This window comes from Pecten maximus, chromosome 1 (genome assembly GCF_902652985.1).
Source record: "Pecten maximus chromosome 1, xPecMax1.1, whole genome shotgun sequence".
Classification (NCBI taxonomy): domain Eukaryota; kingdom Metazoa; phylum Mollusca; class Bivalvia; order Pectinida; family Pectinidae; genus Pecten; species Pecten maximus.
In genome coordinates, this window is record NC_047015.1 from 19,082,151 (window position 1) to 19,338,610 (window position 256,460).

At 38.2% G+C, this 256,460-nt stretch overlaps 8 protein-coding genes across 11 annotated transcripts; 4 read left to right on the top strand and 4 right to left on the bottom strand.

Moving 5' to 3' along the window:
• Positions 1 to 3,593: 3,593 nt before the first annotated feature.
• Positions 3,594 to 26,500, top strand: LOC117327038 (PDZ and LIM domain protein 1-like). 4 transcript variants are annotated; one of them, XR_004532566.1, is made up of 10 exons: positions 3,594 to 3,837; positions 14,118 to 14,269; positions 16,884 to 17,022; positions 18,520 to 18,710; positions 21,128 to 21,321; positions 23,082 to 23,196; positions 24,482 to 24,567; positions 24,710 to 24,806; positions 25,012 to 25,786; positions 25,859 to 26,500. XR_004532566.1 is itself a non-coding variant. In XM_033883864.1 (9 exons), the coding sequence occupies exons 1-9, from the start codon at positions 3,724 to 3,726 to the stop codon at positions 25,013 to 25,015; spliced, it is 1,092 nt and encodes a 363-aa protein (XP_033739755.1). In that variant the 5' UTR covers positions 3,594 to 3,723; the 3' UTR covers positions 25,016 to 26,500. The 4 variants fall into 4 exon arrangements, 3 of the variants coding, with proteins under 3 accessions (XP_033739755.1, XP_033739767.1, XP_033739775.1); XM_033883864.1 differs by having other exon boundaries at positions 25,012 to 26,500; XM_033883876.1 differs by having other exon boundaries at positions 3,596 to 3,837; positions 21,128 to 21,195; positions 25,012 to 26,500.
• Positions 26,501 to 26,805: 305 nt separating this feature from the next.
• LOC117327063 lies at positions 26,806 to 30,532 on the bottom strand. Its single transcript, XM_033883895.1, has 2 exons — positions 30,154 to 30,532; positions 26,806 to 29,721 (listed from the first exon to the last, which is right to left on the bottom strand). The coding sequence occupies exons 1-2, from the start codon at positions 30,185 to 30,187 to the stop codon at positions 27,404 to 27,406; spliced, it is 2,352 nt and encodes a 783-aa protein (XP_033739786.1). The 5' UTR covers positions 30,188 to 30,532; the 3' UTR covers positions 26,806 to 27,403.
• Positions 30,533 to 30,655: 123 nt separating this feature from the next.
• LOC117327073 (protoheme IX farnesyltransferase, mitochondrial-like) lies at positions 30,656 to 37,417 on the bottom strand. Its single transcript, XM_033883905.1, has 6 exons — positions 37,156 to 37,417; positions 35,204 to 35,666; positions 34,866 to 34,990; positions 33,683 to 33,753; positions 32,723 to 32,955; positions 30,656 to 32,372 (listed from the first exon to the last, which is right to left on the bottom strand). Exons 1-6 carry the CDS (start codon positions 37,258 to 37,260, stop codon positions 31,849 to 31,851), a joined length of 1,521 nt encoding a protein of 506 aa, XP_033739796.1. The 5' UTR covers positions 37,261 to 37,417; the 3' UTR covers positions 30,656 to 31,848.
• A 55-nt stretch (positions 37,418 to 37,472) lies between these two features.
• LOC117327083 (ribonuclease P protein subunit p21-like) lies at positions 37,473 to 43,671 on the top strand. The gene is made up of 4 exons (XM_033883915.1): positions 37,473 to 37,610; positions 39,227 to 39,327; positions 40,830 to 40,912; positions 42,889 to 43,671. The coding sequence occupies exons 1-4, from the start codon at positions 37,539 to 37,541 to the stop codon at positions 43,017 to 43,019; spliced, it is 387 nt and encodes a 128-aa protein (XP_033739806.1). The 5' UTR covers positions 37,473 to 37,538; the 3' UTR covers positions 43,020 to 43,671.
• Positions 43,672 to 46,699: 3,028 nt separating this feature from the next.
• Positions 46,700 to 53,849, bottom strand: LOC117327093 (methionine-R-sulfoxide reductase B1-A-like). The gene is made up of 4 exons (XM_033883925.1): positions 53,507 to 53,849; positions 51,125 to 51,267; positions 49,621 to 49,738; positions 46,700 to 49,403 (listed from the first exon to the last, which is right to left on the bottom strand). The coding sequence occupies exons 1-4, from the start codon at positions 53,559 to 53,561 to the stop codon at positions 49,375 to 49,377; spliced, it is 345 nt and encodes a 114-aa protein (XP_033739816.1). The 5' UTR covers positions 53,562 to 53,849; the 3' UTR covers positions 46,700 to 49,374.
• A 49-nt stretch (positions 53,850 to 53,898) lies between these two features.
• Positions 53,899 to 65,825, top strand: LOC117332632 (protein FAM227B-like). The gene is made up of 15 exons (XM_033891652.1): positions 53,899 to 54,050; positions 54,604 to 54,768; positions 55,435 to 55,488; positions 56,210 to 56,283; positions 56,630 to 56,665; positions 58,170 to 58,283; positions 58,914 to 58,976; positions 59,178 to 59,318; positions 60,263 to 60,389; positions 61,097 to 61,204; positions 61,522 to 61,952; positions 63,506 to 63,663; positions 64,103 to 64,180; positions 64,481 to 64,628; positions 65,726 to 65,825. The coding sequence occupies exons 1-15, from the start codon at positions 53,930 to 53,932 to the stop codon at positions 65,795 to 65,797; spliced, it is 1,890 nt and encodes a 629-aa protein (XP_033747543.1). The 5' UTR covers positions 53,899 to 53,929; the 3' UTR covers positions 65,798 to 65,825.
• Positions 65,826 to 68,409: 2,584 nt separating this feature from the next.
• On the bottom strand, positions 68,410 to 81,337 carry LOC117327104 (thymidine kinase 2, mitochondrial-like). The gene is made up of 11 exons (XM_033883938.1): positions 81,139 to 81,337; positions 80,729 to 80,935; positions 79,596 to 79,651; positions 78,998 to 79,072; positions 76,085 to 76,138; positions 75,775 to 75,864; positions 75,412 to 75,485; positions 73,134 to 73,222; positions 72,783 to 72,862; positions 71,580 to 71,660; positions 68,410 to 70,817 (listed from the first exon to the last, which is right to left on the bottom strand). Exons 2-11 carry the CDS (start codon positions 80,925 to 80,927, stop codon positions 70,734 to 70,736), a joined length of 882 nt encoding a protein of 293 aa, XP_033739829.1. The 5' UTR covers positions 80,928 to 80,935; positions 81,139 to 81,337; the 3' UTR covers positions 68,410 to 70,733.
• A 2,559-nt stretch (positions 81,338 to 83,896) lies between these two features.
• LOC117327109 (guanine nucleotide-binding protein G(o) subunit alpha-like) lies at positions 83,897 to 121,824 on the top strand. Its single transcript, XM_033883950.1, has 9 exons — positions 83,897 to 84,300; positions 96,022 to 96,113; positions 106,644 to 106,736; positions 107,934 to 108,094; positions 114,197 to 114,325; positions 115,064 to 115,193; positions 115,420 to 115,491; positions 117,996 to 118,083; positions 120,764 to 121,824. Exons 1-9 carry the CDS (start codon positions 84,177 to 84,179, stop codon positions 120,952 to 120,954), a joined length of 1,080 nt encoding a protein of 359 aa, XP_033739841.1. The 5' UTR covers positions 83,897 to 84,176; the 3' UTR covers positions 120,955 to 121,824.
• Positions 121,825 to 256,460: the final 134,636 nt, after the last annotated feature.

Here is a 256,460-nt window from a genome sequence, read left to right on the forward strand (position 1 = left end):
AACCGAGACCTAATCTCACGGACTCCGCAAGCAATGATTACGTCATAATTTGTAATCAAAGAAACATCGACATCCCTACGTTATCCCAGAACACGGAGACATTACGATGGCTATTAGACGATAATGTTTACGGTATAGATAACATCAACACGACCTCCTAATTACACAAATCTTGTATAACGTCTACAGGATCAGTTATCATGCGGATACTGCAACCGTGTAATGCACGTGCGAGTAGACAAACATAATGTACCTGCGGTGTTCAGCGTAACGCAAGTGAACAGGTACACATGTATCCTCCCACTCAATATTCAAGGGTGAGACATTTGTTTGGCGCACGTGAGGAGAGGAGGGGTGAAAACATGACAGTATTAAAGATATGCAGTGATAGAAGGATTTGTTCGCCTCTATGATAAGTTACTGAAAGGTCGGTGACTACCTCAGCAGGAAGGGGCAAGGGGGTACTAATTACAGCAAAGAAGGGGGCCGTATGGGTAGGCCAGGGAGATCAAATGTGAAAAGTGGGGTGTGTAGCTAGGCTAGTGAAATAAAATGTAAAAGAAGGGGTTAGTAGGCCACGGAGATAAAATGTGAAAGGAGGCGTTGGTAGGTCAGTGAAATAAAATGTGAAAGGAGGGGTACGTAGTAGGCCAGGGAGATAAAATAGTGTTTGAGAAAAGGGAGATGATATAGGTCCGGGAGGTTAATATATTCAGAAGAGGAGGGTACCAACAGCTGGAGAAAAGGCATAATTGAAAGTAATTAGAGTCGTTTCAGTTTGAGGAAGACAATATAGTCAATTATTAAGTGAAATGTGTACCGATTTCAGCGGGGTGGGAGTATAACAATGGATATCGTCACTGTGGAGGGAGCAACAGAGAATGGTAACGTCAGTGGGGAGGGGATATAGAGAAGGGTAAAGTCAGTGGGGAGGGGATATAGAGAAGGGTAACGTCGGTGGGGAGGGGGATACATAGAAGGGTAACGTCTGTGGGGAGGGGATATAGAGAAGGGTAACGTCAGTGGGGAGGAGGATATAGAGAAGGGTAACGTCAGTGGGGAGGGGGATATAGAGAAGGGTAAAATCAGTGGGGAGGGGGATATAGAGAAGGGTAACGTCAGTGGGGAGGGGGATATAGAGAAGGTAAAATCAGTGGGGAGGGGGATATAGAGAAGGGTAAAATCAGTGGGGAGGGGGATATGGAGAAGGGCAACGTCAGTGGGGAGGGGGATATAGAGAAGGGCAACGTCAGTGGGGAGGTGGATATAGAGAAGTGTAACGTCAGTGGGGAGGGGATATAGAGAAGGGTAACGTCAGTGGGGAGGGGGTATAGAGAAGGTAAACGTCAGTGGGGAGGGGATATAGAGAAGGGTAACGTCAGTGGGGAGGGGGGTATAGAGAAGGTAACGTCAGTGGGGAGGGGATTAAGAAAAGGGTAACGTCAGTAGGGAGGGGATATAGAGAAGGTTAAAGTCAGTGGGGAGGGGGATATAGAGAAGGGTAACGTCAGCGGGGAGGGGATATAGTAGAGAGATGGACATTGTCAGTGGGGAGGGGGATATAGAGAAGGCAACGTCAGTGGGGAGGGGGATATAGAGAAGGGTAACGTCAGCGGGGAGGGGATATAGAGAATGGTAACGTCAGTGGGGAGGGGATATAGAGAAGGGTAACGTCTGTGGGGAGGGGATATAGAGAAGGGTAACATAAGCCGGGAGGGGGATACACAGAATGATGACGTCAGTGGGGAGGGTATACCGATGAGTGGTAAGTAGACATTCGTGTCTTGCACGCGCCTCCCTTCCTCACTAATTAGTACAACACTCGACAGTGTATGAGTCTCGACTGTACTTCCGCTCAACAATACGCTTGATATGTGAGGCATTTCCGTATACCATACAATCGAGGAATGCCGTCGGCTCTACGACAGCTCGTACGTAAAATATCGACAGACCACCGCGCCTCAAAGTAAACATCATCATCGTAATACCACAACCGACCTGTTCTCAATGTTTTACATGCTCAAGTTCAAGTTCAAATATTTTATTAAAGTGTCACACATCAGATTCACAATATAAATACAGAGTATAAAAAGAGTTAGTGTAAAAACCACTCTTAAAACTTAAAAGATTCATATCTACACGACATTTAAATCTGACGTCCATTCCACATTGGAATTATGAGACACTATGAGTATTAATATATATATTTTTTTTTTTTTAACAAAAAGATAAATCACAATCAATTACTATTTATATAGGATTTGTCTACGTCGACATACAATATTATAGCAGGTTTTGGCAGTAAAACGTAATAAACTAGAATCACTGAGGAGCGCTGACATTTTATCCGTATTATTCATAGAGTTAAAATTGTCAATAAAATATGCAGCCTGAGCTTGGGGCTCCTTACTTAAGTCAACATACACAGGACATTCGAATAAAACATGCTGCTCGCATTCAACTTGGTCTGTACAATTAAAACATATTCTCTCCTCAACTGGCAATCTCTCATAACGCCCTGTTTCTATACGTAACGGTGCTACACCACACCTAAACTTAGCGAGAGCACTTCTATGAGCTTTAGGCATTAAAACATGTACATATCTCTCAGGTTCATATCTATGTTTAAAAAGCTTGTAAAACCTCAACTTATTTCCACCTTGTCTCCCATTCTTACTTACATCTCTATTTACATCTAAATTCCAATCCTTTAAAAACTCATCCATTCCTCTCTGCTCACCGGTATATAAAAGTTCATTTGTATTAAAAGGGCCGATATCAAATATCGACAGATCTAATGATGCTTCAAATGCCAAGTGCCCCATCACTGTAGTGATTTACACGTCACTGGGATTAAGCGTCCCATCACTATAGTGATTTACAGGTCACTGGGATTTAGCGTCCCGTCACTATAGTGGTTTACACGTCACTGGGATTAAGCGTACTGCCATTATATTAATTTACTCGTTACTGGGATTAAGCGTCCCGTCACTATAATGATGTACACGTCACTGGGATTAAGCGTCCTGTCCCTATAGTGGTTTACACATCACAAGGGCCAAGCGTCCCGTCACTGTAGTGATTTACATGTCACTGGGATTAAGCGTCCCGTCACTGTAGTTATTTACACGTCACTGGGATGAAGCGTCCCGTTACTGTAGTGATTTACATGTCACTGGGATTAAACGTCCCATCACTATAGTGATTTACAGGTCACTGGGATGAAGCGTCCCGTTACTGTAGTGATTTACAGGTCACTGGGATTAAGCGTCCCGTCACTGTAGTGATTTACAGGTCACTGGGATTAAGCGTCCCGTCACTGTAGTGATTTATTCCTCACTGTCGTTAAGCGTTCCGTCAATTATAGTGGATTAAGCGTCCCGTCACTATGGTAATTTACACGTGACTGGGATATGCGTCTCATCACTATAGTGTTATAATCAGCACTATACGACCAGCATGACTAATATTAATGTATATTTTACAACATATTGTATGAATGCAGCGAATGGGTTACCGTACTATCGAGAGTTGGGGAAGCCCATCAGATCAGTGAAGCGCTAATTCTTACCGTCTGACGTCATTTCACTACCAGGTATCGTGTGCAAACCCGGGGGCCCCCTCGATCCGTACAACATATGCTATTTTTATTGACGATCCTCGATCAGTAGGGTGCATGGTCCAGACAGTCTGACCAGGAGTTTAGAAAGGACAGTGTCCAGGATGGCTCAACCGGAGATGATGACCATTCGCATAGTTCGGCCCGACACGAGTGTGTCCTGGGGCTTTCGGCTTCAGGGTGGGAGCGACTTCAGCACGCCACTTTCCCTACAGTCGGTACGTACAAAACCCGTCGTCTGCTTATACCAATCCATACACACACATTCCAACGTATTCATAACATACTACTCTTTCTTTTCAGCTTTCACGCTTAAGTAAGTTTTCACTTAATTTTATCCCTACAGGCCACTCGCTATTGAACAGTCAACAAACTCCGGCACTGTGCCTTCACCTAATACTCAATGTCCTTTACATTTTCATTTTGAAAAGTTAGTTTTACCTCGGTGTCGAGCAGGTAGCCTCTATATTTGGTGTGGTGTAAGACGAGACGGGGGCAAGGTTGTTGTTGTGTTCACTTTCATGTGTAATATTTCGGTCTGATAACGGAGGATCGAGGGGGTCAAAATAGAAAGTGTTTCTCTACACCGCGTCGTTATCGGGCCTTCAGCACTGACCTTACGGCCAGATTGATATTGCTCCGTTCTTTCACAGCAAGACCCTCTTGCATGTTTATAAACATTTCTGTTTCATCAAGGTCCTTTACGATTTTATAAGAACATTTCTGCTTATCCTATCTTCCAGCCATTCACACCAACCGGCCCCAGCTGTACTGGGCAGACAAATACTATATATTGTTCTGGTGCCCGCACTGTATACGATGATTAGTCTATAATTGACAGAACACGTTTGGATTCATCGCTAAAAATATGGTTTTGACGTGTAGTTAACGCTGTAGTTTTGATATCACTATGGTTAGAACGGTAGTTTGGGTATATGTGGTTAAAGCGTTAGAGTTTAGATATCTGTGATTAACGAGGAAGTTTGGATATCTGATTAATATACGGTAGTTTGGAAATCTGTGATTAACACGGTAGTTTGTGTATCTGTGATTAACACGGTAATTTGGGTATAATGTGATTAATACGGTAGTTTGGAAATCTGTGATTAACACGGTAGTTTGTGTATCTGTGATTAACACGGTAGTTTGGATATCTGTGATTAACACGGTAATTTGGGTATAATGTGATTAACACGGTAGTTTGGATATCTGTGATTAACACGGTAATTTGGGTATAATGTGATTAACACGGCAATTTTGATATCTGTGATTAACACGGTAATGTGGATATCTGTGATTAACACGGTAATTTGGATATCTGTGGTTGAGTGGTAATTTAAATATCTGCAGTTACATACTGTAAGACGTATAGTTTGAATATCGGTGTTAATCAGTAAATTGGCGATATCTTGTTAGAAGTTAGGATATCTGTGGAAAACGACGAAGTTTAGATATCTGTTTGATTTAAACATATCTTATTTGCAAATATACAAATGGGACCAGAAACAAGTTTAAAACTTATAATCCGTCTTCTCCCGTACAACATAAATGTTTAAATATACCTATGACCTGGATTACAACGCAGCTTAGATATCTGTAGATAACAACGCAGTTTAGATATATGTGGATAACAATGTAGTTAAGATATCTTTGGATAACAACGTATTTAGATATCTGGATAACAACGTAGTTTAGATATCTGGATAACAACACAGTTTAGATATCTGGATAACAACGTAGTTTAGATATCTGGATAACAACGTAGTTTATATATCTGGATAACAACGTAGTTTATATATCTGTGTATAACAACGTAGTTTAGATATCTGGATAACAACGTAGTTTAGATATCTGGATAACCACGTAGTTTAGATATCTGTGGATAACAATCAATGTAGTTTAGATATCTGTGGATAACAACGTAGTTTATATATCTGGATAACCACGTAGTTTAAATATCTGTGGATAACAACGTAGTTTAGATATCTGGATAACAACGTAGTTTAAATATCTGTGGATAACAACGCAGTTTAGATATCTGTGTATAACAATGTAGTTTAGATATCTGGATAACCACGTAGTTTAAATATCTGGATAACAACGTAGTTTAGATATCTGTGGATAACAACGTAGTTTAGATATCTGGATAACAACGTAGTTTAGATATCTGGATAACAACACAGTTTAGATATCTGGATAACAACGAAGTTTATATATCTGTGGATAACAACGTAGTTTAGATATCTGGATAACAACGTAGTTTAGATATCTGTGGATAACAATCAATGTAGTTTAGATATCTGTGGATAACAACGTAGTTTAGATATCTGGATAACAACACAGTTTAGATATCTGGATAACAACACAGTTTAGATATCTGGATAACAACGTAGTTTAGATATCTGGATAACAACGTAGTTTAGATATCTGGATAACAACGTAGTTTAGATATCTGTGGATAACAACGTAGTTTAGATATCTTGATAACAACGTAGTTTAGATATCTGGATAACAACGTAGTTTAGATATCTGTGGATAACAACGTAGTTTAGATATCTGTGGATAACAACGTAGTTTAGATATCTGGATAACAACGTAGTTTAGATATCTGGATAACAACGTAGTTTAAATATCTGTGGATAACAACGTAGTTTAGATATCTGTGGATAACAACGTAGTTTATATATCTGGATAACAACGTAGTTTAAAACTTGGATAACAACGCAGTTTAGATATATCTGATAACAACGTAGTTATAGATTGATTGGCTAACCGGTAGTTTATTATCTGATACGTAGTTTTTCTGTAACACGAGGTGGATATTTGTAGGTAAGACATGGTTTTTGATTTTTATAGTTAAAACAGTTAAGATATTTGTAGTTAACACAGTGTTTGGATATTTGTAGTTAACACAGTGTTTGGATATTTGTAGTTAACACAGTGTTTGGATATTTGTGGGGAACACAGTGTTGGATTATTGTAGTTAACACAGTGTTTGGATATTTGTAGTTAACACAGTGTTTGAATATTTGTAGTTAACACAGTGTTTGAATATTTGTAGTTAACACAGTGTTTGGATATTTGTAGTTAAGACAGTGTTTGGATATTTGTAGTTAAGACAGTGTTTGGATATTTGTAGTTAAGACAGTGTTTGGATATTTGTAGTTAACACAGTGTTTGGATATTTGTAGTTAACACGGTGTTTGGATATTTGTAGTTAACACGGTGTTTGGATATTTGTAGTTAAGACAGTGTTTGGATATTTGTAGTTAACACAGTGTTTGGATATTTGTAGTTAACACAGTGTTTGGATATTTGTAGTTAACACAGTGTTTGGATATTTGTAGTTAACACAGTGTTTGGATATTTGTAGTTAACACAGTGTTTGGATATTTGTAGTTAACACAGTGTTTGGATATTTGTAGTTAACACAGTGGATATCGAGACTTTGTAATTATTATAACAGAGTATCTGCCTTATAATTGCATACCTTCAAAACTACTCAGAATACCAGTCACAGTGAAGCAATTAGTATAACACAAGCGACTTAACCAGATAGATGTCAATATCATATTTGTTACGCACCATTTCCAATTATATAATTGTTAAAAAACGCAGTTAGGAAGCGTATAACTTGGAATGCGTCAGCGCCCTGTTAATACCGATACAGAACACCACATACTGTGAGGAGGCTGTTTCCTGGAGTGTAACTATAAACACATCATCACACGTATCTGGTGCAGAGTCGGATAAAGTGACACTGTAGATGTCCGTATCACATAGTAAATGTAACGTACCCTGTACTAAACTTACACGTTAACTACAGATATTTACACGTTACGTATTATAGAGTTATAGTTACACGTTATGTATTATAGAGTTATAGTTACAAGTTACGTATTATAGAGTTATAGTTACACGTTACGTATTATAGAGTTATAGTTACACGGTACGTATCATAGTTATAGTTACACGTTACGTATTATAGTTATAGTTACACGGTACGTATTATAGTTATAGTTACACGTTATGTATTATAGTTATAGTTACACGGTACGTATTATAGTTATAGTTACAAGTTACGTATTATAGTTATAGTTACACGGTACGTATTATAGAGTTATAGTTACACGGTACGTATTATAGTTATAGTTACAAGTTACGTATTATGGAGTTATAGTTACACGGTACGTATCATAGTTATAGTTAAACGTTACGTATTATAGTTATAGTTACACGGTACGTATTATAGAGCTATAGTTACACGTTACGTATTATAGTTATAGTTACACGTTATGTATTATAGTTATAGTTACACGTTACGTATTATAGAGTTATAGTTACACGTTATGTATTATAGTTATAGTTACACGTTATGTATTATAGAGTTATAGTTACACGTTACGTATTATAGTTATAGTTACACGGTACGTATTATAGTTATAGTTACACGTTACGTATTATAGAGTAATAGTTACACGTTACGAATAATAGAGTTATAGTTACACGGTACGTATTATAGTTATAGTTACACGTTACGTATTATAGAGTTATAGTTACACGTTACGTATTATAGAGTTATAGTTACACGTTACGTATTATAGAGTTATAGTTACAAGTTACGTATTATAGAGTTATAGTTACAAGTTACGTATTATAGAGTTATAGTTACACGTTACGTATTATAGTTATAGTTACACGGTACTTATTATAGAGTTATAGTTACACGTTACGTATTATAGAGTAATAGTTACACGTTACGTATTATAGAGTTATAGTTACACGTTACGTATTATAGAGTTATAGTTACACGGTACGTATTATAGAGTTATAGTTACACGTTACGTATTATAATTTAGTTACACGGTACGTATTATAGTTATAGTTACACGTTACGTATTATAGAGTAATAGTTTCAAGTTCCGTATTATAGAGTTATAGTTACACGGTACGTATCATAGTTATAGTTACACGTTACGTATTATAGAGTTATAGTTACACGTTACGTATTATAGAGTTATAGTTACACGGTACGTATTATAGTTACAGTTACACGTTACGTATTATAGAGTTATAGTTACACGGTACGTATCATAGTTATAGTTACACGTTATGTATTATAGTTATAGTTACACGGTACGTATTATAGAGTTATAGTTACACGGTACGTATCATAGTTATAGTTACACGTTACGTATTATAAAGTTATAGTTACACGTTACGTATTATAGAGTAATAGTTACACGGTACGTATTATAGTTATAGTTACACGGTACGTATTATAGAGTTATAGTTACACGGTACGTATTATAGTTATAGTTACACGTTACGTATTATAAAGTTATAGTTACACGGTACGTATTATAGTTATAGTTACACGGTACGTATTATAGTTATAGTTACACGGTACGTATTATAGAGTTATAGTTACACGGTACGTATTATAGTTATAGTTACACGGTACGTATTATAGAGTTATAGTTACACGGTACGTATTATAAAGTTATAGTTACACGGTACGTATTATAGTTATAGTTACACGGTACGTATTATAGTTATAGTTACACGTTACGTATTATAGTTATAGTTACAAGTTACGTATTATAGAGTTATAGTTACACGTTACGTATTATAGAGTTATAGTTACACGGTACGTATTATAGAGTTATAGTTACACGTTACGTATTATAGTTATAGTTACACGTTACGTATTATAGTTATAGTTACACGTTACGTATTATAGTTATAGTTACACGTTATGTATTAAACAGTATAAGCTAAATATTTTGATATTGTATAAATGTATATTACACGTTACGTATGATAGGGTATAAGCTACATGTTACGTATCATACAGTATAAGATACCTACATTTTACGTACATTTGTATGTATATAGTGTTGGATAGACGTTATGTATCGGACAATATAATATACACGTTACGTATCGGACAATATAAGATACCTACACGTTACGTATCTGACAGTATAAGACGTACACGTTACGTATCGTACAGTATAAGATACCTACACGTTACGTATCGGACAGTATAAGATACCTACACGTTACGTAGCGGACAGTATAAGATACATACACGTTACGTATCGTACAGTATAAGATACCTACACGTTACGTATCGTACAGTATAAGATACCTACACGTTACGTATCGTACAGTATAAGATACCTATACGTTACGTATCGTACAGTATAAGATACCTACACGTTACGTATCGTACAGTATAAGATACCTACACGTTACGTATCGTACAGTATAAGATACCTACACGTTACGTATCGTACAGTATAAGATACCTACACGTTACGTATCGTACAGTATAAGATACCTACACGTTACGTATCGTACAGTATAAGACGTACACGTTACGTATCGTACAGTATAAGATACCTACACGTTACGTATCGTACAGTATAAGATACCTACACGTTACGTATCGTACAGTATAAGATACCTACACGTTACGTATCGTACAGTATAAGATACCTACACGTTACGTATCGTACAGTATAAGACGTACACGTTACGTATCGTACAGTATAAGATACCTACACGTTACGTATCGGACATTATAAGATACCTACACGTTACGTATCGTACAGTATAAGACGTACACGTTACGTATCGTACAGTATAAGATACCTACACGTTACGTATCGGACAGTATAAGATACCTACACGTTACGTAGCGGACAGTATAAGATACATACACGTTACGTATCGTACAGTATAAGATACCTACACGTTACGTATCGTACATTATAAGATACCTACACGTTACGTAGCGGACAGTATAAGATACCTACTCGTTACGTATCGTACAGTATAAGATACCTACACGTTACGTATCGTACAGTATAAGATACCTACACGTTACGTATCGGACAGTATAAGATACCTACTCGTTACGTATCGTACAGTATAAGATACCTACACGTTACGTATCGTACAGTATAAGATGTACACGTTACGTATCGTACTGTATAAGATACCTACACGTTACGTATCGTACAGTATAAGATACCTACACGTTACGTATCGTACAGTATAAGATACCTATACGTTACGTATCGTACAGTATAAGACGTACACGTTACGTATCGTACAGTATAAGATACCTACACGTTACGTATCGTACAGTATAAGATACCTACACGTTACGTATCGTACAGTATAAGATGTACATGTTAAGTATCGTACAGTATAAGATGTACAAGTTACGTATCGTACAGTATAAGATACCTACACGTTACGTATCGTACAGTATAAGATACCTACACGTTACGTATCGGACAGTATAAGATGTACAAGTTACATATCGTACAGTATAAGATACATACACGTTACGTATCGTACAGTATAAGATGTACACGTTACGTATCGTACAGTATAAGATACCTACACGTTACGTATCGTACAGTATAAGATACCTACACGTTACGTATCGTACAGTATAAGATGTACATGTTAAGTATCGTACAGTATAAGATACCTACACGTTACGTATCGTACAGTATAAGATACCTACACGTTACGTATCGTACAGTATAAGATACCTATACGTTACGTATCGTACAGTATAAGACGTACACGTTACGTATCGTACAGTATAAGATGTACACGTTACGTATCGTACAGTATAAGATACCTACATGTTAAGTATCGTACAGTATAAGATACCTACACGTTACGTATCGTACAGTATAAGATGTACATGTTAAGTATCGTACAGTATAAGATACCTACACGTTACGTATCGTACAGTATAAGATACCTACACGTTACGTATCGTACAGTATAAGATACCTATACGTTACGTATCGTACAGTATAAGACGTACACGTTACGTATCGTACAGTATAAGATACCTACACGTTACGTATCGTACAGTATAAGATGTACACGTTACGTATCGTACAGTATAAGACGTACACGTTACGTATCGTACAGTATAAGATACCTACACGTTACGTATCGTACAGTATAAGATACCTATACGTTACGTATCGTACAGTATAAGACGTACACGTTACGTATCGTACAGTATAAGATACATACACGTTACGTATCGTACAGTATAAGATACCTACACGTTACGTATCGTACAGTATAAGATACATACACGTTACGTATCGTACAGTATAAGATACATACACGTTACGTATCGTACAGTATAAGATACCTACACGTTACGTATCGTACAGTATAAGATGTACATGTTAAGTATCGTACAGTATAAGATACCTACACGTTACGTATCGTACAGTATAAGATGTACACGTTACGTATCGTACAGTATAAGATACCTACACGTTACGTATCGGACAGTATAAGATACCTACACGTTACGTATCGTACAGTATAAGACACGTCTTTCTAAGCAGTAGAACTACACTACAGAAAACCAGAATGAGACATTGCTACGCAAGAGAAACAACCAAGTGATATAAAAAACACGGAACCCTCGAAATAGAGCACTACAAACGTGGTTTCATATGAAGTTCTCTGTGTTACTCCGTATCTTTCTGTAAAAACCAGTAGATATTGTGGTATAATACGGAGCGCTAACCTACATTGGCAGTTATTTGTTTGGGTCTGTTTAGAGGTTGCCAAGATCTGCTTGTAACATTTCAGAAGCCAGATGGATTTATTAATGTGGAAATGTATGATAGTTCTTCTCGCTGTAGATATAAATACGGATGATTTCAGAGCCTTTTCGCAGGCCAGAGATAAGTAATTGTGAGCAATGGCGTATGGATACAAAATGTACATGAAAAGTACTGTACGGTGTACAACAGATCACAACGACTTATGCAGGCGTCAGCGCGGGTAGCGTAAATCGTATAAAACATATTCGGAATCAAAGGGTTCTCTGTTCGATAGGCATGCCTCTGCACTGACAGTATATCCAACAAGATGCGGTCGAAATATCCACCGTCTCGGTTCTCTGTCCAGATGTTAGTCTTCGTACGCAAAATTGTATTTATTGGTCCTGCCCAGGCGAAATAACGCTTAACGCTTCCAACAACTTCCGGAGCTTGTGGGAGTCGAATCATACTTTATTGAGATACAGTATTTATATTTGAGTGTCTACAATATGATTTGTTCTCGGAGGGGTGGGGAGGGGTACATTTGAGTGTCTACAATATGATTTGGTCTCGGAGGGTCGGGGAGGGGTGCATTTGAGTGTCTACAATCTGATTTGGTCTCGGAGGGTCGGGGAGGGGTATATTTGAGTGTCTACAATCTGATTTGGTCTCGGAGAGTCGGGGAGGGGTATATTTGAGTGTCTACAATATGATTTGGTCTCGGAGGGGCGGGGAGGGAGTATATTTGAGTGTCTACAATCTGATTTGGTCTCGGAGGGTCGGGGAGGGGTATATTTGAGTGTCTACAATCTGATTCGGTCTCGGAGGGGCGGGGAGGGAGTATATTTGAGTGTCTACAATCTGATTTGGTCTCGGATGGGTGGGCAGGGGTACATTCATGAGTTTCTACAATTTAATTTGGTCTTGGACGGGCAGGGAGGTGTGCATTTGAGTGTCTACAATATGATTTGGTCTCGGAGGGGTGGGGAGGGGTGCATTTGAGTGTCTACAATATGACTTGGTCTCGGAGGGGTGGGGAGGGGTGCATTTGAGTGTCTACAATATGATTTGGTCTCTAAAGGGTGGGGAGGGGTGCATTTGAGTGTCTACAATATGATTTGGTCTCGGAGGGGTGGGGAGGGGTGCATTTGAGTGTCTACAATATGATTTGTTCTCGGAGGGGCGGGGAGGGGTACATTTGAGTGTCTACAATATGATTTGGTCTCGGAGGGTCGGGGAGGGGTATATTTGAGTGTCTACAATATGATTTGTTCTCGGAGGGGCGGGGATGGTGCATTTGAGTGTCTACAATATGATTTGGTCTCGGAGGGGTGGGGAGGGGTACATTTGAGTGTCTACAATATGATTTGGTCTCGGAGGGGTGGGGAGGGGTACATTTGAGTGTCTACAATATGATTGTTCTCGGAGGGGCGGAGAGGGGTACATTTGAGTGTCTACAATATGATTTGTTCTCGGAGGGGCGGGGAGGGGTACATTTGAGTGTCTACAATATGATTTGGTCTCGGAGGGGCGGGGAGGGGTACATTTGAGTGTCTACAATGTGATTTGGTCTCGGAGGGGCGGGGGAGGGGTATATCTAAGTGTCTGCAATTTGTGGTTTGGTCTCGTAAGGACTATTAGAGGTACATTTTTGTGTCTTTAATCTGTGATTTGAGTATCTGCAATATGTGATCTGGTCGCGAAGGGCCGGGAAGGGGTATATTTGAGTGTCTGAAATATTTGTGACATGTCTCTGATGGGTAGAAGTGATATCTGTAAACGGGTGTTGATCTCCGAAATAACCGGCTATAATGGCTGCAGGGCTCCCATATCTCGGACCAGAACACTTAATAAACAATCATTAATAAACTATAACGTTGCGTCTTTGGTAGGTAACGCCCGGCGGTGTGGCGGAGAGGAGCGGTCTGCGAGCAGGTGATGGTGTCATCTTCATCAACGATGTCAACACAGACACCCTCACTCACGATGACGCCAAATCTCAAATCATCCGATCTGGGAATGATATTTACATGACAGTTCAAAGGTCAGTAAAGTGCTCAAATCATCTGAGAAGGGAGGCTTGCAGAATGTATGACTATAATATACCATGGTTTTGTTTGTTATAATGTCCGTATAATACTATGGTTTTGTTTGTTATAATGTCCGTATAATACTATGGTTTTGTTTGTTATAATGTCCGTACATGTTAATACTATGGTTTTGTTTGTTATAATGTCCGTAATACTATGGTTTTGTTTGTTATAATGTCCGTATATGTTAATACTATGGTTTTGTTTGTTATAATGTCCGTATATGTTAATACTATGATTTTGTTTGTTATAATGTCCGTACATGTTAATACCATGGTTTTGTTTGTTATAACGTCCGTACATGTTAATACTATGGTTTTGTTTGTTATAATGTCCGTACATGTTAATACTATGGTTTTGTTTGTTATAATGTCCGTAATACTATGGTTTTGTTTGTTATAATGTCCGTATATGTTAATACTATGGTTTTGTTTGTTATAATGTCCGTAATACTATGGTTTTGTTTGTTATAATGTCCGTAATACTATGGTTTTGTTTGTTATAATGTCCGTATATGTTAATACTATGGTTTTGTTTGTTATAACGTCCGTACATGTTAATACTATGGTTTTGTTTGTTATAATGTCCGTACATGTTAATACTATGGTTTTGTTTGTTATAATGTCCGTACATGTTAATTCCATGGTTTGTTTGTTATAATGTCCGTATAATACCATGTATTTTTTTTGTTATAATGTCCGTATAATACCATGGTTTTGTTTGTTATAATGTCCGTATAATACTATGGTTTTGTTTGTTATAATGTCCGTATATGTTAATACTATGGTTTTGTTTGTTATAATGTCCGTATAACACCATGGTTTTGTTTGTTATAATGTCCGTATAATACTATGGTTTTGTTTGTTATAATGTCCGTATAATACTATGGTTTTGTTTGTTATAATGTCCGTATATGTTAATACTATGGTTTTGTTTGTTATAATGTCCGTATAATACTATGGTTTTGTTTGTTATAATGTCCGTACATGTTAATACTATGGTTTGTTTGTTATAATGTCCGTACATGTTAATACTATGGTTTGTTTGTTATAATGTCCGTACATGTCAATACTATAGTTTTGTTTGTTATAATGTCCGTACATGTTAATACTATAATGGTTTTGTTACATAGTTCTTCGCCGTCGATGCCTTGTCTGGATGAAAGCGTTGATTTGACTTGATCTCATTGACTTACCATGTAATATGGTCCTAGATCATCTATACTTTTTCTGATCAATGTCCTTAGTAATGGTACCTTTCTTCCCTTCCAACTCAAACATACAAAAATGGAAACGTAATTCACAATTTCTGATTCTTATCCTTCTTATACAATCTCTTGTTCCGGTCATAACTTTTCAGCCATTAAAGATGAATTGCACTAAACATAAGCCATGGTAACCTTGATAAAGGTGAAGGTCAAACATCTGCAATGGTATTCTTGTCAGGCAACATTTGTGATGTAACAACTAACCTTCATAGCCCAGAGATGGTGTGAAATTAATTCAAGTGAACTTGACATCAAGGTCAAAAATCAATTTAACTTCAAAATTTTCTATGTAATATTGTCGACAATAGTTTTTAGCTGTCACCGATATCTGTATTAGATACACCAAGTGTGCATCACACTGCCATTAGGTCGGTCTGGTAATCATCTCAAAGGTCAAATAAGTACAAAGGTATCAACATGTTATTCCCAACAATAATACAACCATTTAAGTTGTCATGTTTGTAGTCACTCAAGGTGTAGTTCATTTCACTACGATGTTGTTACTGAATGTCGCTGCTTCTAAAATAATAATTATAACAAATGTTTATTCTGATGAATATTTTGTTATGAAATTATGTGTATGACATATTGACTAGTTGCTTGACTAAAAGTCAAGGTCACAAAGTCAATATGATTTTGCTGTTACATACTTTGTAATGATACAAAGCAAAGTTGACCATAATCATATTAGGAATTGTCTGATCAAAGGTCAATGCCAATTGGATCCAAGGCAATGTGAAATTATGGTTCTTTTAGCTCCTAAATATTCTTATTTAACGCTTTATATTAATCAAATTCAGATAAAAATTCCATTGACAAAAAGGGTCAAAGTTAAAGGGCATATATTGAGTAGTTTTCTGGTTAATATTTTGTTATGACTATGTTTGAAAAAGAAAGATCAAAATGAAATGAAACAGTAAATGAATGATGAAATGACTGTCAGCTTTCTATCCCTAACTAGTAAATGAATCATAATTGATTTTAATTAAAGATGAGTCACATGGCTATAACTCAAGGTTATGTGTCAAATATCAGGGTCAATTGGCTTATATCTCTTTAACTGCTAGATATTTCATGATCAACAAAAATGTGTTTTTCACTATTTGTAGGAAACATGTTTTTTGTACAAAACAATGTTTTCAAGTTTTCACTTGTATGATATGGAATTGTAGATATGAATTATTTGATTGTATTTCCTTCACACATCTATCAACAATTACAATGCACAGAACGTATGACATGAAATTCAGTTGAATTAAGATTGGTGAACTCCTATATTTTGGGTGGTTTTTTTTTTACAGAGGGGCTGTGTCTGTTTGGGCTCCGAAAGTGACACCCATGTCTCAACTGCGTCCCCAGGAATTAAGGACCATCAAGACATCAACAGGGGATGAAGTGCAGACTGTCCAAAAGACATCCCTGGCTCGGTCACACCAGCCTGTAAGTAGGCAAGGGCAGTGTGACCAGTCTGTATGTAGACAAGGACAGTGTGACCGGTCTGTATGTAGACAAGGACAGTGTTGGTGGGGAGTGTGACCAGTCTGTATGTAGACAAGGGCAGTGTGACCAGTATGTATGTAGACAAGGGCAGTGTGACTGGTCTGTATGTAGACAAGGACAGTGTTGGTGGGGAGTGTGACCAGTCTGTATGTAGACAAGGGCAGTGTGACTGGTCTGTATGTAGACAAGGACAGTGTGACCAGTCTGTATGTAGACAAGGGCAGTGTGACCAGTCTGTATGTAGACAAGGACAGTGTGACCAGTCTGTATGTAGACAAGGGCTGAGTGTGACCAGTCTGTATGTAGACAAGGGCTGAGTGTGACCAGTCTGTATGTAGACAAGGACAGTGTGACCAGTCTGTATGTAGACAAGGGCAGTATGACCAGTCTGTATGTAGACAAGGACAGTGTGACCAGTCTGTATGTAGACAAGGGCAGTGTGACCAGTCTGTATGTAGACAAGGACAGTGTGACCAGTCTGTATGTAGACAAGGGCAGTATGACCAGTCTGTATGTAGACAAGGACAGTGTGACTGGTCTGTATGTAGACAAGGGCAGTGTGACCAGTCTGTATGTAGACAAGGACAGTGTGACCAGTCTGTATGTAGACAAGGGCTGAGTGTGACCAGTCTGTATGTAGACAAGGACAGTGTGACCAGTCTGTATGTAGACAATGACAGTATGACCAGTCTGTATGTAGACAAGGGCTGAGTGTGACCAGTCTGTATGTAGACAAGGGCTGAGTGTGACCAGTCTGTATGTAGACGAGGACAGTGTGACCAGTCTGTATGTAGACAAGGACAGTGTGACCAGTCTGTATGTAGACAAGGGCAGCGTGACCAGTCTGTATGTAGACAAGGGCAGTGTGACTGGTCTGTATGTAGACAAGGGCAGTGTGACCAGTCTGTATGTAGACAAGGACAGTGTGACCAGTCTGTATGTAGACAAGGGCTGAGTGTGACCAGTCTGTATGTAGACAAGGACAGTGTGACCAGTCTGTATGTAGACAAGGACAGTGTGACCAGTCTGTATGTAGACAAGGGCTGAGTGTGACCAGTCTGTATGTAGACAAGGACAGTGTGACCAGTCTGTATGTAGACAAGGGCAGTGTGACTGGTCTGTTGTAGACAAGGACAGTGTTGGTCGGGAGTGTGACCAGTCTGTATGTAGACAAGGGTAGTGTGACTAGTCTGTATGTAGACAAGGGTAGTGTGACCAGTCTGTATGTAGACAAGGGTAGTGTGACCAGTCTGTATGTAGACAAGGGTAGTGTGACTAGTCTGTATGTAGACAAGGGTAGTGTGACCAGTCTGTATGTAGACAAGGACAGTGTTGGTGGGGATTTAGATAAGTGTGTTTTGAGTTTATGATTCCAGTAATTAAGGTATAATAACAATCATATTTGTATTGATACCCTGTATTACTATTGAATTGTAGGACCCTCTACACATAGGAAGTGGTTATAACAGGACACCCCGCTCCTTTACTCAGGCTCCCCAGTCACCAAAAAAACCTGTTCCCAACGTTGTTCATTGTCAGTTTAACACTCCAATCGGCCTGTACTCTGCTGATAACCTGGCAAACACATACAAGATGCAGACGGCTGGCATAGAGAAAGAAATGGAAAAGTATGTGCTTTACAAACATGACACTCTTTACCCTAGTGAGCATCTTATGATTCTTGTGTAACATACTGTGTACTTATCCAATAACAGGAAAATGATCTCTGATAACATATTTAGCTCATCTACCCAGAGGTTAATGTATACTGTAACATCTTCTTGATGACCAAAAGGCCTAGAATCATAACACATGGCTAGGATCATGATATAGGGCTAGGATCATGATATAGGGCTAGGATAGGGCTAGGATCATGATATAGGGCTAGGATCATGATATAGGGCTAGAATCATGATATAGAAAATGCTTTCACTAATAACTAGAATCATGATATAGGGTTAGGATCATGATATAGGGTTAGGATCATGATATAGGGCTAGGATCATGATATATAGAGGGCTAGAATCATGATATAGGGCTAGGATCATGATATATAGAGGGCTAGAATCATGATATATAGAGGGCTAGGATCATGATATAGGGCTAGGATCATGATATAGGGCTAGAATCATGATATAGTGCTAGGATCATGATATAGGGCTTGGATCATGATATAGGGCTAGGATCATGATATATAAAGGGCTAGAATCATGATATAGGGCTAGGATCATGATATAGGGCTAGAATCATGATATGGGGCTAGAATCATGATATAGGGCTAGGATCATGATATAGGGCTAGGATCATGATATAGGGCTAGAATCATGATATAGGGCTAGGATCATGATATAGGGCTAGAATCATGATATAGGGCTAGGATCATGATATAGGGCTAGGATTATGATATATAGAGGGCTAGAATCATGATATAGGGCTAGAATCACGATATATAGAGGGCTAGAATCATGATATAGGGCTAGGATCATGATATAGGGCTAGGATTATGATATAGTGCTAGGATCATGATATAGGGCTAGGATTATGATATACTGGGCTAGGATCATGATATAGGGCTAGGATCATGATATAGGGCTAGAAACATGATATAGGGCTAGGATCATGATATAGGGCTAGGATCATGATATAGGGCTAGGATCATGATATAGTGCTAGGATCATGATATAGAGCTAGAATCATGATATAGTGCTAGGATCATGATATAGGGCTAGAAACATGATATAGGGCTAGGATCATGATATAGGGCTAGGATCATGATATAGGGCTAGGATCATGATATAGTGCTAGGATCATGATATATAGAGGGCTAGGATCATGATATAGGGCTAGGATCATGATATAGGGCTAGGATCATGATATAGGGCTAGAATCATGATATAGGGCTAGAATCATGATCATGATATAGGGCTAGGATCATGATAGAGGGCTAGGATCATGATATAGGGCAAGAAACATGATATAGGGCTAGGATCATGATATATAGAGGGCTAGGATCATGATATAGGGCTAGAATCATGATCATGATATAGGGCTAGGATCATGATAGAGGGCTAGGATCATGATATAGGGCTAGGATCATGATATAGTGCTAGGATCATGATATAGAGCTAGAATCATGATATAGTGCTAGGATCATGATATAGGGCTAGAAACATGATATAGGGCTAGGATCATGATATAGGGCTAGGATCATGATATAGGGCTAGGATCATGATATAGTGCTAGGATCATGATATATAGAGGGCTAGGATCATGATATAGGGCTAGGATCATGATATAGGGCTAGGATCATGATATAGGGCTAGAATCATGATATAGGGCTAGAATCATGATCATGATATAGGGCTAGGATCATGATAGAGGGCTAGGATCATGATATAGGGCAAGAAACATGATATAGGGCTAGGATCATGATATATAGAGGGCTAGGATCATGATATAGGGCTAGAATCATGATCATGATATAGGGCTAGGATCATGATAGAGGGCTAGGATCATGATATAGGGCAAGAAACATGATATAGGGCTAGGATCATGATATATAGAGGGCTAGGATCATGATATATAGAGGGCTAGGATCATGATATATAGAGGGCTAGGATCATGATATATAGAGGGCTAGGATCATGATATAGGGCTAGAATCATGATATAGGGCTAGAATCATGATATAGGCCTAGAATCATGATATAGGGCTAGAATCATGATATAGGGCTAGGATCATGATATGGAATTATAGTATAGGCCTAGAGTCATGAGATAGGCCTAGAATCATGTTATGGGATGAATTTCAACAGCAAGTTTGTGAAAGAAGCCACCTTGTTCTATATCCAATGTCACATGGATCAACTTTTGTTAAAACAGTGGGAAAAGGCCAAAATCATGCTATTTGGTTGGTAAAATTCTGTGATGAAACAAATTAACGTTTGTGTAAAGAAATGAATTTTACTTACTTTCAAGACCACAATATCTTCTCATCATTAGCAACAAAGGAGCTAAAACATTACATTGAGCACCTTCATTTTCAGCCTGGATGTAGAGGATGCACCTGTTGGAACTCGTATGACTGGAACCTACCACAGACTGGACTCGCAAGGTGATGAGAGTAGCACAAAGGAAGGGCATGATTTGGAGGATGTGACCTCGCCTGACCTCCCACCTGTCACCTCACCTGACCTGCCTGACCACCTACCTTCTGACCACCCTACTAATACTGATCAGAGTATGTTTGTGGTTTAACACTAACATGTTTTACTGACAACACCTGTTTTTGGTGAATGTACGTACCTTGTCCAGGTATACAGGTAAGGCATGCTCACATGAATATCATCTCCGCCTTCTGTTGGACGTGAAATTAGGGTCCAGTACCTATAAATATTACTTGCATTGATTGATTCAGAACAGAATGAAGAAATGCTAAGACATCATTCAGAAAATAAAACAATTCCACATTATCCACTCGACAAATTACACATTATCCACTCGACAACAACTTAGTAAGTCAAGCTCTTCTCCTGTGTTCATTTATAATCAAAATTTATGACTCAGCTTTGTAGATAGACATAATTTTATTTGATATAAGAGAGTTGTGATGTTGATTAGGATATCAACAACAGTACAATATGTGTATGATGTATTAAAGCATTATACATTCAGACGTATCAGAGGTTTATAGCGCCTTTTATTTTCTTTCAATTATGACAAAAAAAGTGAAACCATATCAAATGAGTGAAAAATTGCCCACAAGATATTATTTTTAGGTTTGTTTTGAATTTTTTTGTTTCTGTAATCCAAGACAACAGTTTTTAAATTAATGGTGTTAGGTAACATGTTTGTTTATGACAAAATGGAAAGTGCAATTCTGATGTGTTCCTCCCTAAACTTCCTGTCATAACATCAAATCCTCAACCCTATTACCTAGTACTTGATTTTGAAAGTAACTTATGTATTTTGTTTCAATATGGCCCAGTCTCGGTTAATAATCGTCTATATTTAATTAATTCTATTATACAGACATATGACTTACTTTTTAATGCTCATTGTAAGTTTATTTCCATTAATTAAAATATTTCCATCAGTATTTGTTGGTTGTGCAACTATCTAACAATAGTTTTTTTTGCATGTTGTTCCACTAATAGAGTTGGGGAATGTTTCTACACCTATTGAAAATTTGGAAATTATGTTCCACTAATTGGAGAATATTTCTCCAATAACAGAGTTGGAGAACTCCACTAAAAGGGTTGGGGAATGTTGTTTCACTAATAGAGTGGGGTGAAATGTTGTTTCACTAATAGAGTGGGGTGAAATGTTGTTCCACTAATGAAGTTGGGGAATGTTTCTCCACTAAAAGAGTTAGAGAATGTTTCTCCACTAATAGAGTTGGAGAATGTTTCTCCACTAATAGATTTGGATACAGTATGTCACTAAGTGGCCATCTACATTGACTAATGACAATTGTATTGGTCTCTCACTCATGGTTCATACAGATAAGAAAAGTGTTTAAATTTCAGCCCAATTGCCTGGAAAAGTCTTGGAATTGGTTGACTGACCATCTGTAGGAACCATGTCACTGCTGCTTACTTTTAATTATGGCAACTTATTAATGATTTGCTGAGCAAGATGATATCATATGCAAAATTGTGTATTAGTGTTGCTATGTACGTGCCAAATACACAGGTGGAAGGCGTCACAATACATTATGTTGATTTAACAGAATTCTCTATATTTATCATCATTGAGGTGATTTAAACACATTAAAACAATTTACCAATATGTATAAACAGTACGAATCTACTAGTTAAATCAAGTACAGACAATTTTATGAAATTACATGACAAATTGAACCTCTTGGAGGTTAGACATCAAACTAACATGTCATAAGTTGCCCTCCAATCCTTTGTTCTCTGGTATCGTGGTAAACACAATATGGTTTTCCTGTTAATTACTTCTGGCAGATTTTGATATACATTATTCAATGTCCAGACGACAACCAGCCAAGTGGATTCAAGTCGGTCCGAGCTCCTGATCCGCAGACGGTCAGTCAGCAGCGCCCACAGCAGCAGAGCATGCATTGTGGGGAATGTGGGAACATGGTGATGTGAGTATCTATGATCATTTACACCGTGGGGAATGTGGGAACATGGTGATGTGAGTACCTATGATCATTTACACTGTGGGGAATGTGGGAACATGGTGATGTGAGTATCTATGATCATTTACACTGTGGGGAATGTGGGAACATGGTGATGTGAGTACCTATGATCATTTACACCATGGGAACATGGTGATGTGAGTACCTATGATCATTTACACCATGGGAACATGGTGATGTGAGTATCTATGATCATTTACACTGTGGGGAATGTGGGAACATGGTGATGTGAGTACCTATGATCATTTACACCATGGGAACATGGTGATGCGAGTATCTATGATCATTTACACTGTGGGGAATGTGGGAACATGGTGATGTGAGTATCTATGATCATTTACACTGTGGGGAATGTGGGAACATGGTGATGTGAGTACCTATGATCATTTACACTGTGGGGAATGTGGGAACATGGTGATGTGAGTATCTATGATCATTTACACTGTGGGGAATGTGGGAACATGGTAATGTGAGTACCTATGATCATTTACACTGTGGGGAATGTGGGAACATGGTGATGTGAGTATCTATGATCATTTACACTGTGGGGAATGTGGGAACATGGTGATGTGAGTACCTATGATCATTTACACCGTGGGGAATGTGGGAACATGGTGATGTGAGTATCTATGATCATTTACACTGTGGGGAATGTGGGAACATGGTGATGTGAGTACCTATGATCATTTACACCGTGGGGAATGTGGGAACATGGTGATGTGAGTACCTATGATCATTTACACCGTGGGGAATGTGGGAACATGGTGATGTGAGTACCTATGATCATTTACACCGTGGGGAATGTGGGAACATGGTAATGTGAGTATCTATGATCATTTACACCATGGGAACATGGTGATGTGAGTATCTATGATCATTTACACCGTGGGGAATGTGGGAACATGGTAATGTGAGTACCTATGATCATTTACACTGTGGGGAATGTGGGAACATGGTGATGTGAGTATCTATGATCATTTACACCGTGGGGAATGTGGGAACATGGTGATGTGAGTACCTATGATCATTTATACTATTTGAGGGACTGTTTCTTTCATGTCCTTTTACTTGTATACATATATTGTTAAAGAGAACCGGACACACCAACTACAGACCAATCTCAGTGAGGTGTCCTTTAAAACTGTAATGAATAGGTCACGATCACTTTTTATGCATTGAACCATCCACTGTATATTTATTTCATCTTGAACCTTTTCACTTGTGTTTACAGGGGAGTGTTTGTGAAGGTGCGAGGTGTACCCTATCATGCACAGTGTTTTAAGTGTGTGAGGTGTGGAATTAATCTCAAACAGAAAGGTAAGCAACAGTTTGTCATTAAAGACATCATGTTTCCATGAGTTATTTATTGGTCAACTTATCTTTGATTCAGAGTTTTAAGTCATGTACTGTATTTATTGTAGGTAATGTCAGTGTAGATAATTGTACTGTCTGTTGATAGGTTACTTTGTGATCGAGGACAAGCTCTACTGTGAAATCCATGCCAAGCAGGTCGCCCAGCCACCAGACCCCAACATGAAGGCTGTCCCTGTTTATAGGTAAAGTTTTAGCATATGATTTCAGCCATATCATATATTGACATTGTTCTGAAGAATGGAATTTCAAGTTAAAAATTATAACGAAAGAAAATTACTTAAATTTTAAGGAGGATCAGACAGGTGTGTAATAAGATAGTGATGATTGTAGATGTATTTCTGATAAATACTCAATATGTGGATGCCAATAAACTCTTTCTGTGTATAGGTAACCGTCAAACCTCCAAAGAATTTGTGTGACGTCATCCCGAGGGCTGTGGCAGATTAGGAATTGTTGTACCTGTGCCTACCCATTTGAAACTGTAGACCTGAAACATTGGTCATCTGGACAGTGGTAGCCTACTAGACAGTGTGACTGCTGTAGGAGTATCAGAATTCCACCCAGTATCCCAGCATTTCCGTTGTCCCCTCGCTGACCCCGTGTGTTCCCCTCCCCCTACCTGATGCTATGACTTGGCATACAACTTTGAGAAATTAGCTGGGGACAAACTTAAGAACCAGAATCCAACATTGAACTAGGAACATCTCCCATTGATGCAACCTCCTTGCTAGCCAGGTTGATGTTAATAACCTGACTGACGAAGACTGTACAACACTATGAGGCGTGATAAGGTTCCAGGTGATAATGTCTACTGTTCCTAGTCAGTGTCTAGTATTTAATGTTGTGCTCGTGTAGATTACTTATTTTTGAATTGTTGATATTATATATCATTTTATTTTGAAGAAATTGATATTTTATTACTATTATTATTATTATATATATATATATATATAAATTGTACAAGTTGAATACAATGTATTATTAATATTTTTATAACAAAAACATAGAAATAATGGCTATTACAGGGCTTAACAGGCAAGGATGAAGGGGCTTTAATGGAACGGGATCCAACTGACCAGCATAGTTTAGTGGATATTACAGGGTTCTACAGATCAGGGTAATTGATATTACGTAATTAACATTACAGGGCTCTACAGATCAGGTTAATTGATATCCGGTAATATTACAGGGCTCTGCATATCGGGGTAATTCAAAGGATATTACAGTACGACAGGGTAATTTATAACTGATATGATATTACTGGGCTCTATAGATCAGGGTAATTTATAACTGATATGATATGACAGGGCTCTATAGATCAGGGTAATTTATAACTGATATGATATGACAGGGCTCTACAGATCAGGGTAATTTTTAACTGATATGATAATACTGGGCTCTATAGATCGGGGTAATTTATAACTAATATGATATTACTGGGCTCTATAGATCAGGGTAATTTATAACTGATATGATAATACTGGGCTCTATAGATCAGGGTAATTTATAACTGATATGATAATACTGGGCTCTATAGATCAGGGTAATTTATAACCAATATGATATTACTGGGCTCTATAGATCAGGGTAATTTATAACTGATATGATAATACTGGGCTCTATAGATCAGGGTAATTTATAACTGATATGATATGACAGGGCTCTACAGATCAGGGTAATTTTTAACTGATATGATAATACTGGGCTCTATAGATCCGGGTAATTTATAACTGATATGATAATACTGGGCTCTATAGATCAAGGTAATTTATAACTGATATGATAATACTGGGCTGAAGAGTTGCATGTTCTGTATTTTATACTAGGAAGATGATCTTCAAAATATTGATCTGAATTCAATCTGTAAGAGTCATTTTTTCACTTGTTTTAAATCACTGCCAAATAAGAGAAAACTTTTACATGTATGAGGCATTCTGACAATTTGCTTCTGCTTATGTATATATACTACTGTATATCGCATCAGATACACTAAATGTCCTATATTTATAATAAATATAATATATATATTATTATGTATTTTCAGCATGCTGCTTTTGCAATTCATATGCTTTGTTTTCTTCTTTTTTTTGGATATAGTATTGTTGATTAAACATTAATAAAATGTACTTGGTTTGTTTTTATTTTTTACATACTGTAAATGGTAGTATATAGTTATTTTCACAGATCGTTAGCATAAGTTTTAATATGAAACACATGAATGCTATAAGACATGATCATATTGAAGTATTGATAGTAATTAGCAACAAAATATATAGTCGCATATTTACAGAAGATTTAAATTTGTTAAGTCCCAAAATAAAGAATCTCTATAAAACTTTTTCATCATAATACAAGAAGGTTTATACAACGATGTTGAGATGTGTTGGATTTGGTGAACAGTGGTGAATATCAAAAACATATACAAGGAACCATAACTCACTCAAACAAGCAAGAGGTTGGACCATATGATCTTGACCGACATTTTACTGTTGTACAAAAGAGATGTCACCTGTAACCCATCTTCGCTAGCCAAGGCATCCGATAACATTACACTCCACGAAAGATGACTGTACCCCTACTTGGCTGACACTCTACTGTTGGTGGTACAAAAGAGATGTCACCTGTACCCCTACTTGACTGATATTTTACTGTTGGTAGTACAAAAGTAATGTCACCTGTACCCCTACTTGACTGACATTTTACTGTTGGTAGTACAAAATTAATGTCAACTGTACCCCTACTTGACTGACATTTTACTGTTGGTAGTACCAATGTAATGTCACCTGTACCTACTTGACTGACATTTTACTGTTGGTGGTACCAATGTAATGTCACCTGTCCCCCTACTTGACTGACATTTTAGTAGTACAAAAGTAATGTCACCTGTACCCCTACTTGACGGACATTTTACTGTTAGTAGTACAAAAGAGATGTCACCTGTCCCCCTACTTGACTGACATTTTACTGTTAGTAGTACCAATGTAATGTCACCTGTCCCCCTACTTGACTGACATTTTACTGTTGGTAGTACAAATGTAATGTCACCTGTACCCCTACTTGACTGACATTTTACTGTTGGTAGTACAAAACAGATGTCACCTGTCCCCCTACTTGACTGACATTTTACTGTTGGTAGTACAAATGTAATGTCACCTGTCCCCCTACTTGACTGACATTTTACTGTTGGTGGTACAAAAGTAATGTCACCTGTACCCTTACTTGACTGACATTTTACTGTTGGTAGTACAAATGTAATGTCACCTGTACCCCTACTTGACTGACATTTTACTGTTGGTGGTACAAAAGAGATGTCACATGTACCCCTACTTGACTGACATTTTACTGTTGGTAGTACAAATGTTATGTCACCTGTACCCCTACTTGACTGACATTTTACTGTTGGTAGTACAAAAGTAATGTCACCTGTACCCCTACTTGACCAACATTTTACTGTTGGTGGTACAAAAGAGATGTCACCTGTACCCCTACTTGACTGACATTTTACTGTTGGTGGTACAAAATTAATGTCACCTGTCCCCCTACTTGACTGACATTTTACTGTTGGTAGTACAAATGTAATGTCACCTGTACCCCTACTTGACTGACATTTTACTGTTGGTAGTACAAATGTTATGTCACCTGTACCCCTACTTGACTGACATTTTACTGTTGGTAGTACAAAAGTAATGTCACCTGTACCCCTACTTGACCAACATTTTACTGTTGGTGGTACAAAAGAGATGTCACCTGTACCCCTACTTGACTGACATTTTACTGTTGGTGGTACAAAATTAATGTCACCTGTCCCCCTACTTGACCGACATTTTACTGTTGGTGGTACAAAAGAGATGTCACCTGTCCCCCTACTTGACTGACATTTTACTGTTGGTAGTACAAATGTTATGTCACCTGTACCCCTACTTGACTGACATTTTACTGTTGGTAGTACAAATGTTATGTCACCTGTACCCCTACTTGACTGACATTTTACTGTTGGTAGTACAAATGTTATGTCACCTGTACCCCTACTTGACTGACATTTTACTGTTGGTAGTACAAATGTTATGTCACCTGTACCCCTACTTGACTGACATTTTACTGTTGGTAGTACAAATGTTATGTCACCTGTACCCCTACTTGACTGACATTTTACTGTTGGTAGTACAAATGTTATGTCACCTGTACCCCTACTTGACTGACATTTTACTGTTGGTGGTACAAAAGTAATGTCACCTGTACCCTTACTTGACTGACATTTTACTGTTGGTGGTACAAATGTAATGTCACCTGTACCCCTACTTGACCGACATTTTACTGTTGGTGGTACAAAAGAGATGTCACCTGTCCCCCTACTTGACTGACATTTTACTGTTGGTAGTACAAATGTTATGTCACCTGTACCCCTACTTGACTGACATTTTACTGTTGGTAGTACAAATGTAATGTCACCTGTCCCCCTACTTGACTGACATTTTACTGTTGGTGGTACAAAAGTAATGTCACCTGTACCCTTACTTGACTGACATTTTACTGTTGGTAGTACAAAAGTAATGTCACCTGTACCCCTACTTGACTGACATTTTACTGTTGGTAGTACAAATGTAATGTCACCTGTACCCCTACTTGACTGACATTTTACTGTTGGTAGTACAAATGTTATGTCACCTGTACCCCTACTTGACCAACATTTTACTGTTGGTGGTACAAAAGAGATGTCACCTGTCCCCCTACTTGACTGACATTTTACTGTTGGTAGTACAAATGTAATGTCACCTGTACCCCTACTTGACTGACATTTTACTGTTGGTAGTACAAATGTTATGTCACCTGTACCCCTACTTGACTGACATTTTACTGTTGGTGGTACAAAAGAGATGTCACATGTACCCCTACTTGACTGACATTTTACTGTTGGTGGTACAAAAGAGATGTCACATGTACCCCTACTTGACTGACATTTTACTGTTGGTAGTACAAATGTAATGTCACCTGTACCCCTACTTGACTGACATTTTACTGTTGGTGGTACAAAAGAGATGTCACATGTACCCCTACTTGACTGACATTTTACTGTTGGTGGTACAAATGTTATGTCACCTGTACCCCTACTTGACTGACATTTTACTGTTGGTGGTACAAAAGTAATGTCACCTGTACCCCTACTTGACTGACATTTTACTGTTGGTGGTACAAAACAGATGTCACCTGTCCCCTTACTTGACTGACATTTTACTGTTGGTAGTACAAATGTAATGTCACCTGTACCCCTACTTGACTGACATTTTACTGTTGGTAGTACAAATGTTATGTCACCTGTACCCCTACTTGACTGACATTTTACTGTTGGTGGTACAAAAGAGATGTCACATGTACCCCTACTTGACTGACATTTTACTGTTGGTGGTACAAAAGAGATGTCACATGTACCCCTACTTGACTGACATTTTACTGTTGGTGGTACAAAAGAGATGTCACATGTACCCCTACTTGACCGACATTTTACTGTTGGTAGTACAAATGTTATGTCACCTGTACTCCTGATCTCTCCATCCACCAACATCATGGATTACAGACAGGCCAATGTTCAATGTGACAAGCAAGATGGCATACTTGCTAACTTTTTAAAATTCTCATGGGGGAGAAAGTGTGTGAGTGACAATTTTGACCGGAAAACACGTGTCACGTGCGACACATTTATCAAACAACAACTAAGGGGAGATAATTTGCTAAATACATGTTCTTAAACTTCAGTATACCCAACAGTTAGGAAGTACTAAGGGGTAGTAACTATGTCTAACGTTCGTGTTGACTGGGTAACTAAGTATTCCATTTAACAAAGACAATGCTATGTAGAATAGCATATTACACTAAAACATTTATTATCAGAACTTTAAAGAAGTAAAAGGATCTTAAAAATCTGCTTTTAAAAACCTGGCTCACTGCCATGAGAGAAGTTGCCAATGTACGTGTAATGTAGAATCACAACACTAACACTACAGTAAGGACAGTGAAATAATCATATAAATCATACTTGTAAAATACCTGGCTTTATTAGGTTTGTAAGAATCATAACACTGTTTTTAACCATTATTTTAATGTCACATCAATTTCTCCTGAACAATGATTAACAAAATATCAATTTTCACCATTTGCTGAAGGATAGTTTAGTTGTCATTCATCACGTTTCCATGGCTAAAGTTCCTCATCAAATGGGCAGATAAGGAATCACAATGGGGTTATATTTTTGTATTATTATTCAGAACATTTTTTTTTTACTTTTCAAAAATGATAAGTGACAATTCTCAGCCATCTTATCTGTATTGTCACAATAAATAAAAACAAAATGTACATTTACAACTCGTAGTTCATTTCGTAATATTAATGGCTCATGTTAAACAAAGGACTTCATATCATGACAATGTTCTTAAAATATTTTTCACATTAAATTAAGAAACACCTATCAAATTTAAATTGCATACAATTAATTATAACTTGTAAATTTGAGGTATCTTTCTCATTATTGAAAGCAGATTTCAGCTACATTTTTATAACACTTAACATGTGTATTTCTAATAAGCAATGAGATCTTGTGTTTAAATTATGTCAACATTGGTAAGTTCAAGTACATACCAACTCAACATGCATATGGATCTCATTCATTAAGCATACAAGTCACATGTTCAAATGTGTTTCACAAACCACATACTCAAAAGTGTTTCACATCCATCTTCCACTCTATATCATTAATTTTATATAAAACAGCTGCTACAATCATATCACACCAGAAAATTATATCACAAGCATTCCACCATCCATTAGGAATGTGATGTTTTCCTTACATTTCACTTCAGGTAGAATATATAAAACCTATTTTCCTTAGTGATCACTATACCATGTCATGACTGTTATAACCTGACAGCAAATGTGTCAATAACAAATTAGAAATTCACAGTACAGGCGTTTTTTTTTCTCTCCCGAGCACCCATACAGAATTTACAGGACACTGGTCATTTTCTCCAAGCACCCAAACACATTAAACCGGACAATGGTCATTTTCTACAAGCATCCATACACATTCAACCGGACACTGGTGACCAGTATGTGTATTATGCCTCTTACCATTTGTAGTAAACATGACGTTTTTGTTATTACAACCCTGATATCACAAAAGGTGGTCAATAAGCTTCAATTAACATGCTGAACAGAAGCTGTTTGTTCCACATATTAAGCTGCCTTTTCTGGTATAGAAATATTTCCCTCTGTGTTACCAGTTTTGTTTGTGTTAACAGTAACTGTTGTAACAGAGGTGGCTGTTTCAGAAGTTGTTACATTGTCAGCGACACTGTCTGTGGTTACCTCGGCAGGAACAACCTTATCCATGGTGATTTTACTTAGCAGCATCAGTACCAGAACTGCAGGGATATGCAACAGTGTGAAACGAAAGAGTTTACGTGATGAATTGCTGTCTCCTTTCTGATAAAAACGAAGAGCGAGGTACGACATGTACAGGTTAAATGGCAGTGAATCAACAGCAAATGTCCAGGAAGTCACCCCCATGATAGGTGCCAAGGTACATAGCCCAATCATTGCCACAGAGTAGCGTAGAGCAACACGTTTACACAGAGCAGGATTAATCACAGACATCATCCTATAGCCACCACGAGAATAGTCTGGCCTCAGGTTCCAACTCAAGGCATTAAAGTGGGGGAACTGCCATGCAAAAAGGATAGCGCCAAGTAGCCATGCACCTGAAATAATCAAGATCAAATCGGAACATAGTACCTAGCTACTTTTTAAAGGTTGGTATTGTCAAGGTAAGTTTGTGTTCCATTTTCATTGATTTGAAGGATATTTTCAAATTAGGCAAAATCATAGTTCCAAAAAAATAAAAAAAAATAAAAAATACTGCGGTAAGGAGAAAATTATGAATATTTGATTAAAACTGTAACAATTTGAACCATTGAAATTAAATGATATTATACAGCTTTGTCGGTCCCCCAGTGCAGATTTACGAGTCCATCATGGGTTTAGGCAGAAAAACCTATTATATATATATGATACACAGAGTACCTCTAACTATTACAGAGTATATACACACCTGGTTCTAGTCCTCCAGTACAAGCTGCCCAGCCCATCATAGGGGGTATAGCTCCCACCACAGATCCTACCCACGTGTTGGCAGTACTGCTCCTTTTCATTGGTGTGTACACCATTGTGTAGAGGCCAAGGTTAAAAGCTCCCAAGGCGGTTGTTATAGGGTTGGTACCTAAGGTGAGGATAGCCAGACCCAAGCTGCCAGACACACCGGCAAACATTACTGCATGTAGGGGGCTATAGTAATAGAATTATAGTTAAGATTTCATTAATCATAATCAAATATGCCAGGTCCATCCTTGATGGGAAGTCTTAGATGAACATTTATTACAAAATCATTGCAAACTCAAGCTAAAAACTGTAGATTTTTTGTGAAACATTATATTATATGTCATCTGCCCCTACTGCCATTTTGTTGGAAATTGAGCCAGACACAAAGTCCAACCAAGCATCAGTCTCCCTTTACAATTACATGTATAATGTATACCCAGAGCAGATACAGAATATAACCAGCATGATAATAACGGATGAAATCGGTTGGACAAGACTTGTACTTGTACACGTATATACTTTTGGCCAATCCATGAATACAATCATAGAGGTGATTGACAGTTTTCACAGATGCAAAGAACAACTTTTTAACTTCTTATGCGAGTAGTAACTGTATGTGTTAATCACAAAATACATTTTCTATCCAGTTTCCCTCAGAAAACAAAACAAACTGATTTGAACTATTCTGAAGCATATTTGATTCAGCAGACATGGACCCAGATGAAAGAAAATAAAGCTGAAGTGTGTGATATGGGAAATGAACCGTTATTGACAAGTTATCAAAATTGGAGGGAAATACTAACATTGGGAATATAATTTAACATTTTCTAACCTACATCAACTAAACAGCTAACTGAAATACATTTCTGATCTACATGACATGAAGTTGGCTAAATTTATCTTTTTGACATACCTTAAGTGGCCTTGTACAAGAACTCGGTTCTTTGTCCTGTTCATTTGTGAATCGAAAGGAACTTCTAAATACTGAAATGTTAATAAATACATTAAATAAAAGTACAGTCTGTATTTTACCATCCATGGTCTTAATACTCTGGTAGGATGCACAGGTCTTGACCTATTTTGTTAGGTTAAAGTCCAGTTTATTTTCAGATTATCAAAATAATGGATTGTTGTTTTACTTTAAATTTAGTTTTCTGACAGTGCAGAGCCATGCCCTTAGGTAAACTGGATGTCATCATATCTTATGAATTTTTCAATAAAATATAAGATCAAAGCAAATATAGAAAAGTAATGCCAAAAATATTGCACAGCTTTAAGCTTTATTTTGTGGTTCTTTACAAAATGGAACAACACTATTAATCCCATAGATACTTCTTGTTGATATATGATCAACACTTCACTATTCAGGTAAAGATGTCTAATGTCAAAAGCTTCTTATAGCATATCTGTTAGATTGCAGTGCTTAAAAATTTTCTTCATAAGGTAAATAGCTGATATTACAAGAGGCCCATTGGCCTTAACAGTCAACTGAGTTTGAAATATTTCAGTTACTTTTTATTCATTATCATCCCTTTTTATTCCGCCCATCAGTCCCTGGGGACACAGTCCCCAACATGTGCATAACGTCAAACTTTCATCCCATGCTAATGTTAAACAAGTTAGAATAAATTCCAATAGAAATCAAACAAATGACAGTCAAAAATATGATTTCCCTCAGCCCAGGGGCACATGTTACGAAATTCACAATTTTGGTAAAGCACCTTAAGACCCTTTCATCTATTAAGAGTATTTGATTCTACCTTATTTGGGTCTTGTGAAGAAAATTTTTGAAATTTCAGTCAATTTGACCCCTTTTGGCCCTGCCCCTCATGATCAGTCCCCTGGGGAGTGGAGATCATATAAATCACAATTTTGGTTGATTTTTGGTCATGTAATGTTTCTGCAATATTTAATTGAGTAGCTGAGAAGAAGTCGAAAATGTAAATTGTTAACGAATGCATGACAGACGGCGACAGACAAAAGGGGATTATAATAGGTCACTTGAGACTTTGTCTCAGGTTACTTAAAAAGCTTGAAAATTCAGGACAATGACAGCCATCACTGACTACTATCTTTACAAGAAACCTTATGGCTACCTGATTAATAGCATTTGCTGAACATGAAGTCAGAGCTGTTCCCAGGGAAACCAGAGCAAATGTAACAGGATCAAAAGCTGCTGGGCCAATCCCATAACCTGCCATGGTAGTAAGCACAACCAGACCTGTGAAAATATAGCATCAGATATACATGTTAGTATTCAACTTTGCCAACACCAAATTTTCAGAATGTGTAAAAATACATTTTCTATATCAAAAATAAGATACATCTTGTGTAGATCTCAAGTGTAGAAGACAATATTTAGATGAAATTGTTTTAATTTTGTATGTCCTGTACATGTGATTTACATGGATAAAAGTGTAGTTGCATATCTTACCAGTCAATCTGATCTTGGACAGCCGTTTATAGTAGTTGGGGAGGTTGGATATGTCCAGTTTTTGTTCCTTCCAGTTGAAATCATCAACTGATTGGCGTTGCAGCCCTGGACTTGTTAGCTGGCGCTCCTCCTGCAGTGTGTCAACAGATACACGATCCTGCTGGATCAACTGAGCAACAATGGCTCGGGAAGTGTACTTAAAACCAGTACTTGACTTAGGGAAAAAGAATTCTTCATGTTTTTTAGCATTTTCCTTGTGTATATGGATCAGTGAAGATGCAGGTTTGTTAAAGATGATGAAGCCTTGCTCGCCTCGTTTTAGGAGGAAATCATGTTCCTTACTATTCATCGGTGTTTGTTCTGAGTTCTCTGGTGGTGGCCATTTGATAGGTTTTCCATTGGTAAACTCACAGTCACTGTCATCACTCTCAAGTTCTGCAGTTGCTGGTTTCGATGAATATTGCTTTAACACAAAAATATTAACATACATTATACATAAAGGAAAAGGGCTCCATTCAAACATAAGTGTGACTTGATCACTTGAGTAATGATAATCTGCCAATACATTAAGAATGAAGTTTATGCATATAAAGATTGTTTTGATATTCTGAATTTAAAATCCACAGGAATTTCATGTAAGTATGCAATACTTTTGAACTATTTTTATTCGAATTAAGGCTTATTAGTTCAGGATACAAGTTCTGGTCTTTGTCCACAGTTACTTGTGGACAGGAGAGTGATTTTTCATTAAATATGGTGAGTCAAGAAAGACTAGTTTTATAGCAATCTGATGTTTAATTTTAAAAGTTAAAAAAAAAAAAAATTAAAATCCACATAGATCTATATTCTAGTAGCTTGTTTGATTTTCAAGGCCACTATGTGGCCATTTAATGATATAAACTTTTGATATAAAGTGCCTGATTGCTATAAAACAATTTGTTCTCTTATTACTCACCATAATCACTCTCCTATCCACAAGTAATATTGTTCTTTAAAATTAATGCACGCTTTTAATTCATTAAGGTGGATCATGACACTTAAGCTTGTAATCCCCATATTACACCAGCATAAATATTCAATATCATCAAATATAATAACGGAATCATAAAAGAGTATATATTTATTTTATGCCAACTAGTTGATATCAATAAATGACTGGTGTTGATCAGTATTTGGCAAAAAACGTTTCTATGAAAATTTGAGAAATGTTGACTAGCTGAGGAACGTTTGGTCTGAATGGCAATGCACATGCATTCACAGGTAACCGGGTCATCTGTGTCAAGCTAGACACACCTGGAATAAGTCTACACAGGTTAGTCACACGCTTACCCATGTCTGGTTATTTTACATGCCTTTTTGGTGTGTAATGTAAAAATTAAGAATTCAGAGCTCTTATCTAAATTGTATTTTTTTGTGAAGCGGCTAATGAAACGGTCACAATAATATCATTTGTAGTGATTTTCTGTGTTGTGCCAGACTTTAAAAAAAAAAAAAAAAGCAATGTGGAAAAGCTCAAATTAGACAGTTTATATGGTTTCACATGAATATAAATAATCTTTTCTTCATGAAAAATTATCAATACAACACTATTTTAGTCATTTGAACAAAAACAACTTAACAAGTTTGGTACGACATATTTGTTATTATTTAACTGTTTAAAAAAAATAGATATTAAGCTCTCTGAATTCTATAGTTTCTGATTATTTACCAATTATAAACTAGGTCATTTGATCTAATTCAAATGATGTTCCACTGAAATATTTATTTTTAATGTTTCTGTGAGTATGGATCCCTTAATTAATAACATGTTATACATCAAAACTTTTTGTGGATGGGTTTCATCGTCAATTACAAACTGTTTGGTTATTTCTCAAATCTTTCTCGGCACGAGGGTACGAAAGCACCTTTACCGATAACTAACCAGGGTTATCAATAACCGGATTAGAACTTACTCTGTGTATTATACTTGATGGAAGAACATTTGATATAGAACGATTTAAGCTAATCCGACAGCATCGAAGACATCTCACTGTCACTGGTAACCAAGTGTGGGCCATCGTCCCACCGGTCAACTCCCATAGGAGGCATTCTCCATTACTCTTCCATCATATTCAATATCTCTAAAAACACACATTAATAATATTACGTGGTGACCATACTACAATAAAACGGTTCTTCTACAGCAGTGCCGATTATGCAAGTGAAGTACACACGAAGGACATGTTTGCAATATTCGATGTCTGATAGACGCTTTAAGTCTTTGGTCCCATTAACGAAAGCGTTTGTGTGAAACAGATTAGCACATGTCTTGCTCATTCAATGGGCGTTGAAAAAAATGGGAAAATCTAAAGATAATAGTTACGTTGTTAACAAAGAAGCATATCAGCGGATAAATTTCCTGTACCAGGTAATAATCAGAATATTGTAAAGAAACTACGAAACTGACTGCCAGGATTGCGACTGTTGTCAAGACCACAGGGGCTGGTAGCGATTGTCGACCTAACCTAAAAGGCATTATTGTAACTGTAACGTTACTCACTGTACTGTAGCAGGGCCGTGTTCGTTTATTGCGGTCCAAACGGTTGGACCGGTTCCGGTTGGATCAGAGTAGTTCATTTATGAAATAAAGACGGACCTAGTGATTTTTTTTTCATTTAAAAACAGACGAACCGGTTGGTCCGCATAAACGAACAGGCCCCAGGTCACAGATAAAATGTTACTGGTCGACAATTAGCTACCGGCCCCTGTGGTAAAGAAGGACGTGCAGTACAGTTTATTTTTGATTACATGGCGTACATGTCATAAATGGCATAACCTTCAAACAAATTCATCATGAAAAGACATATTTTTTTATCATAGAGTTACCCCTTCCTCCAACCTTATTTGGGAAATAGTTTAATTCGTATTTAAGATAAAACAAGGGAAAATAGTTTTGCAACCAAAATCAATTAAGTTAATTTGTACTCAAAATCAATGCAACTTTGATTACTTAAAACGAGGAGAGGATGCCTATGCCCCAATGTATGTTTTAATTTAGGAGGTTTGTTTGTGCTATTGCCTATATTATCAAAACGAAAGATAAAAAATACTAGAAATTAAGCCCATAATAATATGTTATCAAGGACTGGCTTCAGTCATTTACTTTTGATAACTTAGGTCCCCACTGGAAACTGTGAGGGACTAAGAGTTTTGCATTCTGTCTGCTCTCCTGTCCTTCAAATGCTGTCTTGTCTGCATGGGCTCTATCTTCTACTTAGCTTGTCACATACTTGGCATATGGGTTCACCTTGGTGAGGCAGTGTGTTGTGTAAGTAGGTCACTGTGACCTGCATTTTGACCTTTGACATATTTCACAGAAAAAGTTTACTTGAGCTCTTTTCTTCTACTGCTTGCCATTTCAATTTCATACTTGGGGTATAGGTTCAACTTGGTGAGGTGATGTATTATATGTGTATATACATATCAAAAATAGGTCACTGTAACCTACATTTTGTTTTTGAGCTACATCAAAGAAAAAGTTTGTACAGCCTCTATCTCCTACACATGTTGTCACTAGAACTTTATACTTGGGCCATAGGTTCATATCTTGGTGAGATTATGTGTCGTTTATCAAAAGTAGGTAACTCCAACCTATATTTTTCATCTTTGACTCACAAATTTATCATCCTGCGCTTTGATTTCTTGCCAGATAATTGCACATCGGTTGGGGACTATTATTTGCCAAATTGTCTTGTTATTATAGTTATTTCTTCATGACAGAAGCCATCATCCACAGCTAGTGTTCACTGCACTAAAATTAGGTCACTATGATCAATGATCAAATATTAAGTGGAATAATTTTCTAGCTTATTTTAGTTCTGCTAAATTACCCCTATACAGATATTTACGGTTAATTAGTATGATTAATATAATGCCAAAATGTATTGTCTATATTTTTTCCAACATACATGTACTTTCTAATGGAAGTGATTTTTATTTGTGCCATAATGAGGCATCCATGTTTTTTTCTGGTTTGTTTTACAGGCAGCACATCTGTCCCTGACCAGAAGTCCAGCAGACCTTAGCCTCTGTAAATTCTACATTAACATCATGAAGACCATCACTAAAAGACTGGTGTTGAGACTGTAAGTAAGTCGAAGGTTAATTACTAAAGTTTAATATTACTGGAGCTGCGATGGTGTCACCAGCCATTTGATAGGGTATTTTTAGGTCACTGAGCTTTTAACCTTTTTTTCTTTTTCTGTTGTCATCCATCGTTTGTTAACATTTTCACATTTTCGACTTCTTCACAAAAACTCCTTAACTATTTTTGATTAAATTTTGCAAAAACTTTCCTTGGTTATAGGTCTACCAAAATTTTAAAATTATATGGTCCTTAAAGTTACACCTCAGGGGCCTGAGTAGACTGGCCACCAGACCCTAAGTTGTTTTGTTAAGAATTGCCAAGCTAAATTCTAATACTAGATTATCTGTCCCTAGTTTGAAACATAGGATCAGACATATCCTAGGGATCAAAATCATAAAGCTCAATTTTATTTATAGTTTTAATATTCTAGAGACAGGGGGCCAGTCTAGGGCCTGAGGGGCAGGGTCAAAATATTTCATATTTCTCCCTGGAGTAGTGCTAAACTTTTCAACAGTTTATGTAAGAAATGGAAATGATTCAAAATTGGTTAGAATTATGAGGTGGGGCGAAACTATACTACTATAGGAACTGTTTAGAAATACCTTGTGAATACATAAGATAGTTACTCAAGTGACTGTCAAGTCCCATGGGCCTCTTGTTCGTTAAAAAAATTGTATTGAAAGAGTAGTGGATGGTGTTGTCTGTAGTGCTTGTTTGACTCCTAGCTTGTTGGTTAAAGAGTATTGGTTGGACGTAATGGTTGGCAGAGGTTATGAAAATCATACCGAAAGTCACCATAGAATGCACTGTGCACTTTAGGTGTTAGAAATAATGGGTACATACAGTTTTAAAAGGTCTTTTAAGTTTGCTGTGTGGTCTTTGAAAGTCTGAATATGTGAATTCAAAGGTGAAAGTTCAAAGCCAAATTAAAGCCTTAAAGGTGGTGAACTGTATTTTGTGTTACAAACTGGTACACCTGAATGGATGCATTTACACAGAAACCACATGATGCATCATATATGATTACAATTTGTAAAGTATAATATTTTTTATTCTTCATGTAACTAGAAAGACTTATTAAATTTGGGTCCTGAAAAGTAATTGAAATACCATTTAATTAGGACAGACCCAGATCTGTATCCATCTTAAAAGGTGTTTTAAGATACATTGAATTATTTGGTAGTAAGCGTTCACTGTTGCATATTTAAACAAAAGGAATCAATTATCTTTGCTTGGTATGATTCATCAAATTAAATTTTATCCAGACCATGTAATCAACTGTTTGAGGCCATGGATGTTGCCAGTATTGAAGGTAGCTTACAAACTTTGGTCACGATATTATCAACGTTTTGGCTGTCATCAACAATAATGCAGGCCAGACTCCTGAAGTCACATAAACAATTTCATTACTTTGATATTGTCTGTAAACTGAGTCTATAGATATTGTCTTAACACATTTTTATGAATGATTTATGTGAATTATCGCCCTTTTTTAATCAGACATCCAAGTATGAAGAGGAATTTCTGTAGGCGGTGCTGTGTTCTGATGGTCCCAGGTGTGTCTGCTACAGTCCGAACTGCAGGTAATTGTCTTGCTGTATACGTTTTATAGTTCAGGTGAGATAAGGTGCTTTAGTACATCACATGACATAATACTGACTTCCCATCGCCAATTTGGCTAAACACATTGGTACTATGAGGCCATAGTGCCCTTTCCTGTGGATGCTACAAATTTGTTGTAAGATTGAATGTGAATCTGTTGTGCCGTCACTGTTACTGTTGTGATATTGGCACAGATGGTGAAAATGACAGATGCTGCAGTTATTCCTGTGCTATTCCCTGTACTATCCATTGTCCCATTTGAACACTTGTTCTACTTTGATATATTGGTGTTGTATGACACGATAAAAAAGATGGTGTCCAATTTTTGGATAATTTACAGGCTTCTGAAAATTCAAAATGTATCTAATAAATTCTACTTTTCATTATCATACGTAGGAGTGCCTTGGCAAACTCCAGTGGGGAACATTACACAGTCAAGGTACTGAAAGTACTGAATTGTCTGATGTTGATGAAACTTGGTATATAGGTTTATTATGGCAACAGTTTGAGTTTTGAATAGCTCGGTTGCCCACTCGTCATGGTAGTGAAATGGTCAAAATTGAGATGATGTGTGATTTTGCTGAAGATTGGTACATAGGGTTTTAGAATTCCATTTCTGGATTGCAAAAAATGGCCACCATTTGCTAGCTTCTGATTGGTGGAAATATAGATGTTCAATTTTGATGAAGGTGTTTGAAGGTATTATAATTTACCATATTTCACCGGTAAGCCCAGGGGGCTTAGTGCACTGAAAATGGGCAAAAGTCTGGGGTGGGCTTATCCCTGGATACGACCCTATGCAAGAGGGGGGAAATCGGCCACTATCTTGGATTGTAAGACGAAAGAGGATAGCCCCATCTACATCAATGATCTATGACCGAAATATTTCAAAAAAAAATAATACATCATTCATTCCATTCGGATATTGTCAACGAATTGCAGGTGACATAATCCTAAGTTACAAGGTTCCAAAATGTGTTCAGTCACCACACAATTTGTGAGGACAAATACAGAATGTATGAACCATTTTCTCCTCGTTTTATTTTCACACAAGTACTTAAGGCACTAAGAACTAAGAAACATTTTGTAGAATACGTACTGGTATGTATACAATTAACAATACTGATAAAGTCTGCATTTTGCATAGGCTATTACTTTCTTAGACTATTTGAAATTGTACATATTTGTCACATGATATCGGTTGAGCCCTAGACAAGAATTGTGACGAGCTGTTTCGAAAACAATATTATGAGCTTGGATAGCGAGCAAGAAAAGCCAATCATGGCTTCCATGTTTACGCACATAATGTGGCACAGACAACGGATTTGTTTATGTTATGTGAATCAAGAAAGTATAGGTTATTAATGCTGTGCATCAACTTATTGCAAACAAATAATTTCTGAATTAATACTTGAACAAATACCTTCTGTTTGTTTGTGTATTTGAGCTAGATTAAGAGAAATACACTCGAGAAATCACATAGGAATTTTACCATGTTAATGTGTTGTCTGTTGTAGTCTCGTTTTGAAATCTACCCTGTCGATATATATAATATTCGGACCATTGGACTTTGCAATAGAAAACAAATGTTCAAAATATGAAAAAGAGATATATTCAAGTTTAAAATGTTTGATGTTATCCCCGAGCATGGGCTTATACCTGGTAAAGTATGGTAAGGAAACATTTTGTGGTGTCTTAAAGCTTCATTCGGGGGTAGTTTTGGGGACTTCTGTAAGGACTTTTCCAGTAAAACATTTATCCCAACCCAGGACTCCAGGTTTGCTTAAGGGGTACCACCCATAGAATCTATTTAATAAATTACATAGAAGTAATAGGAAGGCAATCCATCCATGGATAGAAGTGATTTAATGTGGAGTCCGGGGGTCAGGTAGATATTTTAATGGAATAGTCCTAACAAGCCTTGTTACAATTAATGGTTGTTTATTCTCTGTTACAGGAAAGCGTGAAAAACACACAATTGTAACCTGTCTAGAGTGTAAAAGCATAAAGAGGTATCTGTGGTGTGAAAATCATAAGTTGTGGGCAGACCACCCAGAGTTGTGGCTGAAGAGGGAGGAACTTACATGACTGCATGCAACAGAATTACCTAGTTGAAGGAACATTGAGAAAGGACCTTAAAGGCTATGAAGAAAGATGGTCTCATGTGATTTGAAGACTAAACTTGGTAGTACTTTGGGAACTTGAAGGCAACCTACACCTGCTGTTTCTGGCAATGGGGCTTGAAGGCATTAGATACAATAGGCATCTGGCATGGCAACAGACATATTAGATCTTGGGATCTGGAAGGCAGCACTTAACAGCGAACATATCTGGTCCCAGTGATGTTGAAGGCATTAGTGATTGTATAGATCTTGGAACCTTGAAGGGAAGACATAGTTGATCTCTGGACTTGAAGGCAGTACTGAATGGACATAGTTGATCTCTAGGACCTTGAAGGCAATAATAGATAATAGATTGTGGGTCAAGGGAAATTAAATGTAGACTGACTGAAGTGGATGGTGTGATATAACCCGACGTAAAGAACAGACTATGGTGTTGAACACCATAGTGAGGTCAGGGAATACTTTCTGTATACCAGGTGAGGGAATACAGACATATTTATTTGGAGCTTTGTTATCAATTCAGACATTATTACAATGGCTCTGATTTTTATTTGTTAAATCTTCAAATATCTAGATACTGGTATTATGAAGGAATTAAATCATATCATTACAATGTACATGTATTTGTTTTGTCATTTTGGTATTCTGTGAAGCATCATGACTGTATTATACACTTCCCGTCAAAATCATCTTGACTTCTGTTTCAGAAATAATAATGTCATGGTCAAGGATTCCTTGCAGTCAAGAATTATTATATCTGTATGTAAGCCATCTAGGGATTGGATTTTAAAACAATGAAACACACAGTCTATCCTTTCTAAGCCATTCAATTGTGCAGTTTTTTAGTCAAGATGTTCACCAAACCACATCTTAAATTACAGTCAAACCTGCTCTAACGGCCACCTTGAATAAGCAGCCACACCTCCCTTAAGCGGCCAGTCTGTGGTCCGCCCGATGGAAAACACTATATAATGAACCTTAAATAAGCGGTCACCTGTCTAACGCGGCCAACGGCCACAAAAATCTGCCCCGAGTCGTTGTATCCTGTATTAAGCGGCCATTTTGTCCGGAAGTAGACATCCACGTTGATCACATGACCAGGTATTTTTATCAAATTCATCAAAACTTTTATCTTTGTTGGTTTTCATTTCAAAATACACTGTACATGGTACATGGTACATTGTTATCAATATCAATAAGTGCATTATGATATGACCAATTTAATAAACTGCTGAAAAAAAATTGGGCAACAGGCCGTTTCTGGCCAACCTGGTTTAAGCAGCCACCTGTCTTAAGCAGCCAATATCTGTCGGTCCCTTGGGTGGCCGCTTAATATAGGTTTGACTGTACCTTCAATTCACTCCGATATATGAGTATTATCACACACTTGCTGGAGATGGTGGCAGACTTTCAGTGTGGCTGGGAGAGCCATGAGGATGATCACTCCTGTCCCTGGAAGGCCCTCACTTTGGCACTCTATAAATAGTCATTAAAATCCATGACATTATTATGGGTGACGGAAAGATTCATAACTAGTCCTTTTTTAACAGACCTGACAACTTTATTCTGAAGTTTGTGATTATGGATGAAACATTATCAAATGTCCATCATTTCATCTCAGAATCCAAGCGAGTTGAATAGAGAAAGCACACTGGCTCATCCCTGGCAAAATAAGAAACCGCACAGCTCCATTAGCTAAGAAAGGTTATGGCCTCAGTCTTTACCTCATCTGCGCATGCCTGAAGTGTAAATAAATAAGCTTATGCCATGGCAAGTCATCTGTCTGACATCAACTCTTCGATTCAAATGATTTCTGCTCAATAACAAAAAGGTCCAGGGTACCGATACTGGGGTTGTAGCATGCTGAGTTATAGTACTACAAGTTTATTCAAAGGAATTATCTTGACCTACTTTCAAGGTCTCAGAAGTCAGATGTGTTAATATCTGTAAATGGTTTCTTAATAACCAAAGGTCAGTACTGTGTAATATTGGCCTGTATCATATTGAGCATGTGTTCCTATCCTAAATGACTTCTGAAAAACCAAAAGGGCCAAGGTTCTTGCCCTGCCTATGGCATGTTGGGAAGAAGGGCTGAGAAGTTTTTTTTCAAATGAATGATCTTGATCCAAGTTTAATTTCGGTTGCTTGACGGACTCATCAAATTTGAATCGGGGTTGGTGGTATCAATGTGAATGAATTTAGGGAAATCAATTATCTTGAACTACAAGTTCCAGTTACAAGTATGTGTAGGAGATAAGAGCCCTGACAAGATAATGCCTGAAAGGACGGAAGGACAAACACGAAAATCATAGCCCCCCCGCCCCCTCTGGGAACAGGTGGGGACTAGTAACCAAAATGCCAAGGGTACTGATATTAAGCATACGGTTTGCTGGGATGAAGGGCTTGCAAGGATGTTCAAAGGCATGACCATTATCCAATTTCAAGGTCACAAGTCAAATGTTTGAAAAAATCTTTATAACAAGTTTCTTTTGGGTAACAGAAAAGTCTACATCAGTAATATTTAACTGTAACCGTACAGGGTAAAATCCCAATTTTTTATTTATTTTACTTGTTATTGGGCTCCTCATAAACAAACTAAATCTACTTTGAAACTGGGATGATTTAAATCTCCTTGTATCAAAATACATTGTATTCTGTTCTGAAGCTGGCACAGGTAGAAATTCAGGCCCAATGGGCCTCTTAGATTTTTAAGGTTTTCTTACAGTAACTTATCTCCAACAGGGACAGACGATCAATGGACCATAATATTTTGCAACATATCTTGGGCAGTTAAGAGAAAATACTAAAATCAAGGAAAAAATGGAAAACACTATGAAACCGGGGACACTTGGACAATGTATGGACCTTGTGTTTGAGTGATAAATATTAAACATGACAATGCAGACACATCATAAATATTGCTAAATTTAGTTTGATTCAACTTTCCATATAATAACAGTCATGAGACACAAATGAGGTTATAATATTAAAATGAAATAAATAGGAAAACACAGAACACATGGCACAATAAAAAGAAAATCATTGTCAAATAACATCTATACATATTGTATGTAATTACCAAAAACGTTTCTTGATTATAAGAAGTACATGTACATGTATATATCAACAGTAGAACCTGTCCGTTTAGACAACACAAAATATATAGAGGATATCTAACAGTGTTTTCAGTAATACCAAATATATTTCACTCGTGTGGCTAATATTTAGATATTTTTCACTCGTGCAGCACGAGTGAAAAATATCTAAATATTAGCCACACGAGTGAAATATATTTGGTATTACTGAAGACACTGTTAGATATTCTGTTTATTACATTTTTTATCAACGAAAAACCTACCCAGTATGCTAACTAGGCCTACAGCGATAATTTGTAAACAAAAAATGTAGTTCCCCCTGTCCAGGTGCTGAGATATATGTCTGGCTTTCTGATTGGTCAATTATTTTGGTATTTTCTAATCATCAATTTGATTGGTCAAATCAGCAAAAGTGATATTTTTCACTAGTGATAAATATGATGAAAATATCACTTTTATAGAATGAATAATTTTTGATATTTCACTGGTAAAAATGTAATAAATACGTATTACTTTTCTCTTCTAACATGACATGCAATGCGTATAAAAGGTCTGACTTAATACTTTAATATGAATTAAAAATTATCAAAAAAAATGGTATTTTGGGGAATTATTTCTTTATATGATTCTGTAGAAAGCTATTTTTCTTGATGGAAAATTCTGTAGAAGTTATTTTTTTTTAAATAAACTTTTCCAAATGAAGAATCTGTATATTGCACAGCTCAATTGGGATCGTGTACTCATCACAATATAGAGGATAGACTAGTCCCCTCTTACCTGTGTAACAGGCCCACAAGAACTTGGTATCGATTCCCAACCCACGGCTCATATATGTTAGCTGCGATAACGTAGCTCTGGACGACAGACGGACAATTTTTTGACAGAGAGCAGTGTAGGCAGGGTATGAATATTCGTTCTAATATATGTACGATACATATAATATGGACCATGGTTTGGTAATTTGTCCATGTGGACAAGACTAATGATATGTACCTGACAATCAATGCTGATGACCTGATATTTCATAGATTTATCATAATGTCATGACTACCATATACAGAGAATTTAGGTTTCATAAATCTCAATAGTAGGCCTAATAGCAGAACTTGTTCAATAAATCTTTTAGTATTTCATAATTAGTTAAACAAGGACTAGAAGTTCTATATAATATGATTAAATCAATTTGCATGAAAATAATTTGGATTCTTTATAAAAAAAGTTTTCATAATTCCATAATGTGGAATAATGGATATAAACATGACTCTGTGTTATTACCTCTTTAAATGTTCTATACTGAATTCTGGAGACTTTTGAAACTTAATTGTGTAACCAACTGTACTCGACATCTGTGCTGCCAGTATTATCTAAAAGTTGTCTTAGAGAAATGTTATTGTGTATATAATACAACAAAAACCCATAGCTGTGTAAAATTAACATGTGTCTTCCACTTCTCTAAACCAGTGGTGATAACAATGGAGAATTTGTACATCAGCCAAAGTTACAGATAAGGTGTGCTTACATAAATGGATAAAATCACATTCAATAAAGGTCAAAACAAAACAATAAGAACAGACAGGATGAGTTGTCTATATAAAATGTTGTAACCTGAGACTGAAGGTTTCTTTGTAGGAATAGTGACTGTCCATTTCTGTATAGATAGTCAGTGTAACTAAAAACTAGATAATACCAACCACGATATGTACCAACAACTAAAAAGCTACACAATAACAGTGACAATAAGTTGGCAAGACTTAATCTAAAGACCAGGCTAATATTGCCATATTTGATTATACATTGTATATTGTACTCAATATGTAATATTACACATGATATGCGTTAAATTTGAAAGCTTTTGACTCTATACACATAATGTAGCTAATGCTTGCATATACTTCACCAAAAAAGTGATACTTTCGTCACTGACCACATATCAACGTATCAATGCCTGCATGTCTAATGGTGTGCTTGCTATCAAAAATACACAGGATACATTGCATATTTAATTATGTTTAAACATGAAAGCATCAAAGTGCTATTCAAACATCAAGGTATGTAGTGGATGACACATCCTACTGTAAGTGTTAATTAAAGACCATCAATTTCTCCAAGTATGTATACAGTAGATATGTAGACATCACATAACATTCCTATACTACAGGCGCTAGCCTCATCTATCGATATGATAGAACTATTGACATACATGGCTGTGGTGAGGCATTGGCAAAATGCTTTATCACAGATGTAACACAACAGTAGCTGAAAGCCTCTTTAGTAATGAAAGACTGGTTTATACGATCTCCTGTAAATAGTACCTGGAATAGTATGATACCCAAACCCTGTCCATGAATGCTTGGTTAGTATAAACAACAAATTCCCTTACAATGAATTATGATAATCACAAGTCAATTTTAGACTTTTCAAAAATAATGTAATATTAATTTTATATTTCATAAGTTCCTGAATTATATTGAGGAACAGGGTCCAGGTTTATTGATGTGTGTGATGAATAATACACTAGAATATATCCAATGTACGAGTTGACTTTCCCTGAAACCCTAATATCATTTACTCCTGTTTGGGCTTGGCTGTTATGGACACAGTCACTATGGGAATGGTGTGTTAGATCTGCTATATTGTCGCTGAGCACCAGTGAGAACTGACTAGACGTATCTCCACTGTCAGGTTTTCCTGGAAAGGCTTGTTCCAGACAGCTTCATCCTGTCAGCATCAGTTCCAAAAGTGTCCTCGTCATTATCACAGATCTCCTCAGGCCATCATGTCAAAACAGCCAGAAACAGCTTACATAGAAGCTCTAACAATAAATACTCTTGTAACAGTAACTGTTATAGAAGTCTGTAAAATCTGATGTATGCCCAGTAAAAACTGATCCACATCAAAGAAACTCTATACTATTCTCATATCATCACAATCCAGTGTTAATCAGAGAATCCTAAGTATGTGTTATTTTGTTTAACTGATCAAGTCAGGTATCAGAAATACTAAATTCAAACTTTACTTTGTAACGATTTCATTGGTACACAAATATGCCAATTTCATCAAGGCTATTATATATTGGAAATTACCTAACATTAAGACATTAACAGAATCCATTTATTTTAATCCATAGCATTGCTAAAAGGTTTGAAGTAGAATTTCGAAGGAACTTTTGTAACGGAGTGTGTTTCTGGCTGGATTGAACATCTAATACCTGGACTTGGGACGAGATCAGCTCTCTACGGTAGGCTTTTTACGGTCTGTAATTAAAAACAGGAATAATTTAGCTTACAAGTGGTACAAACATAACCCAGGTTTCTAGACGTAACACAGTGAATACCACTGTTTACATATAACGTAAAAAGTCTAAACAACTGTCATATAACCAGTGTCAAACAAAAGAACAGGCATGGTTAATATACAAAAACAATATTGTTTATTTACCAGTAACAGAAGTACATAAATAAGTAAACTTACTCTCATTGGTTACAAACTCCAATGAGTCACTGAATATTCAGTATCGATTCGTGCCTTTCTTGGGTCCATCACCGAGGAACTCATGGCCCAATCCGTTTCCACACTGCCCACAGTGGATCTAAGGTGTAAAATACAATTTATTGAAAGCTGGTGATTGACATAATTTGACTGACTTGATAATCAATTAAATTCATATAAGAAACACAAGAACTTTTAACTTAATAACTGCATCAAGTCAACTATCACTTAAACATATGGGGCTTTCTATCACATGATGATCACAAACCATATAAATTTCTTATAATATGGTGATTATTACTACATGCAGATTTCATTCATGTGACAAAGGAATCACACACAGATTTCATAAGCATATGGATCACATGGAGATACAATGGTGGGGAGCATTTGGAGATATCAAACATGTGGGGAGATGACACAGAGATTACATACATGTGGGGATTACATTGGGATTACATACATGTGGGAATCACATTGGGATTACATACATGTGGGGATTACATATATGTGGGGATTACATACATGTGGGGATTACATACATGTGGGGATTACATACATGTGCGGATTATATACATGTGGGAATCACATTGGGATTACATACATGTGGGGATTACATTGGGATTACATACATGTGGGGATTACATACATGTGGGAATTACATACATGTGGGGATCACATAGGGATTACATATATGTGGGGATTACATATATGTGGGGATCACATGGAGATTACATACATGTGGGGATTACATTGGGATTACATACATGTGGGGATCACATTGGGATTACATACATGTGGGGATCACATTGGGATTACATACATGTGGGGATCACATTGGGATTACATATATGTGGGGATTACATTGGGATTACATACATGTGGGGATCACCTGGAGATAACATACATGTGGGAATCACATTGGGATTACATACACTTAGGTAACACATAGAGATATTCCAGTGTCTCAGGCAGGTGGAAAGAAATGTTAATATGACTCTTCAATGTGGCATGTTGTTATGGCTCTTGAATGTAATGATGGCAACTGTTTTATATGTCACCATCATAATACTACAAAGTTAAGTTGTTATATATGCCACTTATACTTAAGAGGACAAAAATATCAAAACAATCTTAAATATTCTCTATGGAGATATTTGATGAAAATACTTTAAAATCTTCATGTGATAAATTTATCATTCATTACCAATTTGTAGCAAGTTTCAATTCCTGATTGAAGAAAATTCAAGAACAATCTGAACAAATGTGATGTATTATGATGATTTTTTCTACCAGTTTATGAATTGTTGATAACTAATGTCAAAATCACAAGATAATTCATTGGGTTATGTCCCCTTATTTTCAAACTTAATTGACTAAAATAGGAACCGATATATTCAATGATGGATATTTGCAGATACACTATTTTTTCATCAGATATAATTTACAACAAAGCATAATTATTTCTTAATTTCTCATTATTCACCTTGATGGCTGTCTTTGATTCGGGTGACCTGCTCACAGAGTCAGGGTTGATTAGTTTGTTAAAGGCTGGCCAAGGTGATGAGTGCTCATACTTCTGTGAACTATGAAACAGTTCATTTCCACACTTCTTACATGAATACACTCCTGGAATGCAAATGAGGATTTTTAAATGGTTTTATGTTTGAATATCAAAATGATTTCTTGTAGAAGATTTTAGATACACATAATATCATTTAAAAACATTTTTTTCTAGCTTCATGCGTTTCCCCCTGCATCTTCATCCACAGGCAAATGTCACAATAAGAAAGTATACATATAAATACATGTACATATTACATTTATTTTAGCATACATGTATAAATGGGCTGGAACTTCTGTTTACAGTATAATATTCTTATTGTAAGTGTATGACCTGTGTTTGATCAGAGTCAGTGGTAACTGAGGTCATGAGTTCGATCCTGGGAGTGAAAACGTATTATCATATAATTCTATGCCTGTTCTACCATTCCTGTAAATCCTGGAAGTTAATAAAAATGTTGCTTTCCTCATGCCTTTTTGTCCTTTTTCTTTCATTCTGGTGAACTGGTTTATTTTTTTAATTTTTATTTCCTTTCTTTTTTTTTCCATCCCCATGCACTCCATGTAATCTTCCATATAATCTACTAGAAATTTGAAGGTCTGCAGGTGAAATAATAATGATACTGTAAGTCACAGTCATTATTAGCAGTCCCACTACTACCAGGAAGTAGGCCTAGCGAGTTCTGTGGTATTTTTCCTATATAAATTTAGCTATTGTTTGTGACATAGCTTTCTTCCCGACAAATGGTCTTCTTCTTCCATTTAGAGAATAGACTCATAGAAAAGAGTGTGTAACATCCCTCCTGGGCGCATGTGCAGAAAAAGTATATAATATATATATATATATCAACATTTCTTTTTTTTGGTGGGGATTTTTTTTATATAAAAACGTCAACATGTACAATTTAAAAGAAGAGGATGGTTGTTATGAATTATGGAGGTTGGCAAACCTGTTTAACTAGTCTGGTTTTGAAAGAGGAGAGATCATAGAATGTTAATGCTAGTGACTATGTCATTGGGTAGATTATTCCAGCTAATGATGCTGCATGGAAAGAATGTGTATTTAAAGGTCTGTATGTGATTGTATTTGTTTGAATTGATGTGACCCTTGTGTTCTTAGTTAGATTGTGTCAAAATATGTTCTGTGGGAATAGACATGTGGGAGTGTTTTATTTTGTACTAGAGTGTTAGACGAGCTATCGTGCATCTGATTTCTAGAGAATCCAAGTTCAATGACTTTAACATGTTGTTGACGGTGCCTGGTGCCTGTCAGTGTATACGTAACTGTTGAAGATATAGTGAGCTGCTTTGCGTTGGATTTGTTTAAGTTGGTGTTTGTATACTTGTTTGTGTGGATCCCAGCTGGCATGTGTCTGATAGTCTAATTGTGGTCGTACCAATGTGGTGTTTGTAATGATTTGACTGTTTTAGAGTATAACTTCATATTACGTCCGAGAAAGCCCAAGTGTCCTAGATTTGCTTTTGCTGTGATTGAGTTGATGTGTTCCCCCCAGTCTAAGTTTTCATGTAGTGTTAATCTAAAAGTATTTACTTTTAGAGGTGTTAACTAGTTGTTGGTTAGGCCAAAACAATTATATATATGGTTAGGCCAAAACAATTATATATGTGTTTAGGGTTAAAAGTTGAGAATTAGTCAATCAGAATACATATAGTTGCAGCAAAATGAGATGTTAATCATGCTATGAGAGTTGAACCATGTAAATGTGTTTTTTCCTAACATTCACTCCTTTGGGCTTTTCTTTAATTGTAAAACATCTATCCCAACTGATAGTGGTACCATCGATTCCATACAATTGAATGTATTATTAACCTTAAACCATGGGGAATTCCTGGGTTTGGGTAGAATTCTTGCTTGATTACAGGTAGCTCTAATTTGGAACCGAAAGTATTCAGTAAAAAAAAAATTAAAAAATAGCTTTGAGTAGGCGGTCAAAATGTAGGGTCGGTCGGAAACCATAAACACACATATTTTTTTTTGGCCTTAAGAGTGTTATGTGTGAATATTGGTGTTTTCCTTTTTCTTAGATAGGTGGATAGTAGTACATTTAGAGGGGTTAAATTCCAAATCATACCAAGTTGTCTATCAACACTTTTTAACTTTCCATCACCGAAAATTTGGGTACATAAAGTAGTCTACCAGGATGCTCTAGATAATGACCCAGTTTACAGTTATTCTCCGCTAGTTTATTGGGTCATGTTGACATCCTGTATATGTACTTACCAGTCTAAATTAATAAATCGACAATCTGGCTACAATATATTACATTCTTATGTATCAACAAACCTTTCTCGAAGTGATCTCTGTAATGTTCGCCACTGAACCAACCGCAAAACGACATGACGGGCGGTGTGGGTTATACAACGAGTTGTGTGCTCTTCCTAAGGAGGCACTGAGGTGACAGCGACAAGAAGGCGCAAGTTTTGTGCGCTCAAATCCTTTCGTATTATCTTGCGCACATACCTAAGATTCTTATATTTTCAAATTGAATAAATGTTCATTTCACATGATTGATATTCCGTTATTTTCTCTCTCTGTTTACTTCTCCATATTAAAGATTAATACGGTAATTTAATCCGTCATCCACTTTCTTTATTAGGCACGTCCGGTAACCATAGTCATCTGCGTCATTACAGTGTTTTTATTTGGAGGAAAATAATAATAATATTTTTCAAGCTGAATTTTGACACCGAAAAATGCGCAAACAAAATGGCGAGAAGGAGTCGAGTGGATTCTCCTATGGAGATATTCGACGAAAATTCCGACTTGAAAAGGGATGAAATAGAAAAACAGAAGAAATTCTTGGAAGCCAGGCAGCGTGCACGTTCACGTATCCTTAGATAGCAATTCAATCGTACATCTTTTGAAGGTTAATTTACATAAATAGCGGTTGCTAAGATTTATCAGTAATTTGAAAACTGAGCTGACTACGGTATTGACTAACGTTGTATAAATAACGGGGATAACTGCGCTGTCTAAGAAAAACACAAATGAAATGACATGAAATATACCACATCCCAATGTATATATATTGTATTTGTGCCTGTTCGTTTAGATCTAATTTGTTAACGTTACGTTGCATGCAAAACTAATATTGTTATATATATATATATATGCCGCCCCTTGTGAACCGTAGATTGGACAATAAACAATCTTGTATACATGTAAGAATAGATAAACAAAGTCGCGTTAGCTTAAAAATGTAAGTGAGATTAGCTGATTAAGGTTAAGTTTCGTTTCAACATGACCCATATAGTATAAATAAACTTAAGTGTATTTGTCAACATAGGCCTATGTGTTTCTTCAACATAAGTGTAATTTCTTGTGCTAAAAGATAGTTCATATACTGCGAAATGACACTTTTTTCCTTAACAGATGCAAAGCCTTTTTTATTGGTTCTATAGAAAAAGTAAATAAAAAGATAAGTAAGCTTGATAGAAAACTACAGAAGTACACACAGCTTGTTGTTGAGAGTCGGGCCTCTGATGTTGATGATGTGGATGAGCATATCAACAGTGCACGGGGACGAGACACATATCAGAGGAGAGGTATGGGAAAATCCACCACATTCTATTTGACCTGTGACATAAGAGGCCTCTGGTCGACAGATTTATTATCTGACGTTATTGTGTGACAAAGGCACCTTTCATAACTTAGTTTCTCACTGTGTAATTCTCTAACCTTGTTGGCCTAGCTTGCTGTTTTATGATATAGAAAAATATCCCACCTATCAAATGTTGATGTTGCAGGAATTTAACTTTACAGTTACCCGAGACATATACATGGTATTAACCAGGTTGAGTACTCCCTTGGAGAGTTGAGACTGTCTCAATTTTGCATGACAACTTTGTTGTTTAATTGAGTGTTCCTTATATAAATCACCAACATTTTGAATTTAGTATAATTGATTTGCATATTAACCAACTTTTGTTGAGACAGTCTTTTTTTTAAACAAATTTAATTTTGTGACAAATGGTGAACTTGGAAACTATAAAATCAGGAAGCAAACCAAGACTGTAATAAAGGAAAGTTAAGAGTTTTATAAGACAATTAGAATATCTGAAAAAGTGAAGTGGAAGCTAAATTTTATTTGTTAGATGTTGGAGAAAATGTAAATTAGATTCTAAAAAAATGTACTGGGACATTAAAGTTTATAAAGGTAATCCTTTTTTCCTCATGTAAACTTGTGTTGCATGTTTTCTCTTTCCTTTCAGAAAAGGAAACCAGAGAAGTGAATAAATTTGCTGGGTACTTTACCATGAAACAAAGTAGGTATAACTATAACGAAGGAGTATTATAGATTCCATTTGTCTGTCTATTATACTGCACATCTATTATCTATCCAGATGGACAGAACAGAATAACACAAGCTTTACAGTAGGGCTTAGATATGGGAAAGTGATCGTGCCTCCTAAGAATCACTTCAAAAAATACTGTACCTAAGATGTTATAACTGCTGATAAGCCATATATGTAAACTTGTCAATGTATGAAGTTTTTAATAATTGTATACCTTGGTACTCACATTGTTCCTACATTAAGTATATCTACACCAAGTTCCAACAGGGGATTGAGATTCTGCAATTAAGGAGTAAATGACGACAAGATAGTTATAGTAAGATATTAAAGAAAGTTGATTCAGTTTCACCCAAATACTGCAATAAAATGTGGCTTTGATTTCAAGTCTGTATTATAGTTATATTAAGTTATTTCACTCCGATCCAAGTAATGAGCAATGAGTTATAATTGAGAAAAAATGCCACATGTATAAGTAACTCATAGTTAACATTTTCAGTTAGAGAGGAAATAGCTTTTATTTATTACAGGATATGACAATATTTTTGTTTATCAAAAGAAATTGATGTAATGTTATTAGTGGATGCACCAACCTGACTATGGTATATTCTGTCAACTGCTGCTTAGAATCTGCTGTACATTATCACATTTTGTTTTGCATAACTTTAAGTAATACATGCTATTTTTCCTCAAGCTTTCTTACCTGGAAGAAGTGAAAGAGTGAAGCACATATCCAAAGTCAGCATGCAGCCCAGTAAAACAACAGTGGTAAGCTTGCGTCTTCTACCTTGAAAACCAGTGTCAGAAATCACAATTAAATTTATTACCAAGAATATAGAGGTCTGCAAGCACATCCGGATTTCTTGTTGTATATTTTACTAAAAATGAAGTAGTATAATAAAACTTTTCGTACAGAATAAGTTAAATTAGGATGACTTCCCTTTAATGTTGTCATTACCATAACAACTAATCTTTTGTTGCCTGTGATCATTGACTCAATTAATGACATGATGCATGTTCTTTTTGTAGATTTTGATTGATGATAACTGATGCTCTTCAATAACAGTTTATGTTCTGGCTTTTGACTCTGATATTTGTTCTTTTTCTATTACAGGTGAAGAAGGACTCTGGAAAACCAAAATTTGTAGAGGTATGTTACATGTGATCACTTTCATCAACTTTGCTTTAGGCCATCTTCACAAGTTGAATTGTACATGTCATCTTGCTTCATCATTTGTCCTTACACAATCTCACTTTCATTATTAGTCCCCAAAGATTGTCAGCACTCTAGCAGCTTCATTCCTTCAAGAATTTTGATAAAACTTTACACAATGAAAAAGGATCATAAAATCTCGGACAGGTTCAAGTTTCAGGGTTTTTAGGTGAAGGTCACTAATACTACTTTCAGTGGCCTCGGGGCAAGTGGAGGGCATGTATTGCAACATGCCTCTCAGCTAGTAGAGAGAACTTATCTTTAGCTTGATCGATTGAGCAAACACTACTACAGCCAGATGTCTGAGTTCAATGCCTAAAAGAGACAGTGATTAGATTTAATTAATCATTTGTTCTGTTACATTTGATTCATATGTAGATTCTTTTCTTAAATTTTGACAGTTTAATTTTTGTGTACCAGGTAACTGTTTCTCAAAAATTAGTTGATTATAGACATTTTTCAAATCCCCTGTGTAACTGTTCCCTTTGGACTGCATAGACTAATAGTTATATTTCATTTAGAGATTAATTGAAAGAATAAAATGGCTGTAAGGTAGCCATCTTAGATTGTGAAAGTTAAATTTAGGATTATCTTATCACTTTGTCTCAAAACTACTAGCCTGCATGTTTTCCTAAATTTTGTTGGGTACTCTTAATTCTGTACTGTGCAATCTAAATTTGAGACTGATAAGAAAAGCAAAATGGCTACCAATTGATCATTTATTTAATTATTTTGATACGTTAGATTTTGTTATTGCTGTATCATCTTTAATACATGTATAACTGTTACAGCAAGTGACATACGTCAGTGTGACCTAGATACTATATACATTTCTACCACAATACGCTGTGTTATTCCACTCTCAAGCCATTGTATAAATGTACCGACTGTTGGATAAAGATATGTTATATACCACTAGTGGTATATGACCTTCCGGTCTTTTGATTGGTCAAGAATTCAAACTTTGACCCAAGCTGCAATTGTTATTGACTTCATCAATAATCCAATGACGTCACATCACCGAGTCCCGGACATCACCGGTACACTTTATTTGCATATGCAAAATTATACTTGGCAAAGTTTCCCTTTGATTCAAGCCAATATTATAGTGGTAGAAACAGGTCATATGACTCGTGATTGTTGGATATCGAATTTATTTCACACGAGTAAGTTATTTTTTAAAAGTTGCAAAAGACACTCGCTAAAGCTTGTGTCTTTTGTAACTTTTAAAAAATAACTTACTAGTGTGAAATAAATTTCTTATCCATCAATCACTCGTTGTGTAACCGCTATGTATTTTTTTTTACCCCGACTTGTACTTTTTGTTTAGCTCTATTTAGTCAAGGCAGTGTTGGGGCATCTATTTTTTTCTAGTTCAGGGATTTGAAAAGAAAGGGTATATAAATTATGAATATCTAACACCTGCATGTCACGGTTACAGTTGCACCAGTACCCTGGGTTTGACCACACAGAACTGACTGTTCTTCCTGACGAGATTCTTGTTGAGGATATGTTAAAGAAAGCTGCTGATGCACATGTACAACTCAATGTAAAGGTATGTATGGTATAGAGGAAGTAGCTATAGGGCTATTGTTGGTTTGAAGAAGGTATGGTACTGTGTGTAAACTTAAAGGTACTTGATGATGTGCAAGATATGTATATACATAAAGCCTAATGTAAGTAAATTATATCTTATTGAAAATGTATGTGCAATTTAATTTAAAGTAGTGTACTGCTCACTACCTGTACGTAGGTCTATATTTCATTAGACCACCTAGGCTGATACAAAAAGTTTGTAGCATGGTGTTCCTCATTTGTATGTAGAAAAATTGTGTGTGGACAACTTCTCTTATACCTGTGACTGTGAGTCAATTTCAAAGAAACTTGACATGAATGTTAGGGACCATATTCAGGTGTGCATGCAGATATTTTTGGAGAAATTTTGGATACTATGGTGGTAAACAATAGCCAGCAAGTGTACATGGAATGAAGTCTGAAGGGGTCTATAGTGTAAAGAGACACTTTTACAATCATTATCAAAGACATATTTGGAATAAGATGACAAAAAAATCATGCATTATCGACTAACAGATCACAGAATATACCAATAGTTTCAGCTCATTAAGTTAACAATAACAAGTTTTAACAGAATACTAAATGTCATTGACGTTGGTTTTCGTTCCAGCCATCATATGCCCCAGACTTTGAGCTGTGGTACTACTCAGAATTATCGAAGGCAGTTTTTCTGGTAAGAAAAAAAGCTGTTTACATTGAACATAATCATTGTGTAGAAAATAAGCATAAAGTTTTAACTGTTTTAGTTTGTAAAGCCACAGCATCTACAGTGATAGATTGGATTTTTGATATTATATTCTTGAATTTTATTCTCTATGAAACAAAATCCATCACTGATTATTGACTTTATTTATTTGTATTAATTTTTAAACAGGACATGTTTTGGTTCTTGTTCCTTGAGAAGTATCAGTCAAGTAAGAATTCTCAAGTGAAGCTCTTTAATAGGACAGCTCACAATTTTGTGAAGCTTTTACTGTTTGTCAGGAACCCACTCCACAGAGATGTATTTTTCAAGGTATGTATACACCTAGATTGACTATAGTGAGAGCTGTATTTCTTAATAGCAGAACTAAAAGATATTGTATAATTTTGTATTTATGTAACTGAAGTTAAATATTGATTATAAGTAACCTGAGTCTCTCATCCATTATAATTATAGTTTTATTTTTGACTTCACTGAAAACAGCTTAGATTTGCTGGTACCATATAATCAAAAGCTTTTGGTGGGGATCAAAATATGGTCTCAAAATGCTTTTCACCCCAATTAGGGCCACGTAACTTAAATGAGCCACAGAGTACCAAACCTTTTAACATGAAAGGTTCTGAACTTACTGGTCGATTTTTACCAATATTTCACAAAATTATATGATCAGACATATACTTAAGAAGGGTTGACAACTCATGGAGACTGAGGGACAAGGGCAGTAAGAGTCACTAGTGCTAAACCTTTAAAATACAATTTCAATTGTAACATCAATGCTGTCTGAGTTTTCAAGGTGGAGGGGATCATATTTGATTTATAAAATCAAGATTTCATCCCTCTGGGGTTGGGGATTGGGGTTGTTTAAATGGCCACAAATCTCTGTGCACTCAACATCTCTGATAGTTATGACTAGAATTTCACCATTGTCTAAAATAGACATTAAATGATCATTTGTAAAATATTTCTGTTGTAATTACCAAGCCCCAAGACACATACAAATTCAGAAAAAAAAATTATGAGCTTTGATCCTGTTTAATTGTATTTTGATGTATAAATTGTATATATGTTGTGAATTTGAAAATCATTGAAAGACAGTCACAGTTACCACGAATTACCATCTAAATTTGTTTTTTACTGATTTGGGTTGGTTATCCCCTTTTTTTAAGATTAACCCAAGTTACCTTAAGTTAATTAGTCTTCCTGAGTTGACCATATGATACTTGTTTATATTAATGTGTATAACTGTGATTCTACAGGACTACCCAAGTCTGCTGTCTCAAGCCATATATGCGGCCTACTGCCACTCCTTCCCAGATTCGTACAAACAGTTTGGGGAGCAGTTTAAGGAGGATTTGGTAGCCTTGGTGTATCAATGGATTGCTGGTAAGCTGTGATCTCACTCTTCTCCTACCGTAGAATTCGGGTCCTGTGTATGATATATAATATCTAGGCATTCACAGAATGCTGTGCAGTACACCGGTAAAAGGTACCATTGCATCATTTGCAATTGGGGAAAAAACTTCCATATTTGAGCAGAGTTTCCACCCCCCCCCCCCCCCCAACTTTGATGTCTTAAAAATGAAGCAGAAAAGATTTTTTTTAAACAAATTTTAATGTTATATACCTAACTCCAGGACAGTACACAATATCTTTCCCTATACATGTACAGTTTATTTTTCATCCTCATTATTTCCTTCTTTATAAATTATAATGTTAATAATATAATTTTTTTTGTGTTGAAATAATTCTGTCAAATACAGTGCAAGAAAGCTTATGGACAAGCAGATATTTTGTGATAGTGACAATGATAATAGATCTTGATTTTGTTGAAATTATTTATCTTAGGACTTTGATTGATGGTGTTTCCAAATAAAGGTTGTATATCACTTCAACAGGTTTCATGGAAATGGTGACAATTATTTTAATGATATTTTGTTTATTGAGGGTACTAGGCTAGTAGCTATGATAATTTTATAGCTTGTACTTCCTTATTATAAATCATGATGATTTAGATACAATGTAAATATTACTTTTGGTCTGCCTAAAATAAATTGTTGCTCAAGGATAACTTTACCGTTTAAATTTTACAGGTATCAAACCATCACCTCGGATTTGGATGACGTGGAATTTCGATAAACTCGAGCCACCAAATATAAAGCTCAGAGAAGAAATGGCCAACAGTCAGAAAAAGAAGAAAAGTAAGTTTCTGCATTGTTTATTATTGTTTTATTCTCTTTATGATCTCAACCATATTTTTTTTATAAAAGTTTAAATATATGATCAGTATCTTATGTACATGTAGCTCTGCATTAAATTATTTCTGATTTTTATGATATTTCCATCGAATTATTCCCCTTTTCTATATCTGATCTCTTTTTATTATTGTTATGTTGCGGAATCAGAGTTAGACTTTCACTTACCATAATATTATAGCTCGTTTATCAATTAATACATTTAGCATCATTGGTAATTCACACTGAACATATTACATACATTGCCCTCACTTTCATTCTAGCGGCATCAGCCACACTCAACTTTGACTTCCTGGACTCCATCTTCTCCAGTAATGGTAGTCAGTATACCTCCATGACCTCACTCAATCAGTCAGTGTCCAAGTCCTCCATGCAAAGCTATGGTGGCCGCAATAGAAAACATGGACCTGTGAAGAAAAGGAGTTCTCTTACAGGACTAACTCCAAGGTTTAGGAGTCAGTCACCAGGTTCATCACAAGATGGAGCCATCATTGATACTGTAGCAGAGCATCAAGTTGTGGATAACAAAAGGATAGGAGGAATGGGTAAAAAGCAGCCAGACCCTCGCAAGCTCATGGATGCTCTGACGCCGATAAGGGAGACAACTCTTGAAGATGAACATGACAAAATGGACACCAAAACCTCTAATGCCTCTGTAGCCATGGCGAAAGGCAGCTGCAATGAAATCATCAGATGACAAATTCTATACAGAGGTATGTTAACTGACAAACTGTAAATCTTCAAGCTATCTTGAGCTTGTAGAGTTGTCATGTTTGTTAAAATGTTTCAAGTGGGTGCAGTAATGTTGTGAATTGGTACAGAAAACATGATCATGTTTGAATTGTTAAAACTATTTTTTAAGACTCTTGTTCACATTAAAAATTAGTCTTTATTCTCTATCAATCGTTTAAAGTGTACTCCTAAACTGTCATCATGAGGGCACACAATAATGTACATAAATTGTATTAACAGCAAGGCTGGATGATGACTTATAACTGCACCATAACTTTTACCGATACACAAGCATCACATTCTATTCTAAAAACTATAACCATATTTTTGGAATATAGGGAATTGCAATAAAATTTACAATAAAACATTCACACAGATTCATACAGTTTGCAAACAAAATATTTTTCATACCCCTATGAAATTAAAAAATAATTGACATCAACGCTTATAATTAATTTTTGAAAATAATTTTCTAATCTAAAACATGTTTTATGTACATTTTTACTGGTTTTATATGGGATTCTTTTTCTCAAATCGATACGCAACGTCAATTGTTGAATTGTGACGTCATAGTGGTATGAAAAAAAAACTCAACCAATCAGAAAGCTGCATTCTGTGTACAAACAATGGAAAATTAATTATAAAATAACGAAAAAGTAATATTTTCTTCATGCAGCACTTTGAAAGCTTTGTTTAGAAACAATAGCCTTAGGGATCGGCTTGAGTTATTACCACAAAGGTTGATTTGCAATAATTTGGGTTCAAAATCAATCTTGCACATGATACAGTTTATTACACGTATATATACAAAATATGAATGCCTGGGAATTTCAGATCCAAAAGTGCAAGTTTTTTCAACCCAGTTCTAATTCCCTATCATGATACAATGTATATATTTATGTATATGTGTATATATATATATGCAAATGAAACTCAATTTGTATTCTTTTCTGAAGTGTTTGCTTTCAAGACTAGAATTTAAAGGTTGAGATTAATATAACAGACTACATGTATAACAAAAAGTTGACTTTGAAAAATAAATTACCTGTATAGTAGGACTCTTTGTCAGTGTTTCCCCCATTAACTAAGAGCCAGACCTGAAAATATATATAAACACCAGTGGCCACCTGGTACAACAATCAGATTGGAAATCTGCATGAACATAATCTACAAAATATCTTTACTCCTAGAAAATTAATTCTTATCTCTATACTTTTGGCAGGTACTGCAATTTACATTTGTGTTTTGTTTTTCATCTGTTTCTAATTTTTTTCAACTTAAGTGAGATCTTTTTTAAGTGTGCTACTTGAAAGAACTATTTGTAGAAATTAAGACTTTTGTACTTGTACTTGAAGTTTCATCGGAATGTGCATTTTTTTCATTGAAGAATGTACATGTGCATTGCTGAACAATTATATATCATTTTTCAACAGAAAATCTAACTTTAACTTCCAAAATTATCTTAATTTTTATCAGTAAACAAAGGTCAATTAAATCTTCAATTTGTTGTTCTAGTCTCACCCTGCCTGCCGAGGACCTGACTTCCGTAAGTCTGTTTTTAATATTCATGGTCAGAGTCCCCTGATGGCCCACTTCCTGCGCATGAAGAGGATATCACAGGAAGGCGGTATGGTGGTACGTGTCTGTCGCACTGAACTGGAAAATCTACCTTCATATCCTTTAATTATATATGTAAAATTGAAATTCTGTATGTATATGATGTGTTTTGGTATGGTGTTGTATGATTTACCTGTTAGGCTTAACTTCTGATCTACATTTTTCAACTGATATTTTTTATTCTTGGTAGACTTTTTAATCATGTGTAATGAATTGTGTGCACTGAATGACATTATGATTTGATAATTTTTGCGAAATTTATTGCCCTTTTTTAACAGGTATTTTCTTTCCTGAAATTTAGTCTGATTCTATAACTTTTGCTACTTATGCATGATGTCTGTGTAATGAATAAGTATTTACATTTAAAATGTATTTGGTAAGCATTATATATTAGATAAGACCTCTATATAATGTATAGATATCAGGAGTCCCTGGTAGATATAGATGCAAAGATTTGTGATTGGTGATATAGCTGATTTCCTTAACTGTGTTTACTCTTGATGCACCTACTTATAAAGAACTCATTAAAGATTCCTTCAAAAGAGTCCGAGAGATCGAAAAAGAATATGACCGGTAAGTATTGCGTAGTTTTGCTTTATTTGAAAAAAGGTCATTCATATTCTTTAAATTCTTTGTTTGGTTGAAGCCAGCCTCACTGTACAAACCACAAATCAAAAATCTGTGCCAAGTCCCTGCAGTTACCTTAACATCAACACACCCCCCCCCCCCCCCCCCCCCCCCCCCCCCCAGTCATTTTAGCAGTGACATATAAATATAGCTAACAACTATACCAAGTTGATGACTTCACTCAGTAACCAGATTATCAAAAATAAACATGTATTTTCTAGTTGTACATTCATGTTTAACCAACAGATTTTATGATAAGAATATGAGGGAAAGCCTGGTGTCCGCAAAGAAACATCGTGAGATGAACCAGGAGTACCAAAAACTACAGTCCTCATTATTGGCCAGACCCAAGGAGGTCAAACGTCTTTGTGAACTCCTCATCCTGGAGCAGAATGTAAGGTTTTATTGTAATTTTGTACTGCACGGCCTCATGTCATGATATGAAGGTTTTTGTTGATTGCAGAATGTTACAATTCTAATGTGAGAAGATAATAGAATAAGACTATTTATTATCCACCATTCCTGATGGTGCTGTCTACCTAATTTACAAGAGATTCAAGAGGGATGTTGGCACCATTCAGTGATCTTTGTTAATCGAGTCTCAATTTGAAATTCAATAGCTTCTTTCTTCCATGCTTCAATTAATTCAAATAAAGGTATAAATATAATGTATTATGACAATGAACCAGCAATTCATGAGATATGATGATAAAAAAGGTTTTTAAAGCAGAGGATTTCCAGGGGAGATATCTGCAGTCCTTACAAGTATTGTATGTCAGTTTCATCCTCAGGCTTTTGAAACTTTGTAAGTGTTGATATTTTGGTGTTCGTTTAAAAACGTTTCTACCACAATACCCCGTGTTATTCAACTCTCAGACCATCAGTTAATCATTACAGCCGTTGATTAACAATCTGTTTATACCACACGTGGTATAAACTCTGTACGCATTTCGATTGGCTGACACGCTGAACTTTGACCCAAGCTGCAATTGTTATTGACGTCATCAATAATCTAATGACGTCACATCACCGGGTCCCGGACGTCACCGGTACACTTTATTTGCATACGCAAAATTATACTTGGCCATGTTTCCCTTTGATTCAAGCAGATATTATTGTGGTAGAAACAGGTCACACGACTCGAAATTGTTGGATATGGAATTTATTTCACACTCATAAGTTATTTTTTAAAAGTTGCAAAAAACACTCGCTAAAGCTCGTGTCTTTTGTAACTTTTAAAAAATAACTTACTAGTGTGAAATAAATTCCATATCCAACAACCACTCGTTGTGTAACCTCTATTTACGCAGTAGGGAGCAACCCAGGTGTATAAAAGCAGATAGCTAGTCAGAAACATTAGGAGTAGGAAATCATGTGATGCCTGTCCAATCCTCAAATGTTGTATAGCACTAAACATTGCCAATATCAGTACTGTCTTTATGTCTACTTTTACAAATAACACAGTACTTACAAGAGTCCCTTTATTTACAGAAAGACCAGGACTCTGTATCAGCTGGTGCAGATGCTGCCCTCGAGTCGGCCTTACTGGCTTGTCAGGATTGATGTGATGATGTGGAGGCCAAGGTTACAGTAATCATGAAACTCACATAATGCCAACCATGACTGTTCACAGTAAATGATCCTGCTTGTTGTAAACTCCCATGGGGAAATATGAGAATGTTTCCATAGCAAACAGTTTAATCCTACAACATTCATCTAACAGGCATCATATGTGCTGAAGTGCTTTACAGACTGAACTTTTACACTGAATACATTATCAGATGTGAATCCTGAAATAAATTTACTGGTTTGTAAAGTTTTTGTAAAATCATGTTATAAAGAACATTCTTCAGTTATGGCTGCAAGAACATGCAATGTTTTATCAAAGTATCTGTGATATATTTAATAAATGTAAAAATCTTATTGTGGAATTTTATTTTTTACTGCAGTTATCATGCATTACTCACCAACATTATCAGAATGTGAAGAATCTTGCATTCAAATCAGTATTAACCTTTGTTTATGTTTCTGTAGCAATATAAGATATGGATCCACTCCGTTATTTCTGATCTTCCATTTCCTGTATAAAAATGTCCCTTTCCAGAAATACAACAATGTAATTTATTTAGGACTTTACAAACACATTGTTATGTAAGTTACCTTCAACAAAATCCAGTGTGATCTATTGTAAGGCTCTTTTGTCAGTGAATGCAATTCTCATTTACTGTTGAACCATGTAATTTACTTGTAGCCGGAAGCTTCCATAGCAAGCTTAAGAGTATTAATGGATATATGGAAAAAGTCTGTCAACTCTTACTGCAAAAATTCTATTTATGGTAATGGTACCCCAATTTTTGACTTTTTTGTTTTGTTTTGAAGCAGTCTCTAATTTGAGAACACGTGCATGAAGATAATTGCAGAAATAAACGACTATAAGCAGTGATTGAGAATGCCATACCTGGTATGTAACATTAGATATATTCACGTTATGAAGGGCATTTGGACCTCCAAGACTTGCATGGTCCTCAGCACCCCAGGGAATGAAAATTTGAGGACTATAGCGAATGGGAAACTAGTGTACAACGATATGTATGTATCTGCAGAGGTCAGAGCGACCCTTACTGAAGTATTGATGCTATATGCAGCTCTTGTCAGATTTGTATGCAAATGAGCTTTGCTGCACCAAAGCCATGCACTTTATGGACTGTCTTTTGGTTAAGAAATTGCCAGATAAAAGTAATTCTTCCAATTCTGATTACAGACATGCACCAACTAAATATCAATTTATGGGACAAAATATCCATTTTTTCATGCAATTATTAACCGACATCAAATTTCAAATTAGTCATTTATTGTGGCATACAGTGGCAGTTTAATGGACTGATAAAACAAATGAAAATTACATTCAATAATACTTTGACAAAATCCAGGCATTATATCTCACTACATCCATTTATGACTAAAAATAATGCCCCCTTAATTTATCTCAAGTTTCCTCTACAATTATCCTACTTTCGGCAACCATCAATCATTGTTTAACTGGAGTTCAACTATTCTATCTTATTGCAGCATTCTCTAGTTGTTTTTGATTAGTGTTTCTTGTACGATTAACAGCACCATTTTTGGAAAGTAAAAACAATTTGAAAGTAAAGTTTCTGGCACTGAAGTGCAATCTATAGTAGCAGCTTTTAAAAAAGATGCTTCAGTTGTGCTTCTTGCTGAACTTACCCATTCATTTACTGCTCACAAATATGCAAAAGGCAATAAGCCCTATATTGCTGCGAGTTTTCTTTAAAGATTGCAGTATCACCAAACTCCCAAAGAATTTTTCATACACTAATGCCGACAGTGTAATTAACCATTTGTCTTTGCAATTTGTACTTTTGCATATCTGTAGAAATATGTGAATATAGGACATGCACCTATCTTGATTTTTGAATTTCTAACAACTGTAAGTCTGTCCAATTGTATGAAATTATGGTGTTACAAGATAAAATAAGAAGTTATCTTTGAACCCATTCGAAAACCTTATTGCAGAAATGAAATGAGAACAAATACTTGATACAGGAGTAATAATGTGATATTAATAAGTTCATTCTTATTGACCTTCATTCAAACAAGCTAGCAAAACACTGAAGAATTTGAAATGGTCTTAAAAAGAACTATTCCATTTTGTTATTTTCATAAGTTTAGAATTGATTTTGCATGAATCAAATCTGCCAAAAGACCCGAGGAATTATAATTATACCCCTTTATTGGAAAACCTTCCACACAGGGTCCTTTATATTTGTGTGAAGTTTCATGGGAATCCAATCACCAGCTAAAGAGTTCCCTGGACAATTTTTTTTTGTTAACAGGCAACTAATTCTGGTATACCCCCCACCCCGTTGCGGTGGGGGTATAAAACTGTACTTGCTATAAAGTTGAGTTTCATCAACATCAATTCAAGTTTTAACACAGGTCAATAACTCTGTTATTCAGGTGTTGTGTGCCTGGAGTCTACTATACCGGCACATAGCCTGATACACATACAAAGTTTCATGATCCTTGCTTAAATGGACAAAGTCATGCTCTGAACACATGAAGGACAGATGGCAAGACAGAAGGACCAAGAGGCAACTATACGCTCCCCTGAAACTTTTGGGAGCAAAATGAAAAAGAGTGAACAAACTTAATCAAAATTCTTTAAATATTTTATTCACCTATAAATAATCAGTGCATTAACAGGTATATTTTTGCGAGTTCCAGTGAAAATGAGACTTTGTTATTCTGATCAAATAACCACACAACACTGGGATCTCATTTAATACATACACATCCACACAACTTGCATTCCTTCGCACACACACAATTTATAAATGTACCACAAAATCAACAAATCAGTTATGTAAAACCCAGTAATGATGGATTTCTATTTTTAAAATAACTGTAGCACTACTTAATTCATTAAGTTTTGTAAAACTGCAGCACAACTTCACTTAATTGATTAAAACCATGCATACAGGTTTTTGAATGTAGGTAATCTCCCTTGTAGTAACAACCATCCTCACCCAACTCCTTCACACAGGTGTACCTGAGTATATGCTGTGTACAGAAACAAGTATGATAGATAGAAAAGAGGAAGGGGAAAATAATACAAAAACTAACTAGTTTCATGTAGTATCAGAATGACCTAAAAATCCTAGCATCAGCTGCTGAACATAAAAGATTCAGTCTCCAGAAAAACAACATTTTAAAATTATGAAATTAAAATTAGCTTTTCTATGTAAAATGAATTAAGAATGTTAAAATTGGAAATTCCAAAGGTGAATAAATCAACAAATTTATATGACCAACCATAAAGCCAAGTCTTTTGTATTGAACATTTCTATAATTAAATCTAATTAACAAATACATACTAATTGTACATTTGCATTGTCATTCAACAATAGCTCATACTAAGTTTAGTACTGAAAATGGCATCTTTAACAATCTTTGTTTCACTAAAGTGTACAGGTAAATCTAGAACAATACACTAGAGTACACATGTACCGTTTCAAAAGTTAAAAATATTGAAAGAATGGACAATACAAAAATAGGTGCAAGGTGTTATTGCCACAAAAAAAAAAGTTGTCCGGGCATGATTTAGTCTTTGATCAAAGTAAAAATGGTGAGTATGCTGTAAAACTTAAATCATGGATGGACCTGTATATAATAAAAACAGCCTGGATTTACATCTTTGGCGTGTGATGAATATATCCACAGTTACCAGACTTTTGTCCAGACAACTACAGCTTTCATGAATACTATTTTTGTTACAGAGGCTTTATAATAATAGAACACATTTATATACTGAGGTATATGTGGTAGTGAATTTTTCTTCAACTATAATATAAAAAATGAACAAGTATTGAACTTTTACCAACACATAATGGCCGATGAACACTTCTTCCTGTAATTGAGCAAAATGAAAAAAAGATTCCTATGTATTATAATGGCAATATTTCCCAGTACAGCACAAGTTACACAAACTTGATGGATTTTGTACATACTTTAACCTTAACTCAAATTGACATATGTCTATGATTTATAAAAACACTTTGAACTATCTTTGTTATTGGGTCCTCAGTAAACTAAACTTATTGAGCTGGTATCAGTGATTAAAACAGTATGTAAATAGTTTGTGGGCTATTCCAAAATATATACCCAATTGATAACTCCAAAATTAAAGTAGCACTCAATTTCAACTTCCAATCACACTTCAAATAGGAAATGATTGGAATACTACTTATTACACCAATTCTTTACCATGACACCACTAGGAAGAAGGGTCCAATGGTAATTGTTGCATCCTCAGTCAGTCATATTAATATTATGACTCCAAAATGAAAGAAATTTTATGCATGGTGGGTGCTGAAGAAATGGATTCTTTAAGAAAAGTAAAGTTGCCAATTTAATTAAATTTTTTGTGGGTGGTCCTCATTTGATTACCCAAGAGTCCTCCCACTGGGTATTGGGTAGATATCCATCTGGAATAGCCCTGTCATTATCTTTTACCCTTAAAATGGTTCACATGGTATTAATTGACTCATTTTAAAACCATCATTCTTTCTGTTTTGATGTATGGATATTATAAACATCTTAAAAATCTTGATCATGAATGTATCGATGTAAGATCAATGGATTATCTGGCAGCTGTCACAATGGAAAATTACATCAGATATAGCATGTATTTGAATCATACATATTTCAAACTATAAATAATGGGGACAAATGAGATCATTAGAATGATGGCTTGCTTACAATTGTTACTGTCAATGTAAAGCAATGAGAAATGTGGTAACTCCATGGAGAAAACAGACTGATGCCAAATCAGCACTGTAACACTGCCTCTAAATCTTGATGATTTACTCCTCATATTGAAATCATTTAGAAGATGTATCCAGCTGTCCTTGCTTAGTATTGAAGGTCCACAACCCATGTATCTATCATACACTAGAAATCCACTCATGTCAGTACATCATATATACCCACACAAAATCTCCTGTCGATTGTCCTCGTATAACTTTGTCATGTGTGTATATTCGACATTTGCATCAAGAACCTTTATAAAAAGAAAGATAATATTTTGTTAATCATACAATTGTTAATTTGGTCAATATATTTTTAATATATACATAATCAAGTGATCAACAGTAAAGTCCAACCAGAATGACCTTCTGTGTTAAACTTTCATTTAATAGCATATTTAAACAGGGAAAATAGGTGCCACCATTATACACGTTATGCTGTCTAAAATGATCATATGTACCAAATTGTTTACACACATGATCGGGAGGTCAAAGTTTTCATCTGTTTTTCTCTCTCGACTCTTCATTCAATTATTGATTTTATCCATGTTATGTTTTGATGCTCAAAAACAGCAATAAACATGTTGACATCTATGCACAAATAAAATTGTCTATTCTGAATATTCTATGAAAAAGGTCAGTGACAAGTCATTCTGTCAGATTATACATTTTAGCATGCAGGCTCACAACATAATAACTAATTAAATGCTTAATCCCTTTGTTACATACATATTTTGCCTCTATGTCCATAATTAATTGTATTTTGTATTTTAACAATATGTAAAATAATTTTAACTGAACAATGATATGAAAGAATATCATTGAAGCATAACTGTTTATACATTAGAATTTCATGAACTACTAAATATATTTAAGACAGCGAAGGATAATTAAAGGGATATTCTGGACAAGTAAGGATTTTATAATACATTTGAATTAATATTTTTACAAGCTCCAATAATACAGGCCTAGGGCTCGTTTCCCAATCTACACCTGCTATAAAATTCAACACCTACCAGCACTGGACAAGGAGATTTGTAGACTTTTTCCTTCACCAGCCATTCTTCATGAAGATCATGCAAATTCTGTATTAACTCCTAGATATGAGATAAATTTAAAATAAGAATAAAATTAAAGCAAAACTGAACATTCAATATACAATAGTTTGGTCACTTAAGTGATAAATTGGCTGCATATTATTGTTGAGCAGTGGTTGAGAAATGTTTCTGGACTTGATAATGAGATGAACTTCATCTTGCAACTGACATTAAGTTAGACAGTTTTATAGTGTTGGGCAATTAAAAGCCCCCCCCCCCATTTCATAGCAGGAGCATAAAATGATCATTAGAATAATAAGATAAGCACCATCGTTTATTAATCAAAACTTACTGTTTTTAATGAAATGAAGCAAAATATGTTTTGTTAGTTATTCATGACTGTATGATACAGCAACAAACAATAATTTCCATTTATATCGATTCTCTCTGGTGCATGAAGTTAGTTATTTCCTTAAATCAAAACTTCCTCACATATGATGAGGTTTCCTTTACAATTTTATTCCTTGAATTATGTTAATAGAAACTATGATTTAGTTGAGATTTCATTCAAGTCAACACAGCATGATATAAAACCATTGACAAGTCTTGGTACACTTTCAATTTGAAATCACGGCACTGTTGGTCCAGGTATTGACGAGAGCATTTTATGGACAATATATTAGCACAATATATAACCATCAAAATATATCATGTGAAAATTCCCAATTTTGAAGTCACTTTTGAATGATTAAGTATTAAGACCTATATTAAGGCAATTTTGAAAAATCAAAAACAGCAACAGATAACAAAATGAGATCAAAAATAAAATAAAGGCAATATTCATTAATTTGTATGAATTTCACCTTTTTTTTTGGTTTTTCCCAATGTCACATTTTGTTGCATTTAAATTCCTAAATCAATGGACCCTAGACCTAGTTGAAAAATTGTAGGAAAATCCCTGGTTGTTAACATATATGATTAATTATTAACAGACTAACATCTGCATGCTTAAATACTGCATATTCCTCAAAATAATATATATGGTCCCTAGGAGTTCTAGTAAGAAGTTTTACTGTTATATATTATTTACAAAGTTAGTGTTTTTCCATAAACTCAATATGCTATATGTCAGCCTTGATTTCAATTACTTTGACTATGAGTAAATTGAGAAAATTAACCTACAAAGGGTACTCCAGCTTCTTCCTTTCTTGATCTCTTCTTGATTCTGTCATAACAGGTTCTGGGATCAGCTCTCAAGTACACTGAAACACAAATATATGTTTATAGTTGGTGTCTATTTGTATAGCATATATTCTTGTTAAGCTTGAAAGATTCTTGACAACAACCACTGGGCATTTTAAAAAGTTGGATCCCATGCAGGAAATATTTCACAAATTGTAAGTTTTAACATATAATAACCTATTGGAAAATTTAGCATTTAAAGCAATATACCAGTTCAGTGAAAATGCATGTTTTTAAGAGACATCTGGGATACTTGATAAAAGTATGCAGTGAATCAAGCATTATTCTTACCAATCAAGTCAAGTTCTGTGTTTTTTCTTTGAGTCAAGAAATCAAACCATTGGTTCAAAATAGCATATTCTAGTCCATTGATGGTTTTGCTGAAACAAAAAAAATAGGCATGAAACATAGAAAACATGTGGCTGTAGATCACATTTCACTTCCCTTAACTTTTTAATTGATTTTTAGGAAATCATAATTTTGGTAGGTATATTGACTTTACCAGTCCTCACATACATTTGAAATTTTCAGTTTTACTCTGTAAACATGTATGCTCCCGTGTTCACTCTCCCAACATTGTCTACAAATCAGACTTAATGCATTATCGTTGCATTCTCCCAGAGAGTAAATTCATTTAATAAAATCCCAGTCTTCTCTCTTGATTTTGAAAGTACAATTAACATATTAGTATTAGAAATCCTAGCATTCTATCATCTATGATATTTATAAATTTTGTTCGACAAGTAATTGCAAACAATCACCCTATATACAACACACTTGAATATCATCCATAATCTTCACTCAATTTCCAGTCCCTCGACCATAACATACAGGTAATATACATAAAATGACAATTGTGTATACCTTGTCTATGTAAAATAACATCATACCAAGTTGGATTTATATTTTATGAGCAAAATATCAATGTTGCTGATAGATAGGGCACAGATTACCTTTTCGTCGCAGCCAAGACAAAAAATGTGTGGTCATATACCTTACGAGGAATGATTGATAGGTTGCGAGCCTCGTATTGAAGGAGGTACTCAAGGATATTCTTTTTATGTCCTATTCTCTGACTATATAGGGTGGTATACCCAAGGACTGGTCTCATTTGGCTAGTTTGAATATCGACGAGGTAGCACTCTAAAGTAAACAAGAGAAGCGGCTTTTGCTTTCTGTGAAAGAGCAGTGTACAAATATTTGCATAAAAAGGTTTAACACCCAAGGATATCTATAATGATTTGGTAGCAACACTAGGGACAGAGCCTTGAGGATGACTCCCATCCTGGAAGGCCTGTCAATGTTGCAGAAATGGTCAATAAAGTTCATGATATTGTTATGACTGACAAACGAGTCACAGAAAGATATATAGCCAGTAGAGTTGGCATTTCACAGGAAAGAATATTTTCCATTCTGACAGAGGATCTTGCAATGAGAAAGCTTTCTGCCAAATGGGTACCAAGACTTCTGACAGTTGATCAGAAGCACACATCATGCGTGCTTATCTCAGCCTTTTTGAAGATCCTTTCTTCAGAGATTTGTCACTATGGACGAAACATGGGTCCATCATTTTACCAGAGAGGCCAAACAACAATTGAAGCACCCTGGCTCTCCCCCGCCAAAGAAGGCAAAGACTGTTCCATCAGCTGGGAAGGTTATGGCCTGTTTTCTGGGATGCTGATGGTATTCTACCGATAGATTATCTCCAAAAGGGACAAACAATCAATGGCACATACTATGCTTCACTTCTGAGGCAGTTACAGAAAATATTAAACTTAAGCGCCACGGAAAGCTCACTAAAGGTGTGTTATTCCATCAGGACAATGCTCCTGTTCACAAGTCTGTCATTGCCATGGCTGCCATTTATGATGGTGGCTTTAAATTGATTGAGCATCCGCATTTTTGAGTTTTTCACCTGATCTCGCTCTATCAGACTTTCATCTATTTTAAAACTGAAAACAGCTATTTCAGACACCCACTTTCAGTCCGATAACGAAGTGATAGTATACATGCAGTGGAGGACTTTCTGAACAGCCAAGAAAAGGAGCTCTATAAAAGTGGCATTGAGGCCCTTAAACACCACTTGCAAAAGTGTATAGATACTGAAGGGGATTATGTTCAATATGAGGCTCACAACATATCAATCAGCCCTCGTATTAAGGAATATGAACAAACTGTTGGTTGATCAAATCTTTAAAATATTGTTATTAGTAGCAAGAAAAAAAAAAAAAATTCCAAAGGGTTCCGTTAAATTTTTATGTGAGGTACCAAAAGTAATCCAGAAAAGTTCTGTTGATATCTATAATCATGATACACTAGATTTTATTCATACTCCAACATCCTTTCCCCCCGCACATTTAGCCCCTTGCGTCACTGAAGAGTCATTGATCTAGCCAAAAAGCTGATATGCAGTTTTATTTCTTTGTTTGAAATATACACTATTTATTTATCCTTATTCATATTCCAAAGAGTTATTCACCAGCATACCATATGGACATAATTTCCACTGGTTCACATGAAAAAACACCTAACTGCTGGCTCTATTGACATTCTACTCTGTGTTACTTACTTGAGGTAGTCATTTTCCACGAAGCAGTATCGTGTGCTAAACAATGACCTCTCCAGCATCTTGACAGGTTTTTCCTAAAATATATTAAAAGACATCGGTAATGACTATTTTACAGATCTAAGAACTCATACAAATAAAATTTTCATAAATTTGTTGGTTGAAATTGTTTTGTATGTTAGATTGTTTTATTATATAAAGTTTTACTTTCCTTATTGTTTGGATTCAATTAGGCAATTCAGTTGATTAATTGTTTTCTCTTATGCATTGTATGAATGATTTTCATTTGAAAAACATTTTTGCAAAGAGCTGACAATTATTACAAGAATCCATACAGCATAGTTGTGATGGGTGTATTTTACTCACATGCGGACGCATATGCATCTGTATCCTGGTCAGCTGGGCATACAAATTGAAGGAGAAGCTCCATCGATTTGGATCTTGATACAAAAGTTCCTAAAAACAAAAAGGCAGTGATTATAAGAAAATACAATATATTGTTATGAAGGATATATAATTGTCTAATTTAGAAGCCATCCCTTTTGAGCAGAGATTTAATAAATCATCCGTCAAAAATTGTTTGGGTCAGATTGACCATGAATTTTGAAGCAAAATTAATAGAAAACTATGAAAACCTTTGAAATGGAAAAACAAAGGAGTTTAACCACATACATACCAATGCATTGTGACCTTGAACATTTGTCCACTGCTCTACAGGTTCCCGTATTGCCTGAAATTACATTCAGGAAATATGAGCTTTTCTTTCAAAAGGAAATTCATAAATGACCAAAAGATTTGATCGAAACTTCATCTGCAACAACATAATAGTTACTTATAATCTATACCATATTCTTTTTAATCTTTTCTGTTTGGATGCAACAAGGCAATTCAGTTGATTGTTTACTCTCATGCATTGTCTGATTAAAGTTTTTGCATTCTAAAGCATGTTTTTCTCTTAAGCTATAAATTATTTCAGGAGGTACCATATTATAAATTTGAATATGACATCATCACTTATTATATAATTCAATTTCATTGATATTTCAACTACAAAAAATAACCAATAACTCGTTATGTTTTTTTTTACATACAGTGTCAATTATGGCGGTATAACGAGGGTGGCGTTAGTATCGAATCATGAAAATTACAACAGTAAAAGATAATGTTGTACCAACGTTTTAATAAATACACAATGAGTTAACATATAAGACACCATGGTATTGACCGTACGTTTCATAGCTTACAAATACACATATGTAATTTCTGAAAAAAAGTCTGTCGAATTTTATTGGAAATTACGCGGCACTAGATCAAGTCCGAAGAACACGCTTTCGTCTCAGAGTTTCCATCTCGACTGATGAAGCCAAATCGTTCACGCCATAAATAAAAATACTTATTGAGCAGAAATCAGTCATGCTTTATTACAAATAACAGTGATTTTTTCATCCCTTTTTTACAGGGGCCTGTACCTTTTCAATTGGGAAAATTTGCTGTTGGTTTTAAAGGGGAAAAAAAGTCAATAACACATCCAAATATTTATTTATCTGTTAAACTTTCAACATTCATCTGGCCTAATGATTCTTAATAGCTATCTAAAGGGCCATTTTCCTTGTTTTTTGCCCCTTGAACATGTCCACCAAAGAGTCCAGGCCAGTGGTCATGTTTTTTCAATTTTCTTGAAGGATGTGTCCCAAGTTTTACACCCTTTGTAACAAATGGCTTACAACTCGAATGTGCACCAAAAAATAAACAATTCTCAAACAATTCTCAGTACTTGCACATGCAGCCACATGTCACACTACTGTGCTAAAGCCAAGAGAAGGCAGATCCATATTTGGCAGCATTAAATGTTCGTCTATCGACGCTGCTTATCTTTTCCCCCCAATAAAGTTAATACCAGGTCTTCATTGCGGGTTACATGTACATTGACGTTTGCTACGGGTAAACATTCCGTCTGGACGGTTGATAAAACAGATTCAATGTTGAATGATGATTCATTGGTTGACGGGTTGTTTGGTATATCGCCGCCGGAAGACTTTTTGAAGAAGTCACTCACTTTCATAAGGCCTTTCCTATCTTTTTTTGTCCGTCTTTTGACATAATACTTCGAGTTGTGCGACTCTTGTTTACATAATCTTAAACTTTCAAGCGCTTGTCATAGCATATGTGAGGACACGTGTGCAATTAAAACACTCAATCGACACAGACTTTCGCGATGCTCGATTTGAAACATTGAAGAAAATGACATCGATTCAGACACGGAAACAGAAAGCACGGGAATTTGCGATATCGAACACGACCAACATAGAACGAGAACACCGGCGTTGAAAATATCTTGTGAAATACATTTTGATCGGCATTTCTTTACACCAATTAATATGAAGGGATATTTTCTGAATGGGAAAATATGAGCAAGAAATTGGGAAAATACAACAAAATTTCTCTAGGGGAAGGGGCCGAAATTCGGCCCCAAATAAAACACTGAATAAAACCATACCTGTGTAGATGTCACATATATAAACATCGATACATATATATCTACCGGAGTGATAGAAACTCATTCAAGCGTATAACTAAGTTACCTGTGAAAAAGGAAATACCCTAATTCTATAAATAGAACACTAAAGAGTTCCTCGATCGCAGAAAAAATGGACCGCGATGGCGATATCGGCGAGGGTAATATATAGGGATTCGGGACGTTTGTATTGTTATGAACGTGGCGGATGGCGGTTTGCGAGGGTGGCGAACTTAACGAGGGAATTATATAGAAGGAAAATCCGTTCTAGGGGTGTAGGTGGCGGTATGCGAGGGTGGCAGTAGGTCGAGGGTAGACTGTTCATGTATCTAATGGATTAATTTCAGGGTTTTATCAGGAAACGGACCCTGGGGTCAAACTGATCTACAGAACAGTTTTTTATAGTTGAAAATAAGGACAAATACTATTTAACAACTAAATACATCATTTCTTGTCTGCATATAGAGACAAACCAATTCATTGATTTCAAATAATATTCATTGTTAACTTTTTTTTAACCAAGTATATATAAAAACTGGTGAATTGAATATGGTTGTTTTCATTAATAACTAATTTCTAGGTTCCAAAACGATGTATAATGACTCAATTAGCATCAACACTACTTAGAAGTTATTGACCAATCAGAGAGGGTGTATCACGTCCAAGTAGAATATGAAAAAATGGCGGCCGAGAAGGTCATCTCCTGTGAACAACGACTTTAACTTCGGATTATTTGCATGCCAATAGCTGTGAATGTCCCACTTCAAAGTAGGAGAACAGGTATTCATATTTGTGGCGAAGCTGTTTTTACTACTAGCCATGCAAATTAAGCTGTACCTAATTGAACGATGGCAAATAACTTTTACTGTTACATTGCACAATAGTCGGGGCATCCAGTTGACCCTCGACTTTTAGCAATTTCAGAAGTCAAATCACTAATCTGAGAAATCTGAAGGGTCAAAACATATGTCCCTTCAAACCCAAGAGTCAGATCTCAATTTGGGGAGTCAAAAGCATACTCTCAAGGGTCTACTGGATGCCCTGATAGTATTAATATTGTTCCAGATAACAAACCTGCACATTTGGTGATCCCTTGAAGTACTCCAGTAAAGTTGTTTTCCCACATCCAATATTGCCTTCTACTGATATCTAAACAAAATATATAGCTAGTTCAGTACTGTGTAATGTAATGTACAGTTTACAACAATTTTTTATTTAACATACACCAATGATAAAGTTCTGATAAACAAAAAGAACAGGCCGAGGCAATGCATAATTGTATATTATTATTTTTTATTCATTTTTCTTGTTTTTCGTGTGTGCGTGTACTTTTAAATTTAAGATCTTTTTTATTATAATTTCTTACAACAAGCTTAACTACTTCCAAGCAGTTGTGTGAGAGTGAGTTAATGAAAAAACCTGTTGTTACAAATGCATCTACTAGTAGGGTATATCATGACCATATACCAGACCATCTTGGGAAAAGACTGATGTTAGATTTATCCTTCTGTCTAATCCCTTATATAATATATACAAATATTCTGGCTTTAGAAAAATCAAGCTGCTGAATACTCACTATATTATGCATATATTAATCAAGTTAAAAAAAAGGTCTATTGAAAGTATCCAAGTAGAAATCCAGATAGTTGTCAACTGCTGACGATATACTTACAGTGCAGGTCTTCTTTCCTTTTGGGAGCAGAGTAGTTAAATCTTTCTCCTCAAAAACTGCAACAAATTGCGTAATTAGTATTCAGGTTAGGAACTTTCCTAGACAGTCATTACAGTCTTGATCTCCTAAGAGGACTTTCTATTTTATGATTGAAGAATGGCAGTGTGCCGTTCATAAAACATCCAAAATTTTATGGCCGTTTGTCAGGTTTCCAGTAATATATGCCAGTTCAAGTATGGATTTGTTGCTAAAAAATAGCCAAAAACGATTAAACAATAAATTTTGAAATCAATTATTTAATGGCAACTGAATTTATGACAAGGTAAATCATATTTTACTAAAAGATCTAGATGTTTACTGAAAGTGTTGTCGACCAAGAAATTTGATGTAACACTACTGGAAGTATATATTGCATCAATTTTTGGTACTTAATTCCCAACATGTGCAAATAATTTTTATTTTTATGGACGCAGGCCGAAAGCCTCTATATCCATATCCAGTAAATGTAGGCCTATGCGACTTAAATATGTTTATATTACTTTAGAGTTATTTTGTCTATTTTTAGTAGCAAAACTATAACTCAATTGGAGTATAATATGCAAGTTGGTGGTTTTCCCCAACCTGTTTATGGGGAAAGAGGGAATCTTGGGTCAAGTTGAGGACTGGTTTTTTTTCTTTCATGTTTAGTTTACAAAAGAAAAATACTTGAAAACCGTGAGGGAATCAAGGATAGATTTCCCAACTTTTTATGAAATCAGTCCATACCTAACGATTTTTTTCAGGTTCATATAAGCAACAGCAGGATAAATGTGTCCGATTAATTTTCTGTTGATCGTGGTTTGTCGCTCGTTCTTTGTTACAAGTTGCATTGTAATTTAAGAGTATGATTATTCCTGACAAGGCATCACAGACAAAAAATAAATACTAAAAAATTAAAATTAAACCCTATCTAGCAAATTAAAAGGCATAAACAAATGAATTTATTTAAGAAAATCAGCAAAGCACAACTTGAAAGCATCGTACTTTGAGATTACACCACTGACTGTTAGTCTTAACACAAATAGCCCTTAATAATTGTTTGTTAATAAATCTGGCCTTCCCGTAACACAATTTTATGGTAATGTTGTACAGACCTTTCCCTTTAATGGTTTTTAGTTGATTGGATCCCAACATTTTCTCTAAAAGTGTGTCGTCCAGAAAAAAATTTGGTCCGCTTGTTCGGGTCTTCTTGGCGCAAAGTGACTTCCCACCAAAAGGTAGCATCAAATATGCCGCCAACTCCAATCTTCGAATTTGATTGGCCAATATTCCAGAAATGGAATTCAGCGCCATCTAGTGAACTGTGTCAAAATAAGAAAAAAACATAAACAAAACGGAGCGAGAGGTATCATTTTCGACATTCACAAATTACCAGTATTGTAACTATCACTGTTGAATTCTAACATTTACAAACAAGTTATCACTTTAAATAGACATAATATCACTCTTTATTGCTGCTGATGAAACATCGACAAGTAACAAGTTATCCGACATCAGGCATCACCTTCGACAGGATATATCAACCAGACTGTCATTAGACAAATCAATTGAAACCGAAGACGTATGTTAATTGTCATATCAGCTTCCCTCTGTTTTCACAGCCTACAACCATGGTTAATCACTGTCTACCTCCACCACCGACAATAAGTATGCTGAAGTCAGCTCGTTTGACAACTCTGTTTGAAAGGTGCGTGTTTCGCAATAGGCGGTGTACCCCATGAAAATGACCCTCAAAGTCAATATCCGGCTTCTGATTGTAGGAGTTGTCTTTCTTATACGGTTGAAGTACGACCTCCTCCGACTGTATCAATTTACAGTTATCAAAATATATTATAATCCGGGGAAAATACACTTTTAATGATAAAGAGATCACGATGTAGATAATATAACTCAAATATATCCATAATAAATTATTGATGTTACAAACATACTAAAATAAAAATAGTTTTACTCTGTTAGCTTTTAACAAGCATTTCCTTTAGGAAACTACTCGAGTAAGTAGACTACGTCAAGTAATACAACCCCTTAATGAGATCATACGAAATGCATTGTTATATATTAAAGAGTTATATAGGTCAGTGATGGAAATTATCAATATTTAATTTAAAATTTAAGATCTTCGTGATAGAATCTATAATATATGCACCGTTTTTTTTCAATATCGCGATAGAAATGTCAAAAAGATGCAAAACAAAAATAATAATATTTTTTTTTTTACCATTTTTAAATGTTTTTGCAACCACCCGGTCCTGATCAAATCTAAACAGATCAACAGATAGGGGCGCACAGAGATCCGGGACATTTCAAACAGTTTTTTTTTTATGTATATTGCATGCTAGACTAAGAAACAAATCCAGCACACTCAACAATGACCTAATAGAGTAAATTTGATTATTTACCGTCACTGCCAGTGTGGACATCCAATTGAAGATGCATATCACTTTTGCTTTGCTTGTAATAATCATGTGAACCAAAGAATATCATTGTTTCGTGATCTGAATGAGTATATTCCACTAGATCTGCAGTTACTTTTACACAGAAGAAATGATTTACTGCAAGATGAAAATTTAAGAATTTGTCAAGTCACTCAGATATACATCGCTAACTCAAATAGATTCTGATTTCTCTCCTACACCCCTTATAAATTTATATTTTATGTATATATTTACATATGGTATGTTATGTTTTTGTGTATATATAACTTAGCAACACAAATGACGAAGGCAGACAACTTTTTGACTCGTGCCCTGACCGGGCCTCGAACTCACGATCTACGGCACCCAATCGCCTAGCCAGAAATACCCGCAGCTTATACCGCTGCGCCACATCGGCGTTCTTCAAAATGAACGTTTCAATGGCGCAGTGATGGTCGGCCCGATACCCTGACATGATCATTGTGAAAGTCGTCTATAAGATGATATGAATACCTGGATCGCAATGTATTTACATACATGGATACGAATTGTACATATATTATATATTTTTCTCGTGGTACAACTACGACAGATCCGAAGATATAGATTTGAATTTCCTGTCGTAGTTGTACCGAGAGAAATATATAAAGTATCAATTGAATATACTTAATCTTTTCCGATGCCGACAACAAAATAGAACCGTACGGATATTCAAGGAAGTACGGAGTGAAAGGAGAACGAAACATTGGCATGGGAAGTGATGAACAATAGTACCAGCAGCAAGCTTTGGAAAGTGCTTTGTGTATACTTCTGTTGTCGGTGAAGATTGGCTCTTATATAAATGCTTGGATGGATATATAGATATGTAACTCTCTCTCTCAAATTAAATATGTAAATATGCCATCTTGTTATAATGATTATGTATAATTATAATCGGGAAAGGGCTTTATATAAGTTGTATAACTTGTGTCCAATCCCTTTGTAAAGTTCAGTTACAAATAAAAATATGTTTAAATCAAAACAACTTTTTAAATGTATGTATTTTATGTGTATATGCCATGTAATGTGGTTGTGTTATAACTTTTGTCTCGTTTTGTGCATTATGTAATGGAACTCGTCCTTCTGCAATGGCCCAGTGTTCAAGCGAAGGGGTCTTCCTGTGGTGGGAAACTGCAGTACCCGGGGAAAACCCACGTGGTGGAACAGGTGACCCCATAACGTCCGATCGGGCAATCGAACCCCGGCCGCCTAGGTGAAGGGCAAGTGTGTTACCACTTTGCCATCCGACCACAGAATCAGGATGATTTACATGGTATTGCAATGGAAACAATAAATTACAGAATTAAATGCAATACATTACAAACGACATGCAACATGATCAATACAATTTCGCCCACAACCAATTCGACCAAAGCTGTATACTAATTGTAGGAACCCAAGAGACAACCACGTGTGAAGACCCCATGGCATGGGTTATCTCTTTGGTTGCTAAACAAAACACCCATTGTCGGTCAACTTGGCTCGTGAGCATATTGTTTTTGTTCCTGTACTTATCACCAAACCTGGTTTGGCCATGAAATGAATATCGACCATAATAATCAAAATATTATCAAATTCTGATCGCTTGTTTAAACTCGCTTTTAACCATTTTTATCACCACCAGGTGAAACGATGTCCTCTTCTTTTTAAATACACTTCTGTCCGTATGTCTATTTTCATGTACAGTTAAATTAATGTTGGTAGTTAATTCCCTCTACACCGTAAATAGCCTCTGTTTGGTATATGGTAACGCCCACTGACCCTATTACATACTAAAAACTGGGCTAATACACGCGATGTATGTAAAGGCGATCATAGCCAGACAGGTGATTACACTGTAAACACAGGATATACACGGAAGACGATCATGACAGCTAAATGCTTAGGTCATTAGTCCACTTATTGACTTTAACAAGCATTTCTCAAGCAAGTTCCTCGTGTTTTCGTTTCACTAATTTGGATATTACCATATTTGGAGTTATGGGTTGATGATGTTGATAGTCGTCCACGTGAGGACAGAAGCGTGTCAATATCAGTGATAATAGTACAACTTTACAACTAAGTGTGAAACATGTAGTCGCGTGTTACTATGGGCCAATGCTTAAGTCTGGATCAGGAAGAGTTAAAGGCACGTGCCCGTAGTGACGATCTTGACCGGCAACTACAGAATTGGTCTAAACAGGACCAAAATGTCATCAAGATATTACTCTTGGGTAAGTAACCAAGTAGTTAGAACTCCAGTCGATATGTCCAAGGAGGGCCACCGCTATGTGGTGTAGGATACGAAGTTGATTGATATTCATTTCAAGTACATGTATGTGTGATTGCATGTTTACAAGATAAGCACCTGTAAAGTTACCTCATAAACATGTCCCCAGTTATGATCGAGTGGTGTACGTTGGGTATAACCCAGTCCCGGCCCCTAATGTGTGCTTGTGTATGGTTAGGTACCTGACCGTAGTTATAACCCACCCCGGCCCCTAGGGTGAGATCGTGTATGGTAAGTTACCCGGCCGTAGTTATAACGCATCCCGACCCCTAGGCTGAGATCGTGTATGGTTAAGTACCCGGCCGTAGTTATAACCCATCCCGACCCCTAGGGTGAGATCGTGTATGGTTGGGTACCGACGTAGTTATAACCCATCCCGACCCCTAGGGTGAGATCGTGTATGGTTGGGTACCGACCGTAGTTATAACCCATCCCGACCCCTAGGGTGAGATCGTGTATGGTTGGGTACCGACCGTAGTTATAATCTATAATCCCGACTCCAGGATGAGTATCGGGTGTGAGTATCATGGTTGGGTACCGACGTAGTTATAATCTATAATCCCGACTCCAGGATGAGTATCGGGTGTGAGTATCATGGTTGGGTACCGACGTAGTTATAATCTATAATCCCGACTCCTGGATGAGTATCGGGTGTGAGTATCATGGTTGGGTACCGACGTAGTTATAATCTATAATCCCGACTCCAGGATGAGTATCGGGTGTGAGTATCATGGTTGGGTACCGACGTAGTTATAATCTATAATCCCGACTCCAGGATGAGTATCGGGTGTGAGTATCATGGTTGGGTAGCGACCGTAGTTATAATCTATAATCCCGACTCCAGGATGAGTATCGGGTGTGAGTATCATGGTTGGGTACCGACCGTAGTTATAATCTATAATCCCGACTCCAGGATGAGTATCGGGTGTGAGTATCATGGTTGGGTGCCCGACCGTAGACAAAACCTAGCCCCGACTCCAGGATCGTAGTTACATGTATATTTTAGTTCCGGTCCCCAGGGTGTGAATGTAAGGGTTGGGTTGGGGGTACCCGGCCATACTTATAACCTTTAGCTAGCCCTGGGTGGGTGACCTGTTCATGATTGGTTCACAGGAAGTCAATTACGTGTAGATTGTATCTTTAAACCTAATGAGCTCAAAATATTAATATATCACCGAACGTTTGACATGTAAACAGGATTACGATCATCACAGGGTTTTAACGTTTAAGGCGACAAAAAGGATTATACTGTGTCACAGGTGAACTAAATGTGTGGAGTGTAAAGTTTACACGTACACTCGAAAATCAATTCTGGGGTTTATTTTTCAGCAGAGAAGCGTTTTGTTTGTTAAAATCTTTAAATTGATTTTGAGAACATGTGCTGATAAGCGACATTACAGCCCGGGTACACTGATATATCAAATGTACAGAGTACAGACAGTCCCTATATCTCACCGCCAGCTTATACAATAAGGACCCCGGTCTGGCGTAAGACGACACCATATTTAGAAGAAAACATTTAGGTGATGCTATGTTGTACAAGTACACATTGTAAGGCATTATATTAAGGTCTATTTGAACCAGTCCCGTCAGTACCTGTACTTATATATATCTGTACCCCCGTCAGCATCTTATACCAGTGTTACCCTTCGTCAGTATCTGTATGTATATCAGTGTTACTCTCCGTCAGTATCTATAGGTATATCAATGTTACCCTCCGTCAGTATCTGTATGTATATCAATGTTACCCTCCGTCAGTATCTGTATGTATATCAATGTTACCCTCCGTCGGTATCTGTATGTATATCAGTGTTACCCTCCGTCAGTATCTATAGGTATATCAATGTTACCCTCCGTCAGTATCTGTATGTATATCAATGTTACCCTCCGTCAGTATCTGTATGTATATCAATGTTACCCTCCGTCAGTATCAATGTTACCCTCCGTCAGTATCTTTATGTATATCAGTGTTACCCTCCGTTATTATCTGTATGTATATCAATGTTACCCTCCGTCAGTATCTGTATGTATATCAATGTTACCCTCCGTCAGTATCTGTATATATATCAGTGTTACCCTCCGTCAGTATCTGACATATATCCCTGTCATTTATCTGCTTTAGTATCTGTTAATGGGCGATAACCTCGTGGAAGTATACCTATGAAGATTGTGTCTAAAGGAAGCCCCCCGGTCGGCCGTTTCCGAGTTAAAGCAATAGATTTAAACTCTATTTCTGGGACCCCCGATTTATTTCTGGGACCCCTGATTTCTAGACGGACGCGCTCCATGACCTAACTACATTTGTCCACTTTGCGCTGTATCATTGTGCCGATACGGCTTTAGCTCTGTTACAACAAATATCAATTGATACCAATATTTACCTGAACCGAACACAATGAAGAACCTGTTCGCCAAATCCTCGACGAAATATAATCCCCGCTCCGTGATATTTGAGAGCGGAGTGGGATATGTATTATTATAACAAACAGCGCGAACACGTTTTACATAGCAGACATAAAACACTTTCCATGTTACGCTCATTTTATGGTGCCCCGGGGCTGCATAGCTGTTTCGGTTCATTACGCTTTTTCACAAAACAGAATTTAGGTACCTATAGGGGATGTTAGTACTCCCTGGTGTGGATATAAGTACTCGAATATATACTCCGCTACAGTGTTCTAACTTCAACATGTATAACGTAGATAATATCGATAACGAAAGTTTGATTGCAATACCCGCTACCCGGCTAACAACTCTATGAACGAACTAAGACCGATTCTAACACTGAACCTTCAGTTCAACTGGTGTTGTCTTAGGGACCTGGTACTAGTAACGTCCATCAGTGACTTCTCAGGTTGTCTCTGGGGACCCAGTGTAAATAACCAAGGTCACCGGCACAACTAACCAAGGTCATAAATACAACTAACCAATGTCACCAGTACAATTAACCAAAGACAGCAGTACAACTAACCATTTGTATCAGTACAACTAACCGCGTTCACCAGTACAACTAACCGCAACTAACCGCGGTCACCAGTACAACTAACCGTGGTCACCAGTACAACTAACCGCGGTCACCAGTACAACTAACCAAGGACACCAATACAACTAACCATTTTTATCAGTACAACTAACCAAGGTCACCAGTACAACTAACCGCGGTCACCAGTACAACTAACCAAGGACACCAATACAACTAACCATTTTTATCAGTACAACTAACCAAGGTCACCAGTACAACTAACCGCGGTCACCAGTACAATTAACCAAGGACACCAATACAACTAACCATTTTTATCAGTACAACTAACCAAGGTCACCAGTACAACTAACCGCGGTCACCAGTACAATTATCCAAAGACACCAGTACAACTAACCGCGGTCACCAGTACAACTAACCGCGGTCACCAGTACAACTAACCGCGGTCACCAGTACAACTAACCGTGGTCACCAGTACAACTAACCGCGGTCACCAGTACAACTAACCGCGGTCACCAGTACAACTAACCGCAGTCACCAGTACAACTAACCAAGGTCATCAGTACAACTAACCAAGGACACAAGTACAACTAACTAAGGACACCAGTACAACTTACCGCGGTCACCATGACAACTAACTACAACCAATAATATTATTAATGTTGCTTAAAGAACAAAAACCTAATTGAAAGTATCGCGATGTATACACACTATAAGAATTTTAAAGTGCATGGTTTATGATGAAACATAAGCATGTGAGTGAAGGCGAAGTATTGTCACAATGGTGTCTCTTGGCTGCACTAAAGCGAGACATTGTCACCAAATGAGTCTGGGCTGAACTAAGGCAAGTATGTTCTCACCAATGGTGTCCTGGGCTGAACTAAGGCGAGATATTGTCACCAATGGTGTCTGGGCTGCACTAAGGCGAGGTATTGTCACCAATGGTGTCTGGGCTGCACTAAGGCGAGGTATTGTCACAATGGTGTCTGGGCTACACTAAGGCGAGGTATTGTCACCAATGGTATCTGGTCTGAACTAAGGCGAGATATTGTCACCAGTGGTGTCTGGGCTGCACTAAGGCGAGGTATTGTCAACAATGGTGTCTGGGCTGTACTAAGGCGAGGTATTGTCACAATGGTGTCTGGGCTACACTAAGGCGAGATATTGTCAAAATGGTATCTGGGCTGCACTAAGGCGAGATATTGTCGCCAATGGTGTCCTGGCTGAACTAAGGCGAAATATTGTCACCAAGGGTGTCTGGGCTGTACTAAGGCGAGGTATTGTCAACAATGGTGTCTGGGCTGCACTAAGGCGAGATATTGTCACCAATGGTGTCTGGGCTACACTCAGGCGAGGTATTGTCACCAAGGGTGTCTGGGCTGCACTAAGGCGGGGTATTGTCACCAATGGTGTCTGGGCTGAACTAAGGCGAGATATTGTCGCCAATGGTGTCCTGGCTGAACTAAGGCGAGGTTTTGTCACCAAGGGTGTCTGGGCTGAACTTAGGCGAGATATTGTCGCCAATGGTGTCTGGGCTGAACTTAGGCGAGATATTGTCATCAATGGTGTCTGGGGTACACTAAGGCGAGGTATTGTCACCAGTGGTGTCCTGTCTGAACTAAGGCGAGATATTGTCACAAGGGTGTCTGGGTTCCACTAGGGCAAGATATTGTCACAATGGTGTCTTGGCTGAACTAAGGCGAGGTATTGTCACAATGGTGTCTTGGCTGCACTAAGGCGAGATATTGTCACCAATGGTGTCTGGGCTGCACTAAGGCGAGATATTGTCACCAAGGGTGTCAGGGCTGCACTAAGGCGAGATATTGTCACAATGGTGTCTAGGCTGAACTAAGGCGAGATATTGTCACCATGGTGTCTGGGCTGCACTAAGGCGAGATATTGTCGCCAATGGTGTCTAGGCTGAACTAAGGCGAGATATTGTCACCAATGGTGTCTGGGCTGCACTAAGGCGAGATATTGTCACCAAGGGTGTGTGGGCTGCACTAAGGCGAGGTATTGTCACCAATGGTGTCTGGGCTACACTAAGGCGAGGTATTGTCACCAATGGTGTCTGGGCTACACTTAGGCGAGGTATTGTCACCAATAGTGTCTGGGCTACACTAAGGCGAGGTATTGTCACCAGTGGTGTCTGGACTGAACTAAGGCGAGGTATTGTCACCAGTGGTGTCTGGGCTACACTAAGGCGAGATATTGTCACCAAGGGTGTCTGGGCTGCACTAAGGCGAGGTATTGTCACCAAGGGTGTCTGGGCTGCACTAAGGCGAGGTAATTGCCACCAATGGTGTCCTGGGCGGAACTAAGGCGAGATATTGTCGCCCCCTGGTGTCTAGGCTGACTAAGGAGATATATTTTCACCAATTGTGTTGGGCTGCACTAAGGCGAGATAATTGTCCACCGAATTGTGTCCTGGGCTACACTTAGGCGAGGTGATTGTCCACCAATGGTGTCTGGCTACCTAAGCGAGGTAATTGTCACCAGTGGTGTCCTTGGGCTGAACTAAGGAGAGGTAATTGTCACCAGTGGTGTCTGGGCTAACACTGAAGGCGAGGTATTGTCACCATGGTGTCATGGGCTACACTAAGGCGATGTATTGTCACCAGTGGTTTCCCTCTGGTGCTACACTAAGGCGAGGTATGTCACAAATGCTGTCTGCTACACTAAGGCGAGTATTGGTCACCAATGGTGTCTGGGCTACACTAAGGCGAGGTATTGTCACCAGTGGTTTCTGGGCTACACTAAGGCGAGGTATTGTCACCAGTGGTGTCTGGGCTGAACTAAGGCGAGGTATTGTCACCAGTGGTGTCTGGGCTACACTAAGGCGAGGTATTGTCACCAATGGTGTCTGGGCTACACTAAGGCGAGGTATTGTCACCAGTGGTTTCTGGGCTACACTAAGGCGAGGTATTGTCACCAATGCTGTCTGAGCTACACTAAGGCGAGGTATTGTCACCAGTGGTGTCTGGGCAACACTTAGGCGAGGTATTGTCAACAATGGTGTCTGGGCTTCACTAAGGCGAGATATTGTCACCAGTGGTGTCCTGGCTGAACTAAGGCGAGATATTTTATTTGTCAGGCGATCTATGTTGTTTGTTAGTGTTATATGTCACGTGTCACGGATGATCTACATGATTGTTGTTTGTCAGTGGTGAAGTTCTTCAGAATTGAGATGACATATGTTGTTTTTCAGATTTTTTTGGGGGGAGGGGGGTTAGCATATGTTATTTTTCATGGTGAAGTTTGTGGGTTTTAAGGAGTGACTTTTAGGGCAAAAGATGAAGAAAAAGATCAATCACATCTTTGGGACAATGTCAGTTATATTTCTATTTTAACGATATTTTGATTGATGGTTGGTTATGGAAAACAAATTAGACGTATATTTATATACATGATGTAAGTCCTTGGACAGGGACGGTGGTAACACTACAGGTGTCGGGCCCTCAGGTTTATGAATGAGATCATATAGGAAGAATTCCGTACATGTGCAGGTCACGGTAGATCACCTGAGGAATGTCGACATGATACGTGTACATACAGCATGTCTGGAAGCGTGGTATCACCTCAGCAAATCTACAATCAAAACAAAGAATTGCCATTTGTGCCACCCACCATTTAGTGTTCACCAGGACGTAAACTGTTTAAAGCCGATTACCTCCGCTTTGTAGATAGCTGTTCACGGTGCGTAGGTGGGTTTAGGACTAATTTGTGTCTTCAGTTAAGGAAAATATAAAATGTCGTCATTAATATCATCAACAAAGACCGGTCCTTATTAGACTTATGATTAACAGAAGGGCAGGGCACAAAACGCATGATTTCGTCATAAATGCTTGAATCACAGATTTGATTATATTTCATTATAATAAAAACAAATCTATAAGAATTAATTTGAAGATACTCTAATAATCACTAGTATATAAACTTAACACAGACATACCGTATAAATACAGGTAAAACTCTTCAGCGCTACTTTGTTGTAAAGATTTTAACTTGTTGACCTTTAAAACACCTTCAAGGTTGATTTTGACCAGATAAGTCTGACGACTGTGCCGGTGGCTACTAGTGGTAATGAGTGACCTAAAGACATTCGTATATGTGGACATGCACGTTTACCTATATATGTCCCTATATAGACTACCTGGTGTTCCTGGTCCCGTGTAAGTCCCAGCGTTCTTTCTAATTACATCAGTCTAAAAAATGTCTATCAACTTGTCATTACATCCTGTATAGATCCTGTACATTGAGTACCCCTTTATCTCGGTCTCGGCTCAGTAGCCCCCCCCCCCCCCCCCCCCCCCCCCCCCCCCCCCCGTGTATCCCTATGCCCCGGTTTGTCCGGTAGTCCCCTGTGTTAGATGTAAACCCCTTATACCGTGTATCCTCACGCCCCGGGTAGTCCCCTGTGTTAGACGTAAACCCCTTATACCGTGTATCCTCACGCCCCGGGTAGTCCCCTATCAGATGTAAACCCCTTATACTGTGTATCCTCACGCCCCGGGTAGTCCCCTGTGTTAGATGTAAACCCCTTATACTGTGTATCCTCACGCCCCGGGTAGTCCCCTGTTTGAGATGTAAACCCCTTATACCGTGTATCCTCACGCCCCGGGTAGTCCCCTATCAGATGTAAACCCCTTATACTGTGTATCCTCATGCCCCGGGTAGTCCTCTGTGTTAGATGTAAACCCCTTATACTGTGTATCCTGACGCCACAGGAAGTCCCCTGTATCAGATGTAAACCCCTTATACTGTGTATCCTGACGCCACAGGAAGTCCCCTATATCAGATGTAAACCCCTTATACCGTGTATCCTCACGCCCCGGGTAGTCCCCTGTGTTAGATGTAAACCCCTTATACTGTGTATCCTCACGCCCCGGGTAGTCCCCTATCAGATGTAAACCCCTTATACTGTGTATCCTCACGCCCCGGGTAGTCCCCTGTTTGAGATGTAAACCCCTTATACTGTGTATCCTCACGCCCCGGGTAGTCCCCTGTGTTAGATGTAAACCCCTTATACTGTGTATCCTCACGCCCCGGGTAGTCCCCTGTGTTAGATGTAAACCCCTTATACCGTGTATCCTCACGCCCCGGGTAGTCCCCTGTGTTAGATGTAAACCCCTTATACCGTGTATCCTCACGCCCCGGGTAGTCCCCTGTGTTAGATGTAAACCCCTTATACCGTGTATCCTCACGCCCCGGGTAGTCCCCTGTGTTAGATGTAAACCCCTTATACCGTGTATCCTCACGCCCCGGGTAGTCCCCTGTGTTAGATGTAAACCCCTTATACTGTGTATCCTCACGCCCCGGGTAGTCCCCTGTGTTAGATGTAAACCCCTTATATTGTGTATCCTCATGCCCCGGGTAGTCCCCTATCAGATGTAAACCCCTTATACTGTGTATCCTCACGCCCCGGGTAGTCCCCTGTTTGAGATGTAAACCCCTTATACTGTGTATCCTCACGCCCCGGGTAGTCCCCTGTTTGAGATGTAAACCCCTTATACTGTGTATCCTCACGCCCCGGGTAGTCCCCTGTGTTAGATGTAAACCCCTTATATTGTGTATCCTCACGCCCCGGGTAGTCCCCTGTGTTAGATGTAAACCCCTTATACTGTGTATCCTCACGCCCCGGGTAGTCCCCTGTGTTAGATGTAAACCCCTTATACCGTGTATCCTCATGCCCCGGGTAGTCCCCTGTGTTAGACGTAAACCCCTTATACCGTGTATCCTCACGCCCCGGGTAGTCCCCTATATCAGATGTAAACCCCTTTATACTGTGTATCCTCACGCCACAGGAAGTCCCCTATCAGATGTAAAACCCCTTATACTGTGTATCCTCACGCCCCGGGTAGTCCCCTATCAGATGTAAACCCCTTATACTGTGTATCTTCACGCCCCAGGAAGTCCCCTGTGTTAGATGTAAAACCCCTTATACTGTGTATCCTCACGCCCCAGGAAGTCCCCTGTATCAGATGTAAAACCCCTTATACTGTTATCCCGCGTGTGGCTTGTGTATTTCTCCGTCACCTGGGTAGAATCTACCGGTGTAGCACCGTGGGTATATTTGTAAACCGTAGATAATGCAGTGTAATGTTTATACAAATTGCTAGCTACACGGTGTCAGTGTTGACAGGTATTTAGTATTTACCTGTAGGGGTTCACCTGTAGTTTTAAATCCCATATTAGGAGGAGATACGCGAACCGTTATTTACCTATGGGGAGGAGAGTTCTTGTTGTTGGTATAATCTCACACTACTCTCGTCTCAAAACTAAAACATCAGATCACTGTGAAATCCTGGCGCTGACCTCGAGGCCGAAATATCGGGGTCAGTATTATCTGAACTCTGGCTTCACGGCCGAAATATCGAGATGACTGTGTGATGCAAACTCTGACCTCCCAGCCGATATATCGGGTCATTGTACTAATGAGTGAGTCTATCACTGACATCACAGTCGATATATCAGGCCATTGTACTAATGAGTGAGTCTATCACTGACATCACAGCCGATATATCACGTGTCATTGTACTAATGAGTGAGTCTATCACTGACATCACAGCCGATATATCACGTGTCATTGTACTAATGAGTGAGTCTATCACTGGCATCACAACCGATATATCACGTGTCATTGTACTAATGAGTGAGTCTATCACTGACATCACAGCCGATATATCACGTGTCATTGTACTAATGAGTGAGTCTATCTCTGACCTCCCAGCCGATATATCAGGCCATTGTACTAATGAGTGAATCTGTCACTGACATCACAGCCGATATATCGGGTCATTGTCCTAATGAGTGAGTCTATCACTGACATCACAGTCGATATATCAGGCCATTGTACTAATGAGTGAGTCTATCACTGACATCACAGCCGATATATCGGGTCATTGTCCTAATGAGTGAGTCTATCACTGACATCACAGCCGATATATCACGTGTCATTGTACTAATAAGTGAGTCTGTCACTGACATCACAGCCGATATATCAGGCCATTGTACCAATGAGTGAGTCTATCACTGACATCACAGCCGATATATCACGTGTCATTGTCCTAATGAGTGAGTCTATCACTGACATCACAGCCGATATATCACGTGTCATTGTACTAATAAGTGAGTCTGTCACTGACATCACAGCCGATATATCAGGCCATTGTACTAATGAGTGAGTCTATCACTGACATCACAGCCGATATATCACGGGTCATTGTACTAATGAGTGAGTCTATCACTGACCTCCCAGCCGATATATCACGTGTCATTGTCCTAATGAGTGAGTCTATCACTGACCTCCCAGCCGATATATCGGGTCATTGTCCTAATGAGTGAGTCTATCACTGACATCACAGCCGATATATCACGTGCCATTGTACTAATAAGTGAGTCTGTCACTGACATCACAGCCGATATATCGGGTCATTGTACTAATGAGTGAGTCTATCACTGACATCACAGCCGATATATCGGGCCATTGTCCTAATGAGTGAGTCTATCACTGACATTACAGCCGATATATCACGTGTCATTGTACTAATGAGTGAATCTATCACTGACATCAGAGCCGATATATCACGTGTCATTGTACTAATGAGTGAGTCTATCACTGACATCACAGCCGATATATCAGGTCATTGTACTAATGAGTGAGTCTATCACTGACATCACAGCCGATATATCACGTGTCATTGTCCTAATGAGTGAGTCTATCACTGACATCACAGTCGATATATCGGGTCATTGTACTAATGAGTGAATCTGTCACTGACATCACAGCCGATATATCGGGTCATTGTACTAATGAGTGAGTCTATCACTGACATCACAGCCGATATATCACGTGTCATTGTATTAATGAGTGAGTCTATCACTGACATCACAGCCGATATATAAGGCCATTGTACTAATGAGTGAGTCTATCACTGACATCACAGCCGATATATCGGGTCATTGTACTAATGAGTAAGTCTATCACTGACATCACAGCCGATATATCACGTGTCATTGTACTAATGAGTGAATCTGTCACTGACATCACAGCCGATATATCGGGTCATTGTACTAATGAGTGGGTCTGTCACTGACATCACAGCCGATATATCGGGTCATTGTACTAATGAGTGAATCTGTCACTGACATCACAGCCGATATATAAGGCCATTGTGATAATTACTGAGCCTTTCACAATTCTTTTATCTCCTATCGATTGTTCGTTAGACTTGTCCAGTGAAAAGAAAACACTAACGCAACATATTAATTGAAATCATACGGTTTTATTAAATGATTATTGACGATTCGTCTAAGAATGGACAAGGACGTCCCTGGATGGGTACGTCACAGAGGTACCAGTAGACAACCTACCGTAGGTAATGTTTCGCCACTTTCGCTGCCGACAATTTATTATTGAGTGAGCTTTGTTTTTTTGAGACAACGTATTGCGTGGCCGAGTGGTTAAGGTGTCCTAACACTTTATCACTAGTCCTCCAACTGTGGGTTGCGAGTTCGAAGTCCACGTGGGGCAGTTGCCCTGTGCTGACCGTAGGCCGGTGGTTTTTCTTCGGATATTCTGACTTTCCTCCACCTCCCAAAACTGGCACGTCCTTGAATGAGCCTGCTGTTAATTAAACTAAACCAGTTTGGAGTTGGTATTGACTGTTTTGTTTGTGATTTTAGGTGCGGCAGAGAGCGGTAAGAGTACACTGGTGAAGCAGATGAAGATTATCCATAGCGAAGGATTCTCTTTCGACGAGTTACTCTCTTTTAAGGTAATCATTGTATTTGGAAGCAGCTAGATTTCAATTTATGAATGTAAATAATCTACAAGTCTGGATTTCTGACGATGCGTGTAGACATGGCAATGATTACAGATGTTGCTTCCGTCTGGAACAGGTCAGCTAGCTAGTGACCCGTGATTGTATCCAATAATGTGTTGGTGTGCCAGTACGTGAGCATGGTGTTACCCAAGGCACACGCTGTAATCCTTATAGTTAGTCATATCATGGGATGTAATATCGTATCTTTATTAAGCTAGAATGAGATGGCGTCGCCTGTCTTCCGCCCGTCTCCGATTACGTCATATTTGCAATGAAAGTACTACTTGTCCAGAATTGTTGTGTGGATTCCTGACAAAATTTGGTCGTGAATGTTGTTTGTTGTTTGGAAATGATAGCTCAATTGTGTACAAACTGAGTGTAACTTCATCTTCCGCTGGTGTATCCCATCAAGGCATATCGATTTTGTTTGAAAAGGACTGGATGCTTCTGAAGAGAGAAGAAAGGGCGAGGGACGTGGGGGAAGGGGGTTATTGGGGTTTGAAGGATTGGGAAATCGTAAATATCTAAAATCCATCTACTTCCGTTCGGAGGAAGACATTTGGCCAGATTTCATCAAAGGGTTGAAAAATAGCTAAATCATCAAAATCCTTTAAAGAAGTATTAAAAAAAATGGGGCTTTTCCTTTTACATAGACATAGCCAAAAGACATTTGAAATATTAATGGGAATATGCCAGCTTTGCCACGACTGCTTTCGCCGACCCCTTTGGGCCTCAGTGACTTAGTGCGCCAGCTGTTATAAATGTGTCGTTACGATGATCTATAAAGGTAATGTTTATCGTTACGATGATCTATCAAGGTATTGTTTGTCGTTACGATGATCTATCAAGGCATTGTTTGTCGTTACGATGATCTATCAAGGCATTGTTCGTCGTTGCGATGATTTGTAAACTTATTGTTTGCCGATACGATGATCTATAAGCCTCTTGTTTGTCGCCGCGATAACTTACATCGTAGTTTGTGGGCCACAGATACCGGTCACAGTTTCTTTTCTTTATTTGCTATTTGATATGTATACTCCATATTCTGAAGTACTTGTCTATGACCCTGATGACCGATGTCTTGATGTGTATAGTGTATATGTGACAGGGCCAAGTGGTCATTTAGAATTGTTAAACACCGTTTATGGCTGTACGCACTCCCCCGTAATGGACTGTTATAAGTAGGTGTGGAGAACATTTTATCAAATTATTACCCCTATCACCACGGGAACTATGATGCCTCTAAACTCCACAAGGTACAGAGAGAAATACACAGTTAAAAATACTGCAGTTACGGACACAACCAACGTCAAAAATGTAGACGGAAACTGCTTCCTCCTATGTTACTGAACAACATCCAATAGATAAGAGAGTAGACGAACTTGTTTAAATTTAGAATTTAATTTGATATTTGAAAGAAGAAATTGTATGGATTGTAATTTCTAGGATTAACCATTGTGAGAGATAGTATCCCTGTACATCGCAATACAATTATCTTGTTTTCTGTTGGTCCCATCAGCCCCATGTATTGGGTTAGTTCCCTAGGCCTCTGTTGGTCCCATCAGCCCCATGTATTGGGTTAGTTCCCTAGGCCTCTGTTGGTCCCATCGGCCCCATGTATTTGGTTAGTTCCCTAGGCCTCTGTTGGTCCCATCAGCCCCATGTATTGGGTTATTAGTTCCCTAGGCCTCTGTTGGTCCCATCAACCCCATGTATTTGGTTAGTTCCCTAGGCCTCTGTTGGTCCCATCGGCCCCATGTATTGGGTTAGTTCCCTAGGCCTCTGTTGGTCCCATCGGCCCCATGTAATGAGTTAGTTCCGTCAGCCTCTGTTGGTCCCATCAGCCCCATGTAATGAGTTAGTTCCGTCAGCCTCTGTTGGTCCCATCAGCCCCATGTATTGGGTTAGTTCCGTCAGCCTCTGTTGGTCCCATCAACCCCATGTATTGGGTTAGTTCCCTAGGCCTCTGTTGGTCCCATCGGCCCCATGTATTGGGTTAGTTCCCTAGTCCTCTGTTGGTCCCATCGGCCCCATGTATTGGTTTAGTTCCCTAGGCCTCTGTTGGTCCCATCAACCCCATGTATTGGGTTAGTTCCCTAGGTCTCTGTTGGTCCCACTGTCCCGTCGATTCTGTTGTTCCGTTAATTTCGTCGAAATCCCTTTATTCGCAGCCCTTTGTATTGCGTAACAGCTAGATCTGGAGTCAAGTGCGTTGCGGTTTTAGTGGAGCCACGTGCCACTGCCTTGGGGCGAAGTGATCGGTATTACCTGATGTGATGACGTTGTAATAAGTTGGCAGCCCGGGGTTAGTCCGTGTGTAGATAGTGTACCTACTTAAACATGTATTTAGCGATGTACACGATAGACATTTGATTATAATCCTACCAATCGTCCAAAGCCTGAAATCAGTCTGTCCATCTAGTCACTGTCCTTTTCGTCACTATGTCCAGCTAGACAGGTCACTGTAGCGAAAGACAAACCATCATCCGTGTGGCGACCGGCTTTATGTATCTCTGTATCGTACCATACACGAGTAGTTACCGTTTGGTCACGTCTCCATTTGGTCGGGGATATTCAGTAGTTTGTAAGACGATACGGAAGGAAGGGCGAAGGCCAATGCGTTTTATATAAGAAACCGTAGAATCGTAAGATTTGTTGTCATCTAGGATTTCATTTTCTATACCTCATCGCGTATGTCTGTCCTGGTTCCCACAGCTGTCAGTTGTATTAGGTAACGTGATTTCACAGCTATACCTCTATTTATTAGTATTTTATTGGACTTGATGTATACATGTACTAATCTTAATGTCATTCATCAAGGTTCGTCGAATGTGTTGCATAAAAAAAATGCAATCCATCAAAACAGGAATACATGAGATAACACACATTGTATAGATACCCCTACTGTAGGTCGTGTAGACGTTTGATACAGACGACAGTGTGTAGGGTTTGTAACCCCTACTGTAGGTCGTGTAGACGTTTGATACAGACGACAGTGTGTAGGGTTTGTATAGGTACCCCTACTGTAGGTCGTGTAGACGTTTGATACAGACGACAGTATGTAGGGTTTGTGTGGTTACCCCTACTGTAGGTCGTGTAGATGTTTGATACAGACGACAGTGTGTAGGGTTTGTATAGGTACCCCTACTGTAGGTCGTGTAGACGTTTGATACAGACGACAGTGTGTAGGGTTTGTATGGGTACCCCTACTGTAGGTCGTGTAGACGTTTGATACAGACGACAGTGTGTAGGGTTTGTGTGGGTACCCCTACTGTAGGTCGTGTAGACGTTTGATACAGACGACAGTGTGTAGGAGTTGTGTAGTTACCCCTACTGTAGGTCATGTAGACGTTTGATACAGACGACAGTGTGTAGGGTTTGTGTGGGTACCCCTACTGTAGCTCGTGTAGACGTTTGATACAGACGACAGTGTGTAGGGTTTGTATGGGTACCCCTACTGTAGGTCGTGTAGACGTTTGATACAGACGACAGTGTGTAGGGTTTGTATGGGTACCCCTACTGTAGGTCATGTAGATGTTTGATACAGACGACAGTGTGTAGGGTTTGTATAGATACCCCTACTGTAGGTCGTGTAGACGTTTGATACAGACGACAGTATGTAGGGTTTGTATAGGTACCCCTACTGTAGGTCATGTAGATGTTTGATACAGACGACAGTGTGTAGGGTTTGTATGGGTACCCCTACTGTAGGTCGTGTAGACGTTTGATACAGACGACAGTGTGTAGGGTTTGTATGGGTACCCCTACTGTAGGTCGTGTAGATGTTTGATACAGACGGCAGTGTGTAGGGTTTGTATAGGTACCCCTACTGTAGGTCGTGTAGACGTTTGATACAGACGACAGTGTGTAGGGTTTGTAACCCCTACTGTAGGTCGTGTAGACGTTTGATACAGACGACAGTGTGTAGGGTTTGTATGGGTACCCCTACTGTAGGTCGTGCAGACGTTTGATACAGACGACTGTATGTAGGGTGTGTTGGTACCCCTACTGTAGGTCGTGTAGACGTTTGATACAGACGACAGTGTGTAGGGTTTGTATGGGTACCCCTACTGTAGGTCGTGTAGACGTTTGATACAGACGAAAATATGTAGGGTTTGTATAGGTACCCCTACTGTAGGTCGTATAGACGTTTGATACAGACGAAAATATGTAGGGTTTGTATAGGTACCCCTACTGTAGGTCGTATAGACGTTTGATACAGACGACAGTGTGTAGGGTTTGTATAGGTACCCCTACTGTAGGTCATGTAGACGTTTGATACAGACGACAGTGTGTAGGGTTTGCATGGGTACCCCTACTGTAGGTCGTGTAGACGTTTGATACAGACGACAGTGTGTAGGGTTTGTATGGGTACCCCTACTGTAGGTCGTGTAGATGTTTGATACAGATGACAGTGTGTAGGGTTTGTATAGGTACCCCTCCTGTAGGTCGTGTAGACGTTTGATACAGACGACAGTGTGTAGGGTTTGTATAGGTACCCCTACTGTAGGTCGTGTAGACGTTTGATACAGACGACAGTATGTAGGGTTTGTAACCCCTACTGTAGGTCGTGTAGATGTTTGATACAGACGACAGTGTGTAGGGTTTGTATGGGTACCCCTACTGTAGGTCGTGTAGACGTTTGATACAGACGACTGTATTTAGGGTTTGTGTGGGTACCCCTACTGTAGGTCGTGTAGACGTTTGATACAGACGATTGTATGTAGGGTTTGTATTGATACCCCTACTGTAGGTCGTGTAGACGTTTGATACAGACGACAGTGTGTAGGGTTTGTATGGGTACCCCTACTGTAGGTCGTGTAGACGTTTGATACAGACGATAGTATGTAGGGTTTGTATTGATACCCCTACTGTAGGTCGTGTAGACGTTTGATACAGACGACAGTGTGTAGGGTTTGTATGGGTACCCCTACTGTAGGTCATGTAGACGTTTGATACAGACGACAGTGTGTAGGGTTTGTATTGGTACCCCTACTGAAGGTCGTGTAGACGTTTGATACAGACGACTGTATGTAGGGTTTGTGTGGGTACCCCTACTGTAGGTCGTGTAGACGTTTGATACAGACGACAGTATGTAGGGTTTGTATGGGTACCCCTACTGTAGGTCGTGTAGACGTTTGATACAGACGATAGTATGTAGGGTTTGTATTGATACCCCTACTGTAGGTCGTGTAGACGTTTGATACAGACGACAGTGTGTAGGGTTTGTATGGGTACCCCTACTGTAGGTCATGTAGACGTTTGATACAGACGACAGTGTGTAGGGTTTGTATGGGTACCCCTACTGTAGGTCGTGTAGACGTTTGATACAGACGACAGTGTGTAGGGTTTGTGTGGGTACCCCTACTGTAGGTCGTGTAGACGTTTGATACAGACGACAGTGTGTAGGGTTTGTAACCCCTACTGTAGCTCGTGTAGACGTTTGATACAGACGACAGTGTGTAGGGTTTGTATGGGTACCCCTACTGTAGGTCGTGTAGACGTTTGATACAGACGACAGTATGTAGGGTTTGTATGGGTACCCCTACTGTAGGTCGTGTAGACGTTTGATACAGACGACAGTGTGTAGGGTTTGTATAGATACCCCTACTGTAGGTCGTGTAGACGTTTGATACAGACGACAGTATGTAGGGTTTGTAACCCCTACTGTAGGTCGTGTAGACGTTTGATACAGACGAAAATATGTAGGGTTTGTGTGGGTACCCCTACTGTAGGTCGTGTAGACGTTTGATACAGACGACAGTGTGTAGGGTTTGTATGGGTACCCCTACTGTAGGTCGTGTAGACGTTTGATACAGACGACAGTGTGTAGGGTTTGTATGGGTACCCCTACTGTAGGTCGTGTAGACGTTTGATACAGACGACAGTGTGTAGGGTTTGTATGAGTACCCCTACTGTAGGTCGTGTAGACGTTTGATACAGACGACAGTGTGTAGGGTTTGTATAGGTACCCCTACTGTAGGTCGTGTAGACGTTTGATACAGACGACAGTGTGTAGGGTTTGTATGGGTACCCCTACTGTAGGTCGTGTAGACGTTTGATACAGACGACAGTATGTAGGGTTTGTATGGGTACCCCTACTGTAGGTCGTATAGACGTTTGATACAGACGACAGTATGTAGGGTTTGTATAGGTACCCCTACTGTAGGTCATGTAGACGTTTGATACAGACGAAAATATGTAGGGTTTGTATAGGTACCCCTACTGTAGGTCGTGTAGACGTTTGATACAGACGACAGTATGTATGGTTTGTATGGGTACCCCTACTGTAGGTCGTGTAGACGTTTGATACAGACGACAGTGTGTAGGGTTTGTATGGGTACCCCTACTGTAGGTCATGTAGACGTTTGATACAGACGATAGTATGTAGGGTTTGTATGGGTACCCCTACTGTAGGTCGTGTAGACGTTTGATACAGACGAAAATATGTAGGGTTTGTATAGGTACCCCTACTGTAGGTCGTGTAGACGTTTGATACAGACGACAGTATGTATGGTTTGTATGGGTACCCCTACTGTAGGTCATGTAGACGTTTGATACAGACGATAGTATGTAGGGTTTGTATGGGTACCCCTACTGTAGGTCATGTAGACGTTTGATACAGACGACAGTGTGTAGGGTTTGTATGGGTACCCCTACTGTAGGTCGTGTATGTGAATCAGACAAGTAACGTGATATATAACGCTAATGTGTAGACAGTGATCTCAACTAGATACGCTATGCACTCATAATATCTTGTTCGGTACATCATCTAGTAACTTTAAATACTTATATCTTAACAATTTTGTATCGATATTGTAAAATAATTCTCAGTTTAATTATATTAGCCAGCCATCCCGTAGGAATTATATTTTATATACACATACACATATATTCATATAAATGTATACTGTTATAATGAAGATAATGTAGATACTGAAACTGTGTTGGACTCCTGTCATGATTTATGTAAATAAAGATTGTGTACTTCCTATACAATGATGGTCTATATACGTACATCACACGGTTCTTTTGAGTTTTGTATCCTCATCGCGTTATGTATTCATAATCGGACATTGGAATATCTCAAGCATGAAGAGTGGATAAAGGCGGTATTCCAAACACTATTACCATCTGTTTACAACACTATCCCTCCCAGCCTTGTTGTGTCGTGTACGGCGCGTTTATTTCTATGGAGATTTAAATCCAGTTTTGGTGACTAAATATTTAAAAATGTTTTCATTTGTGATTGTAACACGTTTAACGCTTGGGGAAAAAACCCGAACAACAAAAGCTCCTTCCACGAAGGGATGCTATATATATATATTTATTTGTAATTTCATGATATAATTCAGGTTGTTATGTGTTTCAAGACGTCTGTTTAAAATAAATGAATCATAGAAAAGATGTTCAAACATAGGTAATGAACTTCTGTATCGTTGAGTATTCCCCAACTGTTTTCTACACATTGTACTTGCTGTCTGGTTTGTGTCGAACCATAACACATCAAACAGCTATGTAGAGCTACTTCCATTGATGTGTTTTCGTTACAACATTGGGAGGTCATCTCGCGTCTTGATTCGTCGAATACCGCTTCCATACTCGTAATTTGTTTCTTCATTTGGCAAGCAGTAAGTGAAACCCCCGATTGATTTATATTTGAGACGTAAAATGAAAGTAGAGTACTTCTGATTGGTTGTGGCGCTGTTTCTTTCGACATTTTGGGAGTTAACCCCCAAGAGAGACAAAAGAAGAGAAAGTATGAATAACGAAAAAGACCGTGCAGGTTGAGGTTGAAGTGATTATGAGGTGATTATGAGGTGAAACTAAGCTCGTTTCCACAAGGGAGATTCCGGAAGCAGTTGCGGATTTGCATGGTTGAAACGCTTTGACACGGGGGCCGCGGTGGCAGAGTGGTTAAGGTGTCCCGACACTTTATCACTAGCCCTCCACCTCTGGGTTGCGAATTCGAAACCTACGTGGGGCAGTTGCCAGGAACTGACCGTAGGTCGGTGATTTTTTCCGGGTACTCCGGCTTTCCTCCACCTCCAAAACTTGGCACGTCCTTAAATAACCCCGGCTGTTAATAGGACGTTAAACAAAATAAACCAAACTTTTAAACTGCAATATTTCCTCACAGAAACATCGTCTGGTTGTGAATGATACAAATATTACATGATGTGTGTTAAAAGGTATGAAAATTTTAACATCGCGTGAGAAATGATTTTGTAGGTTGGAAATTGGTATGTAATTAATCTCAATACGATAATAATGAATTGGTTGAAAACAGCCGTTTATATCTCTTTAATTACCAATATGACAATGAAAACAGCCTTTTTTTTTTATCTCCTTAATTACCACATTACAGTGATTCACAATGAGAGTCGTTTCCTAGAAAAAAATATATGGGATAATATGATGTGTTTGATCAAGAATTTTGATGGACATTTTAAACACTACCAATCGAAGAATTAAATAATAGAAACATACATTTTTATGAATAAAATGGACCTTTCTTACTAGTCCCTTGGGTATGTCGGATTTCTGGGAGATCATGTAGTATTAGAATTCAGCTAAGAAATTCTATACAAAAAAAACTTAGTAGATGGTGGCCAGTCGTCACTAACATCAGGAGCTGTTGGCCAGTCTACCTTTTCAAATTATACCTGTGTGGGATACCTGTGTGTATACCTGTGTGTATACCTGTGTGGTATACCTATGTGGTATACCTGTGTGTATACATGTGTGATTTACCTGTGTGGTATACCTGTGCGATATACCTGTGTGATATACCTGTGTGTATACCTGTGTGGTATACCTGTGTGTATACATGTGTGTATACCTGTGAGGTATAACTGTGTGATATACATGTGTGTATACCTGTGTGGTATACCTGTGTATATCTGTGTGGTATACCTGTGTGTATACCTGTGTGTATACCTGTGTGGTATACATGTGTGTATACCTGTGTGGTATACCTGTGTGTATACATGTGTGATATACCTGTGTTGTATACCTGTGTGATATACCTGTGTGTATACCTGTATGATATACCTGTGTATATCTGTGCGTATACCTGTGTGGTTTACCTTTAGTGTACTACATACAGAGATGTTGAACACCAGTTGATACTCGAACGGGTTAATGCGTAACATGTGTTTACTGAATTATAAATTAGTTTTGTACGTGGCATATCAATGAAACCAGATGTTGTCGGAAGTCAGTAATGAATGTAAGAAACATTGACGGCTCTATACAACATTCTAAGGTGATAGGATGACTATGAAGCTAACTTCTTTTGTCACATCAATGTAGAAACTATGATAAGTATGCCAACTCGTAAATACTTATACAGTGTATTGTACGATTGAATTAATAGGCGGGTTATCATTGTGATATGATGAACATGCTATGCCAACTTTGTGTAAAGGGGAGTAACTGCGACGTTAAAGTTCATTTTATTCCGTGGACCTATCGGCCCATAAGTGGTACATGAAAAACGGAGAGTGATCAACATAATATTGCTAGCTAATTCTAAAAACGTGCATTGATGCATCTCAATAGTTTAACAAAATAATATTCAACTATTTAATTTTTCTGTCCCTTTTCTAAAAGCTAAATGAATAAATTTACTAGTTTTATGTAGTTCTTTACATTGTTTACACTTAATGATTTTAATGATTTGAAAACATTTGGCTTTCTGTAAAATGGACATTGTAGTAAAAATGATACTCGTCTTCAATTTCTTCTTAATTACAACAAGCGCACAATCTTTTAGCCCTTGGAACATTATGTTTTCTGCCATACTCTATATTTAGATTAAACACTTTTTAGAAACACTATCAATAGGCTTAATTAGATAAAAGTGTAAACAAACATTATCAACTAAATGTTGATCTACTACTCGTATTCATGTATCATTAATCCTATTAATGATTTCTTACTGATACACATCCTTAATTCTATTTTCTATTACACTATAAGTATAACAATCAACTAAAGTTTCATATCAGAGATAAGTTAGTCCTATTTTTCGCGCTCCCTCCGAGCACAGGGACACGTTACAATAATATCGACCCCCCATATATTTTATACATACATTATTATTGTAACGTGTCCCTGTGCTCCGAGTGCGTCGCCGCGCCACAAGGGGACACTAGTCCTGCGTCCTCCAAGTCTGTCAACCTTCTCCACGGTGATTATCCAGACACGCTTTTGATACACGATTTGAGGCACTTTTGAGTTTTAACCAAAATTTTAATAGCCTGGTTATATATAATGGGAATCTGCCCAACTTCAAATATAAAAAAAAAATCATTACATGTAGATTCAATGACTCCAAGTAAACTTTTACAAAAAATAGTATGCGTGGAGATTGTTGATAGTAGGAACGTCATTTAACATGGTCTACCACGTACATTGTATGTTGATCTGAAGGCTATCATGATTACAAGTCTATAAACATGTTTCTCTATTATACAGCCAGCTGTATTGGATAACTTACTGGGTTCCATGAAGTATGTGCTCACTGGTATGGGACTTTTACGGATCAACCTGGACAATCCAAAAAACCGGGTACGTACGTCCAGGGTACTTACTACATGGCACTGAATTCTTGAGTTGTTTTCGTCATTACATTACAATATCGGAGGTCGTTTTTAGATAAAGATGACGTGTATTTGTCAGCTTCCATGAAATACATTTTATCCTAGTAATTACATATTCATGTACATTTCACTTCCTTTCTTAAAATACTAATTCGATAGTATTTTGTTTGGCACTTGATACGAGTACCGTAAAAATATGTTTTCATGCTTTTTTGTTTGTTTGTTAGTTTGTTTTTGTTTATTTTATTGTTTTTACGATAGATTTTTTTTAAACCGATACTTACTCAAAGTTGCGCTCTCGGCGATTTTTGTAGCATGTCACTATCGTGCAGTCCACCGTTTAATTGAGGGAATATCAAATGCCACTTAGTTCTGTCGTGAAGAGGCCATGTCCTTATCAAATGACAACCGAATGAAAATACTATCGAATCGGAGTTGTACGAAGGGAAGTGAAATGTATATGAATCTGTAATACTATGAAAGGATGTATTTCATAAATCGAAAGAGCTGTAAATTCCAGCGAAACTCCGGCATGAAAATTATACAACTTCGAACATTCGGCAACTAATCATTTAGAAGATGAGTCAAATGTAAAATGTACCGATATATTATAAGTTAAAGCTCTGTAATTTATCTTACTCTTTCTCATACTAAACTATACTACTAAACTATACTGTACAGGTTAAGTTACAGGTAAGGTTTAAACACACATACAGGGTATTCAAGAATCTGTTTAGTTATTACTTTTATGTTTTAAAAGTTTGGCTTATAGTTGGTATCAAAAGATGCTAGAATATTAACTATGTGAGTGAAATACATTTGCCATTACTGAAGCACTATTAAATATTTTGTTCATTACAAAAACATTATTTGTAAGAAATTCTTTAAAAAAAACAGCAAAAACCAAAACAAAACACACACAAAACTTTAAGTACTTAAAATGGTATACCTGTGCCTTTGTATCCAGCTCTCTGATTGGTTAATTGTACACAATCATCGCTTGATGACGCCTATACTAATTTGATTTTTCTCCATTTCACTTCTAAAATGTAATAAGTTTAGTGAGGAATGGAGAAGTTTATTAATATTTATGGAAAATTGATAGAGTACAGTGTTATACGTATGCTAAATCATATATCTATACATGGTCGCTAAAATGTTGTAGTCGAACGCCCAAGCAATACTAACATGCACGTGCTGCTTCGACAACCATCACATGATGCTTCCACACATGACAAATGCCCTAAGATCCTTGTGGCAGGACCGTGGGGTCCGGATGGCCGTGTCCCGGGGGTACGAGTACGAGCTCAACGATTCTGCTATCTAGTAAGTTTATAACATCAAATAATGTGTGACAAACACAAGTATAATGTTAAAACCCGTCCCAATACTCCCCCGGATATAGTGTAGGTTATTATCGTTTGTTAGTTAACCCGTCTCTATACTCTCCCGGATATAGTGTGGGTTATTATCGTTTGTTAGTTAACAGGTCCCTATACTCCACGGATATAGTGTGGGTTATTATCGTTTGTTAGTTAACCCGTCCCTATACTCCCCCCGGATATAGTGTGGGTTATTATGGTTTGTTAGTTAACCCCTCCCTATACTCTCCCGGATATAGTGTGGGTTATTATGGTTTGTTAGTTAACCCGTCCCTATACTCCCCCGGATATAGTGTGGGTTATTATCGTTTGTTAGTTAACCCGTCCCTATACTCTCCCGGATATAGTGTGGGTTATTATGGTTTGTTAGTTAACCCGTCCCTATACTCTCCCGGATATAGTGTGGGTTATTATCGTTTGTTAGTTAACCCGTCCCTATACTCCCCCGGATACAGTGTAGGTTATTATCGTTTGTTAGTTAACAGGTCCCTATACTCTCCCGGATATAGTGTGGGTTATTATCGTTTGTTAGTTAACCCGTCCCTTTACTCTCCCGGATATAATGTAGGTTATTATCGTTTGTTAGTTAACAGGTCCCTATACTCCCCCGGATACAGTGTAGGTTATTATCGTTTGTTAGTTAACAGGTCCCTATACTCCCCCGGATACAGTGTAGGTTATTATCGTTTGTTAGTTAACCCGTCTCTATACTCTCCCGGATATAGTGTAGGTTATTATCGTTTGTTAGTTAACAGGTCCCTATACTCTCCCGGATATAGTGTGAGTTATTATCGTTTGTTAGTTAACCCGTCCCTATACTCCCCCGGATATAGCGTAGGTTATTATCGTTTGTTAGTTAACCCGTCCCTGTACTCTCCCGGATATAGTGTGGGTTATTATCGTTTGTTAGTTAACCCGTCCCTATACTCCCCCGGATACAGTGTAGGTTATTATCGTTTGTTAGTTAACAGGTCCCTATACTCCCCCGGATGTAGTGTGGGTTGTTATCGTTTGTTAGTTAACAGGTCCCTATACTCCCCCGGATGTAGTGTGGGTGTTATCGTTTGTTAGTTAACCCGTCCCTATACTCTCCCGGATATAGTGTAGGTTATTATCGTTTGTTAGTTAACAGGTCCCTATACTCCCCCGGATGTAGTGTGGGTTGTTATCATTTGTTAGTTAACCCGTCCCTATACTCCACGGATATAGTGTGGGTTATTATCGTTTGTTAGTTAACCCGTCCCTATACTCCCCCCGGATATAGTGTGGGTTATTATGGTTTGTTAGTTAACCCCTCCCTATACTCTCCCGGATATAGTGTGGGTTATTATGGTTTGTTAGTTAACCTGTCCCTATACTCCCCCGGATATAGTGTGGGTTATTATCGTTTGTTAGTTAACCCGTCCCTATACTCTCCCGGATATAGTGTGGGTTATTATGGTTTGTTAGTTAACCCGTCCCTATACTCTCCCGGATATAGTGTGGGTTATTATCTTTTGTTAGTTAGCCCGTCTCTATACTCCCCCGGATATAGTTTGGGTTATTATCGTTTGTTAGTTAACAGGTCCCTATACTCTCCCGGATATAGTGTAGGTTATTATCGTTTGTTAGTTAACCCGTCCCTTTACTCTCCCGGATATAGTGTGGGTTATTATCGTTTGTTAGTTAACCCGTCCCTATACCCTCCCTGATATAGTGTGGGTTATTATCGTTTGTTAGTTAACCCGTCCCTATACTCCCCCGGATATAGTGTGGGTTATTATGGTTTGTTAGTAAACCCGTCCCTATACTCCCCCGGATATAGTGTGGGTTATTATCGTTTGTTAGTTAACCCGTCCCTATACTCTCCCGGATATAGTGTGAGTTATTATCGTTTGTTAGTTAACCCGCCCCTATACTCTCCCGGATATAGTGTAGGTTATCATGGTTTGTTAGTAGACCCGTCCCTTTACTCCACGGATATAGTGTGGGTTATTATCGTTTGTTGGTTAACCCGTCCCTATACTCCCCCGGATGTAGTGTGGGTTGTTATCGTTTGTTAGTTAACAGGTCCCTATACTCCCCCGGATGTAGTGTGGGTTGTTATCGTTTGTTAGTTAACAGGTCCCTATACTCCCCCGGATGTAGTGTGGGTTGTTATCGTTTGTTAGTTAACCCGTCCCTATACTCTCCCGGATATAGTGTAGGTTATTATCGTTTGTTAGTTAACAGGTCCCTATACTCCCCCGGATGTAGTGTGGGTTGTTATCGTTTGTTAGTTAACCCGTCCCTATACTCCACGGATATAGTGTGGGTTATTATCGTTTGTTAGTTAACCCGTCCCTATACTCCCCCCGGATATAGTGTGGGTTATTATGGTTTGTTAGTTAACCCCTCCCTATACCCTCCCGGATATAGTGTGGGTTATTATCGTTTGTTAGTTAACCCGTCTCTATACTCCCCCGGATATAGTGTGGGTTATTATCGTTTGTTAGTTAACCCGTCCCTATACTCTCCCGGATATAGTGTGGGTTATTATGGTTTGTTAGTTAACCCGTCCCTATACTCCCCCGGATATAGTGTGGGTTATTATCGTTTGTTAGTTAACCCGTTCCTGTGCTCTCCCGGATATAGTGTGGGTTATTATCGTTTGTTAGTTAACCCGTCCCTATACTCCCCCGGATACAGTGTAGGTTATTATCGTTTGTTAGTTAGCAGGTCCCTATACTCCCCCGGATGTAGTGTGGGTTGTTATCGTTTGTTAGTTAACAGGTCCCTATACTCCCCCGGATGTAGTGTGGGTGTTATCGTTTGTTAGTTAACCCGTCCCTATACTCTCCCGGATATAGTGTAGGTTATTATCGTTTGTTAGTTAACAGGTCCCTATACTCCCCCGGATGTAGTGTGGGTTGTTATCGTTTGTTAGTTAACCCGTCCCTATACTCCACGGATATAGTGTGGGTTATTATCGTTTGTTAGTTAACCCGTCCCTATACTCCCCCCGGATATAGTGTGGGTTATTATGGTTTGTTAGTTAACCCCTCCCTATACTCTCCCGGATATAGTGTGGGTTATTATCGTTTGTTAGTTAACCCGTCCCTATACTCCCCCGGATATAGTGTGGGTTATTATCGTTTGTTAGTTAACCCGTCCCTATACTCTCCCGGATATAGTGTGGGTTATTATGGTTTGTTAGTTAACCCGTCCCTATACTCCCCCGGATATAGTGTGGGTTATTATCGTTTGTTAGTTAACCCGTTCCTGTGCTCTCCCGGATATAGTGTGGGTTATTATCGTTTGTTAGTTAACCCGTCCCTATACTCCCCCGGATACAGTGTAGGTTATTATCGTTTGTTAGTTAGCAGGTCCCTATACTCCCCCGGATGTAGTGTGGGTTGTTATCGTTTGTTAGTTAACAGGTCCCTATACTCCCCCGGATGTAGTGTGGGTGTTATCGTTTGTTAGTTAACCCGTCCCTATACTCTCCCGGATATAGTGTAGGTTATTATCGTTTGTTAGTTAACAGGTCCCTATACTCCCCCGGATGTAGTGTGGGTTGTTATCGTTTGTTAGTTAACCCGTCCCTATACTCCACGGATATAGTGTGGGTTATTATCGTTTGTTAGTTAACCCGTCCCTATACTCCCCCCGGATATAGTGTGGGTTATTATGGTTTGTTAGTTAACCCCTCCCTATACTCTCCCGGATATAGTGTGGGTTATTATGGTTTGTTAGTTAACCCGTCCCTATACTCCCCCGGATATAGTGTGGGTTATAATCGTTTGTTAGTTAACCCGTCCCTATACTCTCCCGGATATAGTGTGGGTTATTATCGTTTGTTAGTTAACCCGCCCCTATACTCTCCCGGATATAGTGTAGGTTATCATGGTTTGTTAGTAGACCCGTCCCTTTACTCCACGGATATAGTGTGGGTTATTATCGTTTGTTGGTTAACCCGTCCCTATACTCTCCCGGATATAGTGTGGGTTATTATCGTTTGTTAGTTAGCATGTCCCTATACTCTCCAGGATACAGTGTAGGTTATTATCGTTTGTTAGTTAGCCCGTCCCTATACCCTCCCTGATATAGTGTGGGTTATTATCGTTTGTTAGTTAACCCGTCCCTATACCCTCCCTGATATAGTGTGGGTTATTATCGTTTGTTAGTTAACCCGTCCGTATACTCCCCCGGATATAGTGTGGGTTATTATGGTTTGTTAGTTAACCCGTCCCTATACTCTCCCGGATATAGTGTGGGTTATTATGGTTTGTTAGTTAACCCGTCCCTATACTCTCCCGGATATAATGTGGGTTATTATCGTTTGTTAGTTTACCCGTCCCTATACCCTCCATGATATAGTGTGGGTTATTATCGTTTGTTAGTTAACCCGTCCCTATACTCTCCCGGATATAGTGTGGGTTATTATCGTTTGTTAGTTAACATGTCCCTATACTCTCCAGGATACAGTGTAGGTTATTATCGTTTGTTAGTTAGCCCGTCCCTATACCCTCCCTGATATAGTGTGGGTTATTATCGTTTGTTAGTTAACCCGTCCCTATACCCTCCCTGATATAGTGTGGGTTATTATCGTTTGTTAGTTAACCCGTCCGTATACTCCCCCGGATATAGTGTGGGTTATTATGGTTTGTTAGTTAACCCGTCCCTATACTCTCCCGGATATAGTGTGGGTTATTATGGTTTGTTAGTTAACCCGTCCCTATACTCTCCCGGATATAATGTGGGTTATTATCGTTTGTTAGTTTACCCGTCCCTATACCCTCCCTGATATAGTGTGGGTTATTATGGTTTGTTAGTTAACCCGTCCGTATACTCTCCCGGATATAGTGTAGGTTATCATGGTTTGTTAGTAGACCCGTCCCTTTACTCCACGGATATAGTGTGGGTTATTATCGTTTGTTAGTTAACCCGTCCCTATACTCTCCCGGATATAGTGTGGGTTATTATCGTTTGTTAGTTAACCCGTCCCTATACTTCCCCTGATATAGTGTGGGTTATTATCGTTTGTTAGTTAACCCGTCCCTTTACTCTCCCGGATATAGTGTAGGTTATTATCGTTTGTTAGTTAACCCGTCCCTATACTCTCCCGGATATAGTGTAGGTTATTATCGTTTGTTAGTTAACAGGTCCCTATACTCTCCCGGATATAGTGTGAGTTATTATCGTTTGTTAGTTAACCCGTCCCTATACTCCCCCGGATATAGCGTAGGTTATTATCGTTTGTTAGTTAACCCGTCCCTGTACTCTCCCGGATATAGTGTGGGTTATTATCGTTTGTTAGTTAACCCGTCCCTATACTCCCCCGGATACAGTGTAGGTTATTATCGTTTGTTAGTTAACAGGTCCCTATACTCCCCCGGATGTAGTGTGGGTTGTTATCGTTTGTTAGTTAACAGGTCCCTATACTCCCCCGGATGTAGTGTGGGTTGTTATCGTTTGTTAGTTAACCCGTCCCTATACTCTCCCGGATATAGTGTAGGTTATTATCGTTTGTTAGTTAACAGGTCCCTATACTCCCCCGGATGTAGTGTGGGTTGTTATCGTTTGTTAGTTAACCCGTCCCTATACTCCACGGATATAGTGTGGGTTATTATCGCTTGTTAGTTAACCCGTCCCTATACTCCCCCCGGATATAGTGTGGGTTATTATGGTTTGTTAGTTAACCCCTCCCTATACTCTCCCGGATATAGTGTGGGTTATTATCGTTTGTTAGTTAACCCGTCCCTATACTCCCCCGGATATAGTGTGGGTTATTATCGTTTGTTAGTTAACCCGTCCCTATACTCTCCCGGATATAGTGTGGGTTATTATGGTTTGTTAGTTAACCCGTCCCTATACTCCCCCGGATATAGTGTGGGTTATTATCGTTTGTTAGTTAATCCGTCCCTATACTTTCCCGAATGTTGTGTTGATTATTATTTTTGTTAGTTAATCCGTCTCTATACTCTCCCGAATGTTGTGTTGGCTACAATCGTGTGTAAACCCACCCTTATATACTGTCGCTGATTTTGTATGTGTAGTTTGTTGAATTTCTGCTTTTGTTCCACAGCTACTTTGAAAACATTGAGCGAATCTGCCACCCCGACTTCGTCCCGTCATCAGTGGATGTGTTGCGAGCACGAGTTCGGACAACAGGGATCATTGAGACGTGTTTTAAAATCGACCACATGCTCATCAGGTATTTCACCACCCTCAGAACGTCCCCCTCACCAAGTGAGACAATATTCCCAGTACGTCCCTCTCACCAAGTGAGACAGTAACCTCAGTACGTCCCCCTCACCAAGTGAGACAATAATATCAGTACGTCCCTCTCACCAAGTGAGACAGTAATCTCAGTACGTCCCTCTCACCAAGTGAGACAGTAACCTCAGTACGTCCCTCTCACCAAGTGAGACAGTAATCCCAGTACGTCCCACTCACCAAGTGAGACAGTAATCTCAGTACGTCCCACTCACCAAGTGAGACAGTAATCTTAGTACGTCCCTCTCACCAAGTGAGACAGTAACCTCAGTACGTCCCCCTCACCAAGTGAGACAGGAATCCCAGTACGTCCCCCCCCCCCCCCCCACCAAGTGAGACAGGAATCTCAGTACGTCCCTCTCACCAAGTGAGACAGGAATCTCAGTACGTCCCACTCACCAAGTGAGACAGTGATCTCAGTACGTCCCCCCACCAAATGAGACAGGGAAAAGTGAGTGATTCAAACACTTAGTAGAGATAGATGACGATTAACGTATTGTATTAAGGTTCAACTGCCGATATCGAATAGTTACTGTCAGCTTTTCTTTTTGATTGTACGACCCGGTTGTTTAGCGCTACGTGCGATTCGATCACTTGACCAGAGTTTTTCGCTTCATGTCGATCGCATGATCAGAATGTTTGAAATGCTTTCTAAACTATGTTATCATGTTAACAGAATGTTCGACGTTGGAGGTCAAAGGTCAGAACGTAAGAAATGGATCCAATGTTTTGATGACGTCAATGCGCTGTTATTTGTGGCGGCTCTCAGTGCTTACGACATGTGTCTGTACGAGGATCCACATGTGGTAAGTAGTACCGCATCCCCCGTCAACTGGTCGTTACTAAACTTCTCATATACTACAAGGTGACAACGCCTCCTCTCACATTTCATATTCCTGTCATATGCATCATTTGATGAGACGCATCATTTTCAATATATCGTTTTCAAGATATCAGCATGAACTGTGAAGGAGAAACAACGGGCCATTTTATCAAGATTTTATTGATTTGTTTTTCTTTTATATTTTTCAGAATCGACTTCAAGAAAGTTTAAAACTTTTCAAATCTATGTGCAATAATATTTTCTTCAAAGAGACGTGTATGGTAAGTTTTTACTTGATTATATTATGGTTTACTTCCCTATAGAATATAGATGTATATGACGTGCCCCCAGTATTATCGTGGATGTTTTCGTCTTCTGATCAGGGGACACTAGAGAGCCCTACAATAAGGTTTTCTGATCAGGGGACACTAGAGCCCTAGAATAAGGTTTTCTGATCAGGGGGCACTAGAGAGCCCTAGAATAAGGTTTCCTGATCAGGGGACACTAGAGAGCCCTAGAATAAGGTTTTCTGATCAGGGGACACTAGAGAGCCCTAGAATAAGGTTTTCTGATCCGGAGACACTGGAGAGCCCTAGAATAAGGTTTTCTGATAAGGGGACGCTAGAGACCTCTGGAACAAGGTTTCTGATCAAGGACACTGGAGAGCCCTAGAATAAGGTTTTCTGATCAGGGGACACTAGAGAGCCCTGGAATAAGGTTTTCTGATAAGGGGACTCTACACTAGAGAGCCACGGATAAGGTTTTCTGATCAGGGGACACTAGAGAGCCCTGGAATAAGGTTTTCTGATAAGGGGACGCTAGAGACCCCTGGAATAAGGTTTCTGATCAAGGACACTGGAGAGCCCTAGAATAAGGTTTTCTGGTCCGGAGACACTGGAGAGCCCTAGAATAAGGTTTTCTGATAAGGGGACGCTAGTGACCCCTGGAATAAGGTTTCTGATCAAGGACACTAGAGCCCTAGAATAAGGTTTTCTGGTCCGGAGACACTAGAGAGCCCTAGAATAAGGTTTTCTGATCAGGGGACACTAGAGCCCTAGAATAAGGTTTTCTGATCAAGGACACTGGAGAGCCCTAGAATAAGGTTTTCTGATCAGGGGACACTGGAGAGCCCTAGAATAAGGTTTTCTGATCAGGGGACACTGGAGAGCCCTAGAATAAGGTTTTCTGATCAGGGGACACTAGAGGGCCCTAGAATAAGGTTTTCTGATCAGGGGACACTAGAGCCCTTAGAATAAGGTTTTCTGATCAGGGGACACTGGAGAGCCCTGGAATAAGGTTTTCTGATCAGGGGACACTAGAGCCCTTAGAATAAGGTTTTCTGATCAGGGGACACTGGAGAGCCCTGGAATAAGGTTTTCTGACCAGGGGACACTAGATAGCCCTGGAATAAGGTTTTCTGATCAGGGGACACTAGAGAGCCCTAGAATACGGTTTTCTGATCAGGGGACGCTAGAGAGCCATAGAATAAGGTTTCCTGATCAGGGGAGACTGGAAAGCCCTAGAATAAGGTTTTCTGATCAGGGGACACTAGAGAGCCCTAGCATAAGGTTTTCTGATCAGGGGACGCTAGAGAGCCATAGAATAAGGTTTTCTGATCAGGGGACACTGGAGAGCCCTGGAATAGGGTCGCTGTATCTCACTACATGTTGATGGTATACGGCGACTAAAAGTGGGCCCCCAGAATAATTGGGGATTTCCCTGCGTGTGTTCTATTAAGGGACATTGAAGAGACCAAAGCTGATCTTCTACCCTCTTGTAACACTTGATATCTTAATATTAATGTTCTGGCTGATCTCGCTTTCTGTGCTTTGGTTTTTTCTGTTTGCTGTCCTCATATGACCCTTGCTGTTGGTATCTTTTTTGACACCTGTCCTCATGACACTTGCTGTTGGTGTCTCTTTGACACCTGTCCTCATATGTCCCTGGCTGTTGGTGTCTCTATTCACACCTGTACTCATATGACACGGGCTGTTGGAATTTTCTTGACATCCGTTATCACATGACCCTGCCTGTTGGTGTCTCCTTGACACCCGTCATCACATGACCCTGCCTGTTGGTGTCTCCTTGACACCCGTCCTCATAATAATATGTCTCTGGCTGTTTGTGTCTCCTTGACACCCGTCATCATAATAATATGTCCCTGGCTGTTTGTGTCTCCTTGACACCTGTCCTCATGTGACCCTGGCTGTTGGTGTCTCTTTGACACCTGTCCTCATATGTCCCTGGCTGTTGATGTCTACTTGACACGTCATCATATGACCCTGGTTGTTGCGAGTACGTCAAAGAAGAAAAAAAAAACCATGCATATACATGTATAGGTATAAAGATTTAGTATGTTCGATTTACATCTATAGACATATGAAGTCTTACATACATGTATAATGAAACCCCAAACAGATAACTTATGGTAAACTTATGTATATACAGTGTGTTACATGTTATATATCGGACATTATGGGTGGTCAGTGGTAATATAATCTAGTATCGTACTGGACATTACGGGTGGTCAGTGGTAATATAATCTAGTATCGTACTGGAGATTATGGGTGGTCAGTGGTAATATAATCTAGTATCGTACTGGAGATTATGGGTGGTCAGTGGTAATATAATCTAGTATCGTACTGGACATTATGGGTGGTCAGTTGTAACATAATCTAGTATCGTACTGGACATTATGGGTGGTCAGTGGTAATATAATCTAGTATCGTACTGGACATTATGAGTGGTCAGTGGTAATATTAACACATATCCTTCTCTTTTTCAGATTCTGTTCCTCAACAAGATTGACTTGTTCAAGGACAAAATTCGACATTCCGGCAGACACTTACGTCATTTCTTCTCGGAATATAAAGGTATAGTGTTTTGACAATCAACCTGACAAAGATCAAACAAACTCTTGATTGAATATCTCACATTCGGCTGTGTTCTACTGTGACAACCTATCTCTGTTTCTCTGTGTGTGACAACCTAGCTATGTTTCTGTGTGTGTGTGTGACAACCTATCTATGATTCTGTGTGTGTGACAACCTATCTATGTTTCTGTGTGTGTGACAACCTATCTATGTTTCTGTGTGTGTGTGTGACAACCTATCTATGATTCTGTGTGTGTGACAACCTATCTATGTTTCTGTGTGTGTGACAACCTATCTATGTTTCTGTGTGTGTGACAACCTATCAATGTTTCTGTGTTTGTGACAACCTATCTATGTTTCTGTGTGTGTGACAACCTATCTATGTTTCTGTGTGTGTGACAACCTATCTATGTTTCTGTGTGTGTGACAACCTATCTATGTTTCTGTGTTTGTGACAACCTATCTATGTTTCTGTGTGTGTGACAACCTATCTATGTTTCTGTGTGTGTGACAACCTATCTATGTTTCTGAGTGTGTGACAACCTATCTATGTTTCTGTGTGTGTGACAACCCAGCTATGTTTCTGTGTGTGTGACAACCTATCTATGTTTCTGTGTGTGTGACAACCTATCTATGTTTCTGTGTGTGTGTGACAACCTATCTATGTTTCTGTGTGTGTGACAATCTATCTATGTTTCTGTGTGTGTGACAACCTATCTATGTTTCTGTGTGTGTGTGACAACCTATCTATGTTTCTGTGTGTGTGACAACCTATCTGTTTCTGTGTGTGTGACAACCTATCTATGTTTCTGTGTGTGTGACAACCTATCTATGTTTCTGTGTGTGTGACAACCTATCTATGTTTCTGCGTGTGTGACAACCTATCTATGTTTCTGTGTTTGTGACAACCTATCTATGTTTCTGTGTGTGTGACAACCTATCTATGTTTCTGTGTGTGTGACAACCTATCTATGTTTCTGTGTGTGTGTGTGACAACCTATCTATGTTTCTGTGTGTGTGTGTGACAACCTATCTATGTTTCTGTGTGTGTGACAACCTATCTATGTTTCTGTGTGTGTGACAACCTATCTATGTTTCTGTGTGTGTGACAACCTATCTATGTTTCTGTGTGTGTGACAACCTATCTATGTTTCTGTGTGTGTGACAACCTATCTATGTTTCTGTGTGTGTGTGTGTGACAACCTATCTATGATTCTGTGTGTGTGTGTGACAACCTATCTATGTTTCTGTGTGTGTGACAACCTATCTATGTTTCTGTGTTTGTGACAACCTATCTATGATTCTGTGTGTGTGACAACCTATCTATGTTTCTGTGTGTGTGACAACCTATCTATGTTTCTGTGTGTGTGACAACCTATCTATGTTTCTGTGTTTGTGACAACCTATCTATGTTTCTGTGTGTGTGACAACCTATCTATGTTTCTGTGTGTGTGACAACCTATCTATGTTTCTGTGTTTGTGACAACCTATCTATGTTTCTGTGTGTGTGACAACCTATCTATGATTCTGTGTGTGTGTGACAACCTATCTATGTTTCTGTGTGTGTGACAACCTATCTATGTTTCTGTGTGTGTGACAACCTATCTATGTTTCTGTGTATGTGACAACCTATCTATGTTTCTGTGTGTGTGACAACCTATCTATGTTTCTGTGTTTGTGACAACCTATCTATGTTTCTGTGTGTGTGTGACAACCTATCTATGATTCTGTGTGTGTGACAACCTATCTATGTTTCTGTGTGTGTGACAACCTATCTATGATTCTGTGTGTGTGACAACCTATCTATGTTTCTGTGTGTGTGACAACCTATCTATGTTTCTGTGTTTGTGACAACCTATCTATGATTCTGTGTGTGTGACAACCTATCTATGTTTCTGTGTGTGTGACAACCTATCTATGTTTCTGTGTGTGTGACAACCTATCTATGTTTCTGTGTGTGTGACAACCTATCTATGTTTCTGTGTGTGTGACAACCTATCTATGATTCTGTGTGTGTGACAACCTATCTATGTTTCTGTGTGTGTGACAACCTATCTATGTTTCTGTGTGTGTGACAACCTATCTATGTTTCTGTGTGTGTGACAACCTATCTATGTTTCTGTGTTTGTGACAACCTATCTATGTTTCTGTGTGTGTGACAACCTATCTATGTTTCTGTGTGTGTGACAACCTATCTATGTTTCTGTGTGTGTGACAACCTATCTATGATTCTGTGTGTGTGACAACCTATCTATGTTTCTGTGTGTGTGACAACCTATCTATGTTTCTGTGTGTGTGACAACCTATCTATGTTTCTGTGTTTGTGACAACCTATCTATGTTTCTGTGTGTGTGACAACCTATCTATGTTTCTGTGTGTGTGACAACCTATCTATGATTCTGTGTGTGTGACAACCTATCTATGATTCTGTGTGTGTGACAACCTATCTATGTTTCTGTGTTTGTGACAACCTATCTGTGTTTGTGACAACCTATCTATGTTTCTGTGTTTGTGACAACCTATCTATGTTTCTGTGTGTGTGACAACCTATCTATGTTTCTGTGTGTGTGACAACCTATCTATGTTTCTGTGTGTGTGACAACCTATCTATGTTTCTGTGTGTGTGACAACCTATCTATGTTCCTGTGTTTGTGACAACTTGTGTTATTTTATATTACAGGACCGGACAAGGACGTGGACCAAGCAGCGCGCTTCATTCAGAGAGATTTCCAGAACCAGAACCATAATCCGTCCAAGGTGGTATATCCCCACTTCACAACTGCAACCGACACCAGTAATATACAGGTGGTGTTTCAGGTAGTCATGGACTCAATCCTCCGACAAAACCTTAACATCAGTGCACTGTTATAGCGGGCCCTGACAATCAACCATCGCCCTCAGCACATTCTTACAACAGGAACTCCCGCTACCGACAATCCTCACCACCACTGCACTTTTGAAGAAAACCTTGATTCCAGACCCTGACAACACATCAACAGCTCTCTCTCTCTTTTAGCAGGAGCTGGAATCTAGCTTCCCTCAACCATTTTCATCATCGGTTGGCTATGATAGCCAGCTTCTGTCAGATCATTTTCCATCAGATGCTCATTCGTGAAGTAGATCCTGGAATTGAGATTTCGTCAGATAATGACCATAATCAGTTGACATATTTTTTTATGGCGATCCTGGATTCCAACTTCTATAAAATATTCTTCGGTAGAACCTCTACAAGTACCTCTGACAAAAATATCATGCACTCTGATAACATTTAATATGATCTCGCCAGCAGTTTATGTGATATTCTTTGCTGAATGTGACATTAGGGAGCCGGACGTGATAACATTCGGAACCCCTTTGTTTGGATTGCCTGTGTTTTATTATTGTCGTGGTTTATATGTTTATGTAACACAAATTCATTACGAAAACAAACTACATCGTCAAGAATGTGTGTGTCATATACATGATGTTCGAATGTATAGTGCTTTCATTAACGCATGTTATTAACGAAAATACGCATTGTTCCATCTGTATAACTGTAAATATCGTCTTTGGTGTGGTGGAGTGCTCTCCCGTGATTGGCGTGGCAGAGTTGTCTCCCGTGGTACTGTGGCAAACTGATGATAGGAAGAGTTGTCTTTCTTTAATTAAGTAAGCTCGGCCTCACTGGCCCTATCGCTAAGTTACGCATAATAAAGTGAGAAACAATAAAAGGCACTGAGTGACAATCAGTCTACAGTATAACCGTTGTTTGTGTCTTCATGTATACAATTATCGTAGAGATAGCGGTCATATCACGAAACAGACGTACGGACATTGAGACGGATAGTTGCCGATAGCATTTTTATTCTGACCTCTCCAAATTCTTCACACAACTTTCTGAAACATTGTTAGCTTTCCGACAACGTATGCATACTTTTATACAAAATCTTTGTGACAGCTAACGGACCATTCTCATAATTTTCTGAGTATACTGGTAGTAAGTGACTTATCTACACTTGGAGATATTTGGTATAATTGACAGTAAAAGTATTGGGATTGGTACCAGACCCGATATTCTCCTGTTATCAGCGACTGAGCTGTATCTAGACTTACAATGTAGTTCTGAACGGTACACTCCTTATACATCCGTGGACGTTTCATCACTGAAATATAGCTTATTTTCAGATAACGTAAGGGGTTGCTCTTAAAAAAGACGAGACATTTTTTTTATTATTTAGCCGGTGATCGTATTACAGTGGGATAGTGTTACAGAGAATCTCACGTTTACCTGCTGTTTTATTCCCGGGGTAACTTCCCATTAAAATAACACCGGATACCTTCAGGGATATTAGTGACTTATGGTCCGTCATATTACAGAGATAACGTTTTTTCTGGAGTTCCACTATGATGCTTCCGTCTTGGAAGAAAGTTGCATTCATCTAACCTGTAAATATCCCACAGACTGTTAGGCAAGGTAAACCAGTTGAACGATACAAACAAAGCATCATTTATTGTATAACATAGATATTGATGTTGTCACCGTGTAACGACACACAGACATTGATGGTTTCACCGTGTAACGACACACAGACATTGATGGTTTCGCCGTGTACCGACACACAGATATTGATGATGTCACCGTGTACCGACACACAGACATTGATGGTATCACCGTGTACCGACACACAGACATTGATGGTATCACCGTGTACCGCCACACAGACATTGATGATATCACCGTGTACCGCCACACATACATTGATGATATCACCGTGTACCGACACACAGACATTGATGGTTTCACCGTGTACCGACACACAGACATTGATGGTATCACCGTGTACCGACACACAGACATTGATGTTATCACCGTGTACCGACACACAGATATTGATGATATCACCGTGTACTGACACAGATATTGATGATGTCACCGTGTACCGACACACAGACATTGATGGTATCACCGTGTACCGCCACACAGACATTGATGGTTTCACCGTGTACCGACACACAGACATTGATGATATCACCGTGTACCGACACACAGACATTGATGATATCACCGTGTACCGACACACAGACATTGATGATATCACCGTGTACCGACACACAGACATTGATGGTATCACCGTGTACCGACACACAGACATTGATGATATCACCGTGTACTGACACACAGATATTGATGATGTCACCGTGTACCGACACACTGACATTGGTGGTATCACCGTGTACTGACACACAGATATTGATGATGTCACCGTGCACCGACACACAGACATTGATGTTATCACCGTGTACTGACACACAGATATTGATGATGTCACCGTGCACCGACACACAGACATTGATGGTATCACCGTGTACCGACACACAAATATTGATGTTATCACCGTGTACCGACACACAGACATTGATGATATCACCGTTTACCGACACACAGACATTGATGGTATCACCGTGTACCGACACACAGACATTGATGTTATCACCGTGTACTGACACACAGATATTGATGATGTCACCGTGCACCGACACACAGACATTGATGGTATCACCGTGTACCGACACACAAATATTGATGTTATCACCGTGTACCGACACACAGACATTGATGGTATCACCGTGCACCGACACACAGACATTGATGGTATCACCGTGTACCGACATACAAATATTGATGTTATCACTGTGTACCATCACACAGACATTGATGGTATCACCGTGTACCGCCACACAGACATTGATGGTTTCACCGTGTACCGACACACAGATATTGATGATGTCACCATGTACCGACACACTAACATTGATGGTATCACCGTGCACCGACACACAGACATTGATGATGTCACCATGTACTGACACACAGACATTGATGGTATCACCATGTACCGACACACAGATATTGATGATGTCACCATGTACTGACACACAGACATTGATCGTATCACCATGTACCGACACACAGATATTGATGATGTCACCATGTACTGACACACAGACATTGATGGTATCATCGTGTACCGACACACAGATATTGATGGTGTCACCGTGTACCGAAACACAGACATTGATGGTATCACCGTGTACCGACACACAGACATTGATGATATCACCGTGTACCGACACACAGACATTGATGATATCACCGTGTACCGACACACAGACATTGATGGTTTCACCGTGTACCGACACACAGACATTGATGGTATCACCGTGTACCGACACACAGACATTGATGATATCACCGTGTACCGACACACAGATATTGATGATATCACCGTGTACTGACACAGATATTGATGATGTCACCGTGTACCGACACACAGACATTGATGGTATCACCGTGTACCGCCACACAGACATTGATGGTTTCACCGTGTACCGACACACAGACATTGATGATATCACCGTGTACCGACACACAGACATTGATGTTATCACCGTGTACCGACACACAGACATTGATGATATCACCGTGTACCGACACACAGACATTGATGGTATCACCGTGTACCGACACACAGACATTGATGATATCACCGTGTACCGACACACAGACATTGATGTTATCACCGTGTACCGACACACAGACATTGATGATATCACCGTGTACCGACACACAGACATTGATGGTATCACCGTGTACCGACACACAGACATTGATGTTATCACCGTGTACTGACACACAGATATTGATGATGTCACCGTGTACCGACACACTGACATTGGTGGTATCACCGTGTACTGACACACAGATATTGATGATGTCACCGTGCACCGACACACAGACATTGATGTTATCACCGTGTACTGACACACAGATATTGATGATGTCACCGTGCACCGACACACAGACATTGATGGTATCACCGTGTACCGACACACAAATATTGATGTTATCACCGTGTACCGACACACAGACATTGATGATATCACCGTGTACCGACACACAGACATTGATGGTATCACCGTGTACCGACACACAGACATTGATGTTATCACCGTGTACTGACACACAGATATTGATGATGTCACCGTGCACCGACACACAGACATTGATGGTATCACCGTGTACCGACACACAAATATTGATGTTATCACCGTGTACCGACACACAGACATTGATGGTATCACCGTGTACCGACACACAGACATTGATGGTATCACCGTGTACCGACATACAAATATTGATGTTATCACTGTGTACCATCACACAGACATTGATGGTATCACCGTGTACCGCCACACAGACATTGATGGTTTCACCGTGTACCGACACACAGATATTGATGATGTCACCATGTACCGACACACTAACATTGATGGTATCACCGTGCACCGACACACAGACATTGATGATGTCACCATGTACTGACACACAGACATTGATGGTATCACCATGTACCGACACACAGATATTGATGATGTCACCATGTACTGACACACAGACATTGATCGTATCACCATGTACCGACACACAGATATTGATGATGTCACCATGTACTGACACACAGACATTGATGGTATCATCGTGTACCGACACACAGATATTGATGGTGTCACCGTGTACCGAAACACAGACAGTGATGATGTCACCGTGTACCGACACACAGACATTGATGATATCACCGTGTACCGACACACAGATATTGATGGTATCACCGTGTACCGACACACAGACATTGATGTTATCACCGTGTACCGACACACAGACATTGATGATATCACCGTGTACCGACACACAGATATTGATGGTATCACCGTGTACCGACACACAGACATTGATGATATCACCGTGTACCGACACACAGACAATGATGGTTTCACCGTGTACCGACCCACAGACATTGATGTTATCACCGTGTACCGACACACAGACATTGATGATGTCACCATGTACTGACACACAGACATTGATGGTATCACCGTGTACCGACACACATATATTGATGGTATCACCGTGTACCATCACACAGACATTGATGGTATCACCGTGTACCGACACACAGACATTGATGGTTTCACCGTGTACCGACACACAGATATTGATGATATCACCGTGTACCGACACACAGACATTGATGGTATCACCGTGTACCATCACACATATATTGATGGTTTCACCGTGTACCGACACACAGACATTGATGGTTTCACCGTGTACCGACACACAGACATTGATGGTATCACCGTGTACCGACACACAGACATTGATGGTATCACCGTGTACCGACACACAGACATTGATGGTATCACCGTGTACCGACACACAGACATTGATGGTATCACCGTGTACCGACACACAGACATTGATGTTATCACCGTGTACCGACACGCAGATATTGATGGTATCACCGTGTACCGAAACACGGACATTGGTGGTTTCACCGTGTACCGACACACAGACATTGATGGTTTCACCGTGTACCGACACTCAGACATTGATGGTATCACCGTGTACCGATACACAGATATTGATGGTATCACCGTGTACCGACACACATATATTGATGGTATCACCGTGTACCATCACACAGACATTGATGGTATCACCGTGTACCGACACACAGACATTGATGGTTTCACCGTGTACCGACACACAGATATTGATGATATCACCGTGTACCGACACACAGACATTGATGGTATCACCGTGTACCGACACACAGACATTGATGATATCACCGTGTACCGACACACAGACATTGATGGTATCACCGTGTACCGACACACAGACATTGATGGTATCACCGTGTACCGACACACAGATATTGATGATGTCACCGTGTACCGACACACAGATATTGATGATATCACCGTGAACCGACACACTGACATTGATGATATCACCGTGTACCGACACACAGATATTGATGATATCACCGTGTACTGACACACAGATATTGATGATGTCACCGTGTACCATCACACAGACATTGATGGTATCACCGTTTACCGACACACATATATTGATGGTATCACCGTGTACCATCACACAGATATTGATGGTATCACCGTGTACCGACACACAGTTATTGATGGTATAACCGTGTACCGACACACAGACATTGATGATATCACCGTGTATCGACACACAGATATTGATGGTATCATCGTGTACCGACACACAGATATTGATGATGTCACCACGTACTGACACACAGATATTGATGGTTTCACCGTGTACCGACACACAGACATTGATGGTTTCACCGTGTACCGACACACAGACATTGATGGTATCACCGTGTACCGACACACAGATATTGATGGTATCACCGTGTACCGACACACAGATATTGATGATGTCACAATGTACTGACACACAGACATTGATGGTATCACCGTGTACCGACACACAAATATTGATGATGTCACCATGTACTGACACACAGACATTGATGATGTCACCGTGTACCGACACACAGACATTGATGATATCACCGTGTACCGACACACAGATATTGATGGTATCACCGTGTACCGACACACAGACATTGATGGTATCACCGTGTTCCGACACACAGACATTGATGATATCACTGTGTACCGACACATAGATATTGATGATGTCACCATGTACTGACACACAGACATTGATGGTATCACCGTGTACCGACACAGAGACATTGATGATATCACTGTGTACCGACACACATATAATGATGATATCACGTGTACTGACACACAGATATTGATGATATCACCGTGTATCGACACACAGAGATTGATGATATCACCGTGTACCGGCACACAGACATTGATGGTATCACCGTGTACCGACACACAGACATTGATGGTATCACCGTGTACCGACACACAGATATTGATGATGTCACCGTGTACCGACACACAGATATTGATGATATCACCGTGTACCGACACACTGACATTGATGATATCACCGTGTACCGACACACAGATATTGATGATATCACCGTGTACTGACACACAGATATTGATGATGTCACCGTGTACCATCACACAGACATTGATGGTATCACCGTTTACCGACACACATATATTGATGGTATCACCGTGTACCATCACACAGATATTGATGGTATCACCGTGTACCGACACACAGTTATTGATGGTATAACCGTGTACCGACACACAGACATTGATGATATCACCGTGTATCGACACACAGATATTGATGGTATCATCGTGTACCGACACACAGATATTGATGATGTCACCACGTACTGACACACAGATATTGATGGTTTCACCGTGTACCGACACACAGACATTGATGGTTTCACCGTGTACCGACACACAGACATTGATGGTATCACCGTGTACCGACACACAGATATTGATGGTATCACCGTGTACCGACACACAGATATTGATGATGTCACAATGTACTGACACACAGACATTGATGGTATCACCGTGTACCGACACACAAATATTGATGATGTCACCATGTACTGACACACAGACATTGATGATGTCACCGTGTACCGACACACAGACATTGATGATATCACCGTGTACCGACACACAGATATTGATGGTATCACCGTGTACCGACACACAGACATTGATGGTATCACCGTGTACCGACACACAGACATTGATGATATCACTGTGTACCGACACATAGATATTGATGATGTCACCATGTACTGACACACAGACATTGATGGTATCACCGTGTACCGACACAGAGACATTGATGATATCACTGTGTACCGACACACATATAATGATGATATCACGTGTACTGACACACAGATATTGATGATATCACCGTGTATCGACACACAGAGATTGATGGTATCACCGTGTACCGACACACAGACATTGATGGTATCACCATGAACCGACACACTGACATTGATGATATCACCGTGTACCGACACACAGACATTGATGGTATCACCGTGTACCGACACACAAATATTGATGTTATCACCGTGTACCGACACACAGACATTGATGGTATCACCGTGCACCGACACACAGACATTGATGGTATCACCGTGTACCGACATACAAATATTGATGTTATCACTGTGTACCATCACACAGACATTGATGGTATCACCGTGTACCGCCACACAGACATTGATGGTTTCACCGTGTACCGACACACAGATATTGATGATGTCACCATGTACCGACACACTAACATTGATGGTATCACCGTGCACCGACACACAGACATTGATGATGTCACCATGTACTGACACACAGACATTGATGGTATCACCATGTACCGACACACAGATATTGATGATGTCACCATGTACTGACACACAGACATTGATCGTATCACCATGTACCGACACACAGATATTGATGATGTCACCATGTACTGACACACAGACATTGATGGTATCATCGTGTACCGACAAACAGATATTGATGGTGTCACCGTGTACCGAAACACAGACAGTGATGATGTCACCGTGTACCGACACACAGACATTGATGATATCACCGTGTACCGACACACAGATATTGATGGTATCACCGTGTACCGACACACAGACATTGATGGTTTCACCGTGTACCGACACACAGACATTGATGGTTTCACCGTGTACCGACCCACAGACATTGATGTTATCACCGTGTACCGACACACAGACATTGATGATGTCACCATGTACTGACACACAGACATTGATGGTATCACCGTGTACCGACACACATATATTGATGGTATCACCGTGTACCATCACACAGACATTGATGGTATCATCGTGTACCGACACACAGACATTGATGGTTTCACCGTGTACCGACACACAGATATTGATGATATCACCGTGTACCGACACACAGACATTGATGGTATCACCGTGTACCATCACACATATATTGATGGTTTCACCGTGTACCGACACACAGACATTGATGGTTTCACCGTGTACCGACACACAGACATTGATGGTATCACCGTGTACCGACACACAGACATTGATGGTATCACCGTGTACCGACACACAGACATTGATGGTATCACCGTGTACCGACACACAGACATTGATGGTATCACCGTGTACCGACACACAGACATTGATGTTATCACCGTGTACCGACACGCAGATATTGATGGTATCACCGTGTACCGAAACACGGACATTGGTGGTTTCACCGTGTACCGACACACAGACATTGATGGTTTCACCGTGTACCGACACTCAGACATTGATGGTATCACCGTGTACCGATACACAGATATTGATGGTATCACCGTGTACCGACACACATATATTGATGGTATCACCGTGTACCATCACACAGACATTGATGGTATCACCGTGTACCGACACACAGACATTGATGGTTTCACCGTGTACCGACACACAGATATTGATGATATCACCGTGTACCGACACACAGACATTGATGGTATCACCGTGTACCGACACACAGACATTGATGATATCACCGTGTACCGACACACAGACATTGATGGTATCACCGTGTACCGACACACAGACATTGATGGTATCACCGTGTACCGACACACAGATATTGATGATGTCACCGTGTACCGACACACAGATATTGATGATATCACCGTGAACCGACACACTGACATTGATGATATCACCGTGTACCGACACACAGATATTGATGATATCACCGTGTACTGACACACAGATATTGATGATGTCACCGTGTACCATCACACAGACATTGATGGTATCACCGTTTACCGACACACATATATTGATGGTATCACCGTGTACCATCACACAGATATTGATGGTATCACCGTGTACCGACACACAGTTATTGATGGTATAACCGTGTACCGACACACAGACATTGATGATATCACCGTGTATCGACACACAGATATTGATGGTATCATCGTGTACCGACACACAGATATTGATGATGTCACCACGTACTGACACACAGATATTGATGGTTTCACCGTGTACCGACACACAGACATTGATGGTTTCACCGTGTACCGACACACAGACAATGATGGTATCACCGTGTACCGACACACAGATATTGATGGTATCACCGTGTACCGACACACAGATATTGATGATGTCACAATGTACTGACACACAGACATTGATGGTATCACCGTGTACCGACACACAAATATTGATGATGTCACCATGTACTGACACACAGACATTGATGATGTCACCGTGTACCGACACACAGACATTGATGATATCACCGTGTACCGACACACAGATATTGATGGTATCACCGTGTACCGACACACAGACATTGATGGTATCACCGTGTTCCGACACACAGACATTGATGATATCACTGTGTACCGACACATAGATATTGATGATGTCACCATGTACTGACACACAGACATTGATGGTATCACCGTGTACCGACACAGAGACATTGATGATATCACTGTGTACCGACACACATATAATGATGATATCACGTGTACTGACACACAGATATTGATGATATCACCGTGTATCGACACACAGAGATTGATGATATCACCGTGTACCGGCACACAGACATTGATGGTATCACCGTGTACCGACACACAGACATTGATGGTATCACCGTGTACCGACACACAGATATTGATGATGTCACCGTGTACCGACACACAGATATTGATGATATCACCGTGAACCGACACACTGACATTGATGATATCACCGTGTACCGACACACAGATATTGATGATATCACCGTGTACTGACACACAGATATTGATGATGTCACCGTGTACCATCACACAGACATTGATGGTATCACCGTTTACCGACACACATATATTGATGGTATCACCGTGTACCATCACACAGATATTGATGGTATCACCGTGTACCGACACACAGTTATTGATGGTATAACCGTGTACCGACACACAGACATTGATGATATCACCGTGTATCGACACACAGATATTGATGGTATCATCGTGTACCGACACACAGATATTGATGATGTCACCACGTACTGACACACAGATATTGATGTTATCACCGTGTACCGACACACAGACATTGATGGTTTCACCGTGTACCGACACACAGACATTGATGGTATCACCGTGTACCGACACACAGATATTGATGGTATCACCGTGTACCGACACACAGATATTGATGATGTCACAATGTACTGACACACAGACATTGATGGTATCACCGTGTACCGACACACAAATATTGATGATGTCACCATGTACTGACACACAGACATTGATGATGTCACCGTGTACCGACACACAGACATTGATGATATCACCGTGTACCGACACACAGATATTGATGGTATCACCGTGTACCGACACACAGACATTGATGGTATCACCGTGTTCCGACACACAGACATTGATGATATCACTGTGTACCGACACATAGATATTGATGATGTCACCATGTACTGACACACAGACATTGATGGTATCACCGTGTACCGACACAGAGACATTGATGATATCACTGTGTACCGACACACATATAATGATGATATCACGTGTACTGACACACAGATATTGATGATATCACCGTGTATCGACACACAGAGATTGATGGTATCACCGTGTACCGACACACAGACATTGATGGTATCACCATGAACCGACACACTGACATTGATGATATCACCGTGTACCGACATACACAGACATTGATGATAACACCGTGTACCGACACACTGACATTGATGATGTCACCGTTTACCGACACACAGACATTGATGATATCACCGTGAACCGACACACTGACATTGATGATGTCACCGTGTACCGACACACATACATTGATGGTATCACCGTGAACCATCACACTGACATTGATGATACCACCGTGTACCGACACACAGACATTGATGATATCACCGTGTACCGACACACAGACATTGATGATATCACCGTGTACCGGCACACAGACATTGATGGTTTCACCGTGTACCGACACACAGACATTGATGGTATCACCGTGTACCGACACACAGATATTGATGATGTCACCGTGTACCGACACACAGATATTGATGATATCACCGTGAACCGACACACTGACATTGATGATATCACCGTGTACCGACACACAGATATTGATGATATCACCGTGTACTGACACACAGATATTGATGATGTCACCGTGTACCATCACACAGACATTGATGGTATCACCGTTTACCGACACACATATATTGATGGTATCACCGTGTACCATCACACAGATATTGATGGTATCACCGTGTACCGACACACAGTTATTGATGGTATAACCGTGTACCGACACACAGACATTGATGATATCACCGTGTATCGACACACAGATATTGATGGTATCATCGTGTACCGACACACAGATATTGATGATGTCACCGTGTACCGACACACAGACATTGATGGTTTCACCGTGTACCGACACACAGACATTGATGGTTTCACCGTGTACCGACATACAGACATTGATTGTATCACCGTGTACTGACACACAGATATTGATGGTATCACCGTGTACCGACACACAAATATTGATGATGTCACCATGTACTGACACACAGACATTGATGATGTCACCGTGTACCGACACACAGACATTGATGGAATCACCGTGTACCGACACACAGACATTGATGATATCACCGTGTACCGACACACAGATATTGATGGTATCACCGTGTACCGACACACAGACATTGATGGTATCACCGTGTTCCGACACACAGACATTGATGATATCACTGTGTACCGACACATAGATATTGATGATGTCACCATGTACTGACACACAGACATTGATGGTTTCACCGTGTACCGACACACAGACATTGATGATATCACTGTGTACCGACACACATATAATGATGAAATCACCGTGAACCGACACACAGATATTGATGATATCACTGTGTACCGACACACAGATATTGATGGTATCACCGTGTACCGACACACAGACATTGATGATGTCACCGTGTACCGACACACAGATATTGATGATATCACTGTGTACCGACACACAGACATTGATGATATCACCGTGTACCGACACACAGACATTGATGATGTCACCGTGTACCGACACACAGACATTGATGGTATCACCGTGAACCATCACACAGACATTGATGATATCACCGTGAACCGACACACAGATATTGATGATATCACTGTGTACGGACACACAAATAATGATGATATCACCGTGTACCGACACACAGAGATTGATGGTATCACCGTGTACCGACACACAGACATTGATGATATCACTGTGTACCGACACACATATAATGATGATATCACGTGTACTGACACACAGATATTGATGATATCACCGTGTATCGACACACAGAGATTGATGGTATCACCGTGTACCGACACACAGACATTGATGGTATCACCGTGTACCGACACACAAATATTGATGATATCACCGTGTACCGACACACAGACATTGATGATATCACCGTGTACCGACACACAGATATTGATGATGTCACCATGTACTGACACACAGACATTGATGGTTTCACCGTGTACCGACACTCAAATATTGATGATATCACCGTGAACCGACACACTGACATTGATGATATCACCGTGTACCGACACACAGACATTGATGATAACACCGTGTACTGACACACTGACATTGATGATGTCACCGTTTACCGACACACAGACATTGATGATATCACCGTGAACCGACACACTGACATTGATGATGTCACCGTGTACCGACACACAGATATTGATGATATCACCGTGTACCGACACACAGACATTGATGCTATCACTGTGTACCGACACACAGACATTGATGGTATCACCGTGTACCGACACACAGACATTGATGCTATCACTGTGTACCGACACACAGACATTGATGATATCACCGTGTACCGACACACAGACATTGATGCTATCACTGTGTACCGACACACAGACATTGATGCTATCACTGTGTACCGACACACATACATTGATGGTATCACCGTGTACCGACACACAGACATTGATGCTATCACTGTGTACCGACACACAGACATTGATGATATCACCGTGTACCGACACACAGACATTGATGATATCACCGTGTACCGACACACATACATTGATGTTATCACCGTGTACCGACCCACAGACATTGATGGTATCACCGTGTACCGACACACAGATATTGATGCTATCACCGTGTACCGACACACAGACATTGATGCTATCACTGTGTACCGACACACAGACATTGATGTACGCTGATAACACAAAACGTGTCTTACTGTCCGGATATGAGTGTTTGACTGTCCTGATATGAGTGTCTTACTGTCCTGGTATATAATTGTCTTACTGTCCGGACATATACATGTCTTACTGTCCGGGTATTAAGTGTCTTACTGTCCGGGTATTAAGTGTCTTACTCTCCGGATATATAAATGTCTTACTGTCCGTATATATAAGTGTCTTACTGTCCGGATATATAAGTGTCTTACTGTCCGGATATATAAGTGTCTTACTATCCGGGTATTAAGTGTCTTACTGTCCGGATATATAAGTGTCTAACTGTCCGGATATATAAGTGTTTAACTGTCCGGATATATAAGTGTCTTACTGTCCGGATATATAAGTGTCTTACTGTCCGGATATATAAGTGTCTTACTGTCCGGATATATAAATTTGTATCTTACTGCCCGGATATAAAAGTGTCTAACTGTCCGGATATATAAGTGTCTTACTGTCCGGATACAAAAGTGTCTGACTGTCCGGATATATAAGTGTTTGACTGTCCTGATATAAGTGTCTTACTCTGTCCGGATATATAAGTGTCTTACTGTCCAGATATAAAAGTGTCTTACTGTCCGTATATATAAGTGTCTTACTGTCCGGGTATTAAGTGTCTTACTCTCCGGATATATAAATGTCTTACTGTCCGTATATATTTGTGTCTTACTGTCTGGATATATAAGTGTCTTACTGTCCGGATATATACGTGTCTTACTGTCCGGATATATTTGTGTCTTACTGTCAGTATATATTTGTGTTTTACGGTCCGTATATATAAGTGTCTAACTGTCCGTATATATAAGTGTCTTACTGTCCGTATATATAAGTGTCTTACTGTCCAGATATAAAAGTGTCTTACTGTCCGTATATATAAGTGTCTTACTGTCCGGGTATTAAGTGTCTTACTCTCCGGATATATAAATGTCTTACTGTCCGTATATATAAGTGTCTAACTGTCCGTATATATAAGTGTCTAACTGTCCGTATATATAAGTGTCTTACTGTCCGGATATATAAGTGTCTAGCTGTCCGTACATATTTGTGTCTTACTGTCCGTATATATTTGTGTCTTACTGTCCGTATATATAAGTGTCTAACTGTCCGTATATATAAGTGTCTAACTGTCCGTATATATAAGTGTCTTACTGTCCGGATATATAAGTGTCTTACTGTCCGGATATATTTGTGTTTTACGGTCCGTATATATAAGTGTCTTACTGTCCGGATATATTTGTGTTTTACGGTCCGTATATATAAGTGTCTTACTGTCCGGATATATAAGTGTCTAACTGTCCGTATATATAAGTGTCTAACTGTCCGGATATATAAGTGTCTTACTGTCCGGATATAAAAGTGTCTAACTGTCCGGATATATAAGTGTCTTACTGTCCGGATACAAAAGTGTCTGACTGTCCGGATACAAAAGTGTCTGACTGTCCGGATATATAAGTGTCTTACTGTCCGGATATAAAAGTGTCTAACTGTCCGGATATATAAGTGTCTTACTGTCCGGATATATAAGTGTCTAACTGTCCGTATATATAAGTGTCTAACTGTCCGCATATATAAGTGTCTAACTGTCCGTATATATAAGTGTCTAACTGTCCGTATATATAAGTGTCTAACTGTCCGTATATATAAGTGTCTAACTGTCCGTATATATAAGTGTCTAACTGTCCAGATATAAAAGTGTCTAACTGTCCGTATATATAAGTGTCTAACTGTCCGTATATATAAGTGTCTAACTGTCCGTATATATAAGTGTCTAACTGTCCGGATATATAAGTGTCTTACTGTCCGGATATATAAGTGTCTAACTGTCCGTATATATAAGTGTCTAACTGTCCGTATATATAAGTGTCTAACTGTCCGGATATATAAGTGTCTAACTGTCCGTATATATAAGTGTCTAACTGTCCGTATATATAAGTGTCTAACTGTCCGCATATATAAGTGTCTAACTGTCCGTATATATAAGTGTCTAACTGTCCGTATATATAAGTGTCTAACTGTCCGTATATATAAGTGTCTAACTGTCCGGATATATAAGTGTCTTACTGTCCGGATATATAAGTGTCTTACTGTCCGGATATAAGTGTCTTACTCTGTCCGGATATATAAGTGTCTAGCTGTCCGTACATATTTGTGTCTTACTGTCCGCATATATAAATGTCCTACAGTCCGAATGTGTAAAAGTGCAACAGATTAAGGATGACGTAAGACCCGTTCGCCCGGCCGATCGCGGTTTGTGCGTCGTGCTCAGAAGCCGCACTATTAGAATATGTTGTTCCGAGTGTGATATTCAATTTTAATTAACTAGTGTGCTGTCTTATTAAATCTCCGCATAATAAAATGTTTGTGAAATGTAGTTTCTGTTTTATTGGAGACTGTGATTTAGCTGTTCTATTTACGACCCAGTTATCGCTCATGTTTAATTCAGCTAGTACTCAGGTCGAGGCAGCCCCAACGATCGATGGCGCGCCTAGCTACGGTAGAGTCACGTGTTTGCTTCGGAGCCCTACGTTACAGGGAAAACATCCCATATTGCATTGCTACTCCCATGAATGGCGCTATAAAACTTGCCTGGGACGGCGTGCTACTCCAGGGGGATAACCAATAAATAAAACGTTACCCAAATTAAGAAAAAAATTCCGGATTTTATTAAGAAAAAAGGAACATTAATTCAAATAAAACAAAATTTATAAAGTTTCCCTCTAGCACAGCAATATTTGAGGGAGCTGGTATGATTTAAAATCCATCATCGTATTGCCATTCACTCATTCCAGGTTGACCACTCAACAGAAATTCCACAAACGAAGAATGTTTTCAATTACTGGCGAGCCCTGGTATGGTCGCCCGCTTCTATCACGACCGTTGTCAAGGTAGCGTGGTGACCGATTTGATTACCTGTGGACAGATAACATTCGTTGTACAATATACCATTATTACCGGATAATGTCCACATTGTAATTCCACAACTTTATTGAATAGACGTGACCCGTACAAGTGTTGTTTCGATAGCCATTGCCTAGTTTCAAAGCACATTGCATTGCATAAAGACATATGTAGTTACAAATGTAGATATACATTGTCCATCTAAAGTAATAAGTGTAAGTAGACTTTGTCCATCTAAAATTACAACTGTAGGTAGACTTTGTCCATCTAAAGTTACAACTGTAGTAAGACTTTGTCCATATAAAGTCACAACCGTAGGAAGACTTTGTCCATCTAAAGCCACAAGTGTAGGTAGACTTTAGTAGACTTTGTCCATATAAAGTCACAACCGTAGGAAGACTTTGTCCATATAAAGTTACAAGTTTAGGTAGACATTGTCCAATCTAAAGCCACAATTGTAGGTAGACTTTGTCCATCTAAAGCCACAATTGTAGGTAGACTTTGTCCATATAAAGTTACAAGTTTAGGTAGACATTGTCCATCTAAAGCCACAATTGTAGGTAGACTTTGTCCATCTAAAGCCACAATTGTAGGTAGACTTTGTCCATATAAAGTTACAAGTTAGGTAGACTTTGGTCTATTTACAAGTTTATATTTACATTCTGTGTTGCATTTGCCTATATGTCGTTAGTAAACCAAATTGTATTCATCAGAGTGTATACTACAATTTACAGTGATTCGGTCAGAGTAGGGATACAGCCCCAGGTGTTGCTGGTCAAAACAATGGTCCCCAGTTACATTCGGCCAGGAGAGATTTCGAATGCTAGCATTTATCTACGTAAACCACCACAAAAAAAGCAACGCAAGTTATCAGAGTAAAATTTAATAATAGAAAAAATGAAGTCGACCGACTCGACACAAAATTATTATAAGCTCTATTCCTGATCTATAGGAAGTAATCAAATTGTCACTGTCGTCACACAGGGGCTCGTTGTCGAATTGTCAGAAATGCTAGACACGACAACATTTAAAGTCCAGCCTTTTAAAAAAAAAATCTTGCGAAAAATCGGCAGTATCGACATGGTTTCTGGTTGTGTATGCATACTGAATTATAGTTATGTGGTTATTCACTGATGTCAAAGGCCTACCTTACTCCAAAATCGAGCCCCTGTGAAGTTGAATATCGTCTGCTAAGTTAGCGACACTGATGTGACCGGTTAGACTGGATTCTGTTTCGAATGAAATATCCTTGGAATCGTTTTCACCTACTGTCAAGACGACGTTCATTTAGAATTTAAGAGATGATATTCCTCTGAAAATAACGTAAATCCAGTCGATAGAAACATAAGTGTTTCCGAGGAATCGAGTCTGTCCTGTGCAGTACCCATTCAACGCCGCATCACTTCTAAATGTTAACCGTATATCATGCGCCGAAAAACGGCTTTATTTTTAAACAATCAGAAATTACGCAATTGTGAACAATTTGAAGATATCTACAAACGTTTATAAAATATAATATAAAGCCAAATTGTGCAAAAAACATTTCATGTGATTGCTATTGTTAACGACATGAGGGACTATATTATTCCTTCTGGAAATTTCGGCTGTTCCGGTATTTGAACTTGATGACGTCAGTGATAGGGTAAGCGGCACATTTAAACGCGTCATAACCTACAGTAAATAAAAAATCTTTATGAATGTAAATATAAGCATTTAACTGTTACCAAATGGTAGTATACAGTCGATATGAATACAATTTGGGTGACAGATAAATATTTCCTGACGGGCGACATTCTATTTATCTGTCACCCAAATTGTATTCATATCGACTGTATACTACCATTTGGTAACAGTTCAATGCTTAAAGGTAGACTTTGTCCATATAAAGTTACAACTGTAGGTAGACTTTCTCCATCTAAAGTTACAACTGTAGTAAGACTTTTTCCATCTAAGCCACCAGTGTAGGTAGACTTTGTCCATCTAAAGCCACAACTGTAGGTAGACTTTGTCCATATAAAGTTACAACTCTAGGAAGACTTTGTCCATCTAAAGTTACAACTGAAGGAAGACTTTGTCCATCTAAAGTTACAAGTGTAAGATGACTTTGTCCATCTAAAGTTTCAAGTTTAGGTAAACTTTGTCCATATAAAGTCACAACCGTAGGAAGACTTTGTCCGTCTAAAGTTACAACTCTAGGAAGACTTTGTCCGTCTAAAGTTACAACTCTAGGAAGACTTTGTCCATCTAAAGTTACAAGTTTAGGTAGACATTGTCCATTTAAGTTACAACTGTAGGTAAGCTTTGTCCATCTAAATTTACAACTGTAGGTAAACTTTGTCCATATAAAGTGACAACTGTAGGTAGACTTTGTCCATCTAAAGCCACAAGTGTAGGTAGACTTTATCCATTAAAGTTACACATGTAGGCAAACTTTGTCCAACCTAAAGTTACAATTTTTGTTTAGGTATACCCTAATTATTTGCTTAATAGATGTTGTCCCTCTGAAGTTACAAATAATTTAATCAAAGTTTTTCAGTATCAAGTATTTTGTTTCTAGATTATATGTGTAGGTATTCAATTTATATTTTGTTTTCAAATGTTTTTGATCAGCTACAATAGTATAATGTAATAATATACAATTCTTATGATACAGTGTTTCATATGAGACAAGTATGATTATCACTCGATCGTCGGGGTCCTACTATCCAGTCTGTTTTATAAGATGCATATTAATCCAATGCTCAACATGTTTTACCAACTACAGCTAGCTTCACTCTGGTTCCGTGTCACAATGGCACAATATAACACGCCGTGTAACAAAAGTAACCGCCAACGCAACAAAAACAGCTCGCAAATGCGACAGAAATTTTTGATGTCGTACTGTCGCATAATTTGTCGTAAATCAGTCAGAATGTAAAGATGGACAAACGAATTGTATTATGATTATGTTGGTATAAGTTTGGCCATTACATTTTTCTTTCTTCCTTTTTTAGTCAATATATTCTGTTAAGCTGTACATATTTAACATCAAAATCTCCTTTCGTTCCAATTACATGGCTTTAATATTTTATATTTGAAGATGATAACTTATGCAGATTGTTTATATTTGTCTGTAGAAAATCTCCGTCCTTATTACAAACTCCCCAACCAACCAAACATACATCATACATTCATTAACCAACCAACCACTCAAGCACACATTCACAAACTCCCCAACCACTCAAACATGCATTCACATACTTCTCAAACACTAAAACATATATCAGATATGCACAAATTCCCCTACCACTCAAACAGTGATCAAACATTAACAAGAACCCCAACCACTCAAACATTCATCACACATTCACAATCTGCCAACAACTCGAACATATGTTAACAAACTCCCCAACCACTCAAACAGAGATCAAACATTAACAAACACCCCAACCACTTAAACACACATTCACCAACTCCTCAACCTGCCAAACACATTCACAAACGCCTCAACCACTCAAAACTCAACCATACATTCATAAACTTCCCAACAACTCTAACATACATTCATATTCTCTCCAACCACTCAAACATATATTCACAAAATCCCGAAAGATTTAAACATACATTCACAAACTCCCCAACTATTCTTACACCTAATCTATACGCTGCCACCATGTTTCGATCATCTTTAGGGATGGATCCGACTGGCTGTGAACCTAGATGATATGACGGTCAGTGGCAGTGATGCTAGGTAAATGAAGAAAACAGATGTATGCCTGTTTACGGGGTTAATTATGGTATTTTTTCCACACACCGCTTCGTGTGAACCGCGCTCTAACGCTAAGTGAGAGGTTATGAGTTAATTATCAGTCGGTTTAATCGTATCGTATAGATACTGTTTCGCTCACGTGCCGCGTAGCTTTGAAATTATTAACACTGTAGAAACCCCGATATAGGTATTACATACTAAACAGTTTTTGTCTGTTCGACTCGGGTTTTCGGGATGCTAAGCAATACGTCTTGATACTAGTAACCTTTTCCTTTTCAAGTTGGAAAACAGAGTAATTAAACATGTCTCTTTGGTAGAAAATAATCATGTTTTTCTAATGTTTAGTTTTATATGTAAATTTCACACACGCGCTTTCATTCCTTCCTTTTTCCGGAATACTCTCTGTAAATACTAAAGGTTAATGGCAAGTGTTAGGAAGACATGATATACTTCTTCTTTCTTGATTGCATGTCCTACGGAAGTTAGTCCGAGATTCCTCCGACTCTCACTCGCTATTCATAGGAAACCTGATGGCGGGTTAGTCGTGGAATGAACAGACTCTCCACACGCCCTTGTCGTTAATACGGCAGGTCTCTCACGGGATGTCTTGTGACACGCTGGATCTGTTTTGTACACTCCCGATATAATGACATCCCCTTGATGGGTTATGATAAAGGTGTAGGCTCTCACCGTGTGAGTGATATGAATCCGAATGACCAGTTTAGAAGCCCACACGGAAATTCATCTGTTTGGTAGAAATATTCTATAGGAATATTTTTCTCTTAAACACAAACAACAATTGAAAACTGCGCGATAGCGTAACGTCAGCTGTCAAAATTTCAAAACACGTCTTGACAATATCTGACAGCTGACAGCACTTTTGTCCAACTCCGAATTATAGTGAACGGTCGGTACGGATCCGTCATTTGACTCTAATCTTGGAAAAGGAAACCAACCATTTTCGACAGCTTGCAGACATAGCTTTCAAACACTCTTTACTTGTAAGGGAATGTTTCCGAATTTTAGACGCTACTACAAATCAAGCATGCATAGTCCAGTAATAATGGTAACAGTAAAGATGGTGTTCAGTATTAATGGTAACAGTAAAGATGGTGTTCAGTATTAATGGTAACAGTCAATGTGGTGTTCAGTATTAATGGTAACAGTATAAATGGTGTTCAGTATTAATGGTTACAGTATAAATGGTGTTCAGTATTAATGGTTACAGTAAATATGGTGTTCAGTATTAATGGTTACAGTAAATATGGTGTTCAGTATTAATGGTAACAGTATAAATGGTGTTCAGTATTAATGGTTACAGTAAATATGGTGTTCAGTATTAATGGTTACAGTATAAATGGTGTTCAGTAATATTGGTAACAGTAAATATGGTGTTCAGTATTAATGGTTACAGTAAATATGGTGTTCAGTATTAATGGTTACAGTAAATATGGTGTTCAGTATTAATGGTAACAGTCAATATGGTGTTCAGTATTAATGGTAACAGTATAAATGGTGTTCAGTAATATTGGTAACAGCAAATATGGTGTTCAGTATTAATGGTTACAGTAAATATGGTGTTCAGTATTAATGGTTACAATAAATATGGTGTTCAGTATTAATGGTAACAGTATAAATTGTGTTCAGTATTAATGGTAACAGTACATATGGTTAAGGTTGTTGGTTACAGTAAATATGGTGTTTAGTGTTGTTGGTTACAGTGTGGATGGTGTTTAGTGTTGTTGGTTACAGTATAGATGGTGTTTAGTGTTGTTGGTTACAGTATAGATGGTGTTTAGTGTTGTTGTTTACAGTATAGATGGTGTTTAGTGTTGTTGGTTACAGTATATATGGTGTTTAGTGTTGTTGTTTACAGTATAGATGGTGTTTAGTGTTGTTGGTTACAGTATAGATGGTGTTTAGTGTTGTTGGTTATTGTAAAGATGGTGTTTAGTGTTGTTGGTTATTGTATAAATGATGTTTAGTGTTGTTGGTTACAGTATAGATGGTGTTTAGTAATGATGGTTACAGTATAGATGGTGTTTAGTGTTGTTGGTTACAGTATAAATGGTGTTTAGTGTTGTTGGTTACAGTAAATATGGTGTTTAGTGTTGTTGGTTACAGTATAGATGGTGTTTAGTGTTGTTGGTTACAGTATATATGGTGTTTAGTGTTGTTGGTTACAGTATAGATGGTGTTTAGTGTTGCTGGTTACAGTATAGATGGTGTTAAGTGTTGTTGGTTACAGTATATATGGTTTTGGTGTTGTTGGTTACAGTAAATATGGTGTTTAGTGTTGTTGGTTACAGTATAGATGGTGTTTAGTGTTGTTGGTTACAGTATAGATGGTGTTTAGTGTTGTTGGTTACAGTATAAATGGTGTTTAGTGTTGTTGGTTACAGTATAGATGGTGTTTAGTGTTGTTGGTTACAGTATAGATGACGTTTAGTGTTGTTGGTTACAGTATATATGGTGATTAGTGTTGTTGGTTACAGTATAGATGGTGTTTAGCGTTGTTGGTTACAGTATATATGGTGTGTAGTGTTGTTGTTTACAGTATATATGGTGCTTAGTGTTGTTGGTTACAGTATAGATGGTGTTTAGTGTTGTTGGTTACAGTGTGGATGGTGTTTAGTGTTGTTGGTTACAGTATATATGGTGTTTAGTGTTGTTGGTTACAGTATAGATGGTGTGTAGTGTTGTTGGTTACAGTATAGATGGTGTTTAGTGTTGTTGGTTATAGTATAGATGACGTTAAGTGTTGTTGGTTACAGTATAGATGGTGTTTAGCGTTGTTGGTTACAGTATAGATGGTGTTTAGTGTTGTTGGTTACAGTATATATGGTGTTTAGTGTTGTTTGTTACAGTGTGGATGGTGTTTAGTGTTGTTGGTTACAGTATATATGGTGTTTAGTGTTGTTGGATAAGTATACATGGTGTTCAGTGTTGTTGGTTACAGTATAGATGGTGTGTAGTGTTGTTGGTTACAGTATAGATGGTGTTTAGTGTTGTTGGTTACAGTATAGATGGTGTTAAGTGTTGTTGCTTACAGTATAGATGGTGTTAAGTGTTGTTGCTTACAGTATATATGGTGTTTAGTGTTGTTGGTTGCAGTATTGATGGTGTTTGGTGTTGTTGGTTACAGTAAATGTGTTGTTTAGTGTTGTTGGTTACAGTATAAATGATGTTTAGTGTTGTTGGTTACAGTGTGGATGGTGTTTAGTGTTGTTGGTTACAGTATATATGGTGTTTAGTGTTGTTGGTTACAGTATAGATGGTGTGTAGTGTTGTTGGTTACAGTATAGATGGTGTTTAGTGTTGTTGGTTATAGTATAGATGACGTTAAGTGTTGTTGGTTACAGTATAGATGGTGTTTAGCGTTGTTGGTTACAGTATAGATGGTGTTTAGTGTTGTTGGTTACAGTATATATGGTGTTTAGTGTTGTTTGTTACAGTGTGGATGGTGTTTAGTGTTGTTGGTTACAGTATATATGGTGTTTAGTGTTGTTGGATAAGTATACATGGTGTTCAGTGTTGTTGGTTACAGTATAGATGGTGTGTAGTGTTGTTGGTTACAGTATAGATGGTGTTTAGTGTTGTTGGTTACAGTATAGATGGTGTTAAGTGTTGTTGCTTACAGTATAGATGGTGTTAAGTGTTGTTGCTTACAGTATATATGGTGTTTAGTGTTGTTGGTTGCAGTATTGATGGTGTTTGGTGTTGTTGGTTACAGTAAATGTGTTGTTTAGTGTTGTTGGTTACAGTATAAATGATGTTTAGTGTTGTTGGTTACAGTAAATATGGTGTTTAGTGTTGTTGGTTACAGTAAATATGGTGTTTAGTGTTGTTGGTTACAGTTTAGATGGTGTTTAGTGTTGTTGGTTACAGTATAGATGGTGTTTAGTGTTGTTGGTTACAGTATAGATGGTGTTTAATGTTGTTGGTTACAGTATATATGGTGTTTAGTGTTGTTGGTTACAGTATAGATGGTGTTTAGTGTTGTTGGTTACAGTATAGATGGTGTTTAGTAATGTTGGTTACAGTATATATGGTGTTTAGTGTTGTTGGTTACAGTATATATGGTGTTCAGTATTAATGGTTACAGTATAATGGTGTTCAGTAATATTGGTAACAGTAAATATGGTGTTCAGTATTAATGGTTACAGTAAATATGGTGTTCAGTATTAATGGTTACAGTCAATATGGTGTTCAGTATTAATGGTAACAGTATAAATGGTGTTCAGTATTAATGGTAACAGTCAATATGGTGTTCAGTATTAATGGTAACAGTATAAATGGTGTTCAGTATTAATGGTTACAGTAAATATGGTGTTCAGTATTAATGGTTACAGTAAATATGGTGTTCAGTATTAATGGTTACAATAAATATGGTGTTCAGTATTAATGGTAACAGTATAAATTGTGTTCAGTATTAATGGTAACAGTACATATGGTTAAGGTTGTTGGTTACAGTAAATATGGTGTTTAGTGTTGTTGGTTACAGTATAGATGGTGTTTAGTGTTGTTGTTTACAGTATAGATGGTATTTAGTGTTGTTGATTACAGTATATATGGTGTTCAGTGTTGTTGGTTACAGTAAAGATGGTGTTTAGTGTTGTTGGTTACAGTAAAGATGGTGTTTAGTGTTGTTGGTTATTGTAAAGATGGTGTTTAGTGTTGTTGGTTATTGTATAAATGATGTTTAGTGTTGTTGGTTACAGTATAGATGGTGTTTAGTAATGATGGTTACAGTATAGATGGTGTTTAGTGTTGTTGGTTACAGTATAGATGGTGTTTAGTGTTGTTGGTTACAGTATAGATGGTGTTTAGTGTTGTTGGTTACAGTATATATGGTGTTGAGTGTTGTTGGTTACAGTATAAATGGTGTTTAGTGTTGTTGGTTACAGTATATATGGTGTTTAGTGTTGTTGGTTACAGTATAGATGGTGTTTAGTAATGATGGTTACAGTATAGATGGTGTTTAGTGTTGTTGGTTACAGTATAGATGGTGTTTAGTGTTGTTGGTTACAGTATAGATGGTGTTTAGTGTTGTTGGTTACAGTATAGATGGTGTTTAGTGTTGTTGGTTACAGTATAAATGGTGTTTAGTGTTGTTGGTTACAGTGTGGATGACGCTTGCTGCTATGGTTGCTATTGGTTATCTATACCTTAAGTTGAAAGAGATGGATTACAAAGAAAAGTTAATATTGCTAAGAGTGCCTGCGGTATAACCTAGATTGTACGGAATTTTAACATTTTGATATTGTTAAGTATGCGAGGTATTTATTTTATTCATCACATATGTGCTTTGTTTTATACAAAGACAGACGCTGCGTTGCTGACATTACGCGAGCCTACACACCCCAATTACCCATGTTCTTTGAGCTCCATCGTCTAACTTTCCGACTCCCACAAACTCTTACAACACAACGGCACCATCCATTGATGTTCTTCCGTGTTCATCTAGTGCTTAATAAATCAGATCTTACATTCAAACAAATGGGCTACCACAACTAATTCTGAGCTAGTAAACATGTGTATCAAAGCTCTTCAGGTTTGGAATCCGTGACTATAGACTATTGGTGGTGAGTTTGAGATTGCCAAGACAAGGGCGCAATCATTTTGATAGAGTTGCGTAAATCAATCGTTGTGGTTGACGTTTCCAGTGACCAGAAATCATAGGACGTGTTATTTTTTCTAATCTATGAACACCTGTGAATGACAGCAGCAGACATATTGATAAACCTCATAGTCTTGGCGGCCTCCATTGATTAATACTTTCGATAAAAACATGCTCTGGTATTACCACTGTCAGCGATAGGTGTCATATTCTAGTATTACCACTGTCAGTGATAGGTGTCATATTACAGTATTACCACTGTCAGCGATAGGTGTCATATTACAGTATTACCACTGTCAGCGATAGGTGTCATATTCTAGTACTACCACTGTCAGTGATAGGTGTCATATTCTAGTACTACCACTGTCAGCGATAGGTGTCATATTACAGTATTACTACTGTCAGCGATAGGTGTCATATCACAGTATTACCACTGTCAGTGATAGGTGTCATATTACAGTATTACCACTGTCAGAGATAGGTGTCATATTCTAGTATTACCACTGTCAACGATAGGTGTCATATTATAGTATTACCACTGTCAGTGATAGGTGTCATATTACAGTATTACTACTGTCAGAGATAGGTGTCATATTCTAGTATTTCCTCTGTCAGCGATAGGTGTCATATTACAGTATTACCACTGTCAGTGATAGGTGTAATATTATAGTATTACCACTGTCAGTGATAGGTGTCATATTACAGTATTACCACTGTCAGCGATAGGTGTCATATTCTAGTATTACCACTGTTAGCGATAGGTGTAATATTATAGTATTACCACTGTCAGCGATAGGTGTCATATTACAGTATTACCACTGTCAGCGATAGGTGTCATATTCTAGTATTACCACTGTCAGTGATAGGTGTAATATTATAGTATTACCACTGTCAGCGATAGGTGTCATATTCTAGTATTACCACTGTCAGCGATATGTGTCATATTACAGTATTACTACTGTCAGTGATAGGTGTCATATTACAGTATTACCACTGTCAGCGATAGGTGTCATATTACAGTATTACCACTGTCAGCGATATGTGTCATATTACAGTATTACTACTGTCAGTGATAGGTGCCATATTACAGTATTACCACTGTCAGCGATAGGTGTCATATTACAGTATTACCACTGTCAGTGATAGGTGTCATATTCAAGGATTGTACCTTATTCGACTGCGTATGCGGTACTTTGCTCCTAGTTGACACCGAACATTTCCTATGGTTAGCGCGTTAGCACTCCATAGGATATGTTCATTGCCATCTGCAGGCATACTTCGGTATACGCAGTGAAAATGAGGTACAATCCTTATATCTACATCACACAAACTGTTTAAACAACACGAAGAATATAAACATATACAGGGATGTACCCCGTATATAGTGTATATAGTGTGTATATACAGCGATGTACCCCGTATATAGTGTATATATACAGGAATGTACCCCGTATATAGTGTATATACAGGAATGTACCCCGTATATAGTGTATATATATAGGAATGTACCCCGTATATAGTGTATATATACAGGGATGTAACCCGTATATAGTGTATATATACAGGAATGTACCCCGTATATAGTGTATATATACAGGAATGTACCCCGTATATAGTGTACATATACAGGAATGTACCCCGTATATAGTGTATATATACAGGAATGTACCCCGTATATAGTGTATATATACAGGGATGTACCCCGTATATAGTGTATATATACAGGAATGTACCCCGTATATAGTGTATATATACAGGAATGTACCCCGTATATAGTGTATATATACAGGAATGTACCCCGTATATAGTGTATATATACAGGAATGTACCCCGTATATAGTGTATATATACAGGGATGTACCCCGTATATAATGTATATAGTGTGTATATACAGGAATGTACCCCGTATATAGTTTGTATATATACAGGAAGGTACCCCGTATATAGTGTACATATACAGGAATGTACCCCGTGTATAGTGTACATATATACAGGAATGTACCTCGTAAATAGTGTATATATATAGGAATGTACCCCGTATATAGTGTATATATACAGGGATGTACCCCATATATAATGTATATAGTGTATATATACAGGAATGTACCCCGTATATAGTGTATATATACAGGAATGTACCCCGTATATAGTGTATATATACAGGGATGTACCCCGTATATAGTGTATATATACAGGAATGTATCCCATATATAGTATATATATACAGGGATGTACCCCGTATATAGTGTATATATACAGGAATGTACCCCGTATATAGTGTGTATATACAGGAATGTACCCCGTATATAGTGTATATATACAGGAATGTACCCCGTATATAGTGTATATACGTACAGGAATGTACATCGTATATAGTGTGTATATACAGGAATGTACCCCGTATATAGTGTGTATATACAGGAATGTACCCCGTATATAGTGTGTATATACAGGAATGTACCCCGTATATAGTGTACATGTGTATATATACAGGAATGTACCCCGTATATAGTGTACATGTGTATAAATACAGGAATGTACCCCGTATATAGTGTATATATACAGGGATGTACCCCGTATATAGTGTATATATACAGGAATGTACCCCGTATATAGTATATATATACAGGGATGTACCCCGTATATAGTGTATATATACAGGAATGTACCCCGTATATAGTGTATATATACAGGAATGTACCCCGTATATAGTGTATATATACAGGATTGTACCCCGTATATAGTGTATATATACAGGATGTACCCCGTATATAGTGTATATATACAGGGATGTACCCCGTATATAGTGTATATATACAGGGATGTACCCCGTATATAGTGTATATATACAGGGATGTACCTCGTATATAGTGTATATATACAGGAATGTACCCCGTATACAGTGTATATATACAGGGATGTACCCCGTATATAGTGTATTTATATAGGAATGTACCCGGTATATAGTGTATATATACAGGAATGTACCCCGTATATAGTGTATATACGTACAGGAATGTACCCCGTATATAGTGTATATACGTACCGGAATGTACCCCGTATATAGTGTATACATACAGGGATGTACCCCGTATATAGTGTATATATACAGGGATGTACCTCGTATATAGTGTATATATACAGGAATGTACCCCGTATACAGTGTATATATACAGGGATGTACCCCGTATATAGTGTATTTATATAGGAATGTACCCCGTATATAGTGTATATATACAGGAATGTACCCCGTATATAGTGTATATACGTACAGGAATGTACCCCGTATACAGTGTATATATACAGGGATGTACCCCGTATATAGTGTATTTATATAGGAATGTACCCCGTATATAGTATATATATACAGGGATGTACCCCGTATATAGTGTATATATACAGGAATGTACCCCGTATATAGTGTGTATATACAGGGATGTACCCCGTATATAGTGTATATATACAGGGATGTACCCCGTATATAGTGTATATATACAGGAATGTACCCCGTATATAGTGTATATATACAGGAATGTACCCCGTATATAATGTATATAGTGTATATATACAGGAATGTACCCCGTATATAGTGTATATATACAGGAATGTACCCCGTATATAATGTATATATACAGGAATGTACCCCGTATATAGTGTATATATACAGGGATGTACCCCGTATATAGTGTATATATACAGGGATGTACCCCGTATATAGTGTATATATACATGGATGTACCCCGTATATAGTGTATATATACAGGAATGTACCCCGTTTATAGTGTGTATATACAGGAATGTACCCCGTATATAGTGTATATATACAGGAATGTACCCCGTATATAGTGTATATATACAGGAATGTACCCCGTATATAGTGTATATATACAGGGATGTACCCCGTATATAGTGTATATATACAGGAATGTACCCCGTATATAGTGTATATATACAGTATGTACCCCGTATATAGTGTATATATACAGGAATGTACCCCATATATAATGTATATAGTGTATATATACAGGAATGAACCCCGTATATAGTGTATATATACAGGAATGTACCCCGTATATAGTGTATATATACAGGAATGTACCCCGTATACAGTGTATATATACAGGGATGTACCCCGTATATAGTGTATTTATTTAAGCATTAAACTGTCTTTTTATGGATTATATGGTCTATATAGATGCCAGAGCTTTGCAGACAATCTTCATAATGCGCGCTAGCGCATTATGAAATGATTGTCTGCAAAGCTCTGGCATCTATATAGACCATATAATCCATAAAAAGACAGTTTAATGCTTATATTTACGTTTTCTATGTTAGTTTCTTTTCGATTTCAACTTTAATTTTCATTATAATTTGAAATCTGACTTTTACCGACGTTTCCACTGTCAGAGGTCAACAAATTGAACAGCCTATTGTGATCCACGTGCTGATTGGCAAAAAAAAAAAAAAAAAAAGTGCGTGGAAATCATTAAAAAAATACTGAAAACATCATCAGATATTTTAATAACAATATCAATAATATTGGTAGTCAGTATTTCAGAATATACGGATGAATTATTCAGTTTGTTAACGATTTCGGATTTTTTTTTTAAATTTAACATCCGGAACAATTATGCGGATGGAAATTTCACCCGTCACCACGCGCACGCAACGGCTGACAGCATTGACAGAGTTTAGCTATGAAAGTTGAATGTGCAGTGGGAGAAAGTGGAATTCGCCAAAAAAAACAGATGTAAACATGTTCTTTGATTGCATGGAAACCTGATTACAGTTTATAGTAGCTACAACAGCACCGGTGTCAGGGATACGACCAATGAGAAAAGTGACAGTGGCCGAGGGAGTTAGACGAGCTTCAGAGACAAAGTTGCTTGTGACGGGTACCATGGCTGTTTCAAGTTTAGGATGCGTTAGACACGGTAATGCACCACTTGATGCGTTCTTTTGTGAAGAAGAAACTGTTCTATTGTACGACATGAGAGAAGCCTCGTTCTTATGATTTTACATAAACATGATGTGTCGGGTTTCAAATTTTTTGTCATTCAAACACTGGATGGCGGTGGCGCGCAAACAATGTGGTGTGTAATGATTTTCCACTCTGGCCCCGGAACAAATATCTGTCAACATATGTGTTTATTAAATCTTGTTTTATTTCCATTTTCGTTTTACATTTTAAGATTTGTTTTCTGGTCTCGTACTCTATCCGATAGCATGATGAGCAATGATAAGATGCCATTTGTTTACATTGGTTGCAAGTAGTTCCGGGGGATCCGGTCGCGTATGAATAACACCCGAATGCACGATTTGGGTGTCAGTTATGCATAGAATGGTGTCACGCTTTGGGTGTCAGTTATACTCTCATAGACTGCAAATTTGTTTAGTTTGTTTATATCATGGCTTTGCCATCCAAATGTAAATATATAGGAATGTACCCCGTATATAGTGTATATATACAGGAATGTACCCCGTATATAGTGTATATACGTACAGGAATGTACCCCGTATACAGTGTATATATACAGGGATGTACCCCGTATATAGTGTATTTATATAGGAATGTACCCCGTATATAGTATATATATACAGGGATGTACCCCGTATATAGTGTATATATACAGGAATGTACCCCGTATATAGTGTGTATATACAGGGATGTACCCCGTATATAGTGTATATATACAGGGATGTACCCCGTATATAGTGTATATATACAGGAATGTACCCCGTATATAGTGTATATATACAGGAATGTACCCCGTATATAATGTATATAGTGTATATATACAGGAATGTACCCCGTATATAGTGTATATATACAGGAATGTACCCCGTATATAATGTATATATACAGGAATGTACCCCGTATATAGTGTATATATACAGGGATGTACCCCGTATATAGTGTATATATACAGGGATGTACCCCGTATATAGTGTATATATACAGGAATGTACCCCGTTTATAGTGTGTATATACAGGAATGTACCCCGTATATAGTGTATATATACAGGAATGTACCCCGTATATAGTGTATATATACAGGAATGTACCCCGTATATAGTGTATATATACAGGGATGTACCCCGTATATAGTGTATATATACAGGAATGTACCCCGTATATAGTGTATATATACAGGGATGTACCCCGTATATAGTATATATATACAGGAATGTACCCCGTATATAGTTATATATACAGGAGTGTACCCCGTATATTTAAGCATTAAACTGTCTTTTTATGGATTATATGGTCTATATAGATGCCAGAGCTTTGCAGACAATCTTCATAATGCGCGCTAGCGCATTATGAAATGATTGTCTGCAAAGCTCTGGCATCTATATAGACCATATAATCCATAAAAAGACAGTTTAATGTTTATATTTACGTTTTCTATATTAGTTTCTTTTCGATTTCAACTTTAATTTTCATTATAATTTGAAATCTGACTTTTACCGACGTTTCCACTGTCAGAGGTCAACAAATAGAACAGCCTATTGTGATTCACGTGCTGATTGGCAAAAAAAATAAAAAAAATAGTGCGTGGAAATCATTAAAAAAATACTGAAAACATCATCAGATATTTTAATAACAATATCAATAATATTAGTAGTCAGTATTTCAGAATATACGGATGAATTATTCAGTTTGTTAACGATTTCGGATTTTTTTTTAAAAATTTACCATCCGGAACAATTATGCGGATGGAAATTTCACCCGTCACCACGCGCACGCAACGGCTGACAGCATTGACAGAGTTTAGCTATGAAAGTTGAATGTGCAGTGGGAGAAAGTGGAATTCGCCAAAAAACCAGATGTAAACATGTTCTTTGATTGCATGGAAACCTGATTACAGTTTATAGTAGCTACAACAGCACCGGTGTCAGGGATACGACCAATGAGAGAAGTGACAGTGGCCGAGGGAGTTAGACGAGCTTCAGCGACAACTTTGCTTGTGACGGGTACCATGGCTGTTTCAAGTTTAGGATGCGCTAGACACGGTAATGCACCACTTGATGCTTTCTTTTGTGAAGAAGAAACTGTTCTATTGTACGACCGGAGAGAAGCCTCGTTCTTATGATTTTACATAAACATGATGTGTCGGGTTTCAAATTTTTTGTCATTCAAACACTGGATGGCGGTGGCGCGCAAACAATGTGGTGTGTAATGATTTTCCACTCTGGCCCCGGAACAAATATCTGTCAACATATGTGTTTATTAAATCTTGTTTTATTTCCATTTTCGTGATTGTTAACCATTCTTACCTTTATTTTCGTTTTACGTTTTAAGATTTGTTTTCTGGTCTCGTACTCTATCCGATAGCATGATGAGCAATGATAAGATGCCATTTGTTTACATTGGTTGCAAGTAGTTCCGGGGGATCCCGTCGCGTATGAATAACACCCGAATGCACGATTTGGGTGTCAGTTATGCATAGAATGGTGTCACGCTTTGGGTGTCAGTTATACTCTCATAGACTGCAAATTTGTTTAGTTTGTCTATATCATGGCTTTGCCATCCAAATGTAAATATAGTGTATATATACAGGAATGTACCCCATATATAGTGTATATATACAGGAATGTACCCCGTATACAATGTATATACAGGGATGTACCCCGTATATAGTTTATATATACAGGAATGTACCCCGTATATAGTGTATATATACAGGAATGTACCTTGTATATAATGTATATACAGGAATGTACCCCGTATATAGTGTATATATACAGGGATGTACCCCGTATATAGTGTATATATACAGGAATGTACCCCGTATATAGTGTATATATACAGGAATGTACCCCGTATATAGTGTATATATACAGGAATGTACCCCGTATATAGTGTATATATACAGGAATGTACCCCGTATATAGTGTATATATACAGGAATGTACCCCGTATATAGTGTATATATACAGGGATGTACCCCATATATAATGTATATAGTGTGTATATACAGGAATGTACCCCGTATATAGTTTTTATATATACAGGAATGTACCCCGTATATAGTGTACATATACAGGAATGTACCCCGTGTATAGTGTACATATATACAGGAATGTACCTCGTAAATAGTGTATATATATAGGAATGTACCCCGTATATAGTGTATATATACAGGGATGTACCCCGTATATAATGTATATAGTGTATATATACAGGAATGTACCCCGTATATAGTGTATATATACAGGAATGTACCCCGTATATAGTGTATATATACAGGGATGTACCCCGTATATAGTGTATATATACAGGAATGTATCCCATATATAGTATATATATACAGGGATGTACCCCGTATATAGTGTATATATACAGGAATGTACCCCGTATATAGTGTGTATATACAGGAATGTACCCCGTATATAGTGTGTATATACAGGAATGTACCCCGTATATAGTGTATATATACAGGAATGTACCCCGTATATAGTGTATATACGTACAGGAATGTACATCGTATATAGTGTGTATATACAGGAATGTACCCCGTATATAGTGTGTATATACAGGAATGTACCCCGTATATAGTGTGTATATACAGGAATGTACCCCGTATATAGTGTACATGTGTATATATACCGGAATGTACCCCGTATATAGTGTACATGTGTATAAATACAGGAATGTACCCCGTATATAGTGTATATATACAGGGATGTACCCCGTATATAGTGTATATATACAGGAATGTACCCCGTATATAGTGTATATATACAGGGATGTACCCCGTATATAGTGTATATATACAGGAATGTACCCCGTATATAGTGTATATATACAGGAATGTACCCCGTATATAGTGTATATATACAGGATGTACCCCGTATATAGTGTATATATACAGGGATGTACCCCGTATATAGTGTATATATACAGGGATGTACCCCGTATATAGTGTATATATACAGGAATGTACCCCGTATATAGTGTATATATACAGGAATGTACCCCGTATATAATGTATATATACAGGAATGTACCCCGTATATAGTGTATATATACAGGGATGTACCCCGTATATAGTGTATATATACAGGGATGTACCCCGTATATAGTGTATATATACAGGGATGTACCCCGTATATAGTGTATATATACAGGGATGTACCTCGTATATAGTGTATATATACAGGAATGTACCCCGTATACAGTGTATATATACAGGGATGTACCCCGTATATAGTGTATTTATATAGGAATGTACCCCGTATATAGTGTATATATACAGGAATGTACCCCGTATATAGTGTATATACGTACAGGAATGTACCCCGTATATAGTGTATATACGTACAGGAATGTACCCCGTATATAGTGTATATATACAGGAATGTACCCCGTTTATAGTGTGTATATACAGGAATGTACCCCGTATATAGTGTATATATACAGGAATGTACCCCGTATACAGTGTATATATACAGGGATGTACCCCGTATATAGTGTATTTATATAGGAATGTACCCCGTATATAGTGTATATATACAGGAATGTACCCCGTATATAGTGTATATACGTACAGGAATGTACCCCGTATACAGTGTATATATACAGGATGTACCCCGTATATAGTGTATTATATACAGGAATGTACCCCGTATATAGTATATATACAGGGATGTACCCCGTATATAGTGTATATACAGGAATGTACCCCGTATATAGTGTGTATATACAGGGATGTACCCCGTATATAGTGTATATATACAGGGATGTACCCCGTATATAGTGTATATATACAGGAATGTACCCCGTATATAGTGTATATATACAGGAATGTACCCCGTATATAATGTATATAGTGTATATATACAGGAATGTACCCCGTATATAGTGTATATATACAGGAATGTACCCCGTATATAATGTATATATACAGGAATGTACCCCGTATATAGTGTATATATACAGGGATGTACCCCGTATATAGTGTATATATACAGGGATGTACCCCGTATATAGTGTATATATACAGGATGTACCCCGTATATAGTGTATATATACAGGATGTACCCCGTATATAGTGTATATATACAGGAATGTACCCCGTATATAGTGTATATATACAGGAATGTACCCCGTATATAGTGTATATATACAGGAATGTACCCCGTATATAGTGTATATATACAGGAATGTACCCCGTATATAGTGTATATATACAGGAATGTACCCCGTATATAGTGTATATATACAGGATGTACCCCGTATATAGTGTATATATACAGGAATGTACCCCGTATATAGTGTATATATACAGGAATGTACCCCGTATATAGTGTATATATACAGGAATGTACCCCGTATATAGTGTATATATACAGGAATGTACCCCGTATATAGTGTATATATACAGGAATGTACCCCGTATATAGTGTATATATACAGGAATGTACCCCGTATATAGTGTATATATACAGGAATGTACCCCGTATATAGTGTATATATACAGGAATGTACCCCGTATACAGTGTATATATACAGGGATGTACCCCGTATATAGTGTATTTATATAGGAATGTACCCCGTATATAGTATATATATACAGGGATGTACCCCGTATATAGTGTATATATACAGGAATGTACCCCGTATATAGTGTATATATACAGTATGTACCCCGTATATAGTGTATATATACAGGAATGTACCCCGTATATAATGTATATAGTGTATATATACAGGAATGTACCCCGTATATAGTGTATATATACAGGAATGTACCCCGTATATAATGTATATATACAGGAATGTACCCCGTATATAGTGTATATATACAGGGATGTACCCCGTATATAGTGTATATATACAGGGATGTACCCCGTATATAGTGTATATATACATGGATGTACCCCGTATATAGTGTATATATACAGGAATGTACCCCGTTTATAGTGTGTATATACAGGAATGTACCCCGTATATAGTGTATATATACAGGAATGTACCCCGTATATAGTGTATATATACAGGAATGTACCCCGTTTATAGTGTGTATATACAGGAATGTACCCCGTATATAGTGTATATATACAGGAATGTACCCCGTATATAGTGTATATATACAGGAATGTACCCCGTATATAGTGTATATATACAGGGATGTACCCCGTATATAGTGTATATATACAGGAATGTACCCCGTATATAGTGTATATATACAGTATGTACCCCGTATATAGTGTATATATACAGGAATGTACCCCATATATAATGTATATAGTGTATATATACAGGAATGAACCCCGTATATAGTGTATATATACAGGAATGTACCCCGTATATAGTGTATATATACAGGAATGTACCCCGTATACAGTGTATATATACAGGGATGTACCCCGTATATAGTGTATTTATATAGGAATGTACCCCGTATATAGTGTATATATACAGGAATGTACCCCGTATATAGTGTATATATACAGGGATGTACCCCGTATATAGTGTATATATACAGGAATGTACCCCGTATATAGTGTATATATACAGGGATGTACCCCGTATATAGTGTATATATACAGGGATGTACCCCGTATATAGTGTATATATACAGGAATGTACCCCGTATATAGTGTATATATACAGGAATGTACCCCGTATATAGTGTATATATACAGGGATGTACCCCGTATATAGTGTATATATACAGGAATGTACCCCGTATATAGTGTATATATACAGGAATGTACCCCGTATATAGTGTATATATACAGGATGTACCCCGTATATAGTGTATATATACAGGGATGTACCCCGTATATAGTGTATATATACAGGAATGTACCCCGTATATAGTGTTATATACAGGAATGAACCCCGTATATAGTGTATATATACAGGAATGTACCCCGTATATAGTGTATATATACAGGGAATGTACCCCGTATATAGTGTATATATACAGGGATGTACCCCGTATATAGTGTATATATACAGGAATGTACCCCGTATATAGTGTATATATACAGTATGTACCCCGTATATAGTGTATATATACAGGAATGTACCCCATATATAATGTATATAGTGTATATATACAGGAATGAACCCCGTATATAGTGTATATATACAGGAATGTACCCCGTATATAGTGTATATATACAGGAATGAACCCCGTATATAGTGTATATATACAGGGATGTACCTCGTATATAGTGTACATATACAGGAATGTACCCCGTATATAGTGTATATATACAGGAATGTACCCCGTATATAGTGTATATATACAGGGATGTACCCCGTATATAGTGTATATATACAGGAATGTACCCCGTATATAGTGTATATATACAGGATGTACCCCGTATATAGTGTATATATACAGGAATGTACCCCATATATAATGTATATAGTGTATATATACAGGAATGAACCCCGTATATAGTGTATATATACAGGAATGAACCCCGTATATAGTGTATATATACAGGAATGTACCCCGTATATAGTGTATATATACAGGAATGTACCTCGTATATAGTTATATATACAGGAATGTACCCCGTATATAGTGTATATATACAGGAATGTACCCCGTATATAGTGTGTATATACAGGAATGTACCCCGTATATAGTGTGTATATACAGGAATGTACCCCGTATATAGTTATATATACAGGAGTGTACCCCGTATATAGTTATATATACAGGAATGTACCCCGTATATAGTGTGTATATACAGGAATGTACCCCGTATATAGTGTATATATACAGGGATGTACCCCGTATATAGTGTATATATATAGGAATGTACCTCGTATATAGTGTATATATACAGGAATGAACCCCGTATATAGTGTATATATACAGGAATGTACCCCGTATATAGTGTATATATACAGGAATGTACCCCATATATAGTGTATATATACAGGAATGTACCCCGTATATAGTGTACATATACAGGGATGTACACGGTATATAGTGTATATATACAGGAATGTACCCCATATATAGTGTATATATACAGGAATATACCCCGTATATATTGTATATACGTACAGGAATATATCTTGGATACAGTGTATATGTGTCCTTCATTGTATTTTTTACAGCTACAAAAAAAACAATACTATGTTTACGCTTTTGGGATATCTGGATTGTTTCATGGCGATAACGACCGATTGTGTAAATGTATCGGTACTGGTATTCCCGATTAGAGCGGACTAGTTATTACCCACCATTCATAAACCATAGTAACATATGCTGTAAGCCATTGTAAAGTATCAAAGGCCTGATAACGCGAGCACGTGGTCCGGGATACTTCCCCGCCAACATCCTGGCGCTGGCAGAGTGCGCACTCCAGCTTAGAGTCTGGCTTGATTGAAAATGTCTAGGTACAGAACGTTTGCATTCTCCAAAATTTTAAGTGGCCAAGTTCACAGAATTTGTGTAATAAAGCTACAGGAACATGCATTTAAGTTATTCTAGTGTATGTTGACCTTGGCAATTTGTATCTGAAGGTCAGAAATTTCATGTTGTTGCTTCTTAGGTAAAGCAGTTTTACAAAATAGACAACAGTGGGGTGCATTGTTCTTCAGTTATTGGTAAGTCGAACGTCTAATTCTCAGGAAACCTAAGATATATTATAATAAGTGCAATTAAAAAACGGATAATCATTTCAAATTAACCGCCTGTTTACTATGTACAAATCTCTAACATTTTATTTATCGCCTACTGAGTCACTGGGTACTAAGTCTATAAGACACTGTGTACTGAGTCACTGGTAACTAAGTCTATAAGACACTGTGTACTGAGTCACTGGTAGCTAAGGTTATAAGACACTGTGTACTGAGTCACTTGGTACTAAGACTATAAGACATTATGTACTGAGTCACTGGTAGCTAAGTCTATAAGACACTCTGTACTGAGTCACTTGGTACTAAGTCTATAAGACACTAGGTACTGAGTCACTGGTAACTAAGTCTATAATACACTGTGTACTGAGTCACTGGGTACTAAGTCTATAAGACACTGTGTACTGAGTCACTGGTAACTAAGTCTATAAGACACTGTGAACTGTGTCACTGGTAACTAAGTCTATAAGACACTGTACTGTGTCACTGGGTACTAAGTCTATAAGACACTGTGTACTGAGTCACTGGGTACTAAGTCTATAAGACACTGGGTACTGAGTCACTGGTAACTAAGTCTATAAGACACTGTGAACTGTGTCACTGGTAACTAAGTCTATAAGACACTGTGTACTGTGTCACTGGGTACTAAGTCTATAAGACACTGTGTACTGAGTCACTGGGTACTAAGTCTATAAGACACTGGGTACTGAATCACTGGTAGCTAAGTCTATAAGACACTGGGTACTGAGCCACTGGGTACTAAATCTATAATACACTGTGTACTGAGTCACTGGGTACTAAGTCTGTAAGACACTGGGTACTGAGTCACTGAGTACTAAGTCTATAATACACTGTTTACTGAGTCACTGGGTACTAAATCTATAAGACACTGTGTACTGAGTCACTGGGTACTAAGTCTATAAGACACTGTGTACTGAGTCACTGGTTACTAAGTCTATAATACACTATGTACTTAGTCACTGGGTACTAAGTCTATAAGACACTGGGTACTGAGTCACTGAGTACTAAGTCTATAAGACACTGTGTACTGAGTCACTGGGTACTAAATCTATAATATACTGTGTACTTAGTCACTGGGTACTAAGTCTATAAGACACTGTGTACTGAGTCACTGGGTACTAAGTCTATAAGACACTGGGTACTGAATCACTGGTAGCTAAGTCTATAAGACACTGGGTACTGAGCCACTGGGTACTAAATCTATAATACACTGTGTACTGAGTCACTGGGTACTAAGTCTGTAAGACACTGGGTACTGAGTCACTGAGTACTAAGTCTATAATACACTGTTTACTGAGTCACTGGGTACTAAATCTATAAGACACTGTGTACTGAGTCACTGGGTACTAAGTCTATAAGACACTGTGTACTGAGTCACTGGTTACTAAGTCTATAATACACTATGTACTTAGTCACTGGGTACTAAGTCTATAAGACACTGGGTACTGAGTCACTGAGTACTAAGTCTATAAGACACTGTGTACTGAGTCACTGGGTACTAAATCTATAATATACTGTGTACTTAGTCACTGGGTACTAAGTCTATAAGACACTGTGTACTGAGTCACTGGTAGCTAAGTATATAAGACACTGTGTACTGAGTCACTGTGTACTAAGTCTATAAGACACTGTGTACTGAGTCACTGGTAACTAATTCTATAAGACACTGTGTACTGAGTCACTGGGTACTAAGTCTATAAGACACTGTGTACTGAGTCACTGGGTACTAAGTCTATAAGACACTGTGTACTGAGTCACTGGTAACTAAGTCTATAAGACACTGTGTACTGAGTCACTGGTAGCTAAGGTTATAAGACACTGTGTACTGAGTCACTTGGTACTAAGACTATAAGACATTATGTACTGAGTCACTGGTAGCTAAGTCTATAAGACACTCTGTACTGAGTCACTTGGTACTAAGTCTATAAGACACTAGGTACTGAGTCACTGGTAACTAAGTCTATAATACACTGTGTACTGAGTCACTGGGTACTAAGTCTATAAGACACTGTGTACTGAGTCACTGGTAACTAAGTCTATAAGACACTGTGAACTGTGTCACTGGTAACTAAGTCTATAAGACACTGTACTGTGTCACTGGGTACTAAGTCTATAAGACACTGTGTACTGAGTCACTGGGTACTAAGTCTATAAGACACTGGGTACTGAGTCACTGGTAACTAAGTCTATAAGACACTGTGAACTGTGTCACTGGTAACTAAGTCTATAAGACACTGTGTACTGTGTCACTGGGTACTAAGTCTATAAGACACTGTGTACTGAGTCACTGGGTACTAAGTCTATAAGACACTGGGTACTGAATCACTGGTAGCTAAGTCTATAAGACACTGGGTACTGAGCCACTGGGTACTAAATCTATAATACACTGTGTACTGAGTCACTGGGTACTAAGTCTGTAAGACACTGGGTACTGAGTCACTGAGTACTAAGTCTATAATACACTGTTTACTGAGTCACTGGGTACTAAGTCTATAAGACACTGTGTACTGAGTCACTGGTAAATAAGTCTATAAGACACTGGGTACTGAGTCACTGGGTACTGAGTCACTGGGTACTAAGTCTATAAGACACTGTGTACTTAGTCACTGGGTACTAAGTCTATAAGACACTGTGTACTGAGTCACTGGGTACTAAATCTATAATACACTGTGTACTTAGTCACTGGGTACTAAGTCTATAAGACACTGTGTACTGAGTCACTGGGTACTAAGTCTATAAGACACTGTGTACTGAGTCACTGGGTACTAAGTCTATAAGACACTGTGTACTGAGTCACTGGTAAATAAGTCTATAAGACACTGGGTACTGAGTCACTGGGTACTGAGTCACTGGGTACTAAGTCTATAAGACACTGTGTACTTAGTCACTGGGTACTAAGTCTATAAGACACTGTGTACTGAGTCACTGGGTACTAAATCTATAATACACTGTGTACTTAGTCACTGGGTACTAAGTCTATAAGACACTGTGTACTTAGTCACTGGGTACTAAGTCTATAAGACACTGTGTACTGAGTCACTGGGTACTAAATCTATAATACACTGTGTACTTAGTCACTGGGTACTAAGTCTATAAGACACTGTGTACTGAGTCACTGGGTACTAAATCTATAATACATCATCTACTAAGATGTGTACACTGCTGATGATGAAGAAGTTTACATTGTAATTCAGTGAGGTAGAAATACATATTGTTGTTGATGGACAAATGTGCATTGTTTTGTGTTGCGGAAGTGTACATTGTTGATGATAAGAAGTGTACATTGTTGATGATAAGAATTGTACATTGTTGGTAAATTTGAAGTTAGTTATTTAGACGTGTACATTGTAGATGATTTGGAAGTGTACATAGTAAGTGGTGTTAAATTGCATATTGTTGGTGATTTAGAAGTTCACATTGTTGGCAATTTTGGAGTTGGCGATTTAAACGTGTACATTGTTGATGAGTTAAAAGTGTACATTGTTGATGATTAAGAAGTGTACATTGTTGATGCTTTTGAACTGTAAATTGTTAATGATTGAGAAGTGTACACTGTTGATAAATGAGAAGTGTACATCGTTGATAATTTGATAAATGAGAAGTGTACATTGTCGATGATTTAGACGTGTACATTGTTGATAAATGAGAAGTGTACATTACTGATGATTTAGAAGTGTACATTGTTGATGATTTAGAAGTGTACATTGTTGATGATTTAGAAGTGTACATTGTTGATGATTTAGAAGTGTAGATTGTTGATGATTTAGAAGTGTACATTGTTGATAATTGAGAAGTGTACATTGTTGATAAATAAGAAGTGTACATTGTTGATAATTGAGAAGTGTACATTGTTGATGATTGAGAAGTGTATCCTGTTGATTAGTTGATTAATGAGAAGTGTACATTGTTGATAAATGAGAAGTGTACATTGTTGATGATTTAGAAGTGCACATTGTTGATGATTTTGAACTGTACATTGTTGATAATTGAGAAGTGTACATTGTTGATGATTGAGAAGTGTATCCTGTTGATTAGTTGATAAATGAGAAGTGTAAATTGTTGATATTTGAGAAGTGTACATTACTGATGATTTAGAAGTGTACATTGTTGATGATTTAGAAGTGTACATTGTTGATGATTTAGAAGTGTAGATTGTTGATGATTTAGAAGTGTACATTGTTGATAATTGAGAAGTGTACATTGTTGATAAATAAGAAGTGTACATTGTTGATAATTGAGAAGTTGCATTGTTGATGATTGAGAAGTGTATCCTGTTGATTAGTTGATTAATGAGAAGTGTACATTGTTGATAAATGAGAAGTGTACATTGTTGATGATTTAGAAGTGTACATTGTTGATGATTTTGAACTGTACATTGTTGATAATTGAGAAGTGTACATTGTTGATAAATAAGAAGTGTACATTGTTGATGATTTAGAAGCTTACATTGTTGATGATTGAGAAGTGTACATTGTTGATAAATGAGAAGTGTACATTACTGATGATTTAGAAGTGTACATTGTTGATGATTTAGAAGTGTACATTGTTGATGATTTAGAAGTGTAGATTGTTGATGATTTAGAAGTGTAGATTGTTGATGATTTAGAAGTATACATTGTTGATAATTGAGAAGTGTACATTGTTGATAAATAAGAAGTGTACATTGTTGATAATTGAGAAGTGTACATTGTTGATGATTGAGAAGTGTATCCTGTTGATTAGTTGATTAATGAGAAGTGTACATTGTTGATAAATGAGAAGTGTACATTGTTGATGATTTAGAAGTGTACATTGTTGATGATTTTGAACTGTACATTGTTGATAATTGAGAAGTGTACATTGTTGATGATTGAGAAGTGTATTCTGTTGATTAGTTGATAAATGAGAAGTGTAAATTGTTGATATTTGAGAAGTGTACATTACTGATGATTTAGAAGTGTACATTGTTGATGATTTAGAAGTGTACATTGTTGATGATTTAGAAGTGTAGATTGTTGATGATTTAGAAGTGTACATTGTTGATAATTGAGAAGTGTACATTGTTGATAAATAAGAAGTGTACATTGTTGATAATTGAGAAGTGTATATTGTTGATGATTGAGAAGTGTATCCTGTTGATTAGTTGATTAATGAGAAGTGTACATTGTTGATAAATGAGAAGTGTACATTGTCGATGATTTAGAAGTGTACATTGTTGATGATTTTGAACTGTACATTGTTGATAATTGAGAAGTGTACATTGTTGATAAATAAGAAGTGTACATTGTTGATGATTTAGAAGCTTACATTGTTGATGATTGAGAAGTGTACATTGTTGATGATTTAGAAGTGTACATTGTTGATTATTTAGAAGTGTACATTGTTGATAAATGAGAAGTGCATATTGTTGATAAATGAGAAGTGTAGATTGTTGATGATTAAGAAGTTTGTTGATGATTGAGAAGTGTACATTGTTGATAATTGAGAAGTGTACATTGTTGATGATTTAGAAGTGTACATTGATGATGATTGAGAACTGTACATTGTTGGTGATTGTGAAGTGTACATTGTTGATGTTTGAAAATTGTACATTGTTGATGATTATGAAGTGTACATTGATGATGATTGAGAAGTGTACATTGTTGATGATTGTGAACTGTACATTGTTGATAAATAAGAAGTGTACATTGTTGATAAATGAGAAGTGTACATTGTTGATAAATAAGAAGTGTACATTGTTGATAATTTAGAAGTGTACATTGTTGATGATTTAGAAGTGTAAATTGTTGGTGATTGTGAAGTGTACATTGTTGATGATTGAGAAGTGTACATTGTTGATGATTGAGAAGTGTACATTGTTGGTGATTGTGAAGTGTACATTGTTGATGATTTAGAAGTGTACATTGTTGATGATTGTGAAGTGTAAATTGTTGGTGATTGTGAAGTGTACATTGTTCATGATTTAGAAGTGTACATTGTTGATGATTGTGAAGTGTACATGGTTGATGATTGATAAGTGTACATTGTTGATAATTGAGAAGTATACATTGTTGATCATTGAAAAGTGTAAATTATTGATGATTGAGGTGTACATTGTTGATAATTAAGAAGTGTACATTGTTGATGATTGAGAAGTGTACATTGTTGATGATTGAGAAGAGTACATTGTTGATGATTGAGAAGTGTACATTGTTCATCAATAAGAAGTGTACATCGTTGATAATTTGATAATTGAGAAGTGTACATTGTTGATGATTGTGAAGTGTTAATTGTTGGTGATTGTGAAGTGTACATTGTTCATGATTTAGAAGTGGACATTGTTGATGATTGTGAAGTGTACATTGTTGATGATTGAGAAGTGTACATTGTTGATGATTGAGAAGTGTACATTGTTGATGATTGAGAAGTTTACATTGTTGATAATTGAGAAGTGTACATTGTTGATGATGGAGAAGTGTACATTGTTGATAATTGAGAAGTGTACATTGTTGATGATTGAGAAGTGTACATTGTTGATGATGGAGAAGTGTACATTGTTGATAATTGAGAAGTGTACATTGTTGATGATTGAGAAGTGTACATTGTTGATGTTTGAGAAGTGTACATTGTTGATTATTGAGAAGTGTAAATTGTTGATAAATGAGAAGTGTACATTGTTGGTGACTTATAAGTTTACATTGTCAGCGTGAGACGAGGTTCATAGTGTGCTGACATAATGGCGATGCGATGTTGTATAGATGTGGTAATGATTCTAGTCAAATTAATATTTGATTCTTAACCATATATGTCTGCTTACACACATATGTTATCATAACATTGTGACATGATTTCAGTTATTTCGGCAAAGTTGAAATTATTGCTTAAATTGATTTCAAAGACATGACAAGGTGCCAAGATCGATTTTCTACTGTTTTTATTTATTGGATTATCACTACATAACACAAAAGATTATGTGTTTATTCTGAAAGCTGTTAATAAAACATGGCGAATCCCTCAATATTTTACGGATGTCTACTGAATTCTGTAATTGTAAAAACCGAATCAGGGAAATAAATCCATTCCGGGTAAACCATCTGGGCAATATCGTATTCCCCGAGGTAATTAACGGCAACAAAATTAATTCATTCACATAACATAGGAACTGATTTTACCAGCGTTATGCGTTAGACCAATCACAGACCTGTAATAGGTCTCCGGTGAGGCGAGTAATCGGCCCTGTAACAACCAATTATGAGCTCCGTAAGATGGCGCTGTCAGTCACGAGATATTTAGAGGTGTCATGGGAGCATATATCTTAAGTCTGCATCTCATACTGGCAGACGTAATGCAAAACAGCACGGATACATCAACAAACGTCCCGACAAAAACTCTGGAACAATACCGTTTCACAACACGGGCACACCTTCTATCGTTGTGACGTCATACTCATGCACGGACACGCTTCTACAGTATCTGACCTTAAGATAAACAATGACAACTTGGACATACTGTATCCGACCGGGCGTTATAAAGTGACAACTCGGACATACTGTATCCGACCGGACGTTATAAAGTGACAAATCGGACAGTATGTATCCGATATGACCTTATGTATAGGGACAGATCGGACAGTATGTATCCGACATGACGTTATGTATAGGGACAAATCGGACAGTATGTATCCGACATGACGTTATGTATAGGGACAAATCGGACAGTATGTATCCGACCGGACGTTATGTATAGGGACAAATCCGACAGTATGTATCCGACCGGACGTTATATATAGGGACAAATCCGACAGTATGTATCCGACAGGACGTTATGTATAGGGACAAATCGGACAGTATGTATCCAACATGACGTTATGTATAGGGACAAATCGGACAGTATGTATCCGACCGGACGTTATGTATAGGGACAAATCCGACAGTATGTATCCGACCGGACGTTATATATAGGGACAAATCCGACAGTATGTATCCGACCGGACGTTATGTATAGGGACAAATCGGACAGTATGTATCCGATATGACGTTATGTATAGGGACAAATCGGACAGTATGTATCCGACCGGACGTTATGTATAGGGACAAATCCGACAGTATGTATCCGATATGACGTTATGTATAGGGACAAATCCGACAGTATGTATCCGACCGGACGTTATATATAGGGACAAATCCGACAGTATGTATCCGACCGGGCGTTATGTATAGGGACAAATCGGACAGTTTGTATCCGACATGACGTTATGTATAGGGACAAATCCGACAGTATGTATCCGACCGGGCGTTATGTATAGGGACAAATCGGACAGTTTGTATCCGACATGACGTTATGTATAGGGACAAATCGGACAGTTTGTATCCGACCGGGCGTTATGTATAGGGACAAATCCGACAGTATGTATCCGACCGGGCGTTATATATAGGGACAAATCCGACAGTATGTATCCGACCGGGCGTTATATATAGGGACAAATCCGACAGTATGTATCCGACCGGGCGTTATGTATAGGGACAAATCGGACAGTTTGTATCCGACATGACGTTATGTATAGGGACAAATCCGACAGTATGTATCCGACCGGGCGTTATGTATAGGGACAAATCCGACAGTATGTATCCGACATGAAGTTATACATGTATAAAGGGCAAATCGGACAGTATGTATCCGACATGACGTTATTTATCCTGCGACTGCAACAAACACTGTCCGATAGTTACTGACGGATAAACGGATGCTTTATCCGTCAATACAATTGCTTTATCCGTCAATACGATTTACGTATGTTCCAAATCTGACGGGACTACTTTCAACTTGACCATCAACTTTGACGTTTGTGTCTGATGTCTGCGAATTCTCAATCGTTTTGTTGATTGTTGTTTTAAACATATTGTAAATTAAATGAGTCTTTGTCAGGAATAATTAGTATTTGTGTGATATTTCCATACGTGTTTAACTGAAACTGAACTCTGATTTACATAAAAAGCGTGGAACTATTTTTCAATGGCGCATTGATAGTTTCGTGGTTGTAAATACACACAAGTGGCATCAATGAATGGCTATTTTCCTGCGTGATATTATATAGGGACAACTCGGACAAATGGTACCCGGCATAAGGTTACACACCGACCTACATCAAACCTGGCGTTACACAGTGACAAAATGGACAACTCGGACATTATGTACTTAAATCCGATCTGAGGTTACATGGGCAACTCGGACTTATAATATCGAAATGAGATTATAACGTGATAACTCGGACATACTATATCCGGATGGAGTATTTCGTTTTATCCGACATTATGATATGGACAACTCAGAGAGCCCTGAATTGGAATGGACATCAAAATATTTCTTATTTGCTGCGATATTCCTAATCTTGTCATTACCATTGATCTATATTAACAATTTTAAGTTGGATCTCTTTATTACCTTTTAACAAATCAATGTGTCAAAAGTCTCGTTTGCTGTCATTATTGTGAATTTATAGTTATAATTAGCGTGGCATACTACCAGCTGTTAAATTCGCTAAAAAAGAATTCCCGATATATCTAATGTATGTAAAGGTGTGTAAATTCATGACTTCGTAAACTGAATAAATTACACAAATATTATATGAAATATACGTAGAAAAACACAAAAAACGGCAAGGAACAATAATTGAAGATAATCCGGTATCATTTGGCGAAAAAAGGCCATGACATTTATTTTGAAAATCTAACTTGTAGATTCCGTAGTCTGTCAGTAAAGCTGAGGGATGTGATAACTGTTACATGTACTATTACAGTTGTCACTGGAAAGCCTCAATGACATTTACTTTATACTATTCTCGCGTTTGTTATTATTGTGTTAGGTGGACATTTTCTAATATATATGAATATTATTAATCTCAATTTATTATTGTGTCAAATTCAGAATTTATATTTCAAAAAGGTATAATAAGATATCATTTCAAACAAACAAAAAACAACACTTTTTGACTTTGTTTAGGTTAACATAAGGAATTGTTAACCCGAGAAAACCCTCAAGGATGATTTTGGTGTTATTGTGATGTTATAATTCCTGATATTATCTTAGTATCAAATTGCCTTCATTGGAAAGTCTTGTCCAATAATTCTCACAGGATTGTAGACAAATTGTATAACGCTCTAACCGTTGTGATTTATTTGTCTACGATCCTGTGAGAATTGTAGGACAATAAATTTCCATAGAAGGCAGTTTTATACTTCTATTTCTGTTTTAAGTACATTGTACACGTTTTCTTATATTCAACCTTAACCATGTTATCGTATTCCAGTGAAATATCGCACTGTCAACGGGATATGGTTTTTTGACTTTACGAATACAACCAAAAGCTCCCGGCAAAACGTTAAATTCTAGGAAATACACGCAAATCATCAATTAAATTTCAATTAATCAAAATATTCCACCGTGATATTCACCTCTATAACATAACTACTTAAATTGTTGCGAGCTACACTGATCAGTGTTTTTTTTTTAATCCGATAGTACGAAATTTCTTGACATTAAAACTACTCTTAATAAAGTGACGACAGACAAAATGTGACGACGTCACGAACATGTTCTCCATATAACTACACCGATGTGAGCAAATTGATAAATAGGATGTTATTATTTTATGGATGTTAAACTCTGATTAGTCAGAAGGGCATCACGTGTCGGTTTATAAATATTGATATTGACTTGGAGTGCGTGAAAAATAAATATTGACTTAGGGCGCGTGCAAGTCTAGACGTCTCATTCGAACATGGCGACCTTGGCAGACGATTTTGCCCAATTGCCGAGTAGGCATATAATGATCGTTACTGGACACAAATAAGAGAACTCTTAAAACTTATGCAGGTTCAACAACAGAGAACACAAAGAGTATGTCCGAAACAGGATTAAAGGAAATGCAAGTTCAACCAGTATTTCAACAACCGAGGTAGTAGGCTCGAATTAGTTCAGAGCTTGTACCTATCATTGATTCTCAAACACATGCGTTGCTGGAAGATATTTTGACAGCTAATTGTGATGATTTTGATAATTTTCTGGCAAATATCAATATCGATCTTTCCTCATACCCATGATCAGACAGAGCACAAAATGCAAAATATTGTACAAAATACCATGCAGATGTCTAGTTCACTACTGTATGCAATTTAGTTTATCAGTGACAATCCTGTCCAGTTGTCAAAATGTCAAAATTAATTATAATATCGATACTACAAAGTGATTTTAAGATATTATATACATGTATAAAGATTGTTACATATCCTGTTAAAATTTCTTGAAAAAAATGTTGCAGTGAAATAATGTTAAAGAAGAAATTACAGAACAATTACAGCCTTTAGCTTCGGTAAATACTTGGATTCATCAACCCGAAAAGATAATATTGACCTCGGTTAATATGATCTTTCTTGGGTTGGTAAATCGAGGTATGGACCTCACCAAAAGGCTATACTTTTATATTATTAGTGTCATTGTGAGGTTATATCCCTGGACTTTGGTTCATCAATCACTATCTCTGAAGAAAGTGGATGTGGAAGTATACTTACACTGACGTCAACGGCGTTAAATGTACTAAATACCTAGTACAAAGAGGATATCAAGGATATCATAACATGGAAATCCACATCTACATACCCTACCACTGAAGAGGTTTCATCAACTGACTCAAACGTAGCTTTTGTACCCAATAGTCTACAACTTTTGTTTGGCTCAATTGGACAGGCAATACTGCAGTCTACAGCTCCGAGAGGTATTATAGCACCGTTGCATTTGGGATCCAGGCTCACCACCTGTTTGACTCCAGATTATTGTTTGACACTCTGAACAGCTTAGGATTTTGCCTTTCATACTCTAAGGTTCAGTCTTATGTCATGTGAAACAGAGATAGAAGGTGTAGCAGGAAACCACATGATCCAATTTGTTGCGGATAATGTTGACCACAACCTGAGAACATGGAAAGGGACCATTCCACGGGATGGGAATCATCGCAGGAATTACTCCATAAACAAACTCCTAGGAGAAGACCTTTACCACGAAACGATGTTGCCCTGTCAGATGTCACTTCTTTAGCAAGGATAAACATTGACTTTTTCGGATGCCAGTCAACTCCTTTCGATTCTCTAACATTCAACATGCTCATAGATACTGATGCAGAAGATGACACCACGAAACTTGCCACACTTTCTGTGGTTTCTTGGCCTCTACTCCCTCAACGCCTCGTTTGGAGTGCTATGACGCATGCTGTTAGAAATGAAGGTAATTTTCTAGGGAAGTCTTCCATAGTGTTTCTGCCAATCATTTAACTTGATCCCTGTGACATGTCATATGTTTACTCCTCACTCAAGTTTGTTTGTAGCGTAGCAGAAAAGCACAGCAACACTCCAGTGCTAACTTTTGATCAGCCATTATATTGGAAAGCAAACATGATACTAGCTAGTGAATCTTCGTCCTGTCCTTTAAAATCTATGGTGCTAAGACTCGGGGGATTTCATCTCGAAATGTCTTTCCTTGGATGCAAAGGTCATCTAATGGATAACTCTGGTCTACAGGGAACGCTTGAAACGGTGTTTGCATCTAACGCAGTTGGACATATGATGTCAGGAACAGCCGTACAGAGAGCTTTACGGGGCCATTTCCTTGTGGATACAGCTTTACATGCCATTCTACTTTCCAGCATTTGGCCATGTGGACATAACATTACCAAAGATAAAAGAGGAGAACATCAGCGAAGATTTCAGAAACGGGAATTGAGATGATTTATCGCTATATACCCTTCATTCCGATTTGGTCGAGGCGGCCGAGCTGTTTGAAAATCTGTGGTCTGATGAAGTGACAATGGAAACCTTTCTTCTTTTTAATGTCTTGGATACCATTCAGGAGAAACTTGCACTGAAAAAAAAAAACAGAAAAAAAAGAGAACGACTAAACTCTGGACTCGATATATGGATATGGTGAAGTTCTACGATGCATTATCAAAGCCGAAAGGATGTTCATTTGAGAAATGTCCGCGATATGCTGTCATATTTTGCTGCGGCCGGACATAATCTCTACACAAAGTCGGCGTATGCGTACCTTCAACAAATGCAAGAATTACATGAAGAAAAAGAACATCCTCAAGTGTTAAATGCCTTCATGTCTGGGTACCATTTTCTGCGGAGATCAGATCGATTCTGGGCTGGTCTGTCCACAGAATAGTATTAGTTCAGTGCTTGAATCAATCTGAAATAAATTGCCATATTTCATCAGTTTTGCACTAATTTGTCATTTTATGACCTTTATTCGACCTTCAAAACACTGTGACAACACAGTAATATAAAACATTTAAGATATCACAATATAGTATCAACTATAGTTTATTACCAATTTCACAAGGAAGAATAATTCCTCACCTCTACCCCTCAAAACTACAGCGATTTTCTTTGTATGGAAAGGTTTTGAAAAGCCAATAAGTTACCACTTTCCCCTTATGGAAATTTTGGGGAATTTTGATACATATCTAGCTTCATATCAAGGTAACAGAAAACACTTGGTTTCTTCTGTTGCAATTAGTTTGAGGTTCAGCCATTTTAAAGGCTTGATTGACTGGTCTAATTGTGTTCCAAGTATTGGTTGTTATTGGTGTAATGCATATTCCCGGTATCATTGGTGGATTGTAATGTTATATTCCCGGTATTATTGGTGTTATTGTAATGTTATATTCCCGGTACTATTGGTGTTATTGTTATGTGATAGTCCCGGTATTATTGGTGTTATTGTTATGTTATATTCCCGGTATCATTGGTGGATTGTAATGTTATATTCCCGGTATTATTGGTGTTATTGTTATGTTATATTCCCGGTATTATTGGTGTTATTGATATGTTATATTCCCGGTATTATTGGTGTTATTGTTATGTTATATTCCCGGTATTATTGGTGTTATTGTTATGTTATATTCCCGGTATTATTGGTGTTATTGTTATGTTATATTCCCGGTATTATTGGTGTTATTGTTATGTTATATTCCCGGTATTATTGGTGTTATTGTTATGTTATATTCCCGGTATTATTGGTGTTATTGGTGTTATTGATATGTTATATTCCCGGCATTATTGGTGTTATTGGTGTTATCGTAATGTTATATTCCCGGTATTATTGGTGTTATTGTAATGTTATAACCCAGGTATTATTGGTGTTATTGTTATGTTATATTCCCGGTACTATTTATGTTATTGTTATGTTATATTCCCGGCATTATTGGTATTATTGGTGTTATTGTTATGTTATATTCCCGGTATTATTGGTACTATTGGTGTTATTGTTATGTTATATTCCCGGTATTATTGGTGTTATTGTTATGTTTTATTCCCGGTATCATTGGTGTTATTGTGATGTTATATTCCCGGTATTATTGGTGTTATTGTTATGTTATATTCCCGGTACTATTGGTGTTATTGTTATGTTATATTCCCAGTATTATTGGTGTTATTGTTATGTTATATTCCCGGTATAATGGATGTTATTGTTATGTTATATTCCCAGTATTATTGGTGTTATTGTAATGTTATATTTCCGGTACCATTGGTGTTATTGTTATGTTATATTCCCGGTATTATTGGTGTTATTGTAATATTATATTCCCGGTATTATTGGTGTTATTGTTATGTTATATTCCCGGTATTATTGGTGTTATTGTAATGTTATATTCCCGGTATTATTGGTGTTATTGTTATGTTATATTCCCGGTATCATTGGTGTTATTGGTGTTATTGATATGCTATATTCCCGATATTATTGGTGTTATTGTTATGTTATATTCCCGGCATTATTGGTGTTATTGGTGTTATCGTAATGTTATATTCCCGGTATTATTGGTGTTATTGTAATGTTATAACCCATGTATTATTGGTGTTATTGTTATGTTATATTCCCGGTATAATGGATGTTATTGTTATGTTATATTCTCGGTATAATGGATGTTATTGTTATGTTATATTCCCGGTATCATTGGTGTTATTGTTATGTTATATTCCCGGTATAATTGGTGTTATTCTTATGTTATATTCCCGGTATCATTGGTGTTATTGTAATGTTATAATCCCGGTATTATTGATGTTATTGTGATGTTATATTCCCGGTATCATTGGTGTTATTGTTATGTTATATTCCCGGTATTATTGGTGTTATTGTAATGTTATATTCCCGGTATTATTGGTGTTATTGTGATGTTATATTCCCCGTATTATTGGTGTTATTGTTATGTTATATTCCAGGTATCGGTTGATATTGGTGTTATTGCTTTGTTATATTCCCGGTATTATTGGTGTTATTGTAATGTTATATTCCCGGTATTATTGGTGTTATTGTTATGTTATATTCCCGGTATAAAGGATGTGATTGTTATGTTATATTCCCGGTATTAATGGTGTTATTATGATAAATTCCTGGTATTACAGAGTGCTGTTGGTGTTAATGTGTTTTGTATCCCTGGTATTATAGGGAAGTGATACTGATACTGATACGGTCAGTTTAAAGCTGTTGTTATACATTCTCTGTAAATGGCAAATATCATGTCCGGAATCTGACCCAGAATGTTTGTAGGATTCCGGAGGATGTAGTCCGATACTAGTGTTGTAGGTGGCGTTTCCGGAACCCGCGGGACAACGAAACAATGCTCGGACATTGCCTGACCAAGACTAGGATTGATCAGGCGGAAAGCCATGTCCGACGCATATAAGGAGCGCGGCTTACATTGGGGCCACACGGGAGGCGTCGGGCAGCCAAGTAAGGCACAGCTTCCCCGTAATAGTAGCACACCTACTGACGTCATTAACACCACCAGGAAACATAAAGCAGAGTCACCCCGTGAAGCACCCCTCCGATATAAGTGTGCAGTTTTGAGTAACTAAGTGATTGCCTGGGAGGATTGTGCTAACATCTGTCTTCAGATCCATCATTGTTCCTGTACATCCCCAGCCTTGACTTCGACATAAATAACACGTTCATTGAAACTTGTTGTGTGCTGGCGATTGTAAGTGGTCATCTGCTGGACTCCACCAGGACTCTCACAGAGATCACCCAATGTCTTTATGGTAACCAAAGCTGTAAGGACCACGCATGGCTCTCTCCTCACAGGCATACTTATCCTTTTAGTAGCTGGTGAATACATTGTAGTAGTTGGTGAATACCTTTTATAGTAGTTGGTGAATACCTTGTAGTAGTTGTCGAATACCTTGTAGTAGTTGGTGAATACCTTACTGTACAACACATCAGAGGTCCGTCGACAGTACAGACAGGCCTGTTTTTCAGATGGTATCAGAAGAAAATATATAAAGCCTAACTATCGGGTTAATCCCCCTGTCTATTAGTTTAATATCAACTGGTAATGTTAAAGAATTAAGTACTCAGGGAAAGTTTTTATACCACGCATCTTTACTACGTTCTACGTGTGCGTCTAGTCATTTAACTTTATTGAATCATATCATATATATTCATGCTATACTGTCATATGCCAGTGCATTGTTTTACCAGAGCTGCCTTGAATTATATTCTATATAATTGTATGATGTCGATGAGATGTACACTCTCAAGACTAATAAAGAATGGAATTGAAATACAAACCGACACGGGTAGGGAGCGTCGAACCACGCACCTCGGATCTTCACATGAAGTCACGTGACCGGCGCTCTCACCGACGGAGCTATCGCGGCCCCGTGTAGCGGGTACCGCATAAATTAATCACAGCTTAAAAGGCGTTCATGTTAAAAATGTCAAAATCATGTTGAAATTCTCATGCGATATATATAATGCACTGCATTCTATCTCGTTAAAAACCGATTGCGATCTGCTGCAGTTACCCTACCAACCTAAATCTGATTGTAATCTCGGGGTTATTTTAATTTAGATTACGTCTCTTTCATTTGCGCCGATATTGTACTTGGCGTGGACCATCACATTCTTAGATTTGGTACGATTGCATAATGTAATTTTACTTTTGATTGCTCTTTTCTCAAAACTACAGAAATATTCTGTATAATCTTTAAGCTTTTGCAGCTTGCCAAGATATACCAAAGATAGGCCAGTTACAAAGTTATAAACACAACATATATCGAAAGGTTTATCATCTACTTAATTTGATGCTGGTCAATATCAATATAGAGGTTTTACTGGTCAATATCAATATAAAATTCTTACTGGTCAGTGTGAAATATAGAGTTCTTACTGGTCAGTGTGAAATATAGAGTTCTTACTTGTCAGTGTGAAATATAGAGTTCTTACTGGTCAGTGTGAAATATAGAGTTCTTACTGGTCAGTGTGAAATATAGAGTTCTTACTGGTCAGTGTGAAATATAGAGTTCTTACTGGTCAGTATGGAGAGCTATATGCAAATCTTAATTTTCCTCATTGTCGTTTGTAAGCAGTGTTGTGATTGGTAAAATCAGAAAAGTGATATTTTTCATGAAAAATATCACTTTTCCACGAGTAAAATGTAATAAAGAGTTTTTACTTGTCAGTGAGATGTACAGAGTTCTTGTTTAATGTCCTATTAACAGCCAGGGTCACGTGCCAGATTTTGGGTGTGGAGGAAAGCCGGAGTACCAGGAGAAAAACCACTGGCCTACGGTTAGTACCATGCAACTGTCCCACGTGGGTCTTACAACCCAGAGATTGAGGGCTAGTGATAAAGTGTCGGGACACCTTAACCACTCGGCCACCACAGCCCCCAGTTCTTACTAGTCAATGGGAGATTTAGAGTTCTTACTGTCAATGAGAGATTTCCGACATGCAAACGAAACCGTAATTCTAGCCCAAATTTGATCAAACGAATAGAATAAAGGTGAACAAATATAGTTTTGCATGAACACCCTTGAAACAAAATACAAAGGGTATTAGACTGGGTGTTCCGAGAGGGTTAGCGTCGTCTGTGTCATTGGTGACATTTGTCATGGAAATCTGGTAAAACCTGGGTCGATGAGAACCAGTGTGGCGACACCAGAACTACCAGGTATGTCAACCTGCATGAAGCACGTCTGATTAAATATCGCACATTAGAACAGAAAAAAATTACTAAATTTCCCACCGACTTCATCAACATGACCCTCTCGAAATCTTGTAGGGTTATTTTCCCCGCCAGCAGTCGGCATCTGTCGTGGACGTAATGGGAAAATATGTCTTTGGATGTCGAATATGGGACATGTGAACACCGTAGGTAGGTGGGAGCAGGGATGTCACTATCTTGAAACGGAAAATTAACCATTGGGAAATTGAAATAATAAAGTCATTTCTAAGATTTATAGTGGCCAATTTTATGTAACACGATAACGAGAACCGGGTGCAGATATTACCGTGGACAAGGATCGCAATGATCAAGATAAAGTACAGTGTCCTTATAGACCAAACTAAGATATAGATTTGATAGTGATCAAGGTAAAGTACAGTGTCCTTGTAGACCTAACTAAGATATAGATTTGATAGTGATCAAGGTAAAGACGGGTGGTCATTACCAGGTACAGGATTTAACCACAGTAGATAGTGGTAACGGTTATACATCCTTAATGATCCAGGTCTAAACCTCATAGTACTATCTGTTTGTTATTACGTAGACATTGTTTAAACAGTATCCGCTGTATTTCTATGTTATTTATGTTTTGTGTGTGATTTCTCTGTATCAAATGTATATAGGGGATAGTAAGTGCATGCTTTATACCGGATACACCCAGTCATGTACTAACTTGGTTTTAATGATAACATAAAGATATAAGATTACAAAGTAACATGATATATAGTGTACAGGTATTCCATCTATCAGATATTATCTAGGTACGTGACCTTTACCGTGTTTATGAATATTTTTTTTTATTATCTTAATGACTGTGCCATTCAGATATCGAATTTAGGTTTTATATTGAACAACCAAAACCATAAAGCTGTAGGATTGTACATTCTTGTATATTCAATACCAGTACTGATATTTATATATCCAAGGAGATGGTTTTACATAAGCTCTAAGCTTGTTACCAAATCCTCTTGTATACTTTTGATTTAATATACTGTATTACTTATTCTCAAATAAATATTGTTTAAACTAACATAACGGGTAGCAAAGAAGACAATGGGTGAGAGGGAGTACTAATTAATGTTATGGCAAGTATCAAATCATAGGAAATAGTTTTTGAATAAAAAAAAAACAACAACTTGAAGTTCACTGCGAATACGAATTTATTTTACTGTAGTGGTGACTCCATACAAAAATGGTCAACAAGGAAGACAGCCTCGAAGAAGCGCCTAGAGAACTAAGTTCCTTACCTCTTCCTGAATGACCTGATAAGTTCCTTACCTCCTCCTGAATGACCTGATAAGTTCCTTACCTCCTCCTGAATGACCTGATAAGTTCCTTACCTCTTCCTGAATGACCTGATAAGTTCCTTACCTCCTCCTGAATGACCTGATAAGTTCCTTACCTCCTCCTGAATGACCTGATAAGTTCCTTACCTCCTCCTGAATGACCTGATAAGTTCCTTACCTCCTCCTGAATGACCTGATAAGTTCCTTACCTCCTCCTGAATGACCTGATAAGTTCCTTACCTCCTCCTGAATGACCTGATAAGTTCCTTACCTCCTCCTGAATGACCTGATAAGTTCCTTACCTCCTCCTGAATGACCTGATAAGTTCCTTACCTCCTCCTGAATGACCTGATAAGTTCCTTACCTCCTCCTGAATGACCTGATAAGTTCCTTACCTCCTCCTGAATGACCTGATGTATTTTTCGCTGATCACGCATCATTCTGTTACGCATTTTTCATTAACTGAGCTTCAGCCACTGAGTTTTCTTTTATTTCTGAACAAAAGGAAGGCTGCCCTTAGGTAAAACTATGTCTGAACAAACGGAAGGCTGCCCTTAGGTAAAACTATGTCTGAACCAACGGAAGGCTGCCCTTAGGTAAAACTATGTCTGAACAACCGGAAGGCTGCCCTTAGGTAAAACTATGTCTGAACAAACGGAAGGCTGCCCTTAGGTAAAACTATGTCTGAACAAAAGGAAGGCTGCCCTTAGGTAAAACTATGTCTGAACAAAAGGAAGGCTGCCCTTAGGTACAACTATGTCTGAACAAACGGAAGGCTGCCCTTAGGTAAAACTATGTCTGAACAAACGGAAGGCTGCCCTTAGGTAAAACTACTTCTGAACAAAAGGGAGGCTGCCCTTAGGTAAAACTATGTCTGAACAAAAAAGACGACGATGAAACACCAATATCTCCAGTATCAATTGCTAAAAGGGTGGTTCTTCTTTCCGGAAATCCGAACAACGTTAGCTGGATAAAATGTCCTGTCCTTAGAAGGCCTGTGTATCGTCCTACAGATAATCTCCGTCGGAGGACCACTCCTCCCGAATATTACCAATGAAGGGTTCGGTATTATTGACAACAGTGCTTGAGACATCAGACAAGAATCTAGGGGTGAGACGATACCCCATGCTCACGATACGATACGATACCCTAACCCTAACCCTAACGATACGTATCGTGATATCTAATGGTGATACGATACGTTACGATACGATACATACATGCAATAAAAGTTTTCGAAGTTTTGTTTTAAAAATTCATAACAAACTAAATATAGGTCAAAGATACTCTCATAATCAATTGGAAGTGCATTTAATTATATGAAATCAATTCATATATTTAAATTTCAATAACAAATGACCAAAACGTTAAATCCCATGTTTGCGTTCTAGATGTATGGCCATATTACTTTATCCTCTCAGGGGTAAAGTGTACCATCCTCTGAAAATGTGAGGGGTACAATTTGTTGGGATTCCCCGTTACTCCGATCGCCGTCCGTACTATCATGGGATCAGGTTGTCCACACAAGAACCATCAAAATAACAATACTTATGATAACAGAATGATTGGGTGTTGTTAATGGGTATAACCTGTTATGAGTAGGTCTCCCCAACCAGCTCTGTATCGCCCTATTATCCAGTGTGACGCTCCACACATCACTTGATCAACCTTACAATGCTCTCTATTAGGAGTTGAAGCTCTGCGTAGTCAATGGTCTGACAGGCCAGTAGGTCACACCAATCTCTTAATCAGCGAATATATCACTTTGATCAAACTTATTATAGATCTACAATATATATTTCCCACAAAAGAAACGAAGTCTATTGGATTTATATTCTGCAATATTGTAAAAACAACCCCTAGGAGATCGTCACTCTGACACCATCTACCTTGGTACAAATCCCTAGGAGATCGTCACTCTGACACCATCTACCTTGGTAAAAATCCCTAGGAGATCGTCACTCTGACATATCTACCTTGGTAAAAATCTCTAGGAGATCGTCACTCTGACACCATCTACCTAGGTAAAAATCTCTAGGAGATCGTCACTCTGACATATCTACCTTGGTAAAAATCTCTAGGAGATCGTCACTCTGACACCATCTACCTAGGTAAAAATCTCTAGGAGATCGTCATTCTGACACCATCTACCTAGGTAAAAATCCCTAGGAGATCGTCAGTCTGACACCATCTACCTTGGTCAAAATCCCTAGGAGATCGTCACTCTGACATATCTACCTTGGTAAAAATCATTGTGATGGATTTCGATGCATTCTATCAATACCAATGTGCGGAGATGATATTGCCTAACCGAGTTTCTAGGTAAAAGTTATATACTTGTAACAAGTTAGTTGTCAGTAGAGAAAGTTATTATTAACCGCCATAATGGTGAGGTGACACGGACATGACATGTTAATGGTAAGGTAACACGGACATGACATGTTAATGGTAAGGTAACACGGACATGACATGTTAATGGTAAGGTAACACGGACATGACGTGTTAATGGTAAGATAACACGGACATGACATGTTAATGGTAACACGGACATGACATGTTAATGGTAAGGTAACACGGACATGACATGTTAATGGTAAGGTAACACGGGCATGACGTGTTAATGGTAAGGTAACACGGACATGACATGTTAATGGTAAGGTAACACGGAAATGATATGTTAATGGTAAGGTAACACGGACATGACATGTTAATGGTAACACGGACATGACATGTTAATGGTAAGGTAACACGGACATGATATGTTAATGGTAAGGTAACACGGACATGATATGTTAATGGTAACACGGACATGATATGTTAATGGTAACACGGACATGACGTGTTAATGATAAGGTAACACGGACATGACATGTTAATGGTAAAGTAACGCGGACATGACGTGTTAATGGTAAGGTAACACGGACATGTTAATGGTAAGGTAACACGGACATGACGTGTTAATGGTAAGGTAACACGGACATGACATGTTAATGGTAACACGGACATGACATGTTAATGGTAAGGTAACACGGACATGACGTGTTAATGGTAAGGTAACACGGACATGACATGTTAATGGTAAAGTAACGCGGACATGACATGTTAATGGTAAGGTAACACTGACATGACATGTTAATGGTAACACGGACATGACGTGTTAATGGTAAGGTAACACGGACATGACATGTTAATGGTAAGGTAACACGGACATGACGTGTTAATGGTAAGGTAACACGGACCTGACGTGTTAATGGTAAGGTAACGTGGACATGACATGTTAATGGTAAGGTAACACGGACCTGACATGTTAATGGTAAAACGGACATGACATGTTAATGGTAACACGGACATGACGTGTTAATGGTAAGGTAACACGGACATGACATGTTAATGGTAAGGTAACACGGACATGACGTGTTAATGGTAAGGTAACACGGACATGACGTGTTAATGGTAAGGTAACACGGACATGACGTGTTAATGGTAAGGTAACACGGACATGATATGTTAATGGTAAGGTAACACGGATATCGAGTGTTAATGGTAAGGTAACACGGACATGACGTGTTAATGGTAAGGTAACACGGACATGATATGTTAATGGTAAGGTAACACGGATATCAAGTGCTAATGGTAAGGTAACACGGACATGACGTGTTAATGGTAAGGTAACACGGACATGATATGTTAATGGTAAGGTAACGCTGACATGTTAATGGTAAGGTAACACGGACCCGACATGTTAATGGTAAGGTAACACGGACCTGACGTGTTAATGATAAGGTAACACGGTCGTCACATGTTAATGGTAAGGTAGCACGGTCATCACATGTTAATGGTAAGGTAACACGGACCTGACGTGTTAATGGTAAGGTAACGCGGACATGATATGTTAATGGTAAGGTAACACGGACCTGACGTGTTAATGGTAAGGTAACACAGACATGACATGTTAATGGTAAGGTAACACGGACATGACGTGTTAATGGTAAGGTAACACAGACATGACATGTTAATGGTAAGGTAACACGGACATGACGTGTTAATGGTAAGGTAGCACGGTCATCACATGTTAATGGTAAGGTAACACAGACAAGACATGTTAATGGTAAGGTAACACGGACATGACGTGTTAATGGTAAGGTACCGTGGACATGACATGTTAATGGTAAGGTAACACGGACATGACATGTTAATGGTAAGGTAGCACGGTCATCACATGTTAATGGTAAGGTAACACGGACCTGACGTGTTAATGGTAAGGTAACGCGGACATGATATGTTAATGGTAAGGTAACACGGACATGATATGTTAATGGTAAGGTAACACGGACATGACATGTTAATGGTAACACGGACATGACGTGTTAATGGTAAGGTAACACGGACCTGACGTGTTAATGGTAAGGTAACACGGACATGATATGTTAATGGTAAGGTAACACGGACCTGACGTGTTAATGGTAAGGTAACACAGACATGACATGTTAATGGTAAGGTAACACGGACATGACGTGTTAATGGTAAGGTAACGTGGACATGACATGTTAATGGTACGGTAACACGGACATGATATGTTAATGGTAAGGTAACACGGACATGATATGTTAATGGTAAGGTAACCCGGACATGATATGTTAATGGTAAGGTAACACGGACATGATATGTTAATGGTAAGGTAACACGGACATGATATGTTAATGGTAAGGTAACACGGACATGACGTGTTAATGGTAAGGTAACACGGACCTGACGTGTTAATGGTAAGGTAACGTGGACATGACGTGTTAATGGTAAGGTAACACAGACATGATATGTTAATGGTAAGGTAACACGGACCTGACGTGTTAATGGTAAGGTAACGTGGACATGATATGTTAATGGTAAGGTAACACGGACATGATATGTTAATGGTAAGGTAACACGGACAAGATATGTTAATGGTAAGGTAACACGGATATGACGTGTTAATGGTAAGGTAACACGGACCTGACGTGTTAATGGTAAGGTAACACGGACATGATATGTTAATGGTAAGGTAACACAGACATGATATGTTAATGTTAAGGTAACACGGACACGACGTGTTAATGGTAAGGTAACCCGGACATGACATGTTAATGGTAAGGTAACACGGACATGACATGTTAATGGTAAGGTAACACGGACATGACGTGTTAATGGTAAGGTAACACGCACATGACGTGTTAATGGTAAGGTAACACGGACATGTTAATGGTAATGTAACACGGACATGATATGTTAATGGTAAGGTAACACGGACATGACGTGTTAATGGTAAGGTAACACGGACCTGACATGTTAATAGTAAGGTAACACGGACATGATATGTTAATGGTAAGGTAACACGGACATGACGTGTTAATGGTAAGGTAACACGGACATGTTAATGGTAAGGTAACACGGACATGACATGATAATGGTAAGGTAACACGGACATGACGTGTTAATGGTAAGGTAACACGGACATGTTAATGGTAAGGTAACACGGACATGACGTGTTAATGGTAAGGTAACACGGACATGATATGTTAATGGTAAGGTAACACGGACATGACGTGTTAATGGTAAGGTAACACGGACATGACATGTTAATAGTAAGGTAACACGGACATGACATGTTAATGGTAAGGTAACACGGACATGACGTGTTAATGGTAAGGTAACACGGACATGACATGTTAATGGTAACACGGACATGACGTGTTAATGGTAAGGTAACACGGACATGACATGTTAATGGTAAGGTAACACGGACATGACGTGTTAATGGTAAGGTACACGGACCTGACGTGTTAATGGTAAGGTAACGTGGACATGACATGTTAATGGTAAGGTAACACGGACATGACGTGTTAATTGTAAGGTTACACGGACATGATATGTTAATGGTAAGGTAACACGGACATGACATGTTAATGGTAAGGTAACACGGACATGACGTGTTAATGGTAAGGTAACACGGACCTGACGTGTTAATGGTAAGGTAACACGGACATGTTAATGGTAAGGTAACACGGACTTGACGTGTTAATGGTAAGGTAACACGGACATGACGTGTTAATGGTAAGGTAACACAGACATGACGTGTTAATGGTAAGGTAACACGGACCTGACATGTTAATGGTAAAACGGACATGACATGTTAATGGTAACACGGACATGACGTGTTAATGGTAAGGTAACACGGACATGACATGTTAATGGTAAGGTAACACGGACATGACGTGTTAATGGTAAGGTAACACGGACATGACATGTTAATGGTAACACGGACATGACATGTTAATGGTAAGGTAACACGGACATGACGTGTTAATGGTAAGGTAACACGGACATGACATGTTAATGGTAACACGGACATGACATGTTAATGGTAAGGTAACACGGACATGACGTGTTAATGGTAAGGTAACACGGACATGACATGTTAATGGTAAAGTAACGCGGACATGACATGTTAATGGTAAGGTAACACTGACATGACATGTTAATGGTAACACGGACATGACGTGTTAATGGTAAGGTAACACGGACATGACATGTTAATGGTAAGGTAACACGGACATGACGTGTTAATGGTAAGGTAACACGGACCTGACGTGTTAATGGTAAGGTAACGTGGACATGACATGTTAATGGTAAGGTAACACGGACCTGACATGTTAATGGTAAAACGGACATGACATGTTAATGGTAACACGGACATGACGTGTTAATGGTAAGGTAACACGGACATGACATGTTAATGGTAAGGTAACACGGACATGACGTGTTAATGGTAAGGTAACCCGGACATGGCGTGTTAATGGTAAGGTAACACGGACATGACATGTTAATGGTAAGGTAACACGGACATGATATGTTAATGGTAAGGTAACACGGATATCGAGTGTTAATGGTAAGGTAACACGGACATGACGTGTTAATGGTAAGGTAACACGGACATGATATGTTAATGGTAAGGTAACACGGATATCAAGTGCTAATGGTAAGGTAACACGGACATAACGTGTTAATGGTAAGGTAACACGGACATGATATGTTAATGGTAAGGTAACGCTGACATGACATGTTAATGGTAAGGTAACACGGACCCGACATGTTAATGGTAAGGTAACACGGACCTGACGTGTTAATGATAAGGTAACACGGTCGTCACATGTTAATGGTAAGGTAGCACGGTCATCACATGTTAATGGTAAGGTAACACGGACCTGACGTGTTAATGGTAAGGTAACGCGGACATGATATGTTAATGGTAAGGTAACACGGACCTGACGTGTTAATGGTAAGGTAACACAGACATGACATGTTAATGGTAAGGTAACACGGACATGACGTGTTAATGGTAAGGTAACACAGACATGACATGTTAATGGTAAGGTAACACGGACATGACGTGTTAATGGTAAGGTAGCACGGTCATCACATGTTAATGGTAAGGTAACACAGACAAGACATGTTAATGGTAAGGTAACACGGACATGACGTGTTAATGGTAAGGTAACGTGGACATGACATGTTAATGGTAAGGTAACACGGACATGCCATGTTAATGGTAAGGTAGCACGGTCATCACATGTTAATGGTAAGGTAACACGGACCTGACGTGTTAATGGTAAGGTAACGCGGACATGATATGTTAATGGTAAGGTAACACGGACATGATATGTTAATGGTAAGGTAACACGGACATGACATGTTAATGGTAACACGGACATGACGTGTTAATGGTAAGGTAACACGGACCTGACGTGTTAATGGTAAGGTAACACGGACATGATATGTTAATGGTAAGGTAACACGGACCTGACGTGTTAATGGTAAGGTAACACAGACATGACATGTTAATGGTAACACGGACATGATATGTTAATGGTAAGGTAACACGGACCTGACGTGTTAATGGTAAGGTAAGACGGACATGATATGATAATGGTAAGGTAACACGGACCTGACATGTTAATGGTAAGGTAACACAGACATGACATGTTAATGGTAAGGTAACACGGACATGACGTGTTAATGGTAAGGTAACGTGGACATGACATGTTAATGGTAACACGGACATGACGTGTTAATGGTACGGTAACACGGACATGATATGTTAATGGTAAGGTAACACGGACATGATATGTTAATGTTAAGGTAACCCGGACATGATATGTTAATGGTAAGGTAACACGGACATGATATGTTAATGGTAAGGTAACACGGACATGATATGTTAATGGTAAGGTAACACGGACATGACGTGTTAATGGTAAGGTAACACGGACCTGACGTGTTAATGGTAAGGTAACGTGGACATGACGTGTTAATGGTAAGGTAACACAGACATGATATGTTAATGGTAAGGTAACACGGACCTGACGTGTTAATGGTAAGGTAACGTGGACATGATATGTTAATGGTAAGGTAACACGGACATGATATGTTAATGGTAAGGTAACACGGACAAGATATGTTAATGGTAAGGTAACACGGATATGACGTGTTAATGGTAAGGTAACACGGACCTGACGTGTTAATGGTAAGGTAACACGGACATGATATGTTAATGGTAAGGTAACACAGACATGATATGTTAATGGTAAGGTAACACGGACACGACGTGTTAATGGTAAGGTAACCCGGACATGACATGTTAATGGTAAGGTAACACGGACATGACATGTTAATGGTAAGGTAACACGGACATGACGTGTTAATGGTAAGGTAACACGCACATGACGTGTTAATGGTAAGGTAACACGGACATGTTAATGGTAAGGTAACACGGACATGATATGTTAATGGTAAGGTAACACGGACATGACGTGTTAATGGTAAGGTAACACGGACCTGACATGTTAATAGTAAGGTAACACGGACATGATATGTTAATGGTAAGGTAACACGGACATGACGTGTTAATGGTAAGGTATCACGGACATGACATGTTAATAGTAAGGTAACACGGACATGACATGTTAATGGTAAGGTAACACGGACATGACGTGTTAATGGTAAGGTAACACGGACATGACATGTTAATGGTAACACGGACATGACGTGTTAATGGTAAGGTAACACGGACATGACATGTTAATGGTAAGGTAACACGGACATGACGTGTTAATGGTAAGGTACACGGACCTGACGTGTTAATGGTAAGGTAACGTGGACATGACATGTTAATGGTAAGGTAACACGGACACGACGTGTTAATTGTAAGGTTACACGGACATGATATGTTAATGGTAAGGTAACACGGACATGACATGTTAATGGTAAGGTAACACGGACATGACGTGTTAATGGTAAGGTAACACGGACCTGACGTGTTAATGGTAAGGTAACACGGACATGTTAATGGTAAGGTAACACGGACATGACGTGTTAATGGTAAGGTAACACGGACATGACGTGTTAATGGTAAGGTAACACAGACATGACGTGTTAATGGTAAGGTAACACGGACCTGACATGTTAATGGTAAAACGGACATGACATGTTAATGGTAACACGGACATGACGTGTTAATGGTAAGGTAACACGGACATGACATGTTAATGGTAAGGTAACACGGACATGACGTGTTAATGGTAAGGTAACCCGGACATGGCGTGTTAATGGTAAGGTAACACGGACATGACATGTTAATGGTAAGGTAACACGGACATGATATGTTAATGGTAAGGTAACACGGATATCGAGTGTTAATGGTAAGGTAACACGGACATGACGTTTTAATGGTAAGGTAACACGGACATGATATGTTAATGGTAAGGTAACACGGATATCAAGTGTTAATGGTAAGGTAACACGGACATGACGTGTTAATGGTAATGTAACACGGACATGATATGTTAATGGTAAGGTAACGCTGACATGACATGTTAATGGTAAGGTAACACGGACATGACGTGTTAATGGTAAGGTAACACGGACCTGACGTGTTAATGGTAAGGTAACACGGACCTGACGTGTTAATGATAAGGTAACACGGTCGTCACATGTTAATGGTAAGGTAGCACGGTCATCACATGTTAATGGTAAGGTAACACGGACCTGACGTGTTAATGGTAAGGTAACGCGGACATGATATGTTAATGGTAAGGTAACACGGACCTGACGTGTTAATGGTAAGGTAACACAGACATGACATGTTAATGGTAAGGTAACACGGACATGACGTGTTAATGGTAAGGTAACACAGACATGACATGTTAATGGTAAGGTAACACGGACATGACGTGTTAATGGTAAGGTAGCACGGTCATCACATGTTAATGGTAAGGTAACACAGACATGACATGTTAATGGTAAGGTAACACGGACATGATATGTTAATGGTAAGGTAACCCGGACATGATATGTTAATGGTAAGGTAACACGGACATGATATGTTAATGGTAAGGTAACACGGACATGATATGTTAATGGTAAGGTAACACGGACATGACGTGTTAATGGTAAGGTAACACGGACCTGACGTGTTAATGGTAAGGTAACGTGGACATGACGTGTTAATGGTAAGGTAACACGGACATGTTAATGGTAAGGTAACACGGACATGACATGTTAATGGTAAGGTAACACGGACATGACGTGTTAATGGTAAGGTAACACGGACATGTTAATGGTAAGGTAACACGGACATGACCTGTTAATGGTAAGGTAACACGGACATGACATGTTAATGGTAAGGTAACACGGACATGATATGTTAATGGTAAGGTAACACGGACATGACGTGTTAATGGTAAGGTAACACGGACCTGACGTGTTAATGGTAAGGTAACACGGACATGATATGTTAATGGTAAGGTAACACAGACATGATATGTTAATGGTAAGGTAACACGGACACGACGTGTTAATGGTAAGGTAACCCGGACATGACATGTTAATGGTAAGGTAACACGGACATGACATGTTAATGGTAAGGTAACACGGACATGACGTGTTAATGGTAAGGTAACACGCACATGACGTGTTAATGGTAAGGTAACACGGACATGTTAATGGTAAGGTAACACGGACATGATATGTTAATGGTAAGGTAACACGGACATGACGTGTTAATGGTAAGGTAACACGGACCTGACATGTTAATAGTAAGGTAACACGGACATGATATGTTAATGGTAAGGTAACACGGACATGACGTGTTAATGGTAAGGTAACGCGGACATGTTAATGGTAAGGTAACACGGACATGACATGTTAATGGTAAGGTAACACGGACATGACGTGTTAATGGTAAGGTAACACGGACATGTTAATGGTAAGGTAACACGGACATGACGTGTTAATGGTAAGGTAACACGGACATGATATGTTAATGGTAAGGTAACACGGACATGACGTGTTAATGGTAAGGTAACACGGACCTGACGTGTTAATGGTAAGGTAACGTGGACATGACATGTTAATAGTAAGGTAACACGGACATGATATGTTAATGGTAAGGTAACACGGACATGACGTGTTAATGGTAAGGTAACACGGACCTGACGTGTTAATGGTAAGGTAACACGGACATGATATGTTAATTGTAAGGTTACGCGGACCTGATATGTTAATGGTAAGGTAACGCGGACATGACATGTTAATTGTAAGGTTACGCGGACCTGATATGTTAATGGAGAAGTAAAGGAAAGGAACAAAGACCGACCTGGTTACGGTAAGGGAACATATACCTGATGTTTTTGATGGTACGGGAACACACATGAGCCTGCTAGTAGGGAAACAAACTTTTACAAGATTGAAAGGATTGGCACGAGTTGTACGACATACATAACTGGGATACCGCGCAGTATCTCCGGTATGAAACCTGTTGATTTAGATGAGGTAGATATCCAGATTAATTAGTAAAAGGTATTTACCGGAAACTATGCCACAAGATGGCGTATAGATATCATAACGGAGCAGCAGCGCTTGGCTTCCATGCGATCATGACAATAACTGAGTAGTGGAGTGAAATAGTATTGAAATATTGGAAGTAACTGCCAGCACCAAACGGTTGCCCGTCTACTCTAGCTTTGCTAGTTTGATTGGATAGGAAAGCCTTCACAGATCCGCACTAAACAGCAATTATGTTTGTTAAGATTTTAGAAATGCGTTTATTGTTTGTGTATACTCACGCTGGGTAGAAGTACCATTATGGTCTGACAATTTTGTCCGTACGGATCCTATTTCAGGCCTACATATATATCCAACTGGTCGAACAAATCCTAATGAGTTAGGTCCAGTACCCGGGATGGGGCCAGGATTTAGTTCCGTGATATTTGATGTTTTGGGATATTGATTTTGTGCTGGTGAGTTGGTATTACTTTGGTGACAGAGCACGGCCCACAGTATACCTTGGTGCGCGGGTCAGATCAGGAACCAGCCGCCCCGGTACGCCAGTCTCAATGAACTCAGCAAATGTTAGGGCAGTGCTCGGGTTCATGGGAGATCAGTACTGTTTTGTGTTACAAAGGAATTATGTAATAATACTGATCTTTATCAAGATGTTGCATACTTTAAACGATACTTCATTACAGGGACTGCCTTAGTAGTGTTGCGAGAGAACTGAGGCCCAGTGCTGGGTGGAATGACCTCAGACACCCGTAAAAGCATGTTGCTGGATTATATGGAAGACTTGGAGGACTTCGGTCTGTAAGTACTTATTGTCTACAGTCTGTTATCTATGTATAGGTTATGTACATGTAGCTCTGTTATAGTCCTGTTTAATTACCAACTTCAAATTGTACATGATCTTTGTAATGAAACAATGTAACTTATATCATCAGTGTTTTATCGGTCGGATTTGTACCAGTGAGGATACTGAGTGGGAGTAGCTAGAGTATTTTATGGAAACACACTGACTCGTTTTAACTCTGACAGATGAATCGAACCCTGTTCAATGTAACCAATCATTACTGTATATGACATAGGTAGCGTAATACATCTGTTGGTACCTGCACTGTATAAGTCACGTGATTGTTAATACCTCTGTGGTACCTCTACTGTATAAGTCACGTGATTATTGATATCTATGTTGGTACCTGTACTATATAAGTCATGTGATTGTTAATACCTCTGTGGTACCTCTACTGTATAAGTCACGTGATTATTGATATCTATGTTGGTACCTGTACTATACAAGTCACGTGAGTGATCATTTTTACTCTCAGTACAGATACTGTTTTTATGTCACGTTGCGTTGTGATCGTTGCTACATGTATTGTACCAGTCATTTAAGTCGTTGCTACCCTCTGTTGATAAAGTACTATATAAAAAACATGAGCGGTGCTGCCTTATGCTGATACATGTACTGTTTAAGTCACGTGATTGTTGTTCCCTTTCTTGGTACCTGTGCTGTATAAGTCACGTGATCATTGCGATTCTCTGCTTGAACCCATACCGGATACGTCACATGGTCGTTGCTACCCTCTTTTGATACATATGAACCGAACACTCCGTTGACTGCCCACGATATCTTGAGTATCAATTGTGTATTGTAATAAGGAAGTAGTAGATAACAGCCGTTAAACATTCAGTTATTCCAGTGTCAATATCTCCGGTTGTTACAGTAGGGAGTGTCAACGACCACTCAGCATTGTGAGCGTGGACGGAGACTCCGAACAATAGCGGAAATAAAGTGATTTACAACATTGTATAAGGACATTATATTAAGTAAGGGAAAAAAAGGTGATTAGGACAATGTGTATCGTAAGTAAGGACAAACAGCTGACTGTGACATTATGTATCGTAAGTAAGGACAAAAAGGTGATTGGGAAATTGTATCGTTATTAAGAACCAACAGGTGACTGGGGCATTGTGTATCGTAAGTAAGGACAAACAGCTGATTGGGACAATGCGTACCGTAAGTAAGGACAAACAGGTGACTGGGACATTGTGTATTGTAAGTAAGGACAAACAGGTGACTGGGACAATGCGTACCGTAAGTAAGGACAAACAGGTGACTGGGACATAGTGTATCGTAAGTAAGGACAAACAGCTGATTGGGACAATGCGTACCGTAAGTAAGGACAAACAGGTGACAGGGACATTATGCATCGTAAGTAAGGACAAACAGGTGACTGGGAAATTGTATCGTTATTAAGAACCAACAGGTGACTGGGACATTGTGTATCGTACGTAAGGACAAACAGGTTCCTGGGAATTATAACCGTAGTTAAAACAACACGTACTGGATATTATGTACCGTAGGAAAACAAACAACTTCTGGGAATTTAAACGTAGGTAAAGACAAAACAGGTCCGGGATATTTTAACCGTAGTAAAACAAACAACTTGGACATCGGTGTTCGTAAACCGTAGGTAAAAAAACAACTTCCTCGGGATGTGTATAAACGTAGTAAAACAAACAACTGCCTGAGAATTATAAACCGTAGTAAAACAAACAACTTCCTGGGATATTATAAACCGTAGTAAAACAACTTGCTGGTATTAGAAACCGTAAGGTAAAACAACACGTGCCTGAGATATTATAACCGTAGTAAAACAAACAACTGATACTTGGATATGATAAACGTAAGGTAAAAAAACATACTACCATGTGTTATAAACCGTAGGTAAAAACAAACAGTCCGAGGATATGTATAACGTAGGTAAGACAAACATTACTCTGATATATAACCCGTAGAAGGTAAAACACAACAAACTTCCTGGGGGTATTATAAAACCGTAGGTAAAACAAACAAACTTCCTGGGATATTATAAACCGTAGGTAAAACCAACCACCTCCTCGGATGTTATAAACCGTAGGTAAAAACAAACAACGTCCTGAGATATTATAAACCGTAGGTAAAACAAACAACTTCCTGGGATATTATAAACCGTAGGTAAAACAAACAACTTCCTCGGATATTATAAACCGAAGGTAAAAACAACAACTTCCTCGGATATTATAAACCGTAGGTAAAACAAACAACTTCCTGGGATAGTTATAAAACCGTGGTAAAACAAAACAACTTCCTCGGATATTATAAACCGTAGGTAACAAACAACAACCTTCCGAAATATTATAAACCGTAGGTAAAAACAAACAACTTACTCGGATATTATAAACCGTAGGTAAAACAAACAACTTCCTCGGATATTATAAACCGTAGGTAAAACAAACAACTTCCTGGGATATTATAAACCGTAGGTAAAACAAACAACTTCCTCGGATATTATAAACCGTAGGTAAAACAAACAACTTCCTGAAATATTATAAACCGTAGGTAAAACAAACAACTTACTCGGATATTATAAACCGTAGGTAAAACAAACAACTTACTCGGATATTATCAACCGTAGGTAAAACAAACAACTTCCTCGGATATTATAAACCGTAGGTAAAACAAACAACTTCCTGAGATATTATAAACCGTAGGTAAAACAAACAACTTCCTGGGATATTATAAACCGTAGGTAAAACAAACAACTTCCTGAGATATTATAAACCGTAGGTAAAACAAACAACTTCCTCGGATATTATAAACCGTAGGTAAAACAAACAACTTCCTGAGATATTATAAACCGTAGGTAAAACAAACAACTTCCTCGGATATTATAAACCGTAGGTAAAACAAACAACTTCCTGAGATATTATAAACCGTAGGTAAAACAAACAACTTACTCGGATATTATAAACCGTAGGTAAAACAAACAACTTCCTCGGATATTATAAACCGTAGGTAAAACAAACAACTTCCTGAGATATTATAAACCGTAGGTAAAACAAACAACTTACTCGGATATTATAAACCGTAGGTAAAACAAACAACTTCCTCGGATATTATAAACCGTAGGTAAAACAAACAACTTCCTGGGATGTTATAAACCGTAGGTAAAACAAACAACTTCCTCGGATATTATAAACCGTAGGTAAAACAAACAACTTCCTGAGATATTATAAACTGTAGGTAAAACCAACAACTTCCTCGGATATTATAAACCGTAGGTAAAACAAACAACTTCCTGGGATATTATAAACCGTAGGTAAAACAAACAACTTCCTGGGATGTTATAAACCGTAGGTAAAACAAACAACTTCCTGAGATATTATAAACCGTAGGTAAAACAAACAACTTCCTCGGATATTATAAACCGTAGGTAAAACAAACAACTTACTCGGATATTATAAACCGTAGGTAAAACAAACAACTTACTCGGATATTATAAACCGTAGGTAAAACAAACAACTTCCTCGGATGTTATAAACCGTAGGTAAAACAAACAACTTCCTCGGATATTATAAACCGTAGGTAAAACAAACAACTTCCTCAGATATTATAAACCGTAGGTAAAACAAACAACTTCCTGGGATATTATAAACCGTAGGTAAAACAAACAACTTCCTCAGATATTATAAACCGTGGGTAAAACCAACAACTTCCTGGGATGTTATAAACCGTAGGTAAAACAAACAACTTCCTCGGATATTATAAACCGTAGGTAAAACAAACAACTTCCTGAGATATTATAAACCGTAGGTAAAACAAACAACTTCCTATAGGATATTATAAACCGTAGGTAAAACAAACAACTTCCTGAGATATTATAAACCGTAGGTAAAACAAACAACTTACTCGGATATTATAAACCGTAGGTAAAACAAACAACTTCCTGGGATATTATAAACCGTGGGTAAAACAAACAACTTCCTGAGATATTATAAACCGTAGGTAAAACAAACAACTTCCTGAGATATTATAAACCGTAGGTAAAACAAACAACTTCCTGGGATATTATAAACCGTAGGTAAAACAAACAACTTCCTGAGATATTATAAACCGTAGGTAAAACAAACAACTTCCTCGGATATTATAAACCGTAGGTAAAACAAACAACTTCCTGAGATATTATAAACCGTAGGTAAAACAAACAACTTCCTCGGATATTATAAACCGTAGGTAAAACAAACAACTTCCTGAGATATTATAAACCGTAGGTAAAACAAACAACTTACTCGGATATTATAAACCGTAGGTAAAACAAACAACTTCCTCGGATATTATAAACCGTAGGTAAAACAAACAACTTCCTGAGATATTATAAACCGTAGGTAAAACAAACAACTTACTCGGATATTATAAACCGTAGGTAAAACAAACAACTTCCTCGGATATTATAAACCGTAGGTAAAACAAACAACTTCCTGGGATATTATAAACCGTAGGTAAAACCAACAACTTCCTGGGATATTATAAACCGTAGGTAAAACAAACAACTTCCTGGGATGTTATAAACCGTAGGTAAAACAAACAACTTCCTGAGATATTATAAACCGTAGGTAAAACAAACAACTTACTCGGATATTATAAACCGTAGGTAAAACAAACAACTTACTCGGATATTATAAACCGTAGGTAAAACAAACAACTTACTCGGATATTATAAACCGTAGGTAAAACAAACAACTTCCTCGGATGTTATAAACCGTAGGTAAAACAAACAACTTCCTCGGATATTATAAACCGTAGGTAAAACAAACAACTTCCTCAGATATTATAAACCGTAGGTAAAACCAACAACTTCCTGGGATATTATAAACCGTAGGTAAAACAAACAACTTCCTGGGATATTATAAACCGTAGGTAAAACAAACAACCTCCTCGGATATTATAAACCGTAGGTAAAACAAACAACTTCCTGGGATATTATAAACCGTAGGTAAAACAAACAACTTACTCGGATATTATAAACCGTAGGTAAAACAAACAACTTCCTGGGATATTATAAACCGTAGGTAAAACAAACAACTTACTCGGATATTATAAACCGTAGGTAAAACCAACAACTTCCTGGGATATTATAAACCGTAGGTAAAACAAACAACTTCCTCGGATATTATAAACCGTAGGTAAAACAAACAACTTCCTGGGATATTATAAACCGTAGGTAAAACAAACAACTTCCTCGGATGTTATAAACCGTACGTAAAACAAACAACTTCCTCGGATATTATAAACCGTAGGTAAAACAAACAACTTCCTGGGATGTTATAAACCGTAGGTAAAACAAACAACTTCCTGAGATATTATAAACCGTAGGTAAAACAAACAACTTCCTGGGATATTATAAACCGTAGGTAAAACAAACAACTTACTCGGATATTATAAACCGTAGGTAAAACAAACAACTTCCTGGGATATTATAAACCGAAGGTAAAACAAACAACCTCCTCGGATATTATAAACCGTAGGTAAAACAAACAACTTCCTGGGATATTATAAACCGAAGGTAAAACAAACAACTTCCTCGGATATTATAAACCGAAGGTAAAACAAACAACTTCCTCGGATATTATAAACCGAAGGTAAAACAAACAACTTCCTCGGATATTATAAACCGAAGGTAAAACAAACAACTTCCTCGGATATTATAAACCGAAGGTAAAACAAACAACTTCCTGGGATATTATAAACCGTAGGTAAAACAAACAACTTCCTCGGATATTATAAACCGTAGGTAAAACAAACAACTTCCTCGGATGTTATAAACCGTGGGTAAAACAAACAACTTCCTGGGATATTATAAACCGTAGGTAAAACAAACAACTTCCTCGGATATTATAAACCGTAGGTAAAACAAACAACTTCCTGAGATATTATAAACCGTAGGTAAAACAAACAACTTACTCGGATATTATAAACCGTAGGTAAAACAAACAACTTACTCGGATATTAGAAACCGTAGGTAAAACAAACAACTTCCTCGGATGTTATAAACCGTAGATAAAACAAACAACTTACTCGGATATTATAAACCGTAGGTAAAACAAACAACTTCCTGGGATGTTATAAACCGTAGGTAAAACAAACAACTTCCTGAGATATTATAAACCGTAGGTAAAACAAACAACTTCCTGGGATATTATAAACCGTAGGTAAAACAAACAACTTACTCGGATATTATAAACCGTAGGTAAAACAAACAACTTCCTGGGATATTATAAACCGAAGGTAAAACAAACAACCTCCTCGGATATTATAAACCGTAGGTAAAACAAACAACTTCCTGGGATATTATAAACCGAAGGTAAAACAAACAACTTCCTCGGATATTATAAACCGAAGGTAAAACAAACAACTTCCTCGGATATTATAAACCGAAGGTAAAACAAACAACTTCCTCGGATATTATAAACCGAAGGTAAAACAAACAACTTCCTCGGATATTATAAACCGAAGGTAAAACAAACAACTTCCTGGGATATTATAAACCGTAGGTAAAACAAACAACTTCCTCGGATATTATAAACCGTAGGTAAAACAAACAACTTCCTCGGATATTATAAACCGTGGGTAAAACAAACAACTTCCTGGGATATTATAAACCGTAGGTAAAACAAACAACTTCCTCGGATATTATAAACCGTAGGTAAAACAAACAACTTCCTGAGATATTATAAACCGTAGGTAAAACAAACAACTTACTCGGATATTATAAACCGTAGGTAAAACAAACAACTTACTCGGATATTAGAAACCGTAGGTAAAACAAACAACTTCCTCGGATGTTATAAACCGTAGATAAAACAAACAACTTACTCGGATATTATAAACCGTAGGTAAAACAAACAACTTCCTGGGATATTATAAACCGTAGGTAAAACAAACAACTTCCTGGGATATTATAAACCGTAGATAAAACAAACAACTTACTCGGATATTATAAACCGTAGGTAAAACAAACAACTTCGTGGGATATTATAAACCGTAGATAAAACAAACAACTTCCTGGGATGTTATAAACCGTAGATAAAACAAACAACTTCCTGGGATATTATAAACCGTAGATAAAACAAACAACTTACTCGGATATTATAAACCGTAGGTAAAACAAACAACTTCGTGGGATATTATAAACCGTAGGTAAAACAAACAACTTCCTGGGATATTATAAACCGTAGGTAAAACAAACAACTTCCTCGGATGTTATAAACCGTAGGTAAAACAAACAACTTCCTGGGATATTATAAACCGTAGGTAAAACAAACAACTTCCTGAGATATTATAAACCGTAGGTAAAACAAACAACTTCCTGGGATATTATAAACCGTAGGTAAAACAAACAACTTCCTGGGATGTTATAAACCGTAGGTAAAACAAACAACTTCCTCAGATATTATAAACCGTGGGTAAAACAAACAACTTCCTCGGATATTATAAACCGTAGATAAAACAAACAACTTACTCGGATATTATAAACCGTAGATAAAACAAACAACTTCCTCGGATATTATAAACCGTAGGTAAAACAAACAACTTCCTGGGATATTATAAACCGTAGGTAAAACCAACAACTTCCTGAGATATTATAAACCGTAGGTAAAACAAACAACTTCCTCGGATATTATAAACCGTAGATAAAACAAACAACTTCCTGGGATATTATAAACCGTAGGTAAAACAAACAACTTCCTGGGATATTATAAACCGTAGGTAAAACAAACAACTTCCTCGGATGTTATAAACCGTAGATAAAACAAACAACTTACTCGGATATTATAAACCGTAGGTAAAACAAACAACTTCCTCGGATGTTATAAACCGTAGGTAAAACAAACAACTTCCTCGGATATTATAAACCGTAGATAAAACAAACAACTTACTCGGATATTATAAACCGTAGGTAAAACAAACAACTTCCTCAGATATTATAAACCGTAGGTAAAACAAACAACTTCCTGGGATATTATAAACCGTAGGTAAAACAAACAACTTCCTCGGATATTATAAACCGTAGGTAAAACAAACAACTTCCTCGGATATTATAAACCGTAGGTAAAACAAACAACTTCCTGGGATATTATAAACCGTAGGTAAAACAAACAACTTCCTCGGATATTATAAACCGTAGGTAAAACAAACAACTTCCTGGGATATTATAAACCGTAGGTAAAACAAACAACTTCCTGGGATATTATAAACCGTAGGTAAAACAAACAACTTCCTCGGATATTATAAACCGTAGGTAAAACAAACAACTTCCTCGGGATATTATAAACCGTAGGTAAAACAAACAACTTCCTCGGATATTATAAACCGTAGGTAAAACAAACAACTTCCTTGGATATTATAAACCGTAGGTAAAACAAACAACTTCCTGAGATATTATAAACCGTAGGTAAAACAAACAACTTCCTGAGATATTATAAACCGTAGGTAAACAAACAACTTACTCGGATATTATAAACCGTAGGTAAAACGAACAACTTCCTGAATGATTATAAACCGTAGGTAAACAAACAACTTCCTGGGATATTATAAACCGGAGGTATAAAACAAACAACTTACTCGATATTATAAACCGTAGGTAAAACAAACAACTTCCTCGGATATAGAAACCGTAGGTAAAAACAAACAAACTTCCTCGGATATTATAAACCGTAGGTAAACAACCAACTTACTCGGATATAGAAACCGTAGGTTAAAACAAACAACTCCTCGATGTTATAAACCGTAGGTAAAACAAACAACTTCCTCGGATATTATCAACCGTTAGATAAAACAAACAACTTACTCGGATATTATAAACCGTAGGGTAAGACAAACAACTTCCTCAGATATTATAAACCGTGGGTAAAACAAACAACTTCCTCGGAATTATTAAACGTAGGTAAAACAAACAACTTCCTGGGATATTTAAACCGTAGGTAAAACAAACAACTTCCTGGGATATTATAAACCGTAGGTAAAACAAACAACACTCCTGAGATATTATAAACCGTAGGGTAAAACAAACAACTTCCTGGGATATTATAAACCGTAGGTTAAAACAAACAACCCCTTTTTTAAAAAACCGTAGGAAAAAACAAACAGCTGACATAGGGTTTTCGATAAAGGGGAAACCTGTGGGGAATGAAAAGATCTTTGGTCCCCTGTTTGGACCTAACGTTTCCCCAGGCCTATTAAAGAAACGCATAAAAGTTCAAAAGGTTTAACAAATTTTTTTTGGTTAAAAACTCCTTTCCTAAAATTTTTTAAAAAAATTGTCGTAATCCTTTAAGACGTTCAAGGGTAAACACAGGAAATACAACCATACATAACACTTTAAAGGAGAAACTGGCAAAGCCTGCTGTAAAAAATATTATTTTATACTTTTGTAACCGGGGGAAACCCATTATTAAATTTTAAAGGGGGGGGTCGCACCCCCTCCGTCGCAATCATCGGTTTCCCCAATTTTTGACAAACAGGGAAAAAAGAACAAAGGGCAAAATTTTCTATTTGGGGGTTTTTTCTTATAAAAAATAGGGGTTTTAAAATACAAACGATAAACAAAAAAAGAACATTACAACAAAAACTAAAAATTTTCCAATAAAAATTTTTCTTTTTTTTAAACATATCCAAACCTTATATACGATATATTTTCCTAAAACATAAACTAATTACGATTTTTAAAACCAAAAATTTTAAGATAATTTTCCTATATACTACAACCAATACATAAATTATCCCCTAATAATTTTCATTATCCTATAATACAATCATTAACATAAACTAATATTTCATATTTTATCCATATAAATATTTATCCAATTTAAAAATATTTTACCATAAATATTCATATCCAAATACAATCTACCCCATATTACGATATCAATCCTAATAAATTTTATCCTAATTTAACGTACAACCTTTTAAAAGACATTATCCCTTTATATACAATATTCCAATATCATTCATTTTCCTATAATACGATATCATTACCCAATATCATATCATTAATATACGATAATTACCCAAAACATAATTACCTAAAAATAAACCAATATACTTTTTTTATCCTTTAAAATCCCTTTTTCATTTTCCATATAAAGAATATTTCCATATAACATTATTATCCAATATACTCAAATCCAAAAAAAACCAAAACGAACATTTCCAAAACGAACAATCCATAAAGAATTTACCAATAACAAAAACCAAAACAACAACCAAAACAAAACCCAAAAAGACAACCCCTAATACAACAACCCTAAAACAACAACCAAAACAACAACCTATTAAGATATAATCTATTATCATTATCGTATCATATTACATTCATTTCCCCATATATAATAGCATTACCATATAACATTTTTTTATTTCCAAATGTAATTACCTTTAAACATAAAACCAATTACCCCTTTAAACCTATAGACCAAATATTTTCCAAAGGGGAACAACCCCAAACCCAGATCACCAAAACAAAAACCTAGGGCAAACAACCGAGGAAAAAGGAGCAGACCGGAGGGACCAGGGAAAAAAGCCGAATAGACATAACCAAAAGAGCCCAACAAAACCAAAGGCAGCCAAAAACCCTTTTTAAACGGACGGACCGGAGATACAGGAGAGGAGCCGGTAACGGGGGTCAGTAAAACCCCGGAAAAGACAACAATAACCGGAGGGGAAAGGGCAACCAAAAAATAACGGACCAAAACGAAAACCTTAAGACCCGGGGGGGGAAAAAATAGGAACAGATCCAAATTTTCCAAGCAGATCCAAATACATATATTTTTCCAAAGAGACGACCAAGAAAACAGGGGCCGAGAGAGACAGGGGCGGAGCCGGGGAGCGAAGGCCGGAAAGGGGGGGAGGAGAAAAAGCAGGGGCCGGAAGACAGGACAGGACCGAGAGAGCAGAAACCGAAAGGGGGAAAAAGGACCAAAACAAGAAGCCCAAAAAAAGGGGGAGGGGGCAAAACAAAGGGGGGCCCAAAACAGGACAACCGAAAACAAACAGGACAAAACAAATTACCAAAACAACAACAAAACAAACAGAAAAAAAAACAAACATAAAAAAAACCCAACAAAAAAAGAACCCGGAAATTGATACAAAAAAATCAAGGGAAAAACAATCAACCCCCCATTAAACAACCATTAAAAATAAGACCAAAAAAACTTTCTATTAGACAAAATACCTTTTATTTAATAATAGAATCAACGTTTAAATAACATATTAACCTTTTAAATTCTTTCCAATATCAAATTTTTAAAAAAAAGGCCCTATCCCCCAATTTTAAAATATTACCTTTTTTTAAGAAAAACCTATTAGACTTATTTTTATCCAAAAAAACTTTTTCTTTAAATTCAATCTTATCCCATATAACAATATTACCCTTTATCTTATTAATTTTTATCAAATTTTATATATAAAAATTTAAATCCTTATAAACTTAAACATTATCCATATACAATATTAACTTTTTGTTTTAATAAAATATCAACTTATCCTAAAAAAAATTACCCCTTAACTTAATTATTAAACTTTTTATCCTTTTAAAAAGAATTTTCCTTTGAACTTATCATAAGTTTAAATAGTTTTTAATCCCCAAAAATACATTCCTAAAAAATATTTCCCTTTTTCCGCTTAAAAGGGGCCCCAAAAGCTATATACATTATCATTATCCTATATATTTCATGCCAAAAAAGGGATCACAACCACTACCTATATACAATAATTATAACACCAATATTCCAACACATACGTCTAGTGATGAGAAGAAGATTGCACTCCTTTGTATCTTGTGATGAGAGCAATATTCAAACATTTTTATCAAGTGATTAGAGCAATATTCCAACCCTTTGTATCTTGTGATGAGAGCAATATTCCAACCTTTTCTATCTTATGATGAGACAAATATTCCAAACCTTTGTATCTAGTGATGAGACCAATATGCCAACCCTTTTGAATCTAATCATGAGAGTAATATTCAAACCCTTTGTGTGTAGTAATGAGAGCAATATTGAAACTCTTTGTATCTAGCGCTGGGAACAATATTCAAGCATTTTTTGTCTAATGATGAAAGCAATAGGCAACCCTATGTATCAAGTGATGAGAGCAATATTCCAACTCTTTTTATTTAGAATTAAAACCATTATTCTAGCCCTTTATATCTAGTAATGAGAGCAATATTCAAACCCTTTGTATCCAGTGATGAGAGCAATATTCAAACTCTTTGTATCTAGTGATGAGACCAATATTTAAACCCTTTGTATCTAATCATGAGAGTAATATTCAAACCTTTTGTATCAAGTGATGAGAACAATATTTAAACCCTTTGTATTTAGTAATGAGAGCAATATTCCAACATGTTGTATCCAGTGATGAGAGCAATATTCAAACTGTTTGTGTCTAGTGATGAGAGCAATATTCCAACTCTTTGTATCCAGTGATGAGAGCAAAATTCAAACAATTTGTATGTAGTGGTGAGAGTAATATTCAAACTTTTTGTATCTAGTGTTTAGACGAATATTTCAACCCTTTGAATCTAATCATGAGAGTAATATTCAAACCCTGTGTATCAAGTGCTGAGAACAATATTCAAACACTTTGTGTCTAGTAATGAGAGTAATATTCAAACCTTTTGTATCTAGCGATGGGAAGGGGCCGCGGTTGCCGAGTGATGAAGGTACACGTATCCCAACACTTTATCACTAGCCACCCACTTCTGGGTTGCGAGTCCGAAACCTACGTTGGGCAGTTGCCAGGTACTGACCGTAGGCCGGTGGTTTTTCTCCGGGTACTTCGGCTTTCCTCCACCTCCAAACCTGGCACGTCCTTAAATGACCCTGGCTGTTAAAAGGACGTTAAACAAAATGAACCAAACCAAACCAAATCTAGCGATGGGAACACTATTCAAACACTTTGTATCAAGTGATGAGAGCAATATTCAAACCCTTTTTATCTAGTGATGAGAGCAGTATTCAAACCCTTTTTATTTAGAATTGAAACCATTATTCTAGCCCTTTATATCCAGTATTGAGAGCAATACTCACTCTCTTTGTGATTAAAGCAACATCCCAACTCTTCGTATCGTGTGATGAGAACAATATTGCAACCGTTTGTATCTTGTGATGAGAACAATATTGCAACCGTTTGTATCTTGTGATGAGAGCAATATTGCAACCGTTTGTATCTTGTGATGAGAGCAATATTCCAAAGCTTTATACCTAAAATTGAGAGCACTATTTCAATAATGAGACAAATACTCCGGTGTGTTTTATCTGCCTATCTTTCTATCTGTCTGAGAGAATACTCCTAACCTGTTTCTGAGAAAGTATTTGGCGAAGACCCCACGTTAAATGTTGGATTACTATAGTAGCGTAAAGGCTGAGTATGTAAGCCTACTTTGAACACTAACACACGGTGTGATCTGTATGCCAAGTCAATATATGTTTCAATCAGCTGTAGGCATTCCTTAATATTAAGAAACAGAAACACCTACAATTTACATCAAATAACAATCTTAAGTATTGTCGGCATGCAAAATAAACTCCCTATGATGGCGTGCCTATGTCTTAATATAGCGTTCTCCCTTGATATAACGAAAGGTTCCCTAATATAACTAACGATTCTCTCATAAATAACTAACGGTTGCCTAAAATAACTAACGGTTGCCTAAAATAACTAACGGTTGCCGAAAATTACTAACGGTTGCCTAAAATAACTAAAGGTTGTCTAAAATTACTAACGGTTGCCTAAAATAACTAACGGTTGTCTAAAATAACTGACGGTTGCCTGATATAACTGACGGTTCCCTAATATATCTAACGGTTCTCTAAAATAACTAACGGTTGCATAAAATAACTAACGGCTCCTTAATATAATTTTGTTCTTTTATAAAACTAATGGTTACTATAACTAACATTCTTAATATAGCCATCATTTACACATATACCTACACATCCCTTATACGTTTAAAACTGTGTTACGTCATTATCCTGAAATACCTTACATCTCCCTGGTAAAAAAAACCCCTCTCTAATAATACAACGTACACCTTCCAGATGGAATATACAATTATATTTACATTGTATGAAACGCTCGATAATGTCATTGTCGCAGTACACTCAGAAATGCATGATTTTTGTTGATTGTTGGTTACACATGATAATTTAGTATTGTATATGTGACATCATGTTCTTTGGTTGGGATCGCTCAAAAGTAAGTTAAACATGAATTTGTTCGCTATCTAAATGTTCTACAATGTGTTACGTTCCTGCCTTCGTGCCGGAGATGTATGTAATCACTGCACCAATGATAAGCTTGGATGACGCTGGTTCCAGGAGACTGACCTAATGGTTCCCTAACCATCATTGAGCTGTAAACACTGAACGTTGTGTCATTTATATTAGCCATGAATACGTGATGTAAGAGCATTACAAGTCTCGGAACAATGAATTATCATTACATGGTTAATGTAAGCATAATATGATCACTATAAGTTTGTTTTAGATAATAATAGCCTATATCACATTTATTTGGTGATCGAATGGCAAGGCGAAAAGCGCACTTGCCTTTCACTAGGCCGGTCGGTGTTCGAGTCTGGTATATTCTTATTTGACCTAGCATGATATAATGATAAAAGTTGATCTATGTTGTTACAAAATGGCGTTATAAGGATTATAGCCTGATAAGCGTGTAAGAGGTGATGCTTTGATCCGTTTTGAAGGGAGTAACGTTCTCCGTTCGTGATGACAGAGGCGCGAGTGACGTTCCTCGCACGTTGACCCGTGTTGTGTGACCTGTCAGACATGCCTTAGTTAGTAACGTAGCCATTGAACAGAGAACCTGATTGCTTCTTTTCGGTGTCTTTTCCAGAATTTCGCATTGATTTTTGTTCACTTCAGCTTGTTAAAATGAAATCACCAAGCGTTTCTAGTTTGATCTGGCTGTATTTTAGTGCACGCGTATTACACCTCTACTCAAGCTGTCCGCCGGTGTTTCCGACTTAGGATGGGAAAAAACCCGACCAGGTCACGGTCACATGTCAGATACATGTTTAAAGTCCTCTAAGATAATGTATTACAGTGTTGTCTATTACTACGGTTTACCTCACATGGATCTGACATTTAGCGGTAGTGTGTATTAACCGTACAAAGTACAGTTTCAGTCTGTACCAAAGGTATATATAGTTGTATGTCACACCTTCTCCATGTCCGAGGTCTCCAAAACACAAACATTTATGTTTACCTTTACCGAGTCCCAATGTGCTTAATATGTCCTCCATTCCATCCTCTCGTGCCAAATCTATCCCACCTTCCGGTGCTGAACATCCCTCTATCCAACATCCTAGTGTCAGTCAAATCTCCCCCATCCCACATTCCCGCCCCAAATATCCCCTCTATCCAACATCCTAGTGCCAAATATCCTCTCTCTCCCACCTTCTCCTTCCAAATCATCCCCTATAACACATTCTTGTGCCCAATCTCCTCTCCATACCTTCCCGTGCCAAATCTCCCTCTATTCCACCTTCCCGTGCCAAATCTCCCTCTATTCCACCTTCCCGTGCCAAATCTCCCTCTATTCCACCTTCCCGTGCCAAATCTCCCTCTTTTCCACCTTCCTGTGCCAAATCTCCCTCTATTCCACCTTCCCGTGCCAGATGTCCCCTCTATCGACCTCCTAGTGTTAAAACTTTACCTCTGTCCCACCTAATCGTTCCAAACATTCCTTCTGACCAACCTTCACGTATAATACATAACACATAATCTATCCCACCTTCCCGTGCCAAATGTCTCCTCTATCCCACCATCCCGTGCCAAATATTCCCCCTTTCCCACATTCTCGTGCCACATTTCCCTCTATCTCATCTTTGCCGTGCCAAACGTCTGCCCCTATTCGACATCCTAGTGTCATATATTCCTTCTTTCCCACCTTCTCGTGCCAAATCGACCTCTATCCAACCGTCCCCTTTCAAATCCTCACTGTATCCCACCTTCTCCTTCCATATCCCCCTCTATCCCACATTCCTGAGCCAAATCTCCCCTCTACCCCACATTCTCGTGCCAAATCCTTTATCTCACCTTCTCCTACCATATCCCCATCTATCTCACATATCTGTGCCAAACATTCCCTTTATCCCACGTTCCAAATCATTCCTATTTCCCAACATCCCGTACCTGATATCCCGTCTATTCGACATCCTAGAGTAAAACATTCCTCTGTCCCACTTTTAAGTACCCAATCTTCCTCTGTCTCACCTTACCCTTCCAAATCTTTCTTCTATTCTACTTTCTCGTGTCAAATCTTCCTTTTATACCAACTTCCCGTATCAATTCTTTTCTCTATCCCACATTTCCGTTCTAAATCTTACTCTATATCACCTTCTCGTGTCAAATCATCCCTCTGTCCCAATTTCTAGTGCGAAATCTCCCCTCTATTCCACCTTCTCTTGCCGAATCTTCCCTTTATCCAACCTTCCCGTTCCAAATCTCCCCTCTATTCCACCTTCCCATGCCGAATCTCCCCTTTATCCAACCTTCCCGTTCCAAATCTTTCCCCTATTCCAACTTCCCCTGTCAATTCTCTCCTCAATACCACCTTCCAACAATTCACTTCCCTCAATTTTGTTTTGTCTTTCCCATCTCCTGGACTCGAATTACCCCAATACTCTCTTCCAATGCCTAATTTGCGCGCTCTCTATCTCCCTTACTTCCACCTCTACCTCCCGAGCTTCAATTCCGTTTCTCATACAATACCCGTTCTCTCCCCCACTCCCATCCCCACTCCTCCATTCCACATACATCTCCATCATTTTCCATCCTCATTTTAAATTCCTCTTTCCTCCGCGGTCTCCTACGTCATACTAAGTTTAATTCATTAGTACATAAACGCAATTGCGTCACTCATATAAATGTTAATTTTGTACGTAAGACAACTCGTCCAGGTCTACTTTCAAGTATAACCATAAGACCGGAAGTGTAGTCACGGATAGGTGGCGCCACTTTCCATTACCGATTTATTCTTTAGAACATATCCTCGTGTATTAAAGCATTAATGCTGTGCCACTTTTCATACAGAAGAAAGTACTGAATAAAGAAAAATGATTAAAAGTACGGAACAATGCATTCGTCAGTTTCATGTGTAACAAATTATCCAGATAGATTCCTGTTTGTACTATCCCAGACTTTGTCTGCCCACATACATTGTAGTATTTACTAATAGTTAACGGAACTCACAAGGTATGTGGCGAGACACGGTAATGGCAATATTTCTGGTATCTGACCATACATAGGTACTGACTGACCAGTATCATTCCTATTAGGTACTGACTGACCAGTATCATTCCTATTAGGTACTGACTGACCAGTAGCATATATATTAGGTACTGACTGATCATTATAATCCCCACTAGGTACTGACTGACCAGTATAATCCCCACTAGGTACTGACTGACCAGTTTCATCCCCACTAGGTACTGACTGACCAGTATCATTCCTATTAGGTACTGACTGATCAGTATAATCCCCACTAGGTACTGGCTGATCAGTATAATCCCCACTAGGTACTGACCTGACCAGTATCATTCCTATTAGGTACTGACTGACCATGGAAATATCTATTAGGTGCTGACTGACCATGGAAATCTCTATTAGGTGCTGACACTTAGGAGTTTTGAAAATTGAACCCAATAACGAAGTCCTCCCATATCTTTTCAGACGATGAAACTAAATAAATAAATAATAGTAAAAGTGGCCCATGGGGTTTGTATCGCTCACCTAGATATTTTCTAAAAGTAATTATGACAAAGAACTCTTAAGTTATATAATACAATTTTTCCCCATTTTTGGGTCTTGGTCTCAGTGCCATGTATTTATGTCATCTTTTTCCGTTAACTAAATTTAGCGTTCTGGTTCCAAAGAAATTTAACGCAAACCAGAAATCTAGGTCAATATGGGCTCCGTCGTATTGTTATATATCGCCCACAATCACCAAGAAGTCATCTGTCCATATCGCTGATGTTCAGGTTGACATTTGACATTTGGACTTAAAAAAAATCCAAGTAGGAAGCTAAATATACATTGATTTGATTACTGTTTCCTTCCACATCTATATGCATGTCCTGGTATAATACCCATTTACAACGTTTGATTGGTTTCATCTGATCCAGGATCATTGTACGAGATCATATTTGTCCTTGACCTCACTGGCCTTGAACGTTGAACCAGTGACCTTGAATTTCGGTCAGTTGACATCCTGTTTAATCTCAACCATAATGTCATGACAAAATGTCCATTAGTGAAAAATTAGAAATTTTGATATTAGACTTTAGCCTTTGTACCTTGTAACTTTCACTTTTAACCTGGAAATATAGTCAGTTGACTCTTAGTTAAATTCTAACTTTGCTACATAATGTCACAACAAAATGTTCCTCAGTGAAAAGATACTATATTTGATCTTGACCAAAATTTCTGACCTAGTGACCATTATCTTTGGTCAGTCGATTCGATATTTAATCCTGACCAATTTTGTTTCATGATACCAAAACAATGGTCCTCATTGAAAAGATAGAAAATTTGACCCAGGTCGTGACCTTTGATCTTGACTTCTGCTCAGTTGACTTGTTGTTTACTTCCATCCTAATGTTATACAAAACTGATTCCTCTTCATCCAAGGATGCTTCAAGAAAATATCTGGACCAAATCCTTTCATTTCTACAGAAGAAGATTCTTAAGAATTTGCTACATATAATGGACTCATTAATCGGGCCCCTGGGTGCCCAGGCTCACCGTTCATACAACATTAGTTCCTCTTCGCCCAAGGAACCTTCAGACCAAAAATGGACCAAATCCGTTCATTCCTTCAGAAGAAGGGCTTTGAAGAGTTAACTGTATTTCCCCTATTTGGCCCCGCCCCTTGGGGCCAGACCCACGGATTATATAAAATTGGTTTCCCTTCACCCAAGGACGCTTCAGACCGAATATGGACCAAACCCTTTAATTCCTTCAAAAGAAGAAGGATTATAAATAGTTTTCTAAATTTTCCCCATTGGGCCCCGCCCTTCAGGTCTTCATACCAAATTAGAGGTTAGGAAATGTTGACAGACGACGGACGACAGACGTACGACGGACATTAGCTCTGCTAAAAACCCTGCACTCGGTTTTGAACTTTTAACAATGATTCAAGTGACACTGACCCGCCCTCCTCATCAAAAGAGTTAAACTATTTATAAAAGTCTACATTCCTAGGTTGATAATATTAGTATTTTGCTACTGTAACAGGCTATTCTGTTTGTTAAGAAAATGACATTTACAAACACGGGTAAAATTGATTCAACCTTTCGAACATTCAGTTATGTCGATAGCTCGTCTGTAATGCTAACATTTTCCTGTGAAATTTCTTTAAATACACCTGACTTTGACGCACTCCGAAGGTTATAGATACGAGACATAATTCAACATCATTCAGTAACAAGTGACACAGGCCAATAAGGCCCCTGTTATGTGAGCAATTATATCAAACAAAGATGGCAGCTACATGTAGATACAGGAAATGATAGAAAGTACAGCGTAATGACTCGCGTAAGTCGTTAGGCAATTCAAAATACCTCTATCAGGAAACCATCAGAATACCGCACATTTTCCAATATTATCAGAGAGTTGTTTTGTGCACCATTAGCAAGCAGGTGCTGCGCTCCATCGTCAGGTGTAGGGTGAACAACCGTAAAACGTACATTGAACTATCGTATAAAGTGTACACTGAACTGCCATATACAGTGTACAGTGAGCTACTATACGATGACCATGGGCGGTATGCTACACATTTGCGTCGTACCGTTTACAGTCTACATGATAACGTAGAACAGTGTACATGATGACGTAGAACAGTCTACACGATGACGTAGTACAGTGTACATGATGACGTGATACAGTGTACATGATGATGTGATACAGTGTACATGATGACGTAGAACAGTCTACACGATGACGTAGTACAGTGTACATGATGACGTAGAACAGTGTACATGATGACGTAGAACAGTATGCATGGTGACGTAGTACAGTGTACATGATGACGTAGAACAGTCTACATGATAACATAGAACAGTCTACATGATAACATAGAACAGTGTACACGATGACGTAGTACAGTGTACATGATGACGTAGAACAGTCTACATGATAACATAGAACAGTCTACATGATAACATAGAACAGTGTACACGATGACGTAGTACAGTGTACATGATGACGTAGAACAGTGTACATGATGACGTAGAACAGTCTACACGATGACGTAGTACAGTGTGCATGATGACATAGAACAGTGTACATGATGACGTAGTACAGTGTACATGATGACGTAGAACAGTGCACATGATGACATAGTACAGTGTACATGGTGACATAGAACAGTGTACATGGTGACGTAGAACAGTGTACATGATAACGTAGAACAGTGTACATGATGACGTAGAACAGTCTACACGATGACGTAGTACAGTGTACATGATGACGTAGAAGAGTGTACATGATGACGTAGAACAGTATGCATGGTGACGTAGTACAGTGTACATGGTGACATAGAACAGTGTACATGATGACGTAGTACAGTGTACATGGTGACATAGAACAGTGTACATGGTGACGTAGAACAGTCTACATGATAACGTAGAACAGTGTACATGATGACGTAGAACAGTGTACATGATGACGTAGAACAGTTTACATGATGACGTAGAACAGTGTACATGGTGACATAGAACAGTATGCATGGTGACGTAGTACAGTGTACATGGTGACATATAACAGTGTACATGATTTCATAGTACAGTATGCATGGTGACATAGAACTGGGTACATGATGACGTAGAACAGTGTACATGATGACGTAAAACAGTTTACATGATGACGTAGAACAGTGTACATGATGACGTAGAACAGTGTACATGATGACGTAGTACAGTTTACATGGTGACGTAGTACAATTTATGTGGTGAAGTAGAACAGTGTACATGATGGTGTAGTGCAATGTACATGATGACATAGTACAGTTTCGTGACGTTATACAGAATCACTTAGTACTGAGTACAATATAGCGTAGTAAAATGTATTATGATGGCGTAGCACAACGTACATAATAACGTACAGTACAGTGTACATAATGACGTAGTACAGTTTACATGATGACGTACTACGGAATACAGTTTACCATAGTAAAGTGTACATGAAGACGTAGTACAGTGTACATGATGACGTTGTACAGTGTACATGATGACGTAGTACAGTGTACACGATTTCGTTGTACAGTGTACATGATGACGTAGTACAGTGTACATGATGACGTTGTACAGTGTACATAATGACGTAGTACAGTTTACATGATGACGTACTACGGAATACAGTTTACCATAGTAAAGTGTACATGAAGACGTAGTACAGTGTACACGATGACTTAGTACATTGTACATGATGGCATAGAACAGTGTACATGATGACATAGTACAATGTACATTATGACGTAGTACATTGTACATGATGTCGAAGTACGGTATACACAATGGCATAATACAGTTTCTACCACAATACGCTGTGTTATTCCACTCTAAAGCCATTGTTTAAATGTACCGACTGTTGGATAAATATGTTATATACCACTGGTGCTATATGACCTTCCGGTCTTTTGATTGGTCAAGAATTCGAACTTTGACCCAACCTGCAATTGTTATTGACGTCATCAATAATCGAATGACGTCACATCACCGGCTCCCGGAGGTCACCGGTTCACTTTATTTTCATACGCGAAATTAGACTTGGCCACGTTTCCCTTTGATTCAAGCCGATGTTATTGTGGTAGAAACAGGTCACACGACTCGCGATTGTAAGATATGGAATTTATTTCACACTCTTTAGTTATTTTTTAAAAGTTGCAAAAGACACTCGCTAAAGCTCGTGTCTTTAGCAACTTTTAAAAAATAACTTACTCGTGTGAAATAAATTCCATATCCAACAACCACCCGTTAAGTAACCTCTATGTACATGATGACGTGATAGAGTGCACATGATGATGTGATACAGTGTACATGATGATGTAGTAAAGTGCACATAATGACGTAGTACAGTGTACATGATGACGTAGAACAGTGTACATGATGACGTAGAACAGTGTACATAATTACGTGGTATAATGTACATGATGACGTAGTACGGTGTACAAGATGACGTTATACGGTGTACATGATGACGTAATACGGTGTACATAATGACGTAATACGGTGTACATGATGATGTAGTACAGTGTACATAATGACGTACCTGTAATAGGGGTATAAAATCGACACTGTACTGTTTAAACACAATATAACGTGGTACTGTTTTATCAGTTAATCGAATTGTCATGCAGTTAATTCGACCCTTACACCATGGTGCATTTTTCATTTGCTGAGCCAGTAGAAATTGATTGTATTATCATAATATGGATAATAACGTTATGTCAAAATGTGAAAATGGTTCCCCAAAATGGCTACCTCCGTTTGACTTTGTCCTCCACATTCTAAATTCAAAACCTAATAAAATGTAAGGTTATGTCCTAAAATCATCTTAAAAATGTATCTTCACTTCATATGTTCATGGGAATTCATAAAGTCGTCCGTCTCTCAAGGCAAGACTCGAACAAATCAAAGGCAAGAGGGCCAAGGCCCTGAACGGTCATCTGACAACTGGACCATTATATAGAGAGGATCTAACACAAGTGTCCATGTGATATGAGCCTAAATCGGCGAGTTTATATGAAATTAATGAACAAGTCAATAACTTGTATATTACATGAACACCAGTGTCAGGCTTTGTTTATCATACAATTTGAGGAACACCGCTACAGATATATTTTCAATTTATATCCTCAATAAAAAAATGATGATTAACGGAAACCACACTTTTCACTACAGACTCCAGCGTCTAATAAAATGATATGTCATGGATCAATGACGTAACGGTCATTAAGCTATGACGTCACCGTCATTTCATAATAGCTTGCATGTTTGTTATGTGTATTACGGGTTTTTTTAGATTAAATCTAAGCCTTGATGTCATTTTTTTTTAGTTTCTTTGGGGTATGAAATAAAATTTGTTTGCAAACTGTATGGATCCGCGTAGCGGATGCTTATAGAAGTTTGCAAACAATTTTTTTTCACGCTTATCTTTAATTTTTGAAAATAATTTTCTAATCTAAACATGTTTTATGTACAAGTTTACTGGTTTTATATGGGATTCTTTTTCTCAAATCAATACGCAACGTCAATTTTCGTATTGTGACGTCACATTTTTCGCGCCATTCTCGAAATTTTTTCATTTAAGCATTGATGTCATTTTTTTTTAGTTTCATCGGGGTATGAAACAAATTTTGTTTGCAAACTGTATGGAACGGATTCTTACAGAAGTTTGCAAACAAAATTTGTTTCATACCCCGATGAAACTAAAAAATAATTGACATCAACGCTTATAATTAATTTTTGAAAATGATTTTCTAATTTAAAACATGTTTTATGTACAATTTTACTGGTTTTAAATGGGATTCTTTTTCTCAAATCAATACGCAACGTCAATTGTCGTATTGTGACGTCACATTTTTTCGCGCCATTCTCGGAATTTCTTTCATATATGGATTGAATAGATTTTTTAAATTTTCATTGCGGCTATGAATACCAGTAGCTAGCTACCAGCTAGCTAGCTACTGGTATTCATAGCCGCAATGAAAATTTAAAAAATCTATTCAATTCATATATTTACATAACCTTGATTTAAAAAAATTATATCGAGAAAACGAGAAATTTTATTAAAAAGAAAATTTGTCATGTATACGACGAAACGCCAAATTATTAGAACAGCCGGGAGATCCCGCCTATGCACCACGCCTTTGTTTTAATGTCGTTCCGCATTTTCCGGTCCTTTTTGTTTAATTTTGTATAAAACAAAAAGAAAGAAGTATTAAAGTAAAAATAATATTAAATACAATCATTCAATTCAAATCACATTTATTTTATGTGAACAAATTGCAACAAAAACACAATATTTTCATAATTGAAAGGCGGACTATTTTTTTGATAGCGTATTAATATGACCCGATTAATCAGGTGATTTGCACGAGAGACAATGTTTTCATACGGTTTTCATAGTGTATTCATGGTCATATGTTTGTTGTTTTCACTTGGTATGTTCATATCAGCAAACCACATTAGGAATGTAAATATAGAAGAATGAAAAGAATTTTTCGTCCAAATCACATTTGAGTATTTACCATGAAAACAAAGAAAAATTAATTATAGTGGTATGAAAAAAAAAACTCAACCAATCAGAAGCCGCATTCTACGTACAAACAATGGAAAATTAATTATTATGTAATAAAAGATATGACTATCCCTTTGACATGTTTCAAAGAAATTGGTTGAAATTAATTTGAGCATTGAGGAATATATCATATGAAAGCAGTTTATGTTGAGGTGAAGACGTGTTTGGTTCGAGGGCCATGATTCCATGCCTGGAGATGACGTTAAATTTGGGAATGAAAGAAACGATTTACGAGGGCTGATTGATATGTTGTGAGCCTCATATTGAAGGATTTGAATTTTGCCGGACATATTGTATTATTTTTCAACACTTCAGTATCTTTACAATTTTGCCAGTGGTATTTAAGGGTCTCAATGATACTTTTATAGAACTGCTTTTCTTGGCTGTTCAGAAAGTCATCCACTGCGTGAATGACGTCATCATCGGACTGAAAGTGGGTGTCTGAAATAGCTGTTTTTAGTTTTGGAAATAAATGAAGTCTGATGGAGTGAGATCAGGTAAATAAGGCGGATACTCAATCAACTAAAAGCCACAATCGTGAATGGTAGCCATGGTAATGACAGACTTGTGAACAGGAGAATTGTCCTGATGGGATAACACAACTTTAGTGAGCTTTTCGCGGCGCTTAAGTTTGATATTTTTCCGTAACTGCATCAGAAGTGAAGCATAGTATGTGTCATTGATTGTTTGTCCCTTTTGGAGTTAATCTATCAGCAGAATACTATTTGCATCCTATAAAACCGAGGCCATAACCTTCCCAGCTGATGGAACAGTCTTTGCCTTCTTTCGCGGGGGAGAGCCCGGGTGCTTCCATTGTTTCGATTGTTATTTGGCTTCTGGGGTAAAATAATGGACCCATGTTTCATCCATCGTGACAAATCTCTGAAAAAAGTTGGCAGGATCTCCCTCAAAAAGGTTAAGATAAGCACGCGATAATGTGCGCCTGGTGTGCTTCTGAACAACTGTCAGAAGTCTTGGTACCCAGTCGGGCCGAAAGCTTTCTCATGGCTAGATCCTCGGTCAGAATGGAATGTTCTCTTTCCTGTGAAATGCCAACTCTACTGGCTATATATCTTTTTGTGACTCGTTTGTCAGTCATAACAATATCATGAACTTTATTGACCATTTCTGGGGTTGCAACAATGACAAGCCTTCCAGGACGGTGGTCATCCTCAAGGCTCTGTCGGCAGCGCTTAAATTTCCCCACCCACCTTTTTACTGTAGCATATGAAGGGACGTCATTCCCTAGTATCGCTACCATATCATTACGGATATCCTTAGGCGTTAAACCTTTTTATGCAAATATTTTATATATATATATTTTATATACATATATTACTGCTCTTTCACCGATTTTGGCCATTTCGTAAAAGCCGCTTGTCTTGTTTATTTTAGAGTGCTACCTCGTCGATTAAAATAAACAAATAAGACCAGTCCTTGGATACAAGCCCTATATAGTCAGAGAATAGTAGGACTTAAAAAGAACATTCTTGAGCAGCTCCTTCAATGCGAGGCTCACAACGTAACAATAGACCATCTTAATTTGATACACATTTCCTTAGGTGTTATGGTAGAGTAGTATTACAAAGAAAATCTAGAGCAAAATTCAACATTTTCACTTACTTGCCCTCCAAAAGGATGATTCATACTTATTTTGAAAAAAGGCATTTTCAGGAGAAAATAATAGCGTTTTAAATTGAAATTCGAGTAATGAACAACGGAAGATGATGAGCAGAACACAATAATATAATGTCATTAAAATGTCACACTAACAAAAACATTTAAACTCAAGATTTATTTTGTCTAGAAATCAATACTCTCAAGTCACAGTTGTATGTAAGCAGTATTTATTATGAGTTTTACTGTAAAACATATATATTTTTTTATTATAGTAAGCTTATCCACAAGAACTGTATACTTTTCCATGAGAAGCAAGCTTTAAGGTTTAGACAATGATCACAAAGACACATTAATTGGTGGCATATATTGTATATAATAACAGAAGTTCAGCGTACGTTTGGCCTACGATACCGCCAATACACACTGTACTGTAGGACAATGTAACCGCCAATACACACTGTACTGTACTGTACTGTAGGACAATGTAACCGCCAATACACACTGTACTGTACTGTACTGTACTGTAGGACAATGTAACCGCCAATACACACTGTACTGTACTGTACTGTACTGTAGGACAATGTAACCGCCAATACACACTGTACTGGTATGTAGGACAATGTAACCGCCAATACACACTGTACTGTACTGTACTGTAGGACATTGTAACCGCCAATACACACTGTACTGGTATGTAGGACAATGTAACCGCCAATACACACTGTACTGTACTGTACTGTAGGACATTGTAACCGCCAATACACACTGTACTGTACTGTAGGACAATGTAACCGCCAATACACACTGTACTGTACTGTACTGTACTGTAGGACAATGTAACCGCCAATACACACTGTACTGGTATGTAGGACAATGTAACCGCCAATACACACTGTACTGTACTGTACTGTAGGACAATGTAACCGCCAATACACACTGTTCTGTAGGACAATGTAACCGCCAATACACACTGTACTGTACTGTACTGTACTGTAGGACAATGTAACCGCCAATACACACTGTACTGGTATGTAGGACAATGTAACCGCCAATACACACTGTACTGTACTGTACTGTAGGACAATGTAACCGCCAATACACACTGTACTGTAGGACAATGTAACCGCCAATACACACTGTACTGTACTGTACTGTACTGTACTGTAGGACAATGTAACCGCCAATACACACTGTACTGGTATGTAGGACAATGTAACCGCCAATACACACTGTACTGTACTGTACTGTACTGTAGGACAATGTAACCGCCAATACACACTGTACTGGTATGTAGGACAATGTAACCGCCAATACACACTGTACTGTACTGTACTGTAGGACAATGTAACCGCCAATACACACTGTACTGTAGGACAATGTAACCGCCAATACACACTGTACTGTACTGTACTGTACTGTACTGTAGGACAATGTAACCGCCAATACACACTGTACTGGTATGTAGGACAATGTAACCGCCAATACACACTGTACTGTACTGGTATGTAGGACAATGTAACCGCCAATACACACTGTACTGTACTGTACTGTAGGACAATGTAACCGCCAATACACACTGTACTGTACTGTAGGACAATGTAACCGCCAATACACACTGTACTGTACTGTAGGACATTGTAACCGCCAATACACACTGTACTGTACTGTAGGACAATGTAACCGCCAATACACACTGTACTGTACTGTAGGACATTGTAACCGCCAATACTATGTGCCTTACTGGCATTTGAAAGTGTGTGTTTTCTGCTTAACTGATACGTAATGCATGTAAATTTGGTTTCTGTCAACTAGTTGTGATAACATCAAGGGAGATGTGGAAACTCAGAAACTCATTATGTTGTCTGTAAATGCCATAACATCAGCGTTGATCACGCGCACATAATGTAACGATACGATCATGAACTACTACCTCCAACGATCCAGTCGAGGTGCCGCTATTCTCTCGGCTAATCAATCGGTGGTATACTTGTACCTACAGCTACTTTAATTGTGACCGGAATGGTCAATGACTGCTGAAAGAGAGGCTCTCCAACAACTGGTGGTTGTTGGGTTAACTCGAGACAATCAATTCAGTATTACTAAATAAGAAAAATAATACATAATATATTACGTGTACTCTACTAACAACACAAACAACATTACGTGTACTCTATCGACAACACAAACAACATTACGTGTACTCTATCGACAACACAAACAACATAACGTGTACTCTATCGACAACACAAACAACATAACGTGTACTCTATTGACAACACAGACATCATTACAAAATGTACGTGTACTATGTTGACAATACAAACAACAATACATATACTATATCGATAACACAAACAACATAACGTGTACTCTATTGACAACACAAACGACAATACATATACTATATCGACAACACAAACAACATAACGTTTACTCTATCGACAACACAAACAACATTACGTGTACTCTATTGACAACACAAACAACATTACGTGTACTCTACTGACAACACAAACACACAACATCACGTGTACTCTACTGACAACAAAAACACACAACATCACGTGTACTCTACTGACAACAAAAACACACAACATCACGTGTACTCTACTGACAACACAAACACACAACATCACGTGCACTCTACTGACAACACAAACACAAAACATCACGTGTACTCTACTGACAACATAAAGACACAACATCACGTGTACTCTACTGACAACACAAACACACAACATCACGTGTACTCTACTGACAACACAAACATACAACATCACGTGTACTCTACTGACAACACAAACACACAACATCACTTGTACTCTACTGACAACACAAACACACAACATCACGTGTACTCTACTGACAACACAAACACACAACATCACTTGTACTCTACTGACAACACAAACACACAACATCACGTGTACTCTACTGACAAAAACCCCCACAACATCACATGTACTCTACTGACAACAAAAACACACAACATCACGTGTACTCTACTGACAACACAAACACACAACATCACGTGTACTCTACTGACAACACAAACACACAACATCACGTGTACTCTACTGACAACACAAACACACAACATCACGTGTACTCTACTGACAACACAAACACACAACATCACGTGTACTTTACTGACAACACAAACACACAACATCACGTGTACTCTACTGACAACATAAAGACACAACATCACGTGTACTCTACTGACAACACAAACACACAACATCACGTGTACTCTACTGACAACACAAACACACAACATCACGTGTACTCTACTGACAACACCAACACACAACATCACGTGTACTCTACTGACAACACAAAAAAACATCACGTGTACTCTACTGACAACACAAACACACAACATCACGTGTACTCTACTGACAACACAAAAAAACATCACGTGTACTATACTGAGAACATAAAGAGAAAACATCACGTGTACTCTACTGACAACACAAAGACACATCACGTGTACTCTACAGAGAACTTAAAGACACAACATCACGTGTACTCTGCTGACAACACACAGACACAACATCACGTGTACTCTACTGACAACACAAAGACACAGTATCATGCTAATTTTACGGACATCACAAAGACACACCATTATCTTCACTCTTCTGACAACACATCTACAACATTGCGTCTACTCGATTAACAAAACAAGGTCACAACATCGCATGTCCTCCATTGACAACACAAGGACACAATACCACATGTCCTTTGTTGAAAACACAAGGATACAACATCACGTGCACTCGACTGACAACACACAGACACATATCCACGTGTACTCTACTGAGAACATAGAGAACATAGACACACTCTATTATGTTTGTTTGACTGACAACACACACATTCACGTGCACTAATAAGACAACACAAAGTTGACATTACAAAACAATACAGATATTACCCATACATATTTTATAGATCTGCTGTTTTGTAATATGCGCTGAAATTAATTTCATTTACCTTAAACAGGAGGCCAAGAAGCGAATATACGCTTATAAAAGGCCGTTAACTTCTATTGCTATTGCTAATACATGCATACCGTAGTTATTGTGATCAGTTTCCTAACACTACACTAGACAGTTTGCCTCCTTTTGTTCCAATACACGGAAAGGCATTATACCAACAAGACCTACTTCCGCATACACTACACCGTAAGGGGCCAGCTAATTGGTTCCTCATTTTATAAAAAAGCCCATTAATTATATACAGCTAATTACCTTTCATGTGGTGTTGATTAATGGAAGTGTTGGAGGCTCTTTAGATTGACCTTGCTGTGTGTATAACAGGAACGTGTGTTAATGTAGCCTTTACCTAATGTGATTACGGATGGTATTTCTTTGTGTTGTCCGTAGAGTACACGTGATGTTGTGTGTTTGTGTTGTCAGTAGAGTACACGTGATGTTGTGTGTTTGTGTTGTCAGTAGAGTACACGTGATGTTGTGTGTTTGTGTTGTCATTAGAGTACACGTGATGTTGTGTGTTTGTGTTGCCAGTAGAGTACACGTGATGTTGTGTGTTTGTGTTGTCAGTAGAGTGCACGTGATGTTGTGTCATTGTGTTGTTAGTAGAGTACACGTGATGTTGTGTCATTGTGTTGTCAGTAGAGTACACGTGATGTTGTGTGTTTGTGTTGTCAGTAGAGTACACGTGATGTTGTGTCTTTGTGTTGTCAGTAGAGTACACGTGATGTTGTGTGTTTGTGTTGTCAGTAGAGTACACGTAATGTTATGTGTTTGTGTTATCAGCAGAGTACACGTGATGTTGTGTGTTTGTGTTCTCAGTAGAGTACACGCGGTACTGTGTCTTTGTGTTGTCAGTAGAGTACACGTAATGTTATGTGTTTGTGTTGTCAGTAGAGTACACGTGATGTTGTGTCTTTGTGTTGTCAGTAGAGTACACGTGATGTAATGTGTTTGTGTTGTCAGTAGAGTACAAGTGATGTTATGTATTTGTGTTGTCAGTAGAGTACACGTGATGTTATGTCTTTGTGTTGTTAGTAGAGTACACGTGATGTTGTGTGTTTGTGTTGTTAGTAGAGTACACGCGGTACTGTGTCTTTGTGTTGTCAGTAGAGTACACGTGATACTGTGTCTTTGTGTTGTCAGTAGAGTACACGTGATACTGTGTCTTTGTGTTGTCAGTAGAGTACACGTGATGTTGTGTCTTTGTGTTGTCAGTAGAGTACACGTGATGTTGTGTCTTTGTGTTGTCAGTAGAGTACACGCGGTACTGTGTCTTTGTGTTGTCAGTAGAGTACACGCGGTACTGTGTCTTTGTGTTGTCAGTAGAGTACACGTGATGTTGTGTGTTTGTGTTGTCAGTAGAGTACACGTGATACCGTGTCTTTGTGTTGTCAGTAGAGTACACGTGATACTGTGTCTTTGTGTTGTCAGTAGAGTACACGTGTTACTCTGTCTTTGTGTTGTCAGTAGAGTACACGTGATGTTGTGTCTTTGTGTTGTCAGTAGAGTACACGTGATAGTGTGTATTTTGTTATTATTGATCAATACAGTACATACGATGGTGTCTTTTCCAGGTTTGAGAGCTGATTGCTCACAGAGATGTTTTGTGTTAATTTCTTTTGGTTTTGTCAGAAGGCAAACATGGTCATGTCTTCAAACAACGTTATCTTGTTTCCTTGTATATCGACACGTCGTAAGTCAACATTACCATTCCGTCATCACTTGCCTCCATCTCAGATCGGTATCGATCAGTCAGAGCCTGATCAAATAGGTTTAATGGCTCACCTTTCTTTTCAACCCAAACATTCCTATTTGACGTCTTAGTCGAGGGGTTTATCGTATTGTAATAAATAGTTTCTATGGTAAACTGTTACAGCTGGGTTCCTGGACGAGAGTTATCTACCTTATTACAGCATAGTTAGGGAAACAGATGTAGCCGCGTCCTGCTCTCATACAGTCCAATATCACCCAACTCTCTTTGTCGATGACTTTAGTACCCTATCCTTCTCTCCAGCCCTTTTCGTATCCCTCCTGTCAAGCTTGCTCGGCAATGTTTGTTATCAATCCGCCTACTTATTCTGTATGTCTTTGAAAATATTCCTTGTAAAAGTATTATCAGATAGCTGTACATTTTCTGCCCCTTTCCGTAATAATCATACATCCAACCTGTTTCACTTTTACCTGTTAACACTTTTCCATGTAAACTGCCGTTCCCTAACAATGTAGGACATGTATTCTTGTTGGTTCGTCTGTCGCTGTTAATGTATGACCATGTACCCGTGGTGGTGTGTCTTTCCTGACGATGTAGAAACCATTTACCCTTGGTGGTGTATCTGTCCCTGACAATGTAGGACCATGTACCATTGGTGGTGTGTCTGTCCCTGACAATGTAGGACCATGTACCCTTGGTGGTGTATCGGTTCCTAACAATGTAGGACCATGTACCCTTGGTGGTGTGTCTGTCCCTGACAATGTAGGACCATGTACCCGTGGTGGTGTGTCTGTCCCTGACAATGTAGGACCATGTACCCTTGGTGGCGTGTCTGTCCCTGACAATGTAGGACCATGTACCCTTGGTGGTGTGTCTGTCCCTGACAATGTAGAAACCATGTACCCTTGGTGGTGTGTCTGTCCCTGACAATGTAGAACCATTACCCTTGGTGGCGTGTCTGTCCCTGACAATGTAGAAACCATGTACCCTTGGTGGTGTGTCTGTCCCTGACAATGTAGAAACCATGTACCCTTGGTGGTGTGTCTGTCCCTGACAATGTAGAAACCATTACCCTTGGTGGTGTGTCTGTCCCTGACAATGTAGAAACCATTACCCTTGGTGGTGTGTCTGTCCCTGACAATGTATGACCATGTACCCTTGGTGGTGTGTCTGTCCCTGACAATGTAGAAACCATGTACCCTTGGTGGTGTGTCTGTCCCTGACAATGTAGAAACCATGTACCCTTGGTGGTGTGTCTGTCCCTGACAATGTAGGACCATGTACCCTTGGTGGCGTGTCTGTCCCTGACAATGTATGACCATGTACCCTTGGTGGTGTGTCTGTCCCTGACAATGTAGGACCATGTACCCTTGGTGGCGTGTCTGTCCCTGACAATGTATGACCATGTACCCTTGGTGGTGTGTCTGTTCCTAACAATGTAGCACCATGTACCCTTGGTGGTGTGTCTGTCCCTGACAATGTAGGACCATGTACCCTTGGTGGTGTGTCTCTCCCTGACAATGTAGAAACCATGTACCCTTGGTGGTGTGTCTGTCCCTGACAATGTAGAAACCATGTACTCTTGGTGGTGTGTCTGTCCCTGACAATGTAGGAACCATGTACTCTTGGTGGTGTGTCTGTCCCTGACAATGTAGGACCATGTACCCTTGGTGGTATGTCTGTCCCTGACAATGTAGGACCATGTACCATTGGTGGTGTGTCTGTCCCTGACAATGTAGAAACCATTACCCTTGGTGGTGTGTCTGTCCCTGACAATGTAGAAACCATTACCCTTGGTGGTGTGTCTGTCCCTGACAATGTAGAAACCATGTACTCTTGGTGGCGTGTCTGTCCCTGACAATGTAGAAACCATGTACTCTTGGTGGTGTGTCTGTCCCTGACAATGTAGAAACCATTACCCTTGGTGGTGTGTCTGTTCCTTACAATGTAGGACTATGTACCCTTGGCGTTATGTCTCTGACAATGTAGGGCCATGTATCTGCTATGTTGTGACTGTCCCTCACAATATAGGATTGCGTTGTGTCCGTTTCTTACAATGTAGGACCATGTCGTATGTAGGACTGTCTCGTATGTAGGTCCATTTCGCCTGTAAGCCCATTTTTGCCTGTAGGACCATTTTTGCCTGTAAAATCAGGTCACCTATAGGACTATGTTGCCGCTCTGTTATTCTGCCATTCGCTGCCAATATCAGTCCCGCGTTGCCTTCCAAAACGAATAAATGTCCATCATTCTTCATCGAAAACAAAATGGGAGTAACGTGACACGTTGTGCAATCTGGAGGGCGATTTGTGGCCGTCTTTATTGTATTGGAAGCTGGTGTGATTAACAACTTCTTGGCCGTCTCGCGCTCCGGTCAGTAACTTTGACCAGTCATCGCCCCGGACAGTCGTTCTGGTCAGTCACGGTTAATCAATTGGAAAGCAGTGATATCAAATGGATATCCCTGACCAGTCAGATAGATAGTGTGTACATACCATATATCACAACTTCACCATATCAATAGACATGTACACAGGAGAGCCCTGTCCATCACTGCCGTACACACCTATGTCAGTCGATAGAACATGTATTCAGACAATCTATATTATTATAAACATAATTGTAAAGCTTGGCTCACTATTACTGTTTTGGATTCAAAATATTAAGATGGAAATGTTTTATGATATATCAAATTATTTATTTCAACGTGAAATGTTTAACCCCAAGACATATTATATCTATGAATTTTTGACTTTAAACATATTTTATTGTAAGAACAAAGGGATTAGTTATTCCAACTTATGAAGTCTTCTCCAATAAACATATTATTATTTACAAACGATGACATAGGTATACTATATAGTAAAATCATCATTTATGGGAAGAAAAGAAAAAATAACTGAATAATTTAATTTAACATGCAATATACATAATAAAGATATACAAGTATATTATATTCAAAATCTTCTGCTGGACTTTATAAATGACTGCACATGTTCAAATACATAACAATTTACTTCCAAAGCCAAGTTTTCATTTCCATAAAGTAATAAATTTAAATTTACATGTATGTTTAAGTCATTAAAAGCTTGGAGCATTTCAGCACGGGCAGTAAAATATCTCTGACACTCAAAAAAGAAATGATGGACATTTTCACAAATATTGCCACAGTTTACACAAATAGAGTCCTGTGCTAAATTTACACGGAAAAGATCATCTTTGAGGGAACTACACTGATGTCTTAATTTAGTATGTATAATGTTAAACTTTCTTTCACCATAATTAAAGTAACAAGGCAGACAAGTAGAGATAGGTTGGGAAAGAGCTAGTTTAAAAGAAGAAAGAGGTAGGGATTTAACATTGTCGTCTAAGTTATTCCAGATTTTTAAAGTAGAGGGCAAGAAGGAGTTAGTTGTAGTGGAAAGTCGGTAATTTGGAATTCTGAAGTTGTCCTTATTTCTTAAATTGTATGGATTAATATCGCCTACTGAAGGAGGTAATAAGTTTGATAGATAACTTGGAGTCATATTATTGTTTATCTTATATAGTAATTGAAGTTTTCTTCTAGCTCTTCTGTCTGAAAGGAGTTCCAATTCTGTTTCAAGATATAAAGATTCCTTTCTTGTATAAGATGGTAACCCGGTTATTATTCTTATTGCTTCACGCTGAGCCCGTTCTAACTTTTCTGAATCAGCTTCTCACATGCATATTCAAGTACAGGTAAAATAAATGATTTACAAATTCTTAAAAGAGCATCACGCTTTAACATATATTTAATTTTCCTGAAGACATTAATTTTTTTCATTACTGATTTGTAAATTTCATCGATGTGGTCAGACCATTTAGCATTTGAATTAAATATGACTCCAAGATGTCTATGAAAACTACTAAAATTTAAAAAGGTTCCTTCAAAAATTAAATCAAGATTTTCTTCAATATTGTCAGAGTTTGATATAAAAATTACCTCAGTTTTATTTGGATTAAAAGTAACAAGCCAAGTTTTTGCCCACTGATTTAATTTTTCTAAATCTCTGTTTAAAACTAATTCTATTTCACGACATGAGGAAGACGACTTTATAAGAGAAGTGTCGTCAGCGTATCAGCTATGTCATTTATAAAAATAAGAAAAAGGAGAGGTCCAAGAATTGAGCCTTGGGGAACTCCGGCCCCTATCATACCAACATCAGAAGAAGTACTGTTAATATATACTTTTTGTTGTCTGTTACTTAAGTAGTTTTCTATCCAGGACAAGAGGTTACCCGAAATACCATATGATTTTAACTTTATTATATCTATCAGGTCCTTACCGTTGTTTTGTCATAATCCTTTTTGTTAAGATTTCACACTTACTTACCCGGAAGGGAAAATACTCTTACGTCGTATGTCGGCCGGACGTCGCTGTCATCATTTTCATTCAAACGACCTTTTCTCAATGACCAAAGACATGACGTGAGGCCTGACGCATGCTGGGATTCACTACTGTTAAGTTTGTTAAAATATGTGACATTATCTTACATTTCAACGTCACAGGGGTCTTATGGGATAGAATGTTTAAACTTGCCCCTTATCATTAACAAGGAGGCACATAAGATGTAGCATGTTACTACTTAGGCCATGAAAGTCAGATGTGTTTTTGCAACTTATTACCAATGATTACCTTAAACGGCCCGTCGTCAATTATGGTCATTTTGGTCAAAAAACATTAACGCTAAGACCCAAAGATACCCAATATCTGGTTTAAAGCATGCCGAGATATAGACCCCAAGATACTAATATCTTGTTTATAGCATGCCGAGATATAGACCCCGAGATACTAATATCTTGTTTATAGCATGCCGAGATATAGACCCCGAGATACCCAATATCTGGTTTATAGCATGCCGAGATATAGACCCCGAGATACCCAATATCTGGTTTATAGCATGCCGAGATATAGACCCCGAGATACCCAATATCTGGTTTATAGCATGCCGAGATATAGACCCCGAGATACCCAATATCTGGTTTATAGCATGCCGAGATATAGACCCTAAGATACCCAATATCTGGTTTATAAAGCCGAGATATAGACCCCGAGATACCCAATATCTGGTTTATAGCATGCCGAGATATAGACCCTAAGATACCCAATATCTGGTTTATAGCATGCCGGGATATAGACCCCAAGATACCCAATATCTGGTTAATAGCATGCCGAGATATAGACCCCGAGATACCCAATATCTGGTTTATAGCATGCCGAGATATAGACCCCAAGATACCCAATATCTGGTTTATAGCATGCCGAGATATAGACCCCGAGATACCCAATATCTGGTTTATAGCATGCCGGGATATAGACCCCAAGATACCCAATATCTGGTTTATAAAGCCGAGATATAGACCCTAAGATACCCAATATCTGGTTTAAAGCATGCCGGGATATAGACCCTAAGATACCCAATATCTGGTTTATAAAGCCGAGATATAGACCCTAAGATACCCAATATCTGGTTTATAAAGCCGAGATATAGACCCCGAGATACCCAATATCTGGTTTATAGCATGCCGAGATATAGACCCCGAGACACAAAATATCTGGTTTATAGCATGCCGGGATATAGACCCTAAGATACCCAATATCTGGTTTATAAAGCCGAGATATAGACCCTAAGATACCCAATATCTGGTTTATAAAGCCGAGATATAGACCCCGAGATACCCAATATCTGGTTTATAGCATGCCGGGATATAAACCCTAAGATACCCAATATCTGGTTTATAAAGCCGAGATATAGACCCTAAGATACCCAATATCTGGTTTATAAAGCCGAGATATAGACCCTAAGATACCCAATATCTGGTTTATAAAGCCGAGATATAGACCCCGAGATACCCAATATCTGGTTTAAAGCATGCCGAGATATAGACCCCGAGATACCCAATATCTGGTTTAAAGCATGCCGAGATATAGACCCTAAGATACCCAATATCTGGTTTAAAGCATGCCGAGATATAGACCCCGAGATACCCAATATCTGGTTTAAAGCATGCCGAGATATAGACCCCAAGATACCCAATATCTGGTTTATAGCATGCCGAGATATAGACCCAAGATACCCAATATCTGGTTTATAGCATGCCGAGATATAGACCCAAGATACCCAATATCTGGTTTAAAGCATGCCGGGATATAGACCCTAAGATACCCAATATCTGGTTTATAAAGCCGAGATATAGACCCTAAGATACCCAATATCTGGTTTATAAAGCCGAGATATAGACCCCGAGATACCCAATATCTGGTTTATAGCATGCCGAGATATAGACCCCGAGACACAAAATATCTGGTTTATAGCATGCCGGGATATAGACCCTAAGATACCCAATATCTGGTTTATAAAGCCGAGATATAGACCCTAAGATACCCAATATCTGGTTTATAAAGCCGAGATATAGACCCCGAGATACCCAATATCTGGTTTATAGCATGCCGGGATATAGACCCTAAGATACCCAATATCTGGTTTATAAAGCCGAGATATAGACCCTAAGATACCCAATATCTGGTTTATAAAGCCGAGATATAGACCCTAAGATACCCAATATCTGGTTTATAAAGCCGAGATATAGACCCCGAGATACCCAATATCTGGTTTAAAGCATGCCGAGATATAGACCCCGAGATACCCAATATCTGGTTTAAAGCATGCCGAGATATAGACCCTAAGATACCCAATATCTGGTTTAAAGCATGCCGAGATATAGACCCCGAGATACCCAATATCTGGTTTAAAGCATGCCGAGATATAGACCCCAAGATACCCAATATCTGGTTTATAGCATGCCGAGATATAGACCCAAGATACCCAATATCTGGTTTATAGCATGCCGAGATATAGACCCAAGATACCCAATATCTGGTTTATAGCATGCCGGGATATAGACCCCAAGATACCCAATATCTTGTTTATAGCATGCCGGGATATAGACCCCAAGATACCCAATATCTGGTTTATAGCATGCCGAGATATAGACCCAAGATACCCAATATCTTGTTTATAGCATGCCGAGATATAGACCCTAAGATACCCAGTATCTGGTTTATAGCATGCCGGGATATAAACCCCAAGATACCCAATATCTGGTTTATAGCATGCCGGGAGATAGACCCCAAGATACCCAATATCTGGTTTATAGCATGCCGGGAGATAGACCCCGAGATACCCAATATCTGGTTTAAAGCATGCCGAGATATAGACCCCAAGATACCCAATATCTGGTTTATAGCATGCCGGGAGATAGACCCCAAGATACCCAATATCTGGTTTATAGCATGCCGGGAGATAGACCCCAAGATACCCAATATCTGGTTTAAAGCATGCCGAGATATAGACCCCAAGATACCCAATATCTGGTTTAAAGCATGCCGAGATATAAACCCCAAGATACCCAATATCTGGTTTATAACATGCCGAGATATAGACCCCGAGATACCCAATATCTGGTTTATAGCATGCTTCCAGACCTGTTCAATTCAATGACCTGGAACTACTTTCATGTTCACAAAGGTCATATTGCTAAAATATGTAAATTTTATATTTATCCAGGGTTACGATAAGAGACGTGTAACAAAAAAAATAAATAAAGGTATTTTCAACATCAGGCCATGGCCTTAACCAACTTTGAGATTAACGTAATCTGCAGTTCACTTTTCTAAGCAATGTGGTTGTGCGTTCCAACTTTATATCCAACCTGTCTCGGTCAATACATTTTTCTTAGGTTCGCCTAACCGTATAAGGTCCAGAATTGATATATAAACAGTAACATACACATCAATATACATACTCCCCATTCCATATCAGTAACCATTTTCATGGGTGATACCTGATTTTTGTCTGTGATTGAGAGGGAAAACGAATGTTTAATTGTCGCCGTTATCCTGACCTGTACAGTTGGTGGTGTGTGGCGACCCCGGGGAGTCCAGATAAGTTAAATAGGTAGCTGTGTGGTCGGCGATAAGACTCGTTGATGGAGTGGGGAAGTATAGATCGCGAAGCAGTCGAGACCACTGGTTTCTCAGCGACACTTAAGTTCGTGCTGCTGTGTTTGCTCAAATATGTTATTAAATAGGCCGGTGTTCTCTTCAAGATTACCAGCACGTGCATGTATGACGTAGTAGGTGTAAATCAATGCGCATTGTTTACGTCACAATATATTTCCACAGTTATCCAACATTCAGATATATGGTACTCAACCCATTAACAGTTCGACATTCAAGATCAGTAAAGAGCTTGTGTGTTATAAGTAGACCCATATAGCTATGAGGTTGTAACAAGCTTACAGCTGAACCTCATGTCTACACTCAACTAACGTTACACTTTATATAGGCACTTAAACAAAATTAATAGAAAACACGTTTTCAGTATTATAACAAAGAAAGAACGTTATACAATCAAATATTATACTTCATTTAATGTGAATGAAAGTAGTTTGAATTAGAAACAGATAGGGAATGTTAGTGGAGCGGTGACTATATCCTCTACAAAACCAACTAGTGTTTAACATTTGTGTTTATGTATTCTGTAGTTATAAAGAAGAACTCTAGCATTTGTTTTTATTTACTCTGTAGTTATAAAAAATAACTCTTACATTTGTTTTTCGTTGGTGTTTTTAGCGTTTACAGTCGTTACAACATTGTCAGCTCCCATGTTAAACGGAGGCGGTAATTTGGGGACGCCAATGACTCTAGGACCACTATGGTATTATATTCCTGAAATGTCCCTTACAGGACACTCTGGCATAACAAGTCACGTGGTTACATTATACACTTAATTATTCAACCAGGCGTTATCGCCTGCCACCAATTTAAAGCCAAATATCAAGCAAAAAGCAGAAAAAGGTACCATTTCCACTTTTTTTGTTTGTCTCGGCTCATAACTCACACACTTCACGCTTGGACATGCGCTGAAAGCCAAGGCAAAACCCGTCATACAAAGCTAGGTCAAATCAACAACACCCGTCATACAAACCTAGGTCAAATAAACGACACCCGTCATACAAACCTAGGTCAAATCAACGCCACCCGTCATACAAAGCTAGGTCAAATAAACGACACCCGTCATACAACCCTAGGTCAAATCAACGACACCCGTCAAACAAACCTAGGTCAAATCAACGACACTTGTCATACTAACCTAGGTCAAATCAACGACACCCGTCATACAAACCTAGGTCAAATCAACGACACCCGTCATACAAACCTAGGACAAATCAACGACACCCGCCATACAAACCTAGGTCAAATCAACGACACCTGCCATACAAACCTAGGTAAAATCAACGACACCAGTCATACAAAGCTAGGTCAAATAAACGACACCCGTCATACAACCCTAGGTCAAATCAACGACACCCGTCATACAAAGCTAGGTCAAATCAACGACACTTGTCATACAAAGCAAGGTCAAATCAACGACACCCGCTATACAAATCTAGGTCAAATCAACGACACCCACCATATAAATATAGGTCAAATCAACGACAACCGTCATACAAACCTAGGTCAAATCAACGACAACCGTCATACAAACCTAGGTCAAATCAACCACAACCGTCATACAAATCTAGGTCAAATCAACGACACCCACCATATAAATCTAGGTCAAATCAACGACACCCGTCATACAAACCTAGGTCAAATCAACGACACCCGTCATACAAACCTAGGTCAAATCAACCACACCCGTCATACAAATATAGGTCAAATCAACGACACCCACCATATAAATCTAGGTCAAATCAATGACACCCGTCATACAAATCTAGGTCAAATCAACGACACCCGTCATACAAAGCTAGGTCAAATCAACGACACCCGTCATACAAACCTAGGACAAATCAACGACACCCGTCATACAAATCTAGGTCAAATCAACGACACCCGTCATACAAACCTAGGACAAATCAACGACACCCGCCATACAAACCTAGGTCAAATCAACGACACCTGCCATACAAACCTAGGTAAAATCAACGACACCAGTCATACAAAGCTAGGTCAAATAAACGACACCCGTCATACAACCCTAGGTCAAATCAACGACACCCGTCATACAAAGCTAGGTCAAATCAACGACACTTGTCATACAAAGCAAGGTCAAATCAACGACACCCGCTATACAAATCTAGGTCAAATCAACGACACCCACCATATAAATCTAGGTCAAATCAACGACAACCGTCATACAAACCTAGGTCAAATCAACCACACCCGTCATACAAATCTAGGTCAAATCAACGACACCCACCATATAAATCTAGGTCAAATCAACGACACCCGTCATACAAACCTAGGTCAAATCAACGACACCCGTCATACAAACCTAGGTCAAATCAACCACACCCGTCATACAAATATAGGTCAAATCAACGACACCCACCATATAAATCTAGGTCAAATCAATGACACCCGTCATACAAATCTAGGTCAAATCAACGACACCCGTCATACAAAGCTAGGTCAAATCAACGACACCCGTCATACAAACCTAGGACAAATCAACGACACCCGTCGTACAAATCTAGGTCAAATCAACGACACATGCCATACAAATCTAGGTCAAATCAACGACAACCGCCATACAAATCTAGGTTAAATCAACGACACCCGTCAAGCAAAATCTAGGTCAAACCAACGACACCCGTCATACAAATCTAGGTCAAATCAACGACACCCGCCATACAAAGCTGCAGGTTAACTCAAATCTCAGATGAGAATTAGGGGATGACAACGGAACCACTGGGTATATAAACAAGCATTAAACATGGCTGATTTCATACCGCATAAGGAAATAGAATATTTCCAAATGTGATCATGTCGTCAACCGTCAATAATCGACATCCGTCACAGAAACCGTAATAATGGAAAAAATCCCTTGAATATCGAATCAACTGGGATATTAACACCATAGGTAGGGGATACAGGAATGTTGCTATCTAGGAATAGAACATTAACAATTATAGGCTACCAAAAGTTTGTGCTGTCCCAACGTTAAATGGGACACCTTAGGCTACCAAAGGTTAGTCCTGTCCGCTCGGTAAATGGGACACCTTGGGTTACCAATGGTTAGTCTTGTACGCACGATAAATGGGACACCTTGGGTTACCAATGGTTAGTCTTGTCCGCACGGTAAATGGGACACCTTGGGTTACCAATGGTTAGTCTTGTCCGCACGATAAATGGGACACCTTGGGTTACCAATGGTTAGTCTTGTCCGCACGATAAATGGGACACCTTGGGTTACCAATGGTTAGTCTTGTCCGCACGGTAAATGGGACACCTTGGGTTACCAATGGTTAGTCTTGTCCGCACGATAAATGGGACACCTTGGGTTACCAATGGTTAGTCTTGTCCGCACGGTAAATGGGACACCTTGGGTTACCAATGGTTAGTCTTGTCCGCACGGTAAATGGGACACCTTGGGTTACCAATGGTTAGTCTTGTCCACACGGTAAATGGGACACCTTGGGTAACCAATGGTTAGTCTTGTCCGCACGGTAAATGGGACACCTTGGGTTACCAATGGTTAGTCTTGTCCGCACGGTAAATGGGACACCTTGGGTTACCAATGGTTAGTCTTGTCCGCACGATAAATGGGACACCTTGGGTTACCAATGGTTAGTCTTGTCCGCACGATAAATGGGACACCTTGGGTTATCAATGGTTAGTCTTGTCCACACGATAATCGGGACACCTTGGGATACCAATGGTTAGTCTTGTCCGCACGGTAAATGGGATACCTTGGGTTACCAATGGTTAGTCTTGTCCGCACGGTAAATGGGACACCTTGGGTTACCAATGGTTAGTCTTGTCCGCACGGTAAATGGGACACCTTGGGTTACCAATGGTTAGTCTTGTCCGCACGGTAAATGGGACACCTTGGGTTACCAATGGTTAGTCTTGTCCGCACGGTAAATGGGACACCTTGGGTTACCAATGGTAAGTCTTGTCCACACGATAAATGGGACACCTTGGGATACCAATGGTTGGTCTTGTCCGCACGGTAGATGGGACACCTTGGGTTACCAATGGTTAGTCTTGTCCACACGATAATCGGGACACCTTGGGTCTTTTCCCCACGATTAATGGATCGCTTTAGGTTACTAAAGGTTTGTCTTGAGTCTTTGTCTAACGTGTCTTGTTATGTCACTGCTTTGAATGTTTTTACTTTAGTTGTACATAGGTTTTTTAGACATGCCAACTTCCCTCGTGAAAATTCCTAACTAGAGGTTGACTTAAATGGATTTTTAGAGCGTCACCACAGGTACTCGTTTCTACTGTCAATACACTCAATATAATGAAAGCTAAGAACTCCATCGGCCTAATGAAACCACCCAATTTCGAGAAAATTGTGTTTATCGACAAACCGTTCAAGATATGTCGATGGAATTAGTCTCAATCGACACACATATACTTTTCTTTAATTTTGAAATGATTTTTTTTAATTACCACGTTTATTTTCATACTTAATAACATTGTATGTTGATCAAAATGAGCCTATCCCGGAACAGACCGTGAGACAATACGTGATATTCCTTTTCGATATACGTATTATTGTGATAGCTACTCAGTCTGGGCTGCTTTCTGGCGTCATGGACGTGTCGGCCACTGTCGATTTCTTCTAGTTTATGATATAATATGCTTGATGTAGTCTCTGTATTTGTTGGACAAACAGGCAGGGTGATTTCCTTTGATGAATGCTCACACTACCAGACCTTGCTGCCGACACGGCTAGAAAGAAGATCGGGATCGCTAAAGTTTAGATAGTCATAATAAATTAACTAACAATTTAAAAAGTAAGGATTGTAAGTACAGAATCGATTAGAAGAGGTAGCCTAGGGGGAATGTTTAAGTGAAGCCTTAACGGTGCAGCCAGTCCATACCGACCCACGCCATCATCATGTACATGTATAGGACGATGTTACGGGTTCTTTAATGTCCGGCGGTAAAGATATACACCTTAATGTAATCAAGAATTTTGATAGAAATCCAGAAATGTGTATATCACCACCAAGACGCGAATAAAATCATATTAAAATCAAATAATTAATAAATGATGAAAATAAAACTCGACATCACTGCCATCTGGATTCTATACGTGAGAAATCAAAATACTTATTTATTAAAATTGACTTCAAAATAACATCCGTCAATATTTAATTATATGATGAATGTTTGTATACTAATTAAGGATAACGCTATCTGTGACTACTGGGTTAGGATACTGAATGTTATGTGTGACTACTGGGTTAGGATACTGAATGTTATGTGTGACTACTGGGTTAGGATAATAAATGTTATGTGTGACTACTGGGTTAGGATAATAAATGTTATGTGTGACTACTGGGTTAGGATAATGAATGTTATGTGTGACTACTGGGTTAGGATAATGGATGTTATGTGTGACTACTGGGTTAGGATAATGAATGTTATGTGTGACTACTGGGTTAGGATAATGAATGTTATGTGTGACTACTGGGTTAGGATAATGAATGTTATGTGTGACTACTGGGTTAGGATAATGAATGTTATGTGTGACTACTGGGTTAGGATAATGAGTGTTATGTGTGACTACCGGGTTAGGATAATGAATGTTATGTGTGACTACTGGGTTAGGATAATGAATGTTATGTGTGACTACTGGGTTAGGATAATGAATGTTATGTGTGACTACTGGGTTAGGATAATGAATGTTATGTGTGACTACTGGGTTAGGATAATAAATGTTTTGTGTGACTACTGGGTTAGGATGATGAATGTTATGTGTGACTACTGGGTTAGGATAATGAATGTTATGTGTGACTCCTGGGTTAGGATAATGAGTGTTATGTGTGACTACTGGGTTAGGATACTGAATGTTATGTGTGACTACTGGCTTAGGATAATGAGTGTTATGTGTGACTACTGGGCTAGGATAATGAATGTTATGTGTGACTACTGTGTTAGGATAATGAGTGTTATGTGTGACTACTGGGTTAGGATAATAAATGTTATGTGTGACTACTGGGTTAGGATAATGAATGTTATGTGTGACTACCGGGTTAGGATAATAAATGTTATGTGTGACTACTGGGTTAGGATAATGAATGTTATGTGTGACTCCTGGGTTAGGATAATGAATGTTATGTGTGACTACTGGGTTAGGATAATAAATGTTATGTGTGACTACAGGGTGAGGATAATAAATGTTATGTGTGACTCCTGGCTTAGGATAATGAGTGTTATGTGTGACTCATGGCTTAGGATAATGAATCTTATGTGTGACTACCGGGTTAGGATAATAAATGTTATGTGTGACTATCGGGTTAGGATAATGAATGTTATGTGTGACTACCGGGTTAGGATAATGAATGTTATGTGTGACTACTGGGTTAGGATAATGAATGTTATGTGTGACTACTGGGTTAGGATAATGAATGTTATGTGTGACTACCGGGTTAGGATAATGAATGTTATGTGTGACTACTGGGTTAGGATAATGAATGTTATGTGTGACTACTGGGTTAGGATAATGAATGTTATGTGTGACTACTGTGTTAGGATAATGAGTGTTATGTGTGACTACTGGGTTAGGATAATGAATGTTATGTGTGACTACCGGGTTAGGATAATGAATGTTATGTGTGACTACCGGGTTAGGATAATGAATGTTATGTGTGACTACTGGGTTAGGATAATGAATGTTATGTGTGACTACTGGCTTAGGATAATGAATGTTATGTGTGACTACTGGGTTAGGATAATAAATGTTATGTGTGACTACCGGGTTAGGATAATAAATGTTATGTGTGACTACTGGGTTATGATAATGAATGTTATGTGTGACTACTGGGTTAGGATAATGAATGTTATGTGTGACTACTGGGTTAGGATAATGAATGTTATGTGTGACTACTGGGTTAGGATAATGAATGTTATGTGTGACTACTGGATTAGGATAAGGAATGTTATGTGTGACTACTGGGTTAGGATAATGAATGTTATGTGTGACTACTGGGCTAGGATAATGAATGTTATGTGTGACTACCGGGTTAGGATAATAAATGTTATGTGTGACTACTGGGTTAGGATAATGAATGTTATGTGTGACTACTGGGTTAGGATAATGAATGTTATGTGTGACTACTGGCTTAGGATAATAAATGTTATGTGTGACTACCGGGTTAGGATAATGAATGTTATGTGTGACTACCGGGTTAGGATACTGAATGTTATGTGTGACTACTGGGTTAGGATAATAAATGTTATGTGTGACTACTGGGTTAGGATAATAAATGTTATGTGTGACTACTGGGTTAGGAGAATGAATGTTATGTGTGACTACTGGGTTAGGATAATGGATGTTACGTGTGACTACTGGGTTAGGATAATGAATGTTATGTGTGACTACTGGGTTAGGATAATGAATGTTATGTGTGACTACTGGGTTAGGATAATGAATGTTATGTGTGACTACTGGGTTAGGATAATGAATGTTATGTGTGACTACTGGGTTAGGATAATGAATGTTATGTGTGACTACTGGGTTAGGATAATGAATGTTATGTGTGACTACTGGGTTAGGATAATGAATGTTATGTGTGACTACCGGGTTATGATAATAAATGTTTTGTGTGACTACTGGGTTAGGATGATGAATGTTATGTGTGACTACTGGGTTAGGATAATGAATGTTATGTGTGACTCCTGGGTTAGGATAATGAGTGTTATGTGTGACTACTGGGTTAGGATAATAAATGTTATGTGTGACTACCGGGTTAGGATAATGAATGTAATGTGTGACTACTGGGTTAGGATAATGAGTGTTATCTGTGACTACTGGCTTAGGATAATGAGTGTTATGTGTGACTACTGGGCTAGGATAATGAATGTTATGTGTGACTACTGTGTTAGGATAATGAGTGTTATGTGTGACTACTGGGTTAGGATAATAAATGTTATGTGTGACTACTGGGTTAGGATAATGAATGTTATGTGTGACTACCGGGTTAGGATAATGAATGTTATGTGTGACTACTGGGTTAGGATAATGAATGTTATGTGTGACTCCTGGGTTAGGATAATGAATGTTATGTGTGACTACTGGGTTAGGATAATAAATGTTATGTGTGACTACAGGGTGAGGATAATAAATGTTATGTGTGACTCCTGGCTTAGGATAATGAGTGTTATGTGTGACTCATGGCTTAGGATAATGAATCTTATGTGTGACTACCGGGTTAGGATAATAAATATTATGTGTGACTCCTGTGTTAGGATAATGAATGTTATGTGTGACTACCGGGTTAGGATAATGAATGTTATGTGTGACTACTGGGTTAGGATAATGAATGCTATGTGTGAATACTGGGTTAGGATAATGAATGTTATGTGTGACTACTGGGTTAGAATAATAAATGGTATGTGTGACTACTGGGTTAGGATAATGAATGTTATGTGTGACTACTGGGTTAGGATAATGAAAGTTATGTGTGACTACTGGGTTAGGATAATAAATGTTATGTGTGACTACCGGGTTAGGATAATAAATGTTATGTGTGACTACTGGGTTTTAGGATAATAAATGTTATGTGTGACTACCGGGTTAGGATAATGAATGTTATGTGTGACTACTGGGTTAGGATAATGAATGTTATGTGTGACTACCGGGTTAGGATAATGAATGTTATGTGTGACTACTGGGTTAGGATACTGAATGTTATGTGTGACTACTGGGTTAGGATAATAAATGTTATGTGTGACTACTGGGTTAGGATAATGAATGTTATGTGTGACTACTTGGTTAGGATAATGAATGTTATGTGTGACTACTGGGTTAGGATAATGAATGTTATGTGTGACTACTGGGTTAGGATAATGAATGTTATGTGTGACTACTGGGTTAGGATACTGAATGTTATGTGTGACTACTGGGTTAGGATAATAAATGTTATGTGTGACTACTGGGTTAGGATAATGAATGTTATGTGTGACTACTGGGTTAGGATACTGAATGTTATGTGTGACTACAGGGTGAGGATAATGGATGATATGTGTGACTACTGGGTTAGGATAATGAATGTTATGTGTGACTACTGGGTTAGGATAATGAATGTTATGTGTGACTACTGGGTACGGATAATGAATGTTATGTGTGACTACCGGGTTAGGATAATGAATGTTATGTGTGACTACCGGGTTAGGATAATATATGTTTTGTGTGACTACTGGGTTAGGATAATAAATGTTATCTGTGACTACTGGGTTAGGATAATGAATGTTATGTGTGACTACTGGGTTAGGATAATGAATGTTATGTGTGACTACCGGGTTATGATAATAAATGTTTTGTGTGACTACTGGGTTGGGATGATGAATGTTATGTGTGACTACTGGGTTAGGATAATGAATGTTATGTGTGACTCCTGGGTTAGGATAATGAGTGTTATGTGTGACTACTGGGTTAGGATAATAAATGTTATGTGTGACTACCGGGTTAGGATAATGAATGTAATGTGTGACTACTGGGTTAGGATAATGAGTGTTATCTGTGACTACTGGCTTAGGATAATGAGTGTTATGTGTGACTACTGGGCTAGGATAATGAATGTTATGTGTGACTACTGTGTTAGGATAATGAGTGTTATGTGTGACTACTGGGTTAGGATAATAAATGTTATGTGTGACTACTGGGTTAGGATAATGAATGTTATGTGTGACTACCGGGTTAGGATAATGAATGTTATGTGTGACTACTGGGTTAGGATAATGAATGTTATGTGTGACTCCTGGGTTAGGATAATGAATGTTATGTGTGACTACTGGGTTAGGATAATAAATGTTATGTGTGACTACAGGGTGAGGATAATAAATGTTATGTGTGACTCCTGGCTTAGGATAATGAGTGTTATGTGTGACTCATGGCTTAGGATAATGAATCTTATGTGTGACTACCGGGTTAGGATAATAAATGTTATGTGTGACTATCGGGTTAGGATAATGAATGTTATGTGTGACTACCGGGTTAGGATAATGAATGTTATGTGTGACTACTGGGTTAGGATAATGAATGCTATGTGTGACTACTGGGTTAGGATAATGAATGTTATGTGTGACTACTGGGTTAGAATAATAAATGTTATGTGTGACTACTGGGTTAGGATAATGAATGTTATGTGTGACTACTGGGTTAGGATAATGAAAGTTATGTGTGACTACTGGGTTAGGATAATAAATGTTATGTGTGACTACCGGGTTAGGATAATAAATGTTATGTGTGACTACTGGGCTAGGATAATGAATGTTATGTGTGACTACTGGGTTAGGATAATAAATGTTATGTGTGACTACTGGGTTAGGATAATGAATGTTATGTGTGACTACTGGGTTAGGATACTGAATGTTATGTGTGACTACTGGGTTAGGATAATAAATGTTATGTGTGACTACTGGGTTAGGATAATGAATGTTATGTGTGACTACTGGGTTAGGATACTGAATGTTATGTGTGACTACAGGGTGAGGATAATGGATGATATGTGTGACTACTGGGTTAGGATAATGAATGTTATGTGTGACTACTGGGTTAGGATAATGAATGTTATGTGTGACTACTGGGTACGGATAATGAATGTTATGTGTGACTACCGGGTTAGGATAATGAATGTTATGTGTGACTACCGGGTTAGGATAATATATGTTTTGTGTGACTACTGGGTTAGGATAATGAATGTTATGTGTGACTACTGGGTTAGGATAATGAATGTTATGTGTGACTACTGGCTTAGGATAATAAATGTTATGTGTGACTACCGGGTTAGGATAATGAATGTTATGTGTGACTACCGGGTTAGGATAATGAATGTTATGTGTGACTACTGGGTTAGGATAATGAATGTTATGTGTGACTACTGGGTTAGGATAATAAATGTTATGTGTGACTACTGGGTTAGGATAATAAATGTTATCTGTGACTACCGGGTTAGGATAATGAGTGTTATGTGTGACTACTGGGTTAGGATAATGAATGTTACGTGTGACTACTGGGTTAGGATAATGAATGTTATGTGTGACTACTGGGTTAGGATAATGAATGTTATGTGTGACTACTGGGTTAGGATAATGAATGGTATGTGTGACTACTGGGTTAGGATAATGAATGTTATGTGTGACTACTGGGTTAGGATAATGAATGTTATGTGTGACTACTGGGTTAGGATAATGAATGTTATGTGTGACTACTGGGTACGGATAATGAATGTTATGTGTGACTACCGGGTTAGGATAATGAATGTTATGTGTGACTACCGGGTTAGGATAATATATGTTTTGTGTGACTACTGGGTTAGGATAATAAATGTTATGTGTGACTACTGGGTTAGGATAATAAATGTTATCTGTGACTACCGGGTTAGGATAATGAGTGTTATGTGTGACTACTGGGTTAGGATAATGAATGTTACGTGTGACTACTGGGTTAGGATAATGAATGTTATGTGTGACTACTGGGTTAGGATAATGAATGTTATGTGTGACTACTGGGTTAGGATAATGAATGGTATGTGTGACTACTGGGTTAGGATAATGAATGTTATGTGTGACTACTGGGTTAGGATAATGAATGTTATGTGTGACTACTGGGTTAGGATAATGAATGTTATGTGTGACTACTGGGTTAGGATAATGAATGTTATGTGTGACTACCGGGTTATGATAATAAATGTTTTGTGTGACTACTGGGTTAGGATGATGAATGTTATGTGTGACTACTGGGTTAGGATAATGAATGTTATGTGTGACTCCTGGGTTAGGATAATGAGTGTTATGTGTGACTACTGGGTTAGGATAATAAATGTTATGTGTGACTACCGGGTTAGGATAATGAATGTAATGTGTGACTACTGGGTTAGGATAATGAGTGTTATCTGTGACTACTGGCTTAGGATAATGAGTGTTATGTGTGACTACTGGGCTAGGATAATGAATGTTATGTGTGACTACTGTGTTAGGATAATGAGTGTTATGTGTGACTACTGGGTTAGGATAATAAATGTTATGTGTGACTACTGGGTTAGGATAATGAATGTTATGTGTGACTACCGGGTTAGGATAATGAATGTTATGTGTGACTACTGGGTTAGGATAATGAATGTTATGTGTGACTACTGGGTTAGGATAATGAATGTTATGTGTGACTACTGGGCTAGGATAATGAATGTTATGTGTGACTACTGGATTAGGATAATAAATGTTATGTGTGACTACTGGGTTAGGATAATGAATGTTATCTGTGACTACCGGGTTAGGATAATGAATGTTATGTGTGACTACTGGGTTAGGATAATGAATGTTATGTGTGACTACTGGGTTAGGATAATAAATGTTATCTGTGACTACCTGGTTAGGATAATGAATGTTATGTGTGACTACTGGGTTAGGATAATGAATGTTATGTGTGACTACTGGGTTAGGATAATGAATGTTATGTGTGACTCCTGGGTTAGGATAATAAATGTTTTGTGTGACTACTGGGTTAGGATAATAAATGTTATGTGTGACTACCGGGTTAGGATAATGAATGTTATGTGTGACTACTGGGTTTGGATAATAAATGTTATGTGTGACTCCTGGGTTAGGATAATGAATGTTATATGTGACTACCGGGTTAGGATAATGAATGTTATGTGTGACTACTGGGTTAGGATAATAAATGTTATGTGTGACTACAGGGTGAGGATAATGAATGTTATGTGTGACTACCGGGTTAGGATAATGAATGTTATGTGTGACTACTTGGTTAGGATAATGAATGTTATCTGTGACTACCGGGTTAGGATAATGAATGTTATGTGTGACTACTGGGTTAGGATAATGAATGTTATGTGTGACTCCTGGGTTAGGATAATGAATGTTATGTGTGACTACCGGGTTAGGATAATGAATGTTATGTGTGACTACTGGGTTATGATACTGAATGTTATGTGTGACTACTGGGTTAGGATAATGAATGTTATGTGTGACTACCGGGTTAGGATAATGAATGTTATGTGTGACTACCGGGTTAGGATAATGAATGTTATGTGTGACTACTGGGTTAGGATAATGAATGTTATGTGTGACTACTGGCTTAGGATAATGAATGTTATGTGTGACTACTGGGTTAGGATAATAAATGTTATGTGTGACTACCGGGTTAGGATAATAAATGTTATGTGTGACTACTGGGTTATGATAATGAATGTTATGTGTGACTACTGGGTTAGGATAATGAATGTTATGTGTGACTACTGGGTTAGGATAATGAATGTTATGTGTGACTACTGGGTTAGGATAATGAATGTTATGTGTGACTACCGGGTTAGGATAATGAATGCTATGTGTGACTACCGGGTTAGGATAATGAGTGTAATGTGTGACTACTGGGTTAGGATAATGAATGTTATGTGTGACTACCGGGTTAGGATAATGAATGTTTTGTGTGACTACTGGGTTAGGATAATAAATGTTATGTGTGACTACTGGGTTAGGATAATGAATGTTATGTGTGACTACTGGATTAGGATAAGGAATGTTATGTGTGACTACTGGGTTAGGATAATGAATGTTATATGTGACTACTGGGCTAGGATAATGAATGTTATGTGTGACTACCGGGTTAGGATAATAAATGTTATGTGTGACTACTGGGTTAGGATAATGAATGTTATGTGTGACTACTGGGTTAGGATAATGAATGTTATGTGTGACTACTGGCTTAGGATAATAAATGTTATGTGTGACTACTGGGTTAGGATAATGAATGTTATGTGTGACTACCGGGTTAGGATAATAAATGTTATGTGTGACTCCTGGGTTAGGATAATGAATGTTATGTGTGACTACTGGGTTAGAATAATGAATGTTATGTGTGACTACTGGGTTAGGATAATGAGTGTTATGTGTGACTACTGGGTTAGGATAATGAATGTTATGTGTGACTACCGGGTTAGGATAATGAATGTTATGTGTGACTACTGGGTTAGGATAATGAATGTTATGTGTGACTATTGGGTTAGGATAATGAATGTTATGTGTGACTATTGGGTTAGGATAATGAATGTTATGTGTGACTACTGGGTTAGAATAATGAATGTTATGTGTGACTACTGGGTTAGGATAATGAATGTTATGTGTGACTACTGGGTTAGGATAATGAATGCTATGTGTGACTACTGGGTTAGGATAATGAATGTTATGTGTGACTACCGGGTTAGGATAATGAATGTTATGTGTGACTACTGGCTTAGGATAATGAATGTTATGTGTGACTATTGGGTTAGGATAATGAATGTTATGTGTGACTACTGGGTTAGGATAATGAATGTTATGTGTGACTACTGGGTTAGGATAATGAATGTTATGTGTGACTACTGGGTTAGGATAATGAATGTTATGTGTGACTACTGGGTTAGGATAATAAATGTTATCTGTGACTACCGGGTTAGGATAATGAATGTTATGTGTGACTACCGGGTTAGGATAATGAATGTTATGTGTGACTACTGGGTTAGGATAATGAATGTTATGTGTGACTACTGGGTTAGGATAATAAATGTTATCTGTGACTACCGGGTTAGGATAATGAATGCTATGTGTGACTACTGGGTTAGGATAATGAATGTTATGTGTGACTACTGGGTTAGGATAATGAATGTTATGTGTGACTACCGGGTTAGGATAATGAATGAACTTGTTGTGACGAATTTATCACTGGCGTAATTTGTACCTGTAATAGACGACCAGAGTAGATCCATCGTGTTATTATCACACCTTGACGAACATTGATTGGTTTGGTAATGGCGGATCGCTTGTGAGACACGCCCAGTCCTTCAGCACTTGTACCAGATCTTGTCCCAATATACGTAATACATCACACAGCACAATTACGAGAAAAAATATTATTTTATGTTCATTTATTATTCATCGTGGAATTACGACGACCCGGGGACAGATTGGTATTTAATAAAATGCGTTATATCGTGCATTCCGGCATTTAAATGCAATTAAACAAAATCCTTTATACATGTGAGAAGTACAGCTCGGAATCCAATTCCATTTCCCGCCCGAACAGACCATTGCAAGTATTGCGTTTTCATACGTTTTCCCATCAATCCTCTCCATATACTCGGTCGTCAATCTGCTCGTGAATGGGACGATGGAGTCCTCACACAGGTATACCTCATCAACTAGGCAACGACGGTCTGTATAACAGGGCGATAAAACTGAGCGCTAACTGTCGCCTTAAACTCACTTCCTCAATTGTCATTACGAGACTTGAGACAGTGACACTCTGTCATCTTGTTGCATGTTTAGTTCCTGGCTGTTCACAAGGTCCGAAATAAGTGAAACGTCAGACGTGAAAACGTCACAGTAAAAAACTATCACTGTGACGTCAATACCGTGACGGAAGACAGTATCTATCGAATGTGCTCAGGGAATATGGCCAGACTGGTACACCCTGTGTCGGAGTGTACAACGCAAGCGTTCGAGCACGAAAGGTCAGTTCTTTAACTCTACCTGGTGGTCAATGGTATCACATATCCTAGGAGGTCAATGTGTACCGTCAGGAAGTTTTTCTGATGAGTAATATGTATAAGAGTATTGATAGTGGTCAGTGGTGAAAGAACACGTGTAGTGATCAGTGGCAAAAGATAATTTATAGTGGTCAGTGGTGAAAGAATATGTCTAGCGGTCAGAGGTGAAACACTATTGCCAGTGGACAGTGGAGAAAAGAGTTTATCTAATGGTCAGTGAGTAACACTATTTCTAATGGTCAGTGTTGTGCCACTTTTTTCTAGTGGTCAGTGTTGTAACACTATTTCTAGTGGTCAGTGTTGTGCCACTTTTTTCTAGTGGTCAGTGTTGTAACACTATTTCTAGTGGTCAGTGTTGTGCTACTATTTCTAGTGGTCAGTGTTGTGCTACTATTTTCTAGTGGTCAGTGCTTAAACACTATTTCTAGTGGTCAGTGTTGTAACACTATTTCTAGCGGTCAGTGTTGTGCTACTATTTTCTAGTGGTCAGTGCTTAAACACTATTTCTAGTGGTCAGTGTTGTAACACTATTTCTAGCGGTCAGTGTTTTAATTTAAGAAAGTCATGGAACCATGCCCTTTTTTGGTCACGGGAAGTGAAACACGTTTCATAGCGGTTAGTACGGTACGACCTTATTTGAGCTGATCAGTTAGAACAACATGTAGTAGGTATACGTTGTAGTTTACCCTGATAAGCTTAGCCATGTAGTTATTCGAATTTCATGTAATTATATTACATAATGATATATCTTTACGAAATTACAATCTCAAAAACTACATTTTGTATTCCAATTAGGAACAGAACTACAACTGTATTTCAAATTGAATGTGAAGTATGTTTCTCGTAAAATGAAATGAAAATAAATTAGTTGTAGCTAGGCTTTATATATCAGCTGTATATCAAATTTCTTTTGGATTGGTAATCAATGTTAACTCAATCTGAAGCAATACAGCTGTTGATGTGTTCAAATAAAATAATAGACACAAACCAGTAATTCCTGTAAACTACCATGATGTAGAGAGGCGTTAGTGATTTGTATTGGGGTATATTTTACTGCCATGATGTAGAGGGGCGTGAGTGATTTGTATTGGGGAGGGGCGTTAGTGATTTGTATTGGGGAGGGGCGTTAGTGATTTGTATTGGGGAGGGGCTTTAGTGATTTGTATTGGGGAGGGGCGTTAGTGATTTGTATTGGGGTATATTTTACTACCATGATGTAGAGGGGCGTTAGTGATTTGTATTGGGGAGGGGCGTTCGGGATTTGTATTGGGGAGTGGCGTTAGTGATTTGTATTGGGGAGGGGCGTTAGTGATTTGTATTGGGGAGGGGCGTTAGGGATATGTATTGGGGAGGGGCGTTAGTGATTTGTATTGGGGAGGGGCGTTAGTGATTTGTATATGGGAGGGGCGTTAGTGATTTGTATTTGGGAGGGGCGTTAGTGATTTGTATTGGGGAGGGGCGTTAGTGATTTGTATTGGGGAAGGGCGTTAGTGATTTGTATTCGGGAGGGGCGTTAGTGATTTGTATTCGGGAGGGGCGTTAGTGATTTGTATTGGGGAAGGGCGTTAGTGATTTGTATTGGGGAAGGGCGTTAGTGATTTGTATTGGGGAGGGGCGTTAGTGATTTGCTTGGGGGTATATTTTACTACCATGATTTAGAGGGGCGTTAGTGATTTGTATTGGGGTATATTTTACTACCATGATGTAGAGGGGCGTTAGTGATTTGTATTTGGGTATATTTTACTACCATGATGTAGAGGGGCGTGAGTGATTTGTATTGGGGAGGGGCGTTAGTGATTTGTATTTGGGTATATTTTACTACCATGATGTAGAGGGGCGTTAGTGATTTGTATTGGGGAGGGACGTTAGTGATTTGTATTGGGGAGGGGCGTTAGTGATTTGTATTGGGGTATATTTTACTACCATGATGTAGAGGGGCGTTAGTAATTTGTATTGGGGAGGGGCGTTAGTCATTTGTATTGGGGTATATTTTACTACCATGATGTAGAGGGGCGTTAGTGATTTGTATTGGGGAGGGGCGTTAGGGGTTTGTATTGGGGAGTGGCGTTAGTGATTTGTATTGGGGAGGGGTGATAGTGATTTTTATTGGGGAGGGGCGTTAGTGATTTGTATTGGGGAGGGGCGTTAGTGATTTGTATTGGGGTATATTTTACTACCATCATGGAGTTTGGCGCCAATGGTTCCTATTGGGGTATACAATAATGTATTTTACTGTCATGACGAAGTGGGAAGCTAAGGATTCCTATTGGGGTATATCTTTACTATCTTGACGAAATTGGACGTTAATGGTTCCTATTGGGGTATATTTTACCACCATGACGTAGTGAGATGCTTATAGTTCCTATTCGGTATAGTTTACTACTATAATGAAATGGGGCGCCACTGATTTATATTGGGTATATTATACTAGTAAATGTGGGTAGGCGTACACCGATAGGGGTGTAGGGGTACATTTACATGTATGTTTCGTTAGGTACACTTTGCAAATCCTGGCCCCAGTTTCATCCATATTTTTGACTTCAGGGAACTCTTCATCTTGAAATAGTCCTTTAAGAACTTTTCATTTAATTTCAGGTTATGGAACGTTATCACGTGTATATGTAGGGGAAGATAACTCTGTTAGTGATCAAGTATGTTGTTCGTGTTGATGTGCATTATATAGATTATGTTAAGACATTTTATAATGCTATGATTGATGTTGAGATAATTCATAATACTATGGTTTATAGTGACCTACGATCATGGAACTGTAATTTATGTTGAGGTAAAGGGCCATGGTTTGGTTAATAAGTATCATGGTACTATTGTTTCTGTTAAGGTAAAGGGCTGTGGTTTGGTTTATAGTGATCTGGGATCATGGAACTGTCATTTATGTTGAGGTAGAGGGCCATGGTTTGGTTAATAATGATCATGGCACTATTGTTTCTTTTGAGGTAAAGGGCCATGGTTTGGTTAATAAGGATCATGGCACTATTGTTTCTGTTGAGGTAAATGGCTGTGGTTTGGTTTATAGTGATCTAGGATCATGGTACTATTGTTTCTGTTGAGGTAAAGGGCTGTGGTTTGGTTTATAGTGATCTGGGATCATGGAACTGTCATTTATGTTGAGGTAGAGGGCCATGGTTTGGTTAATAATGATCATGGTACTATTGTTTCTTTTGAGGTAAAGGGCCATGGTTTGGTTAATAAGGATCATGGCACTATTGTTTCTGTTGAGGTAAAGGGCCATGGTTTGGTTAATAAGGATCATGGCACTATTGTTTCTGTTAAGGTAAAGGGCTGTGGTTTGGTTAATAATGATCATGGCACTATTGTTTCTTTTGAGGTAAAGGGCCATGGTTTGGTTAATAAGGATCATGGCACTATTGTTTCTGTTGAGGTAAAGGACCATGGTTTGGTTAATAAGGATCATGGCACTATTGTTTCTGTTAAGGTAAAGGGCTGTGGTTTGGTTAATAAGGATCATGGCACTATTGTTTCTGTTGAGGTAAAGGACCATGGTTTGGTTAATAATGACCATGGTACTATTGTTTCTGTTAAGGTAAAGGGCCATGGTTTGGTTAATAATGATCATGGCACTATTGTTTCTGTTAAGGTAAAAGGCTGTGGTTTGGTTTATAGTGACCATGGTACTATTGTTTCTGTTGAGGTAAAGGGCTGTGGTTTGGTTTATAGTGATCTGGGATCATGGAACTGTCATTTATGTTGAGGTAGAGGGCCATGGTTTGGTTAATAATGATCATGGCACTATTGTTTCTTTTGAGGTAAAGGGCCATGGTTTGGTTAATAATGACCATGGTACTATTGTTTCTGTTAAGGTAAAGGGCTGTGGTTTGGTTAATAAGGATCATGGTACTATTGTTTCTGTTGAGGTAAAGGGCTGTGGTTTGGTTAATAATGATCATGGCACTATTGTTTCTTTTGAGGTAAAGGGCTGTGGTTTGGTTTATAGTGATCTGGGATCATGGAACTGTCATTTATGTTGAGGTAGAGGGCCATGGTTTGGTTAATAATGATCATGGCACTATTGTTTCTTTTGAGGTAAAGGGCCATGGTTTGGTTAATAATGACCATGGTACTATTGTTTCTGTTAAGGTAAAGGGCTGTGGTTTGGTTAATAAGGATCATGGTACTATTGTTTCTGTTGAGGTAAAGGGCTGTGGTTTGGTTAATAATGATCATGGTACTATTGTTTCTGTTGAGGTAAAGGACCATGGTTTGGTTAATAAGGATCATGGCACTATTGTTTCTGTTGAGGTAGAGGACCATGGTTTGGTTAATAAGGATCATGGTACTATTGTTTCTGTTAAGGTAAAGGGCTGTGGTTTGGTTAATAAGGATCATGGTACTATTGTTTCTGTTGAGGTAAAGGACCATGGTTTGGTTAATAAGGATCATGGTACTATTGTTTCTGTTAAGGTAAAGGGCTGTGGTTTGGTTAATAAGGATCATGGCACTATTGTTTCTGTTGAGGTAAAGGGCTGTGGTTTGGTTAAAAGTGATCATGGTACTATTGTTTCTGTTGAGGTAAAGGGCTGTGGTTTGGTTTATAGTGATCTATGATTACAGTGGGTTGTTCGGTGGTATAGTTAACGTTTGAACATGAATATGGCTTCGGATTGTTGTTGTTGTTGTGGTTTTTGTTGTTGTTTTTGTTGTTGTTGTTGTTGTTGCTGCTGCTGTTGTTGTTGTTGTTGTTGTTGTTGTTGTTGTTGTTGTTGTTGTTGTTGCTGCTGCTGCTTCTGTAAACATCGCAGTGATAAAGACATATAACACACCTAAAGAACACAGCCTTACAGTATAACTGGAAGCAGTATGACTGATTTGTTTGGTCGGTTATATTCAAGCTTATTTAGTATAACGCCCTGTAAAGATAGAGGCTAACCGATGTGAGCAGCTATCGATCTGGTGTCACGTAATTACAAATCAGATAAGATAACGCGCTATTGTCACTCAATTGTATCAGACGGAATATCTTACCAATATTATTGGCAATTTATAAAATCCCAAAATCGAAATTGACCTGTATAACGACAGCTAGTTTTAGCTGTCAATCTACCCACCATATAGAGCCATGTACCATGTACATGGCCGCAGTTAGATTTAGATTTAATGCCCCTTTAACATTATTGCCAGTTTGTTTTTATTGTGTGTGGAATGATTGTTCTATCAACTGGAGGAAATCAGTCTCATCGTTGAATGTTTCAAATAACAAATAAAACTCACGGAAGCGGTATTACAGGGTCGCCCTGTGTTCCTGCTCTAGAGAGTGTGCCGTGGTGCCACGTTTTATAGCGTTCTAGCCTCGCCTGCTTTGTTCTATTATAAATTGCTGCAACAAACATCTTAGGAAAATAATACTGTTTGTGCATAGCGCAGTAACGGTAAATACTAGTTGTAAATAGGATAATTACGGGACCAAGGCTAAGACAATAAAGGGGGATTGGTGAGGTAAAGTTAGGGTATCTACGGGAACTTTCCTGATTCTAGTTCGAATCTAGTTTAGTTGTTGTTTTATCCAACTTTATGTACAATGTTACTTACCTGGTATACATTACAATGATACTCTAGTTAGTACTCTGACAACATTTACTTAATAACCATTTCTTTTGTATTTCGAACTTGTGTCTTTCGTTCATTTTGAACTTGAATTCTGTGATAAGTTTTACTATTAATGTTTTTTTCCGCTGTAGGTAAAAAAAAGAAAGAAAAAAAAATCAAATAAATAACATTTGAAAAAAAAAATCCTTCGATTAATGTTTCGCTTGTTTTATTTAGAATGAATCGCAGAAACACAAGGGGTGTTGTACACTTACACCTGGATACACTCAGAGTTCCTTCAGACTAGTCTAACAGTTCGTGGTGTTTTCAACAGAAAACAATCGATGTATTTTGTTAACTAAAGCCGTCTATCCCAAACTGAATATCTAGTATTATAACCATTGTATACCTGATGTAACCGAAGTATGATGAATATGAAACAATTCTTTATCATAATTTGCATGACTATTTTTAGTCAGTGCGACCTTCCATTCAAACACTTTTTGGAAACATTTCCAAATTGCTGTTGATGCTGAATTGTTTTGACCTCAAATAAGTCGAGCGGCAATGACAAAATTTAGTAACCATCATCTACTTTCTAGGCAAAATGTTAACGAAGCACGTGTGTCGGCTATTGTTTAGGCAATCGTTGGTATTACGATCCACAGTCCGAACGCTGACACACTTCCGGTGCTATTTCCGGGCGAGTGGCGAAGTGTTTTGGTGCCAACGTCCTTTTGATATAATAACTGGGATGGGACCGACCAGGTCAAGCGATCGTGGGCGAGCAAACTCTAGTCATATTACCAAACAGCTTCATAACCAGCTCCCGCCAATAACTACAGGGATCGTGACTGCGTTTGTATCCTAATAGAGGGGTTATACGAGATTATTCCCTGATGAAGAATTGAAGGGAGACCTTACACTTCAACACTGCCTGATTCTACTGACCTGTAACAGATTCATTCATGTCGTCTTAACATGCCGTTCATTAGTAAAACAAGTAGGTGTTGCTATGAATTGCAAAAACTTAGAGTTGGCAGACAATATTTGACCTTCTTAAAGACAAAACCTGAGTGTTGTCAGACAAAGGTTTGACCTTCTTTAAGACAAAACCTGTGTGTTTTCAGACAAAGGTTTGGCCTTTTTTAAGACAAAACCTGAGTGTTGTCAGACAAAGGTTTGGCCTATTTTAAGACAAAACCTGTGTGTTGTCAGACAAAGGTTTGGCCTATTTTAAGACAAAATCTGAGTGTTGTCAGACAAAGGTTTGGCCTATTTAAAGACAAAACCTGAGTGTTGTCAGACAAAGGTTTGGCCTTCTTTAAGACAAAACCTGAGTGTTGTCAGACAAAGGTTTGACCTTCTTTCAAATAAAGACAGAAACTGAGTGTAATCGAACTATCCTTTGACTTTCTTAACGCAGAATGTTTTTGTTTTTTTTTAATTTCATTTTAGGATAAACTTGAATGTATTTTTATGTTATGGAAGTATAACACACACAAAAAACAACAAAAAACAAACACAACAAAACAAAAACACGGAGTGTACTCTTAATAAACCGCGAAGTGGCTAATGATGAGAGTCCACTCCGGATTTTCTGTTATAACTCCATAAGTTAAAAATATGTTTTCAATAAATCCTTATAGTTTAATGTATACCCTTCAAAAAATCACTTTATTGATGGACTCTTTTCTCTTTACAAATCATCACGCTGCTCTATCCGCCAATCAAAAGCGACGTTATAAACAGCAACGTCATTTTTTGCGTTAGGAACTGATAACATAAATTTCTAAGCCAAAGAAAATGCTTGTTACAAACAAGATTGAATTATAAAGTAATAAAACTGCGTGAAAATGGCCTTAACACAGTGATGTTGATATATATTGTCATGACCTTCTATTAGCATAAAAAGTGTGTCCTTCACAAACCAAGATATCATCAGCAATCGTCAGCTTCTCCAGAACATCAGTATCAATATTTGTCGGTGTTTCACATATCCATCTCTCCGTATCCTTATTGAGAGTCCAGAAATTGGCTACAAGTACCGTGTAACACACATTTTGTTCGTCTGAGATATTGCCCTCAAGCATATGATATTGTTGAATATATCTGTATTTGAGTATCTATTGCAAACGATTCTTGAAGCATGATGTGATATGGATATTATAGAAATCAATAAACAGCAATATCGTTTTGATTTAAAACTAAGTTTCTGCTGCAGACATGAACAAATATTTGAAAGTTTGTCTTAAAATAGATAGGAACACGGAATTAATTCCATCGTGGAATAATAGGGATTTGATTTATTAGAAAATGAGCGGTTGAGGATGAGAGACGTGGGGAGGAGAGGTTGTCGGTTTGCTGTGACATTTAGCCTTCTCCACGCTCCACACTAGTGGTCAATACATCG

What these genes read in the sequence shown, in the direction of transcription:
- LOC117332632 (XM_033891652.1), top strand. Translation starts at nt 53,930, where the DNA reads ATGGCGAGAAGGAGTCGAGTGGATTCTCCTATGGAGATATTCGACGAA. An exon ending in GGTGTATCAATGGATTGCTG is followed by an intron (nt 60,390 to 61,096) that starts GTAAGCTGTGAT and finishes TAAATTTTACAG; the next exon opens with GTATCAAACCATCACCTCGG. An exon ending in GAACTGGAAAATCTACCTTC is followed by an intron (nt 63,664 to 64,102) that starts ATATCCTTTAAT and finishes AACTGTGTTTAC; the next exon opens with TCTTGATGCACCTACTTATA.
- LOC117327104 (XM_033883938.1), bottom strand. Translation starts at nt 80,927, where the DNA reads ATGGCGCTGAATTCCATTTCTGGAATATTGGCCAATCAAATTCGAAGA. An exon ending in AGGGATCACCAAATGTGCAG is followed by an intron (nt 76,139 to 78,997) that starts GTTTGTTATCTG and finishes ATGTAATTTCAG; the next exon opens with GCAATACGGGAACCTGTAGA. An exon ending in AAGAAGCTGGAGTACCCTTT is followed by an intron (nt 71,661 to 72,782) that starts GTAGGTTAATTT and finishes TCTCATATCTAG; the next exon opens with GAGTTAATACAGAATTTGCA.
- LOC117327083 (XM_033883915.1), top strand. Translation starts at nt 37,539, where the DNA reads ATGGGAAAATCTAAAGATAATAGTTACGTTGTTAACAAAGAAGCATAT. An exon ending in GGATAAATTTCCTGTACCAG is followed by an intron (nt 37,611 to 39,226) that starts GTAATAATCAGA and finishes TTTGTTTTACAG; the next exon opens with GCAGCACATCTGTCCCTGAC. An exon ending in TGCTACAGTCCGAACTGCAG is followed by an intron (nt 40,913 to 42,888) that starts GTAATTGTCTTG and finishes TCTCTGTTACAG; the next exon opens with GAAAGCGTGAAAAACACACA.
- LOC117327073 (XM_033883905.1), bottom strand. Translation starts at nt 37,260, where the DNA reads ATGGCCCACACTTGGTTACCAGTGACAGTGAGATGTCTTCGATGCTGT. An exon ending in CAGCAAATGCTATTAATCAG is followed by an intron (nt 33,754 to 34,865) that starts GTAGCCATAAGG and finishes TTAACATTTCAG; the next exon opens with TATTTAGAAGTTCCTTTCGA. An exon ending in CTTGTACAAGGCCACTTAAG is followed by an intron (nt 32,956 to 33,682) that starts GTATGTCAAAAA and finishes CTATTACTATAG; the next exon opens with CCCCCTACATGCAGTAATGT.
- LOC117327109 (XM_033883950.1), top strand. Translation starts at nt 84,177, where the DNA reads ATGGGCCAATGCTTAAGTCTGGATCAGGAAGAGTTAAAGGCACGTGCC. An exon ending in ACGAGTTACTCTCTTTTAAG is followed by an intron (nt 96,114 to 106,643) that starts GTAATCATTGTA and finishes TCTATTATACAG; the next exon opens with CCAGCTGTATTGGATAACTT. An exon ending in TTTCTTCTCGGAATATAAAG is followed by an intron (nt 118,084 to 120,763) that starts GTATAGTGTTTT and finishes TTTATATTACAG; the next exon opens with GACCGGACAAGGACGTGGAC.
- LOC117327063 (XM_033883895.1), bottom strand. Translation starts at nt 30,187, where the DNA reads ATGATGTTGGTGGATGGAGAGATCAGGAGTACAG. An exon ending in TGGAGAGATCAGGAGTACAG is followed by an intron (nt 29,722 to 30,153) that starts GTGACATAACAT and finishes GTAGGGGTACAG; the next exon opens with GTGACATAACATTTGTACCA.
- LOC117327038 (XM_033883864.1), top strand. Translation starts at nt 3,724, where the DNA reads ATGGCTCAACCGGAGATGATGACCATTCGCATAGTTCGGCCCGACACG. An exon ending in CGCCACTTTCCCTACAGTCG is followed by an intron (nt 3,838 to 14,117) that starts GTACGTACAAAA and finishes CGTCTTTGGTAG; the next exon opens with GTAACGCCCGGCGGTGTGGC. An exon ending in ATTTACATGACAGTTCAAAG is followed by an intron (nt 14,270 to 16,883) that starts GTCAGTAAAGTG and finishes TTTTTTTTACAG; the next exon opens with AGGGGCTGTGTCTGTTTGGG.